The sequence below is a fragment of the Anastrepha obliqua genome, chromosome 4 (assembly GCF_027943255.1).
Source record: "Anastrepha obliqua isolate idAnaObli1 chromosome 4, idAnaObli1_1.0, whole genome shotgun sequence".
Lineage (NCBI taxonomy): Eukaryota > Metazoa > Arthropoda > Insecta > Diptera > Tephritidae > Anastrepha > Anastrepha obliqua.
This window is the reverse complement of record NC_072895.1, coordinates 64,651,821-64,940,178: the sequence shown is the minus strand read 5'-3', so window position 1 is coordinate 64,940,178 and position 288,358 is coordinate 64,651,821. Positions and strand designations below refer to the sequence as shown.

Sequence of the window (288,358 nt, the reverse complement as noted above, 5' to 3'; positions counted from 1 at the left end):
ATAATCAGCTTTGAAAAAATAAGGACCCGTGACTTCACCAGTTTTAATAATACTTGCCCATCAAACCCTGTGTTTGGTGGTTTGACAGGAACGTCAACTGTTTTCACTGCATGGAAATTGTGTTTAAAGCGTAAATCGTTTGTCTCATTATTGTGTACGCACATTTAAATTTTAGACGATTCGGTATTGGCAAGTAGCAAACCCAAAGTAAGCTGCGGTGTAAATGTTATACATATTAGAGTGGAGAAAGAAGTGAATAATTGTGAATGGAAAGGCATCTCAACATTGGATTTAGGATTTTCTACACTCCTAAGCTGGCAATTTTGCTTATTAATCATTGAAATAAATGGCACAGCCGACCTTAATTGCGAAAGTGTGCCCAGGTAAGAGAATACATTTGTTTGATTTGCAAACATTGTTGTCTGGGGTTAATCTATTCCTGGCAGAAATAAAGAAATCTCGAAGAACAAAATGGCCTGCACAAGATCGTAAATTTACTTATATATTCGTATTATTTTAAACTAAAATTTTAAGTTTATTGGCCGTCTTTCGAATTTGTATGGCCATCTAACAGTGCACTTATAATAAAAAAAAATTAGAAGAGGGCGAGATTGCATGCCTGCTTTTTGGAGGTATTACAAGCTTTTTTTTATTTGTGTTTTTTTCTTTATCGCGACTGTACATACATACAGCTTTTAAACGAGTGCAAATGCGGTTAATGTGGTTATGATTATCATTTGCTTTAATTGTTGCCACATTGCAGCTGTCAAATTATTAAATGCGCTAAATTCTATGCCACCACTTTGCGGCTTCCATCGCAATTTACGCGATGTTTGTGGTTTTGCCTTGTTTTGTTAAACAAAATATATGAATTATCAAAACATTCCACATTAAATTACTGCACTTAACTTATGAGTGTTCGTGTGTAATTTATCTTGGTGCGATTTCACTTATACAGTTCTGTGAAGATAATGGGAAACCAAGAGAAGGGAGGTATGGGCAAAATTATTCTAAAGTGTTCTACTAAAAACTTTTGTAAGGATTCAGTTGGCTTGCTGACGTAATAAGATAATTGACAACGGTTTGTTTACAACAGAGGTCGGATAAATTGAGATAGTGTTGGTGATATTCTAAAAAATTGGGCATTGAAAACGCAGCCATCTTTCATTTAAACTATCTAAACAACGACTGATTGGAAGAGCGCAAGATTACCATACGTATGAAATGAGCGGGCACAATTCTGCTATGACCTAGCAGCCAAAGTTACTCTCACAACTTTGCTTTAGATGGTCAAAGTTTGTTATCTATAATTCTTGCTTGTATGATATATAGCTCTCATAATATGGTTGTTACATTATATTTCGAGCATTGGTTAGTCAGCATACTCTAATGAGCTGAGACTGGTGGCTTTCATTACAATTTTATTTTATAAAAACATTTTGAATTAGGTTTTAAAGATAGTCATTACCACACTACATTCTTTAGCTATACGGAAATGGATGGCATCCACAGGCAAGTAGTTTCACATGATAAGCGTAGGTATCTGAAAATAACTCCTTCCCATTATATTTGTAAATTTTCATCGTCGTCGTATATTTTTTGAGCGTGCAAATCCGGAAATGTTTAGCAGGAACTTTTTCTCTTTGCCTTCAATAAAAAAATATCTGTGACTGAAGCATTCCAAGTTATGTGCAATCTTATGGTGACGGCTTCAACGCTACAAAAATGGTGATTTCAATGTTGCAGACAAAAATTTAGCCACAACTAAGAACGAGTAATAGCCATTTTACAGGGCTTAACTTAGTTTTTTGTGAGGATGTTGCCAGTTATGGAATTTTTTAGATTACGACTCTTAGATGATTCCTAGCGAACGTGGCTTTCATTTTAAGAAAGATTTAGTATATTTTGCAGTAAAAGGCATCTGAAATTTGATATAACGAAAACTGGATTTTCCATTTAATTATTTTACTTGAATTTCGTATATTACTTAGAAAGGGATGCTACTTCAACTAGCAGAAGACCGTGTATGAATACATGTATGTGTGTATGTATGAATGTGTGTGTTCTTAATTCCCTATAACTAAAAAAGTGGCTACCTCTTTTATTAACTGAGAATTAGTATAATTTTCAGTTAATGTTGATTGCTAGAAATTGTTTAGGATTTTTTGTTTTGGCAATTACTAACATGCGGACACATACATGCACATACATACATATGTTTCTACGCATGTATGATTATTTGCTGGTTGTATATTGGTTTTTTACAAGCAGCATTCACAGCGCTTTATTTTTTTTTACATGCCTATAATTTTGTTATTATTCCAACGAGTATAAAATATTTTGCAGCTGATGAAAAACGTGCGTGCGGTTTATTTTTCATTACCCACATACTTACACGCAGAATAGAAACATAATTTCTTATATCCATTAGTGGCGAGTATTCATCAAGTTTATGATGTGTGGAGTTGAAAGGTTAGTGGCGAACAACGAAGCAATGCGGCGAATGCGGGTCCGTGCCGTGTTGCTGGTGGTTTTCTTCCGGCCGCCGTTGCTGTCCGGCTGACCACAGCTTGACCAGGCGGCACAAATAATGGATAGTGAAGATACCGCAAAGCCACATACAAGTACTTATATTTGTATTGTACATATATGCATTCCTACATTCATACACACAAGCACACATACTCACGCTTGTTTAATGTAATGCGAAAACGAAATGAAACAAAAGCGCATAACCAGAGATATGTACGTAACCAAGTTCGCTGCCATAACTTAAGGCGAAAAGTCAAGTTAAAGAAGTCGAAAAAGTCAAAGAAGCCAAAAAGTTAAAAAGTTAAAAACAAAATTGTAGAGAACGAAACGGGGGCTGGCAAGGAACACCAATGCAAATGTGAGAAATCGCAAAAGCGGCAAAATATGCACGTATGTACGTATGTATGTGCTAGGTAGTAGCGGGAATTAAGCCATGATGAGATACCTGATAGTTGACAGCAATGAAGTGTGTATGCATGTATGTAGTTGTATACACACATACATACAAATGTGCTTGCACAAAGCGCCGCGGAAATTGCCAAAACCGGCGTCGCAAATTGAAAATTAAAAGAAGTTGCAAAAAATCGTAAAATAAACAATAACAAAAAACGCATTACCCACTTTATGAAATCGTAAATTTATAGTTGGCAGAGCAAAAAACAATGTAAAAACCGTGTGTCTACAAACAAAAGAGTGCGACTATTTATCTATAAATAATTTTCAGAGCTTTTAATTGCACGTGAAATGACAAAAGAAAAAACCCTGTTTTATAAAACCTACAACCGACTAAAAAACTAAAATTAAGTTTAGAAATTGTTCAGTGATATTCAGAGATATTCGAAATATCGACTTACTTCAAGTCGAAACATTATTTTTTTAGTGAAGACTGTGTTAATTTTTTTTCGTATATCACTAAACAATATCAGTTTTTAATGCCCATGGCCTGCGGGTACCCGAAACTGCTCATTTTTGGTTTCTTTGGTCGGTTATCGGTCCATTGAGAGCCTCTTTGCGAGAGTAATTTGTGTTTCTCACTAGCCTATTATTTCATGAAGAGTTTCTCATTATTACATTACACCGGTTGTGATGAATCCATGAATAGCTTCATACAATAGTATTAAGTTAAAATATTTCAAAAACTGCTAAGCCGACTTGAGTTATTTTATTCACTGATATGTATTTGTTTGTTGCATAGTGCGACATAAATCAACTTTTTATTGCTATTATTATTACACTATTTTTTTTTTTTTCTATTATTTTTGTTCCGGGAAAATTTCATATGGTCATGAAACTATAGATTTAAGTATTTTTTTTTTAATTTTTAATTTTTAATTTTTTAGTATAAATTTTCAAAGGGCTATATTTTCGAAAAATGGTATTAAATACTTATACTTCTCTAACGATATTAATATGGATGCTACTGAGAAACTGAAAAAATGAATGCAGCATTGCTGTATTAAAATCTATAATGTCACGTCATTCCGCTCAAGACGCCGCTCGTTAGAAAAAAATGACTGGCGCGCTTTGTTAAACTCTGCCAAAATCGCGTAAGCGATTATCGCGCTAATCAAGTAGAAGAAGAAGGTATATGATAGGACTAAGTCAATTCTTCCTGAGCGCTTCAATGGACCGCCGCGATCCCAGTCCGTGTAGTCTAACCATATTTTTGTCCTCTAATTAATTACTAGATTTTATATCAAATTTACGATTTTTTTTTATGTTTTAAATTTGAGATAAGCCAGAACAACTCTTATTAGATGTCATTATTTAAATCGAAGAAAGATGTATGAATATAAATGGGTCTTAACAATTCAGCTTTCAGTCTAATAAAAATGTTTGTGTAATGAAGAGCTGCACCTCAATTGATAATTATTGAAATTAATGAAAATTATCATATCTGCATTTTCATCCCAGCGGCTATGTTAGCCAGCAAAATTGTCGCTGCTGTGGGTCAAAAATATGGCGCGTGGTCGTCGCGAAGTAAATTCTTTCGCATCGGTTGACTGTTTGGTGCTGATTTCAAAGATGATAGAGTGGTTTTTTTTATTGTTAGTTCAGCTCGAAACGCTACTTCAGGTTATAAAGGACACAGGTTCCTTCTCCGGCTTTTTTCATCACATGTCGCTTGACAATATTCAGTAAAATTAATAAAGTATTAGTGAATTTATTGTTCCTTTAAATTTTCGCCAAGTATGGGTGGAATGGATACGAAAGCTCTTGAGAGTTAAGCACTTTCGCTTCATATTTGATTTAAAATTATTAAAATTAGCGAAAATTATTCACAAACGAACCCAAAGCGACAATAAACCTTAGAATCGAGTTGATAACCTCCTTTTTACAAGTTGGCTAAAATAAAAGACGAAAAATGTGCACAACAACAAAGCACGTATGCATTGTACAGCAACAACAAAAGCAATGTAATGTGTCAGCGATTCGAATTTTCCAGTATTGCGCGCAATTACAAAAATCAACAAAGTCAGCAGCAAGCAATGACGAAATGAAAATAAATTCCATAATTATTGTAATTTGCGGTGAAGCGATTGGTGTTGGTAGTATGACTATTATTACTGTTGTTGTTATTGTGGTGTATTTGTTGTTAACCTAAATGCCATGCGACACACATGAAGTCGTTAGATGTTTTCTCTTTTGTTGTTGTTGTTGTAACTTACTGCAATTTTCGTTGTTGCTGTTGTTGTTTTGGTCGTTTGCGCAATAAATTCTGCAGCTGCAGTAGTTTAGTAAAGTTGAGAACAGAACCAAAAATTTGCTTCAGTTTAAAATTACAAATGTTGCAACCATTGAAATTTCGCTAGAAAATAGCACACAAATAGTTTTTCCGATAATTGAAAGAATTGTTTCTCTTTTTTGCTTTTTTCAACTTCTCGCACAGTTTGCATTGACATGAAAGTAATAACTGTGAAAGTGAGCGATAGAAAATGGAGCTATTTTTTTACCAGTGACGATGGTAAATCCAATGAAGAACTAGTGCAAATATTTAGTGACGAGATGCACATGCCACCACTCGACCACGACAAAGTGAGAAGAGCAATAATACGACTTAACAACAGGAAGGCCCCTGGCGCTGATGACAGACAATGAAACTTCCTTCTGAGGCATGTACTTATGTATGTAGATACGTATGTAGGTACTTACGCAGGTTAGTATGTAACAATCAAGATGGAAATATCTTTCAACGATGCATATGTATGTATGTACGAGTTAATGTATACTTGGGTAATACACCATAACCAGATTTGAAGACAAGACTCACCTAAAAGAAAATAGATAGAAAAAAGTTAGTAATGATATACAAAAATAATTCAATTAAGATAAGCAAACTGTAATAAAATAATATTTAAAAAAATTTTAATTTTAAAATTTAGATTAAAAAAATATATTTTGAAAATTTCATTGATGAATTTAATTTTTTTTGTGTAACTTGCTACTGTAATAATAATTATTAATTTCCATTTAAGACCACTCCCACTAAACTTAGTCAAATTGGAAACGGAAGAGTACCTGCCACGCACTGCTCTTCTTCGCTTTTCCACTTTTCGCATTTTTCCCATCGCCGTCTTCCACTTCCACTATCGAAATATCAATACAACTACGCATGCATGTGCATCCGTGCCAACCTCAAATTACATCCGCCACAAAAATCCCTACTGAAAAACAACAGCAACTACAATAAACATAGTTATGAATCGCACATGCGCATTTTACACAAGAAACCACAAAAAACCATTAGTAACAATAAAGCAATCGACTATCTATACTAATATACGAGTACGTATGTATTTTGATGGCTGTGATGACCATCATCCTCTTGGTCATATACGAGTAACTATCAGCAGCAACCTGGCACCACCACCACCGATGACTTTGCGCCGCTCACTCGCACTCAGCGCAAATAATTACACAACCGGGCGTGAAGTCAGCAGAAGGAAGCAGAAAAACGGTCCAGTCAGTCAGTCATCCAGCGAGTAGAGCTGAAGTTTGGGAAAACCTGTGGCAGCAGCAAAATGCACAAAGGCATGCACACAAATAAGTATGTATGTATGTATGGATGTAGCTGCATTCGATTTGATTTTCAATAGAAACGTGTTTCCGACACCAATGCAGCAAGTCGCCCAAATGCATTGCCACACACTCCAGCTCCAACAATTATTTCAGCGCCAACTGTAGGTTGACAGGAACCACGACTGGTCCGGTTGGTGGGTCATCATTGTGGTGGCCGGATGCTGGCCACTCACCGTCACTTTATCTATCGGAGCAATGCAGTTAACTTATTCTGTTGAGCAAATAAAAAATGATAGAGCTACGGTATTTGAAAAAAAAAAACAAGAAAAAACAGGAAAAACTAAGAATAAAAAGAATTTGTAGTAAATCGTGTTGCACGTTCCACGCGGTGTATTGAAACACTATTTGTTGGTGTCGCTATTTGTTGGTGAGGCGTCAAGTCTGGCTGCTTGTTGGTATGGTCTGGTATGTGAGTATGTTTTGTCCATTCAAATCGCTTCCGGTTGCACCGTTGTGCGCTTAAGAGTACAACATAATTAGGGGAACTGGTGGTGGAGGTTGATGGTAAAGTGAACAGATTCAGTTTGTTGGCTTTGTTATTGCTGCTGCTGGTAGTGTACGAGTATGTATAGTATGCCATTAAAATGTCAGTTGGTGGCAAATTGTTTGGCATCTTAAGTGGGCGATATAGGCAAATGTCTTGTTTGTAAGAAAGAAGCACTCACTCAAAAGGAATACAGCGGGAATTACTAGAAAGGTGACATAGTTGAGTTGTGGCATGTAGTATACTTGCATATGTATGTATAAGTAAATACTTAGAAATTCTCAACCATTTTATCAGATATTAAAAATTCCTATGATTATTTTACTACATTTGCCAAATAAAAAAATTACAAAAAACTTACAAAATAGGGTTAAGAAAGAGTTCTAACTACAGTCTACTCTCTCCTAATAGACACCTCTCTTAAGCGGACACTTTTCTCAGTACCACAAAAACTTTAGGATTTTTTTTAATGTTTCCCTCTTCAGCGGACAACTCTCCCATAGCAGTCACTTTTTTGCTTCGAAAGCATTTTAGTTCCCTCATAAGCGGACGGCTAACAACACTGTGACTTCGTGTCATTCACAAAATTATCTGATTAAATTTTGTGAAAAACTAATACAAACTTAGGTTCTTCACTACAAAACAATACATGCCGAATTACGTATGAATTAAACTGACTATGAATTCGCCATGATTTCATGAATTATTCAAAAAAACTTTTTAGATGTTGTTTGTTTCATACACAAAGCATGGGCAGAAGTGGGTCTACAGAGAAGGTGTGAGGGAGTCTAAGTGAAAAATTAGTTTAGGAAAACATACAACCTGTGTAATGGAAACGTGAGTTCCGTTATAAAAAAATTTAAATGCTGCTAAACAAACGTATCCTTTTCGCAATACGCGTTGTGCAAAGTATTAGTTTTGTCAGAAATTGTCATGAAAAACGATTTGAAGCAGTGTTCCAATATACCACCGTAAAGCCCATAAATGGAAAAATGGTGTTGATATATCCAAATACATGATTAGAGGACTTTTATTTGCAGAATACCTCAAATTGCGGAGCTCATTGAAAAAACCGCTGCCCTCATTATCACACACTGAAAAAAGAGTTGCATGTTCTTAGGCAAATTCAGCACGGAACAGTGACATTCGCCGGTCCTGATGCACTGCTGATAATGACAACATCAACGAACTGTTAAGCAACCAGTTAAAGTTCGTGTTTCGAGGTGCTTCTTTGAAAAGGATTTGAATACAGTTTTGATGAATAAAATTTACCAAAAGTCATTATTACCGACAACAACGAAGATGTTTGGAAGAACAAACCGACCTTGGATTTTACAAGAAGACAGCGATCACAAACGAAGATTTGTGGAGCGGAAACAACAAAATGGGATTGAAATGTTGGATTGGCTTTCACAGTCGTCTGATGCCACCCCCATTGAAAATGTTTGGGCAATAGTTATGCAAAAGGATAGGATAGGATTAATGGCTGCCCAAGCGATAAATAACAGCGGAAAAACAGAGAAAAAAGAGGAAGAAGGAGCTTTGGTATAGGGGTTGAGAACTAACAGTGGCTAATTACATTTGGTGAAACTCAACAGGTGTGTGAAACCTAAAATATCTGCAGGGGTTGCAGAAAAAGAGCGCCCAGATGTCTGAATATTTAACCGACGAGAGCAGAGCAGCTGAGAAGAAGGTATTGAGATGATTCCATCTTATATACCAGACAGCTTCTGCAGAAAGGACTTGAAGCAATACCACGTCGCACGACATGGGCACCTAACGGGCAATGGCCGGTAAAGATATCCACCAAATTCGAGAGTTGCGACTTAGAAGTTCTCTCGAGCGCCACCGACCTACACGTGACCAGAAGGATCTCGCGACTTTGCACGTTTGCGCACTTACTTAAACCATAGATTCTCAAGGGAACCCTAACCCTCCCATTTCGCGATGAAACCATCTCGAGGGTCCCCTGTCTAGCCAGCTCATCTGCCCTGTAGTTTCTCTCTACGCCGCTGCGACCGGGAGCATAGATGAGTTTAAATCGATGTATTTGGATGCAGATGAGAGACAAGTCAGGCAGTTCCTGACTCATTTCGAACGCAAAAAAAAAACGAGCACAAGATTTTGATTGCCGCTGGCTGTCGAGGTCCTTTTACGTTCTTTACAATAATTACAAGCAATCGCTATTTCAGTTTGGAAAGCATTACAGTGGTCTGGAAGCATAAATTTGAGCTTGAAGGGGAGCTCCTCGTTGTCTCCCTTTGCTCTACTCTCCCACCAACCCTTCCGACCAACTTCGAACCATCCGTTAGTTAAACAAAAACTTAAAGGAAAATAAACATAATATAATCACTTATTAAATATATGGCGTAGAATGAATATTATAAGGCCAGAAAATGCAGTTTGTTAGAATCGAATTGGTCAAATGTTTTATTTAAATTTTAAATTAATTTATTGCACTTACATATATGTATCAATACAGTGCTTTAGACTGATCAAATTATTTACACAATTTCTTCACAACTAAGTTATCAAAAAATATATAGAATGAGGCTTGTAAGTTTCAATATTTCATGAAATCCACGTTTGCCTTAAGTCGCAGATTTACTTTCAACGATTCATTCTCACTAACTTACTCAAACTCTTTTCTGCACTTGTGGTATGCTTTCATATAAAGTATTTGCAAAAAGCAACAAAGAACCCAAGGAAACCTGCGCACCGATCTTCGAAGTGCTTTGTGATCGTCATCAACAGGAAATCGAACCGGCTGCAAAAAGGTACGCACATACACATTCATACACACACAGAGCAAGGTAATAAAAAGTTCACAAAAATTAAAGCATTGGTAAATAAAACAGGAATAAAAAATAATCGCAATGAAAGTAAAATGCAGTAACCACAGCTCAAAGGCAAGCGACTGGAATAAACCAAAGGCGAGGAAGAAAGCAATGCCATGCAAAAACAACAGTTGTTAACGAAGAAAAAGAACAACTTATTGTAGCTGCAGTTCAGCCAGTCAGCCAAAGAAGTACAAAGGCAGACAGCTACTCGCTTCCTTTTAATTTTTACTGGGTAGTTGAGTAGCCTGCTGCAAACTTTGCTCTTCTGTTGCTGTGTGTAGAATAATTTTTTTGAAGGACGCAATACAGCAACAAAAGCGACAAAAAAGAACAACAGTTGCACTGACCGCACGCAAAACAGGGTCACGGAGGCAGCAAATGGGTTTTTTTCAACATCATAGAACTATATGCATACCTACATATATATATGTATGCTAAAACGAGGGGAGTTCAAAACATTCACAGAATGGGAGTTTTGGAAAGGGAAGTGAAAATGTGAATTACTTAGCAATACTCTATGACTTAATCCAATTACAAGTAATTATACTAAGTTTCTGATAGATCGGTGCAAAGACTTCTAATATGCGCCATAAACTATGGAGAAATGAGTTTTGTGCTCTTCACATTCATTTGAAAATGCCACAGAATTTATGGGAAATTCTTAATGTATTTACGTGGAATTTTCCCAAAGGAAAACCAATGATTTATAAGTTTAAAAGTAGAGGGAGAGCCTGAGTTGAAGGCAACTAGCGCTCAGGGCGACCGACTGAGGTCACGTCCTCACACACTGTTAAAAAAAAATTTCTCAAAGATTTACATATAAAAAACTCAAATCGAAAAAATGTTTGGAGTATCATATGCAACCATTGCAAGCCCGTTCCATCATCAATTTGGCATTTCTAAGGTCAACCTAAGATGGGTACCATGATTGCTCACATCACTTCAGTCCCGTCGCGTGTTAACGCGAGTTTTAGAATCTGTGTAGCGCGAGCCGAGACAAATTTATGAACTAGGGGCGAAATTTGAGTTCGATGCAGAAGTTCACGCAATGGCATTGAAAAGATGCAACACCTTTTAAGAAATTGAAGGTATCAGACTCGGCAGGACTGACAATGACTAGTGTTTTTTTTTTGGAATTCAGCAGGCCGCCTACTTGTCGCTTATAAAGTAAACAGTATTATAATTAAGAGAGAATTCCATGCTCTAAAAGAAAGTGTCAAATGCGCTCAAGATGTCCCTTTTTGACACGACAATCATAAAAATAGTGCACGACATTTTTATTGTATGCAGAAAATTCGAAATACCTTCAAGGGGAAAAAATATCAAAAATCAACAAAAATTTTAATTTTATTTCAAAGCTGAATTTTACTAAAATTTACTAAAATTTAATGGGCTATAAGAAAGAGTACTCATTTTTTTAAAGAAATTCTAATTAAAAATTTTGAAATCTTAACAACATTTTTTATAAATCTTGTGCAATATTTTAAACTTAGATTAGTATCGTATTTGTTATTAAACTAACTATATTTTTATAAAAAAAATAGTCGAAATTAAAACTTAAAAAAAGTAAACAGTCAAAACTTGTCAATATGGGGGGCTTTTATAATAATTTCGGGTATGGTATTTCATATTTAAATTCACACCCCTTCCTCCTTAATCCGACCGTTTTTTGACCTATTCTCTTATAAGTATATGTTTGTACTATACACCTACATACATATTTCCGTACTAGTAGCTGAAACTTATAAGCATGTCTACAATGTATGAGGAAGAGCATCAGCAAAAATTTTTTGCAAAACTCTTAAAACTTGCAACAACCTCGTTTCGCTATTAAACTTAACAAACAACAAGAAAAAACAAAAACGTGCTTGCAACATGTGGCAAGAAGTACTCTTAAACAACACATTTTATCATTTTTAAGATTCCATGGAAACCACTTGAAAGCCTTGCAGCGAAATGAAGCAAGAGTACGGGGGTGTACGTATGCAGTAAGCGACTGTTTTTCGTAAGTAATGTTGCACGCCGAATTGGTGCCGCACCACTTGCACCAAATCAACCAACCAACTAGTCAGCCAGCCAGCCAGCCACTGACGGTTAATCCCAATTAACCGCAATTAAAACCACATTTGAAATGGCGCAAATGGCACAACTGACCGACAGCAACCAACTGATGCCCCCAAGCAGCCCATTCAGCAGCTGAGCCATTCATGGATTTCGCCCAACGCGCCGGAACAAATTGGAAATTGTTATGTTTACTGCTGTCAACAATTTTATACACTGTTCTTTTTTTGTTGTTGTTGTGCTTTTAGCACTTTTATTTTCCCCTGTCGCACACTCGATTGAGTTTGCCGCAAGATAAACATTTTCAAAATAACTGACGCGCATGCGCAGCCGCCAAAGTCTACTCGCAAAAAGTATATTAATAAAAATGTGCCAAATTGCTCTCACTCTGGTGCTGTGCTTGTTTGCTCTTATGCGTGTGGCATGCAACAAATTAATTACTTTATACTCCTATAGATATGTGCATGCATTTGCGTTTTCCGCGAAACGTAGTGCACCACATATTGCATACGACTCCCACTTTATGTTTTACTCTCTGGAGTTTGCTGTTGTCGCCTCGACCATTTAACTGGGCCACGCCAGCTATACAAGCCGCTTTATGTTTATTATATGTTCCAGATAATTTAGTGTTTGCAGCCATTTTCGCTCTTTTTATCATCGTTTTTTGTTTGATTCTTGCGGCATTAGCGACAACAGCACCATGACACGCCTGCCCTGCCACTTAATTGCTTTTAATTAATGCACTGCTCACACATATACGCACCCGTACTGTATTCTTATGTGTGAAATGGTTGGATCGCCATCATTTGGGTGAGTATTTTTTAAGCAAATATTTTCTTTGATATTGACTTTTATTAACTTTGCTGAAACTTCCATTAAAAATTTGATAGCCCAGCATCGGCGTGACGTATGGGCGATCAAACATCAAAAGTGCGAGCAGGCAAGATTTGATCAGGCGCACATATTTCATATAGAGTAGAAAATATTTGGATTAAATGAGTTTTAGAAGCTTCATCTTTAGGGGCAAGTACATATTAGTGAGGACAAAAGTACAAGCCACATTTCTCTTCTCATTTCTAGGGTGATTTTTCTGTACGTTCCATTTGTCTACCATCTTTCCTACAGAAATACACAAAAATGTACTCCCACAAAATATACGAAATGTATTGCTGGTGGGGCGATAGAGACTTAGCACGTATTTCATTATCTACAATGTAATGCTGTAGAGGTGGCTAACAGCACACGATAACCCAGCACACGCAAAATTATATTTACGAAAAGACAATCGCTACCACGCTACTAGAGGGTGCCTAGACAAACGGTGGAGTTAATCGGATTTATCTCAGGAACTAAATCGATCTAATGCAGATTGACAACTAGACTTAATTCTCATAATTTAATCGGCTTAGGGGGTTTTTGATGGCAACATTGGCGAAAAATTACAGTTAATACCTATTGTGAATGAAAAATAATGAAACTTGTAAAGAGAAGAACAAAAAAGCCTCAACATAATCAGTGCAGCATTAAAATTCTGGAACAATATGATGATCACAACAGGAGTAAGTACTAGAAATCATTTTCGTTTTATTTTTAAGTTTGAAAATGAATTTTTTTAATTTCAGATGGAAAGCAAAAAAGAATCGTTCAACCAGAGAGAGAAATAGCAATTTAAGATTTTTTTTAAATAAATAATTTTTTTTATAGTATCAGGGCAGATAATACCCGTATTTGTCGCTTGCGGTCCATCTTTTACTGACAAAACTATCCAATAAGCAAATCAGCTGCTCACTAATCCGCGTAACAACCGTCTGTCGCACTACAATTTTAATCAGAATTAACTGCGCCGGTAATCCCGATTAACGCCGCCATCTATCTATAGTTCCACATGGTAATTCGTCATGGAGCAAGAATGGCTAGCAAAATTAAAACAAAAATGTTTACTGAGTGAGTGAGTATATGTATCTGTAAACATTTGGGTGATAATCTATTTTACACTTACATAACTCGGTCTGAAATACGAACAGTAATCAAATCAGTAATCAGATAAGTCATGGAACCCACATGTAGTTCGATCTGACAAATTGGAGATGTGGGATAATATAAGTATATTAGAGGCACCGGAATGGGAGCAGGTTGGAATTTTTGAAAGCTGTTAGCAAAAGCTAAGTCCTAACTCTTTTGAATGTCTAGTCTGTCTAGCCTCGATGAATATTCAATGCATGCTGCAATTCAAAAAAGCGCATTCAGTGGTTCCACTTTCTGCTTCTTCTTAGGACGGGCACCCCAAGGTAGTCACTGAATACTTTTATAGAGTCGTATGAATATCGTCAGTTTAAGATACCAAATTACGCTATGACTAAAGATAGCAGCACAAGGATCAAGTCATTTTTATCAGATCAAGATTAAGAAGTATAACTCTATCTGAAACCTCTTTTGATTCTATGTTTGGCCAGAGGTATTAGTTTATCCTAAGAGAAAAGTATGCACATCTTAACAGCTCCCGTAAAAGTAGTCTTAGGTCACATAGTCACATGCTCATTTTCCTTCTCCCTTAACTCTTTCATAGAAGTATGCGAATTGAGCTCTCATCCGCAGCTTGGTAGGAATTTACGTGTTAATGGTTCTTCATTGCTGGGCTTTTTCGAGCATTCTTTGACATACGATTACCTTCTTCCCCGAACTGTTAGCTCTTCACTTCATGAGACTCTTGGTGATGACTTCTTCGACATTTTTACTCGCTCCACAAATTCAGGCAACTTTACTCCGTAGACGATGGTGTTATCTCACTTTCTAGTAGCAGTTTAGACTTTACTGCTTAATATCATAAACAAACTAAACATGCTACGAGTATATTGCTAGAACCGTGAACATATCTTCGAGACGGGTGTACCAACACAAAAAAATTATAATAATCGAAAGTCGAATGTACGTAGCCCGCGAAATTTGATAATTCGCCTTATTTCGCCAGTTTCGAAAAAATTATGTATATGTTTTTTCAAGATTTGTGAATAAGATTTTAGATATAGAAAAACTTCACAAAAAGATGATTTTTAAAAAATGTGGGACTTTAATTTACGGAAGAAGTAAACATTGAAAATATTATATAATAAAAATTTGTAGGATTTCCCATAAAACTCACTGTATACTTTGTAAATATAGCATCTGTCTATCATCACACTTCTTTTTACAGCTGTGTCTCGCATGACGGCGCTTCAAACAAAAATCACAGATCTGCGATGGATGGCATACAAATGTACTATTTGCCTGATTTTAAAATCGTGGGTATTGTAAGCTCCAAAACTTAAGCCTGAGAACATTAAAAATTTATCATCTCAGCATTAAAAGTTATGCTATGAGAATCTGGCAATGTACTGATCTGCGCAACAAATGTGCCCCAATCTATTCGTTCAGAATAGTAATTCATGCATATGTATTTATATATACATAAACATACATATTCACACATATTTAATTAACAAAAAATCCATAAGCAGCAAAAAAAGAAAAAAACAGAAAAAAAATTAAAAAAAAAATTGACTGCCAGTTGACAAACGTCTTGGCGGCGCGATGACAAGAAACAATGCTCGTAAGCAGTACATTGACACGTCAGCGGGACACAAAACGCCAAATGGCAGAGCCAAACGCCACATGAATATCCCATATGCGACCAACTTGATCCCGCGGTCAGGCGGCGAGGCACACGCACAAGCAGCCACCACTACGAGCCGGACGTACCAACAACGCCGATGACTTTCTAAGCCTACAACGTATACAATTGCTTAAAAGTAATTCCTGCCAATGTGGCAGCAGCAAGAATTGGTGGCCGATGGCTGGTAGCTGGTTCTTTCACTTCCTCGATGGCAATGCTTCCGTTGCTGTTTTTATTGTATGTATTTTTTTCTTTTTTTTTGAGTTGTGCTTTATCCGGAAGATGCTCACAAACTTTATGAAGGGCATAACACAGCGCATCCCCACATAATGGGGAGAGGAAATGCTAATAGTGAGAGCAGACAATACGGCAAGGTAAGTTTTTCAAGCGGAAGGTCAATGCTCAAGATTCCCGTAGTTGTCACTATACATTTTTTTCTTACTTCTAGGTACGAGTACATGTATACCCGCACTCTGTCCGGCTTAGCGGCATACGCAACAGTAGCAGCATAAAGTCTACCAAGGCACATAGCTCGCGACAGTCAAAGTGGCAACAGAGGATGACAGATCGTGACAATGATCTTGCATAATTATAATAACAGCGACAAAAGAAGCAGTGAGTCAAAAATATTGACGCTAAAGTCTATTAAAAATGTAAAATAGGCTGGAATAAAAAGAAAACAAACACACATTTACACAATGAAACAATTTTAGGAGCGGTGAAAATTAGAATAATAAAAAAATTGTCACAAGCAACTGAGTGCGAACAGCAGCGATGACAGATCGCAAGCGTTTTTCGAAAACAGTATCACCACGTTGACATGTCGCGGGCGAAAGATGGAGGGAGGAACTGGCTTAAAAACAAAAACAATTCAAATATTTTATAATGCATACATACATACATACAATGTACAATCTCTTACATGCACAGTCTACTTCATATTGGATATTGCACCAAAGGCAAGCATTTAACCTCTCGTCGAAGAGGTCACTTACATGCATGACGCGTCGCACGATCGTCAGCAACAGCAATAGCAACTCATCACATCTCTTCTATCCAAATGTATGTACATATTATATTATATTGGAACAATTATTTGTACAAACATAAGTAATGGTGCATGTTAAAGTGATTCATATGATTCATCGATCAAGCGCCTGACCTAGGTAGCCCCCTCGATGTGTACTATAAAAACAATCAAGCAACGGGTGGCTAGCAACAAATTGTTCAAGTACGAGTGCTTATGTAGCAAGCCAGTAGATGAGAGATGGGAAGTGTTGCATCGCAATTTGGTATTGCAAAGGGTGATTCACTAGCTGGGTTCCTTTTAAATCACACATTATTTTGACACTGACAGCTATGACGCGCTCACAGCAGTAACAGAAACTCATGGCGATTTCGTTTCTCACAAAAATGTTGGCTTTTTATTGCCCTCTCTTTTCCGTGTTCTATTCTAAAAACATCACGCGCAATGAAGACAAAGTATGCACATTATTTCCTCCATTTGCATGTATCAGACAAAGATAGCTACATGCTCATAGTGTTTTGTACTCTTTTACGGGTAGGCACCCCGCTTTTTACAGGATTTAGGGCAACATTTGACGTCTTCGATTCGCCACTTCTCTGCTCGCTATGTTTAGGAGCTGTTCGCTATCCCAAAAATGTGTATGCGAAAGCAACAACAAAGTCATCGATTCAAACCAAGATTTGCCGCTAGTGAACGCGATTATACCTCACAAAACTGGTATAACTCACTATTTTCAATGCTGCGAACTCTCTCTTCTGATAGGTAAGCTTTATTATCCCGCCTTCATACAGGGACACATTTTTCTCCCATTGGCTAAGCTAGCAAAAATTACCACCTCTTGTAATTGAAAATCCTGACTGCGATCTTCGAGCAGCCAAGCAATGTGCAGAGAGTGGTAGTTACGTGTCAACTTTGGGGTGGTGATATCATCGAAGGATGTAGAACTTCCTGCAAGTGAGTAAAAAACCTAATCGCCATTCACTTTGGAGTGGTCAGATCGGCTCTTCTACATATGGACCAAGGAAACCATCCCCCAATGAAAACGAAAACAAATGCTCGGATGAGAACTGCCTACACTGATGATGACCACTGTGAACGAATTTAGGATTTGAGGGCATGCACCTGGAATGTCCGGTCCCTTATTGGGGAAGGTGCCTTTCTCTGGCTGGCTGATGTCCCCGTAAGAGCAAAGGTTGGCATCACTACCATTGAGATGCGCTAGGCGGGACAAGGCAAAAAAACATTGAGCCTTTCGACGTCTGTCATGTAAAGGAGCGCAAATTCGGTATTGGATTTGTTGTGGGTGAGAAACCTCGTTGCCAAGTACTTGCGTTCACTCCAGTGGACGAGCATCTTGCAATATTCCGCATCAAAGCGAAATTCTTCCGCCTCTCGTTTATTTGCGATGCGGCCAAACATTTTTTCTATGAACGCCTTGAACATTCCATTGAGCGCTGCCCGCGACACGACATACAAATCATGCTTGGCGACTTCAATGCCAGTGGGCAAGGAGAGAACTTTTTGGTACTACAGTCGGAAAATTCAACCTGCACAATGAAACATACGGTAATAGACAAAGACTTATAGACTTTTGTTTTTTTGTTTTTTTTTTTTGGAAGGAGGTTTAAATCAAAATGTTAGAAACATCTCAGAGGTACCGTCACTCCAATGGTATGTGGGCACGCTCCCACTAATACTATAACAATCTTCCACCTCGGCTTATTCTACCCTGGGACCACAAAAGTAGAACTTCTGAGTAGAGCCGCGTTTATGTCCGAAGACACAATAGGTGTCTGCGACCAGGTTCCTCTCCTGCAAGCATATGAAGGCTATACGCCGTCGATAGTCCCAATGACTCCCACTGTATTTATAGGTGGTTCCAAAGTAAAGGAGACATCGGAAAACTTGCAGTAGTGTTATCTTAACTCACTACCGTCTTGTCTTCTGTACGTTACTGTATTGAGGGTTTCACTCAAACGTCTGTGCTTGTTGTCGGTTCGTCAGAAACTGTCCGCCTTCTCTGATGCGGCAACTGTTGCTAAAACGATTTGCGTTCCCAATCAATATGGCGAAGTCGCGACATGATCTTTAGATAGATCTTGCGCAAATAACCCTTAATGGTCTGTAAGTAGATACTTAGGACGCACATCTAGGAAAATTGGTTCATCAGGTGGGCTCCTGCATGGCTAGTAGGGGCAGACATTTGATTGAAGCTAGTGTCATTCTTTCACATTAAGCAAAAAGTTATAGAAAAATACTGATCAGAGCTTTTCACAGAATTTATTTGACAACTGGATATTATTTATCTACTATTCTTACTTTTTCGATTCTTACAAGTATTATTATGCGAAGTAGGCAATAGTTTTTGTTGTGGTTTTTGTTTCATTCCCTTTTTCCGTCTCATTTGTTAAAAAGTGTATGTTTCTTAATATCTTGGCAATGAAACTTCCAGCTGACGAAGTGCCTGATTACTGAACTGACGTGGGTTGGCTTTAATTTCTCGTCCCAATTGGTTATTGTAGGCAAGTGAGCTAAGATGTTTTATACGCAGAGTAGAAGGGACCAGCACATGGATTTAGTGATGATATTTTTCTAAGTGAGCACCCAACGCAATCTGCAATGCTGCTTCATTAGAAGTTATCCACCTGCCAAAGGTGGTGCGCTAAATATTTTCCTATAATTTCATGTTCCATGCCTATGGCCATCGAACTCGTAAGAAAGAGAAACGTCACGTACCAAACCGCTCGACTATGGTGGTCGCATTTGCTTTAGAAGTGTAATAGCTTTTTCAAAAATCTCACTCCAACGATTTGGTGTCATATCTTATATCTTCATCAGCCATCTCTTCCATCGATTACAGCTTTCCTGCGAAGATAAGAGTCGCCACCGACTCGAGTGTCTGGACTGTTGATATGACAATTATTTTTACACATTAATTCTGATCATTTCAGCCATTTTGTGCTCTTCATAACTGTCACTTAGCAAACACAACTCGGAGCACTTCGCCACTGCATAAATGTATATCGTGCAGGTTCACAAGAGCAGGGGCATTACAATATGTTTGCTGTCAGCATACTGAAAATACTCGCATACACACACACGTGCATATTGCACATTCACGTAACTGTGAGCGTTGTGTGCCCAAGCGGCTCACATGAAACTCGATCCCACTGCAGACTTCAGGCACCAATTCTGGTAAGTTATGAGTGTGTGGCGACTGCAAATGGCAACCCAAATCGCAGCTACGATCCCAGTTATAAGCCATAACCAGAGCACTAGTTATGCTGCTGCTGCTGCTCCAGTAGTCGTTGTTGCTGTGTTACTGTTGTTGTCATCACATTGCACAATATTTGTTTGTGTAGTTCAAGAGCTTGCACCAAAAATGGTAAAAACATGACATATGGCGACAGTTTTGACATACGAGAAATCTTCTTCGCCGATCGCCCGTCAACGTACAGCAACAACAAGCTTTGCAAACAAGCAAGCTGCCACTCAATGAACTCGATTAATCGAATGTTGGCAATTTAGAAGCGAAGAAAAATTATAACAAAAAAATACTCAATAAGTTCGTGTTCGGTATGTGCCAGCATGTGTGTGTGTATACCCATTTGTGCTCACCCGCACTGGCATTGAACCTATGAGTACAAAAATATATCTCACAGATACTGTTTTTCGCTTCGCAATCTGCAGCCAGTCAACTCTTTATGGTCAATGATTTCAGCGCTGTTTATGACGCTGCTGTTGCTGTTGCTGTTACTGTTGCTGATGCTTTCATGTTGATACCATTATTGTATATAGTTATGCTTTTCGCTGTGTATTGTTGCTGCATGCAACAGCTGCATTTCATAGGTGCAGCCATGCAGGCTAGTTAGCCTTATCATAGTGGTGCGCTGACTTGTACCTTTTACCTATCATGTTTTTAGTTATTGGGTTTGCTTAGCACGATTCGGAATTATTAGATATATATGTTATCAGAACTGCACTTTACATATCTTTTGTGATAAAAAGTTTTGAACTAATTTTTTTCAAAATCTTGACGTGATGGAAACTTTTTAAGGTCAGATTCGTATTCAGCGATGAAAAATCTATAAGATAGGCCGGGTCCGATGCTTGAATCATTTTCAGTGTCGACCTGTGTTATAAAACTTTATTACTACTGCCAAAAATTAGTCTAATATAACTATATAAATTCATCTTTCAATAGTTGTTCGTGAAGTAAAAAGTAATTTAGATCACCATATTGGTTTTGCCTTTTTAAATTATGATGTCATATTTGTCTTCAGCGCATCATAAAACCAAACATTGAAAGAAATTTTTAGCTGGCCCAGCTAACCGTATAGCTGAATTGCGATTAGCTTGAAATTAAGGTGTAACAGTTAGAAATATGTGTCTTTGGTAGAAATATAGCTAATAGCTAGAAATATTTCTAACTGTAACAACTAAATTTCTAGACAAACGAAATTCTACATACAATTTTTGCCTTTCCTTTAATTCTAAGACAAGCTGCAAAATCAAATTTTTATTTGATTTTATTAAATTTTTATTTGCGCCATCTTGAATCCGACACTTTCAATTTTGAAATTACAACTTCCGAATCGTGCTAAGCAAACCCAATAACTAAAAACATGATAGGTAAAAGGTACAAGTCAGCGCACCACTATGATAAGGCTAACTAGCCTGCATGGCTGCACCTATGAAAATCGTGCGCGAGCAGTTAAAAAAATTGTGCTACATCAAAATTTACAATTGATTCAGGGTATTTTCGATTTGGATCTTATAACTGAAGGTTCAGGCTTCAGTTTAAGGCTAGGTAGAAGCTTCCATCACCTCAGGTTCATCCACTACATTTGGTCAAAAATGGTCAAAAACACGTTTTTTGACTTTTTGAACTAATTTTTTTCAAAATCTTGACGTGATGGAAACTTTTTAAGGTCAGATTCGTATTCAGCGATGAAAAATCTATAAGATAGGCCGGGTCCGATGCTTGAATCATTTTCAGTGTCGACCTGTGTAATCAAAAACACAGCTTTTAATTGCTCCCAATTTCGTGGTTCTGAAAATCGTAAGACTTCGGAGCCCACAATTTTAATTCAGATAGTTTTACATGAGAAACTTTTTCAAATTAGTCTAGATATATTAATATTTCTTAATGTTTATACTCAGCCTCATTGGCGATAGACACTTTCAAAAAAAAAGTTATAGTGACTCCCAAAGAGTCTGAAAGTTTCCCGAGAGTCAGAGAGTTTTAGAAATTTCTTGGATTATCTGATTCCGCTGGATTTATGCCAGTGGGTAGCAAATTGAGATTATCCCCCTTCTTTAGTTGTTTCGCATCATATTCTTTGTCATTTCGACTGAAGCCTTCCAAACAGTGGATATTTTTGTGGTCCCTAAAATCTTAAGTTCTCGGAACCCACAATGGTATGTTAGATAGTAGTTTTGCAAATCTTTTTCAAAAAGACACGCTGAGGTTAGTCCAGAAAATATTTCTTTATGTTGATGCTTAGCCTGATTGGTCGATTCGATCAGCAGAACTTTTACTTTTCCCCCTATTTTCAAATTATAAACGAGCTTCGAAAAACAGAAAAAGTGTTTGAAAAAAAGTAAATACCACGAATGTTAAGGAAAGAGAGAATTGGTTGAAGTATTTTGGAAAAAGTTTCGTTACAAATTTTTACATTTAAAAAGAAAGTTCTTGAAACTAAAAGATAATCCATGTTATCAAATCTAAAATTATAAACAAAAATGATAAAACGGTTTTATTGCACTTAGAGAGGAGATTGATCGATTCTGGCTCAACACGGAAAAAGAATTGGCCCATCACTAACGAATATCGCTAAGTGGAAAAATTCGTAAATGATCAAAAAAAAGTTTCACGAAATTCCTGTAAAATGTTTCAGGTTTGGACCAATCAGAAAAAATATGGAAAAATTTAAGCAACGTAAAACCCACAGTGGAGTATTAGAGAGCCATAGTATATAGCCGCAGTACTAATATCAAAAATGAAGATAAAAAATCTGCTTATCGTCAGAGATTTTAAATTTATTAGCATAAACCTTACTTGGTATGGTAGGTCCGGATCGCTAAAATGCAACGAGCGAAGTGCAGATCGGTCAGATACACATAATAAGGCTTCCAAATAAATGAAGCATACTCTAATTTAGAACTAACATGGAAAAGCTGTGTGATTATATGGGCTTGAGGGTGAGAAATCAGAATTATCCCGATGAACAAAAGCCAACATTGTAGACGAGTTAGAAATAATAAATTTCCCCAAGTCGTCAATCTCAGGGGCAGATTTTGCATAGTTATTGAAAAAATGATAAGATGTTTAAAAAACAATGCGGCATTCGCTATAGGTAACATGACAGCAATTATAGATATTTGATTATTGAAAATCAAGCTCTGCCTGAAGCATCTCTGAATCACGAGACCTCTTTATTATGGAGTAAACTTTTAGGAAACTTTTAGAAATTTGGCAAAAGAAAAACCACTACTTGCATCATATATGATATAGGGCCATAGAAGAAACAGTAAAGAATAGGAAAGCATTTTGTCAAAGTTAGCAACACAACTACATTTAATTAGATACGATTTTATACGTTCCATAAAAACAAACGAAAATCTATAGTTGGAAGTTTGCTGATTATAATTGAGTGTGGAAACCTGTCAAGAGCTTTCGAAAAATCGGTGTAAATAAAATTTGTCTGAAAACCATTTTGAAACTGAGGTACATAATCTTCTTGTAAAGACGACAAGTTCGAAACGACCGAATGATTTGGAATAAACTCGTGGTCATTTTTGCACACATATTGGCTGTAGATTTAGAATTTAGAATCTAAGCGACAACAGTTCTCTTGGTGAAACTTTTTTACCAAATTTTAAATTTATTAATGAACTGAATTTCACTTTCTTAATTATTTCTTTATTTAGATTTGTGTCCTAGCGAGAAGTGGCAAATATGAACAACATCTTTTATTTGAAGTTCAAAATTACTTCTCTAAAATTTTCAGAGCAAAATATGTGCCAGGGGAGTTTATATTTGGACGATGTTTACTCGAAAAAATAAAACTCTCGAGCGGAGGACTTTTGGAAGCATTTATTACCTCAATAGGGAACTATGTAGAGCTCAGTATTAACTTCCCCAAAATTAAAAGATATGCAAACCAGTCTTACCTTTGAAGTCGTTCAGAAGTGTACAAGTTGGAAACAGCGTATGTACTTTCCTGCAGGGTGCCTACGATCAGTTGTGTGTAAATTTATACAGATATCTACGCGTATGTTCATTTATGAAAGGGAGATACTTTATATCATTTTCTCTTGCTGCAACTGTCATTAATACTACAATATTAAGTGCAACAACAGCAAAGAGGTAGTTGTGATCGCAGCTTGTCAACGATCAACAAACAACGTACTATGTGGCATGAAAGCATATTGTTTTGCTTTTGTTGTTACCGATGTTGTTGTTGGTTGCATGTTGAATATTGCTTTGGTTATATTGTTGCTGTTGAAGGTTTTATGGCACTAACGCGGGGCCAATAATGACAAAAACATACACTTTATATCCCTATTAGACATATATCAAAACCATCAGTAGTAGTAGCAACAACAACACCTATAATAGCCACACAATACCAGTACAACTTTTATAACTAGGTATTATTCGAATTAATTTTGTCGGTATTCGTTTGCAAGTTGTGGACATTTTTTTCACCACCAACCAGCCAACCAACCGACGAACCAGTCAGCCAGCCAACAATAATAATCGAAAGCAAAAAAAAACCCAAACAAAATCGTTTCGACGATTCGTCTGATATTTATTCTCACCATTCAAGGCGCATTTGCTGCAGTAGCAACAACAATAATCCCAGTCAAAGGAGATAAACATATTCAAATTCCGTAAAGAGAAACTACTTAACAAAACTGATTAGCATATTCAGTAGCAAAAAAATAAAAAAACTAAAAACAACAAAAAAGCAATAACAACTACAACTACCTATACCGCTTTAAATAAACGTGCCTACATAAAAGACAACAACACAGAGCAACAATACGATCGTATAATGGGAATAATGAGACAACACAGCGTTGAAAGACACTCGCCAGGCTAACCAACCAAGTAACAACCGCCAACCACTTTGGCAACAATGTAATCAACGAGGTTGCGATGACGCAGGGCAACACCAAGGCAAGTTAACTGCGCTGAATTGAGTTGAGCTGCACCGAAATGAGCGGACCTACGCTGATCGTCATGCCACAAGCGTACAAATACGCGTATTTTCTATTTGACAACTTTGTTGCTGTCGCAGTAGCTGGCTGATTGTTGTTATCACCTTTTTTCTCGCTAGTTATAAAGCTTTATTTAAAGCGTTGTCACAAGTGAGTTATGGCTGGGAATATTCAAGTTAAACGATTTGATATTATCCCTCGAAAGTAATGGCTGGGAAAGAGTGATTCGTGGTGGGGGATCGACAACATGTTGGGAGTAGCGCATGTGAATGGTTGAGAGTGTAAAGTTTCATTGTATTGTGAGAAGTTACCTGTGAATATTGGTAGCTGAAAATCTAGTGATTAGATCTTTCACTTTGTGCCATTTTTAATTGCCTCATACGAACTTAATCAAAATTAGACAAATTTAACTTTTATAACGCCAGTAGTATAGTACGAGTACAATGACGCATGCATCGTTGAGAGGTTTGTAGGTCGAAGTTCCCCTAGAATTTCCAAGTTGCGCTTTAATATTGCCTTGCACTACAAGTTGAGTGTTAGACAGTTTTATGCCCCCAGTGAAAGAATTTCTGATTTTATGAGATATCTTAGTTTTTTTTAGACATTTCTTTAAGCAACTTCCTTTAACTTTTACCGGTAAAAAATTAGTTGGGAGAGATCCACAATTCTGGATTAAAATATTCTTTTAGGTAAAAATTATTAAAAAAAAATGTGTGAAAAATTCTAAAAAGCCAAAATTCTTTTACGCTATAATTCTGAATTTTTAAGGCAATGGAAAAAAAACAATTATGTTGTGTTTTCAGTAAATTTTTTTTTTCATTATAAGCTCAAAAAGAAGTGAAAACAATTGGGAATCCAACAATAATGTAATGATGTTAAAATATAATCCTAACACAGCGCTAACCACTATTAAATCATATACCCTAGGATTTATACTCCAAGTGCATATGCGCCATTATAAACATACCAATTTTTTATAAAAAATTCTTATAGTTCATAGTGCAGCAAAAAAACATATAACACAAAGTTTCAAATTAAAAAAAAACATTCGAAATTTTTAATACAGAATTTTTCAGTACAGAATCTTGAAATACATCATTTCTCAATTAAGAATTTTAAATAATACAATTTTACAATACAGGAAATACATAAAGCCAATATTTTGAAAACAGAATATTGCAGCAGAAAAATATTGGCGGAAATAGCAATTTCGATGATCGTCAACCATAGATAGCAAGGCAGAAGCCCGGGATCTTACCTGAGTTCTAAATAACTGATTAACTGCTTTTTTTGGATGAGTTGTGCTCCATATTTTTTTTCAACGATACCTACCCAACTAGCAAGCAACTCATTTTGCTTATATTTCATTCAGCTAGCTCATGTTTGTACTTCTCAAATGGTTTATGAAATGATAAATTTAGAGTGTACACTGCTTGAGTACGACAAACAAACTTTGCGTTGCGCTCTTCCCTTAAGGGCAAGACTCTTTGCGAAAACTCGCCAAAGCTGAAAGACTCCATATATTTGAGAAAAGGTAGTAAGGCACATATGTACTTAAGCATAAATATTTATTTTTCATTTATTCAACTATTTCAAAGAGTGATACCTCAATAACCGCAGTTTCTCTTGTGTCCAACGAAACGTGAAATATTGTGGCTAGCATGCCCAATGAATGAGTTACTATTCTAAAGCTTTTAAATTTTTATTTTGAAATCATCGGAAATAAATATTTTTGTATCAGATTGTATGTTCGTATAGCATTATTCTATGGGCTTTCACTGCGCAACCAGTTGTGTTCATTACTCAAAAAAATCCCCCAAAATAATGAAAAGTTACGAAAAACAATTATTTAAGCAACCCTCATGAACAAGCAGTACAAGCCGACTACGGAGATCCCTAGTGATCATTTTGTTACTAAAATAAGATTGAAACTCAGCGAAGCATTGCGGCAGTTTAGATCGGTGGCACCGTACGTGTAGCGCCCTATGCCGCAGCACGCCATATTTCTAGCGCTTAGTAATAAAGGTGCGACCCCAACTGAAGCATATCTTATGTGATTTAGTAGAACAAACATGCATTTATACATACAAAAATGTGATACAAATGTATCACAGTTAAGTTAAAAGTTGGAATAAATGACAATGTTAGCACGTGTGCCTGTGAAATGTGAAAATTGTTGCTCAGAAAACACGTGTGATACCGCTATAAAAAAAAGGAAAACATTGCGATGCAGTCACTTGAATATGTATGCGAGGGAGGGAGTATGTAATAAGTATGCATCCCTCTAGGAATCAACTAACCTTAAGTGCATTTTATATGCCTACTTCTCAATTACTTGCCACCGCTACTATAACTACTTTACTTGCATTTAACTGGCTGTTTTTCATGGCGATGGCAGCTTGTTTTCAATTAACTATTAACTGATTATTGTCAAATTGATTTTTAGTAAATTGATTATTGCTATATTTAGGCTGCTGTCGATTCGTATGCATATAAATCTCTCAACCAAAGGTATGCTTGTGTTACATAAGAATGTTTACGGGGAATTAATGAAGCAAAGTTTTTCTCAAAGTCTTGACTGTTTATAGAAAAGTGTTTTTTTTCTCAGTTTTCCCAGCTTAGTGATTTTAAACGCTTTTTTTTCCTTTTTCAATTTGCTGGTCGCGGAGGGGTATTTAAAAAACTAAACTTAATTTAAATGCAAATATTTTTAATACTAAAAGGTCTTTTAGGGGTTATCTGGTACGAGAAGTTTGAACCTGCAATTTATTTTTACTAACCGCTTTTGTACAAAAAACGTGGGAAACTCTAAACTTTCACTGGTATTTTGTCTAAACAACTCATATTTATTTTATTCTTTTTATTAAGCTAAAGGAAATTATTCAAATTTATTATTATAGCATGTGTTTTTCTTATAATATTAAAAGTAGAAAAAGTGAGAATGTTTGCTTTTTCTAATATTACTAAACTATACTTAGTGTCCGTCCCTTTGGGGACGGAGCCGCTCGACGGGCGAGCGTCGCTGAGGACGAGAGGTATTGAAGTGCGCAGTAAAGAAAATAAATACGTTGAACGTTATAAAAACTAAGGCTTTCTATTTAACACAAGAAAAATTTTTCCTACAACCAAAAAACAAACTGCTATCACTGCCAATGTTGAAATGCCTGATTGGATTCCTTACTGCATGGATTTCACTTCCACTTGATGAAGTAATGCCGTCATCTACCGTCTTATCAGATTCATCTAACGACTCATTTCTAGATAGCTTAGCCATCGTGCGTAGGATAAAATATAAAAAAAGCCTGCTGGTTCTTCTGCCAGGGACACTGAGAAACTTAATCGAAGAATTGAAATTCGTTCTGACTCTACCGTCCTATCATATCGTAAGTTTGCATTATAAGGAAGATAAGACTTCATCGGTGGTGGCCCCTAATGCCTTTGAGTGACAACGTGACTCTTTTACTATACCTATGCGACGGTAAAACGTCTTGGACGGCTATATGCCGACACTAGTCCCCAAAGTGTTAAAAAATACACTTCATCCGAAACACGCCCTAACTAACCAAAAATTATATTAAACTCTTCCGATTTTTTCTCATATACACCCCGTTCCAGAATTATAAACACACCACAATTTTTTTTATAAAAATATAGTTCAGATGGAACAAAACCCATGTAACGCAAACTTCCACACTTTGTACAAAATTCTTTAAAATCTCAGTAAAACTTTAAATTTTTTTGTGGCCGAGCAGGTTTTAAGTGGCCGAGCTCTTCTACTTGTTGTGTGCGTCTTGATGTTGTTCCTCGAACGGGGGGACCTACAGTTTTAAGCCGACTCCGAACGGCAAATATTTTTCATTAGGAGCTTTTCCATAGCAGAAATGCACTCGGAAGTCTGTCATCGCCTGCCGAGCCGCGAGTTCCATTAGAAAAAACTTTCTATAATTTTGCTGTTTCATGCACGGAGTTTCGAACCTGCGCACTGTAGTTACGCACCAACCCATTCGACTGCGGCGGCTAATTGAGAAAAAATATACATGTTGAGTTGGCCATAACGAATGCGCTACACGGCAGCCATTTTAGTAGCGGACTACGAAATTTCCGGCAGGGATATAGTTACATAAGTACGTATGTATATACGCATAATATGCATATGGGTGTGTAGTCTTAATAATTTGTATCACATATATTAGCATGACGTTTACTTTAAATAATTACTTGTTATACCAAATTCATTACACAGTAGGCGCATATAAAAATTAATGGCACAGACTTCCTGCGAATGCAACTGTGAGCACTGCATATGAGAAAATGAATAGTAATGAGCAAAAAAAGTGTGATTTTAAAACAAAAGGAATTTAAAAAATGTGAAAATGTGAAGTGTGGTAATAAATTGTTTAGAAATGAGTAATGGCATACTAACGAAATGCCAAAAATATAATAAATAAAACTAGAATGATACAACAAAATTAATATGTATACCTATGTAAGTAAGTATGACTGTGAAACTCTACGAAAACCTTGTGCTCAAACGCGTAAGCGAGACGAATGGCAAATCATGTTGTAGGTCGTATACTTTAATTAATTGGTTATATCCAAAAGGGTAGCCAACCCATGTTAACGAGAGGAGAAGGTGCGAATGCAGACAACTCAGAGTGGCAGCGAGAACACCAGTTGAGAACAGTAGTCGAAAAAGCTGCCACATATCTATGTAATTTACACAAAGTGCCAACAGAGATCTACTTGAAATTTAGTACGCTCCGCTAACAAAGTTAAGCAACCATAAGCGGACTATAAATCAAATGAATGGTCCAACAGACAGCCTACCGGCAGGCAGTCGATGTGAGCCAGCCGCCTACTTGGTAACGCTATCAACATCAGCAACAAAATCGCCAGCATCATCATTATTATTATCATTGGCACTACCACAATCAAGCTATCACAATCACAAATACTCGTAAGTGATGATGGTGGCAGTGAATCATGAGAAATCATGAGAAACGAAACCGGTTAAATGTAACAAATGTTCAAAACAGAAGAAAAAAAGTAAGTCAAATACGTGGTGGAGCTAATAAATAACGCAACTGGCGTTGCATATGAGAAACGCCAGCAGCTAACAGCTGCTTTCGAATTCTCTATGTTCGCTCTAACTTACTACTTACTTATCTGTATCAGTACTGATCAATATGCAATAGTCAAAGCGTTCGATCGCATTAAAGATGGTCTTTTTTTTTATTTGGCCCGAAAAATGTTAAGTGTAGCATCGTAATAGAGTAATGAAGTGAATTTCAACTGAAACTAAAAAAACACAAAACACTGCTGAAACTTATAGTTTGTATTTTCTTAATTTTTTTCTTTATTGTGCTTGCTTTTGATTTTTTTAATTTTTTCAAAATTTTTTTTTCTAATTTCTTTTTAATATTTTATTTTAATGTTTTGAATCCTTATTAATTTTTTTAATTTTTTATTATAATTTATTATTTTATATTCTTTTTTTTTTACTTTTATTTTAACTCATAATTTTTGTTACTTTTTATTTTGTTTTTTTACTTTTACTTATTCTTGCTTTATTTCCTTTGTTTATATCTTTTCTTTTAATGTTCATTTTTTTTCATGACCGGGAAGATCATATCGTGTGCCCGAATCATTCTTTCACTTCAAACATGGATGACCTTATCGAACAAATTTATAATCTGGTGCAATCGGACATATGGTTGGGTTTCAAGAATTCAAATTATGCGTCAACATTTCTACCTTACGCTCTAGCTAAACACCGTGAAAACACATCAGCAAAATAAATCCGAATTGTCCAAGAAAATGTGACGCATCATTTTGCGTTGTCTATTAAGAGATGTAAAGCCATTTACAATATTTTACCGGCGATCTTATATGCGATTCTTATGATGAAATCGCCACTAAAAGAAACAAAATTGGAGTCTATTGAAACTCTGAAAAATAAACCTAAAATAGCTGTCAGAAGAGTTGTCTTTCAACGTGATTTCGAAGAATGGAGGATTCCAACCAGTAAGAATAAAAGAGGGTCGTATATTGAAGGCGACATTTGTCACTTATATGCACTATAATGTGTACAGTATCAGTGCCGTTACTTAATGGGGGCACCTCGTACAGGTACACGCACAAGCACCCGTATATATATGTAGATATTTGGTTCATGCCGCGCGAATGCGAGTTCACATCAAATTAACAACAATTAAAAATTTATTATTGAATTTAATTTCGTTGCATCGACGTGCAACAATATTTCGCTTTTTTTCACGGCTTTTCTGAGAATGCCTATACATGTATATATATGTATATATTTATGTATATAGTATACGCCTAATCGGCCGTGTATTGTTAGCGTTGCGATCTCGCGCGGCTTACATTTGACTATAACGGCAGCGCGAATTGAATTCGACACACATTTCGTTGATTGCGTTTTTATCATTTCGATATCTGCTCTCATCAGTTTAGTTTTTATTACCGGTAAATTATTTATGCATGGGCTGATATGTATATATGTATGTACATGGGCTTTTCACCGATAACTAAAGGAGAAAATGATGGTGGAATTCGTAAATAAAAGACTTCAAAAATACATAGGAACTAATTAAAGATTAATCGATTAGGGATACGAAGGATTTACATACATATATACTCATGTATACTTATATATATATGCATATATATGTATATATGCATTAGGGTGGGTCACTTTGAATGGAACAATTTTTGTCGATATTTTTCCTTAGTAGATTCGGATTCTACATAAAATTTTATGAAGAAAAGTCTGCTAGAGCATAGTTGGAAAACCAGTTTCGAGCCGTCCATATTTAGAAGAAGATATCTTAAATTAATACGAAAATTCAGAGCGAGTTATGGCAGTGAAGATTGAAAGCAGAAAAATACACCTCCAGTCAAAAACAAAATAGATCTTAAACCAAAAGAATTAAAGATATGTTCGCAATTGTACCAACAAAAAAATTATTCTTAGAAACAAAATTGTAATAAATTTTTTAAATACTATAAAATTTAATTGTTTTTGGTTTTTATGCAAGTTTTATTTACAAACAAAAACAACATGACATATTCACTTTTCGTATTGCAATATTAAATAATTGCTTATAATTTGTTTTGTAGCAACAGCAGGAGGATCTTTAAAGAGAAAATAAAAAAGAGAAAAATAGATATCAAAACTTAATTTTTCGTGCCAAAAACTTCCTAAGTACAGGTTTGTATTAAAAAACTAACATTCATAATTGATCGAAATTGATTTTAGAGCCATGCTTTAGTGAAATTTTATTTTTATAATTGCACGTAGAATCTAAATCTATGAGAGCGAAGTCGAAGCAAAAATTTAACCGCCCTAATGTTTGTAGAAAGCCCTGTTTTAACCAAAGCAACCAACACGAACGGAAGTTCTTTGATTTTTGTTGTCATGCTCAATATCACAATCTCAGTTTCATCTGCATTTTAATTAGCCAACTTAACAAATAGTCCCCTGCTACGATGTATGATACTTAAGTTAATATGTAGAATCGAAACCGGTCACAAAATCTTAAAAGTATAATATATTAATTTTTTATATAATTAGGAGTGCAAATCATTTTGAGTTCCATGACCCTAGATTAAGCAGGCATTTTGGACAAGAATTCTCATTTTGAAAATCGGCGAAAACCATCAATTTCGTTGTTCATTTGAAAAAAAATGGAGTTTTCATAAGTTTATGAAAAGCACGTAGGTCACCTTCTAATGACAGTCCGAAAGTAAAAAAGATGTATCCGAATCAGATGGAATTCACAAGTACAGTTTTATTTTTGTATATAGAGTTATTTTACAGAGCAACTAACTCACGAACTAAAGGAAGCGAGGTTGCATCTGCTAGAATATTTATGTCCATCAATTTTACAGATTAGAACGTTTTCTAATCTGTTTTCCAATCAAACGAGTAAAGTTAATGAGGCATACCTAGGTAATAAACTTGGTCAATGACCTTAGGCAGAACCTCAATGAGCTTTGGGTTGGAAAAAATTACCGACCATGGGTTATTCATCACGCGAAACACAAACAATTTCTTATTAAAAGATCGAATGGTTTTGGCGTAAAGAGAAGAGATTGGAACAAGTATTTGTAGAAAAACGGATAGTTTTGACATTTTTTATATGCTCAATTCATGAGCTCAGGATTTTAATACAGCAAGAGCTTAATACTTTATAATTTATAAATAATTATTTTAAATTTCTCGAGTCTGATTCAATTTTTGTTGTCGCCGTAGGGCATGAAACATCAAAAAATAGGAAGTTTTTGCAAAAGCAATCGCTCCTTAGCAGGAATTTCTAATTGTAAATGTACGCATATATTTATACATATGGATATATGCGATCACTTAAAAAAAATCAAATTCGTATTTATATCCCGTGGAGTGAATCAGTTGGGAGCAAACAACGTTTTAAACTTATTTTACCAAATTTTTTTATTTCTCCACTTTCTGATCTATTAAATTTGAATGCGCAACAAAATCCACGATTCAACCAATTTCAGGCTTAAATTTACTTCGAAATTTACTACGATAAGAAAAACTGTAAATGCATAAAAGTGATTCAAACTTATTGAGTTCATGCTTCGTATGCTTAGAAAGAAGGTTTTCATTGTAAAAAGTCACGCATTCAACAAACAGGCAACTGAAGGTCACTGAAATGCAAAAAATCACACATTTTGAAAGAAAAAAATTTTGAAACAAAACAACAAACAATACTATTATGTGTATTAGAAAATTTTTTAACAGAAGAAATGGAGATACATATACATGTATGTATATGATATGGCATATACTACTGTGTCCAAAAAAAAAGGTGACATTGTATTTATTTTGAAAATTCTTTATTTATTCTTCCAAATCAATTTCATCCCCTTCAAAGTAATCCCCTCCCGACACAATGCACTTATGCCAACGTTTTTTCCAATTTTCGAAACACTGGTTGTAGTCACTTTCCGGGATGGCCTTCAGTTCCGTCTTCGTTGCGGCTTGAATCTCCTCTATCGTGTCAAAACGGTGTCCCCGGAGCGGTCTTTTGAGCCTGCTGAACAGCCAGAAGTCGCACGGTGCCAGATCAGGTGAATACGGTGGTTGCGGAACGATATGGGTTGAGTTTTTGATGAAATGATCACGAATTACGAGTCCAAAAAATTCAATGTTTTCGGTACCAGTCGAGATTTGACGCGCTTGAGGCCCAAAACATCCTTCAAAATGGTATTGACTGAGCCTTTCGATATGTCAACATCATCAGCAAGGTCTCTAATCGTTAATCGACGGTTTTTCAACACCAAATCTTTGATTTGTTGGACGTGAGCTTCGTCAGTTGAGGTTGATGGTCGCCCAGGACGCTCTTCGTCTTCGACACGTTCACGACCGGCTTGGAACTCACTATACCACTTGTAAACATTTTTTTTAGACATAGCCTCATCACCAAAGGCTTTCTGCACCATCCTCAACGTATCCGAAAATTGATTCCGCAAACAAAATTTAATGCAAATTCTTTGCTCAACAAATTTCGACATTGCAAAAAACGAGAAACTCACTTTTAGCAGCTCACAAAACGACGCGTATCTCAAACAGTAAATGAATATTTCACATGAAATTTGACATAGATGTCACTCACAGTACTACCAACCTAAAAAAAAAAAGAATTCTCCTAATCCTTCAAAGCGCGTAGTTTAAAATCAAATGTCACCTTATTTTTTGGACACAGTAGTATACTTGTAAACACAAATAAAAGTATAAATGAACGTTTGCACAAGAGCAAATAAAATTACAAGAATAAAAAAACGTAAAATTACATACATTTCAAAAAGCGCACAGAATTATATTTAAACATACCTACATTTGAATTTACAAAAATACAAATTATATGTGCATACATACATAAATATAAATATTTAGATATGTTTGCATAACAAATTACTAATTCCCTGACTGCGCACTTTGCGTCGCACATAACTCTCCAAGCGATACTGTATTTATTTGAGCTTCGCATTATTTAGTAATAAAATATCTTTACCATACTTATGAATTCCAATACAAAAATCATTTGCATACCAGCTCCCACTGAAACAGGCACAATATATGCATATAAAAGTACATACACTCTGTGATACACATACATATATTGAAACATATTTGTATAAATATTTTAATTTATTTCAATTGATAAAAATTTGCAAATTCAGGCAATCAAACGCTCTACAACTGCGCCACCTCATACACATGAGTATGTTTGTATGTGCCTGTACGTTTGCTCAGTTTGGTTGGCTGTCCAAGATCGCGCAGTCAATTGAAACCGACCACTGATGCTCTCAAGTGGCCCACAAATCAGCTGTTGGCAGCATTTTGGCATTCAACGCAAGCGCATTAATTTGTATATAAGTATATGTATGTAGCATTTGGTCCGACCGCCAACACATTCACTGCCAACGCCGTGTTTTTATGCCATTTTTATGTGAATATAAGAACTCAGAGTATGTAAAAGTATTTATGTACATACATATGTAAATAATTTTGTGAATATCTGACTATCGCGTTCGTCAAGTGTTGCTCACTTGCAATGATGCCATAGATGATGATTCGCTGCGATTGGCCAATGCGTTCGTACGCGTATGCGTTCGGTATGAAAAGTATTCGTTCGTATGTGGGGCTTGCTGGTACGGACGATTACGATGTTCGCACGATCACTCAACAGCGTTAGCAGCACATCAGAATTAAAAGATGCTTCGCATTTGGGGGAAAACTTTGTTTGTTTGAGTGTGTATTGCTACGAGTGGATATTAGACAATGTAAGCACACTCAATACAATATAGTCCCAGTAAACCATGCATTTAGTTTTGAAAAGCAAGTATGTATATAAATTTGGGAAGAGAAGTGAAAATGGCAGAATCAGGAAAACAGCGCATAATTTATTCATAAGGAAAAATATGTTACATACTTATGTAAGTACATAGGTGTGCGAAGAGATTGTATGTGTCATGCTGTCCTTCATTTGTACGTACATATATAAGTATATTTAGTTTTCTAGTAAGGATCGGCCAGTGTTTACAGGCGTGGAACTCATGCTGTTTTTGCGTCTGGTATGTCTGTGCCTTATCGTTCACTGATGCCAAATAATCGGGCCAGTTACGTGAATTTGATTACCAAGATCGTGCGATTTGCAGCCGTTAGACTTTTTTAGGGAATTATCTATAGCTACAGGTTTTGCCAATGAACCGCAATCGGCCGATGCCTTCAAAGTTAACGTAACCCAAGCCATTTCTCAAATACTGCCACATCTACGCGACAGAGGCATCAAAATTCCAAACTATCTAAAAATCTCTTGAGATTGTCTTTGCTTCCTCTAAACACTATTTCATTAAACTTTTTAATTATGCTTATAAATACTTGATTTATATAGTTTTCCAATATATTCTTACTCATTAAAATTATTATTAAAATTGTTTGCCAATACATCTGTATTATTCTGTAAGACCATTTGATTTTGTTGACTAATTTACTTTAATAAATAAATATGCGGTTACAAGTGCCTGAAAGCAAAAATTAAATAAAAACCTACATACTTTCATAGATTGGGAGCATAAACGTGGCTTTCTGACACAGCGTAGAAAAACTTGGAGGCTATGGCTCATTCTAGGCAGTTGTAATCATGAATTTCAATTGCGTAAAACTCCACTTCAGACTGATGAGAGAGCGGCATATTTCAGTAGATTTTTTTTTAAATTCAACACAAATATACCAGACCCAGTTTTTCAACATCAACTTCTATCTATCCGCATACCATACCTCTGAATTAGGTTCGGACACACAATTTCTCTTTTTCAGAGCTTTAAAACTACTATAGATACCAGAGTGTGTTTTGAGATTGTGAGTTTGGAAAATACTGGATAACGCATTGGGACTATGGCGTCATTAATCCGTATATCCTGTAAATAATGGCCTTAAATTTGTCACAATTTTGGGATAGTGGAATTGGTCTCTTCTTTTCCAGACATTGCAATGGAACTATGCAGCTTCAAAAGAATTCAAACTTTTGATCATTGTGGACTACTTGTTGAAATATAATATAACACGCATAATTACGATGCTCTCTCCGATTTTTAAATGCATTGTCCGAAGAATTTTACTTACGGAGTTGTCGCTGTTCCCAATTCGTTCAGTTGAAGCGCCAGCTGCAAACCATCTCCGATTGGCGCTTGTTCTCTTTGCAATGACGGTGTATCTGATGGTCGTATTGGAGTGGCTTCTAAACATATTTTTCACATATTTCGATTTATATTGTTTGTTGTGGCTTGTCATTGTTGTTGTACCTTAATTATTATTTCTTATTTCGCTTTGCACTATTTTTTTTTTTAATTTGTGCGAATATCTGCTGCTTTGTTGATCGGGAGAAAATTGTTTGTTTTTGCGAAGATGCTGCCAAACGAACGCCAACGAAGGAAGGGAGGAAGTTTAGCATAAAAAACGTGTTGACAGCAGTTGGGGTAAAATGGGAAGACAAATGGTACCAATCGTCAAATGAAGCGTAAAACGTTTTGAAAAAAATTTCAAAGCATTTATGAATTTGTTTATTTGAGGAGGCAGATTTTGGTTTTTTCTTTTGCTTTTTGAAATGAGTTTAGCTCGGTTTCTTCTGAGTTTCTTGCTATCTTAAATATGTAGCTACTGAATGAAGCTGGCATCGTTCTTAAGATGGGTGCACAGATTTTTAATTATTTATCATAATTTGAGTGAAGCAAAACAAATGGTTATTTCGCTGATTCTTTGCAAAAGCAACAGTAATGCGAAAGAAAATACATACATATGTACCTATGAAAAAAGTTTCAATTATTCCAAAAGCTTTTAAGCACTCACAGAGCGTTTCAGATATGAAGAAAAATACGACACTCTGTCAAAGATGCACGCAATTCGCCAAAAATGAAAGGATTTGTGGGATTTGTACACTGTGCATCGTGATAACGCCCCATCCCACGATGTCATCATTATCCGTTAATTTAAGACCAAGAAGGAAACTAATACCATCCATCAGTCATCGAATTAACCTGATATGGCTCCCTGCGATTCTATTATATTTGATCGAGTCGAAAAACGCGAAGTGTTTTAAGAGCTGAAAGGAAGTAATGGAAAAATCGAAGACGGCCATGATGTCTATGCCGAAAACAAGGAACTGGATCACACGTTGGTATAAGTACGTTGCAGTTGATATCATCAGCGATAATATCACTTTTGAGGAATAAAATTATATGTATTTGCAATTTTCTGAATATATTCCGGGAACTTTTTGATTAAGATGGTATGCATATGATGATGAGTTTCATACAGATACATGCCTATAATTGGTACCTTTGTTTGGTATTTGGCCCAGCTTATTCTCTTGGTATTATCCTATAGATGGTGAGCTCTTCATTTCATGCCATCTCCGAACTGCAGTTTTTGTGAGAAGTGCAGAAATTGACTCGGACATTTTTTTGAGATTCGGCCGCCGTTAGAAAAAATTGTTCTATGGTATGCCATATGTTTATGTTTCTTATTCGCATTGGGTTGCAAACTTAGAACTAGTTGAATAGTAGTCACGCACAAAACCCTTCGACTCTTATTTCTAATACAGTCTTAGAACATTGCAACTTCTATTGGGGTCTATGGGGTTGGACCCTTACCTTATAAGTGAAGGCATTTGATAAATTTCAAGGCAAGTCTTCGTCTGGAGAGATCGACACGTTCACAAAGAATGCACCGACATTTGAACTTGCAAAGCGACAGGTGCCTTTATCTGACGAATTCAGCTGAAAAATTAACATTGGTGGTTGAAAACGACTTTAATATTTCCCAAAATATTCTCGATGATGATCAATACACCTTTGCACTTGTTTGAACCAATTTTCGAAGTACTTTGTTCAGTCACATTTCCAGGGCGTTTTTTAATCCTCACGTGGGCGCGTAGTCATTTGTAGCGGTAGCGGCCGGGCTTAATCTAACATAAAAGCTCTATGCGATATTTCATGGTTATAAAATACTAACTAATTAATAATCATTTATATATTTCTTTGTGTCCGGGTACTTTGTAATTATGTAAGAAAACAATTTTGAAAAAAAAATTAAACTTAAAAAAAATTATTTGTTAAAATAACATAAACAGTATTTTCTTTGCATCAAAAAGTAATCTAAGCAATAAAAACTCTTCTTATTTTTCTAACTTTATGCAATACGATATATTCAAAACAACAAAATCAGCCTCTAGCCAAAATCTAATAATCAAAATGAAGGTATTTATCATCCACATAGTGCTAGTTTTCTTCAAGATAACATTCATTGCAGGCTCGCAGTGGGCATCTGAGCAGTGAGTAAAACAAATTCAATCTACGTTATCTGGGATAAGTGGTGAGCGGTGCACACAGTACTAAGGGGAGAATACTTATATATATGGAATGATAATATACTGAGGGCGGTCAACTCAACGACGCGCGAGTACTTGAAGGACCCATCGGAAACACACCTTTTTTACCATGAAGCAAAATCTCGTCTTACTAATACCCAAGGATGACTGAATCTCACGGTATCTGACATGACGATCTTGCTGAATAAATTTTCCCACAGCATAGATATTCTCTGGCACATCACCTGCTTTTGGAATTCATCGATGAGCGAATTGAATATACCAATATTTTGCAATGCTAAAGGATGCTACTTGTTCGTCGTGGAGAAAATTAGGAAAAAAGTCGCATGAAAATGTTCATTAATCATTTAATTTCATTTTTTTTGGTAAGATAAATTTTTTAAGTCATTGTAAATTTTACCACAGTACCTAACACATCAAAACCTTCTGATCGCGCTTATGATAAATATGTCAAACTTTCCAATGGAAATGTCAGACGGCGCCTGACAACACTAGAAGTGCTCTAGGCCAGCAAAATAGATAGCCAATCTAGTACCTATGTACAATGTAGTACCCCGTGAGAGCTCGTAAGTCTTCTCTGATTTATCGATAGAATAAATCCATTAAAATCGCATTGCTTTGAATACTCTGTCCTGTATAGGGTAGACTTTTAATCTTTGGAGCGGTTTGGCTTGCTTGGCGTGCACCTCGACAGCAGCAGGTTTAAAACAGTGACAATTTCATTCACCAGTTCTGATTTAATTATGTGAGCCCCAACATATCTGCTCGGCAAAAGCACTCTTCATCCATTCTTCTGATCGCTTAACGGTTTCATCATAGCTCTTTTAGTAGTATTTTTTACTACAGTCGGCAATCAGCATAGCAGTCCAGAAATATATTTTATGATTCTGGCCTTTGTCTCACAAGAAAACAGAAAGGTGAGTACATTTAAGAACGAGCTTTATAGGCTCGAAAATCTAAATATGTCAAATTAATGATATCAAAGGCAGTTTTAGCTTCTTGCAAAGCCCTTTTTATGTTTTATTCTTTAGTATGGGTGGCCTATAACTTTGTTCTTTATGAATAGAAGTTTCGATAAAATTGTAAAATTTTGCATTTAGTTTATTTTTTAGATTTTTGGGACCGCTTATATTTTCTTTCGCTCACAAACTATATATTATCTGATATATATGAATGGATGAGCCCTATAAAATTTTGAGGTTAGATTTGAAGTGAAATAAAATTTATTAAAGCAATTAGGTAAACCACATCTGCTTTTGCGCATAGCCAATTCGTTCGTGAAAATGATTGAAGAATGAATCAACACACTTTGCAAATTTGTCTTTATCAAGCACTTTAGAATTAGGAGTACTTTTATCGACTCAGCTCGGTCAGTAAAGCTCACTTTATACGTTATATGAAATGGTCCCTTTGGTCTTAGAGCCAAAGAGGGTGATGTGTACGTGATTGGTCCATGATTTATGAAGGAAATATGTAGTTTTAGTAAATTGCTTATGGTGCCAAAAAAATCCATTACTAAAACATTCTCAAAATAAGTGCGCGAAACCGATTGGAATACTTTTTTTTTTTGATACGGCGTAATATGCACACACACACATGTACGTGGAATTGGTGCAACATGCTTAAGTATTTCGTTTTTTTCCCTCTATCAACCGAGTATTTTTTCTTCTTCCCGTTGCAGCATATACAAAATGTACTTCGAGCATACTTCAAGGCAGGAAACATGGTTTTCAAGTGGCGCAAGGATAATTTGAAAGGACACGCATTCCGGTATGTTAAGTATGTATGAGTGCATTTACCGGTCTGTGCTGCATTCCACAGCGTTGACTAGATGTACACAACAAAAATGTGCTAGACGCCTTTTTTGATAGTGAAACAAAAGCAATCAGACTGAGAAGAAAAAAACGATATTTCACCGATGACAACACATCCGCCTGCAAAGGACATTCAAGGCGGGGAAATGGCATAGGTATTTACATATATACTCATATATATACTCGTTTATATGTAAATCTCAGACAGCAAGCGTGTGCAGTTGTCTCAAATTGGTAGCGCAGGCAGGCAAGTTAACCAGAAGCGTTACTCTCACCGAAAAATATGAAGTGAAATACGATACATTTCATAATTCCTGTGCACTTTCACGTTGCTCTTTTGCTAAGTGCTTCTAGAAATGTTAGTAGACTCCTCGCAAATAAGACTCTGTCTGGCATAGCAGCAGCTGGAAAACGAAGCAAAGGACACCACCACTGCACGGTAATGAAGTGGAAAAAAGAGCAATCAGTCTGTGTACCTGCTGGCTGATAAAGTCAATTTCGATACTCTTGCCACAGCCGCATACGGAAAGTACCCGAAAATTACTTGGAATGAGCACAAGTGCACCGGCATGTCAATGAAGTGGCCACTTCGACGAAGTGTTCTGCCGTCTGAAGGCACTTGAATTGCTTATTATTGGAAGTGTTTGTTCTTTGAAGAAAATGACTTGCGATCAGATTTCTTTAATTGACAGTAACCAAAATGTCAGTAATCTGGGTAGTGGCTTCCGCGCCAAACAAATGTGTTTATTGCGAGGAAGAAGGACCTTTAAGGATTATAAATGTTTTTTCTGCTCTTTTTGCGGTTGATAAAATTTTTCGATGCTCAACTTCATGGTTTCCATTGTTGTATGAGTTTAACAAGGTGGTTCGACATTATTAATAAAATATCCCTTAGAAAATATATCTCAGTCAAAAGGTGGGGTTTGCCAGCTGTTTGTTATCAGCAATTTGTTAGCTTCAAAATGATATCGACTAAGTGGAGTTATTTAAAGAGAAGAATGTGAAATATTTAAGCAGATAATATTTATAATAAATTTAATGAGGCGAAAGCCTCAAATTTCCAAAACCGTTGGTTTGCGGATCCATGCTTATTGAGACTTCTTTACTTCTTTTGGTTCTTACTACAAGGTGGCGCAAGATTAATCACCTTTTCGGAATATTATAATTTTTTCAAATCGCGTCGTATGGCAGTCATATTTGCCACTTGTGAAGTAGGCAGACAAATACAGACAAATACACAAGCATTGCAGCGCGTAAAGCTCAAAATTAAGATTCCATCACTCGAATTTTTTTAATTTTATTTGTATTAACTTGAAAAATATTCTACATCCTTTTTTTAACACCCTGTATTTTTAGGTGGCAAATCCTACATATGACTGCATTTGATTGCTCTTTTCTGCACACTTTGCAAAGGAAAACTAATTTCTACCCCATCAAAACTTTGGATTATTCGGACAGCCTCACGCTAAGAAAAATCAGTTCATCCATTGTCGGCGATTGATATTTTATATGCCCGCGCAAATGTGCCCAATTTTGTTGAGATAACGGTTGTATGTAACAGGATAAAATATTCGAGATAGATATAGACGTACATAAATGTGGGTACCCAAATGCTCATGATGAAGTCAGAGGAGACGATTCAGCCACGTCTATTCGTCAGTCGGCCTGCCCGTTCGTGCGCACGATAGCTCGCGAAAAAATGAATATATTTCAATGGCACTTGGTACACTTGGTACTCATTATCCAAGGTAGTATCGTATTGAGAGGTATGAAATCTAGCCCCAATACGCTTAATATATTTACTGCTTAATATATTTTACCAGATTCACACTAGCCCTGTCCAGAAAGGAAAGCAGAATATGGTAGGTATACTGACAGGCCTCAATTTTTTAGCGGCACACGCATACAAGATGGGAATTACAAACAATGATAGCTGCAGATTTTGCAATGAACTAGAAGTTAGGGAAACTCTAGAACACCTTCTATGCTCTTGCCTAATGCTAGCACCCGAATGAAATGTTTAGGAACTCTACAATATGAGAGATTAGAATGTCTCTCGGAGTTAGAGCTTCAGAGCTTACTTAGATTCACAAGAAGCCTGCTACAAGGAAGTGTAAGGGTCAAGCTCCATCTGGTACCACTAAGAACCAATAGGTTTATGTGATGGTTTTCAGCCAGCCAGGTCAACCTAACCTAACCTTATATGTTAAGATTAAATTTCCGTTCGTCCATCTGATGTTACAGGCCACCGTAGCCGAATGATTTGGTGCGTGACTACCCTTCGGAATTCAGAGAGAATGTAGGTTCGAGTCTCAGTGAAACACCAAATTGAAGAATAAGTGTTTTCTAATAGCGGTCGCCTTTCGGCAGGCAATGAATCTCCGAGTGTATTTCTGCCATGAAAAAGCTCCTCATAAAAATGTCTGCCGTTCGGAGTCGGCTTGAAACTGTAGGTCCCTCCGTTTGTGGAACAACATCAAGACGCACGGCACAAATAGGAGGAGGAGCTCGGCCATACACCTGGAAAGGGTGTACGCGCCAATTATATATATATATTTTAGATTACCAACTTAAAATCCAAAATTTGCAGTAAGACTGATAAACATTTTTTTCGAATCACTCTTTTTCATGATATTTCCTGTTTAAAAAAATCATCAACAAGCTCAAATTTTCCTTACAGCCCGTGGTTTCTCAAGCACTTTTTCGCAGAAAGATCTGCAACTGAAGGCCAATGAACAATCAAGCTATCGACCCGACCTAGTGTGCAGTATATTTGAGTGTGTTTTATCTGCTGGCGAATTTTAGTCACGCACTGTTGTCTACTAAACGTCGCGTGTTATTGTTGGGAAACTTATGGAGTAAACGACAATTTACGAAAACAATAACCAACAAGAGCAAAAAACTATTTATTTATTTGCAAGAACTGGTTTTGTTACGGTGCAACGCCACGGTGCAACAACGACAACAATGCCAGAATAGATCGTGCTACAAACATTGGCAACAACTCATAAGCGAACCAAGCAAACCAAGCGTACCACTCAAGCGACCGACCGACTTCTCATAGTCAGAGTCAGAGAAATAACACCAAGGGAGTAGAAAAACAACGAAATGCTAGTTACGCCAGTGGCAATAACTCTTTACAAAGGTGGCAGTGCGGGTTAGGGAGCAAGCGCGTTGCAACTGTGCATATGACATTACACGCACAACATGCCACAGGTGGTTCAAAGCAATGTGCAATGTGCAACCTGCAACAAAGCCAAGCTTTGACGTGTGTAAGAGATTTGGGCAAAAGGACTGCTTGGAGTGTGAGTGTTCATATGTAAGCATGTGTGCATACACATATACATGTATATGTATGCGTTGCAAAGTGATCGCATTGAATGCTGCAGCAGTGGCGCGGCAGGTGAACCGTGAGATGCGAGCAGAGTGACAACTAAAAAAATACATGCAGCACAAAAGCGAATATGGATATGTAAATATATATATACACACACATACATATACGCGCCACTAGGAGGGTTTAACAACATTGTAGGGCAGCTGTTTCCATTGCTTTTTGTTCTTATTTTACTTGGTTCTGCAAAAATTGCGAAGAGTGCAAGCGGTCGTCAAGCAGCTGAGCTGATTCTACAACCACAGCGACAACAACTACAGCACTGGTGACCTTAATGAGCGAAATAAGTAGCGTACTTTACGTAGTCTAGCTGTGTGTGTGTGTTTTTCTGTGCTGGTGACGCCTTACCACCATTGCTGCTGCTGCTGCTGCTGCTTACTCTGCTGCTACTACAAGTAGGTGGCTTTCTCTGATTTTTTGCTTTCACGGCTGCAAGATCACATGTTAGGCCAACAGGCGTTGCAAGTGAAATCTGTGGTGGCGCTATAAAGCATGCATGTGTATGTGTATATATAGCACTTGTAGATATGTATCTACGAATGTTGGTAAATGTTTTCATAACTCTAGTTGGCTTTTCTGCCATCGTGTGGATTATTGATTTTATTTTCTTCGCTATTAACAGCCACTGACTCATTGAACAATTAAAGAAGAACAGCAAATTTGTCAAATAAAGTCCATTTCACATATGAAAATAAATATGGTTATCATGCATTTTATAGTAAACCGCCTGATAAGCGTAAGATACGCAATCTGATTTTGCTGAAGTTTACTTAAAAAGTAGATAAGTGCTTTCGTGGATGATGGCTGACTAATGGCTGTGTTGACTGAGAGCGAAGTGCAAGTGGGCAATTTAATAACGAGGTGGAAATGAAGTAATCGGAAGGTGGCCTGAAAGTGATTTTTGCAATGTAAAATTAGATGATAACTTAAAGATTAGGTTTCTCAAATACGATAAAGGGATATCGATTATCTTAACAAATACAACCCGCGAAAAAATATGCACCTTAAGCATTTTCTCAAGTTTTGATCATTTATTTATTTATTTTTAAATTAATAAAAAATTTAATGTATTTTATTCTGTAATAAAAGTCATACTAATCAAGCTTTGTAGATAACTTATAAAAAATGGATGAATTCTCATTAAAATATTAAAACTTTTAATCAAAATTAAAAAAAAAAATTAGTACCAAATTTTATAAACCATTAAATTATAATATAATAAAGTAAAAGATTGAACATTTTTCATTTTTTTCGCCTGCTCCTGCACCTCCCGCTGTTGAATATTTTGTCCGTATGAAAAATTTGGTGAATTTGTTATATGAACAAATCCACCACCGTTAAGGTAAAAAAAATAGCAAATTAATGGGATTAACGGCAACTTCAAACTTGTACTTCATTTTACTAAAATTTAATGGGCTATAAGACGGCGTACTAATTTTTTTTCTAATTCTGATTTAAACGTTTACATTTTTGTTGAGAATCTATCAAATTTTTTTGATTTTTGCATAAAGTTTAAAATGCTGATCTATAGGTTTTTTTTTAATAGGCAATAAGCTATACTTATATAAAAAAATTAATGGACATTAAAAAAGAAAAATATGTCGTCAAAATTGGTAAATATTTTGAGGGTTTATACTTTTTTTACGAGCTGTAGTCGATTATGTTAGGTCGAAAGATCGTTTCCAGAGTAATACAATTGGACTCCTGACTTTTGTCCTGTCACAGGGTGGGTTTACCCTATCTTTCTCAAATGAATTTGTACTCAGATAAAGTGAATTTTCCTTAATGAATTGCCTATCGAACAGTTGAGTAGTGCACCTAAATTGCGCTGCAAAGAGGCAGAGACGGCATCGTATAGTCAGCTCTTCCTGCATAACGCAGCAAATTCTACAGAAAACGAACATTCAAGAAATGGACACTAAAAGATTCTAGATACTATTCCCTGAATTTTGTGAACAGAATTGCCATCTTACATTAATTTTTACTTTTTAAGAAGATAAATAGAAGAAGCATTCAAACTTCGATGTCGAATTCGTTTGCATTTCACATAAATTCTGGATAATGTGGAAATTTGGTGTTTGTATAAAAATATTTTAAATAGTTACACTAAAAAATATTACACATAAAGAGGCTTTTACGAGTTGTATGGCATATGTTTAATTTAAGCGTTGGTTGGTATAGAAAGTGATGTTATACATAATTATATACATAAATTTATGGTCGAATTATATATGTATATGTATGCACATATATATTTAATAGATGCAGAGTTGCCAACTTAATTTTTTTAAATCCATCCTTAAGAAAAATTAGCATCTGGAAATAAAATAAAAAAATAAATGTCAAGTTTTCATTTTGAAATATTGCTGCTTAGGATTGCCATAGCACTTTTGATTTCAATTCCACGGTTTTTATTTGTTTATTTAATCCAGCCTTTGAACCAAAAATGTTTACATTATTTAGTAGACCTACGGTTAGAGTTTCTGGAAAATTTTCGTGTATGCAGTTTTACAGCACATTAAATTCTAGTTGACAAAGTGCAAATTGTGAGTTGTTAACACATCACATTAATGTTTTATAATTTTTTTCCTTGGCGGTGTTACCATTTTCTCCAGATCGATTCTAGAAATTATAATTAAAAACCATTTCATTGGGATGAAAAGTTTGTAGAATTTTTCAAAATCTTAAAAAAAAATTTAATTGGATTTATATGGTTTTTGTTATGCAATGAGCAATACTTTTATATAAAACTACAGAACAATAAAAAAAAGAAAAATAGTCAAAATCGGTCAAAATATCAGCGTGCTAAATAGATTTGACCTTGAATATATATATAATATATATATAATTGGCGCGTACACCCCTTTTGGGTGTTTGGCCGAGCTCCTCCTCCTATTTGTGGTGTGCGTCTTGATGTTGTTCCACTAATGGAGGGACCTACAGTTTCAAGCCGACTCCGAACGGCAGATATTTTTATGAGGAGCATTTTCATGGCAGAAATACACTCGGAGGTTTGCCATTGCCTGCCGAGGGGCGACCGCTATTAGAAAAATGTTTTTATTAATTTTGCTTTCATCGAGATTCGAACCAACGTTCTCTCTGTGAATTCCGAATGGTAATCACGCACCAGCCCATTCGGCTACTTTGACCTTGAATATGTTGATTTAATTTTTAATAATTAAAATTGTCCTTCTTTACTACCAAAGCTGCCATCAGTTATACTTTGTAAGGAGAAGTTCAACGCAACACCTAATACGGGATGTAGGAGCCAATTATATAATAATGATAATACTATTTTTCATGCATATATGTATGCCTTTTTAATTTATTCGGTTAGAACAAAATCAGTTCTACGATAAACATAAACATTTCAAAATCAATTCAAATTAGAAATTATTTCACGTTTTTGTACATTTGTTTGCTTTCACCATTTGTCCTTTGGACCTATGCAATAGAAATCCCTAATTCTCTATTCCTCCAAAAGTCATTACTCTGCAAACAGCTACAAATACCTAAGCACAGAAATTCTAATACATTTACATGCATTCCGAGCCGCACCAAGCAAGGTCTATGATTGAATAAATAACTAGTGGACAGCAGGAATTCAACAGCACAATTACTTCACACTTTCCTTCATACATATTTGTACGCACATTCATAGAAATACCTCTACACTCTCAGGTGTACTCATGCCAACGCAGCTCAAAAACCCGGCAATAATGAATGGGCCCACACATTCAAAGGGAAAAGAAAAATCAACGAGCCCGCGAGTGTACGCAAAGTAAAATTCAAATAAAAAAATATGTACGAGTATATGAGACAAGCAGAAAAAAATGAAGGTGAAAATGTGCAGAACGACCGCTGGTTATCCTGTACGATTAAATAACTCAACAAAGCCAATAACAACAACTTTGCTAACTACGAGTACCTGTACGCCGCAGTGTACCCAGCAAAGCTAGACAGTTAAATCATACCTGCAGGAAGAATGAGCGACACATGCATATCCATATATAGTTGTTGTATGTGGTGGTGGTAAATTATATGAGTTCGAGGTGTGTTTGTACGAAACTCTTACTGCTGGTGGTTGCTGATCGTATTGTTTTTCATCTACTGCTGTCACAGGTGAGACACAACATGGGAATAAAAAGAGAGAAACAAAGCAAAGTAAACTGAGCAGATTGTTGGTGGAACAGATGCATTTCCTTTTATTATTATTTTACATTTTTAGATCGATATATACATATATATATTTTTTTTTCAAACACAATATGGTTTTTTTAACAAGAGATTGCTCACACTGTGATTTCGTTCCTTTTGTGCTTCTTTTCCTTTCATAACCTGAGTTTTGATCCGTTGATCTGTTGATTGTAATGATGAATTTTATTTTGTAGAACACATAGAATACAAGCCCTGCACCGGCTGTCGTTCATCTCCAATGGGTTTGGAGAAAAAGCGATCGATCAGTTTTGTGTTCAACACTGATTCTCTTTCCCACTGTTACCCTTAAATAAGGTGGCGAAGGTGATGGTGATGGGAGCATGCATTCATTAATTGGGTTTATTTCAGTTTCCTCCAATTTGTCCTACAGTAAACGATGATGCTGTGAGATACGGAAGCGATTAGGGAAAACACGCAATCGCAGAGGGATGGGAGCAACGCAACTTTCTTGGGTAGGGAAAAATGCGGAGTAGAAGTAGATACATATGTATGTTCGGTTTCGGTTTTTATTTTTTTCATGTGTAACAGATGTGGGTGCATTTCAAGATTAGACTGCCCTTGCGTAACCAAGAGCTAATGAGTTTTGCCATTACTGAGAATTTTCTTTTCTTTTTTTGTTTTTGGAGTTTTTGTTTTTTGTAATAATTTTTGATTCATGTGCATTCTCAAGGGAAATTCTAAAAATATGGATTGCATTCTGATATAATAATTACTTTGAATTGTAGATGCGTTTTCGCCTTTCCTCAAGATCATACGCATTCATACGTAAATGTATTTTGGGGAAATTATAATACCTTCTCTAACTTCACCCTGTTATTTAATTTTTATTTCACTAGATTTTATCAACTCATGTAAATATTGAACCTAAAAATGTTACATACTGCGATATTTTCGACGGCATTAATCAAAATTTAGAGGATACAGCCCGCGACAAACCAATATTTTGACCAGTTTTGTTTTCTTTTGTTTATATTTCATTTTTTTTTATAAAACTATAGCTCATCGTCTAACAAAAACCATATGAATTCAGTTTTAAAATTAAACTATTTTTAATCAGAATTTTCCGAAAAACTCTTAGTATGCAGTTTTATAGCTTAACGAATTTCATTGCAATAAAGTGCCAGTTTGAACCAGCTAAAAAATCTTGTTCATTTTTTATATATTTTTACCCTAGACAGTATTGCATATTTTATCCATATAAAAAATGTCGTGTAATAAATTCTAATAAACTGAGAAACTGCGTATAAAGCATACTGAACATTCATCACAAAAAGGGAAAATGATCCGAACTGGTCAAAAATGTTGATATGCTATCTTTTTCTCGCCGGGTGTATAACCAATCGGAGCCAAGGCAACAAATACTGAGCGATTCAAAAATTGGCATATTATAATAGATGGCACTGCACCAGTATTATTTAGAATATTATTAAATTTAACTTTTAATGTCAGTCCCAATTCGGAAATAACTCGCTTGTAATGACTCTAAACTGTTAGTCGCAGCTGATTAGACCAGCTACTGGGCACATTCAAAAAATGTAGAACTAAAGTGCCCAATCACATTACCTAGGCGGCAAAGCTACAGTCCCATTTCATAAAATTCCGGTGGCCGAAAGCTCATCCTAATAAAGTGATGGTTTTACGGGCATTTCGGATGTTGCACCATTTTGCTGGAACCATTTCGAAAATGAAGTGGGTAAAATTAAGGACCAATGATGGTCTCCGTCAACAACCCACACCAAATGGTGACTTTTTTGTAGCGTAGTAATATTTTGAAAGTCACTCCAAATAGCTAAACTTTGATATTCAAACTTTTGAACGTAAGCTATTTCACAATAATTCGAGAGAGCTAATCTCATACTGCTTGAGTAGAAAAACCCGCTTACAACGCACGCTATGTCTACCAGTTATTTCATAAGCCTATTTAGAATTGCAGACGTGCGTGATATTTGAATGAAATAGTAAGCACATAGCGCGATTCACTTTCGTACACTTCGTACTCAAATTGACTTCCATAACGCTCTTTACTCGGAAGTTTTATTTTGCTTTCGTGACGTGAAAAGTCATGACATTCAAAATATTCAATTAATACATCTAAGAATGATAGATTACAAGATTGTGACAATCGTAAGATTAGCAAAAAAAATGACAGAATATATTATTTCGTTAGCAAATCACCTAATTCAATCAAATTCACTGAGAGCAGGAGAGCTGTTCGCGAATATCGTCAGCTCTAAATTCTTTCCCCCGCGGGTACAGTAGTTTAAGACTTATTCTGCGGTGCGACGAGATTGTGTGGCAAATATGGCGGTGAAGTTTAATTTACTCACTTTGTGGGATGTCATATGACAACCATCAGTATCTTCTCTTTGAGAGGTAAATCCAGTGAAGACATAATACTTAAGGCCTCTCGTTCATTCTAAACACTCTCGGGCAGTTTCTCTCTACTCCAATCTGCTAAAGATAATATTATATTATCACAAGGAATGCAAGCAGGGAAGAGTGGAGGCTGAATCACCACACTCCACCTGGTAATATAGCCGTTTTATCTTCTTATCGGTTATCGGACCACTGCATTGTCTTCCAAGCTGCGATTTCAGCGTTTATGGAAGCTGCTGAACTACCCGAAACAATGCTTCTACAAAATAATATATTTATTTTTGGTATTAGCTAGATTGCTATTTGAGCTCTGTGCTCATGCATGTTTAATTTTAAATTTGTACCAGACTATCAAAGATCTCAGCAGGGTTTGACTACAAAACAGACTTCACCTCACTCATGTCCCAGATCCTACGACAGAGTAGAGCTTTTGGAATATCCAGGTAAGCTTGGGGTTAACCGCTTGAGGCAACTGCTATTAGAAAAAACTTGTTCTATCATTTGATGTTTCATGCAGCGAGCTTCGAACCTGAGATTCCACTTCGTCACGTACCAACCCATTCGGTTACACCGGCCGCCAGCGATATTGTAAAGGGTCTTTATTTTTGGTCAAAGTATATGTGCGTATATATGTCGAATTCGGTTCGGTCAATTGCGACAAAAAATGCGTAAGTTGCTGTGAGTATGCTTGAGAACATTGACAAGTTTGCTTTGATCTCCGATCCGATTTGTGTTATATTTATGAGAAGAAATTTGTTTGCAAAAAATAAACTCGCACAGGCGTCAAAATATTTCTCAAAGTCTCAATCATTTCCAGTGTTTTTGTATAGATTTTTATGCACTATAATATATGTATCTTTAGCGGCACAGCCAAACAGATTCGGATTTGGCTCCGAAACTAACATATATTCAGGCATAATTTTTTGGTATTTTATATTTACGCCTGCGAATGGATTTATACTACATATTATTATTATTACTATTGGCACATCATGCTCTGCAACCTCTGATATAGTCTATTTTGCTTGAGGGCTGGCCTATTCAATCACTAATCAAACCACCTGGGCGTACGAGCCTTCGTCTTGCGAGAGCTGCTCATTTGCTCTGGAGTTGCATCATCCAGTTGGCAAAAACGACAAACGCTTGTTTCTACTAATTCTATGTAACTACTTGCATACACACGTAAGTGTATTAATCTATTGCCGCACTCACCTTTCATATCGCCATGATCCACATAACCGGCAGTGATGGCCGCCTCACTGCGCGGCACAGCAGTCAAAAGGAATAATCCCAGTGTCAGCCACGTGATCACATGCGAGTGGTGTGGATGCAATCTCTTTAGATCCATTTCGAGCGCGGAATATGTAAACAAAGATTTATTTCTTGCACATAAGAAAACGATACAAGAGTGTAGAATGTCACGCTTGTAGCTTTGAAACTTTTTTTTTTTAGACTTTACACTTATTTTTTAACACAAACACGCACAAAATTGCAAACGTTTATTATTTATTTAAATTCGCTGAATTTTTTTTTTTTTGAGAAAATTTTGTATTTTTGTATTTTATATTTTTATTAAAATTAACAAAATCGCGAAACAGATTTTGTTTTTTAAAGCTTAGTTAAACCTACTTGTAAGTCAAGCTTTATTGTATGTTGTATTCTTATTATTATTTTTTTTAAATTTCTTTTTTCGATTATCAGCTCAGAACTTGGTTGGATTTTCTTGCCTTGCGTGGCTCGATGAAGCGTAACACGGCGACAGCGATGGCGACGACGTTGACGACGAATACCGCTTATAATACGCTCCCTACGTTTGACTAATAGCAGTGTTTGTTGTTAATTTACGTTTTTGTTTTTCTTTTTTGCTTTATTGTTAGTTGTTGCTTGCGCTGATCGATGCAGCGGAACGTGTGATTTGCGAAGGCAAACTAGGCACGGAGGAGTGAGACGCGAACGCGATTCTTGTCATTTGACTACTCGAATGAAAACAACAGCAACCGCGATGGGGACAACGACGACAGCGTCAGCGACAACAACAACGACGTTAAAGTGGCGGCGATAAAGCCAAGATCAGCATATTGCCACATGTTGCAATGACTTGCACGCAAACATACATATATTATTATTGTTGTTCTTAGTTTTCGCTGAAATGACAAGCTCGACGGTTTTGTTTAAATATTTATTTATAGTTTTATTTTACACTTCTTGTTTAGATAATGCACAAGTAATTCTATTTTCGTGCACTTATTTTTATTTTTCTGGCAATTTTACGGCGTTCTTGGCCACTACATAGAAAGAACAAACTGCAAAGATGTTGCGACTTGAGCACTTGTCTACACGCAATTGGTAGCTACTGTACAATTGCGCAGGCTCTCCTTGCTTACTTCATGCACTGCAAAGGCTGTAAAGGTGTGACGCGATCCCAATTAGCATATATCGTGCGTCCGATCGACGGCTTATCATATATTCTTGTTGGTACTTTGTTATTGTAAATTGTTAGTTTTTGTGAATGAATCCGTGTGGACCAGTTGTTGTGTATGAACTTAATGGAATAAACCAGTTCGGCGCTTGATGAAACAAGTCTGAATGAGTCTCAGAAAGCTAATTATAAATGTATATATAAATATGTGTGTGTGTGTGTGTGCATACAAACTCTTATAAATAAATATTCTGTGCAAAAATTAATTGCAAAAAGTCTGTAATATTTGAAGGATCGATGAATTTCGTAATTGTTCAGTAATAGTTTAAAAAATATCCTTGCACGAAAACAGTTTGGAAGGAACTCAAATTTCCGTTTCCGTTCAACGGCAAAATCGCGTAAACATTTGTATGTGCCTATGCGTGTGAGTGCCTATCCAGTCACTGGTAGAGAGTGTTTTGAGGGTGCGCTTTTGCTCGTTTCACTTGTTGAGCACACTTAATTTGTTGTTGTTACCGTTTTCATTTTATTTCTTTTTCTTTTTTAATAATAAAACAATTTTTTTGTTGCTATTGGCGACAACTAGATCGTCGTCGAGCGTTATGGCCACTGCTACACACTTTGCTAACTACTAACACCTCAATACTCGAGAGCCAATCAACTATACAACACAACTTTTTATCTGTTTATCAGCACGTATGTTTTTCTTTGAGTTGATAATTAACTTTATTACACGAAGTGTGATTGCAAACTTATTATTAAACGCTGAGTATTATTTTTCGTTCATGTGTTTTCTTTTTGTATCTCTGGTACGTATTTGTAGTGGTAATCAAGGCTCTGTTTTATTATTTATTTATTTAATTTCGCATGCCTGCTTCTCTTTATTGCAAAGCAAAAAAAATATTATATACATATGTATATTTTATGATTTCCCAGCCAAACACCTGCTTTGAATGACACAAAACGAGCCGCTCACTGCGAAAGTGGCTAATAAGGTAAGTGGCCCTTGCAACAGATAATAACTCAGTCAACGCGATCAGTTACCATTAATTTTCTATAATTTATATATTTTATTTCCATCACTTTCACATACTTGCGATGCACACTTTTACTTGTTGGTCTATTTGTCCGACGATTTATTTTGAACTACTTTGCACTGCACTTTGCAAGTATTGTACGACTAACAGAATTCGGCTAAAAGGAGTCACACAAAAACAAATTAAAATTATTATTAACGCGCAACGACAACGACGGCGCAATCGGCGCAATTGACACTATCAACCAACATCCAAGAGAACCAAACAACAAATGAGAGGCGAAGCAAACGTGCACCAATGCGCACGATGAACAAAGAGCGGCTCTACTGCACGAGCAACAAAAGAAACAGAGATACGAATGAGTGAACAATGTTGCTTGTTGCCGCCGAGGAATGCAGTGGAAGTGAAACGTGGGAGATAAGGGAGGAAAATTGTATGGTGGCAAATTTATTACCCACCTGCTATTTCCCAGTGTACGTTGCTCGACTCCAATAGTAAAATATTTCCAATTGTAACTCTCCAGCTCCCATGTCGGGCTGAATCGAAAGCAAATTTTTCGCATTCCATTTCCTGTACAGGTATATTTTTTGGTAAAGGTAAATGAACTAAAAATCGGCGTAAGGGCAAAAGCTAATTGTTATAAAGGTGCCCTCGGTGCACTCAGCGGCAAAAAAAAACATAGTTCAAACATTTTTGGTGGAGGAACAATGAAATAAATAAAAAATTCTGAAAAAGGTTCTTTATACAAAATCCATTACTTTTAATTTAATATAAAATATATGTAAAATAATATAATCTCTCTTACCAACAAGTGCTACTTTGGACTAAGTAGGCAATTGAGTAATAAAGTCCTCTTTCAACGAACAAAACTAACACTCTACAACACTCTCATCATGCCCGTCTTAACGCATGGCGCAGAAGCGTGGACGATGACAACATCCGATGAAGCGACGCTTGGAGTGTTTGAGAGAAAGATTATGCGCAAGGTTTTTGGACCTTTGCACGTTGGTAACGGCGAATATCGCAAGCGATGGAACGATGAGCTGTATGAGCTTTACGACGACATAGACATAGTGCAGCGAATAAAGATTCAGCGGATAAGCTAGCTGGCTCTTGTCGTCCGAATGGATACAAACGCTCCAGCTCTGAAAGTATTCGATGCGGTACCAGCTGGTGGTAGTAGAGGAAGAGGAAGGCTTCCTCTAGGCTGGAAAACTCCGGTGGAGAAGAATTTGGCTTCACTTGGTGTGTCCAACTGGCGCCGGTTAGCACGAGAAAGAAACGACTGGCCCGCTTTGTTAAACTCGGTCAAATTGGCGTAAGCGGTTATCGTGCCAATTAAGAAGAAGAAGAAAATAATATAATTTAAAAATACTACTAATTTTAAGTTGTACAATAGAAAATCCTTCTAAACTTGTTTATAAGAAAACTTTGCCATATATCAAACAAACCATCCGTGCTTGGGTGCGAGTCATATACAGTACACTCTCTCCTGGTGGACACCTAAGGGACTGAACAATTTGTCCTCTTATGGGAGGCGTCCGCTCACGAGTAAAGTTTAAATAATATGTGACTGATCCTTAATATTATATTTCATCAGTTCTATTTCCAAAACCAGAACATTTACACAAAATTTTACAAAATTACATTTACACAAAAATTACAAAATTAACAAAATTTTCACTGTGTATTCAAATTTCAAATTTTCACAAAGTATTCAAATTAATTTAAAAAAGTCAGAAATCCTTGAATAATATTTGGAGATCATTGAGCAATTCAAGGTCTTTGAGGTCACAGTGATATACAGAAAGAGCGTTTAGCTTTCTCGTTACTAAATAAGAAGTCTTTATAAGAAGGTAACTCGTCATCAATCTCAGTTCATCTCCAGAAAATTTGGCCAAGTTGTAAGCTGTCCGCTTATGAGAGAACTAAATAATTTTTGGTGAGGAAAAAAAGTGTCCACGTCCTGTTATGGGAGAGTTGTTCGCTCAAAAGAGAATAATTAAAAACAGTGTCCGCTTAAGTGAGGTGTCCGTTAGGAGGGAGTACACTGTACTCTGTACTGTACATTGTGGCTACATCGTTAAAATTTCAATCCGATCGTTCAAGATTTGTTTGGGTTATGTCCTCGGTCGACCTTTCAACTTTACTTTCGAGAAAAAATGGAACTATTTCCTAAATAATAAAAAAATATTCTTTTATTGAAATTTATAAACCACTTCTTCAATTGAAAAATGTCTTAAAATCATATCGCCTGGGAACTTAAGGGTTAACCTTTTTGATATACAGCTTTCCAGAAAATGATCAATAAAATTGTCACTCGCAATCGTGGGTGAATGAAAGTTTGACAGCTCACTTTAGAATGTAAAAGAAATTCATTATTTTTACTCATATTTGGCATATTTATGATCTTTCGAATTTTCTGAATTTGGAATTTTCGGCAAGTTTAAAATAAGCGTTATTCCCTATATAAGGTGGGCATGGGTTTTGAATTATTTCTTGTTAAAAATAAGTACGCCACTCAAATTATACTTGAGCTATTTATTGCACAGATGGCCTCAAATACGGAAATCATTATTTTAATTCTTTGTTTTATGTTAAATTCAAACAAATTTCAGAATCATGTTTTTACGAAGTCCAAAGTCAAAAGCAATGCGCCTAGTTCATATTAGATTAACTTATTACAGTGAGTTACAATGGAATTGTACTTTCCTCTATACATACCTCAAGTTGTAGGTCATGTTAAGTAGAAAAAACTCCATACTCATAGTTCTGAAGTAGGCCTCAAAATCTGGACTGAGGGCCGAAAATCAAGTTTTTCATAGGTTGAAACATATACTTACCCGTCACTTTATATTTTTTTTCGCTGTGCATATGTTGTTCGAAATCAGATGCTTAGCTAATTACAATGGAATTGCAATTCCTTTTATAAAAATAGTTTTGTTTTTCACAACTATTTCGTTTACCAGAGTATATTTAAGATTATATGAGATTAAGCTTCTCTTCCGTTAGACTGTTTCCAATGAGCTATATACTGTGAAAAAATGCGCAATTTATGTTCTGAAAAAATGGGAAAACGATTGAGTACACATTTTGAAATTACTGACACCTCCCTAAAAACGTGTAATTCAAAGGGTTTCAATAGCAGTAAATAAACTGCAAGCGGCTTGACGTTGCTTAAGTATGTTACTTACTGTTCCTTCTTTACTCATCTCGTGCCTTATAATTAGAGAATGACCGAACATCAATTTTCAATGCAGATCGGAACTTCGGCTAATTTCGACCAAAAACGAACCGAAAATTTTCAAGGGCCAAAGTAATAAATATGCAATGGCTTTTTTAAAATCCGATATTTTTATTAATAAAAGAACAAGAGCCTCAATCACATTAATTTCAACTCATAACAAATACTTACTTACGTTTATAAAAATATAAAAAAAAGTGTTTTTAAATTTGTACATAAGATTTATAAAATAAAAATTATAAATATAATTTTTTTGATATGTAGTTGGGTAATTTTATATTTTATTTTAAAAATATTGGCCCATCAATATTTTCACCATATATCGGTATAAAACTGACTTATAACACTGAAAAAAATCGCATTACTCACACACGGCGAAGTCGAAGAGAAACCGACTTATGCTTATTTTGCTATTCGCTTTGCGCCATTAAATTTGTAATTGCATAAAAAAATCGTTATTCTCCATAATTCAAACCTAACAGATTAACTTATAAACTAACCCACTGTGAACAGATGGTTTACAACTCGGCTAGAGCTTGTTGAGTGCGCCCTCTGGTGGGCAATTATTGGAAATATGATGTGTATGTGCTTATAAGTTTGGATATGTGTTGATAAATAATTTAGAATAATTTTCTTTGGCGCTCATCTAGCTGAAATTGATTTTGCCTTCGCATCGTGGCTGGTGGTCAAGTAGTAGACTTTTCTTTTCTTGTTATTTGTTTGGAAGATTTCAGTTTTTATTTATGTATATGAAATATCGTGTCTTAAAAATAAATAAGAAACATGCTAACTTCCACTTTCTTTTTGGACATGGAAACATGAACTTCGTGATCAAAATTGCATTAAAAATGCAGAAATTATACCAACTGAGCAGAAATACATAAAATAAGTGTTTATCCCTTCGGCCTTGAAGCACAGCTACACGATTCCTATCTTCAAAAAGGGCCATAAGAAACTGTTACAACTATAGGGGAATACCTTGCTTAGCTCCGTGCTAAAACTGTTTACTAAAATATAATATTATCTATGTACGTATATTGTGGAAACTGGCATTACAACAAGGATTCAGATAGAACAGATCGACAGTAGATGTCATCTTTATCTTGGACCAACTCGTCGAAAAGACTATTAATATATAAAAAATCAGCTTTTTTAGGTTTTAACGACCTGAGAAATATTTTTTGATAGAATCTTGCTCAAATATGTAATTAAAATTCGCGAGAACGCAATATTGGCAACAATGTCCTGGTAGTAATTAGGAATCTCAACACCGAAAACATCGCTTTCGTCAAGACTAATAATGAAATATCCACCCCAATACCGGTGGCAACAAGGTTAAAACAAGGCGACACTTAAATCCTGTACTATTCAATCTGGTTATTGACGAGGTAATATCTGCTGCAATATATACACGGGCCAGAGGATGTTTGCTGGGAAATGAAATTAAGATAACGTACTACGCCGATGACGCAGTTATAATGACGGACAAGGAAGACGACCTGCAGCGGATGTTGCATGCCTTCGAGAAAGCTGCTTCTGCATTTAATATGCAGATATCGATAGCCAAGACGAAGAGCATGACAATATATAAACAACTGCTCCGATGTAAGCTAGCAGCATATGGAACGAGTATCGAACAGGATATGGTATTCTGCTACTTGGGTACCATAATTACATCATCGAAAGAATTAACAGTCGAAGTAAACAACCACATGAATAAAGCAGCACGAATTTCTGGAGGCTTACGCGATGTAAATAAGCATCTAAGCTGAAAAGGCAAAGTCAGAATTTATAAAACATGCATTCGACCAGTACTCACCTACGCAGTTGAAACCCGAATAGATACAACAGCAACACAACAAGCAATGACCAAGGCTGAGAAGGCAACATTGCGATCAATCACAGGACATACTCGTAGAAATCGTACAAATCGAAACAAAGAGATTAGAGGCATGTAGGTATGTATATGTGGCGCGCAAGGCGTTGTCAAGTGGAGCCGAAGACTTAGAAGGGAGTAGAAAAATCATGTCCTATTCATGCCTGACAACAGGTTGGCTGAATCTGCAATGACGGGAAAACCGAGGACTACGAAGCTGCCAGACGCTCTCCCCAACGCTGGGATGAGTATTGCATATCCAGCTCTATCGATAATTGATATTTATATATGTACTTAAAATTTATTTATAACCAAACAAATTTTACTTCTTGCATAAAATTGTTGATGAACAGGATTTAATCCTATAATAAAGAAGAATGCATTTTTATCCGATTTTATGATTTATTAAAGATATATGTAGATACATAATTATGTAGTGTACGATTTGAATAAATTTCGATATAAAAAGTTAGTTTGATTTTCCCCTTTTTCTTTTTTTTTATCCTTTATGTGTATAACCTGTGTATCGAACAAGAAACTAACAAAAATCGCCCTCAGTTGTTTAAAAAAAGTGTGTACTTCATTTTTTTTTATAATAGGCGCTTCCCTACTTGAACTGCGTCTTTTGCTTCTATACTCTATTATTCTGTATTCTAGAATAATCTCAGTCTACAATTCTAATACATTTGAAAATTAAACTGATTACAAAAGTTTCGTATTATCGATGAGTCAGCGTACGACCTAAGTTCACACTCATATGATAGTAAATCTCATAGAGGACCTCAAATCCTATCAATCACAAACATAGAGACGTAGTAGCTTCCTACTCCCCTATTGCATAATAACATTTAATTTAAATGTTGTATGTTATTGTTCAATTTTCTTTAGATAAATCCGTTAGTAGCAATTTTTGTTGAAGATTTCTTATATTATATACTTCTTAGGAAATGAGTCAGAAAGTTTCGTGTATATATGTAAGTAAATGTAAAAATAAATAATTCACGCAATGTGATAATAGAGAGCAGTTTGTGATGCAATTATAATTGCACCTGCCCATATCAGTGAAGTGGCGTCAGTAGGGTGAAGCAGTTAATTTTTTTATTGCATGAAGTGGTTCTCACACGGGCACAATTTCATCATGAGACGTTTAATTATCATTGTTTATGAACAAATTGTATGACTAAACCACAAAGGAAAATATAGATTTTTTAAATTAAATGCTTTTCGTAGAACTTTGTCGGGCTAATTAACCATATTGAAGTATGGATGCAGTCAAGTACCTTCCGACATTTCAAAATGTAAGCTTATGCGGAAGATAATTTACGGGTAATTTGGAAATTTCAACAAAACAATGATTCAAAGCATATTTCTCGTGTCGCAAAAAAAATTTCATCGCTGTTTTGGGTTGGGCATCTTCAAGTGCCCACTTAAATCGTATAGAATATCTTTGAAACGTCATAAAAAATGCATTCAGTACCCAAAATATCACAATTTTGGATCAGTTATTTGGAAAGGCCAGGCAGCATGGGAATCCATTCCTGTGGACCATTGTAGAGCTTTAATAATTAGAAGAAGAAGTGTCAATGGAGGAAGAAGAGGAAGAAGAAATTTCTGAAGATGAAAATCTCAAAGACGAAGATTTCATGCCAGATGGGAAAGCGAAAAACCCTGAAACATTTACTAGAGAACAACTAAATGATCTCATACGAGATTTAAATTTGCCTAAGGATGGAGCTGAATTACTGGCATCAAGACTAAAAACTAAAAATATGTTAGCTAAAAAGGTAACGGCTTACTTTTATCGGAATAGAGAAGAGGAGTTCCGGAAGCTTTTCACAAAGGACGATGAGAACTCGGTGGTGTACTGTTCCAATGTTAAAAGCTTGGTTGATGAATTAAAACCTAATATCTATAAAGACGATAAGTGGAGACTCTTTATAGATTCATCAACTAGAAGTCTCAAAGCTGTCTTGCTTCACATTGGAAACATATTAGCGCCAATTCCAAAAGCCCATCCGACGAAGCTCAAGGAGACCTATGAAAATTTGGAAATTGTATTGGATAAGATAAAGTATTCCGAACACCAATGGCAAATTTGCGGGGATCTCAAAATCGTAACACTTCTTTTAGGCCAACAATCAGGATTCACAAAATATCCTTGCTATCTATGTTTGTGGGATAGCAGAGACAGAAAGAACCACTATGTGAAAAAAGAATGGCCTACGAGAGTGCAATTAAATGTCGGTACTCAAAATGTAATACGAACACCATTAATTCAGCCTTCAAGCTATCTGCTACCGCCACTTCACATCAAATTAGGTCTCATGAAACAATACGTCAAAGCTCTGGACAAGGATGGTGATTGTTTTCAGTACTTGAGAGAAAAGTTTCCGGCGATAAGTGATGCCAAATTAAAAGAGGGAATTTTTAATGGACCCCAAATTAGAACTCTATTTCAGGATGCTAATTTTATAAGTAAAATGAATGATACGGAGAGAGCAGCTTGGGTAAGTTTAAAAAATGTGTGTCATAACTTTTTAGGAAATAATAAAAGTGAAAATTACAGGACAATAGTCGAAGAATTAGTGACAAATTACAAAAGCTTAGGATGCTTAATGAATCTAAAATTACACTTCCTAGACTCTCACATCGACTACTTTCCTGAGAATCTTGGGGAGTACAGTGAAGAACAGGGAGAACGCTTTCATCAAGACATAAGTGAAATGGAGACTAGGTATCAAGGAAATTGGAATATCAACATGATGGCAGACTATTGCTGGACACTCAAAAGAGATATACCAAAAGATAATAACAAACGAAAGATAAATACTCTCCGTAGATCATTTGAAAATAAAAGAGTGCGATACCACGGGACAACAGTTTGAAAGTTAGGAAAATCATTCTTCTAATTCTTTTTATACGTCATTTTGATAGATTTTACAATTTTTTTGCATTTTCAGATTTTAATTTTGTATTTTGTTAATAAACAATAGAATAAAATTTATTTAATTGTGTTTCAAAGATTTTTTTCCATTTTTCTAGCAGCATTCTGCTGCGTTCTTAAGTATTTTTCTCGAATTTTTGAACTGTATTAACTATGGCAAATGACGTAAAAAAATTGATGTTTTTAGATAAAAAGACTGATACAGATTGAAAACATTTTAAATTTGTAAAATAAAACCTAATATGCAAAACATTTAACTGATTTTATTGTAAAAGTCTCAACTGGAAAGAACTGGGTACAGTATTTTTCAACCGCTGTAAGTTAAGTTAAACTGAAAAATAATTCATTTCATTCATTCACTTAAGTATTAGGTTCGAGAATTTAAACAAAAAACAAATTTAATATCAATAAGTTCATTAATTATATATTTGCCGTTGCTGTTTACAACCTCTTCCCACCTATCGACCAAAAATCGCCTGGTCTGGTGTCAAAGAAGTTGTTGAGCCAGTTTTAAAGGACCTCTTTGTTATCGAAGGTAACGCCCGGATACTGAAGGATCTCCCATTCGAGCTCTTGGAGTGCGACTCTGCCGATTTATGCAACATGGATCCTGGCGTTGTCGGGAAGGAGTGTGGTTTTGGAAAGTCGATCAGGTCTTTTCAGTCGTATAGTCTCATTCACGCGGTGCAGCTGGGCAATGTAGAGCTCCTTTTTGGCATTCTTTTCGAACATTTCCCAGTACACCATGCCCTTCCAGTCCCATCAAACACATATCATGATTTTCTTTGTATGAAGATCCGGCTTGACTCTCGGCTTTGGCGCATCTCCTGGAGCCACCTACTCCTTTCTTTTTGCTTCATATTGATGTATAGGCACCATTTCTCATCTACCGGACGATTCGGTACACAAAGCGCTGTTTATGACCGCGTGCTGCTCAATGGCGGGCGAGATGCTGAGAAGAATTTTGAAGGCGACTTTTTTTGTTTTTTTCGTTGAGCTCGTGAGGCAACCAGGCTCCCAATTTTTCGGTAAATCCTAGTGAATTAAGGTGATTGAGAATTGCTTTATGATCGCAGTTCAATTTTTTCGCCACTTCACGACTGATTTGGCGATCATTCCCCTTCAAAAGTGAACCATTTTTGAACCTTGCAAAGCATTTCCGCGATGTAGACTCGTCTATAACACCTTCTCCGTATACGTCGCGGATAGGAGCACATGTTCTTAAAAAATAAAATGGAATTTTCGAACGCGTATAAGAGAACGCGTATTTTGTATTTTTTTTTTTATAAAAGTGATAAAAATGCAACAACTGCTCCTGCGGAAATTAACACTGTTCACGGAGAGAATACCGTGAGTGAAAGGACTGCGCAAAAGTGGTTTTTAAAATTCCGAAGTGGTAATTGCGACGTGGAGGATGCCCCGCGCGCTAGTCGTCCTGAAGTCTTTACCTCCGACGCCTTGCTCGAACTCGTGAAAGTTGAGCCAAATTTGACAGTCGATATGATAGCTCAGAGGTTAAATTCATCGCATAGAACAGTTCACAGGCACCTGGTTCAGTTGGGAAAGGTTTCAAAAGCTGGGAAAATGGGTTCCGCATAGACTTTCCGTCGCCAACCTTCAGCAGAGAGTGAATGTGTGTTTTCAGCTGCTGCAACGGCTTGAAAATGAAAGTTTTTTGAACCGCATCGTTACTGGGGATGAAAAATGGGTGCTTTACAATAATCCTGTTCGCAAACGCCAATGGTTAGATAAAGATGAAATACCAGAACCGACCTCTAGAGATGGCCTTCACCCCGAGAAGATTCTCCTGTGAATGAACTTCTGGAACCAAACCAGATGATAACTGCTGATTATTATTCCCATTAGCTATCAAACCTGAATGAGGCACTTAACAAATATCGACCGTCTTTAGTGAATAGACGCAAAGTTTTGTTTCACCACGACTACGCAAGACCTCATACCGCAAGGCAAACATTAGGCAAGCTGAACGAGCTCGGATGAGAGCTAATGCCGTATTCACCATACTCTCCGGATATTGCACCTTGTGATTATCACATTTTCCGTGGACTTCAATCCCATATGAGTAGCAAGAACTACTCCTCAAAAGAAGCTATTTATAAAAAGGAATATCGAAGCGTATTTTGGCGCCAAGGGAAACAATTTTTTGAGCAGGGAATTAAAAATGTGCCTAAAATTGGGAAGACATTGTAAATAATGAAGGAAAATATATTATTGATTAATACAGGGTGGGCCATATAACGTTTGCTTTTTGAACCAACTATTTTTTTGAGAATGGTAACACAAATGGCATGTGAAATGTGTTTATAATTTACTTAAAGGTTTGAAATTTACGAAATGGGACGCTATATGCTTGAACAAAATTGGCAAATATTGAAAACCTATTTCCAAATTGGTGAGTCTGCTGCTCCTTTTCTGATTTTCACATCGGTGGCTACGTCAATAAGCAAAATTGTCGGATTTGGGGCTCAGAAAATCAACACGTTACTGTAGAGAAGCAAATGAATCCACAACGAGCCACTGTTTGGAGCGGTTTTTGGTCTGGCGGCATCAGCGGGCCATTTTTTTTCGAAAATGAGCGAGGAGCCGCGGTGACAGTAAATGGCGAGGGCTACCGTGACATGCTCAACGAGTTGTTTCCAAAAATTTGAAGAGGATGACATGGACGACATATGCTTTCAACAGGACGGTGCAACTTGTCACACTGCCAAAGTTACACTCGAACTTTTGGCTACCGTTTTTTAAAACCGAATAATCAGCCGAAATTCCGATATCATATAGTATAAATACTTTTATATTTATACTCATATAAATACTTTAAACATTTTTTTTAATAATTTTAAAACCACCCTTAAAAAACGAACGAACTTGTAGACTGACTTGCTACTTACATACATACAAATATGCGTAAAAAAGCTCAGTTCAAAATAATGTGTGGAACCTTACTTTTAGACCTTCTGTACAGCACACAGCGAAATAAAAAAAAATGCAAAGAAATTTTGGTAAATAATGGATTATACCTTTTAATTTGGAACAAAAATTAATGCTGTATAATTTTACTGAAAAATAAACGGGTAGCAGTATTTTATACAGAACTTATTTGAAAACATGACATTTTACGATAAACTGAATGACATGGAAGGGAATGTGTTTCTTTTTTAAGATCATAACGGGATTATTAACGAATACGAAGGCACAGAAAATGTTTACAACCTTCTTCCTGGACTCCAACACCTTGAATTCTTTCGTGGTAACCTCGCTGGTGTGTGAGATGGCAACAAGAAGGGAAGATTTAAACAGAAATCAAAGAAAGAACTGCTTTTCGGGTGTCTATGGAACTTACTGCCGAGGAGAAAATTCATCTACACATTGAAGGCGATATAAATATTCTAGAACTATTTTGAAATTGTATAAGTGAACCTTCTTTATAAACTTAACATTTATCGTTTTGTGGCCTGTGCAGTACAGGTGGTCTAAAAATTGTGTTCTATACAAATCGAGCCGCGCCAATGCCAATTATCTATTTCAAATATGTAAAGATCAGCTTAAACTTTGCATACAAGTGACACCTCATAAAAGTGTCTGCTTAAATGTTCGTTGAATATTTGAACCCTCTAATTGCCTTTTGAACGACGAGGTAGAGGATTAAAAACTATGAAAAAAATTATCGTTAAATTTTTCAGTAGAAGTGTGAGGGTAGGAATTTGATTAGAAGTCGTTCATACCCGATGTTTTCAATAAAGAAGGGTCGCTTTCGCCCAAAATGTTAATATTTATATTAACACACCGTGAAAAAATCCGATCCTCTGGACTAGTAGTGTCTTCGACAAAGCTGGACTAGAAGGTAACCTCTTTCCTAATTATAAACGTTTGTTCGTGTTGAGAAACCACTTTTGGATAGTTTATCCTCATTTTGAATATTTTATTGTATGCGATTTCGGTTCTGTTTTACGCTTGTTGCGATTACTTATGGACAGTAATGAAACTTGGCACATATTTCCAATCCTTCGAAGATATTTGAGGCATCGGCACAATTTTTTCTGAAAAAAATCCATGTTTTCTGCATTTTACTGTACGATGCTCTATTTGAGAGATAAAAAATTGCCTTTTTGTTAAATAAAAATGCGAAATGGATTTTCTTCTGTACAATAAACTCGAGTTACTACCCCTTTATCTTTAATTTGCAATACAAGTATGTTTTTCCTGTGTAGTCTTATGCAATAGTTGAAAAGTATCAATGAATAAAATTCGTAAGTGTTTTTAAACGAAATTTTGATTAGAATTCGAACGTAATGTTATTAGTAGGGAGCTGAATAATTTTGAACGAAAGTTCGTCATTATCTATTCCAGCTCTAAAATGCATTTAAACACTCAAGGGAGTATTTATTTTATCAATCAATAAGGAACTGAAATTATTGTAATATTTTACGCGGTTTCATTTCACCTACTATCAGTAAACACCTCAAGTTCTGTAAAAACAAAACTTATAGCTCAAAAAAAATTACACACTCGTACCAAAGCAAACATAAGACCAATACATTTTTGAGAGTCACGACGCTTAAAGATTGCAATGCCTGATAAATCACTTAATGAGCAAATACAAAAGCAATTCAACACTTCTTATACATAGGTGAACATCCCCTGCCCCACCATTTGCTTGCATCATAAACACTCAACTTTCAATTAACTCAGCTACAGCAAGTGCAGCTACTTAGGTAAATTGAATTTTTATTGATAAAATCCAGTATAACCAACTCCGATGGATAGGTATATATAATGGGGCCCAATCAATAATTGAACAGTCAAACGATTTTTGAGCAAGCACAAAGTTCTTTGAATACTAAAAAGCTATCAAAATGAAAGCCACTTTCACCTTTGCCGCTGTGCTTTGTGCCTATTTGTTGGTGCAATCAGCCGTAGCATTGCCGCTATCTGCTGAGTCGCTGGAGAGTATTGAGGCACAGCCCCAAAAGAATGGACAAAAGAAATTGCCGCCAATTACCATTGATGCGCAAATGAATGCCTCGGCACATATTACAGTGCCGGAGGAAGTTGCCGAAGCTCTTGCCAAATTGATCATCAAATTGCAGGAAGAGCAGAACCAGAAACATGGGCATCATGGTCAGAAACCAAAACCACCAACAGCTGATGAGCCTGCACAGGCTGATAAGCCAGCCCAAGCTGATGAGCCAGCACAAGCTGATGAGCCAGCCCAAGCTGATGAGCCAGCGCAAGCTGATGAGCCAGCCCAAGCTGATGAGCCAGCACAAGGTGATGAACCTGCAAAGGCTGAAGAACCCGCACAGGCTGATGAGCCAGCCCAAGCTGATGAGCCAGCACAAGCTGATGAACCTGCACAGCCTGAAGAACCTGCCAAGGCTGAGGAACCAGCACAGGCTGATGAGCCCGCACAGCCTGAAGAACCTGCCAAGGCTGAAGAACCCGCACAGGCTGATGAACCCGCACAGGCTGAAGAACCTGCACAGCCTGAAGAACCTGCCAAGGCTGAGGAGCCAGCTCAGGCTGATGAACCAGCACAGGCTGTGGAAGCCTAAAAGTTTTAGCTCAGTCAGCAAGTCAAAATAACTGCATAATCGCAAAATCTCTTATTCATTCACCTTATGTTCTATATTCCATTTCTTTCCCCTGGAAATCGAAATGTTGAAAAATTTAGAATTTTAAGAAATTGTGTAGTAATTTTGAAATAAAGAATTTAAATATTGCAATAATTGTTTATGTGCAATAAAAGCTAAATAAATTTTCAGGAATACATAGTAAAAAATTAGAAAATTCAAATTTTTGAATATTTTGTGGACTTTAATCAGTAGGTTCAGGCGATCACCTCGCGATGTATGTAATAAAATTTACTAGCGACTACTTGTGCGGTTCGTTTATTAAATACCATAATTGAGATCAAATAATTGGTTCTAAAAATACTCACATAAAAATATAATAAAAGAAGATTTGTACATTTTAACGGTAGTGTGAACCGTATCATATGAATGATTGCAACCGCATCGGAAATATGTGAGCTGTGCTGAGGACTATTATAGTTGATTTGGCATAACGAGAACGAAAATGTATCGGTGTTGGATGAGGCAATTGCCACCCACATTCAATGGTGATTGATATACGCTGAATCGGTCGAGAGAGATTTCAGTTTTTTCCCCCAAAGCCTGCTTGTAGAAAGTTAGGTAAAAATGATGTTGTATAGACGAGCTTTGGCTGTTAAATAACGAAACTGTTGCTGTAAAATGTTTTATTGTGATTTTTTAATGGGTCCTTCTACATCCTCATGGAGAGTTGCAACCACCGTTACCTAACCTAAGCTAGCCTACTTATTGTCACTTTCAATATACTTATATGATCCTTCTTTATCTGTAAGACCCGCTATGAGGATCTTCCATCCTTCAAAACAGTGCTGAAAGTCTGCTTTCGTTAGAACCTGCAGAACGCGTGCAGCTTTCTCTTTGAAAGCTTCAAGAACTGAACTTTTTATTCTGAATTACTTTACTGATAATGCAAATCAAATTATATTATCAGTATTTTTACTGGGAAAATTTTCAGTGATCTGTAAAAGTTTACTAGTAATGCAAATTCAATTTCATTATCGGTAAAATTTTACTGATTACTGATATCTGTAATGCAGAAAATTTATAATACAGCGTGCCCAGTGTGTATAGTAAATATTACCGGAAAAAAGCCATACATACCTGGGCCTGAAGCATTTTCGAATGGGAATTTCGGAAAAAAAATTCTTCTTCAGCATTTATACTCAAGGCATATAGTGTGATATATCGATATTTTTGTCTCGAAAATATATTTTTGTTTAACATTTTGGGTCACGTACCGCGTTCTAGTACTTATTCGATAGATCTTAGTTCCTACCATCCTAATGTTCCGCTCTGATGTTAGTAAGTTAAAGCTGGTCAAAAATTATTAATTTCTTAAATTTTTCGATTCGAAGGCAATTCAGGTTCTTTTTTTTTTTTTTGCTTTACATGTTTCGTCATATCTTTGAGATTTACGGTGGGATGATGTTAAATTACTTCAGACTCTGGCGTGTACGACGAACTTTTTTTTTTTTTTGCTGGTAAAGTTGTGTGGTCTAATTTAAAGCCCAACAATGAACACGCTTTATATAGAGTACTACACGATGAAAACATCATCTTCTCATCGGATGCCCACCACTCTTGAAGTGTTCGAGAAGATCACATACGATAGAATGATAAGCTGTCAACTTTATAAAGCCCCATCCACAGCGAATTAAGACAATACCTGCTAGTGTGTTCGCCTTCTCTGGTAAAATCACTTAGCATCACTTTACTAGCATTAAAAAAGGAAACAACATTTCATTAAAATTAGTTCCACGGCTGACCATGCAGTAGCTGGTACGATGAGCTCAATTTTTCAGCACAGCAAAGGTCTATGTGAAATGTTCAACCCCTGAGAACGACGAAGAGTTTACTATGTGATTGATTTTTTTTGCATTTATTTAATAAACAAATAAGAGGCTTACAGACTATTACATAGGTAGATACAAATTAAGACCTTATGACAAGAGTCTTATAAGTAACTTCTTAAAGTGCGCATTGTACGAGCACGGGAATGTGTTATTATATCCAATAGAGAGCCAGTTTCATGCCTATACATTTCACAAATTGTACGGCAGGCGTTTCTCTTCTACCGAATTTAGAAAGCTATATTCTTGCAGTTTATGGTTTTGTAAAATTTCCCAACGTTGTTCGAGAGAAAATCGATACCACTGGGTTTTGGGAACACATCAGTTAGATCAAGTTTTAAAAGATAACACATTTGGTCAATAAGTCCCGGGCCAGACCTCTAGATGGCGCCACTAATACCATATCGATTTTGTTATTTAATTGTGCTAACCTCTAAAGGTATACTGTCCAAATTTCAAGGCATTCGGTTTATTATTTACCAACTTACAGTGCTTTAAGTGACACTGCTTTTACTATTTTTAAAAACAATGAATTCAAAGCAATTTCGTGTGTTGGTTTATCATTGTTTTCTTATGAAAAAAAAAAATACCGTTGAAACAACGCAATGGCTCGATAAACGTATACCAGAATGATGGTATGCTGACTTTAAACGTGACCGTACAGACACCGATGATGCTGAACGTCCTGGTCGTCCAAATGAGGCAGTTACTTCAGAAAATATTGAAAAAACCCTCAAAATCATCATGGGCAATCGCAAAGTGAAGTTGCAAGAGATAGCTGGCATCCTGAAGATATCAAAAGGCAGTGCGTTCACTGTTTTGCACGAACATTTGGGTATGGAAAAGGTGTTGTCGAAATGGGTGCCGCGTTTGCTCACGTCGGAACAAAAACAACAAAGAATTGATGATTCAAATCGCTGTTTGGACGTTATTAAGCGGGATAAGTCTGAGTTTTTTCATCGGTATGTGACAATGGATGAAACAGGGATCCACCACCACACACGAGAGTCGAAACGGCAGTCATCTGAGTGGACTGGACCCGGTGAAAGCCGCCCAAGGCGACCAAAGACGCAACAGTCAGCTGGAAAGGCTATGGCGTCGGTATTTTGGGATACCATGCGAATTTTCTTTAAATATTTGGAAAAAGGCGAAGCAATTAATTCTGATTATTACTGTAAATTATTGGAACAATTGAAGGAGAAAATCGCAGAAAAACGGCCCCATATGAAGAAGAAAAAAGTCCTCTTTCACCAAGACAATGCACCGAGTCACAAATCGATAAAAACGATGGTCAAATTGAACGCATTAGGTTTCGAATTGCTTCCCCACTCACTGTATAGTCCAGACCTGGCCCCCAGCGCCTACTGTATGATCGCCAAATGGGACTACATTGATGAATAAAGAAGAATTTTTGAACAAAATGTTATTTTCTTATCCAGGCCCGGGACTTATTGACCGATGCACAGTGGTCAAGTAGCCCGACGTTTTGGCCAAAAATCCCAAAATCGAAAGTTACCGTTTGAGGTAAAGCTTCATATATTCCTCAACAGATGGCACTGAAGCATTAAAATCCAAAGGGACAGATGTTTACATTGAACAGATGTTCCGTGGTGAACGCTCAAAAGTGCCATTTGTCGGGGCTCGCGCGAGACAGTACGCATGCACGTTTTCGAGCGCCACACAAAAATAGTTGCAGATTAACCATTTTTCAACGAAAAAGGGCAAACTAAAATGGATGTTGTTCGGAAAGGAATGTACATTACGAAAATACTTTACTGTAACCATATTGTTGTATTTTTAGAGGCAATATTAATGACGCAATACAAGCCTTTTTTCCCTTCTTTTTTTTTCAATTGCACTTCTTCTCGTAGATAATTATTTTTATTGCCACGAATTGCCGCGGAGATATTTACGTTTCCTAGTGCAGAAAAGTATACAGATTTCGAATCCGTTTAGATCTTGCTCCCGCGCTATCCCCGCTCGTCAAAAATACGCTTTCTTTGCAGCAGGTCGCTGCCGAGCTTGAAGCGCGTGTTGGGGCATTTGAGCCGCGGGGGGGCGATCGAAACTGGTTTTATTTGTGTGTATGCATGGGAAATGTTAGGAATGAATGTAATATATGCAGAGTGTTTATTTCTACTTTTATCTCAATTTCTATAGTGAATATTGTTATTAAAACAATAAATAATTATTAATAAATGCAAAAGAGTGATAAAAATCATGTTTGATAATATTAAAAAATCATATAATGATAATAATAAAATAATTAATGAAATAAGTATTTTTAAATGGTAATTAAATTATTATTTTAAAGTAATTTTTTTTTTAATAGGATTCAAGAGAAAAATTTTTTCATGGACAAGGAGGAAAATATTCGATGCCATCCGAGATGTTTTTCTGCCAGAAAAATTTGATAATTTAGTACAAATTATCTGTAATAAACTAATGGATGACGCAACACCTTCATATGTTATCGAAGAAAAATCAAAAATGGCTTTGATAAAAGTTATTTCTCTTTTGAAAAAGAAATGGAAAGATGCTTGCAGTACGAAAAATTGTTTCCTGGAGAATAATAAAAGCTTGTTCGACGATTCAACGAGCGTAACGGTGAATAGTTTACATAAATTTACATTAATATAAATATATTTATATTAATTTATATACATTAATGAAGTTTTCAGACAGCATCCTTGATGTGAACAATGACGAGGAGATATGAATAAATGTATGTTCTTCCTATTAAAATTTAAGTTCGTTTCATAAATAAATGTATGATGCGTCACTTTCAGTTTAAGTGTATTATTTTTCACGACATATTTTCCCTCTTTTAATGTGACATATTCTTTTGAAGATTGTACGTCTACTGTCGAAATCAAAGACTCCAAAAACCTTGGTAATGTGAACTTCAGTAAAATCTGAAAATTTTTCGCAAAAACTGACCGCCATTTTGGGTCCGCTATTTTGAATTTTGAAATTCTGATCTCATATTCACAATCAGCGACCCCAAAAACCTCGGTAATGTGAATTTTAGTAAAATCTGAACACTTTTTGCGAAAAATGTCCACCATTTTGGGTCCGCCATTTTGAATTTTGAAATTCTGATTTCATTTTCAGAATCAGCGACATAAAAAACCCTATAAGTAAAAATTTCATCAAAATCGTACTATTTCTCTTTGACTTATTGTTTTCTGACCAAAACGTCGGGCTACTTGACCACTGTGCGATGTGTTATATAGCTCACCTTGTACGTCGCTGCTAGTTTGTATTGTGCGCCCTAATATTGTGCCAGCGATTACTACTTGAAAGGGGTTTTACAATAAGTTTAATTTGTTTGATGGGATTATCGATATAACTTCACACCTTACAATAGTCAATGGTTTCCAATATGATTATCCATAACTATAAGTAATTTCCACATTACATTTGGCGTTTAAGGCTTGTTAATCTTTCCACTCTTGATAGTCTTATAGAGCCGCTAGCAATATTATTTATTTTAAATGGCACTCTGAGTCGGTTTCTGGCTTATCCGATGTTGTTTCAGTCTACCTTATTACTACTGCCCATCGAATATCAACGCACTTTAGGCCTCTTTTCTGGAACCATGTAAAGAAAAATGATTCCAACATTCTCACTGCAGCCTCTTTAATATATCGGACTCGCTTTTCAACGCTAAAGAAACTATACCAAATGATCTCAATAAATAGTGAACGGTGGCAGATACATCTATCTTTTTATTCTGCTGATGAATTATTTCTGTGGCTGAACACTTCTATGGATTAGTTTAAAAGGGTGAGAAAATGTGAAAGTGAGACAGGAATCAGGCCCTTCATTTCCAACTGTGTATCGTTGCGTTTTAGAGTATAAAAGTGACCGCACCATCATTGAATATGAGCCACATAGTGGGCATCCAAAAAGTTGAACATCCCTTTAAACCTTTGAGCGAGTTTATGATATTTCTACTTTTTAGTTTGAATTTTTATTTATTGGTAAAAATTGTGCTTAAAATTTTGTTTGTTTTTTTGAAAAATCAGTACAAAATAATGATGTCCCGAGACGCTAGCTTATGTACGCGTCATCTGATTTGACAGAAAATTAGTTTTATTCTTCCGCTGAACGAAAATGGTGTATACGCTCAAAGAACGCTGGCAGATATTGGGACATTACTTTGAAAATCATGGTAATGTTGCAGAATGTGTACGAAAATTACGTACGGCAATGGGAAGAAGAAAAGCACCGAATGAAGCGTATGTGCGTTACTTTGCGAAAAAAGTAAGAGAAACTGGGTTGCTTATTGACAAGCCAACCCGTGACCGACCAAAAACCGTGCGTACACCCGAAAATATTGCTGCTCTGGCCGAGAGTGTTCGTGAATCACCAGGAACATCAGTTCACCGTCGTTCTCAACAATTGGACATTTCGGAGACATCATTGAGACGAATTTTGCGTAAAGACCTTGGTATGGTAGCCGAGGCAGCCATATGAATGAAGTTGTGTTCCATCATTAACCGGAAAGATTGTACTTCAAAATAAAAAAAATATTGAGTAGTTTCTTTTTTATAGCATTTTTAATTCCGTAAAGTTATATGGCGGACCCTATATAAATCTTCCGATAGGGTATTAATTTTATCTTTATATATAAAAATGAATGTTTGTCTGTATATCCTCGATGCACTCAAAAACTACTGGGCCGATTATTATAAAAATTGGTATATGTATACCAATTTTTCCACGGAGAAGGTTTGTAGAATATGCTCATTGCTGCCACTCGCCACCAGGTGGCGCTGCAGAGTAGCAACTTCTGCCCCATTCAACCGATTTTTTCGAAATAAACAAAATCAATAAAATGGTTTAGAATGAGTTGAATATTTGTGTACTGATTTTTCTTTAAAGTTATTTTTCTTAAATTTATTTTAGTTGTTGGCGTAACAACGCGCGCCAGGTACAGCTAGTATATAATATAATATAGTTTTTATTCGAGAAAATTAAATATATATTTTTTTAATACAGGGTGGCTGATGAAAGCCGCTACCAAAAAAAAATTGAATAACTTTTTTTCTTTTTAAGTTATCTGTTCCATTTTTGTTTTAATTTGCAGATTGATCTTTAAAATTTATTAAAATGGATAACTGGGACACACAAACAAGAATTTGGATAGTCCGCCGCTATCACGCACTGGAGTCCATAGTTTTGGTACAGAGAGAGTACAGGCGGATGTTTGGCGGCGATCCCCCGAGCAGATGGACCATAATGAGACTGGTGAATAATTTTGCTGAGCAAGGAACAGTCGCAAGAACGCCTTATCATCGAAACCCACCAGTTCGGACGGAGGAAACGATCGCTGCTGTAGCTGCAGCTAAACAAAGCAATCCAAGGGTTTCAACAAGAAGCTTATCTGCTCAACTTGGTGTCAGCCGACAGTCTTTGCAAACAATAATGCACAAAGATTTAGACTTATTTCCCTACAAAATTCAAATGGTTAACAAACTGAATGCAGCAGACTTGCCGATTCGCTTGGAATTTTGCCAGAAGATCCTGCAAATGGTGGAAGAAGACCAAAACATGTTAAACTGCCTTTTCATGTCTGATGAGGCCCATTTCGATTTAAACGGCAATGTGAACAAACAAAATTGTCGAATATGAAGTACTTCTAACCCACAGATACTCCACGAGACGGAATTGCATCCTCTTCGCGTGACAGTGTGGTGTGCGGTTTCTTCACGCTGTATTGTCGGGCCTTATTTTTTTGAAGAAAATGGTCACACCGTTACGGTTACTGGAGACCGTTATTTGAAAATGCTGAAAGAATTTTTCTATCCAGAACTACGCCGAAAGAGAATTCCTTTCAACTCTGTGTGGTTTCAACAAGATGGGGCAACGTCTCACATAGCCCAGACTGTTATGACGGAGTTGCGACGAAAATTTCCCAATAAACTGATTTTAAGAAACTCCGAATTTCGTTGGCCCCCCAGGTCGCCTGACCTTACTGCACCTGACTTTTTCTTGTGGGGTTTATGTAAACAAGAAGTTTATAAAACAAAGCCAACAAATTTGGATGAACTAAAACAATCCATTCGGGCAACAATTGCGGCTATTCCTGTCGCAACTCTCAAAGGAGCAATGAACAACTTTTTACTAAGATGACGCACTTGTGTCAACGAGCATGGGGGGCATTTAAATTCAATTATTTTTAAAACTAGTTAAGCTACATTTAATAAAATTTAATGACCTTCAACTTGAAAAAAAAAATAAATGAATTCCATACACTAAAAAAAAAAGTTATTTGAGTTTCTTAATGTAGCAAAATTCATCAGCCACCCTGTATTTAAAACACGTAAAATTTCCACATTGAATAAATAGCAAAATTATCGATTTTTTTTTTTCAGCTTACTTCTTGTTATATTCAAGCCTATTATTGAACCAATTTTCAAAGCATTTAAGACCGTTTAAAAAATACTTCAGATGGTTGAGTGCTCCATATTTTACAAGAATGATTGTATATGGGAAAGTTGTTCCGAAAGTAAACTCCGCGTTCGTTAAGGAGACAGATACCTATAAAACTTCGATACAAATTTTTTTTTTCATAAAATGTTGATATAATCCTTTAAGAATATGTCACAAAATTTAAGTATTTCTTATATTATAGATCGTCAACCGTGACGACTCTATTCTTTGCGTTCGAGCGCTGGGAGAGGAATTTTCATGTATTCAAACTTTAGACGCGTTTTTCTCAAAACTATATTTTTCGAATTGGCGTACACGATAATTCTAAAAGTTATAGACCGATCTCTCTGAAATTTTGCACACATATTTTTTATGATATAAATTTCTATGTGAATTGATTTAATTTAATTTATTTTATTATTTTCGAAGCAAAAATAGTAGGAAAATTCGCCTGGAAATTCATTTTTTTTTTTAATTTTATTCCGCGATTTTTTCCCATTTTTTTTTAATTCATATAGAAATTATGACATTAATAAACAAAAAAAGGTATGGTTTTTGGTATTCAGGTCACTGACGCTACAATGCCCGCCGATTGAGAAGCCCCGCTGCGACCTTCCTGGAAGAATTGAGTGTACATCCGCCATTTTAAATGATTCAAATAAAAAAAAATTGTATATTATTTTAATGTATAAATAAACTGTATGCCAATTTCGATATATTGACTTCTTCATTTTAAATAATTTTAATGAAAATCAGGGAAAATATGGCCGTTTACAGGTATCTGTCTAAAAAGCTGCTGAACAGATTTCTACAGATGATGATGATGATGGTTAAATGCTACCGCGCCGATCACTGGGAATATAGTGCCCTGTAGAGCTTCCAGATAATCATTACAGAGATGGTATAAAACTATTGGCGCGATTAAGAGTATTGAAGTTGATGGAAATTATCTTGAATAAAAAACTAGTTTCAACTAAATATTTTCTTTTTTTCTTTTATTTTTGCCTTCTTCTTTTTGAAGACGTGGGCGTTTAATGAACTGTTTCCCTTTAGGACTCGACAAATAAGTATACTTATGTCATGCGAGATGTGACTTTCATGCCAGTTAAGCGAAAAATTTGTAACGCCGTAGGCTCTTCTGTCAATATGCCACTCATAAGTACACCCATCTACAAAGTGGCGCAAAATTAATGAACCAATTTTGTTTTTGAACAACTTTTTCACTAACTAAAAAATTATGATTTTGAGTGATGGAAATCTTAATTTGATCTTTACACGCTCCACTGCTTATCTGTTTGTATACTGCAGCTAGTCCACAAGTGTCAAATATGATTGACGTACGACGCAATTTACAAGAATTATAAATCTTCGGATAGGGTGGTTAATTTGCGCCACCTTGTATAACTGCCAGCTGGAACCATTAGTAGGCTAAGAACTCGCAGCGTATTTTGCTATACTCACCCTGAGGCCTCATTTTTTATACCAAATGAGCAGATAACCCGAATGTCGCTATGTAAAAAAAAAAAATTTAATTTTATTGCTGTTCTCATTACTCACCTCCTTCACGAATTGAAATCACCCACTTTTCTTTATAAAAGCAATTTTTATTCCATTTTCGCTATTGTTAATGTATTACTTGTATATTCGTGTATGTTTGTATATGTATATATGTATGTGGGCATGTGTTAATATGTGAATGCTGTAAGTGCAGCTATTTCTATTTGTTACTGCACAAAGTATGTATGTACGAGTATTTTGCAAATGCATAATTTTTTGTAATTTTTGTTTTTGTTTACTCTTCTTTTATCTCTCTCTCTCGCTGAATACTTTGAGGTTTTTTTTTTTAATTCGCAGGCAAGCTTTGTTTTACTATGTATTTCTGTATTTTCTCTTCAGTTTTATTTAAATTTCAGATAAATTTAATCACTCAATATTTCTTTTAATTTTGTTTATATGTAATTTTGTTATTATTGTTTATTATTTTTTCTCATAATGATATTAACATTAAGCAGGTGCCTTGCCACATGATTGCATTGCTAATAAAGTCATTCAACCATTACAAGTTTCATATATTTTTCCTTTCAATTTCTTGGTTTTTATTTGCTAAATAGTTTTTTGTTTTTCGTTTGGAAACACATTTATGTTATGTTTTATAGTTTTGATACGTTTTGCGTTTTCTGTTTTTTATTTTTGTTAGATAAAATAGTTCCAACATTCAAGGGTCAACAATATTTTTACTCTGTTATTTATTAATTCTTTTAGTTCTTTTTTCTATTATTTAAATAAATTTGTTGTTATGTAAGATAAGTAAAACCACTGTGCGGCGCTAAAAAGTGATCGGAACGTATATAGGAACGGATTTCTGCAATACTGAGCGTACATGTCTTCTCTTTTATCATAGATGTTTCTCTCTTTTCGTAATCACACATCACTCGAGAAGCAGGTGCACCAAACTGAGTCGCAAATATAAGTTTGAAATTATCTCCCCTAGTTTGAAAGCTTACTTTGAGTGGGTTTTAGTCCTTGAAGAGTTCTAAAAACAGCCAAATCGAAATTTCTTTATAACTCTTTTATTTATTACTCGATTCCAAGGTATGACATATCGTTGAAAAGATAATTTTAATTGCTGTATATCCTTCTTAAATTTTATTTTAGGTCATAAAAATTTACAAAAAAATCCGCTCAAAGCAAGCTTTCAAACTAAGGGAGGTAATTGCAAAGTGTTTGATTTCATATGGATCATTGATATTTCTGGTGTCCAATGGTAATAGCGTCATAAGGCCACGTCCTCGCAGTTGCAGTAACCGATCAGCATACATTGCGTTCATTCGTTGTAAGGTTGATAAATTGTTTAGTCCTTTTTCGGTTACATCGCCCGTGAGCACTTTGTCCAGCATTGCCCCACTCTATAGAGTTGTTTAACATCTCTCTTAGCCTTTTTTCTAAGGTAATTATTTTCTTCTTCTTCTTTCTCTTCTTCTTTTCTCCCTTCTTCTTCTTTCTCTCCCTTTTTCTTCTTTTTTTCTTCTTCTCTCCCTTCTTCCTCTCCCTCTGGAGTGTTATGCGGTCCACCGGATTCTATTCGTGTTGCTATCGCGACCTCTCTAACTAATCTGCGATTAATTGTTTGTGGCCCACGATGCAGAGTTGCTGAATGTGATTGCGTTTCGCTATATCTATTACTCTCTGCACACTCAAGGGCTCATAGCCCCAAAGCGCTAGACGCACGTACTCCTACGATTAGATCTAAATCGTATCCAATTAAAGTGCATGAGTCTACTTCGCGTTACCCAAAAGAATTTACTCACATTCCGAAAACTTTTAGCCGCCTTCAGTTCTTCAGACAGTGGACTTATTAATTTTCTTCATTTTGAATTCTTATTTGATTTTTTTCTTGTCTTTGTTTTGATATGCAAGGATGATTTCCTTTCTAAACCAAAATACTATGCGCTACCTTGTAGCTGGCGCGAAAATTTTATAAACATTAGGGTAGTTCAGAACTAGTTCACATCATTTCTAAGACTTGACTCAATTTGTTTTACTAGCACATAAAGTAATTAAAATTATTTCAATAGGATAATTTGTATAGTTTTAATTTTGAATAAAGTTTTTCTGCTACTTCGAAAACTTGGTTGTGTTTATATTACTCCAATATTTTTTTTGTTTTACTATTTATTATTTTTTTATTACTATTTATCTTGTTATTATTATAATTTTTTTATTATTTATTAATTTTCGCCGCCTACTGCCTTTTGTGAAGCTTTATTTTGCAAGATTTCGCCAAGTTCTAGATATTTAACTACTTTATTTTCAAAATTAGAGATTTACTTTTGTATTTTAAGTATTCATTAAATCTTCTTCTCTTCATATACGATTCAATATACTTGTGTATTTGTGTTTGTGAGTTCACAATTGCAATTCTTTGTGTGTGGCTTAAATAATCAATCGCTTAGCTAAATTCAATAATAAGCAAAAATCGCTTGCAACAAGAAAGCTCGTTTTAAATACTTTATTTTATTTTACTTAATTTTTGTTCCTGCCATTTCATTCATAATCTCACCGTCCTTGTGTAAGCTACTTACATACATATACCTAACCCAAATAACTGTAACAGTTATTATTGATTTTAATCAATCCCTGCATTTTGTTCGGCTTTCCTGGTTTTGCTTTTTCCATTTATTTTTAAATTTAAGTTAAATTATTTACTTATTTTTTATTACAATACAATTAATCATCAAAACATTTCAGGCACAAAGTGAAACTCTAAATAAAGCAAAACTAATCGCGGGTATATTGTTTGATTTTGTAATTTTACTCTTATTAAAGACAAATGTATTTAGTCGCAGAATGTTTCGGTACACACATACATACGTATATATTTAAATCAAGTTCTCTTTTTTTGGGTACTAATAATTTTTCAAATTTGTTGCACTTCATGAAATTCGGTTTTAAATCGTACACTTCCAGAGCTTTAGAGTGCACAAGTAAATCTTTTTGCTTGAAAAGTTTCAGCAATTATGAAATTTGTAAAGCAAATATATATATTTTAGGGTACCTCACTAAAGAAATTTCGTTTTCCACCGAAAGTATTAAATCTATTATATTTTAGGACTTCCGCCAAAATATTTTTATTATTACTAAAAATATTAAGATTTACGTCTGCTGGACCGAATTGAAAATATCTCCAGAAATCGAGATTTTTCTAAACTAAAAAAATTAAAAATAAAAGAACTTATGCATCTAGTTCTGCAAAAAATGTTAAATGTGAAAAAACAAACAATTTTCAATGGAATAAAAATTATGCTATATTTCGAAGCACTTTCGAACCGGTCCGGCGCACGTAAATCTTCTAAATCTTCCGAAATCTTTCGTCGGAAGTTCTGGAATATTGTAAGAATGTATTCTTCCGATGGGAAAACAGTACCGAACTTATTTTTTCTTTTGTGTGGAGAGTGATGCACCCTAATGCCTATGTGTATATTTATTACTCGCATACAATCATCTTGATTTACCCGAAATGGAGTGGTTTTCAAAATAATTATTTTGTATGTTAAGTATTTTGTAGTTTAGTGAAATCCAAGAAAACCTGCTGTTTTAGAACTCAACATAGTCATATTCTTTACATATTTGCATACCAAAGTCATTCTCCAACTTCGCCTGTTTCTGTGTTAAATGCTTGCTTTACGTATACGCCATGTAGATCAGCAATGAAGCGCTGTTATTAAAACAAAATTTATTTACTCCTAAAATTTATAAAATATGGGAAAGTTATTTTTGAATGCCCCACGAACGTTATTTAACTGGGATTGCAAAACAACTACAATACCCTTTTTCGGTGAAAAATTATATGCATTTCTATTAAATTTTCGCAGACGATATGATGACTTCTTTATGCGTACAATTGCTAGCTATATTCGTTAGTTTGCAAACTTTTGAATTGAAAACTACAAAATTTTATAATTTTTGGAATTCATTTTTAGCTACATACTTTAGCGGTTGAAATAATACTCATACCGCTATTTCTCAATTCTGTTTTACACATTTTTTTGGTGCAGAAACTCATGTGCATGAAAAAATATATGAAGGTTATTTTCACACCATGCAATGCCGACGATATTTTTTAATTCCTTTATTAGGATTAATCCACACTTTTCAAGAAAAGCAAGAAGTTCATATAAAAACGCTTTAGAAATTCTCAAGAAAATTTCATCTATCAAATTTTATTAAAATAGTTCAGAGTTCTCAAGATATTATTTTCTAGTGCCTTTTTTTAATTTCTATAGAAAACTTTGAATAAAACAATTATAAAGATAAAAGAATACTAAATCGCTCAATTATTTTGTAAATGTGTGATAGCTACCTAATAAAGGAAATTTCTTTTTATAGAAGTCGACCGCAGCATCATCATTCGTATTTTAAAGATATTGAACGCACTCTTAATGAGCAAAAGAAGGAGCAAAAATAGACAATAAGCACAAGAAAATCTTACTCGAGTAGTCCTCACATTCTAGTCTACTTTTGACCTTCCGAAAGTGCTCAGTGGCAAAAGAATGTCTTTAGAAATCATTCACCGTTGCCTTCAAGTAAATAGTTTCAACTAAAAAAGTCTCTACTGGCAACAAAAACAAAACAAAAAACATTAATTCAAGAACATCCAAAAATGATCCACTAAAGGTGTTGACATTTTTACATTCACCTGTCTTATACATATTTTTCTCTAAATATTTTCCGATATGAATTATAGATTTTAAATGCTATTTTTTTTTAATTAAAAAAAGTTTTTAAAAGTTTTTATAAGCCTGCACCGCATTGAAATTTTTATGCCGAAAAGAGTAGAAAAAATTTTGCTGGGAATTACTTTCATAATTTCAGCAGCATTTCCTGTAATAAAATAACGACAAACCATAATCATTGCATTTTTTCTTAATCTATCTGTGTCTACTTATTTTGCATTCTTTGGGCGGTTTCGGCTGCAGCAGTGGCGTTTACCTTTAATGATTTATTACATTTAATTTATTGCTCAGCTCCAGCAGCTTTTGGTGGCTAATGCGCGCGTGATGTTGGCTTTTTATGTATGTAAATATGTATATATATATTTTTTTATTTCTATTCAATTTGGTACTACAGTAGGTTTCTGAGCGCAATGACAATCGAACATTTTTCAATTATGACTAGAAAGAAGGTCTCTCACTTTCAATAAAAACCTGATCAATGATCGACCGCTTCTTCAAACTCCATGATATCTTATATGCCAATTATATTATATATAATATTTCTCACACTCCTACTTTCTACCTCCCGTTTGCGTGAACGCTCAGCATCTAACAGCTCACGGTCTCCGGCAGTGGATTCTCAGTGATGCGCATCTTTTGCGCACTCGTATACGATGTACCATTCACACTCACCTCCGGTTCCGCATCGAAATCTAAATCGTCCAAATCATTGTCCACTTCGAAGGCGGGCAAGTGACGTTCGCGTTCAATCGATTGGTTGCCATTGCCATCGGAGTCGCCGCCGGAGGCATCACCGCTGCTGGAGGAATAACCACCACCGCTCGAGTTATTATTGTTGTTGATGGCAGTCTCGCGGCAGAGGCGCACATTGCTACGCAGTTTTTTCTGCTGCTTTCGTTGACGCTGCAGCTGTTTTTGCTGTTGTTGTTGCTCCTCAGCCTGTTGCTCGCGTCGCTCTTTCTCCAGTTGCTCCTTGAAGTTGGCAAAAAAGATGGACGAGTAGGTTTGATATTTGGTGCCACATGGTGAGGTGGCTGGTGTGGAGAGGGGCGTGGCTGTATTAACAGTGGTGTTGGAGGCATTGTTTGTTGAACAGTTGAACGGTGTATTCCAGTGTCACAGTGAATAGCGATTGCGGCGCAGCACATTAAAGAAGGGGGGACACAGAGGGAGTGGGAAGTTTGCTTATGTTATTTAGCGAAATATTGTTTTTTTTTCAGCAAAGTGAAATTCGATAGATAGAAAAGGAGGAACAGAAAGTTCTAACTTTTTTTGTTCTAGAAATTGTTTAAGTATAAAATCCTAGCGCTGTGTGTGTGTGAGTGTGTGCTGTGGGTGGGCGAGTGGTGGTATGAGTATGCGGGAACGCAGTTTTTATACACATGTCTGTATGCTGTAGTTCTCTATACAAGTAACTATGTATGTATTTATGTAAGTGCAGCTGAGTGGCATGAGTTGATGCGCGGAATTCAAAAATATTTTCAAAGCAAAAAATCTGTGTACAAGTAGTTATATATATAAATATAGCCAACACAAGATTTGAAGGCTTGGAGGCACACCCGAATCGGGAACGTTGCCGACATTGTTATTGGTATTGGTGTTGGTGTTGGTGTTGGTGAGTGATTTGAAATGCGCTTGGCAAGCATGAGTGAATGTCGGATGGCACACTCAACCAAATGTAAAGCAGCCAGCACAGCTCTTATACACACACTCACACACACATTGATGCAAGCACCCTACCACACATACGCCTATGTGAATTTCATTTCTTTATTTAAAAATTACCACGCACAGGTGTTTGGAATCTCTCCGAGTTTTACTAATTCAATTTTCGAATTTTTTGACGATTATTTGCTTCCAAAAAAATATTCAAATAATACCTTGTTACAATATCACTATATACAAATTTACAATGTTTTAAATTTATTTCAAAATTTTTCAATGAAATTTGTCATATTTCTAAAAAATCTGGGGCACCCTCGAATCCTTTATTTGATTCGTTTGTGGTGGTTTTCAATGTCTTATATTATTATATATTTTTCTCAGCACCGTTAGCTTAGATTTTAGATATTTTTAGATATTTCCAAAAAAAAAACTTTTGAATTTTTTATTATTACTTTTTTAATTAATTATAGAGCCGAGCCAGAGCTTAACTTATTTTAATTATTAATGCCTCTGCTTTAATTAATGAATTATTTATAATTAGTTCTCCGGTAAATAATTAAAAGAAATTAATTGGTTCATTTTAAATTAAAATGAAGTTCGTTTTATTTTTATTTTTTCATAAATTTATTCATTTGTTGTATTTCTGGTATGTATATATTTATAAGCAGGTATATTTATATATCTCACATAGCAAACAAATTTGTTGTAAATCTTTATTTTGTTGTTGTATTAAATAATATAAATTCTAGAGTGCATAAAGTTATGTAAGCAGCTGTGATTGCGTATTTATTTTTACTAAATAATGCTAAAAAAATCTAGAGAAATTAATTTACGCGAGTGTTTTGCATTTACTAAAGAATTTTATATTTTTAGTTTGAAAATTTAAGTTCTAAAAATACTTAGCATTTGTTACTTAGATAAATAAAGCTTTGGAACAAGCTTTGCTCCTTTGGAGTTTATTTGTTCTTTCCCAAAATGCGCTGAAGATCAGTAATACTTTGGTAGCGAAATCTTGCCATTGTTTTGTGCTCGCATGGCTTCCCAGGCACGCAAGCCTCTTCCACTTTTTCGATCTGACTGAAAAGTAGTGTAGTCTTCCTTCGCTTCAAAGCTGTGTGATGGCTCTCCTAAACTCATTTCTTAAAATGTATTTGTTTCTTCCTGTAATGCAACTTATTTTACTGCAGTAGCGACCGACGTACATTGCGCGTATTTTTGATGTTTTCCAGTTACATCAAAATTTAAGCTAAAACTGAGAAAGGCCAACTCGCGACCCGTTCTTGCATTGAAGCCTGATTCAAATTGGAATTAAATTGAAAAAAAAGTTGAAAATAATTTTTGGTGTGACAAATGTCGATTGCGGATTGAAAATACATACACTCCCTTTTAGACGCTTTCTAGTGAAACCCGTAATTCATATTACTCTTAGTTAGTTTGAGAGCACATTTATACGACGACTTTTCACCCTGGGTTTTCTGCCTATTCTCTTTTAAAGAAGTCTTCGAAAATCTTCGTATATTTACACGATGACTTTTTGTTTGCGGCTTTCCTTGCGTGTTATTGAAGTTTAACGGACCATTTTCTTTCGTCCATATTTTAAAAGCAAAGCACCAGCCCAAAGTCCACTTGAATAAAAATACGAAAATGGGAACACGATGAAAGCGAAATGTCAAAAACCCCGTCGATTTCGCTGACTGTGCATCCATGCCTACCCCGTTGACTTCTCTACAGTTTTTGCCACCTAGTTCGACATCCAGGATGAAAGTCATCGTGTAAATTGGCTCTAAATTTAAAAGCACTTCTGCTGAAGTATTTTCCTTAGAATTTCTTATCTGAGCTATAAATTTTCAATTCTCGAACTCAAAACCAGTAACGTTGCTCACAACGGGTATGACACTACAACTAACTTCCTCCCTAATCTGTATACTTTTAATAAAATACTTAATATTTTTTCTATATCCCAATAAATTGCTTGTTTTTCTTGAAAATTTAATCAATTAATATCTGAATAAAAGTTGAATAAAAAACCACATTTACCGATGGTACATCAGAATTCATTGACTGTGAAGCAAAAGCTGTGAAAGTTACGTAAGTTATTTAGTCAAAAATCCACGGATATATAATAGGAAGAAGAAAACTGGAAACGGTATGCATCATTGTGAGTCCCCATTGAGACTGATTTTTTTGACACATTGTGGCCCCTTCGGCGAGTAGAGTCAAACCCATTTGACTTCTCGATATGAAATATTTTGCAAACCAAGATCAGCAACCAAGAATATCACAAAATATTATCTTAACTCACATTTTTGCGTCGAATGGATTGAAATTGGTGTATCTTAGTAATAGAGACTCAAGCTAGGTGCTCTCTGAGGCATTTGTGAGGCAAGGTTGCTAGACTCACAGTGTTAACTCTAAATTACATTTCTTAGACAAGCTTGCAGTGCTCCTTACATTAGCTCAGATTTACACGAATAAATTAAAATGTCTTTACGTTGTTTTTTTTCTGGATTATAATAAAGAATTCAAATCAATGCGCATTAAAAAATAATAAATTAGAAATACCAGGTACTTTAATAACAACGAGCTCTTAGAAAATTGCTGGGAATTGTCCTAAAATTTAAAGTCTAGTCGAGTCTATGCATTTTATTAAAGATGAACAAAGCAAATTACAAAAAATAATGAAACTGAATTTCATTAAAACAAATTTCAAATGGTTTAGTTTAGTTAAGTATATAAAGGGTCTTTCAAAATACGTTTCAAAGGCGTTGTTTTAAACTAAAATATGTAAACATTTAGATTCTTTCAGGTCTCATTTTTTATTCAAAATACGGCTCTTAAGAATAACATATGAAAAATTGCATCTTCTAAATGTCCACTATGGACACGTCTACAGGTAAAATCCTAATTGTTGAGAACTTCGAGATATCGATGTATATGGCTGTAGGTTGTTCAGCAACACTTTGCGTTCAGTTTTTGGTGTGCCAGTCATTTTTTATTCTCGAAAGAACCAGTTTCGTGAAATTTCTTCACCATTTTTTGAATTGTCGACTCATTCGAATGATTATTTTCGCGGAAAAAACACGAATTTGCTGTGCGTAGAGATAGGCCATTTTCATAATCATCATCATCATCATCATCATCAGTTGGCGCTACATCTCAGTGTGAGCTTTGGTCTGCTATACAAAATGCCTCCATTTGACCCGATCATTGGCTAATTGCTTCCAGTTGTTGACCTTGACTTTCCTCATGTCGTCATCTAGTTCGTGTATCCAGCTTGATCTTGGTCTGCCTCTTGCTTTCGTTGCAAATATTTTAGCGTCATTAATTTCGTTGTTTGTTTTTTACGTACGGGAATAAAAATAAGTCATTCGGTGCCAAGTCAGGACTATACGGCGGATGACCCATTAATTCGATGTTTTGGGTGCTCAGAAATGCAGTTGTTTGAGCCGATGTGTGAGAGTTCGCATTGTCCTGGTGAAGAATGATCCGTCTTTGGCGATTTGCTTTCCTAATTTCTTGGAAGACAACTGGCAAGCAAATGGTTATGAAAACAGGCGACCATTTGCTTGGAAGTGCTTCGTGCCCGAACAACCTTTGTTGGATTTGGCTCATCTTGAAACACCCATACAGTCGACTGCTGTTTACTTTCGGGCTCATACGCGTAAATCCATGATTTATCACCTGTCACGATGTCATAGATGTGTTTCGAAGCCCCGCGATCGTATTTTTTGAGCATTTCCTTCGACCAATCGACACGAGCCTTTTTTGAGCGATTGACAAATTGTGTGGGATCCAACGCGAACAAATTTTTTTGACAGTCAAATGTTTATGCAATATTGAATGTATGCTGGCCCCACTAATGCCTAAGATTGTCTCAATCTCACGATACGTCACATGACGATCTTGCAATATCAGTTCGCGCACAGCATCAATGGTTTTCGGAGCAACAACTGATTTTGCACGAGATGAATCTTTTAAGTTACTGTAAACAACACAAATAGCGCTGGTATTTCAAAACGTTCTGAGTACGTAAAAACCAAAAAATGTCAAACTTTGCGATACAGCTGTCAGTTGCCAGATGGCAACATCAGGGTTGCCAAATCCCGAAATATAAAAGGCACCCGTCGTAGGTTTCAATAATTTTAACGCGTTGTTCTATCGTGTAAAACTGTACATCTGTCTCCTTGACAGGAATTATTAGGCGTTATGCACTACCGGCATCCAGGCGTCACTTTTGAAAGACCCTTTAAACTTTAAATAAATCGTGTTCTGTTTATGTTTACTATAATTTAAAAAACCTTAACTTTCTAAAACAACAACTTTTCTGTTTGGAGGTAACCGTTTTTTTTTTTGTCGAAAAAACAGTTTTTTTAGAAATTTTCAGTTTTTTGAATTCAATATCTGGCAACACTGTATGTTGCTAATTAAAATTAGAAAACCCTAATTTTCTGAAAAAATTTCTTCGTTTTAGAGATGACAGTTTTTGGTCCAAAAAACATTTTTTTTTTTTGGAAATTTACAGTACTTTAAAAACAAAATCTGACAACACTGAATGTAACTAATATGTATAATGAGTGTGAAACTAAATTTTTCTTAGTAAAATAAAAAAAAAAACTTAATTTTCTGAAAAAATCTATTCGTTGTGGAGGTAACAGTTTTTTTTTTGGTCGGAAAAACAATTTTTTTTGTATATTTCCAGTGTTTTGAAAACAAAACCTGATCCCACTGTATGCACGATGATAGTGTAAAACAAATTTTGCATTGCTTCTTTCCCTCGAGTCAACAATTTGGTAAAAAGTGCTTATAGCTTTCTTTCACATCTCGCATACGAACTGGAATTTACTGGCCTTGAGTTTGGAAAACAATAAAATCCGCTTGCATTCATTTCAATTGTCTATATATTTTAGCTTTATGTAAATTGTAAACTATAAAATATGTACGTATACATGGATTTTGCAAATTTGTGTGGGAAAACGAAAATATATTATACATACATACATATATATAGCACATACATTACATACATATGTGGATGATAACAGCAAAAAATACATTTCGTACTTATCATAAAGAGTTAATAATAGTTACAATAAAAATAACTACATACAATACTAAACACATATTTATCATAATTATCATAAATAAAACACAGATTTGCAATAAACAAATAAGGGCAACTCTTATGTGTCGGTATGTTTATAGTATTTGGGTAGATATTTGCTATTAAAGGAAAAAGCCAAAACGCAGCTTGAAAAATCAACAGGTAGCAGGTGCAGGTGCGCGTCCCACACCTCAACTCGATGTTCCAATAGAAGCAAAATCGAGATCCTCTTCAGCTGTGTCAAATCAATTATTTCTTAAATTTTCAACATTTTTTCTCTTTTAACTGTTCAACTTTCTGCTACTTTTCTTTTCTTTCTTCTGTTTAGAAACATTCAGGTCAAGAAGGGGGCGGTGGTTGTAGTGACGGTGATTGTGGTGGTGTTGAAGGCGGTGGTTGTGATTTTGATGATGTTGGTGATAGATTTTCGATGTTGCTTGAATTATTGTACACCCAGCTCAATTTGATTCGAACTGCTCTGACTGGCTGTGGAGAATTTGCGTGCCAACTTTTGCAGTGTACCAACAGCTATGAAATGGATTTCGTTTTTTTCCAAAAAGAAACAAAGAAACAAGAAAATAAATAATATGAAAATATATCAAAGAAAAGTAAAGGCAATAGAAAATTTAGAAAATTAAATAAGTACAAATAAACATGAAGCAAAAGCGTTTACTTCATAAAAGAGTGCATTTGTGCAATAAATTTTTGCTGCTTACAGTTAAGCAAACAAATTGTAAAGAATCATATAACAAGCACCTTAAAGCAATCAGCAATACGTACATACATTTATGGAAAGTAGAAAGGAGAAAAAGCGAAAATGTGAAGATAATAAAAATACATATTTACAACACATATAGCCAAATATAAAATTTAACGCAACCGAAAGGTAATAACATTTGCGGAACCTTGTCAGGTTTGGAATCGCTACAAAAAATACTTATTTAAAAAGGTTTACAGCAACTATAATATATTAAAAACATTATTATTTTTATTTATATTCAGAGTTGGCAATAAAATCGGCCTGAACATTAATAATAAAACATCAACGAAGGTTCTAAACACTGCAGAAAAAGAGGGCCAAATAAATTAAATATTGGAAGAAAACAACTCTGGACGTTTGTGTAGATTTTCAGACACTTCTCATAACAAAATGTTTGAATTTGATCGATATCAGTGAGAATTCCCGCTTTTCTCTCCGGACAAACCAAAAAAAAAAACAAGAATACCTTTTCCAAATTTTTTTTTTTAATTTTCTACTCTCAAATTATTCTCGCAACAGAAGACTTACGTTTTCGAAAGGAGTTCGCAAAAATATCGAAATCTTTCTTTGCTGCACCGAATCTGAAAATAGAGACTAAACATTTTCTTTTTCTTCATTTGCGCAGCAATCATTTAAGCGATTTTGTCATTTGATTTTTTCTATGCGTAGGAGACCTTTTACTGCCAACACCACCAGCTATTGAATACTGGACTGGACCATTTGTATCCATCCATTTTTAATCGTACCGTCCACTGTGCATGTTGGATACGATCAGTAAAATGCTAGAGCAAATAATATGCAGTAGACTACAGTAGCACCTGGAAAAGCCTGGTGGGCTCTCCCCTTACCAGTTTGGGTTCCGAAAACCTCGGTTGCCGGTGGAGTGCTAGTAATACGATAATGGATATCGCACGCAAAGCCACAAGTGGTAACAGTCGAAGGTCCGGCAAAAAAATACTGCGCGATTGTAACGCTAGATATAAACAGCGCGTTTAACTCTGTGAACTGGGCACACATAATGGGTTCACTCTCAGAATTCGAGGTCCCTACCTACTTACTGCGGCGGGGAAGATAGCGTTCAACAGTATGAGGTGCGAATCTATGGAACGCCATGCACGACGGCGTGCTGAAAATCAATCTTCCCACAGGAGCAACACTCGTTGGTTATGCGGGCAATATCGCGTTGGTAGCCGTTGACAAACACCTCAACCCCATGAGAATAAAATGCGCAAACGGCAGTGGCTAATATCAGCAAAATAAGAGCTTGCAGTGCAGAAAACGGAATTGGTCCTACTTCGCACGATGAAGGCACGCGAGGAGTTGATCATCACTGGGAGCGAGTGCCTAATAAAATCGTAGCCGTACTTAAAATATTTGAGAAAGCTCGTTAACTCCCGAATGACTTTTATAGATCATCTTGCAGCAGTTGGCAAAAAAGCACAACGAGTACATAGGTGCTCTATCAAAACTTATGTCAAACGTAGGCATGCCAGTTACTCTCCTTAGTAACCACCACTAAGTGTTATAACGTATGCAGCACCCGTATGGACCGATGTGAAAAAAATCGTTTATAAAGGAATTGAAAGCTTCACACAGACTTAGCGCGTTAAGAGTCGCGAACACTCACCGCCCGTTTCCCGATGATGCCATAGCCGTAATATCGAGGAAAATCCCGGTTGATCTGCCCATCAAGGAGCTGAAGAGGTTGCACCAGCAGACAGGGGAGAAGTCGTCCTGCAGCATTAAAAAAAGGAGTGAAAGCGTACTATAAAGGAATGGCAACAGCGCTGGCAGTATTCAACAAAGGGACGCTGGACCTATGATCTAATACCAGGCATTGCGAAATGGCTTGGTAGTAAGCACGGAGAGGTTGACTTTTATGTAATGTTATTGCTGCGCAGCCATGGATGCTTCAAGGAATATTTGCACCGCTTTAACAGAAGTGAGAGCTTTTAGCGCGTATAACAAGAATGTTGCGTAAGGAAGAATAGGCCCGAAAGGCGGACTTAAGACAAAGCAACTGGCGTAGCAGGCTGCTGAAAACGGCGAAGAGCCGTCGCAGTGTGAACACCGGACAGGTACTAGCACTGATATAGACTGACGATTTTAATTAACATACGCAAATATGGTCTTCCGACGTATTACTTAACAGCAAGATTCCGGGATGAGCAACCGTTTGGACTATATTATCATGAGGTACTGGAGTCACTTCTTAACGATTTGTTGCTATTGTAATAATATACATACATAAGAAGTATAAGTATGAGTGAGCTAAAAACACAGCTCTTCAATAAAACATTCACCTAAAAGAGAGTTTTAAGAACTCACAGATCTAATAAGCTTTTAAAGCTCAAAACGTCAAGCATAACTTGGAACTAAAGACTTGTCGCATAATTCTTTAATTATTATTCGTCTAGATTGCGCTTTAAATCTGCTCTCGAAGGAGTTATATAAGCAGGTGATATTTAACTAAGAGATATACAAAAAATAATCAAAAGCGAAAATTATTTGGTGTAAAACTACTTAGAAACGTTTAAAGTTACTCTATGCAACGAAAAGATGCCAAATTATGTAACTCTCGAACAGCTGAAACCAAAAATGCTGAAATAATAATAAATATAAATGCTAAACCTGTGCCTACTTAATACTTAAGATCTGACTGGAAAGTAACTAATAATTTATAAATGATAAAAAATGTGTTTTGATAGCAGGCGCTCCTCGGCGCGCAACGGGGAAAATCTGAGTAGAGCGTAAATTCAGAAATTCGGTCCAGCACTCGACAAAGGATGTACGTGACAATATCTTTCGATTTGCAAGCATATTCTGTACACTGCTGCTAATTAAAAAAAGTGGTTTTATGTTTTATGGTATCAAAGATTTTGCTTGACAGAAATTGGTATTCGCACTGAGCGTCACAAAATATAATAAAAAAGATTAATTACTTGCCAGTCATAAAATTGGGGGTATTTTTCACATACCAAATGTTTACTAAAGGATCTTTCAAAAGTGATACCTAGAAATCAGCAGTGAATGATTCCTAGACGGTAACTTTTTTTACTTGACATGTTTCTAGTAGGCTGATGTACAAATTTAAACGAGAGAGCAAAGCACTAAAATTATTGAAAGTTACTATGAAAATGGTCGATCTTTAAAGTTGGTGGAAACATTTGTAGGAACTGGCTCTGTCGAGGATAGAAAAGGGACTAGTAGACAAAAACTGGGCGTGCTGTTGAGAATATTGCTCCTATAGCGCAAAGTGTTGCTGAACAACCTTCAACATCGATAATTCGATGTTGTCAATAATTAGGCAATCAAGAAGCAACTGTTTGGTGGATTTAACACGTAGTCGTGCTCATGGTGGACACTAAATGATGTTATTTTTCACATGTAATTCTTAAGAGCCATATTTTGAATAAAAATAGTGAAACCTGAAAGAGTCTAAAATTTTAGATTTTATTTATTTTAAAACAACAACTAGGCGCGTGCTTGAAAGACTCTTTATAAGGAGTTTTATGGGAGCCCAATTAACAGTAAGAGTAGCACAATTTTCAATACAAAACGCAGGAATGCATCACAATCATATGAACTGCAGTCTAAAGGTACAACTTCTTTACTACAACCAGCTTCATTATACTGAAACCAAACTATTTGTACCGAGGGAATACATTTCCAACTCCCATGATGAATGGCACTTGCAAGTTATACTACAAAAGTTCCACTTTCTCTTATTTAGATCCTCTCTGGCGCAGACGGCTTATTTCGGTACCTTAACCAAAGAACACTCGGAAGAAAATTTTACAAAAAAGAAATTGGTTTTAATTGGTTTCTTGTTTGTTGAAATTGTCTACACGAGTTGTGTCAGAGAAACGGAGCTGGATTGCAAAGGTTGTATTTATGCGTTCTTTGCTCAAACTCACCAATTTAATTCACTGCCGAAAAAGCTACTTGCGTTCGATTTGATGCCTATTCGAAAAGACCACATCTCTCCGATAAATTTAATTGCCAATTTACTGGAGTGTAAACAATGGCCCTAATTCTATTTTAAATTTACTTTAGAGAATGAATACTAGAATTTGACAAAAAAAAAATATTAATTAAGGCATTTATGACTTACGATAACTGCATATACGAAATTTTTCCAAACATTCTGATTACAAATTTTGTTGAATTTTTTGAAGGCACCTTTCTGGTCTAGAATTTCGAAAAAATCGATTTTTTTCATGCTAGACTTTCAAAAATATACTTGCATATATTTATATTGAAATTCGTTGTAGTTTAGATGTCACAGTCCTTTAAAACGAGATCGGTTTGGAGTGCGACGCTGAGATATATATAAGCGCGCAGAGTCATTAACAATGGGACTTCTAACGTGTTTTTCTCGAAACGATTTTTTCCGAGTTGGCGTTGGTAATTTCTCAAAAAGTGCTGAACCGATTGATTTGAATTTTTAATATGTTACTGAGTAGACTTGTGGCTCTCGCGGGTAGCAAAATTATAATTTTATAATAAATGTATCTATTTTTTTTTAAGAGCGACAACGTGAAAAAAATCCTTTTTTTTCTCTTTTTTCTTCTCTTTTTTCCAATAAACAGATAAAATATATTATCTAGAAAAACAATTTTTTTTTTAATTGACCAAATTTTGTTTTTTTTCAGACGTACCTGAGCAGCCCAATCAGTTAGCTAGTGGCATGTGTTACGTCAGGGAAGCAAGTTTTTTTATTATTGTCATTGAAAAAATAATTTTTTTTTCTGTATAAAGAATTGATCTAATGAATAAAAACGATTTTCAATTGATACCGATTGTTTTGCTTCAATTTTCAACGCCTTCAATTTTCACGTCTCTAGAACCGAAAAGTGCCTTCATTTGCACAAGTTTTGAAACTTTGAGAATGAACTGTATTTTCATAAAAACTATTAAACTTAAATCATAAGCAAATAAATTAGTAAACCTTGCCAATAAATCGTAATTATTTAACGCAGTTAGTTAGCAATTCACTACTTAAAGTTGAAGTAAAATTTCGACAAAAAACACCTATACGCAAATGTAGATTTTTTCACTTCTTCATGCTGAACGAGTGGTTGAGGCGGGGCACTGCGTTACAAAAACGAACTTTTTTTCTGTCCTATGAACCAAATATACTTTTTCGGAAAGGGTATAAAAAATAAAAATACACGTGTATCGGCGATTTTCATGTACACGTCAGAATTTTTCTTTCTTCTTCTTCTTCTTTAAAAGCATTAAAATTTTTAATGTAATAATTTTTAATTTTAATATAATAAAATTAATAAAAAAAATTCGGGGTTTTATATCTCTATTGTAATGCGGCGTGAAATACCTTTCTTTTGATACCCACATCGGCATATCTCATGCAATTTTTTTTTTAATTTCGAACAGGTGGCAACCCTGTGAAACATTGTCAGTGGCAACACCTTGGTGGAAAGTCTAGAAATGTGATACACTATCTGTGTGCCCAATTTCATTAAAATCCGTTAAGCTAATCCTGAGATCGTGTGGCTATACAGATATGCATATAAGAATTGCTCGTTTAAAGTTATACCTAAAATACAAAAAAAAAATTGTGACGTGTACATGAAAATCGCCGATACACGTGTATTTTTATTTTTTATACCCTTTCCGAAAAAGTATATTTGGTTCATAGGACAGAATGTGTGTAGCGCAGTGTTATTATTCAATCAATTATTGACATTCAATTCATCAGTTGTAGTTGAGAATTAATTTTCATCTGCTAGACTCTTTTACTATTTTTTATCAGGCTCCTGTGAAAAACCGTTCAATAAAAATATCAAACTAAAATACCACAAGCTACAAATTTCAACTACAAATTTATTTTATGAAATCAAAAATTTATTTTATGGAAAAAATTGTGCTTTCGATACATACATACATACATGTAAGTATGTGCGCATTGGCGCAAGGTGTGCAGTGCTTCAAAGTAAATGAGTTGTTAAATTATAATTAATTATGTAAAATATACATATTTACATTTCTTATACACCCAATAATCAATACAAAAGAAACAGTTGTTAGGTATTTTATTGTATTGTCTTCCTCATTAGTGGTTGCGTATTTATTTTTCAGAATTTATATGTATTTATATAATTACGTACATACACATAAGTATATATGAATATCCATATTAGTGATGTAATACATACATAAAACAATTGTATTGTGTGATTACAATGCATACTAACACGAACATTTCGTTTTTTTGTTGTTGTTAGGCATTAAATACGTAGTAGAAGAAATTGGTTACAAATTACGAGTACAGTGCGATATGCATTGAGGAAACTACGAGTACGCTAAGCTATTGAATGGGTAAAAGCAGTCATTGGCGAGCCCAGGTGAGACCAAATGGACACTTGATATTAGTTAGAGATGTTGTAATGATAACTTTTTTTTATTATTTTTTTTTAATACGTTACAAATTTTGATAATCTCTGACATTTTGAACTCGAAAATAACTGCTTTGCCAAACGCATCAACTACACCAATCAATTATGTGAGACAAATACGAATACAAATTCGACGATCGAGAAATGTTTAACTGCATTCTATTGGCAGCGTTGCAATGTGACCCTGTGTGCGCACCTCCTCCCGCACCCATGGCTCTGGGGCTTTACATACATATTTATTACTATTTAGATTACAACAAGCAGTGATACTAGAGTTAATTTTCTGTTACTGACATAAATCTTCCAAAAATTTCTGCGCTTTATTGCGATTTTTCTGCTTTTCAGTGACGCAAGGCGTGGGAGTAAAGCGTAGCAACAAACAAATAGCATCGACAAATTTGGAATTTGGTGTGGAAAATATAGGGGATTGGTAACGGGGGTTGGTTTATTGTTAAAGCAACAATGTTTTGGTTTTGGTTAAAACATTTGCAGCAAAAAGCAAAATTAAGTCAAAGATACATACATACATACCACAAATGTAAATAAAGTTGTTCAAGATATTTTTTTATATTTATTTTTTTACAAAGGTAATTGAATTAGTTTGTTGAGTGAAGAGCACGTTTCGAGATTACGTTGTTTGAAAAAAGAAAATTCGGAGATAAATTTCAAAAATTGCATATTTTTGTGAAGCATACATTTTTTTTTTAATATTTCCACAAAAAAAATATGAAACGATATTGAAATGTTATGGCATATTTGAAGCGTAAAAGATTTTTTCCATTTTGTTACACACAAAGCGATTGCACATGGCGTATGTGTCAGTTGAATGTGTGAATGGTTACGAATTTCAGGGAATTTCAATACAATTATCAATATATTCGTGGAGATTTTTTAAGCATGATTTTGTTTGTGTTTCGATATGTGGGATTTCATTAAATATTTGTATTATAAACATTTGAAAAGGAGATATAAAAGAGAGAAAAAAGAAAAGAAAATATTTGTATGTCCAAATTAAATTTCAATTACTTCACAGCGTTGGTATTTGTTCTTAATAATGAGAGCGGTGTGTATTGTAATGTTGTGCTTTTTTTGTTTAGTTTAATTTTAGAAATGCAAAATGTTAAAAGTGTTGTGAAGTGTTGAATTAAGGATATATATTACCATGATTCGTAGGGTGACAGGGCGATTACGTAAAATGGGTGTTAAATATGGGATAAAGTATTTTCTGTCTTCTGAAACAATGATTTCCATGGCAAGTTCTATTTATGGTACCGAAATTGCGAATAAAAACAGATGCTGCTTTCGAACTGTTAACTAAGAAGAATCTATAATCATTTTTTTAATCAACACAATGGGCTTTAGTAAGCAAGCTGGCAAACTATTCCATACTTTTAAATGTGTATTAACTCTTTCCGTTCTCCCAACTGCCTAACAAAAAGAAACTATTTTTGCTTTCAACACTTTTGATGTTTCAATTTCGGCCAAACAAATTGCTAACGGTATGAAATTGCATTATAAAAAATTAAAAGCAATTATCGTTTTCGTACCTTCAAGAATTTCTAAAGTTCTGACATTTTTAGAGAGCAATGCACAAGTCATAGTCACTTTGTGTCGGCCGCTGCAACGGAACGAGCCAGGTATGTCCAGGTTCCACACTAAACAGTGAACACGAAACATCAAATGAATGAAACATTTTTTTAGGAGCAGACATTTTTGCCAAGAAAAAATTTGCTCATTAAAAAATCATCTGACGCTCGGAGTAGGCAAAAGACGTAGATCCCTTCATTTGTGAAACAATCAATTATATGTAATGCACTTGTACTTACAAAATTAAGTCACTTTTTCATTTTACTTTTATTCGTAATATTTTCTATGTTAAATAGTTTTCATAAAACAAAACCTCATAAATCAAAGGGCCAAACTTGGTACGAAATTTACTTTGTACGAATTTTACCAACTTCCTTCATTTAATCCGAATCATTGGAAAACTTTTGATTATGCAGTTTTATAGCCAAAGCAATTTTAGTCCACGTTTGTAGTCGCTTGAAAATCGCATTGATTTTTAATAATTTTTTTTTACTGCTTGCGATGTTGAGAATTTTGTTCCTCTCTTATAACATTGACTTAGTTATGGAGGTTTAAGTGTATATATTTTTTTAGGTTTATATATGTACAAAGTTATGTCGGGAGTTTTTTTTAGCTACATGAGAACTATTAACATTGGTTTGCAAGCCGATAATGACAAACTGTGTTGACATTTCTATTCAGTAAGGCTTGACAAGTCTTGAATCTCTTAACGCCAGAACAACCCTTCCGAATTGTAGAAATTCACTTCGAAAAAAAAAATCTGTTTGCGAAGTTCATAAAGTAATTCGTCCGTTTTAAGGTCAACATAATCGGCCTAGTGAGAAAGCAATTCATGCATTCATGTTGATCGTTTGCGCAATAAACTTTACTCTTCTCCAATCAAAGCCAGCAACAAGACAAAAAAATTAAGACACCGAAATGTCGATTTGTCGTCGTTCTTAACTTGTTCACCTTTGTCCTTCGACTATACTGGTTTTGTACTGGTTAAAATAAGTTGAAAAAAATGTTTAACGTCGAAATTAGTAGAGCGCTGCAACGCTGGAGTTTCCAACTGGCGTACAAGATACAGCTCGTAATTATTATCTAAAGCAAAATATTTAAATGAATTTCAAATTATCATGATTTTTCATTCTAGATGAACTAAGAAAACTGAGAGAAATTCCAAAATTTCAACTTTTTGAAGGTTTTAAAGAAAAAATGCCTTTCTATAAAAAAAAATTCACTTCAACTTGGTATAAAAATCTTGAAAAACATTTTTTTATCTATTTTGTTAGTTTAAATAGAAGAGAATTTAATACTGAAGGAACAAGCTATGATTCATTTCAAAAGGTTAATTAGTTTTTTTTCATTCATGTACGCCAATTCAAAGAAATCATAAAAATGAAAAGTCGAGAAAAGAAGATAAAGTTTGTACTATAGCTGTCCGGTCACAGCGTAACTACCTAACGCTCGCCTACCTTTGGCTTTGTATCTACGGAAATATTGAGAATTAGGCTCTGTAACTTTGTGTGCATATTCTGAAATATATTAGGAATCGCTTAAAACGAAAAAAAAAATTGATTTTTTTTACTTTAAAAACCAGGCTCCCCCCTTAAGGCAGTGGAGGCCAAAACTATCATTGATGTCGCACGGCCAGATTTATTAAAAAATAGTTAAAAATTTTAATAATCTAATGGAACATGTGCCTGTTAGGCGCAGCGAATATACGCCAGATATCATATTAAAAAAATAAATGCCATGAAATCATCTACGAGATTATATAATAATAAACAAAAAATTCAATCGAACAATATTTCTGTTTTGTATTATCATTTTAAGTTCTCAAGCTCTTAAGAGAACACCCAATAGTATAGGTATATACATACATATACATAGTTAGGGAAATTTCACTTTACCTGATAGGAATTGCAAAGAAACACATTTTTTTTTTTTCAAACCATATCAGATGATTATGTCTAACACTCGCAATCATGGCAACTCACCTGCGAGTACGGTTTAGAAATACAAAACAAAAAAAGATAAAGGCGAGTTTATACAAGATGGTTTTACTAGAACAGCTGATTTGCCTTTTTTCATATTGGTCATTTCAATGTCAAAGTGATTGAAATTCTTGGAAAGCATTCAGTTGATTCAAGCCAATAAATTGAAAACCCAAATTACATGTTAAATTCACATTACAATTTCAAAATACAGTGTAAATTAAAAAACATTAATTTTCTGGTTTTTTTATTTCTCGTATTATTTTTAAAATTTTGTGAAGAAGAATCAAAAGAGAATATTAAATAATTAATGCCAATTTTTTTTCGTTACTGCGCCCAGCTTTTATGAATTCGCCTTAATGCTGATTCACTTTTTTCTTTACAATTTCCCACTCTACTTGAAGCAAGCAAAAGTCAAAACGTTTCATATCTAATTTTTCCCCCCCTTTTTCTTTCCTTTTCCACTTGTATTATCTCTAGTGAACCATGGTATTTGTCTCAGTTGTATCCTCGCATGAAACACCAAATGGCTGAAAGAGTTTTTTCTAATAGCAGTCGCTCCTCGACAAGCAGTAGTAAAGCTCCGAGGGTATTTCCGCATTGAAAAAGCTCCTAATAAAAAAAGCATTTGCAGTTCGGAGGTGGCATAAAACTGTAGGTCTCTCCATTTTTGAAAAAAACAGCACAGGCACACCACAAATCAAAGGAGCAGTTCGGCTGAATACCCAATAAAGGGTGTAAGCAACAATTATCTATTCATTTATATCCTTAACGTACCCACCACTAAGCTAGGCTATTTCCTATACAAACATTCAAACTCGTACGTCAATGAATGATTGTGTGACTCTGTTATACATACATTTTTAACTATACTATATAGTAGCTCAGTCGCAATGAGGAAAAGAATTTCATGTATATTTTTTATTTTGTTTTCGAACAATTTTATTTTATTTTTGAATAAATCCAATCAATTCACATCGTTTTAATCTTCTTCCAAAAATATTAATTTTAACAAATTTTACAAATGAATTAATGTTTGCAAATTTCTTTTTCAAATTCGTAGCCAATATTTTACTTGCAAATATATGTATAGTATATAAGTATATAATAGATTTATTTTATCAACGCAATGCAATAAATGTAATTTTGTACGATAATGCATACATACAATTTGAATACTAATACGAGTATATGAAGTTATGTACGAGTGTATGATGTAATAACAGTTTCTCTGAATACATGATTTTGTAATTGTGCATATATGTGTGTGGGTGTGTGAGTGTGGCTAATGGTATAGATTTTGGGTAGCACGTTTTCATAACCGAATATTTATGTAATTGTACGAGTATGTATTCAAACGAATTTTGCTTATAAAGTACTTATGTAAGCTTTGTAGCGCCTGTATATAAAGAGAGAACAATATAAACAGCTTTATTAGTTTTTAAAACTTATTTTCTTATAAGATGCTGTCGCGTTTCTCATTTGAATTCAATAAAACAATTATTGTGGCATCATACTTTTCAAGTATACTATGCATTTACTATATGGCATGCCACACATTGTCCTACATTTTCCTAGTATAAATGTTAACATGTATGCAGTTGTGTGTTATATGGGCACAGATTCGCACATATGACTGCGCAAAAGCAGTGGCACGTCAGCCACGTTTTTTTAATTTTATTCCTATTTTGAAGTTTTTTTCTTAATTTTGCTACAGCTTTTAAGCCAAATATAGGCATTGCTTTAGGGTTATAAAGTAAGCGTCATGCGTTATTTGAAGTGTATTAAGTTGTAAACGCGTTTTAGTTCTTCAATTTATTCAATAGTCAAAGCGACTGTCGAAGCTTTGGTGCTATATTGGTTAACAGGAGCTTTGTAAAGCCAACGCAACTACTGGATACTCCACCTACAACTTCACTCTTTCACTTACAACTTTTACAAGTTCCGTCTGCAAAACAAGCAAGGTTATTTTAAGTATGCATATTAGGATGACCCAAAAATTTATTTTAACCAACTTTTTTTTTTTGTTATGTAATATTTACCCGCGTCGCCAACGTTTTGAAAATTACCATATGAAAAATAAACTTATTTTTTTATCTATTTATTTACTTTTAATGCGGATTTTAATTTTAATAGAGCAGTTTGCTGAGTACAATGCACGCCTTTATCTAGCGTTCATCGACTTCGGAAAAGCACTTCATGTCTTGAGGTAATCTGGTATGCTCTGTTAGCTAGAGGTGGTAGCGTATATACATATATATATATTTCCGTAATTCCTAGGTGGAACAAAGGGCCAAATTATTAACATTATGGAACATGATGTACAGTTTAGCTAGTCTTTTTCGACAGTATCTGACGTGAGGCAGGGTTGCGCACTCCCCCCTTATTTTTCATAGCAGCTTTGGACATAGTTTTGGAAACTTACAGCAGTGGGGGCAGTAACTGGAAGATGACTCAAAAACCAGGTGACCTTTGATATGCTGACGAAGCTTTTTTTGTTAGTAATACATTCATTCATACAAATGCAAGAAAGGTTGCCAAATGTGACAAGCGACTGCTTAAAGCTTGGCTTAAAAGTCAACACAAAGAAGACCAAATCTATGCGAATAAAAGTAAACAACAAAACACAGTTCGAAATAGTGGGGGATGTATGCGAATTAGAGTATGTCGGCAGCATCTTGACCCCCGATGATGGTACAACGTCTCACATTCAGCGAAGATTATCCAAAGCGGCAAGTATGTTTGCTGGGTTGTTACGAGTATGGCAAGGTGAGGCAAGGTGCACTAGACTAGTTTACTGAGTGTGGTTTACTCGCGAGTTGGGTCTAATAAGGCGCCTAAAAGAGTAACACAAGTAAGGAATTTTGAAGCTTGTGTAAAATCAGTTCTACTCTATGCGAGCGAAACGTGGCACTTAAAGCAAGAATCGGCAAGAATACTGCAGTCATTTGTAAATATTAGATGCGTGCGTCGTTTTATCGGCATTTGTGGTCACGAACCATTTACAACCAACGTCTTTGCCACAGACCAAACCAAACAAAAACCAATTGAAAAGGAAATTATGCGGAAAAAGTACTAATGGATTGGACTAAGGTGGATTTATTATAGGTGACAGCAACCACATATAAGTAAAACCCTACATGTATTTGTTGTTGCGTTTGGTCCAAGCATCACGTCAAAATCAGTAATCAAATGTAAACATACGAATGTAAACATACCAATACATACAAACAAAGCATATCATTTTGACGTAAGCCATATCTACGGCGAAAAATTCAGCTCGGTGAATGCTGTCACCTATAATAAATCCACCTTGGATTGGACATACGCTTTGAACAAATTCGGGCGAAATAGCTCATTCAGCTTTGCAGCGGAAACCACAAGGCGGCCTAAATTAACTTGATGTAGGGCTTGTAGAAAGCCAGCGAATAATTCAGCGAACTAAAATTTGTAGCAAGAAAACCTGATTTGTGGAAATCTTTTGTAGTTAGTCTAAGTTCTTCTTCTAAGTTAGGATGTGGATTGTAATATTGGAACTTGTCAGTAATAATAATAATAATAGTCTTCTTAATAGTCTATTTAGTCTTTTATAATACAATTCCTTTAACTCCTGGAGCAAAGCGCGTCAGCACACATTAAATTGTAAAATTGGAGATAAAAATTTGTATAAAATATTTGCAGATCAATATAATTTAATCTTTTAACTTCCTCTACTAAACGCCCAAACTAAACTGAAAAAAAACAATTTTCATTATTTTTCTTAAATTTCCCCAAATTGTAAAAAATATTAAAAAAAAAACAATAAAAAATTTTGATATAATTTTTTAGATTTTTGTGAAGAGAAATTAAAATAAGAGATTAAATAATATTGATCCGAAAACTGTTTAAAATGTGTGCCCAACATAAGAATTCTAAGCATTAGTGGCACGGGAAAATATTAAATAACCCAAAAAAACAGTTTTTGGTTGTAGAACACCATCAAGAAAACCATTTCTTTGTTTGGGGCATCCTAGCATGCATATATTTAACTTCATTTTAATTTTAAGGAAGTGCATGTAAAAGTAGTAAAGAGCGGACGATTCAACTAAACTTTAAATTAAAAGTTTGGAAAAATTTTTTATATGTCCGTTTTTTAATGTACTTTAGTTCCCCTAGTACTCTCTTGCTATTTGCGCTAAATGTTACCACTTCTATTTTCACAGTAACATCAAATAATTCATTTAAGGAGTGATAGCTGACAGAATTGCAAGCATAAATTCTGGTCGCCGGTTCCCTGTTGATTTGAATTAGCTAAAACGGTATCCTATTTTACAAGCACAGCGTTTGCTCGCTATAGGTGAATCATAGGGTTTAGCATTAGCTCCTCATCATGTTGGTATCCCGCGGTTGGGGCTAACTTGTATTGTTTAAAGCGCAGAAGAGTAGGGTAGTGGTACTATGTGAGCCAATATGGAGTAATTAAAAGAGTTAATAAAAACAGACTGACTTAATCGAATACATTTACACGTAATAGTTCAACTAATTACAATGCGCAACAATTTTAATCTTTTAAAAATAAACAAAATACTTGCAAATCTTATCCACTGCTTTAACGATCTTTCGACTGGCTGCCACTGTACTTTTAAAGTTTAAAGGTATCAACCAACAATCTCTGACCTTAAATTTATGTGAGAGAAAGAGCGCGCAGTAAGCCAAGCAGTGTGGATCGCTATTATAAACTAATAAAACTAGTAACGTGCACACGGTACCGAAAAAAACGGAGTATGTTTTCATGAAAAGTCTGTTAATTTTATGTATTTACAGATTTAAAACAACCCCGAAATGACTAACTATACATATCTGTATACTAGGGCGGGTCGATTTAAAAATCGCTCATTGCTTTGTGGAAATCGTATTCTAGGGATCAAAATAAGAAACTTTGCCGAAGGAACCATACCTCTAAAACGAATTCTGATGTCCCCCAATTTAAAAATATCACCATTTTTGGCGTTTACATGAAAAAATCAGCTAAATGGCTATGTTTTTTCTTTATTTTTATTTATTTATATATTAATAATATTTATTATTTATTTATAATACAATAATATCTATTTTTTCTCTTAAGAAATTTATTTAGCAGGAACATATGTAAATGAAAAAATTAATTTAAGTGAGTTATAGAAAAGAAACTAAAAAGTTCGACCCAAATTGGGGGACATCAGAATTCGTTTTAGAGGTATGGTTCCTTCGGCAAAGTTTCTTATTTCGATCCCTAGAATATGATTTTCACAGAGCAATGGACGACTTTTTTGCCTCCCCACAAATCGACCCGGCCTACTGTATACATTTGATAAAATAACTTAAGTCGAGTTAGCACTTTTTTCTGTAACGCGCTAAATTGCTTGCTTTCTTTGAAATATTTAATCAATTAATCATTTATATCCGTAACTTGAGTAGATATATAAATAAAAGGTAAATAATTTACTTAATTTTTCTATGGTAGATAAGAATTTATTGAGCTTAAAGCCAAACCTGTTAAAGTCACATAAGTTGTTTGGCCAAGGCATAAATGTGTCAAGCTTAAATGCAGTTTCATCTAGAAAATTTTGTTTCAAATACCAATAAACAAGCACTCCTAACTGCCCTCATAGTAACATTCCCACTGCGCTTGGTCATATGAAAAAAGAGTAGCATCAAAAACGAAGATATACTTTTCTATTGGACGTTTAGGACGTGCATGCAATAACATAACACGGAGATGACCTTGACCATCGCCCCATTTTGCCCGTGATATGGTGTAGGGCAGTGTCATGTAAGTATACCACCCACTACTCTAGAAACTACCCGTGGAAGTGTTAATAAATGGTTGGTGGATTTGCCTTCTATGTAAAAGCGAAGTGCTATAGTGGCAGTCCTGCGAGATGTTAATGCATATCACAAGGTATTAGCGTCCGACACAATTGTGATTCACAGCTCTTTTTTAAGGTAGCTGTGTAACACTCTCTATTCCCCTGTGTCCAGGCACACCCCAGATAATGACTCGTCTGCTAGTGCAACGTTCACTGCCGCGCACAACGCGAAAATAGCTATTACTGCCTAGATGGCTGTCTGGCTGTTAAAGAAGATTTTCAGGGTAGAGTGCTCATTTCGACCTTTTTATTGCTACCGTGTGAATAGTGCTTAGTGCTCCAGTTAAACTCAGAGCTAGGGCCCTTAAAGTTCCGAAACTCAAATACTAAAATTGATGCCATTATAATTTTGATTTAGTTTGCTCTGAAACCTGGTGCCTTTCTTTTTCAACTGCGTGATTCTCTATATTCATCTAAGCTTCAAAGCTCTGCAGCAGCCAAACGAAATTTGGCAAATTCCTGATCAGTGACTTGACAGATCAGAAGTACTTTTGATATTAAGAATTTCCAGTAATTTCACAGTTATACAGAGCTGTATATAAATAATTTGAACAAAATTGTCAGTTGGTATTTTTATCGTTTCCCAATAAATATTATTTCCAATTACAGATACCGCTCGAAGCCTAAGAAATACCTCAAATAATTGTCTGTGCTCTCAGGGGCTAAATAATGCATTCGCATCCCCACTCGTCAAAAATACGCTAAGCTCAGTGTTCGGATGAATGTACGAAATGATAGTAAATTTTATGTAAATGTCTATGACTGATAGAGGAGCAAGCAATTTGATCGGTTAAGTGTGTCTTTAGGTACATAATTTTTGAACTTATATTTGATTTATGCGTCAGTGTATGTGTAAAATGTGTATAAGAAACTATACATAGCTTAACAATTCTTAATCCAAAAATGATTATCGTTAATTTATAATTTGTGCTTCCGCTAACTTTAAGCATTCATAAATAGTATTTATATATTATAAATAAAATTTCGTTTTACTAAAAATTTTTTCTAAAAAATTATTCGCAATTGGCTAGTTTGATGTTACGCTATTTCGTACGCTCTTCTGCTTTTTAACTCGAATATTTGATTTTCTTTTAATAGTTGCGCTTAATGGCTGGGTTAAGTATTATTTTTTTTATTATTATTATATTTTGAGTCTTTGATACGAATTCGAATTTAGACTACGGGTGATAATGGAAACTATGTATGTAATAATTTGTATAAATTGTGGTTGTCATGGTTGTGGTTGTGGTAGTGGTGGAGGTGATGGTATTATCTTTTATTTATGTGTAAATTTAGCTGCGCAGTAGCTTAACACTTACCGTAGCCCTCGCCCTGCAGGAAAAGCCTGAAGGCTTCGGCCAATTTCGCTGGCTGCTCCTCTAGCACCATGGCGCAATCGGAGATCTGCAAAGCAAAATACGAAATTAGTTGCCATTTCAAAGATTTCCAAAAGCAAAAAAAAAAGAAACATTTCATCAAATCCTCTTATAGCAAACCTTCATCCAAGATGAATTTGTTGGATCCAAGCGCCCATTGAAGGTGACCGTATCATCGACATGTGGCGACAATGCGCCAGTAATATTGATAACCGGCATTTTCAGTGTGCACGCCGATGGCTGGGTACCTGGAGTTCCTGGTGGCGTACGTGTAATATTCAAATCGTTGCGATGGATGTACGAATTGATAAACATAGCCAAATTAGTGGGATTGACACCACGTTCGAAATGTTGTTTGTACATCTGCACCAAATCGTGATTGCGCTCCTCTGGATTGCGTCCAAAGTGATGCCACATCAGGTAGTCGATAACACTCTGAGTCATGCCTTTGGTGCGCAAGAAGCGTGCATTGAAGCTCTGATAGCCCCACTCAATCCAACCGGATTGTGTCGACACGCAATTGATGAGCACCAAAGCGCCAACTTTATCCGGGTTGGTGTGTGCAAAGCGAGCCAATATATTGGCGCCAGCTCCAACACCAAAACCAATCACTGACTTCAGGCCAAAATGTGACATCACGAAAACCAGCTGAGCGGCCAGCTCATCCATTGTAGGAAAGATGTAGCTGTGGGATAAAGTGAAAAGGGAAATGGGTAGGTGAAAAACTTGTATTTATTAATTTTTGTTTTTAGTTCTAAGTGGTCGAGCCAAGCTTATAACTGAAAAATAAAATGGTAAATGGTTTCTAAACTCCATTATTACTTAATCTAGTTCTACACGGCTTTAGATTTGTTTTACTTTACATTAAAACATATACAACATATTTATAAATACATACATATCTATTAAATACTATTCATATTTACTCTTCTGGTAATGTAGGTGCGCCCTCCTCTTGCCCAGGCGCTGTAACATGATAGACGCAGAAGTTCTCGAGCAACCCACGCATTGGTGGGAAATTGAAGAAGCCAGCGAAGCTGGTAGCATCTGTAAGAAAATGGATAGAGTTAGATAATATAATAAAAAGGCACTATTTTTTATAAAAATATGAGCAGCGCAAAAATACAGGGTATTTTAAACGACGCGCCTAGATGTTGTTTTAAAATAAAACATGTAAAGTTTGAGATTATTTCAGGTTTCACTATTTTTATTCAAAATACGGTTCTCAATAATTATATGTGGAAAATTACACCATTTAAATGTCCACCATGGACACGTCTACAGGTAAAATCCGTCAAACAGTCGATTCAAGAATGTCTAATTTTTGGGAACGGCGAAGTCGAGATGTTGAAGGTTGCGCTACAGCAGCAATATTCGCTCCAGTTTTTGGACTGCCACTACATTTTCTATGGTTGACAGAACCAATTTCGTGAAATTTTTATACCAACCTTTGAATTGTCGACTCATACGGATGATTATTTCCACCACAAAAATCACGAATTTTGTGATATGTTGTTCTTAAAATCGATCATTTTCGTAATCACTTTCAATAATTTTAGCGCTTGGTCCTACCATCTAAAATCGTACATCTGCTTACTTGACAAATGTTAAAAATGACTTAAAAATTGGACCGTCTATGTTAGGTACTATTCACTACTGACATCTAGGCGTCACTTTTGGAAGACCCTTCACCTAGGGAAACTAAGGGTTTATTAACTCCTATACGAAAATATAATTCTTAGCATATAAACATACATATGTAAGTACTAGGGCGGGTCGATTTAAAAATCGATCACTGCTCTGTGAAAATCGTATTCTAGGGATCAAAATAAGAAACTTTGCCGAAAGAACCATACCTCTAAAACGACTTTGACCCATTTAGAGTGCCCCAATCGAGTCCAAATTTATGACCGACCCCCACTAACTTTGGGGCACATGCCAGTGGCATACCCCCTGGAACTCCCCTGGGGGGTTTCCCATACAATCATTTCAAAATATCACCATTTTTGGCCTTTACATGAGAAAAGAAACTAAAAAGTTCGACCCAAATTGGGGGACATCAGAATTCGTTTTAGAGGTATGGTTCCTTCGGCAAAGTTTCTTATTTTGATCCCTGGAATATGATTTTCACAGAGCAATGGGCGATTTTTTTGCCTCCCCACAAATCGGCCCGGCCTAATAAGTACTCTTCCTGAATATTTAGTAGCATATTATTCAAAAAAGAAATACAGTTTTTATTCAATAGCATTAGATCCTTGAAGACGAGGAGCCTGATGAAATTCATTTCGAGTAGACATTAGGTCTAGGGACAAAGATTATTGGAAATCACGTGCTGAATCACAACGACCTGCCTAGGTGCGACCCACCAAGAGCCATGGCTCAACGTAAACTAACTCAATAGCGTATATAATAACTTGAGAAAGCAACAACAAACAAGTCCCAAATGACCCACGTATATGACCCACATTATGAAAGTGTGTGCCGTATAGGTATACCTTCTCGCAAAAGACTACAGGATCTACATTGACGGTTCTAAAATGAACTGTGGTGTGGTATCTGGTCTCTATTCGGAACCGCTCAACTTATCCAAATCAATTTGACTTCCTGACTATGCCAACGTGTTCCAAGCAGAACTATTAGCTTCCCTGCTTGCTTGCAAATCACTAAAATCAAAAACAGTGCGTGTAGCGTAGTACACATAACAGAAGTGAAACTTTCAGGGCAGACAAAGAAAGAGGGAGAGACCCGAGAGAGAATGAAAGACAGAGAGAGAAAGAATATATATCTAAATAAATTCACAACATTTAGAGAGAATACAAATAGACAAAATTTACAAAAAACAGAGAAGGGTCGACCGGTGTAGCTAAACGCCGGACACAAACCGTGGCAACAACGCGCACTACTCCAAACGTTTATCACCCGCACAAACGCAGCGATTCCAGGACCGTAGCAATGGCACAAATTAACGCAAGGCAATACCCATAAATCCGACGCCGGAATGGATAGCACTTTATAGTACGCACAAGCACTAGCCCGGAAACGGAAATAAGCGCCAAAAAATTGGGACCAAAAAACGCCCCAAACAGTAGGCACCAAGGAAATATTGTTTCATAAAGAAACCAGCCGTTTCGTAAAGGTAGTACCAATAATTGTTTTGTTCTGCAGAAATCTTTTCAGGAAAAAATCTTCGTGCTTGACTATCATTAGGAAAGGCCCAAATTCGAAACTCCGATCACGAAGCATGAATTGACAGAAAAAGTTTTCTCTAGCCTAGCGGTGTCGCTCCTCGGTAGACAATGGCAAACCTCCGAGTGTATTTCTATCAAGAAAAATCTCCTCATAAAAAACCATCTGTAGGTCGCTCCATTTGTGAAACACACCAAACGAATATCGTAAATAGGAGGAGGAACTCAGCCAATCACCCGAAATATATAAGAATAAATATGTAAACCCAATTTTATAATATTATATATTGCATGTAAATAACCTCCGCAGTAAATAGGTAAGCCGACTACGTTTCCATCTTAAGATTATCCAAGTATTTATCTAAGTTTTTAAAAAAGTGTAAAATCATTCATACTCACAATTCAATCCCAGATCGTGATACGTCAAAATCGCTGGCTTTGAGGTGTCACCCTGTATGGCCACATGTATATCCCCTTTATCGGTAGGCACACGACGTTGATCGCATGCCTCCAATATAGAATTGCGTGCATTAGGGAATTGCAACTGCACAGAGCGCAATTCAATATCATCCATAGGGTCGATGGGCATGGTGCTAAAGGGATGGAAATAAGAGCACTTTAGTAAAAACTATCGTATTTCAAAAATAATTAAGTAAATAAATTCATATGTATACATAGACCTATATACAGTATTTATAGCATAACCTGACTTATTATAAGTAACTGACTGTTGGGCATTATAGGTGTACATATACAAAGGTTTGAATCGCTACGTGGACACTGTTTGGTACAGGTATGAAACTACTTAGGTGGCAGGTTATTATGACTATCCAATTGGGAACTGAACACTTGGTGTGTAAGAAGGAAAGTTTGAGCTTTTGGTGTAGAACTGATACTGATTTTTTATGCAATTGCTTTGGTTTTGTGAGTTTTACATTCTAACTGGATGTTTGGGTATATTGGGAGTATTTTCCTTTCCATCAGGTGGTGTGTGTTAGCAATCTTCAGCATTTACAAAATATCATTTTTTTATTTATTTACGTATAAATTTGTTTATTAGTTTTATATATGTATGGTTATGTACTATGTACGAGTATGTTCATCTATGTACTTGTATGTAGATCAGGCAAGTGTATATGAGCAGGCTTATGTTCTGTAGAGTCGAGTCAAATCCATTGCTATTGGCAATAACGGGCGTGTTTCTATTGCTAGATCTTACATTTCTAAAATACTCAAATGCAATTTCCTCGGATGTTTTTGTTTATTTTTTTTTTTGTATATTGCTAAGGATGCTTTTTAATGCGGCAAAATTGCTTAAATTCAAAAACTATCATACAAATGCTAAGCTACGTGTTTCAAGTCGAATGCTAAGCTAAGTTTTTCAAATAAAAGTTAATGCTAAGCTAATAAAGAATATACAAATTAAACCGAGGGATAATATGAAAAAAATATTCTTACAAACTCAAAAACTTATTTGAAGAATCTAAAGCTAAAGGAGTACAGAAAATTATATGCCATACAAGAAATCTAGTTTTATTAAAAAAAAAAACAAGTTTTAGTAATTTTTTAAAAAGGCACACAGGAGAGGTGTTGCATGTAAATTATTCGATAGCAAGGATTCGGGTATTTCCACTGTTTTACAAAAGTCGTTCAGTTTTACATAAATTTTGTATACTTGATTAATTGTAGATGTTTTTTTGTTTTTGTTTTTTATTTGTTTGATTTGAGATGAAAAGCTATTTATTATGTAGGCTGTAGTTGCTAGTTGTAATTGTAGTTTATTGTAGACGTAATTTTCAGCGCGCTTACCCCAACAAACGTGCCTCCTCGGCCGTGTGTGTCGGCGCAGATGGCATCTTCGTGTTCAGTGGCTTACCGATTTTGTCCCGGTCTCTGAAATAAATACTATAGACATGCAAGCGCAAAGAAAACAATTTTCAAAGAAAAATAATTAAAAACCTAAACGTTAATCAAAAGCGATGTTTAGCGAGCTTTTAGAGTTGGGAAAATCGACAACGAAAACTATAAGGATTTTATATTTTTTCATAGTGAGCTGTGGCTATTTATTTTGCTTAACTCATATAAAATGAAATTCAGAAGATCGCAAAACGGTTTTTATCTTCTAGATTGCAAACACAGGGTAGTTCAAAAAAAAGTTTTCTTAACAAAATGAACAAGAATCTATGTTTCATAGTATGGTTGGCTTCACCAGAAAGATAAAATATGCCAAGTATTTAAAGCATACAATTTCATTGATGAGGCTGCTTCAGTGGCTTTGTAGAAGTACATTCATTCATTCATCTACAATTTTCAAGACATTGTAAATTTGTTCTAACTTGTAAACTTGAATCATTATGTATTAAACAGTGTTCCGAGGTGGACAGTCTTCACGGCCGAAAAAGCTGTTGACACCATCATCATTTTTAGTGCAAAAATTTATATTTTTTAATGTGCTGAGTGTGTCCGGAGCAATGTCATGAGTTAAATCAAAGACCATCTCAGCCCATGTATTCCATTTCAGCATACAAATAGGCAGTGATCATAGCTTTGAAGCGTCAAAATGACATACCTGGCCATATTTATTACTATTTGCGCTAATCATCGGCAATTGACAATTTCGTTTATTAATATTGCCCAGTTGGCAATTCACCAAGTGAGGATTTTTCGGCCAAAGTCGTTGCATACATACAATATCCAAGCCTGATTCAATTGTTACTTTTAAGCTATTCATCCGAGAGCTTTGCGCAAAATCTTGAGTAATTTGGTTCAAATTGATTGTTAGTCGATGCTATTGAATTCAAGTGCACATTTTCGACTGGAGCGGCCACATCATTGTTGATACTTTTCCGACGCTTTTAAGGCATTATTAAGTTAGTTTTATTCTATGGCATCATATTACCGACTAGCGGTCAACATTTCAACTGAAAGTGAGCTGACTGGTCAATACAACTTGTGGTTGAAAAATAAAACTATATTTGGACCACCCTGTATATATGTACGTACGTAAGCGTAAAAGTTACATATGCGCAATCAAGGCAAATAACTTTGATTTTGATTCAAATTATATAATTATTCAGTTTCTTTTGTAATTTAAGAGTACACTGCACAACTTTTCTAATTTTACATTTCAATTACCCAACCATCTAGAGAAAAATTCGTCTTTTTCAACTATAATAATTATTCGATGTCATTTATTCCTAATATTTAAAGACATCAATTCATTTAAAAATCTCGATGTAGATTACGAAACTAGTTTCATCTTGTGCTCCTACGTATTATAGTTAGGTGATTTATTATTTAATTTCTGTATAATACATAAAATAGAAATAGCTTCATTATTCCAATACACTCCCTCAAAAGTCTCTAAAAGCTCAAGCAAAACTCGCTAATAATTATCGTTTTAAGCCAAATACAAACTTATTTTTTATAAAAAACAAATTAAAGGGATCTTAAAGCGTAAAATCCCAATAAAGGAAACACTTGAAATGTAGAATTCAGTACAGTAATGTTATTAAATGTAAATAATATATTGTGTGAGTGTGTGTGTGTGTGTGTGCATGTTTTCTGATTCAAAAAAAGTGTGAAAAGCGATAATTTAGTATTTTATGTGGTGTATATGAATAAGCAATGCCCTTATTTTTTGAGTTCAGGAATTAAAATTATAAATAATCCTTACGTTAGTTGAAGATATTCTCAAAATTCAAAATTGTCAAACCACAATGTTGTCAAACACGCATCCAGCTTTGACAGAGGTATAGGCCGAACTTATTGGTCTAAATGGAGAATTTTCCTTATCTTCCACTTTTAATATTGCAATCGCCCGATAATTGTACCCGGTTCTCCATGTTAAGCACATAGAATATTTGCTAAGCCGAAATAAGCACAGTCTCAGCACACTGACCTCAGTTATAACGAGGCACTACATATTAGGTAGGCACGCCCAAAGGATGGGTATGCAAATATATGGCTCTATACAGACGTAGTAGTCCTATTTTGGGTAGACAATTTTTTAATTAATTGGAAGATCTCAGTTCTGCAGAAATCAGGGATATTCTAAAATTTATGAAAATCACACACAGGTTTTAAAAGAGATAAGTACAGGTGGCCGCGTGGGTAGCGGCATTACAATGGGTTATAAGCTTCAGTGTGATCCGCATGACAGCCGCTTCAACCTAACCTAACTTAGCATTAAGCTCGAAAAGTTAGCTGTGGTTTATAGTAGAAATCTGGAATACTTGCGCTGTAATTAAAGTTGATATAAAGGGTGGTTAAATTTCAAAGGCCGATGTTGAATGTGAACCACACCTAAACGTCAAGTTTCTCTGTACATTTCATTTCAGATTTTTCAGTTTCAGACTAACTCAATTTGAACCATGGAAAGATACACAGTCGAGCAACGCATTAAAGTTATTCAGGCTTATTATGAAAACGGGCGTTCAAATCAAAATGCATATCGCGCACTTCGTGATTTTTTCGGTCAATTTAATCGTCCAAATGTGCGTACAATCGGAAAAATTGTGCAAAAGTTTGAGCAAATCGGGTCTGTAGGAGATGTGAAAACACCAGTGCATGCTCGTACAGCTCGTACTGCAGAAAATATGGCTGCTGTTCGCGATAGTGTGGTTGAAGAGCCGTCCACCTCAACTCGTCGTCGTGCCCAACAATTGCACCTCTCACGCTCGTCGTTGATGAACATTATGCATAAAGACTTCCATTTACACGCTTAGAAGGTGCAATTGACTCAAAAACTAAAGCCTCTTGACCATTTCAAGCGTCGTCAATGGTCGGAATGGTGGCAGGAAATGGCATCAGTGAATGACCAGTTTTCGAAGAAAATCATCTTCAGTGATGAGGCACATTTTCACCTCAGTGGATTCGTCAAAAAGTAGAATTGCTGCATTTGGGCGAATGATAATCCAATAGTGATTGCCAAAAAACCAATGTAGCCACAAAGAGTGACTGTTTGGTGCGGTTTATGAGCCGGCGGCATCATTGGGCCGTATTTGTTACAAAATGAGGACTGACTAGCCTTTCAGTTCCTGTGAATAGTGTTCGCTATCGTGAGATGATAACGATATGTGGTTTCAACAGGACGGTGCCACTTGTCACACAGCTTGCGAAACAATGGTTCTTTTGCGCGAAAAATTTGATGGCCGAATAGTCTCACGTCGCGGCGATGTCAATTGGCCGCCAAGATCATGTGATTTGACACCGTTTAACTTCTTTCTTTGGGGTTATTTGAAAGAAAAGATGTACGTCGATAAACCAGCAACAATTCAATAGCTAAAGGATGAGATAATTCGACACATTAACGGCATAGAACCTCAACTATTCCTCAGTGTCATCGAAAATTTGGACCATCGGCCAATATTTTATTTCATACGTAATTGAGCCATACCAATATTATCATAATAAAGAGAAATGATAATAATTTCCTAAAAAAAATGTATTTTATTCAAAATCAACACCGGCCCTTGAAACTTAACCACTCTTTATTATGCCACTTAGCCACCCTGGGCTTAGGAAACCAAATTGAAGTCTGATTAATTCAATAATGTTTGATTAAGTGCTAAACATGACATCCATCTATGTTTAAACTTGGAAAATTGGTACAACTTTGAACTGGCCGCATGACTTTCATAAGACGCAGTCGAAATCTTCATATGGCCGAAGTTATTTATAAATACTGAATGCTATAAAGCGAAACTTTTTCGATAGCTGAATGACTGATTAGGTGAAACTACATTAAGGTTGCGCTGGAAGGGATTGGTGTTTCTAGTGAGGCAGTCTGCCAAAGATGTATGAAGGTTGAGCAGATATCTCAGTAGATTTGTCTGCATTTGGCTGGATTTAGCTCGATATAGTTTCAGAATCATATATGTAGCTGATCATAACACTTAAAAATGTAATACCAGGAAATGTTTTGAGTATTAGAATCTTATATAGTTAATAAACTATGTGCTTCAAAAAGGCACTAAAAATTATCTACTTTATTAGCATTGCAGAATAGCTGCAGTTACGCATTTTTCACCAGCCTATTCCTCGTTCATTATATTTTTTCTACATAGTAAAACTACGAAATTCCACTGTTTTAACTCCAATGTGAGATCTGTGGCGTTCTACAGTAGTCATCAGTCAAATCAGTCAATCACGCCTTCGCACCTTCTTGCGAATATGCCGACCAGACATCTGGATTTCTAATGAGGAACTCTGTCAAAAGCCGCTCAATGTAGAAATCAGAGAAATAAAGTGTAAGTGACTGGGTCACACTGGTACTAGAATGGAGCCTACATCGCTCACGCGAACGAAGACGGACCAAAGGATTCTAACACAGATCTGTCCACTATGAGGTTCTAGCAGTTGACAGTTCGTTATCCTGCAACCAACTAAAAGAAATAGGTAGCAATGGAAATCTTTTAATTAGGACTAGAAGTAAAAGCAATCGTTTTTTTAAGATTCCGAAGCTATCACACTCATCATTTAGCTTTCGAGTGTCTCTTATTCTCCAAGATCAAGTTGTATATCAAGCAACTCATCATCGCGGCGCAAAGAAGTTTAAGGAAGCTACACTCACGGTGCTGAAAGGACAAACTAAGAAATTTAATATTTAAGAATAGCAATAGTTTCTTTAGAAACTTTGAGTTATTAACTTCAACTCCGCCTTACTTTGATAAGCGTCCTGCTGTTTTTATATCTCAGCTTCGTTGATTTTTAAATTGTCAGTAAATGGTGTATTTGGTAATAGTTCGACTACTTTTATGTCGGTTCGTTAAGGCAAGGAGGGGCTTCCAATTTTGAGAATATCTGCAGTAGATTCATACAAGGTGAGTACAAGGTGTCGCTATCGGAAAATTTATAGTTTTTGCAAATGGCGTCGTACGTCAACCATATGTGTCACTTGTGAATTAGACAGCTATAGTATGCAAGCAGACAAGTAATGGAGCGCGTAAAGGTTAAAATAAAGATTTCCATCACTCAAAATAATTTTTTTGCATTAAGTAAAAATTATTCAGAAACGAAAGTATATGATAAGTTTTGCGGCACCTTGTATGAACGATACGGCAGGTTTATTTATAATTAAAAATGTTCAATATAAAGAATAAATTAATAAAGGCACTCCTTATGCGTACATGTACATATTAAACAAGTATAAATGTATTTGTATATTCGTATATATGAAAACATTCTCACACGGCGGATTAGTGTTAGCTTATACCTATGACACTTTTCCTCCTGACTGAGATGAGCAGTGAAATTGATGAATTCATAAAATGTGTTAGTATGTATGAAGCAGTGGCGTTGCTTTTTAGTGCAAATAACGAAAGAGCAAAATATATTTGTAGATCTAACAGTACATTAAAAACTTAGGAAATAAAAAACTAAAGATTGCAAAACAATGCAATAAATTTAAGACGCCAGGCAATCATTTACGATGCTTGACTGGCAGTAGGGATACGAAAGTGAAAAACTACACCAAACTATGAAGCATAAAAGCAGGCGCATGCAAAAGCTGGAAACTATCAAGAGAAAGAGGTATTTCGAATTAAAACTTGAAAATATTTAATAGTTGTACTTAAAAAGCACAAAGCGCAAGCTATTTTTCTTATGCAGGCTTAAATTAAAAATTTACACACACTTACATAAAAAGAGAATGAAACACATACAGCTGCGAATACGTGAAATAGCATGTGTGAAATAGTAAATATGTGTGTAGAGATGTGCATATGGCAGATGTTTGTGTTGAAAAATGTGTGTAGAATACAAAAATGATTCATTCAGCATTAAAGCAGGAAAAAGCATGAGAATTGTGCGAAAATTGGGACAAGAAAATGTGAGGAAAAAATAAAAAAGCGAAATATCAAAACTATTAAATAAACCAGGCAGATGGAAAATAACTGTACATTCGATTTGTGCTAAAAATAAAAATCATTGTAACTATGTTGTGTCCTGTTTTAGTTGGTTCCATCGACCAGCCAAAGAGTAATGGAATGGTATTCGCTCGTAAAATTGGAAAGCAGGCGCCGCAAAACCGGCGCGTTTCACCCATAACTGGGCCATTCACAAATAGTTGACCAACTACGGAGGGAAACAAAGCGCCCACAGCACAAATCAAATACAACTCCACCCAACCAACGAATTTCTAGCTTAACGCACGAGCGAACCCCTTTCAATCTAAGCCAAAATTATCCGAAACATTGCAAACCCAACCAATTTCATTCAGTCATAAAGTGTTTGTATGTAGCAGTTTGTAAACTGTAAATACATACATACATGCACGCATGTGACTAACATATATGTATGAAGGTACAGTGTGTTTCAGAAGAACGTAGCTCTAAGACTTAATCCAGCGTAAGAAAGTGAGTAGTACATATTCAGTAAAGAGAGAGAGAGAGAGAGAGAGAGAGAGTGAGAGAAGAGAAGAAAACGATTAAGGGAAAAAAGAAATTTTGGAGGATAATAATTTTCGGCTAATTAGAAAGATGCCGGCGCCGATATGAATGTTTCAACCCTTCCCTGATAGATTCCCAAATATTTGGGGACGTGAGAAACTAGAAATATATTTCAATCAAAAATGATAGAATATAAGATTGTGGCTATCAGAGGACATCACATTACACTGGTGCAGTTGCGTGAAAGAAAGTTGAAAATGAAAAGAAGAAGAGGAAGCAATTGCACAAACAACACACAAAAAAATGTGCAAATGTGACGTCACACACACAGCGATTCCGTCAAATTCACTGCGAGCGTAATAGCAGGACGATATTCTGAACATCGCGTATTTTAATCAAGAATGAAAGAGTGCAAAGATGCGCAAACTGAAGTTGAAAAGGAGCGCACCTTTTCCGTGATGCATTTCTAGGAGAGATATACGAGAAAACGATTCAAGAAGATAATGTCAAAATAGCAAAGATTTAAACACAAAAATTAAAATTTAAGTTAGATTAATGTAAACAAAGAATATAATAGAAAAGTGAGTAGAATGAAAATATTGTTTCTAAACAAAACAATCTGGAATCACGTCATCTCAATAGCTGATGCTGTCAACTTCATTGAGGGCCAAGTAGCGACCCAATAAATGTGCAACCTTCTGTATTCTCTCAATCGTGTTTTTGTATTCTTTTCTCGTAAACGCAGAGCAGCTGACCTACTTTAAGTTATGAAGTTCCATACCACTTCCCTAAAGTACAACTTTTTCAGAGGTCCATATTTATCTTCTTGGTTTCTCTAACAATAAGCTTGAAATTAGTCGTGGAGCACTTTTCTGAACAGTTCATTATCAGGCTGATATTGGCATCAGGTGATCTTAGAAGTATCGCGTGATATTCGGTAATCTATAAACTAGTTAGGCCGGGTACCGCCGAATGGGTTTCTCCGAGTTCCAAGAACTCTAGGCAATTAACAGCACCCTTACTAGTTTGCAGTACGGATTTGAATATAACTTTTAGGGATTACTGGGCATAGACTGAGCTATTAATGAAAAACATCACTCAAAAATTACGAAAAAAATTTTTTCACCAAAAAGTTTGAACAAAAATATAATATTTTGTTGAAACAAAAGGAATTTTAAAAGTATATTCTATCCTAAAAAGTTAGAATAAAAGCCTAATAAAAGTCTATACCTAAATTTTCAACATTGAAAAAATCAAAATTATTAATTTTTTAAGATTTCTTGTACTTTTTATATATGTACATATATATAGATATATATAATTGGCGCGTACACCCTTTTTGGGTGTTTGACCGAGCTCATCCTCCTATTTGTGGTGTGCGTGTTGATGTTGTTCCACAAATGGAGGGACCTACAGTTTCAAGCCGACTCCGAACGGCAGATATTTTGTCTTGTAGTTTACTCCTTATTATATTCGAGCCTACAATTAAACCAATTTTCAGAAAAATTTACGGCAATGTCCAAATTACTTGAGAATCACTTCACATTGTATCTCTCATGCGATTAGACACTAACGGAGAGATGTTGCGACCTAAAAATGATTTCTTGTACCTCAATATGACGTCCCTAATTACTAGTACCGCAGGCATCTTCAGACTCCATAATGAAGGCGATAGGTACTTGATTGCCGGATTTCTTCCTATAAAAGGATTAGCAATACACTTCAAGAAAAAAATTAACCCAAATACAGTTAAGGTCAGGTATTCACGAAAAGGTGTGTGTTGAGATGTTCCTTCGTACTCCGGAGAGTCTCAGTAGAGAAACCTTTTCGGTGCTGCTGCGAACGCAATCTGAAATGACCGTTCAAGTAATCAGCAAGCAACTTTAAACCGACCCTACGTAAAGGGTACCTACACAGCCTGTATTTAAATAATTTTACGACTCTTGCATTTTCTCTTTTGATTTTGTAATGCCCTTTCTCTTCTCTCCAAAGTTTCCCTGTATGCAATTAGTATGGGTATATGTGAGTAAGTCTACACAAGGCGCAAAAATCCTTCAAAGCCGTCAGCACAAGTAGCATCAAGCGGAAATCGAAATTGGGATCACTACACAATCACCCACACACCATCCAGCTGAATCGCTTAGTCAGAGGCACTTAAATACGCGGTGGCGCCTAGGCGAACAAGGTAATGGGTATACAACAAAAGACTAAAAGCACACAAAGCTCTTCAGTTATGTATTATACACTTACACACAAAGAGAAATTTGAAATAAATCCACGGCGGTATTATTTGACGGGTAAGTAAATTTCAATAGGAGTGTGTCCAACGAAAGTGTAGTCAAAAGCAAAGGTAAATAATATGCATGGGTATGTACAGGTAGGAGTTGAGTTAAAAGCTGCTCCACATCTGGGGAAAAGGACACAGCAAACGAAGAAAAAATTAACCAAACATAGAGAAACTATATAAAAATGCCGAAAGATTTCGCCAGCAAGGGAATGGGTTTGCGTTTGAAATGTTTATTGGCCTTTATTTTCCTTCCTTCTTTATTTAATTGCGGTTTATTAACCGGTCGTAATTAAAGTTAAGCAATTAAAGGAAGTAAACGCGGGCGAAAGTAAGTACAGAGTATATTTAGTTGCATGAGACGAAGCAGAAACCCTGGAAAATACAAAGCACCGCCACAAAGCTGGTAAAGGCGTATTTTAAAGCACGAATTTTTGAAAGGATCATAAAAGAACTAGTTACAAAAATGCATTTGGTGAAATTAAAAAAAATTTAAGAATTACAAACCTAGAAAATAAATTTGAAAAATTGTATTACACTTTTTTTGATAGCTAAGCGGTCATAAAAATTCTTTCTCTGATCAGATATTTACATCTATGTACAAATTAGTAATGAGTTTTCAGCTTTTGGCACCAAGAAACACAGTAGATAATGCAGCGCTCAGTACCTGACCATTCTCATGCAAACGGAACCGTTGTATTGACTAAGCAAGTGATCAACCAAATACTAAATCAATGGATAAACTCCAAACGGAATGTGGAATGCGATAGAGCAACAGAAGAGGCCTTTTGCATATCCTTTGGTAGCAAAAACATTCAACTACTAGGTAGGGTACTTCTAAATGAACCCTATACGTCTATCTGCTGAGCATCAAACAAAAAGTGGAACACTTCAAATTTCGTACAATTCACAGCTCAACAATTACGCTTTCGGCTACCGGCAGTACTCAAGTTGGGAGTTATATTGAGGCTTCAGGTGCATGTCATTACTACAGAATCTTGTAAATCGCACTTAATTTTCACCAACTTCAGTAACCACGATTTTTTGATAACACTTGCAATTTGTGAATCCGAGGACTATCTCCAAGGTTGTGGTGCATTGGAAGGCATTTTGTCATTTTCAATTTCATTTAAGAAACTCCAGATTTCATGGCGATTTCTAACACCTCCGATAATTCTTTTCAAATTAGCTGAGCGAAATTATTCAACCTAAAACCAAAGTTGAACGCAGACACTCTTTTGTAAAATGATATACGCGAAGAAGTCAAGGTCAGAAGAGATCTTAAAAGCCACTTTTCAGAACGCTACTTTCTGTGTGCATATACTTCTAGAAAGGAAGATTTTATTACACCCGGCTCTAACAGGCGAGGAAAAGTGGATACGTTACAACAAAACAAAGAGAAAAAGTGCCCCGCTAAACCTGGCAGCCAGTGTCATCGATGTCCATGTACATGAACTCCAAAGTAACAGTTTTTCGACGCAAGCTGAACTCTGCTATTCAGGTAAACTAAGTTTAAAAGCCCAACAGGATAAAACTTAGTTTAAAAATTTACCACAGTTAAACTAGCACTAGAAAATTAACCCTAGGTCAAATATCCAAGTTGGAATGTTACGATCTGTATATGTTGGTGGCTGCTGAAACCATTACTGGGTATAGGTATCGACTGCAATTATTGAAACCGAGACATAACACAAAGGAGTAATACATACATATACAATGTTGTTCAAATGAATTTGGTAACACTTCGTGTTCCCCGACATTGTCGCTTTCTATTACAGGCTGCTTATTACCCCGCAGAAGAATGTCGTAGGTCATCACTAGAGCGTTTCTGTGTCAAGTGATATAAGTATTTTGGAAATGGTCTTCAATTTGTTTGGAAATATGTTTTGCATACAAAACTTTAATAATTCTGGGATTTATACAATGTGGAGTTTTTCAAGCCGAATATCATCAGTTTTTCGCAACCATTTTTTAATTTTTTGCTTTTTTTACTTATTAGACCAATATAAATTAAAAATAATTTTGTTTACAAAATATTTAAATTCTTGTTCAAAATTTTTAGGGAACAAATTTGAGCATATATGGGTATTGATGATGTTCCACAAATGGAGGGAGCTAAAATTTTAAGCCGATTTCGAACGACCGATGTTTTTCTTCAAGAGTAGCTTTTCTATGGCAGAAATACCCTCGGAGGTTTGCGATTGCCTGCCGAGAGCCGAACGCTATTAGAAAAACCTGTTTCTATAATTTTGATGTTTCATACACGGAGACTCGAACTTACGCACTTGCGAATGGTAGTCACGCACCAACTTATTCGGCTACAGCGGCCGCTAGTGCGAGCATACTCGTGCAAACTCGTAAATTACGTCCGTTTGCTATTCGATCCAAGCGTCGCTACGTAATTAGCAAGGTTTTTCACAAATTGCAAATAAAACAAATTTTCAAAAAATTTTTAATAACAGACTTTTGCTTAAAACAATATTTTATCCTAGGCTAGGTTAGGTTTGGCAGCCGCATCGCCCTAGAGACAACGACGCCACTTAGACCACGAAATGGGTCCCTTGTGAACCGCGCGGGCTGAGCTACATTTCCCTCTCCATATTAAACCATCCTGATCTTTTGACGAAGCGTAAAAAGTTGTTGATACCTAAAATGTATAGATTATCTATATTCGTTAAGAAGTAGAATTTTAAAAATCGGTTCCTGCTTCCGGCTAGAGCTGGGCGTGTGCAAAACAGGTGTTGAATTTTTTCCAACTCCTCCTCATTTCTGCAGCTACGACAGAAATCATGCGTACAAACGCCTAATCTCTTTGCATGATTTCCTATGAGACAATATCCTGTGAGGGCCCCTACTAAGGTCCTGATTTGAAGTCTATTCAGTTTTATAATACTCTTGGACAGACGTAAATTTTGCCTTGGCCATGTCTGCCTAGCAATTTCACAGGTGTTAACGCTAATCCATCTTTGATTTGCAGACCTGATTAATGCGTCCTTAATGAGAAGCTTACAAGTTGCGAGAGGTATCTCCATAAAATTACTTATGTCTGGCATACAGGTACCTTCTCTTGCAAGTTGGTCTGCCCTACAGTTCCCTGGTATATCTCTGTGGCCTGGAACCCAGCATAAGATTATACGATATTGTTTGGCCATCTCATTTAGAGATTGGCGACAACGTAAGACACTCCTTGATGTTGTTTGGAATGCATCCAGCGCTCGTAGAGCAGCTTGGCTGTCTGATAGAATGCAGATATCCGTTGATGATATTCTGTTTATCTTTAGCCATTTTAAGGCTTCATGAATAGCGTTTATTTCCGCTTGAAAAACACTACAGTGATCCGGTAGTTTAAAGGATTCACTAATAGAAAGCTCTTCGCAAAATAACCCTGATCCTACACCGGTGTCCATTTTAGACCCATTTTATCCTAAAAAAATAAAAGTGAAATTTATCCAAATAGGGCTTCAAAAAACGAGACAATAAAATGTTGAAAATTTAATAAATCTGGAAGGTATAAACTTTTGAAAATTTTTTTCAGATTAATTCATATAATACTCAGGCTTTCAAATAAACCAATTTTGAGAAAATGTTAAGGACATGCCTAAAATATCTGAATCACTTCACATGGAATTGCTCAATATGACTCTTTCGAAGAAACTGCACATTGGTTCACTTCGCAGATTACATCAAAAACCAGGGAAGAATTTCAAGAAGAATTTCTGAAAATTGCCTCGGCGATGAACAAAGTAGGGACCAGCAAAGGACAATACTCTGAATAAACGAGTTGTACAGCGTTTGTTTTAATAAGTACTTCATTTAAAAACCCGAGAGTGATAAAGTGGAAGATTATGCCCAGAGCTTGCTCTTAAGTCATAAATAAAACAGTACGAATAGAAGGTATATAAAGTGGGTCAAAATCACATACGACTGCTATGCAAAAAAAAAAAAAAAACAAAATAGATAAATATAATTTACCCATTTCATATTGCAGTTTTTGTGATTGAAAGCACTTCATTCGCGACAATTTTTTGACGATTTTTTCAAACGGGAATGGAAAATATTTCTTTAATAACGACTTGTCTGAACTATCGCTACAATTCGTCACTGCACAGTTCATTTCTAAAATAAACTTTGTTTAAAAATTCATCATTCTTGAGAAAAACCGGCAAATTTAAAATTTTGGTACCATTACTATAATAATTAAATGAACAGCTACAGAGAAGAAGTTTTGGTATTTTATTTGCCAACGAAAGCTGAAGTTTCCAGCATACGATAAACTTATTTTGCTGGGGTGATATCTCTGTATACTGTGCTGTGCGCTATCAGATAGCTAATAAAAGTTCGTATATCCAGTCGTTGAAATACTCTTCAAATCAGCTGGTCCACTCATATCATCTTCAACAGATTCGCCTTGCGTACATACATAAGTGATTTTCCACTTTTTTTTTGTTTTTTTGTTTTTTTTTTTAATTGCTCAGTTAAGAAATTAGTTTTGTAATGAGTGCTGTGCATTTTTCCTAACTCAATAATTTCCAATTATGATGCGTGGCTTCCTCACTACGAGTAAAATATGTACGTACATCCGAATATTTCTTTCGTTTCCGCGAGCACCACTACACAACACTATTGCACACGCAAAACTAAAATAATCAACTGTTTAAAACCTTCAATCGAGTTTGCCACAAATATGTAACTTTCATGCAATCAATAATTAAATGCAATAAAACTTGACAGCAATCTCTGTGAGGAAATTAGTCGTTATAAACATTTTTACATTCTTATTTTAATATTTATTTTTTACAGTTCTCCTATACCAAAAATACCCAGCAAACCTGAAAAAGTGCGCGCTTGAACTTTCCCTTTCATTGCCAAGTGTTTTTTAGAAAGAAAGATTTGGGGAACTTTATCATCACACAATCAGGCACAGATATTTTCCTCCAGCAAATTTCATATCGAAATTTGTGCTCACTTATTTTCTATGTGACGCATTTCAGTGTTGCTGCTTTTACTCTTCGTTTTTGCTATGCTATTAGTTTTGCTTTCACTTCAATTCAAATTTTGAAGTAACTGATATAATACTTTTATGTTTACTGAATTGTTTTTATTTTAAGAAATATGTACACTATAACTTATACAGAGAGCAAATTGTGCGTTATGTCGAAAATTGTTCCAAGCACATGGTATTCAATATGCAGGAGAAACAAATGAACAACTCCGATAGTGTGGATTTGATTGAGGAAATAGTTGAAAATTAAAAAATTGCTAGTGATTTGAAAGTATATGAGAAAAGCGCCGTAAGGTGCGAAAATGCGCTGTATAGTGTGGCAGGGTAAGCTTTCACTACTTGCGTTGGAATCTAACGAACTTTCTTGTACTTGGAGTGTCGAACGGTGACTTAAAAAGCCGACTGCACAATTTTTGAATTAAATGAAATCTTCAAGGAATATGTGTATACATTTTTGAGCGTTATTCAGGATAATATTGCAAATATTGCGCATCTATGTGAAAAGCTATGTAAACGAAGTTTAAGTTTCATGAAATTATTCTACGAACTCCGCATATTTTTCGAATAACACATTTCAACAGTATTGCAAATACACAAATATCCACTGAAAACGACTATACAACACAACAAAAAAGAAAACAAAAAACAATAGTAAGGTTCCGGCAAAAAGTTCTGGTAGCGGAAACAAAACAAATATAAGTGCATCCATGATGCATGACAGCTCCTCACTCTAAATCGCCATCTTGATTGCCTGAGGAAAAACTGTGGTGCTTCTCTGTTAATTGCACTAACTTTCCCAAGCAAAATGTATGCTAGGCATCACTGATTAATTTTTGCTGTTTGTTTTGCTCTTATTCGCCGATTGCATGAATTTGAGTAAGTATTGGAATTACTTTCAATTATTTTATAATTAAATTATACTTTTACATTTATTTAAGCGAGCGATAACAATTCCAGTTATTTCCTGTTTCTTGGCATCGCTCGACCTCTGATAGTTTCCTGACCAAATTACACAAAATTTTATTAATACTGAATAACATACGAGTGCACATAAAACCTGTGATTAAACTTTTACAGTGCAGGTTTTGCTACGTTTCTGTTCTGTTCCTGCCCAACTGTGACGTCGTTCAGCGCATTTATAGGTTTGCTTGTATGTCGAGTATATCACCTTTCAATACTGTATAATAACGTGTATCGGCGATTTGAGAGCTTATGCCCGAGTTTTTTCCTTAAAAACACATTGTCCGCTTTCAGCGCTTTTTAGCGTTTAAGTTGAATTTTGAGCTTTGGTGTATTAAGAGACGTGTAGTAGAATTTTATGACAAATATTTCTGTGGTACATTTTTCAAACTTTGGAAAAGGACTCGGACTTGTAAAATGTAAAGATAGTAATAAAAATTTAAAAATCTGTTCAATAAATATTCATTTGATATTAAGAATTTGAACTTTCTTCTTCTTCTTGAACTTTCAATGGTATGAAATTACCTAACGCGAATATTTGCTTTCTATAAATTATCAAATAGTGTATGGGGATATCCCTTTTCGTCTGTAGAAATGTTACACAAAAAACACAGATATTTTCAAAAGAAGGCAGATCAGTGTATGCATTTTCTGGCAGGAAATACCTGAACTGATTGTACCATGGGGTTTTATGATATTGTAAATCCACGAATCCCATCTAAAGTCTTTCGTTTATTGTGATCCTGGCCGAGCAATATTTGATCATAAAATTTAAAACAAGAACGAATTCTGAAGCAATGCGCAAAGATTTTAGAAGAATTGTATCGTAAAACTCATGTGTTTCTATACAAAAAACTGCCTTCCCTGAAACTACTAATATGAATATGCCGGATAATGATTTTTTAATTAAAAAAAAAATCACTCCTTCTGGTTTTTTTTTTTTTTATATTTGTTTATTTATTATCAATTAATATTATTAAGCGCGAAGCTAATGAGCTTAAAAATAAAACTAGCACTAACTAATTAAATTTTCACGCGATTTGGTACAATGAGAGTAGATATTTCATAATTGAAAACTATACATTTTAACCTGTTGATGAATGCCATCCACCAGCTGAAGCCGGAAGCGCTTAAATACACGAGCTAGCTCTTATTTGCCTATTTGATCAGCTCTTTCTTGATGGTAGCCTTCAGAGCGTTCTTAGTGTTCCACGGATTAACCTTGATATTTGCTTCAACTACGCCGCTATCGTAATAATTAAGGGTATTGCAGTCTGGACTAGAAGGTGGCCACAAATCTGGTGACCAGTGGTAGGGAAGGTTGCTTTAGAACCAAGAATGAGACATTGCTGCATTTGAAGCAAATGCCAAACCCCGCTGAAATAAGTGTTCTTCCGGAGAGCTTTGGAATTCTCGTAAATTTGTGTTTTCTTGTAGCCAAACCACTCAATTATCCCAATAGGTTATTTCCGATTCCAATGTCGCAGCTTTTCATTTTCTACACTATGGCTTATGTAGTAGGTATTTTCGGGGAAATTCAGCGTTCTTAAGTGGTCACAGCTACAAAATTAATTTCACTCTATTCCGAATTAACCTCAGTTAATAATAGCGAATATGTTGGGAAACCTAATATCGGGCTGATGATGTTAATTCAAATACATCCATGATGGTCTTACGCATCCTCATGAACTCGGCTTCTATAGCAGGCAGTTTTCAATTAAGTGCAGTACTGGCACAGAGCAATGTAAAAAAAACGAGCCTCATAATGCCTGGCGAGTAAGCTTATATGTTCTGCAGCCTGAAGCCACTGTGAAGCTGAATATGATAGAAACCATCTTGTTTATAGCCTTTATTTTTCATAGAATTCACTCCCTAGCATAACGACAACAAACTACCTTCTGTAACTACATCCTTAGTACTTATTTCAGGATATTTTTCATTCGGCTATTTACGGACGCTTTCCGCTGGAGCTCTGCATTGCGTAACCAATCTGTATTTGTAGTAAGGGTCTAAATGTATGCGAAAAAGCGTTGAACAAGCCGTGAACATGATTCGAGTTACTACACTTCCAAAGGTTGTGGCATTAGAAAACAGGCGGGTAGGAGCTCAGCAAAATCTATTGCTATACCTCCCCACTGCTTCTTTGAGCCTTTGGTATACTTGCAAGTGACACTTGCTTACAGCTATGTATATCAAATTTCATATATCAATCATAGTATAAAATTACTCTCACCAGTCTTAAGATGACATCAAGGACAATAGTCAAAATTGAATTTAATCCCTCACTAATCCATCGCTCAGTGCGCATTTTCACTAAATTGTTTTATGATATAATCACTCTTCCATATCCGTTCAATTTCTGATATCACTACCATAGAGATCAGTGAATATTCACGGAAGTTCTGCGTGAAGAAAATCCTTTCTAGTGTCATGTGATGAGTTTCTCATTCGAATTTCACACGACGATTCAAGCTATGTGGGTTAGATGTAGAAATTCCACATCAAAAACACTTCTCCAGTTTGTCACTTAACACTGCGACTAGAATTATTTTGGCTTGATGGGCTATTAAATGTTATTTATATGGTTATGACTCGTGTTGTCGTGTTTACATATTTCCCACTATGACTACGTTGTTATATTTTTTAATATATGGACAAAAGAAGCATTTTTGTATTTGTTTTTGTAATGTCTTGACTAAAGCCGGCTTACTTTGATATAAAAAAATCTCACACCCGACTGCATCGGCTTTGAACCGGTGTGAACTGGTGACGGTGAGTTCAAGTGATTAACAATGCAAGTAAATGAAAAACTGTGCAGCTCATTGAATGAATGGAAGCATGGAGCGTCAGCGTCAGCGCCAGCACGAGCGATCAGCAACACAACCAGTGGCAGTAGTAAACGAAGACCGGTCCACTTGTACCGGCTTATTGCTTAAACGCTCAGCGAAACTTCTGTCTGACTTACATAGTTATGGTATGATCAATATTCACGAGAGTCACGATCGATGACGTGGGTAATTGTAGTGACTGAGGTGGTGATTGTAATGCCGCTGGCGAAGTAGCAGCACACTCCCACCTTCTTGTTTTTGCAAGCGCCAGTAGTTTTACTTTTTTTTGTGGTTGCTGCAAATTATAAATGGAAGTGTAAACAAATCTTACAAATAATGCGAGTAGATAAGTAAAGAAATGCGTACAAGTAGAAATCGGAAAACCGATTAGAAACACAACTTTAAAGTTGATAACAATGCAAAACTAAACCAGAGCAAATAAGAGTGCAGGCGTATTCGCTTAGCTGAAACACCATAATGCTGAAGATTCACTTATTCTGTGCATTACACTTAGACTCAGAGCCGATCCTGTGACACTCAAATATTATAATAGAAATGAGTTATACTAACATCAGAGTCGACACTCCACGGCGCAGCTCGCTATAAATTGAATAAGAAGCCAAAAATAGGCCAAACACATTCTTAACACTTTATCGACCGTTTGTGGTTGAGATTGCCACTCATTAAGTACCGGCTAAATTTTCACTATGCATTGTGTTGTGCTTATTCCTTTTGTTTTAAAGTAATGGAATTTTATTGATATTTATACTTTATTTTTTATTTGTTTTATACAATTTATTGCCTGTTTAACTTACATTCATGAAATAAATTCAAGGTAACAGTAATTAAATTATTTAATATCTATTTAGAATGTGGTATCTCTCGTAACGGTAAGGGAATATTACAAAATTTACATACGAAACATGTTCGACTTCTTATCTTTTTCGATGCACATACTCTACATTGTTTTTGGGGGTTTTTGCATTTACCACTTGTCTCTATTCTTATCCGTTTGTGCTTCTTTATGGATGATAATCTTTCTGGATGATCTGATTTTGGTGCTCTTCTTGTAGGCTCTGAAGTATTTTGGTGGTTATTTGAGCATCTAAGCAAACTCTTCATCTGCACTTTCTTTATCCATTAGAAACGGTAAAAAACTATTATAATATAATTGATAAAAAATTGGAGAGGTCGGTACAAAGCTGCAAATAATTAATGACGTTGGCGCTGCGAAGTTATAAAAAGAGCAACCCACTGACAAAAACCGTCGATAACCAAAAGCCGATTAATAGGCTACCGGTCAATAAGCGCTGGCAATCGAAAAGCCTATAAATAGGCTACCGGTCGATAAAGTGTTAACATAGATTTGATAAATGGGTGGCTACGGTTTTGCAAGATGAGTGTAGTGGCACACTTGGCAACAGTGCTCCGTTTTAGAACTCCAGAAAGTTAAAGAATAGGAACCATATTTTAATATTATGAAAGCTTGCTAGATATTCAAAAAAGTATTTCTGCTTTAACGTTGTCACATCTCAGCCATAATGAAACAGTGTAATAATCTCCAACTTCAGCAAAAGTCATTGGTGGAGTCATTTGACAGTGTCCTGATATCATATCGACCACTTATTTATAAACAGCTGATCAAGATATGTAGATTAAGAATCTAGGTATTTGTAGGCCTATCCCGGAACAATTTTAGATTTGGGTACTCGAAAATTCTCCCAACTGAGTTAGATTACACAGGGACTTAGCTTCATTGGTCCACAATTTTCTTTTGAAAAAAATTTTTCTACACGAATCCCAGAAAGATGTGAATGGCATAACGTTAAGGACTTGGTCCCTGGGTCAGAGTCTATTTTGACTCAATACTAAATAATAGGGTCGGAAATGGCATATATTCAGAGGTGCTACAACTGAACCTAAGCTCACAGCTACCTAACCATGGCAGTGTCCTTCGAGCTGAGTTCGTAGTTAGAGACTAAGTTGTGGGTTAGGGACTCACCTGTTGTAGCACTACTATGATAGTCAAGCTGGCATGTATCCTTACAGTGCAGAAATAAATATGTCCAATTTGTGGTGTGCGTCTTGATGTTGTTCCACAAATGGAGGGATCTAAAGTTTCAAGCCGACTCCGAACGACAGATATATTTTATGATGAGTTTTTTCATGACAGAAATAGACTCGGAGGTTTGCCAGTGACTGTCGAGCAGCTACCGCTATTAGAAAAAACTGTTTCTATTATTTGATATTCTTTCATTTAGCTACGGCGACCGCCGTTTAGCTATTCTAAATAAGATGGCTAAGCGGTTCGTCCTGAGCCAGCAAGAAAGCAAACGAATCCCAAATCAGTGAACTCTGCCCCGTAAATAGGCATCTTTATCTTCAAGCAAGATCCGGAACAGGTCGGTCTATATTATGCAGGCCCACAGTAGATGAATCCCGTATCCCACTTATGAGGTAACTAGACAAATCTAGCTTAGAAGGAACTAAGGTTTCCCTTTAATTTTGTCGCAGCTGCAGGAGCGAGAAGGAAGTGGAGAATGTTGAACACTTTATCTGCATTGTCTGCGGATAGACGACGTATGTAAGTCTTAGGGCACTCTACAAGAGTAAAGCCTAAGAATGTCACTAACGCAGCCTGAGGTTTCCGCCTGCTTCGGTTACATATAAACATTTCAGTAGTTATACTTTTGAAAGCCGCCGTAAGACTCAAAATAAAAAGAGCAGACGTCCACGCACTTATTTATTTCTACCTCACATTACCACCTCCTGATTTTGTATTTGCTTGTAATGCAGCAAAGCGATAAAGCATTAAAAATTCATTGGAACATCACGCACGCACACCACCGCATGGCTAACAAATATGGCTACTTAAATTCTGCCTTGGTTGCTTCTGGGCGTCAAAGAAAGTAGCACACAGGTCACAACGCACCACTGGGTCGTATGAAAAATGCATAGCAACATGCAACATCAGCGCATCAGTAGCAGTGGCAGCAAATGGAACTAAAGAAAATCAACAAAATTAAAGGTTGTGCAAAATGAAAAACAAAAAAATGCAACATTGTATCAACAAAATCTACAATACATTGGCGCTTGGAAGGCAATAATTTGGTGCCATTAACGGTGGTAGTTGCAGGGTTGAAACAGCGTGCGGCGGTATAACCACTATGTACGATTCGACATGCACAATTCTTGTAGTCCTTGTAGAAATATGCAATTAATGTGGGTGCAGGGTCGGTCGATTGGGGCTTCCAATCGATGGGTTGCTTGGTCGATTTGTCATGCATTTGCGGTGGCCGTTTGTAGATCCTTCAGTGTGAGAGTTCATGAGCGTTGAATTGGCACGAATCGGTCCCATGTATACTGGGGAGAGGAGCTTTATATTTACCTTTCGGCGTGCAGTGGGCGTAAATGTGAGTACACCCATCAGATGTGGCTGAGGGGACATACAGTATAGATATGTAATATTGCGGCCAAAATCAATAAATGATAAGTGCAGTGACAGTAAAAATGGCGAGATAAATATTTTTGAAAACAAAATGCGAGACAAGGCTCCAACGAAAATATTACACTTAGTACTGAAAGTTATTTTTAATTTTATTTTTATTTTCAATGGATTCCAGTTGTATGTAAATATGCTTATTTGTGTGAAATGAAATTTCTCATCTTAGTTTTCGGTTCGAGAATTTTTTTACATTTCAAAACAATAGAGCGATTTATAATTAAGTGCAAATTACCTAGTATCACGGCATCTGCCAACAAAAAAAATATATATGTAATTGCTTTCGTAATTTGACAATCTCATGATGTTATTTAATACATTTTTTAAAGAAAAATTTGAGTCAACGAAATTTTTTTTTAAATGATTTAATTTTTGAAACGAGTCTCAGAACCGACTGGCTTCAACATTTTCTTACATTTTTCAGGAGCATCCTTGCTTTTTTCAGATATATTAGTAATTAGAAAATTGGATAGCTGCTTCTGGTAGCAAAGCCAAGTTTAAAAAAATTAGTAAATTTACTTATGCCCCATTAAATTCCATAGGTTCCAATAATCACCCGAAGTATTCAACTCTTGTTATCAAAACGCTTTCTGTCAATCAGTGTAGCCGCATTGCAATTTGGATTTCTATTGGATTTTTTTCATTTCTTACTACTTTCTTTGTGCAAATTTAAAAAGATATTAAAATAATTTTCATAAAAATTGCATACTTATCAAAAATTTTAGAATAATTTCGGGTATGCTATTTTATAACCCATGGAATTTTGGTATCATAAAGTGCAAATTTCAGGTATATTAGCTCGAAAATAGCATTAATTTCAAAAAAAATTTTGTTGCAGCGATCTTGTGCATTTTCTCCACATAACGAATGCTAGACATTTTTTTATATGGAACTCGACAATAAATCGGAGAAAAGGTGGTTAAATACAAAATTAAAAAAACGCGTTTAAAGTTTCTGTATATATAGATTTCTCAAATCTTTCGTATTTAAATAAAGTCATTTGAAGTACTTCTTTTCGCATACATATGCGCTACACCTCTTAAAGATTTGCTATAAGTATGAAGTTTCAGATATGTAGCTTAGAAATGAGGAAAGGAACCGTAGTCGGTCTGAACTAGGAGGTCTCGCAGACCAAACAGTATTAATCTGCTTGCTGCATAGCTGAAGTGCTTTGCGAGCGGAAATCTTTGCCATAAAGAAAGTTGCTGGTATCAATTATGGTCAGGCTACTCTGAGCCAGCCAGAGCTGTTGATATAATGGAGGAGATTGATTGGATTTAGGTTGGCGCACTGCCCCAGACGAAGAAAGGAGCGCCCAGTGACCTTAGTCGTTTAGCTGCCAAACCCGGACATTTACAGAGAAAATGCTCAACAGTCTCCTTCTCTATCCAAAGTAGTAAAACCAGATTTTATAAAAAATATCGTCGACCATTGAACTGCACTAGCAGCTGTATTCTCCCAAATTGTATATAATTGATGCTTAAATCCTCTGTTGGTTATTTGGCAGAGCTCCGCCTCCAATTTATGGAGCGCGTCTTGATGTTTTTCCAAAAACGGAGGGACCTACAGTGTTATGCCGCATTCGAAAGTCAAATAGTTTTTATGAAAATACTACTCTTAAATATTATCATTGCCTGCCAAGGGGCGACCACTATTAGAAAATGCTTTTTCTATAAATTGATATTTCATTTTTGTTTTTAATTCCGTAAAAGAAGGTACACGATAATTGTTCCGCATGCCTTGATATTGACACCCCGCATGCGGTACTTCATCGCAATGGCATTGTGGATTGAAAGCAAAGAATTAATTGTGAAGCATGGCGCCAGCAGCGGGGCAAAGTAAAGGGCATTTTCCCGCGACCCTATTTCGCGCTAACAAACTATTTAATATATTTTTTTTATAATACCTTTGTTTGTATTAGTGCACGTGGAAATTACAAAGAACAAATCAGTGGAACGAGCAGTTTGAAAAGCTAAATTTAGCTAATTTACATGATTTTCGAGTTATCAACGTTGAGTGTACGTATGTATACTAATTGATGCAACAACAAAGAGAGCAGAAACTGTATTGAGCTGCACTGAAGCAAGCTTGTGTTTATTCACTATTCACGGTCATCGCGGTCAAATGTTTCGAGCCTACATACATGCAAAAACAACTGGCTAAAAATTGGATCGGTATGAGTGCACAAATATAACTGAATGCATTCATACATGCAAGTGGGCATATGGGTGAGTAAGAGCTTTTATTTGTATGAATTAGTTGGGAAATTTTGTATAACGACTTATGAAAGCGCTTAGCGTGGGCTGGCGCTATTAACAGCTGGGCAGGAAGTGTTAATTGAAGTAAGTCTGTGATTTATTTGTCTACACATCACAGGCAAAAGCTGAAGATAAGAGTGAGATACAACACTTTTTTCCGGTCCGTATTAGAATATTCTCGAAAGTGTATACTGCACATGTCCACTTGATACACATAAATGTACATCACTTTTTAGTAAATCTAACGATTTGAAGAATTTACATTTCAGAAGATAATAATTATAAAGCCCGTTTTTTAGACTTTTTTTCTAATGCAGAGAAACATGCTGGTATATTGACAGCTAACGAGTCATACCAGCTTTATATTATATTAAAGCTTGGCTCATTTTGTGAGACGAAGAGAAAATCGGGCCATGCTTCTTCAAAAACGAAGATAACCGAGCAAGCATCATTAATGACGCCGACAGTCGATTATACGTTACCAGAACGACCACAATTTAGGTCTGGCCAAGAACTGTCGCTTCAATAGTATTCCCCAAAAATTTATGGGAAATGTTTTACGCTGTTACAACTACAATAACCTCAAAAGCATGTCTGTAGCATCGCAACTCACTATACACTCAGAAGTTTGCCATTAACTGCCAAGGGGTGACCTTTTTTAATGGTCTATGGATAAGTTCGTGCGGTTTTACAACAGATGGCGTAACTTGATTATTATTCCATCGATCCACATTTCCAAACATTCATTGGAGAGCTACTGTCGTAAGGCACAAACGTCAGTATAAGTTTTTTATTTGAAGCGTAAACAACAATATTTTTACCACACTTGAAAATGTCGAATTTCGTGCCAAATAATGTGTTTTTGCGGGGAATTCTTTAATATGAAGAAAAAAGCAGCCGAAAGTCATCGTATCTTGGTGGAAGTTTATGGTGAGCATGCTCTAGCTGAGCGAACGTGCCAGAAGTGGTTTGCACGCTTTAAAAGTGGTTGGATACCGAATTGGAGGAATTGCTCGATCAAGATCCGGCTCAAACGCAAGAAGAGGTTGCAAAAACTTTGGGAGTTGATCAATCAACCATTTCCAAACGTTTAAAAGCCATGGGAATGATCCGAAATTCAAATTTCGAAAAAAAACCGCACGAACTTATTCATAGACCATTTAATATTCATAGACAGTTTAATTCAGATGTAAAAATTTTTTTTATATCAACTGGTTTTTCAAGCCCGGGGTTTCGAAACTGCGCATTTCCATTCTGCATTTACTGCTTCTTCTTCTTGTTGGCATGATAACCGCTTATGCGATTTTAGCCGAGTTTAACGAAACACACCATTCGTTTCGTGCTAACCGGCGCCAGTTGAAAGCACCAAGTGAAGCCAAGTCCTTCTCCACCTGATCTTTTCAACGTAGAGAAGGTCTTCCTTTTCATCTGCTCCTATCAGCTGGTACCACATCGAATCTTTTCGGAGCCCGGGCGTTTGTATCCATTCGGACGACATGACCCAGCCAATGGATCTTCATTCGCTGCACTATGTCTATGTCGCCGGAAAGCTCATACAGCTCATCGTTCCATCGCCTACTATATTCACCGTCACCAACGTGCAAAGGTCGAGCGCTTCACCTAATGTTGTCATCGTCCAAGCATACAATAGGACGGGTATGATGACAGCCTTATAAAGTGTTAGTTTTATTCGTCGAGAGAGAACTTTACTACTCAATTGCCTTTACTAGTACATAAAAGTACGGAAGGCCATAGTAAATGGTACAATCTGTCACGAAGAAATACGGTACAAGATTCCTGTAGGCTAAAGAGTCGTATGTTTAAGGTGATTACATCTGAATTAAACTAATTGATGGTGGGGCTCGCCAAGAAAGTGATTTCATGTAAAGGAAAATAATAAGACAAAGCGATGTTCCGGGAATACCTAAAATAAGTTCATTTAGGCACTCTAGCTACTATACATGTGAAATATTTACACAATATATTCCAAAATATAGTCGCTCGAGTGTCCAAATGAACTGCAGCCCGTTTATAGCCTCAGACTTAGAAGGTCTTCGGGTTTAGGGCGTCTAAGAGGCTGCGTTTGACGGACAAATGTTATGCCTGCATCAGTTGTGTGTTGAGTATAAAAGCTGTAACGACAATTTTAATGCACACATTGTTGACAGAAGTGATTGGCAAATCGGACTGATGATGAAAATTGAATATTGCAACAGGATTTGGCATTTTCTTCCAACTGTTCTCAATAAAAAAAACTTCTTGATTTCCAGAGCATTTTAGTATTTCTCAAGCCGAGATCTACGCGACCAGCATGGCAATAAAAATGGCAAGCAAGATATATCTCTATATAAAAAAATCGCATGAATTGTAGACTGACTATGGGACTATAATCCATTCTGTTTGACGGGAACGACTAGCTTGAAAAGTTTTTTGGCTGCTAAAATATAGATAGTAATAAGCCAGAAACGAGGAGGCAAAGGAATACATAAGGAAACGAGGTCATAGCGATGAAGTCACTCTGATAAATTGGCTGCATTATCAATTTATGTAAAATATAGAACAACTACTACCAGTAAGTGCAAACGACGAGCATAGTGGGCTGTATCAGACTATCAAAAACCTAACACACGACTCCACACGGAAATACAAATGGAGCGTAAGACCATTGATCCGATACTCGCAAAGTTCAGAGTCCCACTTAAATATTCCTGCAGGAGTTGTAAAAATTACAAAATGGTGTAATCTATTTAAAACTTGCTGTCACTTCGAACATGCACTAAAGATTTCTAAAAGACAACTTTTCGGGTTATCTAGCAGTATCCATGAAGGCCTGTCTGAATATACTAATATATCAAGAGGATTTAAATACTAACAGGTATTGAAACAGGGGAAACCCCTTTTTTCGTCATCTCAATAGATCTCTACGAAGCTGAGATAACTTCTTCAAGATAGCCCGTCTGACTTAACTTAACCTAATTTGCCCATTTGTTGAATAATAATAGCTATACTACACCTAGCAACAGTTTTTTTTTTAAAGCAAAGGATAAAAAAGGCAGAACCATTTAATCAACCGTCGCACCAATGATACTCGTATGTGGGGCACGCTTCCACTAAAACCAAACCCCCAGTTTGCAGCAGAATTGCCGTAAGGGCTTCGTCGGCCTTTAGAAGCCTTCATCCCTTTAGAAGCCGTCACCCTGTATTCATACATATTTGTGTAATATAAAAAACCAAGAATGGGCTAATGAACGCGAACTGGTCACGGCTACCAACTCCTAGGTCAGTTGGATTACAATATGAAAGATTTCCCAGCGGGTCAGGTATATATGTATACGAGTATGTACATGCCTTAGTATATAAAACTATTTGTTTGCATGTCCATAGCCCTACATAAGTCAGCGTGAAATGTGATCAAATGAACGATTGCCCGCACGAATGTATAAAAATTATGGCATGTAAAGAAATTTTCTACAGTAGCATCGAAGGTAACGTCAGCTGTTAAAACGAATTTCAATAAAAATGTGATAAACATTTATGAAGTTAGAGTGCGTAATTTAAACAGGTATTTATATCTGTGCATGTGTGACACATTAAACACACTGTCGTTTGCTGTTGGCTCGTCAATTTGCTGATAGCTCATAGCTGCTGGCTGTTGGCTAACTTCGTTAATGACCATAATGGCATTATTGTTAGTGCTAGTAATGGAGCCCAAGTAGTAACCAAAGAATACTTTGCATGTAATATTTTGTAATACTCACGCAGTAACAATTTACGTCTCACACAGCGACATTTGAAGGCCACCTTACGGGAACAAGGGGGTAGTGTCACAATAGATGTCAATAAAATGGGCAGAATAGCGGACCAAGAGCAGACCCGCTATGTGGGTAAATGCACTTTGACAAAAAAGTTGGCCAAAACCAGAGGTCAAAAAGTCAAAAGCACTCACACAAATACACACACACACACATACATACATACAAGCACACTTGTACGTGTGACTACATCTGTAAGTGCTAAGTAAGTACATAATTCCATTTATTCATGACAGTGGTTCCAATTTCAGTTGCTTGTGGCAACATTGACATGCATATATTACATTTATGTAAATTCACCAGCAACAGCATGAATGTGAGTGAGTGACATATGTACAGCATTGCAACAGCACTGCCACTCGTGCACTTGCTGGCTCGTCGTTCAAGTGTCGTTAGCTAGTTGGAAATTGGAATATGGAATTGACCAACTGCGCCAGATTTGCGCAATGCCAAGTGAGAAATTGTGCAATGTAAAAAATACTCGAAAACAGCAAAAGGAAAAAAACAAAAAAAAAAAAACAAGAGGGTAACCAATTGCAGAGTGGGAGCACAAAAGCGGAAAGGTGGGGTGCTGGGACGGCAACAGCATGAACTGGCATAAATAAGCGCAATAACCGAACGACCAGTGTGAAAAAGCATAAAAAATGAAATCAAGAGCAAACAGCAGGCAACATGCGGCCAGTGGCAAGTAGCTTGTAAACACATGCGCATGTATGTGTGCCAGTAGCATTGCCACTTTGCAGGCCAGGCCAAACCATTACCGACGAACCACTGCATCGGCCAAGTCATTTAACACAGTCACTCAGCCTTTTTTATGCGATTTATTTGATGCCACATGCTTCTCATAGCAATTGAACTCTTATTGCGCGCCCAGCACGAAATGTGCAAAAAATTAAATGATATCAATAAAATAAAATACAAAGAAAATTGGAAATTGGTAATGGAAAAATGCTCATTGCAAACAACGGGAGGGGGGTTAAACATAGTGAACGATGCTAACGAAGAGCAGGCAACGAAAAAAAGCTCACAACATCAAAGTTGCAACAAAGTATTGATAAAACAAGCCGCACATTCTAGCAACACATTCGAAATATAGCATTCGGCATGTGGCATGTGGCACCAACAATTGTCCTGCCCCCACTGCCGCAATAATGTTGATTTATTCACTAGCTCAAAACGAACGTCAGTTTTATTGGCTGCACTAGTTCTGGTTGATTGTTTGATTGTTGGTTGTCTCTGGGTACAATTGGTGCCATGTTGCAACCCATTCACACAAATTTGCCAACTCACAGTTGCCTTGAACTTTAACAAAATTTTGCCATCTTTAGTGTGCCGTGTTGCAGCAATCGTACAGTCAGCTTGAACGGAGGAGGAAAATCTACTGGCAAGCATTTTTTATGCATGCACGTGGGTATAGTTTTGAAAACAATTAAATGGCAGCAAACATTGCATTGGTTTTTTTTTGGTTTTTGTGCTTCAATTTGCATATTATTAATGATCTATTAGAAATAAATTCCATGAACTAAATCACAAAACAAATTCACCAAGTTTATGCTAATCAACAAAATTCAGCAACATAATTTTAAACAAATAAAAGGTGTGGCAATTCAGTCCCGGGAGTTTGTCAATAAAACACAAGCAAATTGAGCTACAAGCAAAATTGTACTATCTACCTCCATACTACAGTGCGTTAAGTAACTATGGCATTGTCGCTTATTGACAAGTTTTGACAATTTATGCCAATGGGTTGGTGCGTGATTACCATTCGGAATTCACAGAGAGGTCGTTGGTTCGAATCTCGGTGAAAGCAAAATTAATAAAAACATTTTTCTAATAGCGGTCGCCCCTCGGCAGGCAATGGCAAACTTCCGAGTGTATTTCTGCCATGAAAAAGCTCCTCATAAAAATATCTGCCGTTCGGAATCGGCTTGAAACTGTAGGTCCCTCCATTTGTGGAACAACATCAAGACGCACACCACAAATAGGAGGAGGAGCTCAGCCAAACACCTAACAGAAGTGTACGCGCCAATTATTTATTTATTTTTTTTTTTTATGTTTTCCGACGAGAAAGTTTTACAAATTCAGCAATTCGTAAGCTCCCAAAACCATAGTTTTTATATGACCGACCGTTCATATGAGAATTTGAGTCATCGATTGGCCACAGGAGGCAGCACATGCCACAGGTAATTGTTTGGGCTGCTGTAACCGCAGATGGGCGCTTTCCAATCGTTTTCACCTCCAATCGTTTCGACTCGGCACCGTCTCACAAAGCTCGAGTAAACCAAGAATGGCTAACAAGCAACGTTCCGAACTTCATAACGTCCACACAATTGCTCTCAAATTCACCAGACGTGAATTCAATGGATTGTTTTCTTTGGGCCATTTTGGAAAGCAGGGATCAAACTAAATGATTTACCAGTCTGGAGGCGCTGAAAAAAGCCATTGCCAGAAAGTGGGCCAAAATACCTGCAAGTCACATTCGGGTAGCTTGTGATTCGTTTCTGGACCGCCTCAAGGCCATTAGTCAAGTCAAAAGGTAATTTTCCAAACTAAATTTATGGCCTTTTTAATTGGTTACACTTCGAGTGCCGGACCCTGTGCATTTAGCAGATGAGTTGAGTTTCCTGCTTTGAAAAACTACTAGTATTTAAGTAGCATACGAAGGGTGCCTTTTATATGTCGGGATTAGAGAACAAAAATAAATTTTAATCATCGAAAATCACTTTATTGTTTTTCAAAATATTCTCCATGAAGATCTATACACTTTTGCATGCGTTTGAACCAATTGTCGAAGCACTTTTGCCACTCGCCATACGCGATGTCATAGACGTGTTTCGAAGCCCCGCGATCGTATTTTTTGAGCATTTCCTTCGACCAATCGACACGAGCCTTTTTTTGAACGATTGACAAATTGTGTGGGATCCAACGCGAACAAATTTTTTTGACAGTCAAATGTTTATGCAATATTGAATGTATGCTGGTCCCATTAATGCCTAAGATTGTCTCAATCTCACGATAGGTCACATGACGATCTTGCAATATCAGTTCGCGCACAGCATCAATGGTTTTCGGAACAACAACTGATTTTGGACGACCTTCACGAAATTCGTCTTAGAGTGAACTACGACCACGATTGAATTCACCATTCCATCGATAAACACTGGTCCTTGATGGAGCTTCATCGCCAAAAAATTAATTAAGTTCATCCATGCAATGTTGCTGAGTTAATCCACGTCGAAAGTTGTAAAAAATAATCGCACGAAAATGTTCACGATTTAATTCCATTTTTGGTCCGAGATGAATCTTTTAAGTTACTGTAAACAACACAAATAGAGCTGGTAATTCAAAACTTTCTGAGTACGTAAAAGCCAAAAACTGTCAAGCTTTGCGGTACAGCTGTCAGTTGCCAGATTGCAACACCAGGGTTGCCAACTCCCGAAATATAAAAGGCACCCCTCGTACAAGCGTATTTGAAGAAATCCGTACCTGCAGAGTAGTTTAATGCCGGGCAGCATTTCATGGGCCCAAACTTGTAGGCTTCTTTCGTAAATGAACCTGTATAGTTTTGAGTTTGTAGTATAGGCGAGCGGAAATATCTATTCAAACTCAGATTCTCACAGGTCCAATTTAGTAGGCGCTATTTGCACCAGATTGTAAATCAAGAGACTGAAGAAGAGCTGAATATACACTAGACTGGATTGAAAAAATAAATTGCAAAATTCCACACCTGTATTAAAAAACCTCTATCAAGAAAATTTGGGCGTAATAAAAAAAAATGTTCATTGCTCCTTCTAAAAATACAGGAAATGTTTTTTTATTTATTTTACTACATCTTATTGATTTAACATCCGATTTAGAGTTGTTTTATATTTCGTTTTTATGCCCTTTTGAACTCCGAAGTCGTTTTCCCCTAGTTTAGGTCACTTACCCAGAGTCGTAGCCCTCTAAGATGATATCATTTTTGTTTCATCAATATCAAATACTGTGAAATCAATTAATTGACCTTAAACTGTTTCGCTAAATTTACGAGCAGTATTATAACTTTATAATACTTAGAACTTATCATTGTCGGAGACTCGGCAAGAGAGACCTGCGCGCGCTTGGCCAACCATTTCTACGAAAACTCGAGGAGATATGTCACATAGATTAGTTGGAGATGCGATTTGATGTAGTATATTTAATATATGAGTAGGATGGAGCTAGTCTTTATGTAGCCCTTTTCAACCTAACCACATTTTTAGCAACATATTAATTTTTCTTTAACTTTAAGCACAAATGAGTATTATTTATATGTACGTATGCCTAAATGGAACTGCTGTTTATGATGTGATATTTATATGTATGCACTTAGTTTTAATATTTTTTTTTTATTTAAACCATTTCTTTACTTTATTTACCTTTGCCCAAAGCATTAAACAATTTTCGAACAAACAAACATTTACTAATGCAAACCAAAGAACAAAAACAAGCACACAATTAACATAAATCCTTATTTTCTCAATTATCTACACTTTTTTTGTTTTTGCTACTTAATAAAATTTTTCAGGCATTTTTCGCTTACCTTGATCCAACAATAATTGCTTGACGCCCATTGGTCGCTGTGAGCAAATCATCTGTATCCTGAGCACTACCATTCGTATTGCCCACCACTTGACCGATGGCGCGTTTAACCGATTCAAAAACCGAATGTGGCCCAGTCGGTTCTGTGGTGGACTGATAGATGGCACCACCGCTACCATCATGGCCATTGGTGCCGGCGCTATCCAGCGCTGTATAGCCACCTTCAGCTTGTGGCATCTTCGAGGCAACAATTCAACACTTACGAGAATAAGGTAAACCGAACGATGCCTGCGGTTTCTTCTTCTTCGTTCAGCGATCGAATTATGATGGAGTAGTAGTAATTGTTGTTGCACTGGTGCTTAGTGGATGTGTTATGAGTGGTAGTTGGTTGTAGTGGTTGGTGGATGAGTGTGGGGGTGAGACGTAACTGAACTGACGTGTTGTGATCCCTGGCGTTGCGGTGGCGCTTGAGCTTGAGTTTGAGCTTGAGCTTTTTTGATTTTTCATTATAATTTATAGTTTATAATTATTTTACAAAATGCATTAAGACGATAATCAGGCATACAGGCAGGCAATCCAAACGACAGGCAGTAGTGTATTTTATTTTTATTTCAATTAGTTTTGCATTGCATTTGCATTTTTTTATTTTTTTCGTATTTATATTTTTACATTTTGTTTAAATATATATAGACAATTTTTTTTTTAATTTGCCGAATTGCGTTTATTGCATAGCGCGTGTGGTGGTGAGTGCATTTATTGTATTTTTTTCGTATATTTAATAGCGTCAGCGAGCGCAAATGACAGTTTTTCAGTACGACAGGCATTCGAGTTCGTATCAAACAAATCGAAAAATAAACAGAAAGTAAAAAAGGAAAATTATTATAAAAAAATTAAGGATTAATTGAAATAAAAGTACAAATGAAATAAGAATTGCACAATCTAAAGCACAAATGAACGAAAGCGCAATTGTGTGTGTGTGGAAAACCAAAAACGAAAAAAATTTTAAGTGTGCAAATCTAATGATAGTGCCTGAGTATCCGAAATACGAGTAGAGAAGGCGTATTGGTTTGTGTGCTTGTGTATGTGCTGCTAGGATATACGTACATATACAGTCATAACTAGGAAATGCAATGCTACTTTATATAAGTAAATTCCTATAAATAATAGCTCATTAAACGCCAGACTACTAAGTACAGATAAAATATAATACTACTGAGTGGTGGAATGAAAGAATGAAATGTGAATTAGTGTTCGAGTAAAGGCAGAAGGAGTGATAGAAAATTTCAAGAACTATGCAGTAATTGATGATACGAATGGGAGTAAAATAAAGAAGCAACAATAGAATTGGTAAAATAATGAGATTTTAAAATAAAAAACCCGCTTCAAGGACAATTAAAATGCAGCTAGGTTGAGGAAAATAATACCATTTGTGTATACGCTTAAAATTCCACAGTAGTACATGCAGCAGAGAAACGTGCGAAACGCAAGCTTTAAGGTAGCACAAGTAGATGCTCTATATATCACTAAGTTGGAGCGATTGTGAGTGGACTTTTTTATATATTTTTTTCTTTTCTTTTTTTATTATGGCATAGCAATGAAATACTGCCTCTATACGCATTAACAATAATGGAAAAATATATTCTCCTTAGGAAAACCTTTTGAGGTGCCTCAAGTCTAATCAAATTTGCAAAAAACGAAATTTTACACAGCTATTCATAAACTTCATACATCAAAGATTTTAAGTTTTATGTTTTAACAAGTTTTAACCGCAAGTAAAAATAATAATAATTTGTATAACAAAAATAATTTAAATAATAAAAAAAAACCCCATACAAGCTTATCACTGAAAGTCACTTGATGGATGTTCTGTTGAGAATATTGCTGCTGCTGCTCTTTGAATATTGCATTTAAATGATTTGATTTTCCACATATAATTATCAAAAGCCGTATTTTGAATAAAAATAGTGACACCTGAAAGAATCCAACTTTCTACATGTTTTATTTTAAACAACATCTAAGGGCGTCTTTAGAAAGGCCCTTTATATCAACAATATTAAAGAGATGTTCCTGAAAACTGCTTGAAATAAATCTACTTAAACACTAACAACTGCCAAAAGTTAATACAACTGTATGTATGAATGCACACTTGTACTTGCCTACAAAATTTTGGAACGTAAAAATGAAAAGGTTGAATTTAATCTTTTTACAAAAATTAATGGTTTCGGGGGCACTTCTTAACCTACGATGTGGCAAATATTGGTGTGCAGCCTTATTTCTTAGATAGAAAGCCAACTTTCTGCATTTATGCCACTAAACGAAAAATGTACTTCACCCTAATGTGCATGGCAATTTACGAAGACATTAAGGGCGAGTGCGTTTATGCATAGTATACTGGCTCTAAGTTCTAAGTTCAATCGATGGTCAAAATTACTCACAAAAGATTACTGATAGCGGTTATTCTTGGCCATATAGACAATGGGCAAACCTGCGTGTGCACTTTTAGCATGAAAAGGTTTTCAATTAATAGAAAATTACGTTCCATGGCGTCATAAACCTGGAAAGCCCGCAGCTATTTATTTATTTGTTTAGTCCTAGAATTTACGATCTTTACATTTGTAGGCAAGTTATTCATATGAGACAGTGAATTTTGAACATAGTACCCAATTGTTATAGTCGTGAATTAATAAAATGGTGAACATTTTCGGAAACATTTCGAAAATATAGTTTTCTTGCCACGCACAGTTTTCCAACCCACAAAACAACAACAAAAATTAAGGTATTTCCATATAACTGCATTAGCAGCCATGTTAGTCATTTGACATTTGCTGGTACTATGACATATTCATCGAAATATAGCGACCAGGGAATTGGGAATTGTAATTTACTTTTTTAACTACCTCCAACTCAATTTAAATTTTATAAAATAATATAATAATAGGAAAAAAATGAGTTGTGCATTTTCAAGCAAAAATGCAAGTACTAGTGCGAGGAAGCCGGTATACAGTTTTTGAAATTTAATTTATTTTTAAATATTAACAATGTAGCAACGAGGCTAGCAATATCAACAAATTATGAAGCTTTAAAAATTTCTGTATCCGTAAAAGATTTGAAGTGAAACAACCTCCTTTTATTATATTTGCAACTATTTGAAGTTACATAAGTGAAAAAAGTTAAAATCAAACGAAAATCATTTTGCTTTTCCTCTAATAGCGAATTGAGTTAGGAAAGGGTTTCGAATCATTTTATCATGACTACAGCTGGGTGAAAAAATATAATACTGCTTTACGGCTTTTGCTTTCCACTATCAGAAATGGCGCATGGGGCCACCACTATCAAGGTGGCGCAAAATTAATCATCCAATTAGGTGTTTGAATAACTTTTTGACTAAATACAAAAAAACAAGATTTTGAATTATGGAAATCTTTATTTTGACTTTAGGAGCTCCATTGCTTGTCTGTTTGTATACAGCAGCTCTCTTGTTCCCAAGTGTCAATTATCATTGAGGAACAACGCCATTTGCAAAACTAGAAATCTTCTGAGAGGTCATACGAAGGTTGTACTTAAAGATTACATAGGTGTAAATATGATAATTTTTATTATCAAAATGTCATGCAAAACTTCGTTAGAACACTTGACTTCACGAGGTGGCTATTTATTTATTTTATTATTACAATAAAACTATTTAAACTAAGCAATCTAAGTGAGACACCCTAAATAATAATTACGTACAAAATATTATTATATTTCATACATTCCATAGTCACGAATTATAAAACTAACTAACTAACTGATTAGTAAAATAATTTCCACCTCTTAAATCTTACAATTAATACATAAATCTATGTAATTTGTTCAACACTATTATCCAATAACTACAACAATACAGGAGATGATTTATATACATATACACACATACTATGTATATGGAAGAAAATAAGTAACAAATTAGCTTTAATTAGGAGCAGGTAATAGATAATAAAAAACAAATACGGAGAAGTCTGCAACTTTTCATACTCGGCGTCCATTAAGCTAAAATATGACGCATTTGTTTTGTTCATTACTTGAAAAGCTTAAATGGATTAGCATATCCAATTTGACAGAACTTGGTAAAGATATTTTATAGAAGACTAGCTTTAACCCGCGGCCCCGCTCGCGTAGCAATAGTTTTAAGGGATTTAGGATATGTATATAAAAGAATTACAAACAATAATTTCATAGAAAATAATTTTTTAATGCTATGCCTCATTGAATAAAATCTAAACAACCAATCAGAAAAATATTAAGCAAAATTATTTTTATTAATTTTCTATCCCAAACCGTTTTTGAACTTTGCATTTGGGTCATAGTTGAACAGCTTACGCGGATTATGAAGTCTAGAGTGTGCTACGAGTATAAATAGTGGGAATAGGAAAAACTAAGATTTTTTAGATTAAATTTAAGCAAATATTCGATTATTAGTGACGAATGAGAGTGGTGGCGCGGCCTTGGGGCTGTGGGATGGGAGTTCCATCATAAAAACATGGCTATAACCTTCATTGGGTGAAAATATGAATGTATAAACATTTTTACGTCATTTGGTGTTGTCGTTTTGTAGTGATGAGCGGACATCGTACAGACATTCATAGAAATTGCATAGATACATGCACATTACGGCGATTCATTTTTTTCTCGACATCATTCCTAGCTAATTACGATTCTATATAAAACTGTAAGAAAAAATGTCCACCAGAGCGTAACTCTAAAGTCATCTTCTCGGCCTTAAAGTTTTTAAAGGAACTATATTTAATCAAAACGAAGTACTGCAGTTTAGTACTTATTTAAATACAATGAATGTTACTTCTTTTTAATACAAATTTATTTTTGCAAATTTTGATATCAATTTTTTTTTTACGTTATGGCACTACAAAGCAAATTATCTGTAATTTTTCTAATATTGTAGTAGGAAAAAGACTTCCTGTAATTTTATTATTTGTAAATTAAAGTATAACTTGCAGACGGAATAAAATTGTTTGCATATATTTCGAATCATCGATTTTTTTTTACACCTAACAAAAATCTTTATAACCTTTTTGGTTTTAGATCTTTTTCACATTCCACTTTTCTATCTTCATAACTGCCTCTATATTTACGTATTATTTAAAGATAGTTTCTTTTAAAATTTGGAAAGCTCGCACTTCAGATGTGTACATAGACTTATCTCATAATATTATGTAGAATCCGAATAGGATAGACAAGATATCAAAACCCAAAATGATGATTAATTGTGCGCCACCTTGTATATTTTTTCATTAGCTTACAACAACTTTGATGTGAAGCATCAATAGACTTGTGATCTGATACGCTAGGGTAAAATATTAGCGCAATTTTGTATGGGTTTTTTTCACAAATAACTATTTAATTTTTATTCCGCACTAAATTTAGTACAAGCCCGAATTCTGATTATGACGCGTTAAATAAATACCAAAACATAAACAGAAACCAGTTTTTACTTATTATGTCAATATGCTTAGGCATGGATATGTTTGTAAGTATGCTTTGCTTTCAAAAACATAATATAGCCAATAAAAGTTATTACGAAGTACTTTACAGGTAAAATATAATACTTTTAATATATAAAAAAATCTAGTGGATCAATCTGTTAGAAAATTTTTGAATTGGATTTGAATACTAGTTCAGCGTTGCCATACTTTGAAAGAAGTTAATATTTGGAAGTCAAAAACTTAAGCAATTTGCCATCTTTGTTAGAATGTTTTGCATAGTGGTCGGGAAATTAGTTTGAAACAAATATTGTGGTTTAGTTATGTGTTGAAATTAGTGTTACCAACTCTTCAAAAACCTACATTCCCAACTGAGTTTCAAAAACCTCCGACGTTTGAAAAAACGCGTTTCATGGGAAAGCATAAAATTTCGAAAGTTCAAAGCTCGCATTTAACAAAATTAAAAACAAACAATTAAATTATATCAGAAAGAGATTTAAAAGTTTATTTCGTCCTAATTTTGAACTTGTGGTCATAAAGTTAACTTCAAGCCATATTTTAATTTTAATAAACGTGTTTACCATCGATGCGACAATTTAGATCATCTGATATGTTATGTATAATGGTCGCAACAACAATTTTATCTTTTTAATTCAGCCAATGCATTTACTGAAGGAAGGGAAAACGGTTACGAAATTCGCGCTGAAAACGCGCTCAACTTTGACATTTGAGTATGGCAAAGACAAGAGCCGATTTATCAAATCTGTAACATTTTTACATAAAAACTAAACAATTTTTTTGGCGTTTTAATTTTCAAAAAGCGCAAAATCTAGTGCTTAAAGCATCAAGTTAGGAACTGCGGTTGAACTTGGTATTTTTTTTTTAAAGCTTTCGAGCAACATTTAGCGATAGTTGCTTTTCCGCCACGCAAATTTATGAGTGGCAAAAGTTCTTTAAATATCGATAAAGTGCGTAATTTCATTTAAAATTAAAAATAATGCGAACAAAATAATTTAAATGTTTATTGGGGTCCTCAGACACCAGGGATTTATATGTATCTTCGCAAGCTCAATTCAAGATTTGTGTCACAAAAGCTGACAGATAACGATAATGCTTAACTAATTTCTGATAAAAATGCAATAATTTTAGTACAACATTCGCCGTATTCATGTAATTTCACATCCTGTGACTGTTACCTATCAGCAGTGGTGCATTTGACGATGAAAGGTAAGCATGCAGGATAGATTTAAGACATTCAGCGTAACCAACATTCCGAAATATATATATAGATAGCCGTAGCCGAATGGGTTGGTGCGAGACTAATATTCTGAATTCAGAGAGAACGTAGGTTCGAATCTCGGTGAAAGGCCTAAATGAAAAAAAAGTTTTTTCTAATAGCGGTCACCCCTCGGCAAGCAAGGACAAACCTCCGAGACTATTTCTCCTACGAAAAAGCTCCTCAGAAAAAATATCTGCCGTTCAGAGTCGACTAGAAACTGTAGGTCCTTCCAGTTGTGGAACCACATCAAGGCGCACGCCACAAATAGTCCCTCGCCAAACACCCGAAATGGGTGTATGCGCCAATTATATGCACATATATATACATATACATATATCGATTAATAACAAATATTTTTCAGAAATCATATACTGCTAGTTTTTATTAGTTAAAAGTTCAGTTTTTCTGGAATAGAGGGTATTTGAAAATTGAATTCTGATCAAAACTAAAAATTGTTAAGTACCATACCAACAAAGTTTGATATTTTTTGGAATAGAAGGTGCATATACATATGTATGTGTGTATGTTGAAAATTTAATTCTGAACAAAGCTAAACATTGTCAAGTGCCATATGCGACTCTTATAAATTGGATATGCCAACGGCAAACTCAATTGACAATGAAAAATCAAAAACAGACATTTTCCATAGCAAAAGATATCACTTGTTTTCTGTTATTAAATTTAAAAATTTCCTTTTTGCTATAAATACTTTTTGAGCCATACGCTGTTATCACAAGCCGCCAACGTACAATTTTTAAATTAAATAAACTCATAGCAGAGCAATAGCTTTATCTTATCAAACCTCAAAGATACTGATAATGCAGAGCATTTCAAATTACAAATACACATAAATAAAAGCACTTTTCATTGCATCGGAAAATAAAGGCGTCCATACCTGTGTCGTCTTACGAAATAGCAAATCATAAATATGTACATACATACATACATACATATGTACATAAACAATAAATTGTTAGACTGGCAAATGGTGGAAAATCTTTAAAATGTATTTACAGATAATAATGCGACGTAGTACGAAAAGAAACAACAATACTAACGGTTCATGTTGACTTGGACAACGTGATCTTCATCAGCAGCTTCAATCCTATACGAGTTACGAGTTCAAACAATACGAGTCACAAATACATACATACATACTTGTACGAGTACATACTATACCAACACACAAGCATGGCTCTAGGCGTGGATAAACAACTGTAAAAACGACGCTATTTCTACATTTTACATGCAAACATACGTACAATAGAACAGCTGTTCATTGTTCCTCCTATAGGAGGAATATAGGTATATATGTATATATGTATATATAATTGTTCGTGATGAGAGATGAGTCATCCTCTAATTAATTTGCCTTGAATCTATGTAGATCAACTGTGAGTGCGATTGTGAGCCATTAGTTGTTTGATTTAAGGTTGACCAACAGGCTTTCCAATAGGGATTTAAGGCCTTCCGACGAGGAAAATGTTCTTGAAAAACAAGGTATCCAAGTATTTTTTAGTGAGTCATTTAAATACTCACGCCAAATTATTTCCTATAAAAGGCCCAGAAATTAGTCAAATATCCTTAGAGGGGTGGTTACGTAATATATGTATATAATAATATATGATTATATATATACATGTATATACATATATATGTACTTATATGTATGTGATGTAACTGGAAGCGATATAAGGAAGTTTTATGTAAAACAAGCAAGTAAGGCACATTCGGTCCGAACCGAACTTTATGTACCCACGCATATTTTAGTCAAATTTAATTTGGACTACCTATTTACGCGCATCAGTCCCTGGCAAAACCCACAAAAAACAAATTTAAGTAATTCATAAAAATGGAGAAATAAGAAAAGTCTGAATACATATTTATAGAAATTAAATCAGAATACATTGAAATATAAATACATACAAAATAGAAAATTTATTCATTATGCTTCACATTTTTCATACAAAATGAAGCGACATTGGCCCAAAGGAATCAAACAAATTCCGATTTCGGCGAATTTGATTCATTCTTTATTAAAATACCCGCTGCTATCCAAAAGTGGTCATATGGCACTGCCTATTTTGCATACATTCATTTGCGTCGCATTGCTTTTGGGGGGTCTACGATTTATACCAACTTTTAGTAATTTAACTTCATTTATTACAGCGAAATCACGTTTTTTGAAAATTACCGTTATATAGCATGTGGGTCTTATTGACAAATTGACCCCCACAAAATTATCCCCTTCTTAAGGCAAATATCCTTGCTGTGTTTCGCAAAAATGTCTAGAGTTTTTCTCGAGTTATAACTTGTAAAATCAGACGGACGAAAAGAAAAATTAAGCTTTACAAACAAAAAAGGGGAGGTGGTTTTCCCCGATTTGAATACTCTTTATGTATGTATGTCGCATCTAAATAAGGTAGGGAGCGAGTTTTATTCAGTCGTTATCGCGATAAGCCAGCAATGAGTTTGGCGTCGGCCATTTTCCAAGCTTTTTTTTTTTAATTTCCGTTTTTGGATAATTTTTCTATATTTAACAACAGAGATATCACGTTTTTTTTTTTTTTGGTTTTTTGAAAATAATTGGGGTTATTCGTCGATTTCGCCCATTTTCAATACCAACCTACCTTGGATACGAAATTTTCAAGTTTTATTAAATTTTGTCAATTCTTGCTCTAATTATCGCACGCCCGGATAGCCGCGCAAATGGACAGACATGGCTATATGAACTTCCCCCTCTATTCCGAGCATTTCAGTACTTATGTATATATATTTATACACATTTATATCTACCTCGATTATTTTACGCTGCTATATTACATTCAATCGCTATGTGAACAAATTTACAATGCCCTTCGGGACCACTACGCGGATGTAAAAATGGAACTATCGCTTTGACACTATACAGAAACTCTACCACTTTCATAACACCTTCTTCAGCTGTATTTCAGTGGTGTGCGGCAATCCTCCCCCACTAATTCATTTGCAGAAGCGAGAAGGATTCACAACAGTTGGCGGTCACTGCGACGTGAATAACTATTATTTCTCGTTATTTAAAGCCACACCTCATTTGTCGTGGTAGAAAATGGAATAATTTTCATTTACATAACTAAGTTTTATAAGAGCTACAACATTTTTTTTCAAATTTATTTATTTTAATATTTATAATTTAATTTAAATAATAAAATGATTTTATTAATCTACAGTACAAATTACCTTACAGACTAGACAAAAATCTAAAGAAAAACACGCCAAATTAGGCAACTAAAATATTAGCAATCAATATAAAAACAATATTAAGTAATTTAATTTATAATTTTTACAAAATTCAATTTAGATAAAGCGTAATCAAACCGGCTGGAATGGGATAATAAATTCTAGTCTCTAAGTACGCAAGCAACGGGTAAATTACTCGCAAATTTAGTATTTAAGTTTTCCCCCATACAAAGGGTAAACATTATGAAGACTTCTTTGTGGAACATTAATTCTTATCCGCTCTAGGAGATCTGGACAGTTGATGGTGCCATTAACAAAACTGAAAATAATCGAAAGTAAAAGGACTTCTCTTTTCTAGAGATTCCAATTAATTAGCTTTAGCCGAGAATTATAGGATAAAACAGGGACCTCAAATTGCAGGGAACGTAATGCCTGCTTATATTTTTTGAACGTCCTATTCTATTTATCGAAAGCTGGTAATAAGGTCTCTAAATGATAACTGCGTACTCTAAGTGACCACGAACAAGTGCGATAAACAGTATATATGGGAATATGCATATATAATTGGCGCGTACACTCTTTTTTGGGTGTTTGGCCGAGCTCTTCCTCCTATTTGTGGCGTGCGGCTTAGTGTTGTTCCACAAATAGAGGGACCTAGAGTTTCAAGCCGACTCCGAACGACAGATATTTTTATGAGGAGCTTTTTCATGGCAGAAATACACTCGGAGGTTTGCCATTGCCTGCCGAGAAGCAAAAACTTTTTCTTAATTTTGGTGTTTAACCGAGATTCGAACCTACGTTCTCTCTATGAATTGCGAATGGTAATCACGCACCAACCCATTCGGCTACGGCGGCCGCCGGATCCGAAAATTCAGATACATTGCGACGAATGACGCCAGAATTAAGTACGATTTTTAAAGAATAAAATTGACGTGACTATGTAAAGTAAATTTTGTATCGAATAAAACTCCAAGAGCCCTAAACTCTGTTACAGCTTGTAGGACAGTATTAGAAATACTAAATGTAGGATGTGTTAAATATTATATGTACTGACGGACTAAGTGCAAACATTTTTTAATATTCAAAGACAGACACGACTTCATGAAGTATCGATGAAGATTGTTCAAGCCGAATTGAAGCTTCTGAGCATCCACTGAGGCCTTAACAGGTGGGCAAGTTTTTAAATTATCCACGAAGAGAAAGATAGATGGAATATAGAAAGAAAGATAGAAGAGAAAAAGATAGTTCAAAGTAGTTCCTTTGGGAGACACCTGAAGTAGCATCAAAATGGTTCGATAACTCTCCATCAATTTTTACCACGCACCGTCTGTCCGTCAAATATGACTTAAGCCGCTGCAAAAAGGTGGAGTGAAAACCCAGATTCTTGTGCGACACTTTGTCAAATGCTTTAGAGAAGTCAGAGTAAATGCAATCAACTTGGACTCCTTTGGAAAACGATGGCATACAGATTTCATTAAAAACAGCAAGATTAGTAGCTGTAGAGTGGCCAATTAGAAAGCCATGTTGGTTTGGGTTAATTAAAGACTAAACCAAAAAATAATTATTTTTCACTAATAAAATTCATTCAAACAGTTTACAGATGATTGATGATTTGGAAAGTGGCCTATAATTGCGAACATCATTTTTTCTTCCGCTTTTAAAAAGAGGTGTGACGATTGTTTACTTACATTCATTTAAAAAAAGGTAGGCTTGAAAGACCTCCACCCCGTGATAGAGAATAAGTATTATTTATTATAATCAAATTATTCTGTATGCAACAAATATTATTATAAAAATTAAAGACGACTCAGCTTAGTATGTACATTAAAGCGAAACGAAACTCTCAAAGTAAGCGATGCGAACACATTTCACGCAAGCTTTATTATTTAATTGACAAATTTACAGGAAAACGTAGGATGATCTAAAGTGTGTGAGAGTCTTAATGTGTGCCCTCTTAATTAAGAGAAGAAATAGTAAAATGCAAAAAAAATTAAAAAATTACAAAATTTATTCAAGTGAAGAGATAAAAGTGCAGATTCACAGAATACCTTTCACTAGATAACCAAAAGAACATTTCTTTCAACAATTTGCTTTTGAAGCTGCTCATCTTCTTTCCGCAATGATGCCAGTGTCTTGCGTGACTTCAAGGAGACGCACGACTGAGGCTCCAGAGACTCATCTCTGCACAACGTCAACCCTAACAGCAGTAACCTTTTATAAATGTTCGTAATAACCCACATTTTCTATTTATTTACATATATATGTATGTGTGTAGGTATATACATACATATGTATATGAACAAGAGTACGTACAGAAAAGCATTTGCGTGCTATGTTAAGAGAGAAATATTAATAAAATGAAAAATTGTTTCATAACTAATGGAGACTGGGAGGTTCTGGCAGGAATCAGGAGGCTTGAACGGGCGGCTGGCGGTGAGTGGTACGAGGTTCTACGGTGTAGGCTTGCAAGCAGGCAAACAACTACGCAGCATTTTCAACTTTTTCACTGATGAGTACACAAAAAGTTTTCGAGTGGTGCGAAACCGTACACACATACTTACATACTGTTTACGAGTATATACTTATATATATACTTACAAATATACTTATTTATTATTTACTTTCCAGCAAGAAATTGTTTTCTTTAGTTAATGGCGGCGATAGTTGATAGGATTTTTTGTCACAGAGACAGCACAGCTTACAACACCCAAAAAACAAATCATACTTGATGCGTTCCATGCTATGGTATGGCTATGGTAACAAGATGATGTCAGTTGCTTAAGGTCAAACGATTGCTCAACATTACTATCCTCACGTTCCTGCTGAGCTCCGTCAAAGAAAAAGGAAAAAAAAAACAAAACAAATTGTAGAAGGACAAGTCATAAGTCCTCTACGTCGGCTCATTTCGCATTGTCTGTCAGAAGGTTTCCAGGCAAGTGCAGCGTCCAACTGTTAGACTATCTGCCTTTTTCATTGGCTCTTAACCGATGTAATTTTTTTTTTTGTTTTCTAAGGTGGAGTCCGCATGAAAATCGCAAAACTGCCAAGAATTGAGTCCGTGTTAACCATTAAAGAGAAGGCGGCACCCCACTTGAGGGAGCTAACAGAAGAAAATAGTTCAAGAACAATTGAAGATTCCCATGTACTAGTTGTAAGGATAGTGGAGGGATGTAAGTATATTGACGTTGATTATAAGTAAGTAAATATTTACAAATGCGGGAATGAAACCAAAATAAAATATTTTCGGCGTCAATCTCACTATGTGGCTATTAAACACTCCTCGTATATCTGCTCGTTAATTTTACCTCGATCTATTGAAAAAAACCCCTGCAAACAATAGGTGAGTCATTTCAATTAATATAGAGTGAAATGCCACTACATTTTTCTTGTTTGCCATAACGCTCCAATGATGGCAAAAAAAGGAAGTAATAACTGAAAATAGCCGCATACGCCCAATATGCTTGTCTGACATTTTCGTTCTGCCATTCGGAGGCGAGTTGTGGATCACCATCAAGACGCACACCACAAATTGGAGGAGGAGCTCGACCAAACACCAATAAAGGCTGTAAAATCCAATTATATAGTAAAAAATATACATATAGTCGAAGAAGTGTGAATCCTAAGATTTTATTAGCTACCATACTGTAGTGAGGTCGTCCGTTGCGCTTTTTACTGCCCTTCTGATAGTTATGAAGGTTTTTCTCCTTTGTAGCTCTTGAAACTAAAACTAGGTAAGCGAACTGATTGCTAATGGTAAGTTCGGTACGTTAGTATAAGCTTGAGGTCAGTGGTTCCGTACAATCACATTAGTCACGTGCTGCCCTTGGGGTTGCGAACAAACATTACGAATAAGGTTATTACTTGATTTTGTAAATATATTTATTTATTTATATGAAATTATACTTAGTAGTTTTTTTATTGCGACTTAATTTTTTTGTATATAAGTATAAGTATTTTTTTCTCGCAAGTAAGTATTTAGAGTTAATTTTATTGATTCAGTTAAGAATAGTGATTATCTTTCAATTTAATTTTTTTATTGTTTGCGATGTATAATTAATTATTTTTTATATTTTTTCATTATCTTCAAGAGTAATAATCAATTTTCTTTCTAATTTTTTGCTTGTGAGTAATGATTGTTTTATAATTTTTATTCATTCCATGATTTATTTTTGTTTTTTGATCCAGAATGTTGATTATTTTCTGAGTTTTATGTTTCTAGTGGAAGATTTTCTGAATTTCTAGGAAAATAAGGTTTCCAAAGAATCCTGGTTTGACATTTTGAGTTTTGTTTTATTCTTATTAAAAATTCGTTTTTAAGTGGCGGTCTACATAACGAAAAGGTGAAATTTATGGAACTAAGTTTTATTTATTATAAGAACAAAATATAATAATTACCCTATTTTAAGGGAAGCATGGCTGTCAAAGCCTTCAGCTCATTTTTAGCGATGGCCAACATAGTAGAAAAAATATTCAATAATATAGAAAATCAAAATTGAAAGCATATTAAACATTTATAAGAGAATATAAATACAATAATAATAAAAACTCATATTCTTGATTAAAAAAGTAAACAATAATTTCTAACCTGGGATTAGAAAAAAAAAACCAAAAAAGAATAATATTAAATAATTTTTACAATAATAATAACATTTTCCAACTTACAATTATCACTATCCCTGATAATAGCAATTCTGATTTGAAAATCTCTACCCTTCCTCAAACAAATTTCATATCAATGCTAGAGTCGTGTCGATGCACTATTTTTCTTGTATTGTTTACTGCATTGGAAAAAATTCAGTGTGCCAATTTTTCCAGTTGGGCATGTGCTGGTCACCACTCAGCTACATAACAAGTGTTTTTGCTATTTTACGACTTTTTTCTATAGCGCTGGGATATTTAGAGCAGCAGCTAAAAAACTAATTGAAAATAATCATCGGGCAGAAAAATGAAGGCGTTAAATGAAAGCAAACAGGCAAGTGGGGCATGGAAACATAGGTAATTGTAGCAGAAGGCATAGGCCAGCTGCGCCTTTGGTCCGCTTGTGCGCTGAAGAGCATATGAAATGAGCAATTCAAAATCAGTGGCAGTTTGTCAAATTAAAAGTGCAGATTTTTTCGTATTCATAATATCTATCATAAGAGTAAGGAGATCAAATAAAAAAAGTTCAAAAAGTATGAGGAATTTTATTTGTTTTTGCATATTACGAACTATGTGTAATAGGTCAGAATCGGTAAAAAACGGACCAACTGCAAATTACTCAATCGAGAGTTGCTAGTTTGAAGTGCCAAAGCCAATCAACGAGCATTGCATGCCAAAAACAGTGAAGTACTCTCATACACCCACAACCACATGCAAATTTGTGCTCTTTGCAAACCGTTCAAATATTTTGAGTAACTCAACAATTCTCCAAACAGCCTCCAACAGCCACAACTAAGCACGTCAGTTGGGGTATTACAAGTGCAAATACAAAAATTGAGCGCTGAGTTGTGCTGTGTGCTAATTAGCACCTTGATTAAAGTAAAATAAAACAAATACAAAAAGAGAGTTCAGCAATTGTTTTGCGCAGGTATGAACAAACACTGGTTCACTAAATAACACGGCGCAGAACAAAGCGAAATGGCGAACTAGCGAACATGGCAACAACTAAAAACTAAGCCAGTGCAAAACTTCAGGACAACTACACAGTGCCCCACACTGCGCGCTTCAAGCGCTCTGTGGTACATGTACACGCCCTGCTGCCGCTAACCGCAATCCGTGCTAAACTATTAATATGGAGCAGATAGTCATGGATAATACACGAGCAGTGGTTTGAAAAAATTAAGTAAAACAAAATCAATAGCAGCTACAACAATGTGTGTAGCAAGCGTTCATGAAAAGAAATCACATGAAATTACTACATACACAAGCATACACTACATACAAGTGTAAAGCGCCGCAAATCGGGGTACACAATTGGGTTAGTGCAGGTCAGCAGTTCAGCGTTTCAGCACCGACGGCAACAGCAACGGCCTACTTTTAGGTGCTTGAGCGTGATTTTTTCTTTTTCATGATCCTTTAAATGTTAGCAGTAGTTCGAAATAAAATAGAATTTTTTACACAGTACACTTACAAATTGTTACAATTTCTTGTTTGACTTGAAAAATAATTTCATTTCTAAAGCGCTTGAAACTTTTTTAATGCTTACGCTGGTAATTGTGCATGTGCGCAATGAGGAACGCAATAAAATTATTACAATGGAATGCTTTGTTTACAGACTTTTAAGCAAATAAAGAGTCAAGTGGGACTTTTATATAAAAATAAAAAATAAATACTCTGAAATAAGCGCGAATTGAAAATAATATGGCCACTAAAAATTGCTAATGCTGAAATGGGCATTTGTTAAGGCACAGAGCGATTATTTGCAGCATAAACTTAAATCGCCGAAAAAATGGAAATAAGTTTCATTTACACCTAAAAATACGTAATAACAAAAAGACTTATTTTATGCTAAACTGGTTTTTAATTTCATTATTTTATAATCTGAAAGCTAGTTTTGATAAACTTGACAGGTTATGATGTAACCTTGTTTCATTTTATTTCAGTTTGGAACCATCCAAAAAACCAAGTGGGCAACAGCCGAATATCCTTGTATACAATACTTTCACCACCGCATCCTGCATCACGAATTGCTGTCACTTTTTCGCGTGAGTTGAAAATATCACATAATTGGCATTGCTTACAAGCGTAAAACTCATAAGAATATGGCAATAAAGTGATTTTCAAATACATTTTTTTGCACAATTATACCTGACAATCGAGATACTTGACTAGATTGCTAGCTTCACACGTCAAATCTATGCTATTGTCTATTATTATGTGTCTATCTATTGTATGCTACTAAGCCCACTGTCAAATGTAAGGACATATTATATTAAGCTAATAGACAATATTATATAACGCTCCAAAGTCATGATAGGAGAAAAGCTATTTATATATATATACTAAGGATAATAGAGCCATCAGCTTGACATCGTTTCTTGTCAAAGCACTCGAGCGGCCAGTAAATGGTATTTCTTCAGCGGAACAGATCTTGTTTTCTAGAATCCAGCTTAATAGGTACCATATATTTCAGCATAGCCAGTCTGAGCTCGGTAATAACATAAAGAGAGCAGTAGGATTCAACGGTATTTAAATTCCCTTCACAAAACGATTATTTGTGACAGAATGCGGAACCGATATAGATATTGTACCTGTAAAACTACATATTTATGGTATACCAAAATATTCAGAATTACTAGAAAAATCAATTTAGCAATATCTGTTAGTGTGGTTAGTTTTGCTACGTACATACATACGTGCGTTATTCTTGGGCTAAGTTTCATATTAAAAATGAGCAAAATCGGGAAATAACCAGTCCCATAACAGCAATTTTAAAAACTTAATAACTACGATATAAAAAAAATGTATATACAGAAAAATCACGGAAAAATAATTGTTCAAAAATTTTGAAAACATAAACTACTTTCGAGTATAGATATTAAGCTTTATCAAAATCCACCAAATTTGGTATGCGGTTTGCAGTTGACCTTATCAAGCATAGCTTTGAAAATTATTGAAGTCCGATGAGAACCGCGAATAACGATGGGAATGGCCCATTTATGAGCTTCTCTCTGTCTTTTTAATGAACAACCGAAATTAAATTTGAGATAGATATTTTAAAGAAACTTAGCGCCGATGTTACTCTTGGCATAAAGTAAATTGTGATTTCCAAAGTTACCAAAAATTCGCTTTTTTAATAATTAACAAAGCAAATTAATTTGGGCAGAGCCAATTACATGGACCTCCATAAGTTACGAAGCAGAATACATATTTTTTCTATTTTTTATTTCTCTTGTTCATATAGTGACCTACCTCATCCGTATAAAGTGATCTGATAAATAGGCGACAAGCCGATGGCCGAAAACCAGACAATGACAAACCTTTGGGTGTATTTCTGTCATGAAAAAACTCCTCATAAGAAAAGGTTTGCCGTTCGGAGTCGGCTTAAAACTGTAGGTCCCTCCATTTGTGAAACAACATCAGGACGCACGACACAAATAGGAGAAGGAGCGAAATACCTAAAAGAAGTGTACGCGCTAATTATTTATTTAAAGCCGACAAAACCTGCAATAAGTAATATATTTAAGTGTTAGCCCACTGTAGAGACGAAAAGATATGAATGTTTTGGGCATGTTTTTCAGAAAAAAATAAAATAAATAGAAATTTTGAAAAATATCCTTTATAAATAATTTATTTCAAATGAATATAAAACGAATTGGCGACTGCAAAGCTATCTTTTCTTCGACGAAGGCTTTTTCAAAGGCGCGCCAGACTAATTGCACCAGAAATTTTTAAGTTATGGCGATAAAAGTATGTAAGTTTTTTTTTCTGAGACATCGATTCAAAAAAACAAAAACAGCATAATAAACAGTTTACAGAGAAAATTTCTGGTCAAGATTTATTCGAGTTATGAGTCCAGCGGAACACATACAGATCTTAAAATAGAAGTTCTAAGCTCTCTTTTCATTGATTCATAAAAATTACTTGAAAAATGTAGCTTCGAGAAAAGCGCTTTTAAAGTTTTCGGTATCGAGAGGGGCTGTGCCAAGAATCAAAAATAAAAGTACATCAGACATTTTTTCCACGACAATACTTTGAGTGTGTAATTTTCAAAGTAAAGTAAGAAAAAGTATAAAAATGTTTAAGAAAAATATTCAAGCTCTAAAAATTCAGAAATTAAGACTTAAAATTTTTCGTGATTTTTTCACTTAAATACATTTTAAGATGCAAATCTGACAACGATTTACCGAAATTTTACGAGTATATTAGTTTTTTTCTTTTGAAATCAATTAATTCAATTCAAATAATTTAGCCCTTTCAACCTCAAAACTATTAAAGTCAACTTCCAATTTCCACGCCTTTATATTTCATTTAAAATAATACACATGCATGCATACATATTTTATTACCAAAAATCAATACTCCTATTGAATCAACATTTTCTTTTCTTCTTCGTTTAAAATTTCTCAAGTAAACTTCCATCGAATGCCAAAGCAAATCTGCTGACCAACTGATTCCAAATTATTTTATGACACAAAAATAAATTCAATAAAATACTCGTAAAATTATTGAGCGTGTGTGCTTTTGCATTCATTTTGTATTTGGTATTGTTACCATGTGTAGAAACTTTCCCACTCAAACATAGATATACAGGATTTCGCTGCGACTCACAAGCCAAAAACCACAAGGAAGCCGGTAAAGTACAAACCAAATGAATGATACCAATAGGAAATGCTTTCGCGGAGCAGGAAAGTGTAACCATGGGCAACCAACTAGACGGTAAAAAGTGCCAAAACAAATACTACACTCGCCCAAATATGCAGCCATGTACCAATGACACACTGAAAAATTAATATGACAAAAAAACAAAAAATTATCAAAAGGGCGCCAACCAGCCAAAGCACCACCACTCCTATGGCGTGTTAAGCCACAAAAGTACAACTATTTTTTTTTCACCTCACTTCAACCACTGAAACATGTGACTTCGGTTTACATAAGCGTTGAGCGTAGGAGGTTTATGGATATTTATGGACAAATGTTTGGCGACGACGGTTGTAAAGTACGTGCGCTGCAATAAACGCTCAAATTTTAGTTATGAGGTCGCATCTCACCTGCCACTTCATCCATGTAAGTAATTTGTATAATTTGTAGTAGAAAAAAGAAGTTTTTCCCCTCACTCCTCCCCTTTCAAGCTACCGTAAAGGAAATTTCATTTATTGGTTTGAGGAAATGACCTTGCTGACATACAATATATGGAATTGCGATAGAAAAGCGACCGAGCGCTAAAACTGGTCGTGAATTTGAACGAAACAATGGCGTGGGAAGCGTCGGCACACGAGACTGAGGTGCGGCTGTTGTTGCCTTGCTAAACCTACATAGACGCGACGGTGATGGCAAACGAACATATGAACGAACTAACACTGTAACTAAATAGCAACAACACATCAACGCACCAACAATGCAACGATAACGATTGTACAAGTAAATAATGAAGTTCGAAGCTACCAACCAGTTGTGACGGGATCTGGTATGTAGGTAAAATGTAGCTAAGAGTTGGTGAATAGTTCTAACCGAAGAGGAGGGGAGTTGTTGCTGAGGTAACGTATGACGTTTTGAATCGATGCAGAGGTTACATAAAGATGAGAATAAGTTAGATTTCTGAACAGGGTAAGAGTTATTCGCAAATAATGGAAATGTGAAAGTGAGAGTAGGTCAATGCAGTCGTCTGGAAAAATATAAAAATCGCATTATATATTTGTCTCGTAAGTAAATATTTTATTACGTAAATATATACACACACATATCTACACACAAAACTCATTAGCGATATTATGTGGCAGTAACGCGAAGAATAATCGAGTTAATCAAAAGTAAAGAGTCCGAGAAAAATAACGCCGCGGCAATTCAAAAATTTATAATAGGTTGGAGGAAGACATTTCTGGTACGTTTTAACCAAAAAATACAATAAAATACTGAAGCACATGTAAGAATTCTTTTCAGCAAAGAATTGTTTTGATTCTCAGCAAAGGATGGATACGATTTTCATGTACTTTAACCTTAAAAAATTACCAAATGGTTAGCTCCGCAAATAGTTGTATCTGAATAAGAGCAGATACCTAGCTAAACTTTCTTAAATAGAGAGCAACACAAGGTGCATTCCATGGATGCATCCCAATCACCACTAGGGAGGAGAAGCAAATGGTTGTGGTCCAAAAAATGCATGAAAAGAACTGAAACCAGCCAAGTGATCAAATTGTTAGAGGACTGATCCATTCACACCTTTGCACCAACTTATTTAATACGGCACCGACATAAGCTCCTAGTCGGGTTTAAAAACCGTGGAATACTGTCCCAAAAAAGTGGACCCAACAGGCCAGGTCAGGCCAGACAGTTACTACTCCGCATCTGCATATTTCGTACAGATTCCACAGAGCGCACATCTAGCATGACCGGGAAAAGCTTGTCGTTGGAACTAAAACGATTGTGGAGATATTCTGTTTTTCAGCGAGTGCGTGATCCGAACTCGTTTCGATTAAGTTAGATTAGTTCTATGACAAGTCATATACTATTCCCCTTTGTTACCATTGGGAAAGCAATTAATACTTTTCTAAGAAAAATATAGTTATTTGAAACTTGTTTCATGTTTTTAAGTTTATCTGTCATGTGGTTTTTAAGAGAAGAGTTGAAATATTTGTAAAATCTAACTGAAGAAAGTGCACGAAGATCGAATGACGATGACCATCGTTTACTGTTTGTTATCTGTCAAATGACGCAGTGCTACAATTCGGACTGATTTGTAGGTTAGCTTTTACTTGACAGTTAAATCTATCATACCCCAACAAGAACAATATCTTTCCGCAATTCACCTTACACAAGCGAAAAAGTCAATTCAGTCCTTAAGAGTTCATTCCGTTGTGAAGAACGATAACGGAGCGATACTACAGTGAATTAATGGACCGATTCGATTAAAAATTTAAGCAGATACGACACCACTTGGCTAAGAAAGTTGATATTTCACCACGTATAGCATTCGCCGTACTCGTCCGACCTGGCCCCCTGCGAATTCTAACTGTTACCTTTAATTATAGAGAAGAGATGCGGCTCAAACCCAAAACAGAAACTTGTTTTGAGATTTTCGCAAGAGAGGAGTGAATGGAGCCACATAAACGCCGAGAAAACTTTAGTCTCCGTTACTCATCCAGGTACTTATTGATCGACCCTTGTAACAAATTCACATATTCATAACAATTCAATGAGAGGATAGGGGTAATGGAAAGATGGCAAGCAAACTGCTATTGAATTTAACTACCAGTTTCCTGTGCGTGAAGTGAACTAAGTGTATTGTTTAAGGATGTCTTATCACACAAATGCAGATGCGCTGGTGTCACCAGCCACGGAGAATTCATTTGTATTAAGCTATGGATGAGAGAATCATGATTGTGTGCGTAAAAATTTACTCCAAGTATTCTAAAAAATGCTGGAAATGTGAGATTGCGGGCAAAAGCACATAGTCAAAACCACTTCAAAGCGCCGCAACACAACAATGCGTTGTCTGTCTTTAGAGCCAGCTGAGAGAAAAACAAGTGCGTATATATAAGTAGATGCATTTGAGTGGACACGCATTGTGGGGTTAAAAGGTTCAAGAATGTTTACTTGTCTAACCAGAACCAGAACGAAAATTTCCTTTTGTGATATTACGCAATACATACTTAGGTATTGCCAACTAAACTAACTACTACATACACAAACCACTCACTGACCAAAGTGAAACATTTCGCACGCCTGGCTTTGATGTGATATCGGAAATTGGACGTGGCGCTTCATGTGCAGCTAGGATTATGTGGGTAAATGTTTATCATAGTGGTGCGCAAGGTTGGCACCGAGGAATTTGATGACTGAATACGCATGACCAGATTTTATGCAGGCAACGTGTGCAATGCGGATATGAGACACTCGAGCACTTGTCATTTCGCTCCAGTTGAACTTTTAAGAGCGACGTTTATTGTTTAAACACAAATATTGCACTTACCAGGGAAATTGAATGGTGCAAGTGGAAATTGTATGTACTTACATATACATTGCGTTAAAAAACATTAAGATGGTCCACAAAAAGTAGAACTACTAAATGACAAGACAGACGAGGAATATTACAATCGAGGCATAAAATTAATCTACATCCCTACTGGAGAGAACCTGTACTAGTGAAAATTTCCCCATGGGGAAATTGCCAAAAATGCCAATCGGTGTCAATTTATTATTGCGGCAGAAGAGTCAGGTTGCAAATAAAGTTAAAATTTGCTGAAAACTGAAGTTAACTTACAGATCGATATTGGGAAATGTTTACTAAAACTCAGTCAATTTGCTTTGGCAATGTTCAATCACAATCTGAACGAGTTTTTTATCTATTCCGTAACCGTGGACAACATACGAGATCACTAAAACCCACCAAAGAGCAAAGAAAAGTCTATACAGTGCACTTGTCGTCACAAAGCAAAGCCAAAGGAGGCCAATCGGGATACTCACAACAATTTATTGGGATGCGCGCGATATCAGTCACTGCTGTTACTTAGGAAGGTAGAAGTGTTTAATTGGTTCGTTGGTCGTCTTTAGTAAGAAAACAAGTTTTTTTCGAGCAAAGCCTACAGGGGTGATCTCGAAATTACATGAATTAGGTTAAGATTTGTACTCTCTGTCAAAAAATAAATCGACAGTAAGAGATTTCAGTCGAATGAAGAGTTCATTGCTGAAACAACGCCTATTGTTGAATGAATTATATCGAGCTAAAAGAATATCGTTGGGGTATACCCACTACTATTGGGGGTAAGTCCACTACTAAATAACAGAAACAGTTTCTTCTTAGAGCAGTCGCACCTCCGCAGGCAATGGCAAACCTCCAAGTCTATTTCTGCCCTGAAATATGTAAACATTTTGCTTTTAATTCGAAGCAAAAGTTGCTAAAATATAATGCCTTTAATGAGCCAGGAACACACTGCCTAAAAGTATTGAATTAAATTAGTGCGTTGCGAATGGTCAAGTAACTGTTTCATACTAGCAAATAAACAAGCAACATTCAAACAGTCAGACACAAATTTGTTGAAAAAGTTGTTTCCAATGTTAATTATTCTCATAAATTTTCGCTACTGGACAGAAGTTAGAACTCAATAGCTCTGCCGACACCAGCACCAAACCATCCTCTTCCATTAACACTGCCATTAACAACAACAGCATTGTCACTAGCTGAATTGCAGGCAACACAAACCAACAACAACACCCACACTACCAATGAAAACAGTCACCACATTACGTCATTATACCGCGTTGGAAACGAGTGCAAAGCGATTACCAGACGAGTTCAATCGGCGCAACGACTGATTGCATGGTTGTGTGTGTGTGTGTTCGTTCTTACTGTAACAGCATATTAGCCCCTTCACGAGCACCTGCTCTATGATTTTTCTTTTATTTTATTTGCATAGTTTTTTATTTTTGCTTTTTCTGCCCCATTCGCGTCATGATAGCGGCTGTCACGCGAACAACAAACGCGGCCGCCTGACTGGAGACACCGCCAACCGCCTAACCGCTGAGCACCAGTCCCGAGCAGCTCAGGTAGGGGTGTGGAGATAAGCCGAGGTCAAAGAAAATGTATTATATGTATTTTGAAGGAAGATGAAACTTGGAATTCAACAATAGTTCAATGGAACCAAATACATAGCTGAATAGGTAGGATGTTTATAGATTGTTCGACAAATTTAAAAGCAAAAATTCGGGGCACTATTTAAATATACAAATATAACTCGTAATGTGACTTACATATATGAGAGCAAGACTTTTTTAATATACCTATGTATTGTTAATTTGTTGTTGTTTATTACGCCTTATAATTAGTTTATGAATGAGATACGTAGAATACGAAGCGGGGTTTTCACACATAAATATTTACTGCAGTTTATATTTCAAATATATTTGTATGAGCTTATGTATATACATATGTGTGTGTCCAAGAGTATTATTACTTATAGGAGGAGAGTTAGTGTAGTCAATCATCAGAATAAAATCATTTATATATATATGTAGATGTATCTTCATATGTATGTAACGAGTGTTTCTGCGTGTAAAAAACTCTTATTAGGGATATTTGTGAAACCAGCTGCCCGAGTAAGCCAAAGTTTTCTGTATTTATGCCATACAAAGACTTACATGCGAACATTTGCAAATCGTGGAGATTTATTCACTAAATTCACGTTCTGTGCGAAAAACTTACAGAGCACTACGCCCACCCAAAAGTGCCCATAACCGTTCAACTGAAAAGCAATAAATAACATGCTTCGATTTACATTCATATGTTGATGTTCAACCATACGAATAAAATAACGACCTCATACTGTGCGACATACCGCAAAAAACACCGCCATTGTAAAGTGAGGCGACCGAAGTCTCAAATGAGACGGACACATTCTCACCCAACATCACATAGCCAAAATGCAACAAAGCGAATGCTAGGAGTACTTTGGAACCCCTACTTTGTCGCTGACCTGCCCTTTGCAGGAGTCGACCAATGTGGCTACAATCAACATATTTTTCATCCTTGGAGGATATTGCTGACAAAAGGTTGTAAGGCTTTTTAGAACTCGCGAAGACGACACCGACATACGTAGTACGAGTACTGGTAACACAGTGGACGCTACAGGCCTAAGTGAGATCTTTTCAAGGATCAGCCAGCACTACCTAACCTAACCAAATGTATAAAGTCCACGCCATTCTTAACAACTCCACCTCTAGCCGTCTACATCCTTTCCTCCTGGCGTAGGAAATGAATGTATTGGAGCATTGCTTGCATCGTACCTTGGATGAATTGACTGAAAATACGTGTAACTGGAAGTTAAACCACAATTTTACTATGAAATCATCTTTAGCCGTGAGTCTATGTCTGCCTTAAAATATAAAATGTGCATATCCGAAAAGAGAACAATCCTCACTCTTCCAATGTGAACATCCAGACTCTTAAGGCACCTAAAAATTCACTATCTGGTGGTTATATTTAGTGTGCACTATAGGCAAATGATTCGCGAGTTCTTGATACCCAACGTCAATACTAATTGTCTAAGTGCGAGATGCCACTAAGTCAATGCGCATGCCCGCCTCATTCAATTTGACTTCTTTGGGCTATTTTTTGTGTAGGTAAGTCAAGTCAATAGTCCAGGCTGATAAACCAGTCAATATTGGCGAACTCGAAACCAGTTTTATCGACAGTTGCGTATTTTCTTCATATATAGAATGCCCGAAACTTTTTTATATTCAGAAAATGGTCAACACCGTCAAGGAAAAAAATTAACAAAAATTTACGAGAATTTTGCATCACTTAAAACTTGCACTTTTTACTAAAACTTAATAGGTTATAAAACTTCGTACCCAACTATTTTTTATAAATCCTGATTAAAATATTTGAAACTTTGATTTATATTACATTTATTGTACCATGAACTATATTTTTATACAAAATTGATGAAAGTTAAAAACACAAAACTGGTCAAAGTGTTGTGGTACTATATTTTTCCCCGCCCTCTAATGGCATTGGCATTGTGTGTGCTTATTTAATAAAGAATGCATACTTCTGAAAAATACACCCGATATAAGTAAAAGCCTGTTTTGAAATGAAGGCTTGCCATGTAAATGCCATATGTATGTATGTATGTACACAACAAAAGCTGGTAATTATATATTTCATTGAAAATAAATTTTCTATTGAATTTTCAAATTTTATTCATAAATAGCATTTCCCAGTGGGCTTCGCACCACCATACATAAAATGTTTTTTTTATATCGCAAGAAATTTTTCATATTAAGTTTTCTTTATAGAACTCGTAAAATGTTTAAACAGTTGAATTAGTTGAAAATAAATTTTCTATTGAATTTTCAAATTTTATTCATAAATAGCATTTCCCAGTGGGCTTCGCACCACCATACATAAAATGTTTTTTTTATATCGCAAGAAATTTTTCATATTAAGTTTTCTTTATAGAACTCGTAAAATGTTTAAACAGTTGAATTAGTTGATTTTTTCATTCAACATACTTTCTAAAGATGTCACAATAGCCTTTTCTGTACTTTTTTTAAATTTGATTGTGGTGGTCACCTATATACAGGTAAGGTGAAAGAGCCGATAAAAACTTGTAATTAAACTTTGATTCTTTAATTTCCATTTCAATTTTTTACGCTAAATAAATTATGCTAAAATAAATAAAGTTAAAAATGTTTTTCCAGTTCCTTGAATGATCCAGTTTTTATTATATTTTCGTCCAAAATTAATATTAACATAATACACCTACAACCACAACAGTACAACAGAAACGCTCATAAGCGGCTGTGTATTTGTTGTTGTTTTTCCCATACAGGCATTTCGTATGAGAGGAAACCATTACTCACATAAAATGTCATAACTCAGGAACGGCTGCACCGATTTCAATCAAACTTCACACGAACCACCTCCTCAAAGATAGAAAAGAACTCTAAAATTTTTGTGTCAATCGGTTCGGCGGTTCTTGAGTTATAAGATTACCAAGGAAATGTAACTTCTTTTTATATATATAGATTAGTGTATTGATCTATTCCACTTTGAGCCACCTTGCACTATTCGCATGCCATTACTAAAGCAGAAAGGGTGCGCTCTATGATAGCGGCTCCATTATGGCACTCGATGAACCGGACAACAACAGTGCTAGCAGTTTAGCCATATACATCACAACATGCCTTTATGCCTGTCGGCTACAATTTAAGCGCGTCGCCCAACGCAGATTAGTTATACAATCTATGTCAGCTTGCAGCGGATCAGTCTCTCAAATGTTGTGAATTACCCAACGCTTTCTTGTCTTTAGAAGCGCTCCCAAAAATTTTCTGAGAAATATTTTCGTGCAATATTTTCGTCCCCTAATTTCCTATTTAAAAGAGCTTCTTGCAATTTCCTTAAAAAAGAGTCAAATTGAGCAGTAAAAAGGGAAGATAGGGTGTTAAAATAAATATTGAACAAAAATTATTATCATAAAATTCTAACAAAGAGCATTAAAATAAAGATTTTTAGGAGCAAATCAAGAAACTTTGACCACGAATTGCAGGCTCTTTTGGATGAGGACGATACCCAATCGCAAAAAATGCTTGCCGAGCAGTTAGGTGTCACTCAACCAGCCATTTCCATGCGTTTACGTGCCATGGGAAAGGTCCAAAAAGTCGGAAAATGGGTACCCCATGAATTGAACGATATACAGATGGAGCGACGCCAAAACACATGCGAAATCTTGCTGGCTAGGCATAAAAGAAAGTCGTTCCTGCATCTTGTGGTGACTAGCGATGAAAAGTGGATATACTTTGAGAATCCTAAACGAAAAAAATCATGGGTCGATCCCGGCCAACCATCAACTTCTTCATCAAGACCTAATCGCTTTGGACGCAAGACGATGCTGTGCGTTTGGTGGGATCAGCAGGGTGTCGTTTACTATGAGCTGTTGAAACCTGGCGAAACTGTTAATTCTCATCGCTACCACCAACAACTCATCAAATTGCGCCGTGCTTTGCGTGAAAAAAGGCCTCGTTATGAACAAAGACATGAGAAGCTGATTTTCCTCCACGACAACGCCCCATCGCACACGTCAAGAATGGTCCAAAACTACTTGGAGACAATCAATTGGGAGGTGCTACCTCATCCCGCTTATTCACCAGACCTGGCCCCTTCGGACTATCATCTGTTTTCATCGATGGGTCACGCGCTCGCCGAACAGCACTTCGATTCGTACGAAGACGTCCGGAAATGGCTTGACGAGTGGTTCACCTCGAAAGATGAAGAATTCTTTTGGCGTGGTATACACAAATTGCCCGAGAGATGGGAAAAATGTATAGCTAGCGAGGGCAAATACTTTGCATAAATTATTTTTTTGCTTTCTATAAAAAAATGGGTTTTTTTACTAAAAAACAGCGGATTTAAGCTTATACACCTGGTACATATGTACTTCACATAATATCATGTATTATTTAATTGTTTCAACAATTCGTAGCTTTGGCTAAGAAGGGACGAAAACTTATTCCCATACCGAATATATTATTTATAATCATATTTTTCCTACTGATACCGTTTCGTTGGTAATAATAATTAAAAAAATTAGTTAAGTAAAAGTAACTGATTTTTTTTTATTGAACTTCTGAGGCATTTTTGTTCATAAGAGTGTTAAACAACAGCTTCTTCAGAGCAGAGAAAATACAGAAGTGGAGCCATCCTCAAACTGCTTTCCCGTTCTCAGTGAATTGGGCAGATGATAATATTTGTATTCATTTTATTGTTGTATTCTTTTTCATATTTATGGTTGTGTCACACCAGAAATATTCTCACGGCTGTCGCAATTTTTTAAAATATCATTTCTTGTTATTTAAGTCAAAATTAAGCTTATTTTTTGCTTGTTGATGCGATGTTAGACAATATCATAGAACTGAATCGTTGAAGTTGCATGCATCATTTATGAGAGTGAGAAATGTTTAGCGAAACGAAGCATCTCATGCCTACACAAAGGTTCTCTGGAAAATATTGGTTCACTTGCGTGTGTAACTACTTCTGGTTGTGGGGATGTTGCTCTATAACCACAATTTATGCGTTCTGTCGCAACGAATGGCTCTTGATTTATATAGAAACCTCTTTTATAGTGCATACTGAACAACGGTCGCTTTGGAAAAAGCTTTCCATGTATCGTTAATGTTTTATGCACGCCGCAAATCGGCATGCCACACTCACGCGCAGTTGATTAAGTCCTTAAGTTAGTTAAGATTTACTTAACAGTTATTGAGAAGAATCTACAAATTATAACCGCACATGTTTAAATTATAAACATAATCTAAAAAACCCAAAGGGCAATCAAATCGAAATAAGTTTTTCTTCGGAAGCCTACAGATATGTTGCAGTAAAAAATACTCTATTCTATTAAACAGCTGCAAATTGGAATGAGATCTAAGCAAAATATATTTGTTATGAAGTTGATTACAGATGGAGCCCTTCTTGGAAAATGGAATAAAAATACAAGGATAAATTATTTGTGGTAGCAAAAAGTAAGTGTTAGATATGGGAGGCAATGATAGCTAACGTGCGAAATGAGGTAATTTTATGCGGTCAAGTGATATGGTAATGTGGGATGTACAAAAACAGCAACTTATTCTAACAAATAAATAAATAAATAACCACTTCTGTTTATGCATAATATAACAAATACTGACAAAGAGGGTACTGCAAATGCTTGGCTTTGAGGGTTCAAAGTTAAAGGCAAAGGCGCTACTAATGGCAAAGATGTATCTTACGTATTTATTATACGAGTATAGTGCGCACTAAATTCAAAATGTTATAGCGGATAAAAAGGAATGGCAAAATAAGCTTAACTAAGGTGAGCAAATCTACTAGGCAAGGACGTGTGAAGATGAAGTGATACAGATCTACTTATATACCGCACATTTGCATATGCATATGAGTGTGTGTAGTAGTGTAGTACGATAGAATAAGTAAATAATGCAAACAGTGACAGGCGCATGGACTAGTGATGATGTAAATACGAGTATTATGCGATATGCAGCAAAGTGAAGTGATGAATATAGGTATGAGATGATGTGATGTGACGTGATATTGTGTGTTGATAATGCCACAGAAGCAAAGATAGAAAATTCTAATACACAAATTATACGCGCACTGGCACACATGTGCATACATTTCCGTTTGCATGCATGCACATGTGTGTTTTTTGCAATCTTTTTTTTTTTGTTCAAGGAGACGTGCAAAGCTTTCCAGCCACTGCCGCGCAGCAGGAGCATCCGTAACCGCAGCAGCTCTTCCACAGTCACTGCTACAGCTACGAATGGCCTGCACGACGGCAATATGAACCCAAATCTGCTGTCACACCAGCTTGCCCAGCTAAGCGCAAGGCGCAAGGCCCAAGTGTGCGGGCAGACAGGTGACTGCAGAAAGTGCACCAAAGTAACTGAGCGGCTCACTCCTGCATTACGTCTCGACACATGCATACAAAGGCACTCACCTGCAGTAGTGTTCTTTTCTTGTGTTTTGTTTTTGTTGTTCTAAATTGCTGTTCCTTTTCGCCTTGGTTGCGCTGTTGCAACTTTCTACGATCGGCAGGCGTATGCGTACGTGAGCTTGTGTGCGTAGCGTGTGACCTGAATGCTGAAATGCACTTCCGGAGCAAAGTCGTGGCTCTTAACTCTTGGATTTCTCACACTTTTATTGCCTTGTTTTTCGTTCAGCAGCTGTTTTTCGGTAGCCTCTGCACAAAAATTTCTGTTAATTACTTCACTGCTTACGACACAAATACAAGAACAAGAACTGTTTCCACATATATGCCTTCCAAAAACACCTTTTAAATTTTTTGTTTGTTTTTATTACTTAGCAAATTTTTTTTTGTTTTTTCTTTTTTTGCGTTTATTTTGCTTTTTTGCGTCGCCGTCTTTCGCCTCAGCTGGCACTCTTAAGTTCTATACTTTTTTTTTTTTACTTTCGTCACGGAAAATCAATAATTTGCTTGTTCGCCTTCTCGCTAATGATTTTTCTTCAGCGTTCGTGTTTTTCTTAATTTCGTTTGCGTTTATTCTTTGTATTGTTGTTAAGAGCGTTTATTACCGCCTTGGCTGTGAGCACAAATTCGTTGTTTCCGTTTACTTTTCGTAGTTTTCTATAATTGATGCACTTTAATAATTGGGTAATATTGAATTGGAAAGTGTGTTCTCTGACTCAATGCAACTAATTTGCCACTTAGCTGTGCTTTAACCCCTCTACAACTCGGCGGAAACAAGACACAACCGTTCACTAAGACGTCAAAATTGCCAGTGGAGCATTGGCATTGGGCATTGGCAGTTCGGTTAGCGCGAGCAGCACAATGGAGCTGTCAAGCGAATGAAAACGCACAAGGAGTGGATGGTAACGCGGAGACTACAGCACAATCTGTCGTGGATGAAAATGTCAAATGGTAAGAACTAAAAACACTGACGATGTATAGTGACATCTAGCGTAGAGGGGTGAAAAATGTTCAAATTTATTGTGTGAATCATTTTTATTTTGACGGAAATAGATGGAGTTCAACCGGAGATGCAGCATTACACGAAATCAAACAATTAAACCAAAGAACGTAAATACTTTAAGAAACAACACTCACTGGAAAATTATCGTAAAATCGTGGACAATGTCTAAAACGTGCAACTTGGATACGGGATAGAAATGTCGTTTACGTAGAAATTCAAAGTTTACGCAGTTGCGTATCCATATATACATATTTACATACGTACATATATGAAGTAATAAATCGAATGCAACATTTGGTGTAAAAACTGTAGTTTTTCAAAAATATTATCATAAGGCAAGCGTTAAATTAAGCGTGAAAAACAGAAAGTATAAAAATACAAATATGCATTTGGACATTCTAAAATTTTTAATTGGATTTCCGTCCGTTACAATTCCGTCGGACTTTAAGTAATGTATCGATTGTATTTTGTAAAAATGGTTATCAAAGTACACTGTGAATGAAAATATTGATCGATAGTACAGTAGAATTGGGCGGAATGCACGATTAATTATGTAAGAGGGGCGATTACTTTTATTTGAATTCTAAATAATTGTCCGTCGACAATCGTAAAAATTTCCTTTTCTTTTTAATAATATAAAAAATAAAAATTATATTAATTCTGCTTCACATTTTTCAGATAAAATGAAGTGAATTTGTTATCAAACAAAATGCTGATGCGTGCCAAGAACTCTTTGATTTACGTCATCGTTATTATTATATTATTAATCAATTTTAGGTTACGCTTGTCTTTTTAATTAGTTGCGAAAATCGAACTTGTACTGTAATTGGATTAGAACACTGAGTTCATCTGTCTGGACTGTTTGCGAACGAAAAACAAAACTAAATGCGTGGTTTCGAATGAATATTTAATAAACAAATTTATTTAGTTATAAATAAAATGTTTGAGAAATATATTTGTTGTATTCTGAAATATAAGCCTTACTGTATTTGCTATTTTGATTAAAAATATATTAATCCATGCGATTGTACTTAGTTGCTCCATTTCCTTTCGTTTTATTTGTGTTTACAACAGTTTGACATTTGGCTGAAATTTCCTACGTGCTTTCGAGCAATCCATTCACAATAGTCAGTAATATTACTTACTCCACTCAAGACGCTTATAATAAGTTCACATATAAGTAGATTATCTACTTTTTCGTGCTTAACTCCCAATCCGTAATTAAAAAGCGAGATTATCCGTACAAAATTTCCCTCCCGAATTCTGAGATTATAAAATAATCCTACTTTTTACATGCAACCCTGTGTTATCCATAATTATTTTTAGGAATGTAAGTAGAAACGTCAAAGTAAAAACTAAATAAAATAAACGCCGGCAAAGAATACAGGTTTGTAAACATAATTCTAAAAAAAAATTTGTTAGATGTTATTAAATATCCATTCATATTACATAAAAAAGCGTGTGGCCATAGACACTTTGGCCTGTTATTGATTATTGTAAAATGTTATATCGAATTTCACATGCTTATTACTGCTATAATTTTCTGAAACCTCAATAAACGTCGTTTACGGATTTCCTCCTACTTTTTATTTCTAGCAGTCAATTGTGCATTAAATTATCTATTCCTTCCCCTTTTCTTCATAATTAATGTTAAATAAACAAACCAAAAATTCAAAATTTTTCCACCAAAGTAATTTCTATTAAGAAAAACCTTTTAAAACATTGTTGACATCTGATTGTCAATTTTGAGGGTAATCTACCATATGTGAACGGGTAAATTAGTTTTGTATATTAGATTTTTTGCTAAATACTGCATATGTGAACGTACTTTTATATCAACTCTGCTAGACTGTTTCATATCGTTGGGTTTCGCGTAAATCGTAGTACTAAGTTCGTGTTTCACGTAAAATGAGTGTCACAATCCATACAAACTGCATTGCAGTGAAATACGCGTGGAATTTCGTATGTATCTCACGGAAAAGTAGTACTCAGTTCACGCCTTGAAAATGCCGCGCAACATAAAACATTTTGAGACAATTGAAGTCATAAAAGAGAATTCGAAGAACACACTCGAGCTTGACTTGTTTACAGTAGCACAGAAAACAAACTATGTGACATATCACGCTGAAATTTGCCATGTAAGCTTATAACAGTCCTACCAAAAAAAAAAATTATTTTTGCCATATGTCATCCGCGGACCGTTTTATTGATAACGTCTAGTTCATATTTGAGCAAAAGTATATATAAAAAAAATTAAAGCAGGCAAAAATAAATACAGACAAAATGGTAGCACACACACACATACATAGTAATTTAGTTTTCAGAATGCTCACAAAAAAATAATTCCCATTTTTTGTTTAGCTGCCCAAATTCCAAAGCTCGAAAGTTTCTAAGAAGCAATTCAGCGAGTATCGAGCTACTCGCGCTGCTCGGTGTCCGGGTATCTAGAGCTCTAATTCACAATGAGTTTTTGAGTATTCTTTTGCAAAAGGTCCACAACGATTGAGCTAACCAAAGCTAATTAGAGCTTTGTGCAAATGAAATTATACTTAGAACCGTGCTTAAGTTTTGGCCAATACTGTATTTGTTTTTAAATATATGTATGCATACCTAAATAACGCTTTTTACCACCTTATAAGAGTAACATACAAAATCATACATAAGTAAATAAATACGAAAGTTGCACACACCAAAAGCTCAAACATAATATGCCATCTTTGGTGAAAAGAGGATGGCAAAAAGAAAAATTAAGCTAAAAATATATGTAATATTCAAAATAGGCTTATAAAATTTCAAATGCAATAAAATTATATGGGGTATCGTAGAGTAATCCTCAGACATATGTATGTTTCCGGTACAAAATTATAAACTAAGAAATGTATTTTTCTTATATAATATATTATATTAAGCTAGTAGTATCATATACATCAACCACAGAGCTATTCGCTAGAGCTTGTTGCTCTTACATATAAAAGCTTGCTGTAGAATGTTGCTAAACATGTTGCTACTCACCAATTTGTTGCTTGGCCATTCAAAACTCCACCTATGCCACTGGCACATTTACTACAGCTTAAATTGTTGTTGCTACTGCACTCTCGATGACTATTGGCTGTAGCCATACAACCGTCCCAAACATGCCCTGGTTCTGGGACGTATGCCGGGTTTATTATTCCTTCGAGACGGCATTTAACAGGAGACTTTTTACTTAACACATTCATTTTTGTAGCATTCGAAGCGCCGAACGAAGTGGAGAGTTTCGTATTTGTGAATACACTTTATCTTTTTTTGGCGGATTTTAATCGCGCTGTTTTATGTAATACTCTTTTTACAACTTGTTTCTCTTTTGTTTTGTTACTTCACTTTTTTTTATTTTGTTACTTCACTTTTGCTGTTACAATTTACAGCTGACCAGAAATATTTGAGAACATGATCAAAGAGTATACTAGGTTTCTTAATTTAAACTGGAAACATGTCCTTAACTTTGCCGTGATTTGGTTGTAAATAAGCTGTGTGAGAACTACGCGGCGTTACGTATTGCGAAGAGAAAGAAAAATTAAAATTTTTAGCCGTGAGGTCACAAAGTGAAAGAAGTATATTTCAAAATCCTTTCAAAAAACTTAATAAGCGCGTATAAGCACTGAAAAAATGAGATTGTCTGTTGGATTTTATTTCCAGCAGGACAACGATCCCAAACCCACCGCGCACATAGTGAAGATGTGGCTAACATGTACATAAAGTACCTCATTTATTATCAACGCCTCCACAAAAACGATTGCAAAAACGATTAAGAAAACACCACATAACTTCCAAAAATCAACTTAAAAGCTTACTCCAAGTCGAATAGCAAAATATAAATTCGGATTATACAAAAAACTTGATTCACTCAAGTTTGTAGAGATTATTCGATTATGAGGATATCCTACTAGATACCTATTAAATGTAATTTTTCTCAAATTGTTATTAAATTTTGTCATACATGTGCAAACACTTTTTTGCAAGAGTATTAACACTTTTGTTGTGCGAATTTTCAGATTTTCAATGGTTTTTTCCTTCTTCTCAAATGAGATAGTTTACATTTTATATAATTTTAATAAAATAATATATTAAAATACTCAAAAACTTTAGTGATATTTTTTATAAAACATCTTCGAAGTGGTAGGGTATCAAGACTTCTGCTGTACACTGAATGTATTTTTTAACGTTTGGTGGTTTGTATATCAAAATCAGCTGATTACTTTCATGAATGTCACACATTTTCCACAAATTCAACGAATTTCATCTATAATGTAAACAAAATAGAAAAAATTGACATTCAAACAACCAAAACGCAAGAAAAAAAAAAACAAATCAGTTGTTAGTAGTAAAACCACCTTAAATGAATTCGTCTTAGCTCTGGTTTTGTAGGTAAAAGTTGATGTGTGGAAGAAATTAACCAAGTAAAATGTGTGTTGTAATCCGTAAATTGTAAAATAATTGAAGTAAAGGGATATTGAAATATGACATTGGTGAAAAGAAAACAAACACTGCTTTGACCACACAGATGGCTAGATGCGAAATTGTCTCATTTCATGTGACATTGCGCCCAAAAACTCATTTAAGTACTTGGCAGCACTACCAAAACCTGGGGCAATGAATAGCTGATAGACAAAATAGCGGGCTGCCAGATATAAGGCGCCAAAGATAATTGATAAAAATAGTTAGTTTTTCAGTTTGTTTTTACGTTAATGGCGCGATATACTATTTTGCAGGAATTTATATTCAAATAAGAGTAAAAAATAAAAATGAAGAAGGTAAATATTAAAGTTAGTGCTGGATTGATGTTTTAAACTAATAAATTATATTTGAATACTGTTTTACAGCAAGAAAATGTTAAAAGTAAAGAGGGTTTGAAGGGAGACATTCATTCAGACAAGTTTAGGGGGGCGTTGCGGGGCTTTGACGTGACTCCACCAAGACTTTGGAAAGAACAGGGGATTGAGGTGGCAGTTCAGAAACTCAGCGCTACCTTAGTTGAAAATTTTGAGGCAGCCTGTCCAATTCGACCTCTCCTATACCCGTTCCGTGGTGGAACCGAGAGCTCCAAACATTGAGGCGTGAATCGAGAAAACTTCTAAACCAGGCCCACAAGACTAATCTTGCTGAGGGCTGAGAGCGATACCGTCATGTTCAGAAGAACTACAAGAAGCTAATTCGTGCGTCTAAAAGGGCTGATTTTAGGGAATTCTGCGGCGGTATTGAATCTCTGAGTGACACGGCGAAATTGGTTAGGATCGATTTGCCATCGAATCTTTTGGCGGCTACAAGTCCTCCGGACCAGATGGCATTTATCCCGCCATGCTGAAGGAAGACATAGAGTCAGTGACTGCAGCTCTGAAGAGAATCTTCACTGCATGCCTGGCACTGGCTTATATACCACGCTCATGGAGAATGGTGAGGGTCGCTTTCATCCCTGAGGTTGGGAGAGATGACTATACCAGCCCCAAAAGCTTTAGACCCATCAGCATGACCTCTTTCATGCTGAAAAGTCTCGAACGGCTAGTGGAGTTGCATATGCGTCAGAGGTCGCTGAAGGTTCACCCACTCTCTCCATTTCAGCATGCCTATCAAAGCGGATAATTTTGCGAGTCGGCACTGCAAAACCTTATTGCTAGAATAGAGCAGGCCATCGACAGGAGGCACTACGCTATGGGCATCTTATTGGATATAGAGGGGGCTTTGATAATGCACATACTGTCGAAGTGCAGCTCTCCCAGTAGACATGGTGTAGATCGGGTGCTGGTGAATTGGATTTGTTCAATCCTAGCCCAAAGAATCGTCACGGTGCGAGCGGATGAGGAACTGCTGGTGCCGTCCGGGGTTACAAGAGGCTGCCCACAAGGTGGTGTGCTGTCTCCATTGCTCTGGTGTATAGCGATCGATCCTCTACTCACCACCTTAAATGATGCTAGAGTCTACACAGAAGCATATGCGCACGACGTTGCCTGTTTGTTAACGGGCCCTTCGTTAATGAACATCTGTAGAAAAGTGCAGAAAACTCTGGATATGATTGACACTTGGACACACGAATGGGCTGTCGGCAAACTCCACCAAAACTAGTATTGTCCTCTTTACCAGAAGCTTGATGGATTCGTTCTGTCTAAGCTAAAAGGAGTCACAATCAAGCTATCCAAAGGAATCAAATATCTTGGAGTAATCCTCGATTGTAAACTTCTTTGAAAGTCACACGTTGAAACAAAGACATCCAAAGCACTGACAGCTTTCTTGTCATTATCGTAATTATTTTTACATTAAATTCAACGGAGAACTTCACTTTAATTCTAATATTTATCAAAATAACTCAAAAAAATCACTATGAATTCGCAAACAAGTAATGGAATATAAACAAAATGACAAACTTCTAATCGTGACGTCACGCTACTATTTCCCAAACGCAATTAAAAAATGTACCCGGTCTTAGTATTACGTGACCTGGTGCAATTGGTTCACACTTTGGGGCTGAGTTATTTTAAAAATTAAATTATAGTTTGTTCACACTTTTCAGATATCTGGTTGATAAGTTTTATGTAGGTACTTTTTTGTTGTTTTCTCCAAATATATACAATATTTATTTTTTACTAATAATTTTTTTTTTTTTTTTGATTTTTTAAATTTATTTGTCGGTTACGTAATATTATTTCATCAACATTTTGCATTAACACTTTTAGGAGTCACTAATGTTTCCTTAAACGGAAATTCTTATATCAAAAAGAGCCCACTCGTGTGCCTAAAAATCAGTTCAGATTCAAAAATTGATTGCTAGTTTAAGCAGTTCAATAAATAAATTAATATATTATACTTCAAGAAAATTTCTTTTGCTTGGCGTTTTTGTTAAATTGAGACTAATACGCATTTTTTGTGTGTTATTTTTAGCTCTTTTCCACTTTTTTTTTTGTTATGTTTTGCTCGATTATTATTATTGATAACACTGGTTTACAGCCAAAATGCACCAGAGACGCCGTTATGAAATTCCTATGTAAAATCACCGTCTGATTCCGAAAATCAAGGTTATTTTTTATTCTATGGTAACGTTTTTGAGATATTTACGAATTACCGTTATTTCAAAAAAAACAAAAAATTGGGCCCACTTAATCATATATATCTCGAAAACGAATTGAGCGATTCCAAAACCGTTTAAAGCTTTTAAAAGGTAATAAAATTTCCTATAAACTGTGTGTAAAACACTTTTTGCTAGGCCCTGCAGATTCAAAGATAACGAACTATCATAACGGATTTTTTAAATTTTTTTAGTAAAAATATAAAAAAAATTGTACTTTGAGAGAAAGGATCTCGAAAACTTTTTACTTTTTCGTGTATTTTTTGTTTTCACTCTAAGCTCTGTTTTATTACAAAAAAAATAAACTTTGATTAAACAAAATCGATGAACTAATACAAAAGTTACAAGCATTCAAGTAAATATATCCATATAGTAAAACTTAAGTATCCTACAAATAATAGCATATGTACTGTATGTATTCTGTCTTAACTCTATGATCTTATTTTATAATTGAAAAAGTTATGTGTCTTGTTTTGACGCTTATTTATATAAGGATCGGTTTCTCTTATGAGAAACCAACAGTAGTCACCCATCATAGCGACATCCCAGAATCCTTGATACCGACTTTCAATCATTTTCATTTGCTGGTGAAACCTTTCGCCATGCTCGTCACTTTCGTCGCCAAGATTTTGCGGGAAAAAATTTAAATGGGAGTGCATAAAATGAATTTTTAAAGACATATTTACTCCTGAAAGAAAATTAAAAAAGGAATTAGATAAATACGTAAGTGACACATTAGCATATAATTTTCTTAGGCTGGGTTAATCTTCCAATTCAGAACAAATTTTGGTCGTTCTTGTTTGTTCGGAGCAGGGCAATAAATTTAGATTAAGAGCTATATATTCTCATGTAAATTTAAAAATTTGCTTTAACATTTTTTGTTTAGTTTTAAAGTTAACTGAGAAAACGGTCTCATATACATATATATATATATTGTATATATAACGGTCTTATATGTGTTTTTTATTTACCCATTTCCGCATTGTTTTTGATTAAATCGTTCTCTATCAGCTCGAAGGACTTTTGTGTTTGCCTAAAAAAGAAGTAACGACCTTTTCAAAAGAGTCCCACGCCGCTGCCTCCACTGGTGACAATAGTTCTTTGAAATGGGTATTGACCATTATTTTCCTTATTTGCGGCCCCACAAAAATCCCTTCCTTTATTTTTGCTTCTGAAATCTGTGGAAAGATTGTTTTCAAATAATGAAAAGCTTCGCCTTCTTTGTCCAAAGCCTTGACAAAGTTTTTGATAAGGCCGATCTTGATGTGGAGCGGAGTATGAGTATTTTATGTTATCCACCCCAACTTGAAACGCGATTCGTTCTGGCCAATCCTTTATGATGTAGTGGTCTTGACGTGCTCGGCTATCTCATTTGCATAGAAAGCAACAGTATTTTGTGTATCCAGGTTGTAGACCACATAGCTTTCCAACGACTTTTAGATCGGTACATATTTTTCAATCATGTTCTTCGTATTTAATTAATTCAAGCAATTTTTGCATTGTCTCATATGTTTTCTTCGCATTTACTGCATGCGCGATCGGGATAGATGGCTTTTGGTTGCCAATATGCAATAATACGGCCTTTAAACTTAATTAATTGCCGTCTATGAACAATCGCCACTCTTTTGAATCATATGGTTCACCAAACTGTTTAAATAGACCAGCAATGTTTTTGCAATAACAAACACTGTCCTTCTTCGTATAGTACTGGGAGAATTGTTCGTGACGAGTCATATAATATGTTACCTTAACACCGGATGAAACAAATTTAAATTGTTGCATACGAGAGGCGTGTAGTTTGGCCTTTTCTTTTGACAATTCCAAATCCCTTATCCAATCATTGAGTTGTGCTTGTGACAAAGGGTTTCTTTCGTTTTCCGTTTGCAATTCAGTACAACATGATGCCGCGTAATCAGATACTGCTGTTGACAATGAAACTGGAGCCGAAACTAAAGTTAAATTTGATTCTGGCAATGTAGCTTCCGTTGAATTTAGTTCTGGTAATGACACTGTAGATACGCTCGCATAGGTTACTTTTCTTGACTTTCCAACCCCAAATACTTTTGTAGTACAAATATAGCAGTCCGTTGAATGGCAAGTTGGTTCCCTCCTCTTCATTGGTGTAATAAATTTCATATGTCGCCTAAATAGATAGTTTAAGAATCATATGTACATATGACAGAATCATATGTACATATGCTACTATTTGTAGGGTACTTAAGTTTTACTATATGGATATATTTACTTGAATGCTTGTAACTTTTGTATTAGTTCATCGATTTTGTTTAATCAAAGTTTATTTTTTTTGTAATAAAACAGAGCTTAGAGTAAAAACAAAAAATACACGAAAAAGTAAAAAGTTTTCGAGATCCTTTCTCTCAAAGTACAAATTTTTTTATATTTTTACTAAAAAAATTTAAAAAATCCGTTATGATAGTTCGTTATCTTTGAATCTGCAGGGCCTAGCAAAAAGTGTTTTACACACAGTTTATAGGAAATTTTATTACCTTTTAAAAGCTTTAAACGGTTTTGGAATCGCTCAATTCGTTTTCGAGATATATATGATTAAGTGGGCCCAATTTTTTGTTTTTTTGAAATAACGGTAATTCGTAAATATCTCAAAAACGTTACCATAGAATAAAAAATAACCTTGATTTTCGGAATCAGACGGTGATTTTACATAGGAATTTCATAACGGCGTCTCTGGTGCAGAAAAAAAGTTGAAATTTGTGATCCAGTGTAATTGGCGCTTACGCCCTTTTTGGGCGTTTGGGCGAGCTCCTCCTCCTATTTGTGGCGTGGGTCTTAATATTTTTACAAATGGAGGGACCTACAGTTTTAAGCCGACTCCAAACGGCAGATATATTTTATGAGGAGCTTTCTTACAGCCGAAATACACTCGGGGGCTTGCCATTGCCTGCCGAGGGACGACCCCTATTGAAAAAACTTTTTTTTTATTTCAATGTTTCACGGATATTCGAACCTATATTCTCCAAATTCCGAACGCACCAACCCATTCGGCTACGGCGCCCGCCACCTCACGCCCGATTGCACCTCATAAAAAGTAGATCACGTTTTTTATCATTATAAACCCAATTTTTAATGCACTTAGTTCGTTGGTTAAAAATTCAATTTTGCACTTTTCTTCAAATATTTACTATGTAACCATTCCCATAAGAGTTATAATGTTATAACGATTTAATTTAAAATTAAATTTTTTATATGCACATCGGTTATACATAAATATTTCCCATTTCTTATTCTACACAAATTTACCGCTATGTCACTTAATACGAGTATATCTAATTCGACACTGGTTTCGCGATTAATTTGATAGCCTCACTTGCTAGCGAAATTTACAATCGACACTTAATCAGTTTGCACCCGAAACGCGCTCAGCTTCCGCGCTTAAATGTGTCCAATGATGCGCGAAATTGGTCAAGGGTAAAAATACACAAATATATTAAATCCTAAAGTAGTATAAAAAAAAATGCAACTCGTCGACACTTCGCTCGGTGTGCCTTCTTTGAGGTGCGGTCAATGAGTTATTTGTACAACCAAATGCTCACAAATAGCTGCGCGCTTTGCCATTCACAATTTTCCTTGTTCTCTAATCCACTACAATTGAACTTATATACCATATGTACTAAGTATATATTTGTTAGTCACTGTAAGCTAAACAAAAAACGATATACATATGCGTAGAAAAACTCAAAACAAATTTTAAATTTAATTATGGGCGTTAGCGAAATGCGTCGTCAACGCTTCACTTACAGTTTTGCGACAGTAATTGATTAAATGATGCTGAAATATTGGGCAATAAAATCAATCACAAATATGCATATACATGTGTATATATGTTTTATTGCATTGTATAGAAAATTAGTTCGTGTCATATTGGTGTTTTCCGTTAAACGTTTCCAGCAGAAACAGACCTGCACCCGATCATTTCAAAAGAATTTTTACATGTGTCGTCTAGACCAAGGGGCGGCAATCTTTTTAGTCGAAAGAGTCAAAAATTACAATTTACAAAATTCAAAAGTTTTTAAAGAGCCATAAAATTGCTTTTTGCCAACAACAAATAGTTCTCCCATAAATCAAGTTGTTTGATAAAAAGAACCAATCAATTTATTCATAAGAAAAAAAATCTATTTATTCATATATACAACTTCAACTTGGGAAACAAAAAGAAGTCGTACGGGGCCATATCAGGTGAATCCGGTGCTTGCGCGAATCAAATAATCCAGCACAATTTGGGCTCGGTGCGATGGCGCTTTATCATCATGCAATATCCAAGAAATATTTGCCCATATTTCCGGCCGTTTGCGACGTAATAATACGACGAAATAATATTCTTTATTGACTATCTGACCCGATGGAAGGTATTCATGGTGCACTATGCCTTGGCAATCGAAGAAAACTGTCAACCTCACCTTCCCGGTACTTTCTGATCATATGATGAATATTTAATTTAAACGAACCGCGCACGTGGGAATCGGCCCATATTTTTTTCTTTTGTTGGTAGGATTTTAAGACACACATCTGTCAGTTTTTATCGCCATCGGATCATTAGTGTCTGACTCGCCGTATGGAACTAAAGAGCCGCAGCTTCACATCCAAAGAGCCACAGATTGCCGACCCCTGCTCTAGACGAATAGTTAAGTACTTTTTACACTACTAGAGATCGACCGAACATCGATTTTTAAGGAATGAATCGAACCGGAATCGAATGAAGGGTTCAAGTAAGAAGAAGCGATGACTTTAAAAATCCGTATTGCTATATTATTAAAAAACAAAAAGCAAAAAAGCTGCATAAATTTCAGTAATTAACATATAACATATATACTTATTAAAAAATAACAAAGACAAAAAACATTATAATAATCTAGTTTATGGAGCACATAGAAAATTGTATCAAAAAAAAGTCGAGGGCTACCAATCGATGCACGTTGGTCCCTGTATTGATAATTTGAAAGAGCGAATTTATTTTTTTGTCCTGCGCTCGAAAGTTATTAACAAAAAATACTTTTAAAATGTTGTTCTTTTCTATAACTAAATAAACTGTAGTAAATTTATTGTAGTGAGGAAGCAAACTTCACTTTTTCTTTACACGAGGTATTATAGTTTTTCCATATTTTCTATAAGAACTGGATAAATAGTAACCAAATAACGCTTGGTATTGCCACTCTATTAAATTGTAGCGATAACTGTTTTTTTATATGGTGCTAGAGGGTCAATTAATGATGAAATAATTAATTAATAATCAATTAATTATAAAAAAAAATTATCGTGTGGTTTTTTATTCCAAATTTTCACAATAAAATAATATTTTATCAGAGATGTACCACCAATCAATATATAAAAATATTTTGGTATATAAAAAACAACGCCACAGGTGAAAATTGGAAATAAAAATTGTGCGTTTACTTTTTTTATTCCAAATTTTCATTATAGCATAATATTTTATCAAAGTTATACACTCAAATAAAAATGCAGACACAACAAAAACAACGGAAAAGTAGTCCAATATATTTCAATAATGTTTTATGTAAAAAAAAATGCAGCAGGTTTAATCGGAGGGGTTAAAGTAAACGAAATCGGAGAAAAAGGTATTTAAATTTATAAACTTAATGATACCATTAGAAATGATCAGTAGTCTAACCGTATATTTGGTTAATTTTTGGTTCGACACTCAAACATTGTTTTTGTATTTTTATTAACAACAGAATATGAGCCGATACTGAGCCCAACTTTTGTAACCGAATACGGCTGACACCGAACGAGTTTCGGTCATTCTCTATATGCTCCCTTTTCTAAACGGTTTTTAAATTTTTTTCTAAGTGTTTTTTTTTTTATTTGGAAGTTAGATCGGTAAATATACTTACTTTCTCATTTTCTTATATGTGAATGTAAATGTTTATTTGTTTGTTTGTTCCGATTCTGATGAAATTTTTGAGTTAACTAGTAGATATGTTTATAGAGTAGAGATACTAATAAACATCATATTTAATGTCTGAAAGTTTTGCTTATTTTCTCTGTATAAAAAAAATGTCAAGCATTCGTTATATGGAGAAAACAATCATAAGAAAAAAATTTTGTAAAAAATCAAGCAATTTCAAACCTTTACTTTATTTTACTAAAATTTAATAAGTTAAAAAATTGCATAACGAAAATCTATCTACAAATTCTAATTAAAAACCGTGGCATTGCAATGCCAAATTTATGGAATTTTTTTTTTTTTGTTTTTTGCATAAAATTTGAAAATTGGATTTGTACGGTTGTTGATAGACAATGAGCTATACTTTATACAAAAATACTGAAATTAAAAGAAAAGAAAATTGGTCGCAATGTTGATGTGCTAGCTTTTTGTCCAATCCCATAGGACCAATAGGTGTAAAAAATACCCTATTTACAAGAATTGCATTTTGGTCTAGCTGAAAGTGTGCCCTGTTTTTTAGAGAAAGGGTAATTAATTTTCTTACTACATATAAACAAAGAAAACGCGGTGAGGTTGTTAATAGAAATATTACAAATTTCAGCTTTAAGTTAGCATACTGAGGTTGGTGTAATACAAATATGATTGAAGTGGTCTTATACCATACACTTGTATCTTCAGAGATCCTGTTTTTTTCGTTTTTGTTCTTTTTTCAGTCCTGACTGACTCTATTTTCTCCACTTATGGGTGTGAAGATATACGAAGAAAATCCTCATACCTTTTCACACCTCAGCTCATATCCTGTCTTTAGTAGAAATGCCACCGAGGTGTTTGGAAAGTCGTTTTGCTGTCTTCTCATTTTGTTTCAATAACGTCTATGGTACGGTTCCGCTTTTAACAAACTTGTAGCGTCTGTTGTTTTTTTCCAACGAGCGGGGGCAGGGGTTTTCATTTTTACCTTTTTTTCATTTACTTCTCTATTTTGCTTTTCCCACATCGTAGAGTTATTGCTCTTTCTCTTGCATCACTAGCAAGTGTCATATCAGACACTTTCTGAACAGGAGCTGTAGTATTCATTCTAATGACATGACCTAACCAGCAGAGCGGCTGGATCTGACATTCAACTTAATCATTCCATTCAAAGATCACGTCAAATGGTCATTGTCGTCAACCCAGCCTCTGTGCTATGTATTAGGACTCTGTATTTGAAATAGTGGTTTTGGACGCATTGGAGCTCCAATTTCATCTCATTAAACTTTATTGTATACTGTCATTATAGATCCATGTTTCTTATGTCTACAATCTTGAAACTATATAAACTTTTAACTGCGAGTTGGAGTCCGAAATCGTCAACAAGACATTTGAATGCGGTTGTCCGACATAAAACAGTTGGGCCGATAAAAAAACAACCCTTGAGCGGAACAGAAAACTAACTTTTCACACTTTGATGAAAATAATGATCGGGATCAGTAACATTCTGTGTGCTATAGTGTAGGGCCTAATCGAAAGACAGTGATTCAAAAACGAAATATACGTGTACTTGAATACAGCTAAACTATCTTTCAAGTCCACATGTAGGCCTTCAAAACTTACTGCAGTCATAAAATAAAAAAAGCCGTTTTTAGGCTCTGAGTCCGAAGCACACTTCGCACATAAGCACGAAAACAATTTTTTCAAATAGCTTTAGCACAAAGCATTTGCCATTCGGAGCCGGACTACAGCAAGACGCGCACCACATATCAGGAGATAATCCCGGTCTAATACGAGGGGTGCCTTTTATATGTCGGGATTAGAGAACAAAAACAAATTTTAATCATCGAAAATCACTTTATTGTTTTTCAAAATATTCTCTATGAAGATCTATACAATTTTGCATGCGTTTGAACCAATTGTCGAAGCACTTTTGCCACTATGAATGAGGTACCTCCAAAACAAGCACCCGCTTCTTCAGGTGTCGAAAAACGTTGACCTCTCAGTTTGTTTTTTACGTACGGGAATAAAAAGAAGTCATTCGGTGCAGAGTCAGGACTATACGGCGGATGACCCATTAATTCGATGTTTTGGGTGCTCAAAAATGCAGTTGTTTGAGACGATGTGTGAGAGCTCGCATTGTCCTGGTGAAGAGTGATCGGTCTTTGGCGATTGGTTTTCCTAATTTCTTGGAAGACAACTAGCAAACAAATGGTTGTGTACCACCATGATTCATCACCTGTCACGATGTCATAGACGTGTTTCGAAGCCCCGCGATCGTATTTTTTGAGCATTTCCTTCGACCAATCGACACGAGCCTTTTTTTGAGCGATTGACAAATTGTGTGGGATCCAACGCGAACAAATTTTTTTGAAAGTCAAATGTTTATGCAATATTGAATGTATCCTGGTCCCACTAATGCCTAAGATTGTCTCAATCTCACGATAGGTCACATGACGATCTTGCAATATCAGTTCGCGTACAGCATCAATGGTTTTCGGAACAACAACTGATTTTGGACGACCTTCACGAAATTCGCCTTGGAGTGAACTACGACCATACCATCGATAAACACTGGTCCTTGATGGAGCTTCATCGCCAAAAAATGAATTAAGTTCATCCATGCAATGTTGCTGAGTTAATCCACGTCGAAAGTTGTAAAAAATAATCGCACGAAAATGTTCACGATTTAATTCCATTTTTGGACCGAGATGAATCTTTTAAGTTACTGTAAACAACACAAATAGCGCTGGTATTTCAAAACGTTCTGAGTACGTAAAATCCAAAAAATGTCAAACTTTGCGATACAGCTGTCAGTTGTCAGATTGCAACACCAGGGTTGCCTAATCCCGAAATATAAAAGGCACCCCTCGTATCTGCCAATCCATACTTGATTTATGATATTAAAAACGATGCACTGGAATATTGGCCAAATAATAACCCAGTTCAGAGCTCAGCATAATGATTTATATGGGAGCTGTAGAGATGAAGATGTGGTGGAGTACATTCACCACTTCCTTTACGAATGCTTCTTGGAACTTGATAGTTTTTCGTTGGTATTCGTCATTATGGATGATTGCCTTCGGCAAAAATAGCGATATTATTTAAGAACAAGTGGACATATGACTAAGAAAATCCTTTTTGGACTCTTGCGGCCAACCAGTGAACTTTTTAATGAGCAGCCAGACCAGCCTAATGCAAACCCGCAGTAAGTCGCATTTTGTAGATCATAAGTCATTGTAATTAAATACTTTTTATAGCAAATTACCTGAATATATTTCCTAATTTAATTTCTCGTTCTTTAAACAATACTATGAATTTTTAATAAAAGAAAAATCGTTATTGTCTCGACCGATTTGCGTTTTATAACCTTTTGTCAAATAAAAATGTCTGAAATAAAGTGCCGCTTGAAAGGGCGCATGTCCAAATGGGCGGAGTCTTTTTCAGTGCGTGTAAAATATGTGGGACTGTATGCGTGGCAACATGTTGCCAGCAACATGTGCCCACACACACGCAGTTAGAGCTTTCGCCACCAAATTCACGCTCAAACAGCAGCCAGTATGCAACAGTGCGCCTTAGTCATTGCTTGTTCATCTTTGCAATCGAGTGGATTTTATTAATTTTTTGTTAAAAACTACTTACCCGCGTGCTTCCCTAGTTATGTACGTGCGTCGAAATAAAAACGAAAAACATGTTGATAATTGTATAGAAGTTGTTTTGAAATTCTAAATACTAAAAACTAAACTACGACACCGTCAAAAAGGCGCTTCCATAAGCAATAGCAGTGCAACCTAATACATATCAAATTGTGTGCAATTACATACATACATACATAGAAACTGAGAAACGAGAAGAATCATTATATACAATAGAAAAAAAATATAGCAACAAACTACCTTAGCACTAATCATAAACAGTAGATATTTATGTAATGCAAAGATTAAAAAAAGAAAACAGCTGAATAATAGATTTAAAGGTGATTTTAAATAACTGCAAGAATTACATTTACATATTGAAACATGCACCAACCGAACATATCAACAGTAAGCACCAAAACTATGTTAACAAACTGAAATTAAAAACAGTGTTCCCCTTAAACTTTTCAGAAAGGTGTTTTATTTAGAAAATATTACAGATATTTTTGCATACCAGTAGCGCCTAGTAGTCGACGTCGACCAAGTCATTGAAACAGTGTTTGTAAATTGTCGTGAATTTTTTAATATTGGCGCGTTTATATTTTAGGAGCACGAAGCATTATTTGAAATAGAAATTTGTTTTTAACAGCGGTCGCGCCTCGGCAACAATGTGAGACCTCCGAGTGTATTTCTGACATAAAAAAGTTCCTCATAAAAATATCTGCCGTTCGGAGTCGGCTTGAAACTGTAGGTCCCTCTATTTGTGGAACAACATTAAGTCGCACACCACAAATAGCACATCCAAAAAAGGCGTAAGCGCGAATTGTTTATATACGAGGTGTGTCCAAAAAGTATCGCGAATTTTATGTTTTTTCAAAAATTATTTATTTATTCATTAATATCTATTTTGCCCCCTTCAAAGTAGTCCCCATGAGATAGTATGCACTTGTGCCAACGTTTTTTCCAATCTTCGAAACACCTCAAAAAATATTTGTTTTTTTTCTTGTTCAGCTCCTCCTTCGATGCCGTCTTTATCTCGTCAATCGTAGCGTAGCGTCGTCCATTCATGGGCCTCTTCAGTTTTGGGAACAAGAAAAAGTCACAGGGGGCCAGATCTGGGGAATACGGCGGCTGTTGCATCATTAGTGTGTTGTTTTTGGCCAAAAAGTCGCTCATAACCAACGATGTGTGAGCAGGGGCGTTATCGTGGTGCAAGAGCCGATTTTGGTTCTTCCACAAATCCGGGCGATTCTAGCGAATTATTCGCGCAAATTGCGCATAACGTGCAAGTATTAATATTCCTTATTGACCGTTTTACCCTGTGGCAAGAGCTCATATTGCACAACGCCCCTGCAATCGAAGAGAACGGTAAGCAAAACTTTTACATTCGATCGAACTTGGCGCGCTTTTTTCGGTCTTGGTTCGTGCGGTAGCTTCTATTGAGATGATTGAGCTTTGGTTTCCACGTCATAACCATAAACCCACGATTCGTCACCAGTTATGACCCTCTGGAGCAAATTTGGGTCGTTACGGACAGAGCCCAACATCTCATTAGCAATGTCCATGCGATGCTGATTTTGGTCGAAATTGAGTAGTTTTGGTACGAATTTCGCAGCGACCCGTCTCATGCTCAAATTATTGAAAAAAAATCGAATGGCATGAGCCAATCGATATGTCTAGGTCCTCAGCAACTTCTCTAACGGTGATCCGACGAATGGCCAATACCATTTTCTTCAATTCATTAATTTTTTCGTCTGTTGTTGAAGTGCTCGGGCGTCCGGCACGCTTTTCGTCGTTTACATCTTTTCGGCCTTCTGAGAACATTTTGTACCACCGATAAACGTTGCTTTGATCCAAAGTTGGTTCTCCGTATGACACAGTCAACATTCCGAATGCATCCGCACACTTAATTTCGTTTTTCACACAAAATTTGATACAGGCTCTTTGATCCATCTTTTTGAATAGGTAAAAATCGAAGACAAGCCGAAACACGTGCAAGCAAAGTAGCTGTCAACAATTAACTGAACATTCAAAATGGCTGAACTCGTAGGCATGAGTGAGAGACATAAGTACCAACATATCGCCACAAAACCTGCGAGATATAAAGTTTCGATACTTTTTGAACACACCTCGTATTTATTTATTATATTTTAAAACTTTCGAAACAGTACTAAGAACTACGAAAATCGTGCTCCTTACAAATATACATATTAAGGAAAAAATGTTTCCACAAAATATGGTCAGATAATAAAAATGTTCATAAATTTGTACGGAATCAAAGTAATTATATTTTTCGCCTTTTTTTTTGGAAGATATACTTCAACCAAATTTTGACCCATTCAGCCCTAGAAGACTCCTTTTTCCATTCTAGTCTTCATTCAAATATATTTTCTTTTGTTAACCTATTCACGACCCAAATTTTTTTTCGTAAATATCATTATATCTTGATTCTATTAATAAAATTATATTAAAAAAAAATGTATGCAAACCTTTTAATCTTAAATTATTATATCTTCTGAGGTGAATATTTGGCAAACATATTTTTAAAACTACTTTTGTTTATAAAAATCTCAAGTTTTTAAGGTACTTTCAAACGAGTTCAGTTCCCTTATATTCGTGGCATTTTAGCGAAAGCCTTAAAATGTAATAAATTTTATAATTCACATGGAAAACAGTGCCGGTTCTTATTGATTATGGAAAGTGATGCACCCCTAATACACACAATATATATAATAAAGTATATACGAGTAGAAACCTACTTGAATAAGCGATTATTGTACCCCTGGGTTCATTTGACGTCTGAGACATAGATGACTAGATGTGAAACTCTTTTTCTCGTGAGAGCGCTGAAAAATGTGCATTTTTTATAACATTTTCCAATATTGCCACACCGGTAGAAACATGAATTGGGTATTTTTGAACCAAAGGTCTGGAGTTTTTAGTTTCCACACCACCATTGAGGTTAGTATTTAGTGTGCGGTTGCTCAATAGCCTTTTATCACTCGTAAACACCGACATATACTAAAAATAAGCACAATCCGTATGAAATATGTACATAAATAAGCAAAAAATTTAAAAATTTTTATGTAAATGAAATTATTTAAAACTGAAATACAAAAGTAATTTAATAATAATAAAGTAATGAACGCGAAAAACATAAGTTATAATTAAAAACATGACTTATTGCGATTTTTTAATATAACACAGAAATTGGGTAACAAAAAAAAAATTCTCAAACAACAACCTTTAATTTTTGTAAAATATCTCAAATACAAATTCAATTCCCTTACCTACGCTTTTCAACCATAGAACATTTACGTATATACAAATTTACATAAACCAACACACAGTTTTCAATAAAATTACATTATGTACATAAGACTAATTAAAAGTAGAAGTCGAAAAGGATATAACGAGCTTTGGATTCTACAAACTCACTTAAATTCAAATTATTACATTTCAATTGAATTAATTTTAAGACAAATAATTATAAACATTTTAACACGTCATTTCTCCATTAAGCAAAAACGAACTGTTTTCATCTGTTATTTTTGGCGCGTTTCTTCTGGCAGTCTGCCATTTCCCCTATCAGCTGTTCAAAATCCCATAGTGTGTGAGTGCTGCCAAGTTTTGAAACGTCCTCATGGGCGCGCTCTCTCTCAAAATGAATAAGTTTCACATCTAGTTATCTATGGTCTGAGACTCGTCATGCACTTTGGCCAGGAGCTGATGACGTGTTTTCTTTTTATTAATTTACTTTTGTTTTGTAATTCTTATTCTATTCTTTGTAATAGTAATCTTAATACTACCTATGTCACTAATATTTTAGAAATAAATGAATTCTTACGTAAAATGTACTGCATTTACATATCACTCCAAGCAACAAAAAATTAAATCCGTTCCACATGCAAATATAATATTTTCTCAATTATATCCGTACCTAAGGGGGTAAATAAAAGTTTAGGTGATTAACTCGTATCTTAACAATTTTATGAAACTTATAAAAGTTTGTTCATAAGGGCGGGTTAACAGTAAGACACACCGGCACCCGTTAACAGCCCTTAAACTAAATTGCACAAAATTCCCTCAAAAAACCATGTTCAAACATGACTCATCTCCCTCTCGTATTTTACCTTTGATGCCTTTTTCTTGTTTTAAGGTAACGATTCCAAAATTTCTCCAAAACCCTTGTGAAACCATTAAAAGTAATGTTTATTCTTGAGAATGCTCCCCTTCCTCCTTTTATCAGTCTATTTCTTATTAACGGATGTGTTTCTGTCAGAATTTCAATTAAATTGCATTAAGGTATTTTACTATCAATGCACCTTCCTACTCCTCTAGGAAAAACAAGTGTTTTGCTGAAAAAATATCGGCCCGCTATGTGGCTCACGAACCGAGATATTTCGAAAAATGGTATCTCCTGTCCGTTTCAATTCAAATTCAGAATATAAATGACCCACTCGGTCGAAAGCTTTTATTTATAGCCAGAGTATTATCTGTAAATTACTATAAGGGGGCCTGAAAGATCTATTCTGCGCTGTCTATGTGCATATATTTCTTAAATACAAAAATATACCTCTGCCAAGAATGTACACGCTAACGGTTCAGACATTTGGTGATGACAAACACCGAAGCTAATCACCCGCTAGCTTTTTAAAATTTGCTTAAGGCTAAACTCTCTCCTTCAAAAGACCCTGCCAAAGTAAATACAAGTATCACGCTCTTAAAAGGTATAAAATGTAAGATTTAGGCGTCAGTAAACAGCCAATATATATCAACACCAAGAAAGGTGATAATGTCAGGATTTTACACTATATCAGCTTAATAATGAATTACCAGCACACCATGACTAATTCCAGGGCAGTGGAGGCGGTTGATGGAGCTCTCAAAGATATTCGGCAAAATTAGACTTTCGTTGTTTTTATAATTATTTTTGTTTAGATTTTAAGTTTTTATAATATTGCCAATTATATACTGTGGAAAACGATGATGGCTGGCATTAGAGAGTACTTGAAAAGCTCATGTTTGTGGCGATTCAGCTCAAGCCCAAATTAACATACATAAGTAAGAAGTAAAATGTTAAGGGAATGCTCTCACGCACTTATTCCTCTAATAAAGAAGAATATATTGAGATATAATATTATATATGTAGGTTTTGCAGTTTTGATGAAAGTCCTCCACTGGTGACTACGAGATGGTAGAATTCATTTGTCGGTTAATTCACGGTTAACTGGAGCGTAGCTTATACAGGGTTCGAATCTCGAAGTGTAACCAATTAAAAAAGCCATACATTTTATTTACAAAATTACTTCTATTCAATTGGAAATAAAAAATTTGTGTAAATAGTACAAAATTAAGAATCAATTTACTTTTGCTCGATATGACTACCTTTTGCCTTGATTATAGCCTTGAAACGGTCCAGAAACGAATCGCAAGCTACCCGAATGTGACTAGCAGGTATTTTAGCCCACTCGCGAACAATGGATTTTTTCAGCGCCTCGAGACTGGGGAATCTTTTAGTTCGGTCCTTGCTTTCCAAACTGGCGCAAAAAGAATAATCAAGAATCATTTCCCGATAATATTTCGCATTTACTTTGACACCAGGCTCGATGAAAACGATTGGAGAGCGCCCATCTGCGGTTACAGCGGCCCAAACCATTACCAATGGCAGGCGCTGCTTTGGATCTTGTAAGACTCGAATTTTATGCTACGGCGGATGCTACGGTCAGATATTTTTAGTTTTTTCGCCATTTGATTGGCACTTCTTCGGGGATTTCGCTGAAATCGCTTATTCGCTTTTTGAACCATTTCACGGGACGTTGCAATCTTTTGATGACCACCTCCATGACGTTTCGCAATGCTAGAGTATCATTATAACGAGTTATGGTGCGAGGAAAAGAAACTTTATTTACTTTTTTACTACTTATTAGATATCCTAATTTTACTTTTACTCAATCTCAGCTTTTGACTGGTGCCTCCCATGCAAATGAAATATTTTGAACGTCGGTTCTGAGATTCAATGATATTTATGTTTGATATGTACATACAAGTATATAGCAGTATGTAGTATGAAGTGCCATGGAACATTCGTTCACAAAAAAGGGAAAATTTTGCGAAGACGAAATGGTGCTTATATGAACCATTGTATATTTTAGAAAGGACTATTTGTACTTTTGGTATGCAATTTATGCGAAAAGTTTGTATTCCTAAATCGTAATAAATAATTGTTTAAAAAACTAAAAAACCACGCTTTAACGACAGATAGAGCTGAAGAGTAGAAAATATTTTTACAATATATAAGGTTGTCAAAAAAGTCCTGCGGTATTTTTATTGAATTTTCAATTGTTCATAAAATTGGTTTTGTTCGATGACGAGTTCCCAACGAGATGCCAACTTCATAATGCTCCTCTTATAGAAACTCGCTTCCCTATTGTCAAAAAACTCGGAGAATCAATTTTCACAGGACTCTCTTGTGGACAACTTCCGACTACCAAGTTCGTTCGCCATTGACAGAAATAGGTGGTAATCACTTAGTGCGAGATCCGGACTATACGGTGGATGCAAAAGAACCTCCCATCCGAGCTCCCGGAGCTTCTGGCGCGTCACCAAAGATATGTGTGGCCTGGCGTTGTCCTGATGGAAGACAATTCGGCCTCTGTTGATCAAAGATGGCCTCTTCTGCATGAGTGCTGCATTCAAGCGGTCCATTTGTTGGCAATACAGGTCCGAATTTAGCGTTTGGCCATAGGAGAGCAGCTCATAGTGGATGATTCCCTGCCAATCCCACCAAACACACAGAAGAACCTTCCTGGCCGTCAATCCAGGCTTGGCCACCGTCTGGGCAGCTTCACCGCTTTTCGACCACGACCGTTTGCGCTTCACGTTGTCGTAAGTGACCCACTTTTCAGCGTCAGTCACCATCCGCTTGAAAAACGGGTCGATTTTGTTGCGATTCAGAAGCGATTCGCATGCATCCATACGGGCAAAAATGTTTTTTTGCGTCAAGTCGTGTGGCACCCATACATCGAGCTTCTTTTTGAATCCAAGCTTCTTCAAATGGTTTATAACGGTTTGACGACTCATGCCCAGCTCTTGGCCGATGCTACGGCTGCTACTATGCCGGTCTCTTTCGATCAATTCAGCGATTTTATCGCAATTTTCGACGACAGGTCTTCCGGACCGTGGCGCATCTTCGATCACCTCTGCACCAGAACGAAAACGTTGAAACCATCGTTGTGCGATGGAAAATGAAACTGTATCGGGTCCATAAACTGCACAAATTTTATTGGCAGCATGAGATGCATTTTTGCCTTTATCGTAGTAGTACTGTAAAATATGCCGTATTTTCTCTTTATTTTGCTCCATGTTTGCGACGCTATAACTCACGAACGACTAAAAGCAAACATCAATTAATCAAACACGTGTTAGCACGTGAAAAGAGCTTTCCAAAAGCTCTAGCGGAAATACCGCAAGACTTTTTTGACAACCTTTATGTAAGAGTAAAATAAATAACAAACAAAAATTTACATAATTTTCAAAAAACGTGAGTTGCTTCATACCATATTCTTATGCTAAATCTACTTTTAAAGAAAGTTCTTCTTTTAAATAATATAATTTTTCGTGGTTATAAATTTATATTTATTTAAACTATGTATTGTGTATTATTTTTTAAACTATTATTTTTTAATAAAAAATTTTAAAAATATTGATTTTTCGTTGTTACTGAGTAGCTTCCACCTAGTTGGCGGTAACTAAAATTTCTGGTAACAATTATATGAAGTTACGAAAAGGAAGAAAAAGTTGCCGAAATTTATATGTTTCTTTATAAAAAATATTTTTATCTGTTCAAATGAATTAAGGAACGGAAAAGCATTTAAAATTAAGTATTCTAACAGAGATAAAAATTTCTTGCGAATAAAATCGTCCGACAAAGTCAACACTTTACAAATAAGTATTCCACATGCTCCCGAATTCGCTATGTTACGGACGCATACTGGTCTTTTACACGGCAAAATGAGAAATTTTGTAATCTGGGTTAATGCTAATTTTATTTCAAAAATATTTCATTCTGAATCTTTCCAACAATTTAACATAATAGATATCATAAGTTATTCCGGGCCTCATATTAACTAATCCCGAAATTTTCGTGATTGCGGGATTGATACCCCTAATACACTTATATATGTACACATATCTGTACATATAACTGCTCGCTCGGATACTTCCTCCAATTTGTGGTATGTGTTTCAATATTTTAATGCAGGGACTCAGACCAGTGACTGCCGAGGTCACACGACCGCTCTTGTTCTAACATTTAATGCTTCATATCCAACCGAAAGTTAGTCACTCAAAAAACCTACTTGGCTACGGCGGCCACTAAACAAAATTATGTAGGGATCAAATATTAAAAAATCAAAAATCGCTTAGCCTCTCTGTCATGCAGTACAGAGAAAATTTGTTGTATGACACGTGTACTTTCTGTCGGAGAAATTCACACAATACACTTTTTCATTCGCCTTTGAGATTTATACTCTTTGACTCTTACACGAAATGTTACTAAGGCGGAGCAGCATTCTCCTGAGTAATTATAATCTATTACTTTATTTTTCTTTCCCTCAACATGAAATTTAACTTCTTTCTTTCTACTTGTCATGGAGAAAACCAACGAATGGTCATCGAGTGATCAAGTGAACAAGTTTCTTACATTTGTTATTGACTATGCTGCTGCTGCTATGAGATGGGTCGCTTAGCTTTGCTCGCAGTACGGTGAAACGATCAACATTCAGTTGAGATCTGCTCGTCAATCGCATCGGTTGTTAATTTTCATTGGCTCAGTTTTAGTACGCGCGTTGAAAATTCAACACTTGGTAGCTATTGCTATTACCTTCATTCCTTTTATTGGATTACTAATTTTGGTGTTTCACACAGTTGCATACAATTAAAGTTGTTTGTTGCTTGAATACTTCGTAGTACCTGGCAGGTAATTATGACGTGGTTTCTCGGTTCTAGTGCAAAAGTCATTTGTATATTGTATAAAAGTGTAAGCAAAAATATACCTTTGCCGGCGCTTATAGTGGGGCGGGGGCCTATTACGCTCATTATCTGTCAAATAAATAGAAGAAAGAGCGGAAGGGAGAAGAATTCGAAAATTTTATCGCGTAGACCTTTAAATATGTATTACTTTACTAATCGCGTGTTGCACTAAGGACTTGAAATTTAATGTATAAAATAAAAATAAAATGTATAATAAATACGAAAAAATAATTAGAAATTGAAGAATTAAGAAAAAGGCGGATATGGCACTATACGAGAGCGATGGTGCTGAGCGTGTGACATACATACAAATATATATGCATGAGGGTTTTGAGAACATTATGTGTTCAGAGCGGTGAATGACACGAGTGTAGGGGAATTTGAACAACAACAACAACAGAAAATGTACGATAGAGTCAACAAATTAAAAGCAAAGAAGCACATGTATATGCCTTCACACATTCATACATACATACATATGCACACGCAGTTTCCACAGATAACACCAAAACTTACAAAAACAGTCCTCATCGTTTGGGGCAAAGTGAAATGCAGAAGTAACTAATAATTGCTCTGCCAGCGAGGCAAGTTAATCTATTACTAAGTTTTTTTTCGAAAGTCAATGAATGGCCTGATAACGAAACAAATACATAAAAACACCCTGCAGGGAAAACTAATTTCAGAGTGGCGCAGTTGAAGTGAAGTTATAGCCATAACTAGACCACTTTTTTCTTCTTCTCTATATTAGTAAATATACAATTTTAGGGTTACAAATTGGGATAAAAAAACAGTACGATCAAATAAAGTATTAAAAATAGTCTAGTAGCGTTAATGCAGGCATATGCTTTGTAGCATATAGTACATACATAAGTCTCATTCATTCTCACAGAAATCTCTCATTCCGACTATTTAACTTTGTAAGCGTATCAAGGATTCCCAGAGTGGTAGAGTGACAATGTATGCATCTGTCATCAGATATTAAAGCCACTCTTATCACTGCCATTACCAAAAAAATCTTCCAGAATAGTAAGGGATTGCAATCCAATGTTAAGTTCGTCACGTATACTGTTGTGGCATAATGACGCAGAATCATCCAAGAACGTAAGTTGAATCGGCTCGAAATTGTGTGCGTGCCAGGACATTGTAATATTCAAGACAACTAACTCTCTGATGACTTGGCGAACTGTGGTTTTTTGGAGCGTCCGATTAGACCAGAGTTGATTTTAGGGCCAAGCATAGCAAATCCAATCGAATACATTAAGGGTTCCAACTCATGAGAGCCTTTGGTGCAATACATACGACAAATGGTTACCTCAATACGTCGTCCATGATTTATTACGTATATTTTGTTTGGAGAATGAGAATAGTCCAGCGCATTTTTTCTGTCAGCGCTCGGCTTTCGCCAAATTTGGATGGTGTACTTATGGGTAAGATGTTTTGAGAATTGTCGGGCTGCATTCTCTTTCCTTCGACAAACTGTCGAATTCATAACCCACCTGTCCCTACCCTTTAAATTTTCTCACTGGGCATTTAGTACAATGTCGAATATTGTTCATAATTCCTATGCCAATTTCAAGCTCGCCGATCGGATCAAGAAACATTTCAATCTTCTGTGATCCCTGCGATAGGGAATGATTTAATCAATATGCCCCAAATAATATACATCAAAAGCTGTAATATGTGTATTATCAAAATGGAGTCCCGTCTTAAATGGATTTTAGCTTAGTTGCTCAGGCCAGGTACTGTGTTAAATGACATGATCTCGGAAGCCAAGATGCAGGTGATTTTCTAAAGATAATAACCGTATATCATCTTTCTTCAACTAATTTAGGTTTTCAGCCTAAGTACCGAACTGAACATCATTGAGCAAAAGTAAATTAGTTTTTCCTACAGGGTACATCTACATACTCGCTGCACATCCATATGTGCACAATTATTCTGTCTCTCCGTTCTCTTTCACTTCCTCCAAAGTATTTACTCAAATACGAATGCGAGTGTTCTTACCGGTTGATCTCATTCTCAGTTTTTTGTTTATTTGTTGCGACATAATACTTATGTTGTATGAATGAAGTTGTTTCAATACCATCAGTATGTATTAAATATCCAAAAGGGAACCTCATTTATGGATACATATTGTAGTTCGTACATAACTATATAGGTTTTTTTTAATCTGTTTAAGCTTGGGGCTTGACTTCTATTTGGTCTTGCATACGAAATCATTAGCTTGGAATTTAAAAAAACACTATAATACATACATACGTATATGTGTATGCTTTTGAAATGCGCCTAGTAGTGAATAGCCGAAACTTTGCTGTTTATAAACTAATATTCGATGAAAGAAGTCATACTAGTTTGAGAGTGAATGGAACCAGTACCAGTTGCAAAATGCCCCATTAGTGGTGTGCGCCAAAGATATATTCGTCTATTACAATAAATAAGAATACTTCAAAAGTTAAGGACTCACGCAAAGAAAATTATACGAATACTAATCTTCATAGTGTCAATCACCTCCCGTTTGCTCCTTTATGAACTAATTCTATAACTGGTATAATGCTGATAGGGGCTGATTAGTTCGTTTTCTTAAAAACACCTTCTGGTAGCATTGAAAAAAGAGTAGTAGTAGTAAGGTAATTTAGCACTGCACAGTAGATTTTCTTCAGGGTATGGGTAAATTTAGCTGTATGAAGGTGTGGGCTTACCTTGTACTCAGCAAGGATCTCGATTGCTTCCGAACTAGATCACATTTCTTCTAACTTTCCATAAAACTGAGTGATAAATGTTGCTGGTGAAAATCTGAAAAAACTTAATAAAAATGTACTTCCTTATTCAATGATATTTCTGTAAAATATATTCGTATAAGCCCACGGTTTTACTTGGACCATCAGTAATTGTAATCAATTAATTTTTTTTTTTTTTCTGAGGCTTGATTATAGTAAGCACAGCACAGATTATTATTATCTCCTTAAATGTGAAAATTGCACTAAATCAAACATCCGTCCCTTTGGCTGCAAATACTATGTAGTTTCTTGTTGTTTACCTTCAATTGTTGTGTGAATTGAATTTTGTAAAGGTGCAAGTGAAAATTTCTCACAACAAGGATCAGATCGATTTCTCTTATTTGACAAGTAATTTTTCAAAACTTTTCGAACGAATTTCCCATCAAAGCTTTCAACTTCTTAAGTAGACAGACCATGTGAGATGTTATGCCTTTTTTTATATAAAAAGAACATACCCCAATTTTTTTTATATGGAGAAAATGCCTTGCACCGTCAACAAAAAAAAGCAAAATTTCGAGAAATCAACGGTATTTTGTACACTTGAAACTTGCACTTTGTTATATTAAAATTTAATAGGCTAAAATCTTCATAGCCTGAAAATTCTAAAAAAATGCCAGTGAGAAAGTTGAAAGCTTGGTGAAATACTGAAAAGTTTGTAAAAATTTTCGAGAAATTTTAAATGAGGGTGTATTTATAATTTTTCAACAGGAAGTATGTGCAGAGAAATCGTAGGAGTACGAATTAAATGGCTAGCGCAAGTACAACATCTAAGAAACACACACGTAAGCAGTTTTCAGTACAGACTTTGCCTATCGTTAAAAAAAGTATAGAAATTAAAATTCTAAGCGGATACAACGTTTTTGAATTTTGTCATAGAAAATTTAGTACAGGTCAATTGTGTGATGTACATATTATTATCGTACTCCCAGCCAACCGTGCTCACTTAACTAGCTCTTTACATAGGTTCTCTGTACACATCCACACATATAATATGCACATATGTACATATGTAGGCGTATGTGATTTCCACATCTCTCAGAGGAAGGCGTGAGTTAATTATTGCAGTGGTCGTGAAATAACAGTTAGAACATTCAAATACCTACCTGCTGATCAGAGAAAAAGAAGTACAACAAACAAACCAAACAAACATTTAAATAAAATGTCTGTATGTGTATTAGTAAAACAATCAGGTCAAAATAAAAGAGAAGAAAGTCTAAAGAAGGTAAACAAGCCAAAGGCAAGAACTACTGAAGTATATGAAGTATTTACAGGGTGGTGCAAATAAGAGTATGTTTTTAAAGATAAAATAAAATATATGAAACTCAATTTCATTTATGTGGCTTCCTCCGTTGAGCGCAACTTACGGCTTTGTCTCATACATGGTTCGGCCGATAATTTTTGCTGTTATATGGATAATTTTATGAGCATCCGCAGGGTGTCTTTATTTCAAAGCATCCTGCAAAAAGTTTACCAGCACCAACTCCCAGCTGCGAGGCTGCCCATTGGCAGCTCTAAATCAACTAAAAGCAAGACTATCGAAATAGTGCGTAAAATATTTATAAGGCATTTGACTTGGTGGACCATCTGATGCAGCAAAAATAGGCCGAGTTCATATCTTCAATTTCAGTTAACATCTAAATTAATAAGCGTACCAAAAACTTACACGTTCGGTTTTCCCCGATCACCAAATATGGCAATTTTCTTCATATGCATAATCGCCGAGATGGAAGTGTGACTCATTAAAAATTTATCTTCAATTAATGTACTACCTTTCTAATAGTTCCTTGTTGAAGCGACTAATTTCAAACACTGATTGACAGATTTTGAGTGTCAATTCAAAAATTTAACTGCACTTGGGCCATTTTGTACATACACATGTAAGAGTGTCATACGAGGTCAGAGACCTTTATTGTATGCACAAAGCCCAGCGAAAGAGAATCACAAAGTTCTTATCAGTTTTGGGTTGCTCTTTTGAGTAAATTTAAGAAAATTCGTTTGGTTAGTTAATTTTTCTTAGCTTACATGCTGACATTCCCAAGGTTCAGTATCCCAGTGGTAGACTGAGAGGCAGTACTAACGAAAACCTACTGGAAGTCGAAGAAGGCTCATAGGACATTTTTAATCAACTCGTTGGCTCTTTCTGTATAATTTATCACATACGAGAACCTCTGTTTACAGCTATGAAAACTACGAGACACAGATGATCCAGCCTGATCTACCGGAACTACTCTTTTCGGGCGAATTTAGTGGTGGTTTTAAAGAAATTGTCGATAGCACCACAAATTGACATTTCTGACACCAGGGTTATTTATTTTTTGCAACTTACTATTTTTTAAGGAGCCAGATACCTGTAAACGGCCATATTTTCCCTGATTTTCATTAAAATTATTTAAAAGGAAGAAGTCAATTATTATTATTTATACATTAAAATAATAAAAAAAAAATTCGCGGAATAAAATGATTCAAAGAAAAATTAATTTTGGGGCGAATTTTCCTACCATTTTTGCTTCGAAAAAATTATTTTTACGAAAAATTTTCGAAAACTTGTAAATTCACATAGAAAGTAATATCATAAAAAAAATGTGTCCAAAATTTCGGGGAGATCGGTGAATAAATTTTCGAGTTATCGTGTACACCAATTCGAAAAATATAGTTTTGAGAAAAACGCATCTAAAGTTGGCAACGTAACTATACCCAGCGCTCGAACGCAAAGAATAGAGCCGTCACGGCTGACGATCTATAATATTATATAAGAAATACTTAAATTTACGTTCTAAAAAATTGTTTGGCATATTCTTAAAGGATTATATTTTATGAAAAAAAAATTTTGTTTCGAAATTTTTTAGGTATCTATCCCCTTAAGCCATCTTGATATAAGCAAGTTTTCGGTGTCATACGGGTATTTTTATACTGAGGAATACTATTTTAGTAACTGCCTACTATGTAGTATCAGTTAATAAAATTATTAAAAAAGAAAGATAATTTCTCAGTTGTCGTGTTTTTAGTCAACATCGACGCTGGCACCAGTTTTCCGTCACCACGTAAGCGTAAAACTAATTGCATATTTTCTCAGCACTTCCGAAAATTGTATTGTTTCCACTTGTTAACATTCCTTTTCCCCACTCCACGTTTTCATAACATATTAATTAAAAAATTTATGCTATGATTTCTGATGACTTTCCGCTTTAATTAGCGTTTAAAAAGTTTTGTTGCCTGCAACTTTTACCACTTCACGTACATACAAATACATACACGACGCACTAATTTACTCAAATGATTTGGTACTTTTACCGCCCTCCATATAATAGAGGGAAAAAAAACAAAAATTATTTCACATACTTTCTTTTGCTATTTCATAGAAATAATTTCTTATTTTTTAATGATGTTTTCACCTTCAAACACTTATTTGGTTCATATTTTCAATATGCGTGGATTTGCCCAAACAAAACACCCACTCAAGCATCATTAATTCCCGTGTGGTCATCGTTTTTTTTATGTAACACTCTGCCAAATGTTGATAATTATAAATGTGGCCAACATTTGAAGTGGCGATTTCACCAACGAACAGCCAAAGTTCGAAATTGCGTTGCGCATGCGTTTTTGGGTTTTATTTGGAAACTTTCTTTGAATGGCGCATTTGAATATAAAAGACATATGTATGTATGCACATAGTATGTAGATGCAGATGGCGGAGAAGGAGAAGGAGGAAAATCGAATTTCACAATTCGTTCCACCTCCACAAAGAAAAACAATAATAATGAAAAGAAACCGCGATTGCATAATACAATGGGAAATTGCAAATGCTACAGACATACATATATATGTACATACATATAAATAGCTGCGGTAATAATATGAAGATTCATACTCCTGCACACGTACATACATGCATTATTACATATGTATGTAGATACGCATGTACTAAACATGAATGGCCGGTATGTGATGAAGTATTTTTTACACTGGGCAGAAATCGTTAAAATTATAAGAATAAATAATTGAAAAATATCAATTAGGTCTACAAGTTGAGTGCTCGCTCCAATAATCACTAAAGAATAATTTACTATAATTTGGATCAACTGTCAATAGCTAACATAGTACGAGGGTTGCTTTTAATATTTTGCTCCGAGTAATGAAAACACGGAAAAATAATAATGGAAATTGCTTTGTTTTTTTTTTTCAAAATATTCTCCTTTTGCGTTTACTTGAACCAATTTTCAAAGCAGATGTGGATACATCGAAAACGAGCTGTATAGGGGCTTCAACAACTCCTTCATGCGTTGAAAAACGTTGACATCTTGCATTTAAGTTTTGATGTTCAGGAACAAAAATAAATCATTAGGTGTCAAATCAGGGCTGTAAGGTGGATGGACCATTAATTCAATTTTTTAGTGTTCAAATACTCTCTTGTGTGAGGCGATACGTGAGATTTCGCATTGCCTTGATAAAGGATTATTCGTCTTGGATGGTTGGCTTTGCTTAACTCTGGGATAATTTCTGGCTAGTAAATGGCACTTGTGTAGCACTCAGAATTGACTATTTTAAGTTTGGGCAGTTGACAAAATTTTCCGAAAAAAGAGGTGACCGTTTTTTTTTTTTTGTCGGGACAGACTAGCAAGTGCAGCACTCAGACTCAATTAGGTTCATTGTACTGCACTCGTATACCCTTTTTAATTTTCTTTAAATCTACTCGACCTCCGAAGAAATCTGAATAAACCTTGTCGTGCCAAGGAGCCAAGGTGGTCACACATCAGTGCCAAAGACCCGAAAGCTGATTCGAGCGAAGGCTGGGCAGACGCACAGAAAATGGTCCGCCGTCTCATACTCCTCTCCACCTGCTGGGCAGCGTGCACTGTCTGCACTACATTTTCCATGTGCTTTGTCCATAGAAAGTGGCCCGTCATCAGTCTAACCAGCCTCCTACAGTCCCCTCTGCTTAGTGACAGGAGGCACTGCGACAGTCGGTCAGACATGACAGATAACATCAGTTTTGCCTCTCTCAGCCTGCCAAGCTCGCTTGTGGATTGCAGTAACCATTTTGTTACCCGTGGCTTTGCTGGCTGCAGAAGGGAGTGGCAGAACGGGCTCCGGGCCAAGGAAGCTGGTGACCGTTTATTTCGATTGTCTTCTTCCGCGAACAACTTGCGTTGGATTAAGCTAGTCTTCTAACATAAAATATCGTCAATTGCGGTTTTGTTTTTGTTTTTGTTTTAAGACTCATATGCATAGATTAAAACTTCGTCACCTGCGAAGATGTAATAGACGTGTTTGGAACTACCATGGCTAAGTTTATTTAATATTTCTTTACACCAATCGGCTCGAGTACTTTTTTGAGGGAGAAAAAATCTTCTTGACGGCCAACTGTTCGTGCAATATTGAATGTATGCTAGTCACACTAATGCCCAAATATGTCTCTATCCTACGATATATTACATGATGATCTGGCGTTATCAATTTAGGCGCGGCTTCGATTGTTTCTGGCATAACAATCGTTTTTGGAGGGCCTTCACGAAATTCATCCTGCAAGGATTAAAGACCACGTTGGAATTCGTTGTACCAACATTTCGCAGTGTCTTAGTGTGGTGCTTTAATGCCAAAAGTCGAAGTAAGTCGATCAATACATTCCTGACTCAATTATCAGTCGTAATAAATCACCCCACAAAAATATACCATCTTTTGGGAGTGATAAATTTTGCAACTTACTGCAACAAATAAAGCTCATAACACAAAACGTTATATGTAACTTTATCCTAAAAAATACCAATCTTTTCGATAAAAATATCGAATTATAGCTCATCACACGTTGGGTTGCAACGGCATAAAATATAAAAGACAACATTCGTATCTATGAGTTAAAACATATTTCGGTCAACCTTTAAGCTCCGCACTTAATGGTCTCCGCCATATTTATGTTCCATTATGCTAAGAAAATTTCAAAGAACTCAAGGGTCTACATACTTCAAATAAAAACCAAAGAGATATTCTCATTAACTACAACGATCGCTCGTTTGTTGGAAGCACACCATAACCAAAAAACAAAATTGTACGTATATTTATGTACACGACTCTTGTTTTCTATTGTGCAAAAATTCATGGCGATATCTAATATGTGGTACGAAATTAAACCCTCTATAGAGAGATTTACAATTTTTACAAATAGTGTCGTACGTCAATCATATTTGCAATGGAGCGCGTGAAGGTCAAGATAAAAATTTTCATCACTCAAAATCATGACTAAAAAGTTATTCAAAGACAAAACTGGATGATTAATTTATGGAAAAATTACGGAAACAGTATCTCATTAGATGAAGAAGTGAATTTACTTTTATTTAGGGAGGCGCGGGAAATTAAAGCCGTTTTTCTCTCATAAAAAAAAACTATACATACTTAGTCCCTTCCTTTAGAAACTTCCTAAGGTTAATTAATTATTAAAGTTAATTAAATAATTAAAATTAAATAATTAATTAAGTTTCCTTTTCATTTAATTTTACATACTAAATTTCCGGATTATTCTGAAAACGAAGAGAACTGCTAACCAAATATTTTTCAAGAGGCCGTCAAAATGATTTCATTACCATTTTATCAAAATTATATAAAAAAAAGTGGTAGGGCAATAACAGTTTGCCCAAATATTTCAGCGTGAAGCTCCTACCTTAAAATTTGAAGTTTTAGAAGAAAAGGCAGACATATGACAGCCTTGGCGTTTCCAGGTTACCGTCCATGTCTAGAGAGCATTGGAAGAATGAACAAAAAATATTAGATGGGATAACCACTAACATTTCGATAAGGATGCGGGCTTAGAACTAGTCAAATCATACGTACAACGCAAGAGGTAACGTAATAATAACACTGTTCAACAATTTTACAAAAATGTTATATCACACGAACAAACGTGAATAATTACGGAAGATGATTCAAGTTTTAAAATTTTTGGCGCAAGTGCGAGTAATTTATCGAAAATAATATATATAAAATTACTGCAAATATAATTTTTGTCCAGAGAGTTTTATAGCAGACCCTTCCTTATCATAGAACTATGAACATTAGGGCGAATCGATTTGGACGTTACGCAATTGTTTAGCTTAGATAGAAATAAAAGTGAATTTGTGTTATCAGAGATAGAAATAAAAGTGAATTTGAGTTGGGGGTAAAATTGGTTGTACGGGTAAAATGCTAAGAATGTAATTCAACCTACCAAAGGTTGCCTAAACAATCGCAACCTCCGTGAAAAAAAACATACCTGAAGGCATAATCTTTTATAATGATTAGCGTTTGTTCGTGTTGAGCATCCAGTTTTGGACAGTGGAATTAAGCTTTTTTGTTATGACAGTGTGGCTCAAAGCGTATACTCGTACTCATTTTTGAATAAACTCTACGCTATGCATGATTCAATTATTAAAGGTTTGCTCACTTGTGACTTTAGAATTTTGACACTCCCTTACAAAAGGTCGCATTTAAGAAGGGCGTAGAAAGTGGAAAAATTAAATACCTTTTTGGTAAAAATGGTAGCAAAACACGTTTTCTTTTTACTTAAATTATAACTGGTACAAACATAAATTGCCAGGAATGATATTAAAAAAAATGTTTTAAGTTAAACCCAGACTGATATTTTGCGAATTAATTTTTAAATTGAAACCTGATCTCGAAGTTGGGAAGTTTAACCAATATGAAGCTATAATATTACCTAAGCAGTATGGCCTTTATGAATTCCTTGTGCTTTGCTTTACTATGCTATGCCCACATAAGTTTGGAGTTTTGACCCCCAAGTCGCGATTATTCATTCCTAACTACTTGACAAACTACCACGGGCATGAAACACCAAATGATAGAAAATGTTGTTTGTAATAGCAGAGGCTCCTCGACAGGCAATGGCACACCTCCGAGTGTATTTCTGCCATGAAAAAACTCCTCATAAAAAGCCATCTGCCATCACGAGGCTATGATTAGTTCCATATTGCTAAATGAGCTCTTGTTGGTAACTTATTTATCTTTGAAGTAACGTAGTAAGTACTTCCCCCACCTGTATTTGAAAGGCATTGGACTCAAATTGTCAAAACGTCCATCTTTCATGTTCATTGCCCCAAAAAGATGCTTTGTGATATCCTGATTTAAGCTGTATGTCAGTATGTTTTCCATATCGTCTTGGTTATTCACATACCGAGCAAGTGCTTATACACCCTTTTGAAAACGAAATGTTTTTCCTACAAATTTTACATTTCTTCCACTTTTGCTAAAAATTTCTAGAGTTAACAACCCAGTGTCTTGCTAAGGGAGCCGATTTGTCAAGAGGGAATGAGAAAGCTGCTTACTGAGCAAACCTTTTATTATTGAATCATGTACGCTATGGTGGTCATCGCGCTTCAATTTGCAGTATTCGTTTCTCATATTTCGCCACAAAGTGTGTGTATCTAATATTTAAAGCATATTGGCCATGTAGATATTTTATGGCGTCTTCAGGTATTGGCCAGTATTAGAAAATATTTATATAGAAGAATAAGATGTAGAGAAGCCTAGAAGAAGACAATTCCATTTTTCTAATAAATGTTTTTAGTAATCTGTATCTCATGTTTATAAGGTTTTGTACCAAAAAATCTTATGGGACTGTTTTGTCATTGCTTGGCTTAATATTGTTTGAGTGCGTGTTTAATGATGAGTATAGATGAATTGAAGTGTTGATGAAATTTATGGAACTCTAGGCATGTGTCCCTCTAACAATGCCTAAGAGACTTTTTCGCCCTGACCTTTGATATATCTCTCCTCTATTTTCTAATTTAGTTAAAGAAGTTCAAAGGACTAGTGGAAGGCGAAGACAAGACAAACTATCTTCTGTCGTCACACAAACGATGGTTTTGCCAGTTGAAATTTCGAAATAGTAGGTGACTCCCTACTAATTGGCAGTCACAATCACAATTACATCACTTCTGAAATTGAAGAGTATAGTTTCCTCAAAACCACCTATGAGGCCAGTTTGATAAACCAAGGGACTCAGTTCCTACTTATTTTCATGTGGTTTGCTGCTTTTTACGAGTAAGATCGAAATGATTCTTTTCATTCCAACAATTGAGGTGAAAGCTTTTGAAATCAAGGAAAATTATCATTTTTCATTTCGATTCTGGGTAATTTTCTTTGTGTCGGAGTGCGTAATAGTTCTGCATACGTCCCACGCGAAGACTTAAATTCGCTTAGTATTTCTAGTTGCTGTCAGTTCGAGTAAAGAAAGAGAATTTGGTATTTTCAAAATATCTACTTAACTGAGATTTAATAAAATATTCGTATAACTATCTTCCGCAGCATTACCCATTAACACATTTATAAGGAAAAAATTAAGAATGTTGCACTGTGCCAATGGCAGGTTGTTTATTAGATCAGATGGCCGGTTGCTGCATTGCTGTAGACATTCGGCGCCAGTGCGTAATCTCTTCAGCTTTACAGCTTTCGTTAATTATTATGCAACTGTTTGGCCATCATCCGATCCACACAACTGCAGCTGCATGCAAAATACAAATTTACAATAACAAAGCTACCGGCATTGAATTCGATGCGCCAGCCAAGACAAATTGGTGGTATGAATAAAAATTGCTGCTGATTGGTAGCTGATATGGCTCCGAATGGGGGATGTACGACTTGAAATTGATGGCGGCGATGTGCGTGAATTACTAATAAATTTCTGAAGCTTTGATTAACATTACATACTCGTACATCTATGTAGTTAAAGCACATCTAAATAGAGTAAAACTCAAATCGCTAATATCAATTAAAATACAATACAATAAACAAAAATTTATTAATTTAAAAATTATCTTATACTCGCAGTACCGGGAAAGCAACTCCCGAATCTAGGGGGCACTGAATTCAAATAAAGTAGGCACAGCGTCAATACCACTAAGACCGAAATTTTACTTTATATCTCCATTCCAACCACCGCATTTAAACAGGATCCGGCTCAAGCTATCTATCGGGGTAAAATACGTTGGCAGTCAGTTCTGCGTTACCGGAACGATCCGGATTTGTATCCTTCACTCCAGTAGCACTCGTCAAGCATTTAAGGTTAATGCTTATGCTATTACAATAGCATCAACAACCTTGGAGTAATGTTTTATAGGAAGCTAAACTAGAACCAAAACTTGTAATAGCGTACCAGGGAATCCATTGTCGCCCTATACGCCTGCAATGAAGCCATAGCAAAAAGAGCCACATATAGTGCACTGACTTTACACAAAGGTAGTCAGAGCCTTTCTTTCATATGGAGTTTGTGTCTTATAGCAAGCGTTAGAAAAACCAAAATCCAGGAGCAAAGCAGAAAGGTTGCTATGAAGAGCATGTTTGCTTGTCGCGGGCAAACTGGTTTCTTCCCCACCTTTAAATCACTTTCCGGTGCTTTTTTTGCAAAACAATTGTATGAAAAATACGTGGCTGGTTGCAATCAAACTAAATTGAATGCAAATCTGGTCAGGAAAGTCCTTCGGAGACAATCCCAGAAGACCTTTGTGAGCTGGACTACACGATCCTTCGCTTTTGCTTTGAAAATAGTTTCTTCACAAGAATTTGCGAAAGCAATGAATGAAAAAACCCACGGATCTCAGACCTTAGCCATTTTACTGTTGGATCAAAGCAAGTCTATAAGATTGGAAGTGGCATCTAATTTAGAGAGCTCTTAGTGAACTTCAATTTGTGACACCCGGTACATTATCGTGACTTTTAGGCTAAGTTAACAGCAGTAAGTAAGGCAGCCTTATTTAAAAAAGTTCTATTGAAATTTACTCCAACAGCCAGTCTGCTGTCAAATTCCTACATTTCATTATCAACTTCTCGAAAATAGGTATGGAATGAAGGAGCTCCTTGCATGAGATGGATGTGAAGTACATTACGATATAACGATGCGTAACACCTTCTGAAGATTCCCAGGCTTAACAAAGAAAACACGTTCCTTTTGTTCAAAATTACAATAGCTGATAAATAACAACGTAATTTCCATCAAGAACAGGAATGAGGAAGAAGTGAATGCACGCCATCTATGGGTTAGGTTCGGGACTTTTCATCCCATGGAAATTGTGGCAGGGACATTCTGCCCCAAGTTGTAAGGACTGCGCATAACACGAGCGTTCTTCTATCTTTGTGTAAGCCTCAACTTACTTCGGCTTTTATTGAATTGACAAATAGCGGAGTGATCAGAGACTCCGCGTGCTGTTTGACAAGAGAGGTACGAAATAAAAAAATTAGATTAGTCTAAACCTTAAATTCGTACCTTAAATCGAACGTCGTACCAGTCATTCATAAGATAGAGATAGAAAGTTTCTGTAGTGTCTTTCAAATGTGGGTTAACAGAATATGCCATCGCAAAGTTTTCCGGGGTAGTAACTTGAGTAAACTACAGTTTCATAAATAATGGGAACGTGTGCTCTTTATAGGGTAGTAATAATACTACTGTGGGCAAAAAGTAAGGTGAATTCATTTGTCAAACTTCGCGGGATTAAAATTTCGCTCTAGTTATTTTTTTCATGAGTTGGCAGCACTGTTAATAACATCTGAGCCAACTTTCATGTGAATGTCATTATCAGTAATATATTTACGCTTGTGTTTACCAAATGACCAAGAGTCCATTTTTCGATTTTTACAATGTCTGATTTGATTGAGCAGAGAAGTGCCATCAAATTTTGTTTGCGGAATGAAATTTCGGCTGCGGAAACGTTTAGCATGTTGCAGAAGGCATTTTGTGATTCGACCATGTCGCAGAAAAATGTTTATAAGTGGTACAAAGACTTCAAAGAGGGTCGAGAACGTGTTGATGACTTGGAGCGCTCCGGACGGCCATCGACGTCAACAGATGACCAACACGTCAATAAAGTGAAGGAGTTAGTGCTCAAAAACGTCGGTTGACTGTTAAAGAACTTACTGATATGATCGGAATATCAGAAGGATCTGTGAAAACCATTTTGAAAGACCATTTGGGCGTACGAAAAGTCAAATCTCGTTTGGTACCGAAAACTCTCAATTACTTGGAAAAAAGTCATCGCGTTGATGTGTGTGAAACAATGCTTTCAGACTATCAGGACAAGCTCAAATGCATCATTACGGGAGATGAGCACGTCAAAGTCGTTCAAAAATAAAGGTCATGATGACAGTTTTTTTTCGATTTTCGTGGTGTGGTGCACTATGGGTTCCTTCCACCTGGCCAAACTGTTAATAAGGAATATTGTTTAAGCGTTATACGTCGTTTACGTGAAGCAATTCATCTAAAAAGACCAGAATTATGGGCCAACAACTCTTGGTTTTTGCATCACGATAATGCACCGTCTCACACTGCACTCGTTCTTCGTGACCATTTCGCCAAAAATTCCACGCATATCGTTCCGCAACTACCGTATTCGCCTGATTTGGCTCCGTGTGACTTCTGGCTATTCCCCAAAACTCAAGAGACAACTCCGGGGAACGCGTTTCGAGTCGATTGAGGAGATAGAAGCTGAATCGAAGAAGGTGCTGATGGCTATACCGGAAATGGACTATTTGGCATGTTTCGGGGATTGGAAAAACCGTTGGCATAAGTGTATTTCATCGAGAGGGGATTATTTTGAAGGGAATGAAATTGATTTACAAGAATAAATAAAGATTTTTCATTTTACAACCAAATTCACCTTACTTTTTGCCCACAGTAGTATAGAGTAATAATTGTGTTTTGTTGGTCTTCTCACTGAATTTTTTGTGTGTGCCCTCGAACGACAGATGGTTTTGATGAGAACTTTTTTCAAAGCACAAGTCCACTCGGAGACTTGTCATAACCTACCAAAGCGTGACTAAAATAAATAAATAATTTTTTTCGCCGAGCTCCTCCTCCTATTAGTCGTGTACGTCTTGATGTTGTTCCACAAATGGAAGGACCTACAGCCGACTCTGAATGGCAATTGGTTTTTATGAGGAGCTTTCTCATAGCAGAAATACACTCGAAGGTTTGCCATTGCCTGCCGAGGTTAGAAAAAAACTGTTTCTATTATTTGGTGTTCATGCACGAAGATTCGAACCTACGAAGGAGTGACTGCTATTAGAAAAAGCGTCATCTATCATTGATGCATCATACTCCGGCCTCGAACCCGAGACTAAGGGACGCACAACTACACTAAGCTAGGGAGGCCGGCTTATTTCTTATACATTGGTGCATTCGATTTTTGTTGTTTGACAAATACAGATCACTTTCTATCAACAGCAGTTTAATGAGTATCATTTTTTTACTTTTTCTTTGCAGTTAATATAAAAACAAAAAACAAACACTAAATACCAAAATGTTGAAATTCGTACTTATCGCAACGTGCCTTGTGTTGGCGTCAAGCGTGCGCGCTCAAGAACTGAAAGTCGATGTCATCAGTACGCCGGAGGTGTGTGAACAAAAGTCGAAAAGCGGTGACATGCTGACAATGCACTACACAGGCACACTGACAGATGGCAAGAAATTCGATTCGAGGTAAGTGCACGAGACAAGCGAGCAATAGTAATGAAAGTGAAAGTTTGCACTTCACTTGGGAAAGGGATTTAATTAATTTTTCAAATAAATTTCAAACTTTTTTCGTGACTTTCAATTTAAATAAATAGTCTATTTATGACACTTCTAGAAGCGCATACATTTCCTTTTAGGCCCTTTCACCTGCGACACTGCTGGCACTGTTGCAAGCTCAATACGCTTTTGCTCATAAATTAGGCGCCGCTATCAGCGAGATAAGCAAATAAGATAAGCGTACTGTCGCTGCTTTTTGTTTTGGCGTTATTTATAACCGCTGCCACTTGACTGCGATTTTTATAACACTATTTGTTGTTGTTGCCATTGTAATTAGATTTTTGGCGGTTTCTGCGTTTGCCGGATGGCATCTACCGCAAAGTGACTAATTTTTACTAGGCCACCCAAGTCATTCTATACGCACTTTTTTGGTGAAAGCGCATACCTACATACATACTTATGTATTTACGTACACACGAATGATGTTTGGTTGCCACAAAAGTGCGAAAGTGCAACACACTGTTGCCGAAAAATGTTGTCGTCGAAACCCAATTAACAAACATTGCCCCTTTCTCCAGCACACACCACAGTGCGCACTTTCTCAGTTATGCGCTGTTGTGACGTACTGATTTATTTGCCCCTAGTTGACTTTACTGGGACGCCGCTATTGTAATTAAATTACATGCCAACAACAAAAGCATATGCCTTTTGGTCTAACAAATGGATACAAGCGGTGGGAGATCAGGCAGCGATGCGTCATTATAAAGTATATACATAGTATACAAATACTCGTACAAACATTCACATACATATGTGTGTGTAGAGATATGTGTGGATACACTGCTTGCGATAAATGTACATACTTACAAAATAGTAAAAAAGTGCTGTTTGCGGATAAACGAGCTATTGTTGTAATATATACACAAATATATGCATGTATACATGTGTGTGTGTACGAGTATATATGTATTTTTGTACTTGCTGAAATATTAATCCATTTGGTTATCCATTTTTATATGCTTATCAGTTTTACCCACTTCATTATACAGTAAAATTTGTGTATCTATTACAAAGATTTCTGTGTGACGACATTTTTTCAACACTCAGCATTATTCTAAATTTTTTCAACTACAAGTAGTTACTCTCTCAAATATAAATTTACACCGAACCCTTTTCATTGCGAAGGCATTTCCATGAAAGTAAAACACAAACATAAAAGCTCCGTCGTAACCGGGTGAATTGGTGCTTGACTACCATTCAAAAGTACACAAATTCGAAACCCAATTCATGAAACACCAAATGTTAATAATGGCCGCCCCTCGGCAGACAATGACAAACCTCCGAATGCATTTCTGACACTAAAAAGTCAATATATGTATGATTGCACTCAAAATTATGCTCCTATGATAACATATTTGTACATCTAAAGGGTGTTAAAAAAATTTAAGGCAAAATATTTAAAGAGAGATATAGAGATAGTAAGTATCAAAAGAGGTAAACAAGTCTTTAAAAAACTTCAGTAGGCAAAGTAATGATTTTGGAGATAGGGTGCCTTTTATATGTCGGGATTAGAGAACAAAAACAAATTTTAATCATCGAAAATCACTTTATTGTTTTTCAAAATATTCTCCATGAAGATCTATACACTTTTGCATGCGTTTGAACCAATTGTCGAAGCACTTTTGCCACTCTGAATGGAGGTACCTCCAAAACATGCATTCCGAATGTCGCAACCGCATCTTCAGGTGTCGAAAAACGTTGACCTCTCAGTTTGTTTTTTACGTACGGGAATAAAAAGAAGTCATTCGGTGCAGAGTCAGGACTATACGGCGGATGACCCATTAATTCGATGTTTTGGGTGCTCAAAAATGCAGTTGTTTGAGCCGACGTGTGAGAGCTCGCATTGTCCTAGTGAAGAGTGATCCGTCTTTGGCAATTGGTTTTCCTAATTTCTTGGAAGACAACTGGCAAACAAATGGTTGTGTACCACTCAGAATTTACTGTTCTGCGTTGTTCTAGTGGTACGGTTGCGACATGTCCAGTTTTTCCGAAAAAACAGGCGACCATTTGCTTGGAAGTGCTTCGTGCGCGAACAACTTTTGTTGGATTTGGCTCATCTTGAAACACCCATACAGTCGACTTCTGTTTACTTTCGGGCTCGTAAGCGTAAATCCATGATCCATCACCTGTCACGATGTCATAGACGTGTTTCGAAGCCCCGCGATCGTATTTTTTGAGCATTTCCTTCGACAAATCGACACGAGCCTTTTTTTGAGCGATTGACAAATTGTGTGGGATCCAACGCGAACAAATTTTTTTGACAGTCAAATGTTTATGCAATATTGAATGTATGCTGGTCCCACTAATGCCAAAGATTGTCTCAATCTCACGATAGGTCACATGACGATCTTGCAATATCAGTTCGCGCACAGCATCAATGGTTTTCGGAACAACAATTGATTTAGGACGACCTTCACGAAATTCGTCTTGGAGTGAACTACGACCACGATTGAATTCACCGTACCATCGATAAACACTGGTCCTTGATGGAGCTTCATCGCCAAAAAATGAATTAAGTTAATCCATGCAATGTTGCTGAGTTAATCCACGTCGAAAGTTGTAAAAAATAATCGCACGAAAATGTTCACGATTTAATTCCATTTTTAGACCCAGATGAATCTTTTAAGTTACTGTAAACAACACAAATAGCGCTGATATTTCAAAAGCCAAAAAATGTCAAACTTTCCGATACAGCTGTCAGTTGCCAGATTGCAACACCAGGGTTGCCAAATCCCGAAATATAAAAGGCACCCTCGTAGCAAGTTCTTTTTTTTCAAAAGCATATAAATATTTCCAATCACAAATATCGAAGTAAAAACGGAGTAATGGAAACGTGCAATAAGTAACAGTGAAGCTAAAAAAGAATAATAAGTTATAAGTAACTTTTAGTTGTTATTAAATGGCTTAAGCACTACTGGCGGGATTTCATTTAAATTTCTGTAGTTTATTATTTAGACGTTTAGTCTTGCCATAGCGTATTAACTTACCAATTAGACGTGGTCGAAAAGAGCAGATCAGTGAGAAAGAAATAAGAGTTGGTGTCAATTTAAAAACTTTCGACAATATCACTTTGATTTTAGAAAGCGTCAATTCGATGTTAGAAAGTATCATATGGACTTTGAAATTGTCCACAGAATTAGAATTAGAATTAGAATTGTTAAATGTGCTTTGGAGAGCATTCCTTCGATTTGCGAAAACTTCAAATGTATATTCTGTCAAAAAAGTACCGCGAATTGTGCAATAAAACGCAAAATAATTGCTTAATCATCAAAATTTATTTTGTCGCCTTGAAAATAGACTACATTCGAAGCAATTCACATATGCCAACGATTAGTCCATTCATCAAAGCATCTTTTAAACGCGTTTGAAGAGATCTTCTTCAGCTTCTTCAGCGAATTCTCCTTAATGGCCTCTATCGACTCAAAGCGGCGTCCGCGAAGTGGCAATTTAAGTTTTGGGAAAAGGAAAAAGTCACAGGGATGTAAATCCGGTGAATGCGGTGGTTGATCGATGATATTTGTCGAGTTTTTGGTCAAAAAAGTGTTCACGATATGAGCCTTGTGAGACGGTGCGCTATCATGGTGCAAGATCCATGAGTTTTCTTTCCACAAATTGGGCCGTTTCCTACGCACATTCTTTCTCAAACGTCGCATAACTTCGAAATAATATTCTTTATTTACCGTAGAACTAATTGGAACGAATTCCGAGTGCACAACACCGTGATAATTAAAGAAAACGAGTAGCATGACTTTCACTTTTTACCGACTTTGACGTGGTTTTTTGGGGTTCGGCTCATGTGGATAGCGCCATTCAGCCGCCTGTTGACTGGTTTGCATGTCAAACTCATGCAAGTATACCCACGTCTCATCACCTATTATGATGCGCTGGCTAAACGTTGGGTCCGAATTCACTTGCTCTAGCATGTCTTCAGCCACCTTTTCACGATGAATTTTTTTAAAGAAATTCAACTCTCTTGGAACGAGCCGAGCAGCCATGCGTGTGATGCCCAATTGATGGTGTAAAATATTGTGAATTAATTTGTGAGACACGCTAAGGCAACGAGTTACCTCCCTCAAACTTAAATGATGGCTTCCCAGCACCATTTCCTTAACTTTGTCCATATTTTCATCCGTTGAAGACGTTGATGGGCGATCACATTGGGGCAAATCTTTCACGACTTCTCGGCCCTTTGCAAAAACCTAATAGCACTCGTATACCCATGTTTTTGATAAAGCACACTCGCCTTAGGCTTTCTGCAACATTTTCAACGATTTGGCACACAACATTTAAGACAAATTCTTGGTTCGATATTTTCATGCATAGTGAAAATCGCAGAGCAGGCCGCACACCTACTGTTGACTGATATAAGTAAATGCCAAAAACAAGCTAATTGACAGATCACACTCAAACTCTGCGACACTATAGAGGATAGTTTTACCAACATTCCAGCAAAAAAAAAATTAGATATAGGAATAATTGCCGATATTTTTTGACAGAATTATTTTGAAATTACATTTTAAATCTCTTCCTAAACTTTTACTAACTAACTAACATTAAAATCATTACAAATAGTCTGTGTGCATAGGTTGTAATAACCAAGTAATAAAACTTGAATATTATATTTCAGCACAGATATTTCCTGAAGTACATTTGACGTCTTCTACAGAACATTTGCCTATTCTAAAGCACATACTTTCTAAATACAAATTTCACGCTTTTTAAAATCAAAACGATATTTGCGAAAGTGCTGTTGTAGTAATTCATTTCACGGTCAATTGCACTTCGCTTGCTCTCGCATCACCAACTCTGATTGTTTATATATTTTAGTTGCAGATAAAAAAACGTCAAACAATATTTTCAACGAAGTTTCGCAAAGAAAAAATATTTTTCATCAGAATTTTTTTTCGTTAATCTCTAATTGAAACATATAAGTAAGCCACGCAGCCGGCGTCACTGGTATCAGCTAGTACGCCTATAATGTTATACATTTTTATTATACTTATGTATGTGTGTATGTATCTATATATGTACAGGGTCCGCCATATAACTTTGCGGTATTAAAAATGCTATAAAAAAGAAACTACTCAATTTTCCAAACTGGTTTTTTTATTTTGAAGTATAATCCTTCCGGTTAATGATGGAACACAACTTCATTCATATGGCTGCCTCGGCTAGCCATGCACCATCCCGGCGTCATACCAAGGTCTTTACGCAAAATTCGTCTCAATGATGTCTCCGAAATATCCAATTATTGAGAACGACGGTGAACTGATGTTCCTGGTGATTCACGAACACTCTCGGCCACAGCAGCAATATTTTCGGGTGTACGCACGGTTTTTGGTCGGTCACGCGTTGGTTTGTCAATAAGCAACCCAGTTTCTCTTACTTTTTTCGCAAAGTAGCGCACATACGCTTCATTCGGTGCTTTTCTTCTTCCCATTGCCGTACGTAATTTTCGTACACATTCTGCAACATTACCATGATTTTCAAAGTAATGTCGCAATATTTCCCAGCGTTCTTTGAGCGTATACACAACCATTTTCGTTCAGCGGAAGAATAAAACTAATTTTCTGTCAAATCAGATGACAGCTAAGTGTAACCATTCTTCAAATAATACCTAGTTCAAATCCGTAACGATAGATGGCGGGCCCTATATATGTATATACATAAATGCCTTATCTGCAATGCTACTTCCGTTTTACAAGAAGTTGAGAACTACGATTAAATGAAAAGGTGACTTTTCAATTTAAGCTTTGCTACCCGCAAATTCGGAACTTGTTTTTGCTAAAAGCAAAAGTTGCTGGAAATGTAAGAAAGCAAAACTAAAGAAATGAAAATGTTTTAATACAATTAGTATTTCTACTCAATATATTTTTCCTCAATTTCATTTCATTTATCCCAATGATCTTTTAATAATTTTGCACCATTTCTGTAATGATTCCCGAAAGCTCTAAATTCTTCACCGTTTTGCTAAATTATTAACGAATACGCCCCTAAATTTCGAAACAGATATTCCATATGTAATATACTCATAGATGTGTGTAACAAGACTTTGTTAGATGTTTGACCGAGGTTCAGCCCCAATCCGTGGTGTGCGTCATGATTTGGTTGCAAAAGTTTTTGGGAGATACAATTTTGTGCCGTCTTCGAACGACAGATGGTATTTTATTAATAAATCTGAGATCATCATCATCTGAGCTGTCTATTAGCAATTTCAAGCTCTGTCAAATTTAGATATTCACAAATACTAGGATTCTTGTTTTTTTTTAATAACAGTTTATTTATTTATTGAGTCTGGTTATAGGCCTAAAAATTAGTTTTAAAATTTTAAGTCTTCAGTTATAAGCTATTCACTCACCAGCAGTGTCCCAAACCTCAATTTCGTAGTTACAGATCAGTGCAAATGTCGTTCGATAAATAAGTACTTATTTTGCAATGATAATTTGGACTGAGATCCAGCAGTCAGTACATTTTCTCAAAACGATCTTTTACTTAATTAATTTTTTTTTTCTTAGATAATTTTTTTAGTTTTCAAAAATAATCTCCTTTATTATAATATGTATCATTATTATGTATACATACGTATGTATTGTAATTATTATACCTATATGTGAGTAGATAAATTAATTGCTTTAAAGTTTATCAAATGAAGGCAAAGAAGTCGTTAAAAAACAGCAAATGAAAAATTTCACAACTATCCACTCCCAAAATTTCCCAATCTCTCAGTAAATTATCAAAATATAAATGTAATATCCAACGGAAATTACTCGTAATGATTGAGTTACGTAAGCAGAGATTTCTGATGCATTCCTATGGAGATAAGTTCATACACGGCATAATTCATACAGCATTCCACTTGTCTCCCACCAACATTTTAACAGGACCTACATACGTTAGTGCACATACATAAGTACGATACACAAACATATAAATAAGTAAATAGGCATACATATACGTATATATGTATTAAGATGACAGGGTGCTTGCTCTTAATATATAATATTACCCGTACAAATACACACAAACTCCAACTTGGACCTGCTCGACCTGCTCTACACGAAATTCAAATTTGGTCGAGCAAAAGCGAGTAAAGCAAAAAAATAAACTTCGGCAGTCAATTGCCATAGTTTTAACGCTGATGTCGCCGCTTTAAGTGCCCGTGGACAACCGGTTGCCAGTAGTGGTGGCATGCAACATTTTTGGCAATTTCGTCAAAGCGCTCATATGTGTATGTGTAGTGTGTGGTGGGGTGAGCAAATTGTATTAGGGCAGCAAGAGGCAACAGCAGATGCGAATATGAAGCAACTGAAGCAGATACTTATTTACTCGTATGAAGCGACTACGCAACGCAGGAGAAAGTTTTTGATTTCTGTTTAATTTACCGTGATTTCATTTTAGTTTGCAAGTTTCGCTGTCTCTTCAACCAGGTAGTGCAGCTTACAAAAACACAAAAAAAACACAAAACAAGGCGAAAAAATAAAAGCAAACCAGTCAAATTGTTAAACTCTATGCGCTGACAAGTGTCACTTGTTGCTGCCACCCACACACATGCAAACGCAAGGCGGCAAGTGTCTTTCAAATGTTGGTGTTCAGGGTACTCGTGCTTCCAATCGTTGGACAAGCACCACTTAGTGTGACCATTAGTCAGTCAACGTTTGGACAATCAGTTTCGATCAGCCAAAGCGGGTTGGGTAAACGTTTTGATGGCATTCGTCAACTGTCTGCTTATTGCAATTTAAATAGCAAAATGTTGCAAAAAAATAATTTAATACGAAATATGTAAAAATGCAAAGTAACGGTAGTTGATTTGATGTTAAAAGCGCCCGCAGCATCGCTTTATTTTACTGTTCTTTAGCCTTTGCAAGCAGCCTTTGTAAGCCACATTTAACGTCATATGCTCGTCGGCGAGGCGTATAAGCAACATCTTAGCCGCCACAACGGATGTGCCCCGGAAATTAACGCGTACCAAAGAAGCCAAGTAGTTGGAATATTGTGTAAATGGTTACGAGTAGCTCTTTGGCTGCTAGTTGCACTTGACGTTTTTACGCCTGGCTTGTTGGCTTGTTGCAACAACACTAGTGAGCACACACTATTTAGCGGCTTGAGATGCCTTGCATTGGCAGCAGATTTAAAACAAAGATTTACCTTTAAAATTAGTAAGAACAACTTGGTAGGAAAGAAAGAGTGATAAGAAAGAAACATGCGTATGCTAACGAAGCGCTGCCAGCATATTCAAGTAACAATTAACAAAAAGCAAGAGGCTGCCGCACAAGTCAGCGGAATGAGGCTTACAGCTGCTTTGTGAGTAAATATGGCAGTTTAAGAGCAAAGAGAAAACACTTTTATGTATAAGTGGGCTATCGCGTAACAAGCAAATGCCACAAACAGCACTTCAAATACGCCTGAAGTTATTTTTTTTGTTTCCGTACTCCCTCCCATACCAGCTCCAAATAAGCACATGCCTACAAACATATACAGAAACAAAACTTTAATTGTCTTTAAATAGCAGCTATTGGTTTAATACTAAGCTATTAATACCATCTATGTCAATGCAAGCGCAAACTTCTTCTCCCAACAAAGTCAATTGAACAATGGCGACTCTCTCATTGACCTCCAAACAATATTATTTTCATGTCAAAAACATACTACGAGTTAGCATGAGATTAGATTGGAAACTTCGTTAGCGCAATTGTGCTTTCTTCATCTTTATACACTTCGTCGTTTTCTAAACGCTTCCAAAGGCAAAGCATTTCTCATCATCTCAAGAAAAGCAGAAAGATATTAAAAGGAAAAATGCATAAAAAATCGCCATGAATATTTCAGTAAATGCAATCAACCGCTGGAACGTTCGAAATTTCTATTGCATACGTGCTTGATTAATTATAAAAAGGATTAATCTCTAAGCGAGCGCGTGCCAAGGTACGAAAATTGCATTATGCGCAGGAAATTGAGTAAGAAGCGAAACTAGTAAGCAAAGCTTTCAGCCATAAAATCGGTGGAATGTAAATATGTAATTATTTTTAGAGCAGAGTTGCCAATGTCAGTAAGAAAATAGCAATTTTTTTTCTGGCGCACAATTCTTATGATAAGATCAGCACTAACCACTTACGGCACATTATCTCTCGGTAAAAACATCAAATTGTAGTAAATAGGTGAATAATTGGCTCAGTGCGGACTGACAGGCATGGAGCCTATATGGTGTAGTTGAGCTGATAGACTGCACCATTTCAAACAGATCGGATAGTAGGGAACAGATAACGCTATAGACAACGTGGAATGTAGAAGTACCTATGATTAGGGCAACCCCAGCTATATTTCAGCAAGTTTTTGTCACGCATGCTAGCAACGAGCTGAATAAATGCTCTCACGCTTTACAAAAAATATATGCCAAATTAAAGCTAGTAATTAAAATTTGTGTAAAATTACAATATGGCAACACCGTGTCGAAAAAGAAAATACTAATATCAAGTGACACATTCGCAGCGTATTTAAATAAAGCTTATTTTGCGGAAGAAAGGCAATACATGTAAAAAATATTGTCAAAAGTCTACGCGATTTTTGATCCACTTCAAGCTTTAAATTGAATGCGCTATAACTCTGCATGATTTGAATTTTTCTAAAATTTCTGAAAAAAAGTTTGAAATTTCGATGAACCTTTATTGAGTTTTTTTTTAATCTACACAAAGTTTCGAGCTCGGATGTTTATGGTTTTTGAGTTAGAATGAATTACATTATCATAAAAAATAATTTAAACAAACACACTGCTAGGAATTTTAAGAGCACACATTAGAATTTAATAGCATATTTTTTTTAGCAATTTTTAAGAACATATTTTGGGATGCCCTGACTTTGGTGAAAAATATCCAGCCCATCTATTTAGTAAAGTTTGCAGTTTTTTTGTGTTCGCTTGCTTAGTTTAAACAAAAAAGGTATTCGTCCCTTTTGTGCAGATAATCAAACGAAATGAAAAATGCTTTTCGTTTTCGTTTATTTTAAGTCTTTATTATAGACTAGCAAACCCGGCCCCCTTCGCTGGGCACACTAAAATAGAATAGATATGGTTTAGAACAGAAAATATATGCTTTTCATATTATTTATTTCTTTATTCTTTATTCAAGCGCTTTGGCATTAACAATATTTTTTGTTTTTCTATTTGTTTTTGAGTAAATATAAAATATAAATTGAAAATCAGGAAAAAAGAAGATTGTTTTTAAATTTCAAATCAACGCATATGATCATCCATGAATTTTTCGTTTCAATTTATATGTTTTATTAAGCATTGGAGCTTTTTTAACCATTATCCATTTATATTTTTCAAAAAAAAAAAACGAAAAAAATTTTTTTTCCACGAACACATAATTTCATTCGGATTTCACATTAAATTCTCAAATTTCGTAAGAAATTATTCACTGTTCCAAAATCCACTCCAAAAAAATTCACAAACAATTTTTACATGTTGCACTTACTTTTTCCTTATGGCATCCAAATCAGAAAGAAATATTGACACATTGTAACTCACACTGCCAATTTGACAGTTCAGTTCCGCCCCAAGCGTTAAAAAAGTAAGCGACATTATGGCTGGTTCAAAAGAACGATGTACCCGTTGCCAGTGCTCCGAATTACAACCACATTTTACGAAACCCATTTTCAATACTTACTTAACAATGTGCGTAAGTTTGGTTTAATTCGGTGCAAAGACACGGCGGGTCCACGTTTTGGCATATATTTCGAGACCCTAGTCATCAATAGGTATGAAAATTACCCCGTATTAAAGCACTTATCAACAGCTTTCATTTGATACCCATATTGTACATACACAACCAAAGGTTACCCGGGTCCACGTTTTGACCTATATCCCGAGACCCCAGTCACGTAGCGGCATGAAAAATACTTTGTACTAAAGTAGTCACCAACAGCTTTCATTTGATACCCATATTGTACATACACGTCCGAAGGTTACCCGGGTCCACGTTTTGACCTATATCTCGGGACCCTATCTACCAATAGGTATTCAAACTATACGGAAATCATCTTCAATACCTACTTAACAATGTGTGTAAGTTTGGTTTAATTCGGTTCAAAGACACGGCGAGTCCACGTTTTGGCATATATTTCGAGACCCTAGTCATCAATAGGTATGAAAATTACCCCGTATTAAAGCACTTATCAACAGCTTTCATTTGATACCCATATTGTACATATACAACCAAAGGTTACCCGGGTCCACGTTTTGACCTATATCTCGAGACCCCAGTCACAGAGCGGCATGAAAAATACTCTGGACTAAAGCATTCACCAACAGCTTCCATTTGATACCCATATTGTACATACACAACCAAAGGTTACTCGGGTCCACGTTTTGACCTATATCTCGAGACCCCAGTCACAGAGCGGCATGAAAAATACTCTGGACTAAAGCATTCACCAACAGCTTCCATTTGATACCCATATTGTACATACACATCCGAAGGTTACCCGGGTCCACGTTTTGACCTATATCTCGAGCCCTATTTCCAAAATAAAATATAATCCATGTTACTCGTGGATGATGTAGCTTTCGAATGGTGAAAGAATTTTTAAAATCGGTCCAGTAGTTTTTGAGCCTATTCGTAACAAACAAACAAAGTTTTCCTCTTTATAATATTAGTATAGATTTTGCAGACCACTTATAGCTAATATGAGCTTAAATTTAATAATAAATGAATTAAAAAAGAGTTAAGAAATTTATAAAATTGATTCTTTGACACAGAAAAATAAAGCGGAATAGAAATCGAGATCTCATTGAATTCTCTTAGAGCGCCGACAATAGGAGCCGAGGAGGAGGAGGAGGAGGACAGTGATAGTATAGACTTTTACTCTCTAGAGACCTTACTCTGTCTATCTGTCTCTAGACTGTCATTTAGCATCAGTTACGCGAGTGGTCTGAAGTTGGCTACACTTCGAGTGCCGGTCCAGCAGCAGTTGCCTATATAAAATTATTTTGATTTCGTTATTTAAATTTCTAATAAAAATAAAATTTCAAATTCAAATAATTTAAAGCATTTATTTAAAAACTAAAATTGCAACCGAATTGTTTACGAAGACGTTCCGCAGTTAGTAGTAGCTTCTATCACCATTGTTAGAGAGAAATATCAATTTCTTAATCAAAACTACTATGCATCTGTAGGACTTTCTATTAAATGAAGTTTGCGAACTGCTGGTTTATTCTTCAGGCTAATTTCTGTGTTTGGCGGTAATTTTTGGCTTTGTTTTTTTACGCTAAAAAGACACAATTCTCGGCCAAATAAAGCTTTTTTTCGAAAAAATGGGGGATTTTCGTAATGAAAATTTTACTGTAAAAAAATATACTCAAAAATTCAGGAAATCGAATCGTCTGGTTCCGAAATTTTGGGAATTTATAGTTTATATAGCATCATTATGCAAATATATCAAGATGCGAGCAAGCCAGGCTTCGGAAAGTTTTCACAGATCATTTATATTATATATGTGCATTGGGCCTGACAAAGCTGATACGCATAGGAGAGTGTAATTTTATGGTTTATACTCATAATGTTATAGATGCGGCAAAAGCCAATTCAAAATTCCAAATATGCAACTAGTTACATTTTTAGCTGAAGGGGATGCCTTCTTTTACAACAAAATGGCAATCCTTCTCAACTCATTTACATACAAACATTTATGTATGTAAGTATTTAATTAGGAAAACGAATATATTTTGCATATTTACGTTTTATTATCAATCCAAAGCAAATATTTCAAGAAAATATATTCTTAGTCAAATGTTCGAATATTGTCCAGTCGGTTGAATTCATTCAATTGGGCAGACAATTAAATTGAAAAATTACTTTGGGTCGCCTGCACGCCAACAAAGCTAACAACAGCTTGCACAGGACATTTTCCCGTGTTTTACATGCAAAGAAAGGAAAAGTGCGGCGCACACCCAAAGGGGCTGACACCGTTTGTTTGCAATTTCATCAACGTTTGCATAATTAAAACGACAGCAAAGCGGGCGGTATGAGAATCCCACCCGACTGCATGTATGTGTGTGTAAATGCAAAAGTGGAGGTAGATAATTTAGTAGCTGGACAAAAGGTAGACCAAACCAGACTATAACAATTTCATAAATAATTGAGTGAATGCAGAGCCAAGCAAAAAACAAAAAAACTCAGGTCACGTTCTCACGGTTTTTATCTTCCCACGCCAATGTAAATTAGTACAAAAACAACTATGTACAAGCATGATGTCTACAAAAACAAGCGCAAGGACAATGGAGTAGTTGTCAACAGCATTCCATGCATAGGAAGTTTATGTTTTTATTGTTTGTTTGGGGAACTTGGTGAACCACGTGCGCGCTGCCAATGTGGTAAAATGCTCTTCGCAGTCAGAATAACAACAGTTAGCGGCTAAGAGCACGACGAAATATTAAAGAATGAAGAAGAAGAATGCACGTGAATTACTCAAGCAATGAATATAACGAAGATGAAAACACAATTCTTTTTTGTTAGAAACCCGCTTGCCATTTTCTGTTTTTATTGCTGATATAAAGCTGTTGCTCTTCATCAGTTCCACTTGTTGTTCAACTTTTTTCAGTCATCTTCTTCAGCAATATTTCTTGCTTGACTAGCAAATAAGTGAAGTGATGCAGTATTGTTGACCGCAAATACAAAACAATATCAGTTTTATATGCGCTGCGACCACCACTTTCTCCGGCTCCGTTTCTGAGCTTACGCAAATCAACTACTGACCTGTAGACCTATATTTGCACTGCAACAAAAAAAAAGAAATATAAAAATTTATGTAATTTTGAGAAAGTGACGCTGAAGAAAAAGAAAAAATTGTTATGGAATGATGTATTATAAAACTGGGGCTAGAAGCTGACGCGCGTAAGAGCACTCATGCATGCCACAAAATGCCCGTACATTCATTGTCAATGCACGACCTCTATTCCACCTCCTTCGCTCATTGCAATGACACATTATGCCGCAGAACTAATGAACTAGCAGGCGGCATTGGTGTAAAATATTGCTGCTACGATTTGGGTTGCTTCTAAAAAATATTAATTTGTTACTCGTTCACTACTTCACATCACCCACTAAAAAATTGCAGATCATATCTCTTGTTTTGGGCTTGAAATAGAAAACGCGAATGCGCCTTCGCGGACCCTCAACATCACTCTAACTGCTTTCAACTGTATAAGTACATACATACATACATACATACACTTTATGTACAGTGTGCACTTCTTAAACTTGTACTTCTTAAACTTTAACCCAAAACGGCCAAATACCAGAGATTCTTAGATTCAAGTAGCGTTCTAGAAGTTGTATTTGGATAATAAAACGTTTCAAAGCCGATTGGATTCTGATAAAGCAGCCAGTGTAAGAGCTATTTCCTATAAAAGTTTATTTGTTTTCAATATTACTATAATGGTCTATTGTTGGAAAGGTCAGGCGGAGTAGGACTTGGATTCACTTGATGTGTCTAACTGGCGCCCATTAGCATGAGAGAGAAATGACTGGTGCGCTTTGTTAACCTCAGTCAAAATCGCTTAAGCGATTGTCGCATCAATTAAGAGAAAAAAGAGTTGTATTAAGTATAATAAAACTTTTCAAAGCCGGAAAGTTAAGCCGATATATATATAATTGGCTCGAATACCCTTTTTTGAGTGTTGTTCTTCTTCATTTTAGTGTTTCACCGAGATTCGAACCTACGTTCTCTCTGAGTTCCGAATGGTAATCACGCACTAACCATTCGGCTACGTCAATTACAGAACATCTTTATTACATGACCTTTCATTTATGTACATCATTCGGCAATCTTAACGATTGACTTAGACTATTATTACTCTGAGCGAACTAATTGGCTCACTGACTGACATTTTTGTAAACTGACGGAGTATGTAATTTGATTACTATCTATTTTTCTGCAAATGTTTCAGAAAGAAAAGCTTTGCAATTAATTTAAGAACTCGAGTTTTGTGACTGATATCTTGCAGATACCACGAGATATAGCAGCTCTATTGTAGAACAACGATTCCATGTCAAATGATCCAAATATTTTGGACATTGTTGAAAATTTTTCTGAAAGTTGGTTTATTTGTGGGCTTAAATATTATATAATAAGAACTAAGTTAAAACAGTTTTGAAAAAAACTACAATTTTGGGATTTATTCAAAGTTGAAAATTTTGGTATAGTTTTTAAAATAGTTTTTTCCACATTTAAATTTTTTTTTTGGTTAACAGATACCTTTAAAAAATTGTTTGTTGGGAAAAAATGTAATGTTTTTATTAAAAATTTTTGAGAAAACTTTCTTCTGATGGTTTTTCTTATGTTTTCAATATTAGCTGAGATTATGCTCAGTAATTTCTGAGGGTTTTATAATGGTATTCCCTTAACTGTTCGAGTTATATTCAAGTATGTCCAGCGAACTAGTAAAAGTACCTGCTTACTAAAGTATTATTACCAAGTAAACATCTTCAAAGAACAGTCTGTCTAATATAATCCAAGCAACTGAAGAAAGCTTCGAGTATGAAAGGAAGCAATTATTGTGAATAGCTTCGATTTTGCAGTTCTTAGTTTCGATTTTGTCACCCGTTTCGCTCCTCATATCATTCTGCTGCATCGATCTTCAATGGGATGAGATACAATTTTTAAGGCAAACTTCCGTTTTGCTCCAGCATTATCAAAGGATATCGCACCAAACAGCAAACATTTGGAGTAACAAAAGAGTCATTAAGGAGCCGTTGGGATCATAATGAGCTCATTCAAGAGTCCGAAATAAGGCTGCACAGGTGATCATATATGAACTCAAACTCATACATCAAATGGGCCTAAACATAAGTCATTTGTAACATTTGTATTGTTGTTATTGGGATTCTAACAGCATAAAAATGTCCGATGGTAATGTAAATGACCGCTGGTAATGTAGAACCGACGTGGGAACGCTCATTTCGGACTTTTTTATGACTCTTACCATAAATAACTTATTTTGGACTCTTTCAAACTCATTTATGAATCTCAATGGACTCCAAAACTGCTTTCTCTCTAAATCGGAAGCATCACCCACCGTATCAGTGTCTTAGAAATAACAGTTAAGCTGTGAAAACTTATATGGAATCCGCTGAAAAATTGTGAACCTATTATCCAAAGAAAAAATCATGTATGTATGTACATATGTATGTCAAAAAAATAAATCTATGATACAATTTTTGGTAGGAATTGCGAAGTTTTAATACTTTGTTATTTCCACAAAGTCTGACTCATAATTTGGATCATAATCATACTTATATAAAGGGTTTTCCAATAAGAGGTGTTATTTTGGTAAAAGATCAATGGTTTCGTTGCTTGTGTGGCACGTAACGCCGTCTTGTTGGAAATAAACGTTGTCCAAATCAATACCATCCAATTTCGGCCATAAAAATCGTTAATCATCTCTCGATTGCGCAATCCATTCACACTGTTGCTCCAGCTTCATTTTCGAAAAAATTAGGTCCAATGACTCCGCCGGACAGAGAGGCTTTTCAACAGTAACTCTTGGATTTTCTGAGCCCCAGATCCGACAATTTTACTTGTTGACCAAGCCACCGAGGTGGAAATGGGCCTCATCACTCAAGATGATTTTTCGATGGAATTCCGGATCATGGAATTCCGACCCAATCAGCACAGACACGACGTTGTTGATGAGCGGCCGGCATAAGTTATTTTTTAACTGGACTTTATAAGCATTAAGACAAAATCCTTATGCAAAATACGGTGTAATGTAATGCCTAATTCCAAAGAATGACGAGGAATGGACAAACCTGGGTTTTCTTCAACACTTTCGGCTGCAACAGAAATATTTTCGGCTGTTCTTGAGCGAAGTGCACGGGTTTTATTCTTCACATCACTAACTTGCCCCAACAGCTCGAATTTTTTCACCAATTTCTGTATTGCGGTCCGAAAAGGTGCTTCACGATAACCCAAAAATGTTCGAGTTTTACGAACCGTTTCTGCCAAATTTTCACCATTTTTATAGTGAATTTTAATGGAAGAATTTTAACAATATGTATGAGTCCTTTATGAATTAAAATTTCTTTTGTTTTGATAATCATACTTCTTGCATAGTGCGACATTTTTCAGACTCACAAATTCTGGGTGCTCCGAAAACGTTTGCGACGGAATACTTTAAAATATTCGTAAACTTTTTACTCATTCTTATAACAAAGACGCTGTGTGGATCTTAAAAAAATTTGGGCGGATCTTGAGATTATTATAAAGCTCATACAGCTCTTCGGTCCGTCCTTCGTGTAATTAATTGCCGTTGGAGCATCTTTCTTTAAAAGGCGCTGATTGGAGATTTCGCAGAATAAGTTAAGTTCTCTGCAGTCTGCAATTCCAAACACTTTTATGAAACCATTCGTTGGCATATGATATGCGGTATGAAGGTTAGGAACAGCAGTTGCTTGGGAATAAATAAAATATACATTAATCATAGCATACGACCTCATTCGATTGCTCGAAAATTCTCATACGGCTTTTGGAAAACAGAAGTATTGTCCGTAATAGGCTTATTTCTGTACTTAGCTTTGGGGTCCACATGAATTTATCGCTAACTATTTTTTTATAGCACTTACATAACAATGCGTTTCGCTAACAAACCAGCGCACTGTGCAACCCCGCAGCGCACACAACCTGTCAGCCCGTCTCATATCTCATTTTTCAAGTGTATCTTTTCCGCTAGCACGTAAGGAAAAAGAGATGTCTTCTTTTTTACACCTTGCCAAGTGGCTGCTTGAGTTTTTTCCGGTTCACAGCCAACAGGCCAGTAATAGCAATAAAAAATATTTCATATGTGCACATGCAAAACTTGAGTTTCCCTTTGCAGCAGCACAACGCCCCAAAAGCGTGACGACGGGAGACGAAAGGAAAATGCAACAGAAAACATAAATTGAAGATGTTTCATAAGTTTTTAATGGCCCAGCGAGGCATGTGACGTGTTGTTGAATGATCGCATTGGTTCGTTGGATGGCACAATGCCACTGCAGTTTACCAAAGACAAAGGGGAGGGAGGAGGCTTAGCCGGCTACACCGACAACGGTATTGCAATTTTCAAGGCACACTTGCACATTATGAAACAAGAAGAGTGAATAAGCTGCATAAAATTAAATAATCAGGTAAATGAGAGGCATTAACGAAGGAAGCTACCGGCTAGGTTGCACATAACATACATATGTACTTACCTATACGTATATATATATATATATTCTTTTTTGTTTATGCATTCACTCGAGTATTTATTTGCAAGCATTCCACACAGCCAAGTGAAAGTTTTCGGCTCTGCAAGCGCGTCAAGCACGTTAATCAAGCGCCAAAACACGATGAAATGAGGCGAAATAAGAAAAACAAGGTGTATCTGCTTTTATGCAAGCACACAAACATACTTAGGTGGCTAGCATTGTGACAATTGCCAGCTGTTGCGCACTGCGCTCGTTGACCATTTGTTTACACTACCCATTAAGGCTTAAACCAGCTTAGGGATTGCGCGCCATGGTGCGGAATAAGCGAACAAATGTTAAAAGCAAAAACAAATACAAAAATAATGCATACATACATATGAACGCAGGTATGTTGCAGCAGATAGCCAGTAAAACGTGTCCACTTTGGAAAAGCGCCAGCGAGCGCAACGGTTTTGGCCAAATGCAGTTGCAATGACACCAAACGAGCCGAGAATGCGAACGACAATTAACGCAACAAATCAGGAAGTCAACTGCAATACAGCAACGCACTTGGAACGCGTTTGCAAACGCAGGTTTGCGCCTTAGCTGTTGTTTGTTTGGCGTTGTTCACAACTTTTTCATTTTGCTCCTACAAAACGAGTTGGATTCGCAGCTATTGTTTACAACTTGCAGATTTAGTTTCCATTTTTGATACGTTTTTTTTTTGTGTTTGTTTGCTTTTGACTTACTTTTATTTACATTTATGTCTACTTGCCGCAACTAATTACCCTGTCGCTGCGCTCTAATGACTGTTGCATGCCTCCAACACACGGTTGAATGACTGTTTGCCATTGCCAAGTTGCAACAATGTTTATAATTGTCATGGTCACTCACTAAGGCGACGATAAGTTGAAGTAACTAATAAGCTGCAGCAGCTGTTGCAACTTGCTCACATGCCTACATGCATACATATGTACGATGTGTGTGTTTATATTTGTATATACACCTGTGTGCAAGTTCATAGTAGCGGGGCGAATTGGCAAATTTTAACTATTTTTGTTTTTTTATATGAATGGAGCATCCACCTACAAAAATCATATAAATTTAAATTTAAAATTTTGTGCAAATTAAAAAAAAATTCAGCATATTTCATCAAATTTCACACTTTTTAATTTGAATTTTTAGAAAAGTTACGAGTATGCAGTTAAATAGCCCATTCAACATTCTCTTAACAGAATATTCCTCCATTTAAAAGTCTTCCGATCATGATTTTTATATACTCGTATTAAAAAAAAAACATTCTCAACGTCAAGTGCAAAAACAAAAAAATTTAAAAAATCAATGCGATTTTTGTGTCACTTCAAACTTATACTTTATAAAAATTCGTAGGCCCTATAAAACTGAATACCCAGAAATACTCTAAAAATTCTGATTAAAAGTTGAACATTTTCATGACAACTTTATGAAGTTTGTTAAATATTTGTAAATTTTATTCAACGTTTAGGGCTTTAAATTATGTATTAATTTTGAAAAATAGTTAAAACTTGGTAATTCGTCACACTACTATTATTTTGAACACAGATGTACATACAACAACTTTATATAGATTGTCCCTCACTTCAAGGTGAGCTTGAATTGATTACCGCGCATCATTTGCAGCCTTTGCAGTATCACTATCCATATCCACCTTTCTGTCTTCTATATCATCGTCTCTCTTCTCTATCTCCCTCTTTCTCTCTCTAGTCCTATTTTTTTATGTTTATGTTTATTAGCGCGGCATTAATTGTTTAATGACAACAACCGCAATCATGGTGCCTATGATAACTAACTCAATGCCACACAGTTTTTATTTCACTTATGAACACTTTGCCACATGAATTATTAGCTTCCGTTTTATTTTTTATGCGAACAATTTTTATAGTTCACCTCGTCCGTTTATACTCTTAATTCCAATCGGAAATGCTCGCTGGAGTGCATTTTTATGCAGAAGTTCAAACGATCCTAAGTTGCAAGCAATTTGTCTACTTCTTTGACACCATGCACTTTGCACTTTTTTTTGCAATTTTCAGATACTAAACAAAAATTTCACTGTCTCTTTCACAAGCATACTCCGTTGCAAAGTTATAAAGGCACCGCATATTGACCAGTTTTGCCATTATTCTCTATTTATTTTTTAATTTCAGTTATTTTTTTGTTAAAATATAGTTCATTCTATAACAACAACGTTATTAAACCGAGCCTCAAACTTTGTGCAAGAATTACCAAAAATAAGACAAATTTTCATCGAAATTTCAAACCTTTTATTTAGAATGTGCGTACCCAAATTTACAGCCATAAAAAAATAGAAGTATAATAAGTTGCAAGTATGTATAAAGTGGCTCATAACTCTTGTTTACTTTTGATAATTTTTTCCTCTGCCGTTCCTTCATTACTTACATACATATATACGGTAAAAATACGCAACTTCGCCAAGGAAAAAAATTTATCAAAAATCAACGGTAACTTGGAGCTACTTCAAACTTCCGCTTTATTATACTGAACTTTAATGGGCTGTTAAACTGCATACCCAGAAATTTCCGAAAAATTCTTAATAAAAACGAAGTGTGAGAAGTTTTTCTAACAAAATCTGTTCTCGCAAATTCCGAAGTATAATTAATATATTAAATATTATGTCGATTAGCGAAACTGTTTTGGTAACTTCATATGTTTATAATTCTTACCAAACGAAGAACTTGTGGATAGTTGCAAAACTCTTCAACAAAAACGAAGGGACATGTGCGATTCAATAGTGCCTGGTTAGTAATTATTTTTGTTGTTGTAACACTGTAAAAAATCCCCATAACTATTTGTGGAATGCTGTTGGGGTGACAATTTTGGATCATTCAGGCAATTTAGAACCGCCTGCTAGAGAAATTGCAACTAGGCTCTGGGGTAGCCTTTCTAAAGCATTGTACTAATTCGGGACCTCTATTTTATGTAGTTATCTGACAAAGCACACAGGAAGGGTACAAACTGCATACGTGAATTTAATGAGCCCCAATGTGAACATCTTACTGAACGCCAATTTTCATTCTATCCCCTATTTCATGTATTCATTAGTGCTGGCCTCATACCTGAGGAAAGTTTAATTTTTCACAGGTTCAAGAGGATGACTTTGGCGCTACCACTTGCTTTATCGTGTAACTAGTTGATAATCTTCAATCTCAATGATTCTTGCAATCTGAACCCCATTCGCGTGTGTCGTCTCAAGGGCAATGAGGTGTGATTCCGAAACTATTTTCATATTTATAAATGCTTTTAAGTATACGCATCATATGAAAATCAGCGCGGAGCTAAGCAGTTGCGTTTAGATTTACTAAATGTATATATGTATGCATGATCCATACCGAAAGGCAGCTTGAGATATGTCGGTTGTAGGTGTAGAATATAACCGCCAGTTTAAAACTGTATAAAAACTCATACGAAACGAAAATTTCGATTGCGCATCTTCATAGCCCATTAAATTTTGGCATAATAAGGACGTGTAAGTTTGAAGTAACTCGAAATTCGCGTTGATTGCTGGCCATTTTTGTTTTTCTTATTGAGGGTCTTCTGCATTTTCTCCATATAAAAAAACTACATTTGCAAAAGAAATCGCATTTATCATATGGAAAAAAATGCTTAACAGCGTTAAGGTAAAAACTTATAAAAACTCAATTTGGATTAAAAACAATTTAATTACAGATAAATTGTTAAACTTTGCCGCTACTATTTTGGATACAGATATATTTCCCAGAGCATGGGCCGAAAATCATTTAAATCTTATTTCGCCTAGTCCGATTTAAAATTCCAAACGTTTTCATTTTTTTTTTTATAAAAATTCTGTAAATTAAATGTGTGTGTATGTATATAAATGGTATACATTTGTATCCAATCTTTCTGCGATAATTCTTACGAATGCGTAAATTGCGCTGCCTTTATGACTACAAGATTATATCAGCATTTCCTTGAAAAATTGTAAGTACAATTGCCATAACATACGAGTATGAGAGTAGGAATAGTTTGAATAATTAATGATGCTCCTCCATCAATTCGGCTGGCCAACAATACGATGCACTATGGGTAAATTCTAAATTTTGCTAAATTTTAATTTGTATGTGTTAGTAAAGGCAACAGTGCTAGTAATTTTGTAAGTCACTATTATTGGGAAAGTAGAAGCAATTTAACGCCAAGTTAACCGCTAATTTGGTATAGCTTTTTAAAGGTTTTGCCACTAAATAAATGATAAACCGAGAAAATGATGGAATGTAAGCGATAACGCAACTAAGACTTCCACAAAGCTGGGTCAGTGGTTGATGTCACAACTTAACTGTGCTGCTGTAAATCCTTGGTTTGGTTGTCAGAATAGGCCAGACCACACCAGACCAAATTAAAGTAACTAAATCAGATACAGAAGTTGATGTTGATGTAGAGTGGAATCATCATTGACGCATCGCTAACACTAGAGTGGAAGTGGATGAAACGTTTAACAAAACTGTTTTAAATTATATTTTATCTTATAAAATTATAATAATTTTTTTTTAAATAATCGAAAATGTTTCTGTTCAAAAAACTCTCACCATAATTTTCAACATTGAATAATTTTTTTCAGTTTGCTTGCCTACAAATAAACCAATTTGTTAGAAGAATTATTGACAATGTTCGTATTTTTTGGATCACTTGCGATGAAATTGCTCAAGAGAATAATAGTTGCTCACTCATAGTTGAAAATCTTGAACAAATTTTAGTTTCAACAAAAATCAAAATCAGTATATTTGTGTAACTCACGGATATTAAGTATTAAACTCAGTTACCACTTACAGTGTTAAATTTTTCCATGGGTCAAAATTAATTGGCTAAAACTGAAAGCATGCCATTTACAATGAACAAGAAATTAAGCAAATCCATTCCCATTTTTAGTGTTGTTCATTTTGTTTAGAAAAATGCCTTATCGCACCCACAGTGAGTACATTGCTTAGTTGGATGGGACTTACGCTGATACAGTTTTCGCATTATCTTATTCCTATCGTTTTTTTTTTTCTTAAAATTTACAGCAACATCACTTGAAATTACGCGTATATGTATGTGTGTTTGCAGCTATGTAAAGTAAAAATGGGTGCACGTGATGCCGAGCCGCCAGCTATAAATTCTGACTTTACGCTCCTCAATGTTTCCACGGGGAGCAGCCCAGGGAAGCGCTTGAACTTTAACGAGTTTACACTTAGCTGAATTTTTTTTTACTTGGCTCAAATCCATCGGGCATGCGGAAATGTTGAATTTAACTAAACTTAGATCTTTGCCACATAAATGTTTCTCTATGTATTCGTACTCGTAGATTGGTAGATTTGAAAGTCCAGTGTGGCGACCAAATGATTACGATGCCCAGGAGGAGCAGAATGGAGAAAAGTTGATATGTTGCAAGTATGTGTAGCATTACAATCACTTCAATCAGTGAATGGAGAAGTATTTATATGAAGTTAAGAAAGCGACATCTTGCCACTTCTCACACTTCAAACGTTTCGCTGAGGTTTCAACCTGCACTAGGGGTGATGCTATTTATGTTTTTGACTGAAATCACTTGTTCTTGTCAGTTGATCAGTTCCGCTTTTACCTTTATACCTATATGCAACTGCTTTTGGGAATAACACACCTGCCACATCTCTTCGCAAATTGCACTTGGTGGGAGTGCTCGGTTTATCCTTTTTGTGGTTTTATTATTTTTGTTTGTATTTTTTTATGTGTATGTGGTGAGTTTGTTGATCTACAACGCATAAAATTCCCTATGTTGTGTGCTTTATTATTTAGTAATCGATGCTGTGTTATGGGATTTGCTGGCGCATCCTGTACCTAAAGGCAACACCAGCTGAATGAATCACTTCTCATACATCCGCAAAAAAGGATTGAATTGGATTGGTTTTGAAATGAAATAATTTTTTAGCGCTTCAGCGCTTTGGCTGGTGCTGCTGTTGCCGGTATTGACTACAGCTGGCATTAACATTGGCTTGTGCATCCTTTATGCGTACGAATATGTTTGTGTGCCCCATACGTGCCTGACGCAATGACAGTGGCAATGAGCCATTCTGTCGCATATTTAATGAGCGACGGGTTGAGTTTGTTTACATTTACATTTATTGTTGCTACACATAATTCCAACTACGTTTCCAAACACACCGGAATGTGTTCTGCTCGCCATCTCCTGTGCACCAAAGTCCCCTCTATACTCACGTATCTTTTTGTTGCTGCAATGAATAAAAAATTTCACATTCCACCACATTTCAATTCGAATGGTTCTCTGGTCCACATACTTTTTGTTTTTTTGCATATTCTTTTGCAGTAACGAAATCGAAGCTTATCAAATATTTAGGTGTAAATTTAAAGGAAAAATAAAAAAATACAGACAAGCGGGGAAAATGCCGAAAAATGGTTTCGAATGTAATGGCGAAAAAACTCGGAATGCGGAAAAAATTTATTTGTATTGTAAAAATGTAATGTCGGGTTAACCTCCATTGACTTTATGATAATGCACGGCAGGATGCGTGCTCACACATATGCCACAGACATGCAATACACAACAACATATGTACATATATGCCCGGTTGTTGACTTAAATTTATTCATACGCATCAGCACGTGCCCATAGCCATTATCAGAAAGCACTGCAAAATAAATTCAAAGCCGAAAAGCTGAAGTATATTCGTACATATCACACAAGTTAAACGCTCATTACAGATTTCTTGGCGCTCAAATATGTTTTAGCTTGATTAAACTCAAATCTCTGATATATTTAAGTTGGTCATCATGATTACTCACTCAGTAATTTCAGATTTATCTTAGAGCTCCATTCTCTAACGTAACTCTACCAGTTTGGGTGGGGCATTCCTTTTAGTATAATAGATTACGAATCGGAAAGCAAATGCTTAATTGAGTACAGACGCATTCCAAATGTATTAAACCATAACCTTTTAAAGCTTGTATATCAAGTATAAATTATTATCCATCTAATACTATTAATATCGATTTTCAATCGACTATAATTGTCCAACATCAGCAGACAGTTTATGAGCTCTAACCTCTTCTTGTGGCAGGTTGGATAATGCCCCTATCCCTATATTAGAAAAGAGCTCTGAGCCTATAGACGGACTTGATGCTACTTTCTATGCGAGTTTATCAGCAATCTCATTCCCATACATACAAATATGTTTGAAGGGATTTTAGCTTGATACGGCACTCCATTCCCAGTTTTGAGCTCACCAGATAAGACCTTATTAGCCGCTTGGCCGTTCGACAAGACTACAATACGCATTTCCGGTAGTTCTATTTGGTATTAAAGTCTACATACATATAAGTATTTCTACCTGAAAGCTGATGGTCTATTTTTACGTTTATTTCAAGGTAACTTAGCCTCCGTCCTAGTATCCCAGCTAATGTTACCATCATCAGTTATAGACTCGTTCGCAAAGTAGATTACTCTTAGCCGCTTTACTTTCAGGGCCTCGAGTTCTGATATTTCAAAGGCAGATTTTAATAATAATTTTATTAATATGTGTATTTAGTAATTTAAATATTGCATTGTAATCCAATAATTAAGAGCTTTACAGGTTAAAGGCGCAAAGTCTAAACAAGTTGTTTTGCCAGAAGCTCACAGATATGAATTTATACGATGTACTATATACATATACGAATGTACTGCTCACTGAACGTATCACTTCCCGCGAACATACGAGGGGTGCCTATGTCGGGATTAGAGAACAAAAACAAATTTTAATCATCGGAAGGCACTTTATTGTTTTTCAAAATATTATCCATGAAGATCTATACACTTTTGCATGCGTTTGAACCAATTTTCGAAGCACTTTTGCCACTCTGAATGAGGTACCTCCAAAACAAGCACCCGCTTCTTCAGGTGTCGAAAAACGTTGACCTCTCAGTTTGTTTTTTACGTACGAGAATAAAAAGAAGTTATTCGGTGCCAAGTCAGGACTATACGGCGGATGACCCATTAATTCGATGTTTTGGGTGCTCAAAAATGCAGTTGTTTGAGCCGATGTGTGAGAGCTCGCATTGTCCTGGTGAAGGGTGATCCGTCTTTGGCGATTGGTTTTCCTAATTTCTTGGAAGACAACTGGCAAACAAATGTTTTTGTACCACTCAGAATTTACTATTCTGCGTTGTTCTAGTGGTACGGTTGCGACATGTCCAGTTTTTCCGAAAAAACAGGCGACCATTTGCTTGGAAGTGCTTCGTGCGCGAACAACTTTTGTTGGATTTGGCTCATCTTGAAACACCCATACAGTCGACTGCTGTTTACTTTCGGGCTCATACGCGTAAATCCATGATTCATCACCTGTCACGATGTCATAGATGTGTTTCGAAGCCCCACGATCGTATTTTTTGAGCGATTGACAAATTGTGTGGGATCCAACGCGAACAAATTTTTTTGACAGTCAAATGTTTATGCAATATTGAAAGTATGCTGGTCCCACTAATGCCAAAGATTGTCTCAATCTCACGATAGGTCGCATGACGATCTTGCAATATCAGTTCGCGCACAGCATCAATGGTTTTCGGAACAACAACTGATTTTGGACGACCTTCACGAAATTCGTCTTGGAGTGAACTACGACCACGATTGAATTCACCATACCATCGATAAACACTGGTCCTTGATGGAGCTTCATCGCCAAAAAATGAATTAAGTTCATCCATGCAATGTTGCCGAGTTAATCCACGTCGAAAGTTGTAAAAAATAATCGCACGAAAATGTTCACGGTTTAATTCCATTTTTGGACCGAGATGAATCTTTTAAGTTACTGTAAACAACACAAATAGCGCTGATATTTCAAAACGTTCTGAGTACGTAAAAGCCAAAAAATGTCAAACTTTGCGTCACAGCTGTCAGTTGCCAGATTGCAACACCAGGGTTGCCAAATCCCGAAATATAAAGGGCACCCCTCGTACTAACTCTTTGATTTGCAGCAAAATGTGTATTTTCTAGGGTAAAACAAAATAAAATATATATAATTATTTTTATACGATAATAAATTCGGGTTTTTTCGTAAAGAGACCAAATAATATTTTTTTAAGTAATTTTTTAACTTCAATTTTTCTATTAAAAGAAATTTTATTTAACTAAAAAAAAACAATTTTACATTCAGTTATCCAGTTTTAAACCTATGTTACCACCGAAGGCCCTAGTAGCCAGTGTGCTAATTAGGTTAGGGTTATATTGTACATATCCCCTATAAATAATAATAAACCTTTGCTAAATGAGTTACACATTAAAAAACTTTTAAAACAAATTTAATTTCTTTTTTACCAAAATTCTCTTTTATGACATGTTACAAACTTTTATTCAAAAAGCGCACATGATCAACAAAAAAAACAAAAAAACAAATACTAAATGGTAGAAAAAAATATATTCATAAAAAACCAAAATTTACTTTACATTCAGTCATCCAGTTTGAACAAGTTTTTTTAAATTGAAACATTTACTCAAGAGTGAAAAATTAAAAAAAAAATATATATTTTGCCTTAAATTTTGTACCACTGCCGCTCAAAGAGTTGTTATCCTCCGCGAAACCTTGGATCACCTTAGGAACGTGGTTGATTTAAGCAAAAACGGGCATTGCATGTACTTATGCGTATGTATGTATTTATGTATGATCACATGTACATATGTCGAAGGGGCAGCTTTCAAGCGTCTATTAAATGTATGGCCTGTAAACCTCTTAATTGGCCGCAAATTAAAATTTTAAATCCAATTAAAAGTGGCACAAACAAATGTTATTGCGACAATAAAACAACTGAAAGGATTTGTGACGTGTCCACATTCGCGCTTACCAGCGATATTTGACCTTGAGCAGAGAGCGATTTTTCCTTTCTCGCATTTGTAGGGTCTGAAGTTTCAGCGTTCGTAAAGAAAACAATGGCTGAAACCACTTATTTAAATTTATTGAAAAATAATTTATTGCAAATGTTGAAAAAAAAATCTCAAAGCAATTGAGTATTTATGGAGTGTTTTTGAGCGAAATATAAGAAAGATCACATAAGCAACCGAAGGTGCTTGAAATGAGAAAATAACACCGGAATATATCAAAACACTTCAGTGTTAATAGGAAAAGGCTACCCAACAAAATATCAGTCAGTAAGAAACTTCATGAAATTTTTATAAATTTTTAAATTTACCTAAGCACACGACATATTTGTGAGTCACTGTATGTAAAATATTTGCCTACCCGCATGAATCTACAATATAAAATATAGTATATCGCTTATTGACCGCATAATGGTTTGGTGCGTGACTCCGTACGCGGAGAACGTAGGTTCAAATCTCCATGAAACACCAAAATGAAGAAAAAGTTATTTCTAATAGAGGTCGCCCCTCGGCACGCAATGGCAAACCTCCGAGTGTATTTCTGCCAACAAAAAGCTCCTCTTAAAAAATATATTTGCCGTTCGGTATAAGCGCCAATTATATATATATGTATATATATAGCGCTTATTCACCCGTCATTTCTGTCATTTTATAAAGTAAATCGCTGCGTTTAACGCAAATTTGTTTCTACTTCTAAATTTTATTTATGTGTTTTGCATATCCACCAACCGTTATTACGATGATTCGCACCTATCAATTGACGTTATAGCCTGGATGTTTGTGTCACGTTGCGAAAATAACAATTATCGTGGCCTGAAGAACAATAAATCTATGGGGATCAGTGCAGGCTTTGAAGCGACATTTAACCCTTGTTGATGATAGCGACTACGAAATTGGAGTGAGAGAAAGTGAAAAACATTTCAAAGCATATTTGAATTCGCAGTAAAAAGTGTACATGCATAAATATTATATATTCTATGTAGTTGGTATAATCTGCGCACACATATACAGACTTATGTATGTATGTATGTCGCAAAAATGTCGCAAACTTGCAAGAGCACCTTTGTGATACACTTTTTAAGTTACTCAACATTCACGCCCGCCACGACTTAAAATACGCGAATGATTCGTTTCACTCCCGCCATAAAAAGCAAACTTCACATATCCATATTTGAGTAGCAATTCACGGCACTTCCTGCAATAAAAATTCACACGGTGATTCAGACATCCCCCATCCACCTGTTTGGGGTGCAAAATCCACTTGTTTTAAGAGTTGCTTAAAAAGTAAAATGCTCAAATAAGCAGAATTTCAAATAAAACAAAACACAACTGTAAATTTGTATCTCTGTGCGGTTTTCTTATTTCACCGCTAGAGATTTGTAAGCAGAAAAAAACACACACTCAACTGCCTTAAGAACCATTCGTATGAGTCCTGCTGCCTGTCACCTTGCAGCACTGGGGGACATTACACTTTTCCGCCACAATTTCGCGGCATTTTGGTGGATAATGTACACTTGACATTAAAGCTGCATCATCGTGGGAGGCATACACCTGCCTACGAACACTCATACAACGGGCACAAGAATGAGCGCCGAGTTGTATGCAAAATTCAAATACAATATTTTTGAATTGTTACAAAGCCCAAGAGAGCTAAATAAAATATTTAAGAACTCCTCAGTAACAACAGGGAACATAATAACAAGAAAAACAAACCTTGCAGCAAATTGAGCGAACAGCACACCAACTGCGGGATGAAAAAAAGTAACAGAAGTAGCTACTGCAGTCAAAGCAAGGCCAAAGAGGCAAGTAGCACAGTTGTAGCGCTTCAGTGATATGCAGTCACACCGACCGTGGACATCAAGTGATAATCATATTCGACTTAACTGTCCCTAGTGAGGCGGAAAATATGGTGCTAAGCAACTTTAAGGCGGAAGATGGTGTATTTTGGCTACATCGCTAAAGTTGATTTTTGGAGAAAATATTATTAATAAATATTACATGGTGCAGTAGAAAGCAGAATTACAAAGTTATTTTCAAATACAACCTGAATCTCTTCTTAGTCGATTAGCACAAAAATTGTATAAGTGGTTTTAACCCCGTCCTAAATAGCTCGCCAGCAGATTCTTCTTTCTTACGTAGCTAACGCCATATCAGGCGAACTCAAATTCTTTACTTCTTAGTCCCTACGCCGCATAGTGTAGGATTTTTCAAATGTAGGGGAACTAAACTAATAAAAATAGTTGATAGGTACTCATGAAAAAGTATGATTTTTGTCTCGTCTTACAGCACAACTCTTTAATGTCGTTATTATTTGTTCGGAAAAGATTGAAGACGACTGAAAAGGAACTCGTATCCTAGCTGTACCTAACGGCATGTGGTGTGCCATTAACCTGTTGAAATTTGTAGAAAATGCAGCACTTCTTAACATTTATAATATTTTTCTACTCATATTTTATTGAGTGCAAACATGGAGGGGCACAATGTCCGATAAATAGTTGCTTTATTACGTTGGTCCTTTAGACGAAATTTTCGTTAGTAAAGTGCCATTGTGTTGACTGGATGCCTTCAATGTACATTCTATCGCTTCTTACAGTTCTGAAATTTTACTTGGTTTATTGTCAATAAATTTTCCTTTTAAAGAATCACAAGTAAAAAATCAGGCCACGTTAGACCATAATGCATGAGGCACATCTGCGATGAGTTTTATTGTTTTTGTTTCATTTACCATAATACAGGTTGCATCGCCTCGTTGAAACTATATAACTTATAGATCAACTTCAGCATTTTGAACAAGACAAACTTTTTATCTTATGGCAGCAAAGGCCGTTGAGCATGACCGCTCACTTCAGCCACATTCCTAAGGAAAAATAGTGATAAATTCACTCCATTAGTCCGAAATGCGTACCAAATGGTCATTCATAGCAGATGCTTGTTGTGCTGCGATATCACTGTTAGTTTCTCATCGCCCGAAATAAGATAATTCGGTTTGCTAACTATGTTATCTCAAGTTAAAAACGTCCTAATCAAAAATTATTTTATTCTAAAAATCACTAATCGTTTGTTGTTAAAACAAATTTTGAAACAACGGAACACGGGCAAGCGTCTGATCTCTTCTCTTCTTCTCGTTTAATCAGGCCAGTATATGAAAAATGTACGCCATTTTCAAACTATCAAATTCTTCTTGGGCAGTGGATTTTTACAATCTCTATACGTGGGACGAACCACCTGAGGCCAAACGTCAATATTTACATATGCCCACGCTATACGAATGACATAAAAAATTGTGTTAAATTCACGATAGGCGGTCTTGATAGAACACGCTTTATGTGACATATAACCTGAGTGATTCCACGTAAAGTGATCTAAGCACTTTGGACATGGTCTTCATTCTCACTCAAAATTGGTTTGTTTGTAGCCTTTTGGTTAATGAAAAATAAACCGATACAGTTATGAACAAACTTAATTATTCTAAGATTTATTCAATGTTGAAAATTTTCGTATGGAGTTTATTAAAGTAAAACATGTTTGGTATTTTATAACATATTTATAATTTTTTTTTTATTTGTATCCTACAAATTAACTTCGCAAAAATTATATTTTCCAAAAAAATTTTAAACTTAATTTAAACTATTTTAAACTTTTTTTAAATAAAAAAAAAATTAATTAAAAAAACAATTTTTGAAAAATTCTGGGAAAAATACTTTTATTTTTAGGCTCACAGTTTTAGAAAAACCCCTTTTTGGGGAATCTATAAAACCCGCTTCTTTCAGATTTCTTTCTTATTTTTTTTTTCATTAAGGGGGGACCCTCATTTATCGGGTCAAAAAAATCGATTTTTTGGAAATAATTTTAATCTTTTCTACAACTATTTAAGAATATACTTTCAAAATTTCAAGTCGATATCTGTATTTTTGAAGGAGTGACAAAATTTTTAACAGGACGCGACGGGTGGCCTGATCGCCTGTATCCAAAACTTTAAACGCGTTTTTCTCGAAACATCATTTTTCGATTTTGTGTACACAATTGAGAACGCTGTATTGAACCAATCAGGCTTTACAATAGCTCATTTTAAAGATAATTAAATTGTTTTCAATGTGACATTAAGTGTTTTTTAAAAAAAAAAGATTTTCATATTTTTTTGTAATTTTAAAGTCAATTTTTATGCATGAAAAATCACTTTTAACATAAAACTGGGTAAAATATATCAATTTCGACATTTTTTTTTTAAATCAAAATGTCACATCGAAGGTATTATCCTAAAGTTTTAAAAAAAATTTGGTTTTTTTATTTCAGAAAAAAATTCAGAGCGCTAGAATGTACACAGATAGAATGAGGTGCCATGGACGAGGTGTATATTTCCATACTTAAAATGTTTTTTTTCTTCTCCGAAAATTTTTGTAGACAGTTAAGACATTTATTAAAGTACTTTATGAATTACAAAACGTTTGAAGTTATTTTACCTGAGAAAAAAATTCCCAAAAATGATGCATTTTTCGACCGTCTAAATGAGGGTCCCCCCTTAATAGCTGAGACTATGCTCATTGATCCCTGAAAGTTTCATGCTCAAAATACTTGGATCACTTGACAAGGAATCGCTCAAATCTCAAATCTCTGCTAGTGAGTTCGATCCATTTTTGTGCACGAAACATCGAAACTATTGAAACAATTTCTCTTACAGCGATCGTCTCCAGGCATTATTTGACGACTACGTGAATACATTTTTGATATGAAAAAACCAAACACCATTAGGGTGTAAATTCATCGGTTTCCAAAAAAATATTCACCAAAAATTGCATTTAGGATGCACCTATCATTAATATTTTGCTATGTTATCTTAAACTGCCTTTCGTTCAGCCTCTTCTCTCTACTCGTATTCTAACATTTAGGAAATATTCTTCTCAGTGATAATTTTTATTTACCGACTCCAATGTGTCGTTTACGCGCGCATTCCCGCCGGTGTAGTTTTCATTTTTCAGCAAACTTTTACAAGTTTGTTGCTTGTCAAAGTTGCAACGTAAAAACAGTGTTCCCAGTTTTTACCCTCCCTGGCATTGTCAACTTGCTGCACATAACAAATTGTTGTTTAGAAGTTTTATTGTTGTTTCGTTTTTGCTTTCTTATGTACATTTTTTTAAACTTGTATAATTTTTTAACAATCCAAATACATGAGCACTGCATGTCATACCCTAATTGGTGCTGAAGAGCGAAATGCCTCCACTAACGTCTACAAGCGGTCTCTATGGGAATTTTTATGTTTTGGAAATTATTCAATACTCGGCGTTATTGCTTTAATAGCCTAGGTTTTTCTGCAAAATGTTAAAAATAAACAAAATATAGTAAAAAACATACTAAAAATAAATTTCAACTGTGTAAATATGCGACTAGTACGAAAAATTTTAAATGCGTATTTCTTTAAACTACATTTATGTAAAACCCAAGTCGACCAGAGTCATAACTCGAACTAATATTGACTTGAAATGGAAATCAAATTTTGCCTGAAGAAATTAACTATGAGAGTTTAGGTAGTGGGACGGGAACTGCAGCTTCTGCTCTTTATACGTTCTTCACATTTTGTATAAAAGTACAGACGGATTTTTTTCGATTTATTGTAAAGTGTTGTTTATTGTATACGAGTGTGTGTTATCTATATTTTTGTCCTTGTGCACTTTTAGAGTTGTCAGTCGCCATCTGATATTTCCATTGGAAAGTTTCACATATTTCGCCATAAACGCATTCAGAACGTTTTGATGTGTCAGCCATATTATGGAATTGAACCGTGCACATTTTCGCGCGATTATTTTTCATTATTTTTACTATCCTTTAGCACCGTACAAAACTAGCAAAGTGAATTTTTTCGTGAAAGCTACTCGCGGCGTGAAGATCATCCCAAATCAGTTGTTGTGCCAGAAAATGTGGACCCCGATGAGAGATTCAAATTATGTGACTAACAAATAAGAAAATAAATAATCGATTTAAGTTGAAAAAAGCTACCCATTTTTTTCCTTTTTGAAATGTATTTATTTGTGAATGCTTTGATTAATGCTTTAAATCTTTTGATTTTATAAATAACCAAGAATAAACCTTTCAATGTACTTTTCATTATCCTTATTAGAATTTTTTACAAGGGAAACCAACTAATAATATCGTAAAAACCGATTCTGTGTTGATCACTTGTCAATGCAAAAATGAGTATTTTTATTCCCATGCGAATAACTTCTATAACTAATGAAGCACTTTTTTTTATTTGTTTCTTAAATTTATTCCTCCATTTTTACAATCGTTAATTTTAACAAATGAGTGAAAATAAAAATAAAAATTGTTCGAAAATCATTTTCTAATATGTTTTTACAATACCATATACAATAAATCAAAATTTTCATATTTTTCCAAAAAAATGTGTTTTTAACTTTGTAAATACATATCTCGAACACATTAAGTTTTAACGAAAAATGAAGCAGATAGTAAGTTTAATTTCCTTTAAAATGGCAAATTACGTGTTTTGATCGGTTAACGGATTCCGCATATATGTATAAGACATTTTTTATGATTTAACTTTTTTTCTTTAATCCAAAACCGTTATTTAGCGATATCACGAAAGCTACATGTGGATTTTCGACCTCGCCCGCTGTTTTTACATAGGAATTGGACGGCCTGGTTCTTGAGTGAAAAAAATTATTAGTTATTTGTAAATCAGTTTAATATATAATTCTGTTTGCCTTTGTGCTGGTTCTACCCGACAATAAGCTACCCGTCAATTGACCTTTTCATCATTAAAAGTATGCCCAACCTAAACAGCTGAAAAGTTGAAGGAGTTATCCCATGCATGGCCCAGTTAAGGCACTCCACTATTTGCTAACCTGGTAGTCACATCACCTTCTTTGCATCTTCAATATAACTTACCTCATCACAAAAAAATTTAAAACCCTTACAGTGGCGATCAAAATAATAGCAGCGCGATATGTTGCAAAGTTTTGATTATTTATTAATAATTTTTTTTTTTTAGTTTTTATAAAAATATAGTTTCTCCATAATATTGCGTACGTTTATATTGACTCAAAAGTCCAATTAATTTTTGATAATTTGTGTGTTATGCATTTTATTTCATATAACAAATACACTGTCATGCATTACTCTTGTTAGCTAAGTATGCCATGTAGCTTAATTCAAAAATGTTTAAAGCAAATACCTGGAATTAAATGTCAACTTTGGGTTTTCCACAAACTCGTCCACATTTGCAAGAATATCAGGTCTTCTTAGCTGCCGAGCCACCGCAATAACGATTGTTTTTCATAAATTCTTAAGAAGCCGTAGCTGCAAAGCAGGCAGCAACCAACCATTTGTACCGCTAAGTCATCCAGTAACCCCGCACCGCTTTGACGACTTTTGGCTGAGTGCCATTTTTAACGATGGTTTCGCGCATTTCTCTTCAATTTTTTATTAGCCGTTGCCTCGGTTGTGTGTGTGTGTGTATTGGAATTTGTGTTTTGTTGTTATCCTGATTATATCGCCGTTTGATGGAGTGTATCACACTCAATTATTATCAAATATGCACCTTCACTGATAATACAGCGCTGGCTGTCGCTGTTGTCGCCACTAACTTGGCAGCAAATGTCAATTTTATTTCCCTACGATGCTTTCTATTCTGATGATGTGGGTGGAAGAGAATGTTTTATACACCCCAATGTGTTATCGATGCGCTTAACCAACCCCTTAAAGATGTTGCCCACTGCTAACATCCGCCACATTCTCAGAATATACAAAAAGCAAAAAAAAAATCCACTCTGTATCATTCTTCGTTTGTCACATCATGAATTTCGTGATGATGCTGATGATGAATTGATTCACACTTGATGTTGATAATGTAATGTAGTTTTTTGTTTCAATATTCAACAATTTACCTAATGAGAGAGCCTTCTATAATCTTAATGTGAAAATAATTTTACTTGCAGTTTGTGTAGTGAACTACATACCTATGTATATATATATATTAGTTACATACCTACTATGCTATATACACATATATATATATTATAAATATATTTTCAACATTTCATTTCTAAACTCCTTCATTCAGTCATAACCTTTTGCCTTTTTCATTACAGTTTTGATCGCGATCAACCATTCACATTCCAAATTGGTGCTGGTCAAGTGATAAAGGGATGGGATCAAGGCTTGTTGGATATGTGTGTCGGTGAGTAGAAAATCCGAACTACTATGTCAGGTTTCCCCTTTTCACCATTGCATTCATTTGATTTACTAATATTAATTATTGCTTTCTCCTGTACTTAGGTGAAAAACGTAAATTGGTCATCCCACCCGAGTTGGGTTATGGTGATCGCGGCGCTGGAAATGTTATTCCACCAAAGGCCACACTCCTCTTCGATGTTGAACTGATAAATATTGGAAACACTCCACCACCAACCAATGTCTTCAAAGAGATCGACGAGAACGGCGATAAGCAGCTGAGCCGTGATGAGGTAAACGTTTATGTATGGATCGCACTTTCTTCACCACGTAACTACTTACGTTAAGACGTTATTTAAACGTTCAATGGAACTGGTGATGGTGGTGATGATGACTTATTGCATGTGTTCTCATATTTTTTTATACAATTCTTGCGGTTCCCTGCAATTCTTGAAAGCTTTTCTACTACATAAATGCTATTATATACATATATATATTACATATAAACATACAAATGAATTGGTATAAGGCTTATAAGAATGTACAATATTAAGCTTAATTGTGAAAAGAAAATTGAATGCAAATCCCAAAAAATAGAAGTGTCTAAACAAAATAGGGTGTTCTTAGTTCCGACATTTTGCTGTTGTTTTTTTATATCAAAATATTAAGTTACAATCCGAAAGAACCAGTAAGAGACGGCAAGTACTCACTCCACAGACGTTGCCAACGCTATAACCTCGTGATCTGCAGCACCTCAACATTTTGGCCAGTTTTATTGATTTTTATATTTTTATTTTGATCTTCAATATTTTTTTATTAAAGTATAATCCATTGTCTAATAAAAGCCATACGAATCCAAGCTCCAAGCTCTACACACGAACTAGAAAAATTTTACAAAAATTTCATAATCATTCAAAGTAGAATTTCTAGAAACATTTGTGGCATGCAAATATGTATACTATAAATTTAATTGTAGTGTAATAAATCGCAAGTTTAAAGTTGCTTAAAAATCTAGTTCATTTTTTTATAACTTTTTTTGCTGACGGAGTTAGGCGCTCTCTGCCATATAAAAAATTACTTTGTACATTTGCATGCACACCTTTGTTCGAAATAATAGGAGCGCGAAAAATCACCAAATTTTAACTATTTTTATTTTTTATGCTTATACTTTTCTTTCATTCCAGTTTTTATCTTTTTATAAGAGTATCGCGCATTCTAAAGCAAAAACAATATAACTTAAATCTCCAAACATGTAGAAAATGCATGAAGCTATAAAAAATTTCAAAAAAAAATGTTGTACCAAAGTGTTCAACTTTTTAATCAGAATTTTTAGAAAGCTTCAAGGTATGCTATTTTATAGGGCATTGAATTTTAGTACAAAGTGGCGCAAAATGAAGCATCTAATTTTGTTTTTGGATATATTTTTTCCTAAACAATAAAAATGATTTTGAGTGGTGGGAATCTTTTTTTTTTGGCCATTACTTTATAAAACTTCAGATAATTTTTATTATTTTATTAATTTTGCGCCACCTTGTATAACAAAGTATAAGTTTTAGGTTGTACAAAAATTGCGTTCATGTTGAGATTTTTTTACGTATAAAGCCTAAGTTCCGAAGTATGCTCAAAATGGAATAAAATTCAACGAAACAAAAACTTGTCAAAAATCAATGAAAATTTGTAGCCACTTAAAACTTGCACTTCGTTACACTAATATAGAATGAACTATAAAATTTTATACATCGAATTTTTCTAGAGATTAGGAATTAAAGAGTTGGAAATTTTGATGTATTATGTTTTTTTTTTTTAATTTGCTAAATTATGTACAAAGTTCAGAGCTTTGAGTCATATGGCTTTTGTTGTAGAACACACTATACTTTTATAAAAACATAAAACAGCAAAATTATATATAAAAAATAGTTAAAACTTGGTAATTTTGTTAAAATTTAATATAGTTAAAATTTTATATTTTGGCCAACACATTCTCCATAGCGGAGCAATGAGTCTGTCAAACAAATATACCCTATGATCAGAAAGTACCGGGAATGTTGAATTAAAACAAAACAGAGTTAAATTTCGGGCTAATTTATTTTATCTCCTTCAAAATATGACCCGTCTGAAGCAATACACATGTGCCAACGTTCTACCCAGTCCTCCAGGCACCCCTGGTAGGCCGACGAAGGGATGGTCTTATGCTCATTTGTCGCATTCTCTTTGATCTCCTCTATCGACTAAAATCTCCTTCCACGAATTGGTAACTTCAACTTGGGAAACAAAAAGAAGTCGCACGGGGCCATATCAGGTACTTGCACAATGGTATTTACTTGGTGTTTGGCACAATCCAGCACAATTTGGGCCCGGTGCTATGGCGCGTTATCATCATGCAAAATCCAAGAACTATTTGCCCACATTTCCGGACGTTTGCGACGTACGGCATCTCTCAAACGCTTCAAAACGGATGAATAGTGACAGGTGTGTGTCTTACAGTTCTAATGACATAAGAAAAAAATATGGACCAGTTTCCACGTGCGCGGTTCGTTTAAATTAAACATTGCCGATACTTTTTGATCATAGGGTAAGTAGATTAATATTCCATTGGTCTAGCAGAATTGGCAATCGGTTGCTGAAATTTATGGTTCGTCATCGTCTTAGTAGTTTTCTGAGTTGTCTCAGCTTTTCTTAATATCAATTATTCAGTGTATATAAAGACAGTCGGCGAGACATGGATTGGAGTCAATGTTGGGTATTTATTACGAGTATGGCACTATAGAAGTATTTCCAGCACTGACACTACTTAATTTTTCCACCTTCTTTTTTGCTCGTGGACAGCAAAAGACTGCAGAGCTTAACCCCCATAAAACACCGCTGCAAACGGCATAGGTCTTAGAACTATGTAGATGCCTGACTAAGAATGGTCTCAGTAAGACATCATTTCATTTTCTTTACTTAGAGCCATTAAAACGTTGCAATGTAAAGCATTTCAGATTATAGAAAAATAATATTTCAAATTTGTAGACATCAAACTTTAAAAATCAAAACATATCTCTTTTAAAACTCACGCTTCTTCAGGAAATAATACTTGTGACAGTGCAATTCTTTCAGGGTTTTTCCATGATCAAAGCCTCTAATTCACTAACACATTTCCGAAATTGCATGTTTGAACTAATATGATTATTATTTTATAGGTGGCGCAAGTTTAATCATCCAATTTTGTTTTTCAATAACTTTTGCTAGATAAAAAAAATATTTTGAGTGATGGAAATCTGGATTTTGATCTTCGCGCGCTGCATTGCTTGTCAGTTTGTATACAGCAGCTGTCTAGTTCAAGTATCAAATAAGATTTCAAAAATTATAAATGTTCCGGTAGTGTGATTAATTTTGCGCCACCTTGTACAAGAACAATATATATATGTTTTGCACATAGTTACAACCACTGGCTAGATAATAAGACCGCAGCTCTCTTATATTTGAGTTTTATTTTTTTCTACTCTGCCATTTGACAGGTCAGCGAATATCTTAAGAAGCAAATGACCGCCGTTGAGGGACAAGACTCCGAGGAATTGAAGAATATGCTCAAGGAGAATGACAAGCTTGTCGAGGAGATCTTCCAACACGAGGACAAGGATAAGAACGGTTTTATCTCGCACGACGAGTTCTCTGGTCCGAAGCACGACGAGCTCTAAGTCAAATGCAACTGAAGTGTGGTGGCAGAGCTACCAAATATAATAGTAGTACTTTATCGCACACTCCTACCATCGCAAAAACACACACATTCACAAATACAAACATACATACATATATAAATATGTGAATTCATTATTTGAATCCTGTAACAAAAGAAAATCGAAGTACTTTGTAGGCAAAAGAAATCCAACATGCCTACATATTTTTTACATTCATACGAATACATACATCCGTATAAAAATGTAGCAAAATAAGATGGATGATTGACAGAAATGAAAAAATATATATTATAAACTTGTATAAAATAGTGAGCTTAGAACAGTTTTCTGTTCACATTTAGCAGTTCATTTTCATCTTCTTTAACAAAATGGCAAAGACATCTTCAGAGAATTAAACGAGGAGAGTATGTAGATGCTTCCACTTAGCTATAAAAGATCTACGACCAATTTGTAAGAAAAGTATGTTTACTTAATTTTTATAATTCGCTTTTCATAGTTTCATTTTAAATTAATGATTTTAATTTCTTCTCTTTGTAAAATTGTAATTTATATTGTACGAACTATGCTTGGGGCGAAAATTTAGTTGAATGTATAATGTAAGCAATTTTATAGCAAGTACGAGTATTGTATTGGACGGAAGGAAGAAAAAGTGAAATAAAGTTTGTTTAAAAAATTTAATTTTATTACTAAATATTTGCAGCGTTGTTTCCCAACAAATTAAGATCGTTCCAATAATCGATTTTATATTCGACCAAGGACTGCCACTTCAGCAGCATTCACCAAAAATGTCAGCTGTTACAAAAAAAAAAATTAATATGAAGTAGAGAAATTAACTTTTAAATAAATTAAATTAAAGAATTGGTGACCACCTTCGTTACACGTACATAGTTGTTTGGCTTTGCTGAAGAGAAACTTCTAATGAGAAAGTATTGCATTATGGATCAAGATAATTTAGGGTAATACGTCGCGTTGGATATGGAAAAATGGATATACGCATTCGGCGTTCCCTATTTCTTTTGTTCAAGTTGATGTATTAAGGGGGTCTTCTGGTCTCGAGGCCCTGAAATGAAGGGTTTTTTTGGGGATTGATTGTGACAAATCCTGTGAATATTTAAAAAAAAATTTTTTTTTATTTTAAAGGTACTTGTCTTGGCTTTTAAAAAATGGTTTTGACTTTGAAAAAAATTAACACCCGCGACCTTGAAATGGCGCTGAAGACGTCCACCTCCAAACGAAACAGGTCTCCATTTTGGTCACGGTTTTTCCACCTGGGTAATCAGAAAGCAAAAATTAGATATGCGTTGTCTTCAGAGTTGCCCTGGTTAAGTTTTCCCGTGACAGATTTTTTTTTTTTAATTTTTTTCAAAAGTTATGCAACAATTTGCAAAAAAAATTTTTTTTTGCTCATTTTTTGAACTTTAAAAGGTTATAAAAATGGAATGAAAAAAAATTTCAAAAATCGTACACGGGGAAACTTAGCGGTAAGTTTTCCGAACCTTTTAAGACCAAAACCATTGAAATCGGAGTATAACTACTATGAAAAGTGTGACCAAAATGCTTAAAAAACACGATTTTCGGGGAAACGCGTTTAAAGATAAAGTTTATGATAAAACGGCCGGAGGAGGGTACACTTCGGTGCCCAGAAAAATGTGAAAAAATGCGATTTTCAAAAAATCCTTTCTGTGGCGTATTCTCGCATACACATACAACAAAATTATGCAAAAAAAAAAATAGATTTTTTTTTCGCTGGAGACCAGAAGACCCCCTTAACCCATCCATAGATAATACGTGGAACCTATTTAAAGGTTGCTAGGTTTCTACGAAGGTTGCCTTTGTATTTTGCGCCCAATAATGAAGACAGTAAAATTTGTAGTAATGAAAATGACTTTTATGAAAAATAATATAGGTTAGGTTATACTGGCACAGACCAGATAAGATTCCTTTTTTTTGTTTTAGCGAAAATATGCATCACTCAAGATGCGCGAGCTGTTCGCGAATTTTAGGAGTCGCTCAAGCTTGAGTTCAGTGAATGATTATAGGCTTTCAAAGCTGAGAGCACCCAGTACAGTCTACTTTTCGAAAGAGCTGGACAGTGACATAGAAAATGCTCCAGGGTTTCTCCTGTGCCCGGCTCATTATATTTCCTGCAAGCATCGTTAAGAGTTAGATTTAGCTTGCAAGCCTTCGGTGCGACTAGGCCGTGTCCTGTTAGTACTCTAACTAGAGTTCTACAGTTCCTTCCATCGAACGATATAACTCATTTAGTACATCTGTCATCATATGCGTATTTACACTTGGCAACTTCGCGATTGGTTGGACTAAGCCATCTGCCTTCACCTTTCTTAATATGTCCTCCTCTAGTTCTTTTTGAATTGTGCGTAAGGGTTTAAGTACCTGACTTATTTGATCCCCTGCAAGTCTCGCGCTTTCTTTAGCTATTCCATCCACTGTCTCATTTCCCCCATACACAAAGCTAAATAATATAACTGACTAACAAATATTGTATCAGGTCAGTCCAGAAGTTCGTGCGTATTTTACCCATAATTTCACTTTTGTACGATTTTTGCATACAAAAAATTATTCGCGGAATATTTATATTTATAATATTTATATTTTCTTTGATATATTGTGCATTCAACAAGTGATTTTAATCGCGGATAGGAGCACGTGTTGTTAAAAAATAAAATGGAATCTTCGAACGCGTATAAGCGGCATATTTTGAATTTTTTTTATAAAAGTGGTAAAAATGCAACAACTGCTCCTGCGGAAATAAACACTGTTCACGGAGAGGATACCGTGAGTGTAAGGACTGCGCACAAGTGGTTTTACGAAAATTCCGAAGTGGTAACTGCGACGTGGAGGATGCCCCGCGCGCTGGTCGTCGTGAAGTCTTTAACTCCGACGTCTTGCTCGAACTCGTGGAAGCTGAGCCAAATTTGACAGTCGATATGATAGCTCAGAGGTTGAATTCATCGCATGGAACAGTTCACAGGTACCTGGTTCAGTTGGAAAACGTTTCAAAGCTGGGAAAATGGGTTCTGCACAGACTTTCCGTCGCCAACCTTCAGCAGAGAGTGAATGTGTGTTCTCCGCTGCTGCAACGGCTTGAAAATGAAAGTTTTTTGAACCACATCGTTACTGGTGATGAAAAATGGGTGCTTTACAATAATCCTGTTCGCAAACGTCAATGGTTAGATAAAGATGAAGCACCAGAACCGACCTCTAGAGATGACCTTCACCCCTGGAAGATTCTCCTGTGAATAAACTTCTGGAACCAAAACAGACGATAACTGCTGATTATTATTCGCATCAGCTATCAAACCTGAATGAGGCACTTAACAAAAATAGACCGTCTTTAGTGAATAGGCGCAAAGTTTTGTTTCACCACGACAACGCAAGACCTCATACCGCAAGGCAAACATTAGGCAAGCTGAACGAGCTCGGATGGGAGCTAATGCCGCATCCTTGTGATTATCACCTTTTCCGTGGACTTCAATCCCATATGAGTAACAAGAACTACTCCTCAAAAGAAGCTATTTATAAAAAGGGATATCGAAGCGTATTTTGGCGCCAAGGACAAACAATTTTTTGAGCAGGGAATTAAAAATGTGCCTAAACGTTGGGAAGGCATTGTAAATAATGAAAGAAAATAAATTATTGATTAATAAATACAGGGTGGCTGATGAATTTTGCTACATTAAGAAACTCAAATAACTTTTTTTTTAGTGTATGGAACTCATTTATTTTTTTTCAAGTTGAAGGTCATTAAATTTTATTAAATGTAGCTTAACTAGTTTTAAAAATAATTGAATTTAAATGCCCCCCATGCTCGTTGACACAAGTGCGGCATCTTAGTAAAAAGTTGTTCATTGCTGCTTTGAGAGTTGCGACAGGAATAGCCGCAATTGTTGCCCGAATGGATTTTTTTAGTTCATCCAAATTTGTTGGCTTTGTTTTATAAACTTCTTGTTTACATAAACCCCACAAGAAAAAGTTAGGTGCAGTAAGGTCAGGCGACCTGGGGGGCTAACGAAATTCGGAGTTTCTTGAAATCAGTTTATTGGGAAATTTTCGTCGCAACTCTGTCATAACAGTCTGGGCTATGTGAGACGTTGCCCCATCTTGTTGAAACCACACAGAGTTGAAAGGAATTCTCTTTCGGCGTAGTTCTGGATAGAAAAATTCTTTCAGCATTTTCAAATAACGGTCTCCAGTAACCGTAACGGTGTGACCATTTTCTTCAAAAAAATAAGGCCCGACAATACAGCGTGAAGAAACCGCACACCACACTGTCACGCGAAGAGGATGCAATTCCGTCTCGTGGAGTATCTGTGGGTTAGAAGTACTCCATATTCGACAATTTTGTTTGTTCGAAATGGGCCTCATCAGACATGAAAAGGCAGTTTAACATGTTTTGGTCTTCTTCCACCATTTGCAGGATCTTCTGGCAAAATTCCAAGCGAATCGGCAAGCTGCTGCATTCAGTTTGTTAACTATTTGAATTTTGTAGGGAAATAAGTCTAAATCTTTGTGCATTATTGTTTGCAAAGACTGTCGGCTGACACCAAGTTGAGCAGATAAGCTTCTTGTTGAAACCCTTGGATTGCTTTGTATAGCTGCAGCTACAGCAGCGATCGTTTCCTCCGTCCGAACCGGTGGGTTTCGATGATAAGGCCTTCTTGCGACTGTTCCTTGCTCAGCAAAATTATTCACCAGTCTCATTATGGTCCATCTGCTCGAGGGATCGCCGCCAAACATCCGCCTGTACTCTCTCTGTACCAAAACTACGGACTCCAGTGCGTGATAGCGGCGGACTATCTAAATTCTTGTTTGCGTGTCCCAGTTATCCATTTTAATAAATTTTAAAGATCAATCTGCAAATTAAAACAAAAATGGAACAGATAACTTAATAAGAAAAAAAGTTATTCAATTTTTTTTTGGTAGCGGCTTTCATCAGCCACCCTGTACTTTAAACATCTTCTTTATTAATTTTAAAACCACATTTAAGAAACGCACGAACTTATGGACTGACCTGATATATATTTTCCTTGAAAGTCAATACACTTCTGCATTCGCTTGAACCAATTTTCAAATCACATTTGCCACTTAAAAGTGGATGCCTCCAAAACGATTAGGTTAAAGGCTTCAACAGCTTTTTCAGGCGTTGAAAAACTTTACCCCGCATTTTATTTTAGATTTTCGGAAACAAAAAGAAATCATCAGGTGCCAGATTGGGGCTGGAAGGCGGATGATCCATCAATTAGATCTTTTGAGTGCTCAAAAACTCACTTGTGTTGTGAGAGAGCCGATTCGTGAGAGCTCGTATTGGCTTGGTGAAGGAGGATTCGTGTCCGGCGATTGATTTTCTTTAATTCTTCGAAAACTTATAGCAAATAGTTGTGTACCACTCAGAATTGTCTGATTTCAATTTCTTTAGTGGTTCAGTTGCGACATTACCAGATTTTCCAAAAAAACCGGTTTGAAAACCTATTTTCTTTGAGGTGCTTCTTCCGCGAACAACTTGCAATTTTGTTTCCGGCTCATATGCATAGACCCAAAATTCGTCGCCTGCTAAGAGGTCATAGACGTGCTTTGAACCACCATCAATGTTTCTTTGCACCAATCGGCACGAGTACTTTTTTGAGTTATTGTCAATTTATGTGATATCCAACAAGAACAAATATTCTTGGCGATCAAATGCACTTGCAATTGAATTTATGTTGGTCCCACTAATGCCCAAATATGCCTCTATCTCCCGATATATTACATGATGATCTTGCGATATCAACATGACCTAACAATCGTTTTAGGACGGCCTTCACGAAATTCATCCCGCAAGGATCGACGGCCACGTTGGAACTTGTTGCATTAGCGTTTCAAAGTGGCTGAATGTGGTGATCCAACGCTATAAGGCGAAGTAAGTTGATCAATGCACTCCTGTCTCGATAATCCACGTCGAAAATCGTAATAAATCATCACACGAGTTAATTCCATCTTTTGGGCGAGATAAAGTTTATGAAGTCATTGAAAACAAAACAAATAAAGCTTAGAGGTGAAAACGTTATCTGCAAGTTTATGTTAAAATATACTGTGAGTCTGTGAGTATGAGAATTCTATTAATATGCATATCAAAGGAAATAGAATACAACCAGCTTTGAAAAAAATGTTGTTTACTTTTACCAGGAGAAATATTTATAAGGTCAGCTGCCTAAAATTACACGTATTTGTAAAATAGTTGAGTCATACCAGTTTTATTAGGCCATACTTGTTAGCGCCGAATCTTGCTCGATAACTTTGTTGTTGCTTTCGCGAGCGAGCAGAGAAGTGGCGAATAGAAGGTCAATAGTGCCCCATTAAAAATGTTTCCAAAAATATCCCTGAAACTATCTAATGAATTGTTTTAAAGAAATAGATGTTGAAGGTAGTTATATGTGGTAATACAAGGTGTTCGGTAGCAGAATTAGGAACTAAAAGTTTTTCCAATAACTATTACAAAGAACACAAGTATTTTTTTGGTTATTGAAAAACTTTTAATTTAAAACCTAATTCTGCCACCGGACACCCTGTGCTTACCCCAATTTCCAGCTGATTTATAAAAACAACAAAAACAGTTGAACTTTTCTCCTACGAAATAAAGTATACGCAGTGGATACCCCTGTTTACGCTTCTCCTTCGCAACTTCAAAGCCTTTTATAAAATTAAAAACTGAAACTTGAATATCTTCAAGCAAAGGGTGATTTTTTAAGAGCTTTAGGAAAGTTTTTCAAAAAAACACACGTAAAATTCAGAAAAATGCATGAAATTTTTATTTAAATCGATAGTACAGTCCATATAATTTCATGTTTGAAGATTATTTCATGCAAATGTTGACCGCGATTGCGCTTCAAATGGCCCATCCGCTTAGTTCAATTTTGGCATACTCTTTCCAACGTTTCGGCCGGTATCTCACATATAAATGCTTTAATGTTGTCCTCCAATTCCTTAATTGAAGCAGGCTTATCTGAATAGACATGAGCTTTAATATACCCCCGCAAAAAATAATCTAAAAGCGCTATATCGCACGATCTGGGTGGCCAACTGACAGGTCCCGAACGTGAAATAAAATGTTCACCGAACTCGCCTCTCAACAAGTGCATTGTTACGCGTGCTGTGTGGCATGTGGAAACCACATGTCATGCAAGTCAAGCTCTTGGAATTTGGGCAAAAAAAAGTTGGATATCATTTCACGGTAGCGCTCACCATTCACAGTTACGTTACGATTCGCAGCGCCTTTGAAGAAGTACGGTCCAATGATACCTCCAGCCCATAAACCGCACCAAACTGTGACCTCTTCTGGATACATTGGTAGCTCTTGCGATTCTTCTATCTGATCTTCACTCCAAAATCGACAATTCTGCTTATTTACGTACCCATTGATCCAAAAATGAGCTTCGTCGCTGAACACAATTTTTCGATAAAAAAGTGGATCCAAACTTTCTTAACAGAACACGCATTTTTATAAGAAAATTCAATGATTTGCAAGCGTTGTTCGTTTGTAAGACGATTCATGGTTAAATTATAGACCAAACTGAAGATGTTTGACAGTGAAACAAAACACGAAACGTGCGTCAGCTGTTTAAACCAACTGTTTAAAAAGATAATAGCTAAAAGATCACCCGTTATATGCGAACTATTGCGGTGTAAAAATAACAAATCTTATCTCGCCATAAATCTAGCATCTTTTTGCCAAATGTTAACAAGGTCTACATTTTAGTTAAGTGAAAGAGGTTCATAGTACATCACATGACGATATTTGAAGTAAACTGTCGCTATAAGGATATAATGAACCAGTCGGTAACTAGTGAATATTGAAAGAATAACATAAAGATTGCAGTTTCATGATAAAATCCATAAATTTGTGGGCGCACCCGAAAAATGATTATTAATCCTACTTTGTTAGGGGAAGAAAAAATTTCAATTCAGATAGTTTCTGAATACAATAATAGTTTCAACAAAATGTCAAAAACTGGTTCCAATCTCAATTTTTTTCAGTATCAGCTAAAATTTGTTGGCTAATCGGGAAGAAAGTTTCCTTCGAAAATGGCAACCTGCTTTTGAATATTCAGGAGTATTCTTTAGAAAAGGACGTAAGTTTGCTTTCTTATTTTCTTATGTTAGTTATAGGAGGTTCTTTATTTTCAGCTAAAACCGTATTCAGAATCCCACTACTGATTTTTTTTTGTTTTGCGTAGATTGATTATGGATTCCTAATTGCATATTTAAATAGACAGACGCATACACATCGAGAAGGCGATTGGGTCTTCCTTCTACTTCAATTTGTGACGAGCGTCTTGATATTGTCCCCCAGTTGACAGTTGAGTCTATGCTACCAGAACAACGTACAATCATAACCGGCCAAAGCGTTCCCCAAAAATGTATAATGAATATTTTATGCAATACAAATCAATAAATACGGATTACTATGGAGTTTTTCAATAAAATATAATATTGTATAAAATAAGCTGTGTGAGAAGTATTGATGAATTTATTTTTCTATTTCAAAATCTCATATGACATAGTTCACAACTCCATCGCGGCTTCGGACGATGATAAAGCCCTACTACGTAGATCCACCTGACTTTGTGGAGGGGATCGGTCAATTGTAACTTATTGGCATACACCTACCTGTGACTTCAACAAGCCCCACTAGAAAAATCTAGAGGAAAGACAACTAAGTCGTTCAAAATTTGTACATCATTTCAAGCAACAAGTTTCTCAGTCATGTAACCTGCCATTGTGGTTTGACATCATTGGCTTCTCTATGTGAAAGCCCTATATACTCGCATATAATTTTATTTAAAATGACTGACAAGAAAACAACTATTTTTGCTTTATATGTATGTACTATCATAATTTGTATATGTAATTGCTAATAGGTAGGTACTTTATTTCTCAAAAAAGTAAACAAAACAAATTAAAAATTAATAAAAAATTATTAAAAAATTAATAAAAAAAATTAAAAATTAACAAAAAATTGAAAATGAAAAAAAAAATTAAATTAAATTAAAAAAATTAAATTAAAAAAATTAAATAAAAAAAAAAAAATTAAAAAAATAAATTAAGTCTAAAATAAAATGCGAATACATTTCGTTAGTTGTAAATCTTTTTAGTTACAAGCTTACATATTTTACTCTTTACACTAAAAACAAGTTGCATACAACAGAGCTATAACCATCTTAACTACTCATATATATTATATACACATATGAATGTTAGTATATATGCATTTGTTCCGTTTATCCACAGGACTCTTTAAAAGCGGCCTTATTTCAAGCGAAAACTAAGCATATACAGTATGTATATACTAAACTCAACTCCAAAATATCTTCTCTAATTGAGCGTCAATATTTTATAACTACACAGGCTGTTGTATATATGTATATATATATTTTAGTTGCCAATTTGCTTCGCCAATGGCAAACATTGATCATAGTTAAGCGAGCGTAACAGCAAAGTAAACGCGTAATTGCTATTTTTTACCCATTAACCAAAACACCAATTCATTATTGTTACAATTTACGCTTTGCCAAAATTGTAAACTAACGCAATAGAAAAGTCACAGTAATACGCTGCCACTAACAGTTTGTAATACTGACTCACTTACTTACTGTTCCCCATTTAGAATAGAATAGACTAAACATTTAAAATGTAAAAAACTAACTCTAAAATTATTGCATCCTCAATGCCGGACGACTCGCCGTGCAGTGTGGGTATTAGATGGTCGTCCAAGGCGTTCATATAAAGCGGAGGAAGCTTATTGCCGCGTGTGCCAGCTTCATAGCAGACCTGCAGATCGGTAAATGTATGAGTAAGTTTGCATTTTGCCATTTAAACTGATACCTACATTCTCCTGATGAAGTGTTGCACGTAAAGCTAACTTCCGACTATCACTCGCTACGAGTAGGTCAAGAAACGGTACTAGGGCAACACATGCGCTGCGCGCAATTTGTCCTGCCATGCGCGTTACGTCCATAGAAGTGGCTGCTAAAGCAGACTGTGCAGAGACATACCACTCGTCATACTATTCGAAGACAATAAAATGGTACATTCATTTTGTTTAATTAGTGCAAAAACAAGGTAATCGGAACTCACTTTAAGTATATAAATATCTGTCAGCCGTATAGCGTAGTTAGCATTCGCATAGTTAAAACTATCGTGTACTCGCATACTGGAAATTCCTTCCATCGATTTTTCATCAATAGGTGATTTTACGCTGCCAATTAGAAATTTATTAAACATTAATTTCTTCATTTTACTGTAAATTTTCCGAATTTACCCAACATTAAAATCTCGGTCATTCTCTACCCATTTGATGCTCACAACCTCAGTTTGCTGATCATCGGCATCCACCGGACCGCATATTATTTCAACATCTTTTTGATTCTGTAGCGAATTTCGAATTTCTTCCATTTTACTGGGCAATACTTGCACCATTAAACCATCTTCAACGATGCTGCATTTCCCAGTAAGACCACTCGTACTTTTTAGAGACTCATTCAGCACAAAAAAACTAGCGCCAGTGACTGTTAAAGCAAAGAAATAGTAAAAGTGGCATATTTTATTGATATGATTTTTTTGTTTGCTCGAAGAAATTTAAAATTTTACTACGCTATTCTGTTCCCAAATGATTTGTGCAAAATGGGATTATCTTCTAAGGCACTTTTTTCTTTATGTCGCCACTTTCTTATGTGAATTACAAAGCTAATTCGCTAACAAAGCTTCTCTGATGCAACTCAAAAGGTCTGACTCACCTTTGCGCGGCTGTCCGTGTATATTGATGGCATGTGTTGAATATGCGTACATTTCAGTGCCCATATCATTAACATTTTGCATGCATACCAAATGTCCATCTGCTGTTTTCGAAAAATTCCCACCAAAAGCTAATATATGATCACTGGCGTTTTTGATTGCTTTAATAACGTCATCTTGACGATTGCGTGGTATCATTACCGTTGGCTTTCTGTCTTCCATATGTATGTACATGCCCTTGATGCAGGGCAACGTATATGAATAATTTCGGAAATCCTAAAATGCATATAAAAATTGTTCATACACAGGCTTAAACCGATCACATCAAAATCGTATTAAGCGCGAAATTCGCTACTCAAGTGGCTTGTCAAACCAGGCAAAAATTCCGGCGATGGAAAATAGTAGTTATTTATCGAAAAATAAGTGAAATTTGAACTTTTATTTTTAACCAAAAAATAAGTCAGATTTTAATTTATATGTTTGACTGTCAAAGTCTAAATTTTTTTTACACAAAAACAAAGGTCAACTTTTATCTTTCTCTTTTTTCGACTGAAAACAGCAAAAGTTATTTATTTATTAATTGAGCCCTTGAAATTACTACGAATAGCACAAAGAAGCTTAAAACCGATTACATGTAACAATTTCAGAAACTAAAAATATGGAATTCAAAAGATTCAAAAAAGCTGCGCTTCAAAAAAAGAAGTCAAGGGAGACAGTATAACTAATAGCATTGAATTCACGAATAGATCGAACACTAGTAGTATTAGATAAATAATTAGTTCCCCAAAGAACGGAGGTAAATTACGAAGAGGGCGTTGGAGACCATTAAATTTTTTTCGTTCTAACAAACACCGATAATCAATTGCACTAAGTAAAGAACATGCTTAGTATAACCCTACGATTCTCAAGAGATTTAAGGTTTATGAGAAATAGACGAAAATAATATGAGGGTACGCGTTCACCAAAAATTAAATTGCGAAAAGCAAATACTCGTATAAGAAACCTTTTTTTTAACACGATCATTCTGAAGAGCCGTTAACTACCGGAAATTCCACTAAATCATCTGCGTAAAATAGGAATTTAGTAAAAGAAAAAGAGCGACTGTGACTGCCTACACTCATCGCTAACCAGACCTAAAATGTTGTGTTTGATGAAGTCATACGTGTGTAGTGTATGGGAAAATTAGAACAAGTATTTTTGAAATAGGTTGGACAAGCCTTTTACGTAGTGAATTTCGAGCTTAACTCACCGCTAGGAAATTGATTATTGTCTGCGCTATTTCGGCATAAACCGATTCTCGATTGCGTATAGAGATGTGTGGGCAGGGATAGTATCGATACTGTGCGCCCAGTCGCAGCATCAGACGTAGTGGAAATACTTTGGCCCATGGCACTTCATAGCGGTGGATAAGAATGCCTATAAGAAAGGGCTGCTCCGGCACTAAAACACCTTGTAAGCATTGGAACGTGGCGCGTATAAAGATGAAACCGCCATAGTCCCGCGTGCCTAGAAAATTGCTCGATCGGGGGCTGGTATAAGACAGTTCGGCGATAGGATTGCCCAACTCAGCGTCACGATAGATCTCGTAAAGGTGAACAAAAATATCTTTTGGTATTGGTGCCGTCGCCGCAGAGTCTTTATTGATAACGGACGTATTTGTTTGTGGTTCAAATTCTAATAAGATAATCAGTTCATCATTGCCAACATGATGCATACCACATGTGGTGAAGTTGATGACAGTTCGATTCATGCAACATTTCACTGCAAAATAAGAGAATTTTATTACCTCCTATGTTCTCATAAAAACATACTTTTTTGTACTTACGATTTAAAATTTTCACATCCACAAAGAAATTCTTTTCTAGCGCAAATCTAAGTGTCTCGCTTTCTAAGCGTGCAACAAGTTCTTGGTTGTTAAGAACATCTTTATAGTCAAAATCACAATTGCTTTCAGCTTTCCGCAGACAAATTGGCGGCAAAGAGTTGTTGTCACCTTGTGGAATGAAGCAGCCATTCTCATCGCTACCGGATGGTGGTAAGCGTTTTGTCCGCAAAACCGCAGCCGCATCGGTTGCCTTACTACCACTCGTGGAGTTTTTCAAATTACTTGATACTAATTTAGAAGAACCTTCGAATAACGAAAAGTATTAAGTCACCATCCCTTGTTCTTTTTGCATAAATTTTGCATATCTATACCTTCATCCCCTTTCTGAACAGCTGTCATTGTTGCCGCTGCAGCCAGTGGTGGTATAGAACCGCGAAACAGTGATGCCACCAAACCAATCGCCGTTGCATCACTATTACCTCCAGATCCACTTGGTTGAGAACGCGCCGGCGTCGGTGGTTTATTTGCTACACCGCTGCTATTTCGTGACTTATCCCCATGTTGATGTGGTCCACGACGCGCATGCTTGGCATCTGCCCACTGATGCTCCATGCTAGCCAAGTCGCTACCGGGTGCAATACCATCACTAAACATAACACTTTTCCGTTTACGACCTTTCTTGCCGCCATCACCACCGCCATTCGACGAATTCGATGAGTAACTACTCCCTTCTTTTTTAAGCACACCAACGGGCACAATAACAGATGGTGGCTGTACATTCTGTGCGCTCACCTGCCTGTATGGCGGAATGGTGGAGCAGTACTCCATTGGATTGTTCGGATTGGGTGAGCGTACTTGGCCCGCTGTTGTGTTAGACTCTGAGTTAGCACTTACAACTGCTGCTAAGACTTCATCGTTCAATCCACTTGTGCCCACCTCATTGCCAATAGCGCCACCACCCAGTTGCCTTTGTGTAAGTATAAGAAAACATTGTAAGCATACACGCGACTCGGCGGTATTGCTGAGGAACTCCAATTTGAACTTTTGAGAACAACAAACGGAGCAGAGCACTTTCCCACAGGCACGACAATGGTGACGACGCTTAATCATAGTGAATTTGGCATGACACTGCATGCAGCCGGCAGCCATATTATCTGGCACCCAAATTGGAGGCACTTTGCCGAGATCCGCATATGGATCACTATATCCCGTTGCCTCCGCAACTTCGCCATTAGTGGTCACCCCGTCATCTGGGGTTAGGGTTGGAGCAGAATTACTAACGCCAGTACTTGGCTCGTTCGTAACAGTATTATCTATGTCGAGCGTTATGTTCTGTACCGATTGCGTTCCAGGCGGTGTTTGGCCAGCATTTTCATTTAAGTTGGACTGCAATATAGGCAAATTAAGTGATGTCGGACGTTGTGGTCGCTGAGCCGCGCTATCGCTGTAAGCGCCCTCATCCGTACTGCCGCCTTCATCGTCAGCATTTTCTGCTAAAGCTTTTCGACAATTCTCTTCTGTATCTGCCGATTCCTCTTCATCGCTTATTCGATCGCCCCCAATGACGCCACCTTCCAAGGAACATTCAGAACCAGTGTACGATGATGCAACAGAATTGGACGATTGCGGCATATCGGTGTCGGCCTGTGCTGCTCCTATAGAATGCGCACGTATTTCGGAAAACTCAACAGTAGATGCCTGAGAAAAACTGTCTGCATTTAGATAATCATTGCCGACACAACCCTCTACTGTCTCGTGTGCATTTTTTAGTACTGGACTGGCCATATTTTCCGACTCGTGACTTCTGTTGTCATTTAATATTGGAATTGCTAAAGCGGCTGTCTTGATATTTTCTACTGATTTTACCGATATTGTAGATGGCAGCGGAGGAGGTGGTGAGATACAACTGTTTGTAACATCCAATTTAGATGCATCGTTAACTTCACTAGCATCATCTATGTCCATTTCCTGCAACATGCTATCAAGTTCCGTATCCGAGATTTCATCCATAGTTGAACCGAAGGTAATGGGATGCTGCAACACTTTTATAGGTTGCTGTTTCAGCGCCGGAACCACACTTTCCTTTTGCTTATGTTTGCCAGTAATGTCGTTGTCACTTACGGCATTTGAAGGTACCGATTTGTTCATATTGTAGATTGATGGTGGTTCCTACAGAAATACCAAAAATCTCTTTTAAAACTGTTCGTTATCTGACTAAAATTTATATTTTCAGACTAAGTAAGTTAAATAAAAGGTAATTTATATTTTTTAAGCAAATCTTACCTCAAGCACCGGATTATTTTCCTGAGCCCCGTCAAGCTGCTGGCTCAACAATGAATTACTCGTCGTTTCCGACAAATCTTCTAGTATATTTTCCAATACTGATGAGGCAGTCGGTAAATTAAGATGTGAATTTCCAGTAGTCAATGATATAGATGATAAGCCTACAGCTATATCTTCTAGTCCGGCAGTGCTTTCAGCTTGGGGCGCACTCACTACATCACGTTCTTCTACATCTTCATCTTCTACATGCAACTCTACATCAATCGTTCCCTCTACCTCCTTATCATCATCATCGTCTTCATCATCTCCATCTGGTTCCAGAACGCTCGAATGCACTGGCAGTAGTGCATCTCGATCTTCGCTTACTTCCTCAGGTGTCAGTGGGGCAGAATGCTCGTCGGTAGTGGAAACAATTCCAGGAGATGGACCTGATGAGAAAGTCGATGACGACGAGGTTGTTAACGAATCAGACGAAAGAGGACTGTTATCAGCCGCTTCGTTCACCTCATAACCAATACTCCGTAAATGTTTAGAATTTTCTGTGAATTTATGTATGTCATCGCTTGCTTCTTCTTCATCCTCGCCATCTTCATCGTAAACTTTGCTATGGGCTAGTGTTGTACGACTATTAGTGAAAGCGTCAAATGAATTCACAACCATTTCATTATTCGTTGCTTTTTGCAAAGTTGCTATTGAGTTTCCTGAATATACTGCATCATCAGTATCTTCTTCCTTGTTGGTTGTGTCTGATTCCTGCCCCGTATTCATGTTATTTGAAATGAGTCGACATTCTTCGTCATAACGCTGCGCTGGCGCAGATTCTAATGACTCCACATTTTTCTGATAGTCATCCAAACTGTTGAATACTTGGGAAACACCTACAAATCCGCTTTTGTGAGACGTGACATTTATACTGCCAATAGCAGCAGCATTATCACCTTTATTTGCATTGCTTAAAGACTCCGCCGTATTTTCTGCTTCGGGCGCATTTGCAGCTGAAGCAGTTCTTTTATGTTCGTCCGCGGCCTCCCGCAATTCCAAATTATCTAAAACTTGATCTATATCCACTAGATCCATTTTAGCGTTTTGTTCGTTGTTGCCATTTAAACTAAAAAATATTCCAAACAAATTGTTTCAAAATTACAATATCATAAAAATTACGCAAATTAGGGCTTTGTTTGGAATGTCAATTCGAAAACAATGCTAAATATATAGATATATACATTAAATGATACGGGTATATTCCACAAAATGACTTCTTTATAATGATAATAGATCTAATATTAGAGAAACTTCGTCGGAGAACGTGTATAAAGGGAAAAATGTAATTAATCGCAAAACTATCAAATCTATGGTGTTAATCAGTTTTGCAAACTATGTACACATACAACTGCACATTTCAACGAAAAGTCGCAAATAGACGATGTAAGCACTCAGTCGTTGCAGCGGTTAGCCCACTGTTCCCCTACACACATACTACTGCAGCAAAAAGCCAAAAATTATGTCAATATGATTTTTGTGCAGCATATATTTTACACACATGGATTCACGCAGGATTTACTAGTCCAGAAATTATCGTGCAACTTATCTGCCAACCAATATACCTTTTTTGGATGAATCATGTTCTGAATTTTTCTATTATTTATAAATTTTCCAACACACTCAACTGTGCGAATTATCAAACATTACAAAGGCCTCTGCATTGCTTACAAACTGTTCGAGCAAGTAATCGTTATCTAGCCAAAGCAAAAGGATCCACTTGCTTTATACGATCTCTTAATAAGGAATGTTAATAGCGGTCACATACCAAAAAATTGGTTCGAGATATTTAATTGTGAGCTGCCGAATATCGCTTAACAAATTAATTTCCAAGACTTTACGTTTTTAAACAAAAAATGCATTTGTATCTGCAGATAAAAAGATGCCGGGTTGTAATTTTTTAGTACTATAATAATAACAATAATACCGGTTTATCAGTCCCACTAAAAAGTATGTATTAATGAAAAAGGAGCTATTGAGTTAATTTGATTGGATCAGTTATTGAGCTCACGTAATTGCAGAGATTTGTTTACAGTTGTTTTATTTACAGACTATTTTTTATAATCTCTTAGTCACAAAAAATTAAAAGCAGTTTTAGTCAACTTAATGTAAATTGTATATATTAAAGAGCATTTTAAGTTTAAATGAGGTGAACGTGATTTTAAAACACATGCTTTCTTGCTAAAAAGTGTGCAAAATTTAATAAATTGGACGTAAACAAAAACAATTAAATTAAAAGCGAAAACGAAAACTCATAGATTACTACCCTTTTTGAATATGTCAACGCGAGCATAAAAAAATATATTAAAAGTGATGCGAGACTTTCTCAACTGGATGTCGATAATTTTAATACACCGTAGAGATTTCGTAAAACCGTAGCTTATTATTTAATATAAATACTAAACAGTAATAACGGTGAGCTTCCGATTCTAATCAACCTGCTACTCCACTTCCAAGTTTATATACAGGAATCAGCTGGCACAGGGTGAACTTATTTATTTTTGTTCCTTGCGTGTAGTTATATTTTTATTTCATGTGGATGGCTCTGTTTAGTCCCATTTTAGGTAATAGTTGGTCTTAGAATGTTTATTACCAAAAATTTAACATCTGTTTTTAAATTAAAGTTTGGATGCAAATAAATTATGTTTTATCTCACGTCTATAACAACGGGCATATATGTATATGAATAAATTTTGCATGTTTCTTCAATACCGAATACTTCGATTGCATCTCTAACTAGCATAACTGTCAAGTTACAGATACTTTTATTTTTTCTTTTGCTTTGGTAACTCTTCGATTTGTATCTAGATACTCTGTGCAACGAATTTAGTTCACTATTGTGTATATTAGTGATTTTTCGCTACTGCTCCTCTTAAATACGCCATCCAACAAATAAGCAAGATAAATCATTACCTGAACTTTTCTTAACTAAATTCTTTCGGTATTGAATTATAAAATTAATTTATACATTTGGTGACGTATTTGGAAAACGGTTACAGAAGCTGGATTAACGCTTGATCAAAAGTAAATCAGTCAATTCCGAAGTCTATTTATGTATTTTTCTTGGACAGCAACATGGAATTTACCAGTCCGGAATCTGAAGCGTCTGGATTGATACGAATAATGGGTATGAGAAATAAGCATTAAATCAGACAGACATTCATTTTGAAGATAGCCCAAGTAAATGCAGATGTGACGACTTAGAAATATAAAACGCAGAAAGAAACTTAAAATAAATATATACCATATACATAAAAAGTAGAAACTGCGAAAATAGAAACTAGTCCGGGCGAAAAAGAAGTTGCGGTGGTATAGCATGGTATAAAGAATACAAATCATTATTCATGGTGTACGGAGAAGGAAAGTGCCAATTCCCCTGCCTCTATACAAAAATAGAAATGAAGCTATTTTATATGTTATGTCTAATTGTGGATGGTGAAAGTCCTTCCGCTACACTGCAAAATATGCTGTTCACACTGACCACTCGCTCTTACACCTCTACAGAGTTTCCGCGTGGAAAGCAATTAGGGGAATGTGTAAATAAAAATAGCAACACTCACAAAACTTGCTCAGGTGAAGCCTGAGACAACGATATTTGTTGCTACAGTTTGGTTTTTTTGTATTCTTGTGTGTTTCGTGTTTATTTATTAACAACAAGCTCCAACATAAAATTCCCAACATCGCAAGGCGCGCAGTTTCCATTCTGTGCTATAATTGGCGTCTATTTGGTGAACTAGATACGTATTATAAACAAATAATTTTCGGCAATCACTTTAATAATATCGAAAAACAAATCTCTGTGATTATAAGTTAAGGCATATTAGAAAACAGTGTACATACTGGCTACAATAAAAAAATATGCGAATCATTTCGCCGAGTATACGAGGCATCGAGTCCTATTGAGCTTAATCTGACAAGTATTTCAGGAACTACTAATAATAATCACTAAAAACGTATGAGAACTTTTTTTTAATTAGTTCTTATTGTTAGATTCTAACCTTTCCAATTTCATAAAATACACGACATAAACTACAAGGTGAATATTAAATATTATTACTTGTGTTGGCTGTTGCGACCTTTACAGAAGATCAGTATTAGACGCGTATTTTTAAACTTGCCAATAGCCAATAGAGTAGATATTTTAGCTGGAACTTCAATGTCGTTGTTTGCGTTTTCAATGATTTCATTATTTGTGTTTACGGTTTTTTGTTTTCCATCTTGCTCAAATCATTGATGAAATGAATTAATTGTAGGCCACTAACCACTAGTGAGTGTTTTATTTATTTATATATTTTTCTTTTTTTCCAAGGGCGTAATTGTCTGATTTTCAAAGCAAATTTCTGTATCTACTAAAGGAATTAGCTGTTTTATTTATTCATATTTTCTCCTATTTGCAGATGCGTTTCCTGCAATAATTACAAATTGCATGCTTTTGCGCAATATGGCATCAGAAGTCAAGAACAAGTAAGCAGCTGTGGTCGCAGTTGCAGTCATAAATCTGTATTACACTTATGCCGATTGAAAATGGAGAATTGTAAAAACAACAATCGATCAACGACAACGCTGCAGCAGCAAAACCAACATCAGCATGCAGCTTCAACTTCCGCTGGGACTATCGGCAGTAACAGCAACTGCCCGACTCCGATCAACACAGAACAGCCGCGAAGCGCATATTTTGAGTACGCCCCACCTACACCAGATCCCGGGACTGACTATGACGACATCAGTAGCAGCAAAAGCACGCCTTATTATACACCACTGGAATTTATCCAGGGCACTTTTGATTTTCCATCACCCACCAAACTGGAGCACATGGAGGATATAGTCGAGCTGTCTAGCCAATCTCCACCAACTCTTGAACAATCGGAATTGGCTCTGCAACGTAAAACTCCTACGCCAACACAAACGGCTACGTCGCGTTCATTGGTAGGAGCTAGACAACAATTGTCCAGTAGTACTTCGCCTATAGTGTCCAGAAAATTGCGACGATTTTCTCTCAATGAACGGCGTTCTTGTTCACCTCAGCAATTGTTGATAAAAAATGTTGTGTCCGCATCGATGGACAGCAGTTCAGAATGTGTGTCGGCATTAGCAGATAAGGAAAATGCGAAACCATTTCTTAGATCAGGGGTCTCGGACAGGAGAGACACCCATTTGCTCTCGAATAGCGGCAATAGCTCTCCGATCGCGTTAACGGACGCTGATTCAGCTTCACCAAAGATTATCGACTTAAATATGGCCGGAGGCAGTAGTAGTGGTACACGTCTACCCTGTTCACCAAAATTATTGGCCTCGCTAAATAATCTGAATTTGACTGCTTCACCACTTGGCGTTATTAGCTCAGCGGGATATAAAAATGGCAATTATTTTAAATTTCCAGAGATCGACCAGGTGGTGCGTGAACAATCTGGTTTAGATCCGCAGTCTGACGATACAGGTGACAATCAACAAACTCGAAGCAGACAACGCAGCAAAGAAGCTAGCAAAGATCGGCTGAAATCAGTTGCTTATGGTAGTAGTAATTTAAACACCAATTTCAACAGCAGTAGTCAAGATAAGGTGAACATGGATGAATGCATAACCGCAGTGGCAGCAAAACCAAATGCAATAGCGTACACCGCAGTGGACAGTAAGAAAAATCGTAAAAACAAAAATAACTTGACTATAAAAATTACAGATGTTCCCTGTACAATGAAAGGACCAAGCGGGATCGCGTCCGCTTCACCTTCACCCACGCCAAAACCGAAAACACCAACCATCAAAAACACCAAAGAGAAAGCGCTGTCACTTGACTCGGCCGCGCGAGATTCCGAACTTACCATAATTGTCTCGTCCGGGGGGCGAAATGATACGCATGGGAGTTGTGACGAGATTGACGCTCAGACGCTTCGTCGTAGCTGTCTTTCCCTTCAACAGTTTATGCCACGTAGTGTGAGTGGCGCACGTTTCGAGCGGGTCGGTGGTGATCGGAGCTTACGACTTCCATCGACGGCCACCAGTAACCGATCAACTTCACTGTCCCAATTAGCACTGCTCGGCGATGGCGTAGTCGCTACACATTCGCATTTGCAAACCCAATCCCTATATCCTAGCAGCACTACGTCTTCAGTGAAAACACCGCTGAGTGGCAGTAGTTTTCCTCGCACACCACGTCGACGGCTAACAGGTGGCAGTAGTGGGAGCAGCAATGCGTCTACCGAGTGGTTGGCGGCTTATCACCGCAACCGAAACTCTGCAGATGCTTATGGCAGTGCTGTTACTGGTGAGGGAGATTTACTCAATCATCCACAAGTCGATATTGAAACTGTGGTAGTGCTCCAGGAGGAAGCCGGTGATGAAAATCCTACAGATAATAACAAAACGCTACTTTGTGCACCTTATGCGCCTGGAGTAACGACACTAGCTCTTACACCACATCGCGGCATGTACAAGCATAACGCTATTTTGCATGCGTCAAATACGAATTTAAAAACGCTGCCTGAATTCCTAACACTAGTTGAGTTCTCAACTACAACAGGTACACCTGGAGCGCATCAACCACACAAACAGAAGTCAATGGAACTTCCTAGTGTCGCGATGCGCCCCAAAGCGGGCGCGTCAGCTTCATCCACCAATTTGCTCCAGCGGCGCGGCTCTAATCACAGTCTTACGCTGAATCTGCACGGTTCTTGCAGCAATCTTCTTGGTAATTGTCGCAGTGGCTTAAGCGTCTCCAACTACAGTCTTGGCTCCGCAGTGAACAACTCCACAACAAACCTTAACTCGAAATCAAGCTGTAATCTAGACTTGAGCGGCGCACCCATAACCAATCAGCCACATCCCCGAGCTACTACGACACAAGGCACTAAACAAAGCCTCTTTCGTCGGCGCGGCTCCAATCAGAGTCTAACGCTCACAAACTTAACAGCAGCTTCATGCGGCAATCTGAACTCTTATGCGAGTCAGCATTCGTTAAACAAAGTTACGCGTACCACTTCGTTCATAACATCAACACAAAATACGACGAGTAATGCTACACCAAAGAGGGGACTATTAGAGCGACGCGGTTCCAATCAGAGCTTGACACTGAATATGGGCAGTTCATTTGGCGGCATTGGCACCGAACGACACGTGCACACTAGCAGCAGTCTGTACTTAGGTGACGCTTGCGCCCAGGAAGCCAACGTGAATGCACTGCACTCCAAACCATCATGTGCACCGCCTACACCGCATCGGCGTTTTTTCAGTAGCGAAAGCCTAAATCGTGGTTCCACGCCCTTCGCGGATTTAAATCAAGCGCATCGGCGAAACGCTAAACAAGTTTGTTTCGGCTCCGTATCCGATCTGAAGCCTAGCGCCAGCATGTCGGTGGATTGCGACAGTGGCAATGGCACCGGTACTAGTAACCAGTCTTTACAGGGCGAAATGCGTCGGGACAGCTTTAATTTTCAGGATAGCACAGTGTGCTCGTGTACTGGTGTAAGAAACATTATGACGCGTCCGTTATCACCGCAAAGCACAAGTGAAGAGTTCAAGATCTACTTGGCCAATATACAGATGTTGCAAAACGCTTCCAATGCCCTTAATCAGCTCGATCTAATCAAACTTAACTACATTTTCGACAACAGCTATGCGTCTAACAACAAAGGCTTGGCAGAACAAGCGGTACCCATGCTAAGCGTGCGAACCAATAAAGAGGCTGAGACGCCACCGGGAATGCGCGTTACTACCTCCGAAGACTGTGAAGTAGACGAACGCTATTTGTCCACTGTGCAGCTAGTATTGGAAACAATACAACCCGACGACGACGAGCAAAAGCGAATCTTTTGCGACTTGCATAAAGAGTTTTGGGATCTTCCGTTAAATCATCAAGAGAAACCAATGGTCTTCGGTTCGCAGGCAAAGAATCGTTACAAAACAATCTTGCCAAACGAAAATTCACGGGTGCTATTGGAAAAGGAGGGGAAGCAATTAGCAGAATTAGCCGAAGATATTCGCGAAGAGCACACACAGTTGGCCGAGCATATATCACGGCAGCTCAACGTATCAGACGAAGTGCCCTATATTAATGCAAATTACATAAAGGTAAGCGGCAACTCATCCATAATTTGTTGTAGCAAATATTATCATGCCATTATTTTAGGGTCCAGATTACACATCTAAATGTTACGTGGCTACTCAGGGACCCTTGCCGAACACGATCTTCGAATTCTGGCTAATGGTGTACCAGAATACACGTCGATATTTTCAAACCACCAGTAATAAAGCGGGGACGGTTCCATATTATCAAAAAGTCATAATGCTCACGAATTTCGCCGAAAACAATCGACAAAAATGTGCCGTCTATTTCCCCGTCGAACTAAACGAAATACTTATAACGACAAGCTGGCATGAGCTCGTTGTACCCACTGCAGAAGCAGTGGACTTCTTTAACGCCTATTTGTTGCAAAACGAAACAACTCCACCACCGCTACATTTGCCCGATGACGGGACTGAACCTGAATTGCACGTTGGGATCGAGTGTTACCTTGCAAAAGTGAATGAAGAACTGCAGTTATTTCTGCCATTGCTGCAAGGCAACTACTTTGTTATCAAAAATATTGGAATCGTACGCAAGAACGGGTTTTCAATACGTAAACTGGTCATATTGTATTGCATCAATATTGGGGCGAGTGCGGAGGAATGTGGTGATGGTGTAAGTACAAGTCGAAGTACTCAATTGCTAATCAATCGGTTATATTGCTACCATTACTGGTATCCCGACTGGCCTGACCACCGTTCGCCGCGCGACATCAATACACTACTCGACATCTGTCTACATATACTGAATCTTGGAAAATGCGAATCAGAATTCGAAGCATTCGACATGGCTGACGAAGACATTATTTCAGTTTTACAGCCACATCACGCTTCTCATGTGAGCGCTCAACCGATAGACTTATATCAACAGGACATATTCAATGCCATGCAACCACTGCCGGTCATACATTGTTCCGCAGGAATCGGACGCACTGGATGTCTAACAGCCATACTGAACGCTGTGCGCCAGTTAAGGCAATCATTCGCCTATTCGCTAACTACAATGGCCGCGGAGGCTCGCAAAGAGCGGGAAAGCAGCGCTGGCGCTGGTGGTGAGTTAGCGGCACAAGCATTGCTGAGTCCAGTTGACTTTGAGTTACCCGATCAGTTTGTGGCAGAGGCGCAGTACGCTATTGCCACGCTTAACGGTGTGAGCGACACTGATAGCAGTTTCACGCGCAATACCCTCTACTATGTAAATTACATACTGAGGCGGCGACAAGAACAGCAGCGACAGCAGAAGGAAAGTAGCGAAAGAGTTCCAGGCCTGACGAGCAATACGGACTCATTTAAGTATACTGAAACGGATAAAAAACTCGATCCGCCTGAAAAGATGAATGCAGTCGATTTAGCAGATGAAAAGGAAACATTTCCATGGCCTTTGCCTTCGCTGAATGAACTGCCTAAAATTCCTGACATTTTCGTCGACGTGCTGGGTATTGTTTGTAATCTGCGTTTACAACGTGGTGGTATGGTACAAAATTCAGAACAGTATGAATTGATACATCGAACCATATGTCTATATCTCAAGCGTACGTTTGCGTTGAAGCGTTTTTAAGGAGGTATTAATCACAAAAAGTTCACACAGCTTAAAAGTTACCAAATTCTTCGTAGCACTTCAAACAGTTACAAAAGGCAAATTGCCCAAAATTTGTCGAATAACATGAAAAATATGTAAACTTCGAAGAGCATTGCAGCTGACAAACATTTAAGCAAACAACGATTCTATTATTATTTAGGATGTTATTTGCAGCAAATCGCTTTCAGTGTTTATGTTAAAAATATTAATGGGCTAGTCTAATTTTAATTTAAATGTTTTAATTTAAACGAAAGAAATAAGTGGTAGTTATTATTTTTTTTTTTAATTTGGACTTGATTGGGTTTAAAGTGTTGGTAACTTAATTTTTTTTTGTGTTGATAATTAAGAGACTACTTATATAAAGTAAATCAACGAATATATCAAAATCACTTTTTGTTGAAACATAACATATAAATCTATGTTAGCGCGAGTTATAACATTCGAATTATAATTAATTTATTTTTCACAAACTGGTTTTTAGTTTTTAGTTTTAATCAATTCGCAATTCTGAATTTTTTTCAAGCTTTTAGTATTTATGTAATTTTATAAATAATTAATTATTTGGGCAGCATATTACTTTTAAAATTAAATAGTGGCCCGAGCGTAGGCCAAAAAACACCATAAACACGTACTCTGATTGATAACTTAAAAAACTATCTACCTTGATTTTTTTTTTTGTCAATATATCAAAGCGGTAATGCTTAATTTTTTTTTAATTTTGATACACTCGAAAGACGAATTCCATAAACCAAATGAATGCACTCCCTGGCCTCAGTAAGCTTCTACGCAAATGTACGTGAATACGAAAAAAAAACAAAGCGCAGCTCATTACTAAATATGTGCAGATATGCTGCACCATCACTATAACGCAAAAAACGCATAACAACAAAGGGCAGTCGGAACGAACGGTATTTATAAGTATATTCGGCTAAGGACTGTCACTTCAGCAGTATTCACCAAAAATTCATGGCGAATATTCTATGCTGTTAAAAACAATAACAACATAAATCATTGAGAAAATTAAAAAGTTATAATTATTATATGTAACTGTTGTTAGAATAAATGTATGTATGTATGAATTGTACGCATATTAGCTAAATGTTTAAGTGTGTAAGTAAATTTCAAACTCGAATTAGCGAATAGTATTTTTTTCCAATTTTCAATTTGCATATGTATATATATATATTTGTGTATGTGTATGATTAAATATAGGTTTTTTGTACGCGTTTCGTTTATACGCTTCAATTGAACACGATTCGATTAAATTCGCGACACGGCGACACTAAAAATAATTTTTAAAGAAATCATTCAATTAAATTCAATTTAAACCAATATGTAGTAAATCAATCAAAGCCAAATAACGTTAAACACAAAAATCTGATTTACAGAAAAACACATTTAAAAAAAAAATTAAAATATATTATATGAAGGAAATAAAGGAGAAGTGAATGTATAGCGATTAGAGTATTTTATTTTTCTCTGATCACTTTTCGATCCATAATCAGTCGGTTCTTTAAGTTGAGCACGTTGACAGCAAAATTGATAGAATAATGCTTTCATATACATTCGTTTTTATATCATAAACAACAACTTAAGTTTCGATATTTTTTTTACTATAAAGATTTTTTTCTAAGTTTCTAAGCGAATGGACTAGTCAAAAGTAATCAATAAATAAATAAATAGAAAATACACCTAAATGTTCATTTGGAAATATTTCCCCGTCGTAGCCGACTGCGCACTCACATATATCACCAAAAAACTTATAATAACCTGTTCATGAAATAATTTGTCGCAATTGTTGGAAGTTTTGGTGTTCATGTATCCAAAAAACTTGCAAAATAGGGGAAAAGTAGAGAGCAAAATGACATTTCATTTCGAGGGGAAGTTGCAAGTTTTTACTGGAGAAATTTTTGCTTGAAAGAATTTGTAAGTAAAAAAAACAACTGATCGCAAAGTAAAAATAAACACGAATTAAAATTTGCGAATTGCGCCAAAGTTCTAAATCTAAATAAAAACTATGGTTGAAATGAAAAATATAAGTAAATATATTTTAGATAAAATTTATAAAGGTTATTCGAAGCCATATATTCAATAGGAATCGGCCAATGATATAGAGGTATGCACTTCTAAACTACAGCCTCCAGTCACAGGTGCTGCAGCTTCCGAAATACAAATCTAAAATATTGAAGGTATCTTTTGTGTTTTATGTTTGTACTCCTTGGTTATTAGCCAATTTGGCAATGTAAATAAAGGGTGTTTTTTTTAGAGGTTAGGTTTTCAAGTTGGCACTACTTTTTTCGTAGATGGTCTTTTTGACAGCTGTCACTTGATTTATGCTCAGTTTGGTTTGCCACTTCATAATGAATAGACTTACACCTGAACAACGTTTGCAAATCGTGCAAATTTCTTACGAAAATAATGGCTCGGTTCGCGCGGTTAGAAAATAATGGTTTTTGTTCAGCGATGAAGCTCACTTTTGGTTGAATGGGTATGTCAATAAGCAAAATTGTCGCATTTGGAGTGAACATAATCCACAAGCCATGGCTGAGACGCCGTTACATCCTCAAAAAGTCACTGTTTGGTGTGCTCTATGGGCAGAGGGAATCATTGGTCCATATTTCTTTAAAAATGAAGCCGGCCATAATGTTACAGTCAATGGAGAGCGCTATAGAGCCATGATTAATGACTTTTTCGTGCCTGAATTGGACGATGTTGATGTGGACGACCTTTGGTTCCAACAAGACGGCGCTACATGCCATACAGCCAACGCAACAATCGATTTATTGAAGGAAACTTTTGGTGAGCAAATTATCTCGCGCCGTGGACCTGTGGCGTGGCCTCCAAGATCGTGCGATATAACACCGCTGGACTATTTCTTATGGGGCTATGTGAAGTCGCTTGTCTACGCAGATAAGGCCGAGACGATTGACGTCTTGGAAGAGAATATTCGGCGCGTTATTGCTGACATACGGCCCCAATTGCTGCAAAAAGTGGTCGAAAATTGGGCCTCTCGGCTGGAATTTATTCGAGCCAGCCGCGGCGGCCACTTGCCCGAAATCATTTTTAAAACATAATGGCAAACCCTTATCTTTATAATAAAGCTAAATTCTTGGCCATAACATTAAATTATATACGTTTTATTTCATCTTGAAAACCTAACCTATAAAAAAACACCCTATACAAATGCATAGACGGAAGCAAGGAAAATATTAAGAAAGCGGTGCAGAGAACGTTAAATATACGCGAGACGAGTACCCCTCGAAATTCCATACGTTCCTGTCATTGAGACTTCTCTATATATTTAACGTTCTCTGTAACAGCCTTGAATGAACGGAAAAAATGAATGCAAAAACACAACGGCAAGTACTGTTAGAATAAACTTATCAGCTGATTTTGTTTAAAAATTGTTGTGCTGTCTAAAAAAATTACCATAAGCATTCTTTTATTTTCAAGTTTTTTGTTGTTAAATTTTCCATTTTATTATTTCAACTATAAACTGCGAATCTACGCAAAAACGACTGGCGCGCTTTGTTTAACTCGGCCAAAATCCTTTAAGCGGTTATCGCACCAATCAAAAAGAAGAAGAGAAGCAGCCTATCCCTTGCAAGCAGCCAAAACTAGCGCTTTATTTTAAAACTGAATAGGACATACGCCTTGAAGGATGACTGTGAACGGCTTGAAATTTGCATCGTTTGTAAAATCGGAAGACTTCCTAGTTGTAATATGAGCTAGCTAGCGTTTGAGTTGCCAAAATCTCCAACAAAACTCTTAATAGTTTGGAACTCAAATATTTTTTCACTAATAAAATATTTACATTTAAAAAAAAAAAAAACTATTTATATTTAAACCCATTTATTTATTATGGAAAGACTTCTAAAGCAATGAATATTTTTTTCGAGTAAAGTTATTTAAAATAACGAGTATCTAAATCACGAAAAACCAAGGATCGAAAAGGTCGAAAAAATGAACATATAACTTTGTAGATAAAGCCCAGGTATGGCATTAGCCTTGTGCGTTTTCTAAAATTAAGATCACCCGTTGCTGCGACGACAAACAACGGAAATTCAAAAATTTCCACACGTTGCATATTTATATTTGATAAAACAAATAAATCAAATAAACCTAATTTCTGAATTGATAGAAGAGCAAAAATTTCATCACATCCAGTATTGACGGGACATCGACTTATTACGAAAGGCAACATTTCATTTTGGGTTGGTGCATGATTACCATTCGGAATTCGAAGAACGTAGGTTCGAATCTCCGTGAAACACCAAAATGAAGAAAACGTTAAAACGATTTTTTCTAACAGTGGTCGCCCCTCGGCAGGCAATGGCAAACCTCCGAGTGTATTTCTGCCATGAAAAAGCTCCTCGTAAAAATATCTGCCAAACAACTAAAAAAGGTCTAAGTGCCATATATATGAATGTATATATATATAAATGGTTTTCCAATAATAGGTGTTATTTTGTAATTCAAAGAAAAATGCTATTTTTTAATATAAATGATCGGATGTTTATTTCATTTTAAAGAGGAAGGTATACCGTTAATAGTTGAAAATAACATTAGGCAAATGACCACCACGACAACGCTTACAGGACAATATTCTTTTCATGAAATTTTCCATAACCGAATTGCAAAGTGGCTGCCCTATGTCCTCGATAACCTCACGAATTCCATCTTTGCGGTCTTGAATCGACCCTGGTCTGCTGGCGTAGACCTTCTCTTTCACGTGGCCCCAAAGAAAAAAGTCACAAGGTGTTAAATCACAAGATCTCGGTGGCCAATTGTGATCACCTCTTCGAGAAATATCACGGTCCGGAAACTTTTCCTGTAAAAGATCAATGGTTTCGTTGCTTGTGTGGCACGTAGCGCCATCTTGTTGAAAATAAACGTTGTCAAGATCAATACCATCCAATTCTGGCCATAAAAAATCGTTAATCATCTCTCGATAGCGCAATCCTTTTCAAAATAACACCTGTTGTTGGAAAACCCTTTATATATGCACTCCATTTTCTACGCCCAGGCACTTAGATCCTATAAAGTACGATTTTGTGGTCCAAAAATATATTTGTTAATCTTCAAATCCTTCATTAGCATCACCAATTCATTAAGTGCAGGACATTGTGGCTATACTGGACCGTTACCCTTTACCTCATATTTATGACTTCCACATGAATCTCAGAAATATGAATACATGTTGAAAATTAGATTTGATAAGAACATACCTCCAAATTCCAATGGCAAAAGAATATTTCTATAAAGGTGCTATTTCTACACCTGGCATGTTTGAGTTCAGACGAATGCCTTTCGGTCGCAGAAATTCAGCATAAAAGTTGTAAAGTTTCATCACCGCAGTAGTCAGTAGTTTAAACTTTGTTTTATATATAAACTTGAGCAAAAAGTTCTCGACATAGGTATATTCAGAATATTCAAAATACAAATTTATTCCCCAAAATTGATATTGTCACCTTTAAAGTACTTCAACTGCAACGCATTTACGCCTGCGTTTACATTTCTGGAAATAAAGGGTGTTTTTTTAGAGATTAGGTTTTCAAGATGAAATAAAACGTATATAATTTAATGTTATGGCCAAGAATTTAGCTTTATTATAAAGATAGGGGTTTGCCATTATGTTTTAAAAATGATTTCGGGCAAGTGGCCGCCGCGGCTGGCTCGAATAAATTCCAGCCGAGAGGCCCAATTTTCGACCACTTTTTGCAGCAATTGGGGCCGTATGTCAGCAATAACGCGCCGAATATTCTCTTCCAAGACGTCAATCGTCTCGGGCTTATCTGCGTAGACAAGCGACTTCACATAGCCCCACAAGAAATAGTCCAGCGGTGTTATATCGCACGATCTTGGAGGCCACGCCACAGGTCCAT

At 35.9% G+C, this 288,358-nt stretch overlaps 4 protein-coding genes across 21 annotated transcripts; 2 read left to right on the top strand and 2 right to left on the bottom strand.

Moving 5' to 3' along the window:
• Positions 1–78,163: 78,163 nt before the first annotated feature.
• Positions 78,164–175,807, bottom strand: LOC129246307 (protein NDRG3). Of its 10 annotated transcripts, none has more exons than XM_054885010.1 (8): positions 174,972–175,805; positions 144,371–144,859; positions 112,583–112,678; positions 111,173–111,366; positions 108,515–108,635; positions 107,709–108,273; positions 107,532–107,616; positions 78,164–83,868 (listed from the first exon to the last, which is right to left on the bottom strand). In XM_054885010.1, the coding sequence occupies exons 2-8, from the start codon at positions 144,604–144,606 to the stop codon at positions 83,402–83,404; spliced, it is 1,764 nt and encodes a 587-aa protein (XP_054740985.1). In that variant the 5' UTR covers positions 144,607–144,859; positions 174,972–175,805; the 3' UTR covers positions 78,164–83,401. The 10 variants fall into 10 exon arrangements, with proteins under 10 accessions (XP_054740985.1, XP_054740986.1, XP_054740987.1 ...); XM_054885011.1 differs by having other exon boundaries at positions 144,371–144,853; XM_054885012.1 differs by having other exon boundaries at positions 112,583–112,666; positions 174,972–175,803.
• Positions 175,808–192,626: 16,819 nt separating this feature from the next.
• LOC129245222 (FK506-binding protein 2) lies at positions 192,627–258,579 on the top strand. 4 transcript variants are annotated; one of them, XM_054883261.1, is made up of 6 exons: positions 201,377–201,465; positions 201,527–201,578; positions 217,646–217,861; positions 254,140–254,228; positions 254,327–254,526; positions 257,722–258,579. In XM_054883261.1, the coding sequence occupies exons 3-6, from the start codon at positions 217,683–217,685 to the stop codon at positions 257,899–257,901; spliced, it is 648 nt and encodes a 215-aa protein (XP_054739236.1). In that variant the 5' UTR covers positions 201,377–201,465; positions 201,527–201,578; positions 217,646–217,682; the 3' UTR covers positions 257,902–258,579. The 4 variants fall into 4 exon arrangements, with proteins under 4 accessions (XP_054739237.1, XP_054739235.1, XP_054739238.1 ...); XM_054883262.1 differs by lacking the exons at positions 201,377–201,465; positions 201,527–201,578 and adding an exon at positions 192,627–192,939; XM_054883260.1 differs by having other exon boundaries at positions 201,375–201,578.
• An 8,431-nt stretch (positions 258,580–267,010) lies between these two features.
• On the bottom strand, positions 267,011–274,708 carry LOC129245943 (zinc finger FYVE domain-containing protein 9). 2 transcript variants are annotated; one of them, XM_054884395.1, is made up of 10 exons: positions 274,605–274,708; positions 272,798–273,905; positions 270,886–272,683; positions 270,515–270,817; positions 269,939–270,450; positions 268,692–268,965; positions 268,217–268,463; positions 268,033–268,153; positions 267,785–267,961; positions 267,011–267,726 (listed from the first exon to the last, which is right to left on the bottom strand). In XM_054884395.1, the coding sequence occupies exons 2-10, from the start codon at positions 273,872–273,874 to the stop codon at positions 267,574–267,576; spliced, it is 4,662 nt and encodes a 1,553-aa protein (XP_054740370.1). In that variant the 5' UTR covers positions 273,875–273,905; positions 274,605–274,708; the 3' UTR covers positions 267,011–267,573. The 2 variants fall into 2 exon arrangements, with proteins under 2 accessions (XP_054740370.1, XP_054740371.1); XM_054884396.1 differs by having other exon boundaries at positions 274,402–274,703.
• Positions 274,709–275,669: 961 nt separating this feature from the next.
• Positions 275,670–283,089, top strand: LOC129245941 (mucin-4). Of its 5 annotated transcripts, none has more exons than XM_054884391.1 (3): positions 275,670–275,963; positions 277,234–280,900; positions 280,959–283,089. In XM_054884391.1, the coding sequence occupies exons 2-3, from the start codon at positions 277,361–277,363 to the stop codon at positions 282,450–282,452; spliced, it is 5,034 nt and encodes a 1,677-aa protein (XP_054740366.1). In that variant the 5' UTR covers positions 275,670–275,963; positions 277,234–277,360; the 3' UTR covers positions 282,453–283,089. The 5 variants fall into 5 exon arrangements, with proteins under 5 accessions (XP_054740366.1, XP_054740368.1, XP_054740367.1 ...); XM_054884393.1 differs by lacking the exon at positions 275,670–275,963 and adding an exon at positions 276,477–276,789; XM_054884392.1 differs by lacking the exon at positions 275,670–275,963 and adding an exon at positions 276,477–276,872.
• The last annotated feature ends 5,269 nt before the right edge of the window (positions 283,090–288,358 follow it).

What these genes read in the sequence shown, in the direction of transcription:
- LOC129246307 (XM_054885010.1), bottom strand. Translation starts at nt 144,606, where the DNA reads ATGCCACAAGCTGAAGGTGGCTATACAGCGCTGGATAGCGCCGGCACC. An exon ending in GCAATTATTGTTGGATCAAG is followed by an intron (nt 112,679 to 144,370) that starts GTAAGCGAAAAA and finishes GCATGTCTATAG; the next exon opens with TATTTATTTCAGAGACCGGG. An exon ending in CAAATTCATCTTGGATGAAG is followed by an intron (nt 107,617 to 107,708) that starts GTTTGCTATAAG and finishes TTTGCTTTGCAG; the next exon opens with ATCTCCGATTGCGCCATGGT.
- LOC129245222 (XM_054883262.1), top strand. Translation starts at nt 217,683, where the DNA reads ATGTTGAAATTCGTACTTATCGCAACGTGCCTTGTGTTGGCGTCAAGC. An exon ending in GGCAAGAAATTCGATTCGAG is followed by an intron (nt 217,862 to 254,139) that starts GTAAGTGCACGA and finishes TTTTCATTACAG; the next exon opens with TTTTGATCGCGATCAACCAT. An exon ending in GTGATGAGGTAAACGTTTAT is followed by an intron (nt 254,527 to 257,721) that starts GTATGGATCGCA and finishes GCCATTTGACAG; the next exon opens with GTCAGCGAATATCTTAAGAA.
- LOC129245943 (XM_054884395.1), bottom strand. Translation starts at nt 273,874, where the DNA reads ATGGATCTAGTGGATATAGATCAAGTTTTAGATAATTTGGAATTGCGG. An exon ending in GGATGTGAAAATTTTAAATC is followed by an intron (nt 270,451 to 270,514) that starts GTAAGTACAAAA and finishes CTTATTTTGCAG; the next exon opens with TGAAATGTTGCATGAATCGA. An exon ending in CAACACTTCATCAGGAGAAT is followed by an intron (nt 267,727 to 267,784) that starts GTAGGTATCAGT and finishes ACCGATCTGCAG; the next exon opens with GTCTGCTATGAAGCTGGCAC.
- LOC129245941 (XM_054884391.1), top strand. Translation starts at nt 277,361, where the DNA reads ATGGAGAATTGTAAAAACAACAATCGATCAACGACAACGCTGCAGCAG. An exon ending in TTAATGCAAATTACATAAAG is followed by an intron (nt 280,901 to 280,958) that starts GTAAGCGGCAAC and finishes CCATTATTTTAG; the next exon opens with GGTCCAGATTACACATCTAA.